Source organism: Triturus cristatus, chromosome 4_1, assembly GCF_964204655.1.
Source record: "Triturus cristatus chromosome 4_1, aTriCri1.1, whole genome shotgun sequence".
Classification (NCBI taxonomy): Eukaryota; Metazoa; Chordata; class Amphibia; order Caudata; family Salamandridae; genus Triturus; species Triturus cristatus.
In genome coordinates, this window is record NC_140585.1 from 480,954,612 (window position 1) to 481,242,969 (window position 288,358).

The following is a 288,358-nucleotide window of genomic DNA, read 5'->3' on the forward strand; positions in this document are numbered from 1 at the left end:
TACCACTACCAATACCACCACGATCACCAATACCACCAATACTACCACCACCAGCACCAATACCACCAATACCGCCACCACCGATACCAGCAAAACCAATAAAGCCACCACCAATAACACCACCAATACCACCACCCACAATACCACCACCAATACCACCAATACTACCACTACCAATACCACCACCACCAATACCACCACCACCGCCAATACCTCCACCAACAATACCACCACCACCACCAATACCACTAATACCAGCACCAGCACCAGCACCAATACCACCACCCCCACCAATACCACCACCCCCACCAATACCACCACCACCAATACCACCATCCCCACCAATATCCCCACCACCAATACCACCACAACCAATACCACCACCACCAATACCACCAACAAAACCACCACCACCAATAACACCACCACCAATACCACCATCACTAATACCACCACCACCAATACCACTAACACCACCAATAACACCACCAATACCACCACCACCAATATCATCAATACCACCACCACCATACCACCACCAATACAACCCCCACCAATGCCACCAGCAATACCACCACCAATACCGCCACCACCAATAACACCAATATCACCAATACCACCACCACCATACCATCACCACCAATACCAATACCACCACCAGCACAATGCCACCACCACCAATACCAATACTACCACAATACACCCACCACCACCACCACCAATACAACTAATACCAATACCACCACCACCAATGCCACTACAACCACTACCAATACCACCACTACCAATACCACCACCACCAATACCAGTACCACCACCACCAATACCAATACTGCCACCAATAGCACCACCACCAATACCACCAATTCCAACACCACCAATACCACCACCAATACCACCATCACCAATACCAGCACCATAAATACCAGCACCACCCCTACCACCATCACCAATACCAATACCACCACTAATACCACCGCCAATACCACCAATACCACCACCAATACCGCTAACACCAATACCAGCACCTCAGCACCTCTCACTCACTAGTAATAGCAGTGGCACTGTAGGAGGCGGGTGCTGCAGCTGAAACCATCCCTTCCGCCCTCCATGCCTGCCATAAAGCACAGCCTGCCCTGCACCAGGAGGAAAAGCCAGGGCCCTACTACAGCTGGAGTTTTTTTTTATTAGGCCAAACATGGCAATGACATTGCGCAATGCCACACTGCACACTCAAATCATGGAGAGGGCAGGAAATGCCCCCCTCCTGCTCTTCCTCCTGAGCCACAATAGTGTAATCACAGAGCGAAAGGTGTTGGAGCGCTTTCTTAGTGTTTATAGCTCGGATCATATGGAATTCTCACTTCACACTTTGTGTCTGTGTATTTTACAACAGTTACACATCTTCTTCACGGCACCATTTATCACTACTTTGAAGACGTTGCAGGTCAGTCTCCTCCTCTGATATTTACAATATATCAAGAGGTTGAGAAGGCCCTTCATTGCAATGCAATATGTCTCGCATTCGCGAGAGTTTAAGCTATTAGTATTGTAAATGACAATGCCTTTCATTTATGTTTTAAACCCCAAAACATAAATATATGGCATTGTCATTTACAATGTGTTAGAACCGGGGTCTCTAGTTGGCAAGGGTATGCACCCTAGCCCAAGTAGGGACCACCGCTTCCGACAGGGTAGCCTGGCGCAGAGCAGGATGGCGTAACGTAGGAGGCAATGTGTGAAGTATTTGTGCAACACACACAGTACACAGTAAAACATGCTCAAAAAGACACTACACCAATGAATTATGAAAATAAAAATATCTTTATCTCAGTTTCAGGCAGATCAATAATCAGATGAATCCAGTTTCCAGGCCAGATCAATAATAAAATGAATCCAGTTTCCAGGCAATACCAATACTAAAGAAATTCACATGCGCTAAGGACTTCCCTTGTACAGGATAACCATAGAGGCGCAGGCCTAGGTGAGTCTTTGGTAAAGGACACTGTCCATAAAGAAAGAAAATCACCCATTTAGGGGCCTATGCATCAACAATGCCATTTGCGATTCCTTATTAGCGAAAAATAAGGAATCGCTAATAAGGAATAGCAAAAGGCTATGCATGTAGGAATCGCTATTCAAATAGCGATTCCTTAATATTCCTTATTACCGAATCGGTAATACCGAATCGGTAATAAGGAATACCTACCCATTCATTCCTATGGGCTTGGAGGCCCATAGGAATGAATGTAAAGCCATTCTGTATTAGCGATTCGGTATTACCGAATCGCTAATAGCGGGAGCACTTTCAAGGGTGCCAGGGTGTCAAAAGGACACCCTGTTGCACCCCTGAAAATGATATGTGCACTTATGTTGCACACACACATGCTCTAAGGGCATGTGTGTGCGCAACATGAAACTTTGAAAAATGCACAAAAGTGCATTTTTCAAAGTTTTTGCAAATTACCATGCAGTTCATCTTCATGGTAATTTGCTCCCCCTATTAGCGAAATCGCAAATTTTTTAACTTTGATGCATTGCATTTAAGGAATCTCACTTTGGGATTCCTTAAATGCTATCGCTATTTAAGGAATCGGTATTTAAGGAATCCCTATTTAAAGAATCGCTATTTAAGGATTCCTTAAATAGCGATTTCTGCTTTTGGGTTGATGCATTGGGATTGGGTATTTTTTACTTAATACCGGGAGCTAATAAGGAATCGGTATTTTACCGACTGGATTTGGGCTTGATGCATGAGGCTGTTAGTCTCTTAGGCCCGCTCTGTGGGCACTGGTTCAGTCTCTGAGATTTGTAGGGATTAAAAGTGCCGTGGGAACGAGTTGTGGGCTAAGATCATGAGGTCTTTTAATATCGGCTCTGCTCCCAGGACGCGGCCTCTCCCGCTATTTGCCTTGGGGTACGATATGCTACCGAGTCCCTGGAGGCGATGTCGGCCCACGCCGCCTCCGCAGTTATCTGCTTGAGTGTAGATCACAATCGGGATGAGCCCAAGGGATCCCGGGTTTGGCTGTCGTGCGCACGATATCGGCTTCTGCCTTACCTACAACGAAGTACTCCCACAGGAAAGCTGGTGTGTCCAATATTAGTATGCCCCGGGCAGGCCTGCAATAAAGTTGCAGAGTTCCCGGCAGTTTAGCACAGTCCCCGCTGATCCCCAGCCTGCCCACCAACCAACGGTGCAGTCGTTCGTTACCTGGGGCTGGTTGGTCGCTCCCGTCTGCTCCGGCACAATCCTCTGCCTGGTGCCTCTGTTGCCCACCTCCCGGACTCCCGAGGGCTCTCTCCGATGCCACCGACCATGCGTGAGCTGGGCGCCCTTCGCCTTCTTCCTGCCCTGACTCGCATTGCTAGGCGATACCTCACGCTGAGGCCCAATCACAGCGCGGGGGTCCTGACGTAGGCGGTGATGCGCCCAAGCCTCCCGAGACTCCCGGGCCGCAGAGGTGATTAAGAGGGAGGGAGATTTAAATTTACTTGAACATAGGCCCGCAGCGGTGATTTCAGGGCAACAGCGCGAGTCTCGGGCCAACGGCGGTCAGCTTGGCCCGCTCAGCGCTTCACTACCACCACAGCGCTTCACAGCACCCTACGATCCCAGGCGGCGGCGGTGACTTCAGACTTGCAGCGCTCCTCTCCTCCCAGCGTTTTACAGCACAGCTATGTCCCGGGTGGAGGCTGTGATTCAGGGCAATTCAAAGGATGGCTCCCTCGTCCTCACAGCGGAGGTGATTTTGGCTGGCACAGCGCTTCCTACAACACATGCGGGGTGCAGACCACAAGCACTCCGTGAGGCAGCTGAGCCCCTGGGCGAGTCCTGTTCCCACAGCAAGGGCAGTAGTGGGGTTAAGTGCAGTCTTGTGCGCACAGCATGCAGACACCGTCCTGACAGTTGATAGGGTTCTTTTTGGCCCCAGCAACCAGAGAACCAATCAATCTTCTTGGTGGAGACACTCTGGAGATGTTCTATGGATCCTCTCTTAGCAGGGCAAGATCAGCAGGCAGGAGGGCAGCGCAGCAAGTGGGGGCAGCAGTTCCTTGGAGCAGTCAGTCCCAGTAAAGGTGGCAATCCTCTTGGCACAGCAGTCTTCACTCCAGCAGAGTTCCCTCGTGGTCCAGCAGTGTAACAAAGATGTGAGGCCAGGACCCTCCCTTATATATCCTGCAGTCTAGTTACTGGAAGTTGGTAGAAGTCTCTGGAAGGGTCTGGGGGCAGGGGGTTTCTGGAAGAGTCCAGGGAGTTCTGGGATGTTCCCTGCCTTCCCTGACCTGTCTGTCACAGTGATGAGATACAGGGCCGTTAAGGCTCCAGTGGGCAGCCATTCATAGCCCCTTCAAGGGGAGAAGGTGCGAATCACCACTCCCACCTCCCAACCCAGGCAGCTATCAGTGTGTAGATGGGAGGGGGAAGTCTGCAATGCCCAGACTAAGTGTAGGCAGGAAAATATCTACTTTCTAAAAGTGGGATTGCTAAAGGAGTAGTGCCCAAACCCCACATATCATTGGAAAGGGTTCTCCGCCCTGAGTCCAACAAGACCAAACATGACAGACTTATTAGGTCCCTGTCAGAAATTATCCCATAAGGGGGTTTCCCAATGTTAGACTATGGAGGGTTAAGCCTCACTGCAGTAACAAGGGCTTGTGGCAAATATGCCAGTGTCGCAATGTTTTAGGGGAGAGCACCTGTACCTCAGCACTGTTTAGCAGTGGTGGGGCGCCCAGAGACCTAAGTCCAACAAAAAGGTGTGGTGAAAATGGGAGGCACAGGGGCAAAAATGTAGGGGGAGACCACCCCAAGGCTGACAGGTCCAACACGTGTCCCCCCAGCTGAAAGTGGGGAGAACTACCCAACCTCTAGGGAGTTCTCATCACTAAGGCGGAAGAACCTAGAGAGACCGTCAGCATTGGCGTGGTCTACTCCGGGTCTGTGTTCCACCCTGAAGTCCATCCCCTGTAGGGAAATGGACCACCTCAGCAATTTGAGATTTTCGCTCCTCATTTGCATAAGCCACCTGAGGTGCCGGTGGTCAGTCTGAATCAGGAAGTGGGAGCCAAACAAGTATGGCCTCAGCTTCTTCACAGCCCAGACCACCGCAAAAGCTTCTCTCTCTATAGCACTCCACCGCTGTTCCCGGGGGAGTAGCCACCTGGAGATGAAAGCCACTGGTTGGTCCAGGCCCTCCTCATTGAGTTGCGAAAATACTGCCCCTGTGCCATGCTCTGAGGCATCCGTTTGGACAATGAACTCTTTGGAGAAGTCAGGGGCACTGAGCACAGGAGCTGTGCACATGGCCTGCTTAAGGGAGTCAAAGGCTTTTTGGCAAGCCTCTGTCCAGATTACTTTCCTAGGGTGCTTTTTGGAAGTTAGCTCAGTCAAGGGGGCTACAATGGTGCCAAAACCCTTGACAAGTCTGCGGTAGTACCCTGTGAGGCCCAGGAATGCCCTGACTTCGGTCTGTGTTTTGGGGTGCTCCCAGGCCAGGATGGTTTCTATCTTGGCCTGTAGGGGCTGCACCTTACCCTCACCCACCAAGTGTCCTAGGTAGACTACCAACCCCTGCCCTATCTGGCATTTGCTGGCTTTGATAGTCAGCCCTGCCTGCTGCAGGGCCTGAAGCACTTCCTGAAGGTGGCACAGATGGTCCTCCCAGCTGCTACTGAAGACAGCTATGTCGTCCAGGTAGGCAGCGGAGAAGGCCTCTAAACCGGAGAGGACCTGGTTCACCAGCCGCTGGAAGGTGGCAGGAGCATTTTTGAGTTCAAAGGGCATCACTCTAAACTGGTAGTGGCCCTCTGGGATGGAAAAGGCGGACCTCTCCTTGGCTCCGTCTTTTAGGGCGATCTGCCAATACCCTGACGTGAGGTCAAAGGTGCTCAGGTATCGGGCAGCCCCCAGCCGGTCAATGAGCTCATCTGCCCTAGGTATGGGATGAGCATCAGTCTTAGTCACAGAATTTAGCCCTCTGTAGTCCACACAGAACCTAAGTTCAGGTGTGGTGCCCGGTGGGGCAGCTTTTGGTACCAGCACCACCGGACTGGACCAGGGGCTGTTGGAGGGCTCTATCACCCCCAACTCCAGCATCTTAGTGACTTCACTCTGGATGCTGGCCTTCACCTTGTCTGACAGCCTGCAAGATTTGGACTTGACAGGGAAGCTGTCTCCTGTGTCCACATCATGGGTACACAGGTGGGTGATCCCAGGGATAAGGGAAAACACTGAGGAGAACTGCTCCAGAACCTGGTGGCAGTCCCTCTGTTGCTCAGGAGTCAAGAATGGGGAGAGGACCACTCCCTCCACTGATCCGTCCTTCTCTTTGGAAGCAAAGAGGTCTGGGAGAGGTTCACTTTCCTCTTACTCGGCCCCATCAGTCACCATCAGTAAGGTGAGCTCAGGCCTCTCATGGTGGGGTTTGAGGCGGTTGGTGTGTAGTACCCTGTGGGGCTGTCTGGGGGTCTTAAGGTCCACCAGTTAAGTGGCCTTACGCTTCTTCTCCAATATCTCATAAGGGCCTGTCCAGCGGTCCTGGAGGGCACTGAGCTCTCCCGGCTCCATGACCCACATCTTCTGTCCAGGCTCTAGCTCCACAGGGTGAGAATTCTGGTCGTACCATTCCTTCATCACCGCCTGGCTGTCCTCTAGGTTGTCAGAAGCTTGCTTTCACAACTTAGCCATTTGGCTGCGGAAGACCAGCATGTAGCTCACTACATCTTGGGGAAGCCTCCTTGGAATCTTCTCCCACCCATCCTTCACTAAACTGAGAGGTCTCCTGACAGGGTGACCGTACAAAAGCTCAAAGGGGCTGAAACCTACCCCCTTCTGCGGGACCTCCCTGTAGGAAAACAACAAACAGGGCAAGAGGATGTCCCACTTTTTCCTCAGGCCCTCAGGCCGACTCCTGATCATACCCTTTAGGGTCTTGTTAAATCTCTCCATGAGACCATTGGTCTGTGGGTGGTAAGGGGTGGTAAACTTATAAGTAACCCCACACTCCTTCCACATGGCTTGCATATACACAGACATGAAATTAGTGCCCCTGTCAGACACAACTTCCTTGGGGAACCCCACTCTGGTAAAAATCCCCATCAGGGCCCGGGCCACCGCAGGTGCAGTGATGATTCTCAAAGGAATAGCCTCTGGCTACCGGGTGGCGTGGTCCACCAGAACCAGGATAAACCTGTGACCAGAAGAAGTCGGTGGATCCATAGGCCCAACAATGTTGATGCCCACCCGTTCAAAGGGGGTTCTAACGACAAGTAGTGGTTCCAGGGGAGCCTTCAGCTTAGTCCCTGTTTTCCCACTAGTTTGGCAGGTCAGACAGGTCATGCAGAATGTATCTGAGGAGATCCTCATCTGTGGCCAATAAAAATGTGGGACAAGCCTAGCAAAGGTCTTGTCTTGGCCCAAGTGTCCTGCCAATGGGATCTCATGAGCCAATTCCAAAAGGAAGGCCCTGTAGCATTGGGGGACCACTAAGGCCCTTGATGACCCATGCACAGGAGCCTTGGGCTCACTGTTAAGGAGGCCGTCCTCTCAGTAAATATGGTAGTTCCCGGAAACACCGCTTGCTGCTTAGGCTTCAGCCTGTCGCCTCATGCCTTCAAGGGTGGGGCACTCCTTCTGTGCCCGACAAAACTCCTCCCTGGTGGGCCCTCCTTCCACTTGCCGCTCTGCAGGGGTAGACAGGTCCCCCAAGGGAGCAAAGTCCCCCTCCGTGGACTCCGGTGCGACCTCCTCAGGTGCCCCATCCATCTCACGGGGTGACCGCACCGGGGCGGGCTTCTCACGCCCTCGGGCTCTTCCCTTTTTAGCAGCTGGCTGGGCCATTGCTCCAGGCTCCAGCCCTGGTTGACTCCCTTTCCGGGCAGCCATGGACCTTGTGGGAGCACAGATCCACTCTGGTAACCCCAGCATCTCCACATGCGCTTTGAGCTCTATCTCCTTCCAGGCAGTGTGCTCAAGGTCATTCCCTAACAGACAGTCCACTGGCATGGCAGGACCCACAGCAACTTTTAAAAGGCCTGAAACCCCTCCCCACTCAAATTGAACCTGTGCTACGGGATAGTGACCCTCCCTGTTGTCAGCCATCACAACTGGGTGGAATGCATCAGGAATTATTTGCTCTGGGGACACCAGTTGACTCCTTACCATAGTCATGCTGGCACCTGTGTCCCTCAGGGCCTCCACACCCGACCATTGAGGGTGACCCACTGCCTATACTTGGTAGTATTTGAGGGCACTTGGACCTTAGGAACCATCTCACTGTCTCCTAGGGACACTAGGACAAGCCCTGCCCCCTCACTCCCATTATCTAGGGACAGCTCCTCCCCAAGCGCTACACTAGCCACCCCGGGGTTTTTGCCTCCAGTGGGAGGTGGTGCTCTCTTGAGACACTTGGGATCCCCCTTGTAGTGTCCAATTTCACCACACTCATAGCACCGGACAATTCTGGGCTGCTGACCTTTGTCAGGATAAGTGGGCTTTTGGTGGCCAGATTGGGGCTGGGACCCAGACCCTTTCCCTTGTGAATTATTTTGGGGGCCTTTAGAGAACTCCTTCTTTTTATCTCCCCCCTCTTTCTTCTGGTGGGAACCCTGACCACGCCTTTGGGAGTCCCCCCCAGATCCCTTGGTGGACACCCTGGTACTGACCCAGGTGTCCGCCTCCTCCGCAAGCTTTCTAGGATTAGTCAACTTGCAGTCAACCAGGTGTTGGCACAGCTCTGGAAAACATTTCTCTAGAAGGTGCTCTCTCAAGAACAAGTCATACAACCCTTCATTGTCATGCAAATCGCTGCCCCGCACCCAGCCCTCCAAAGCTTTACTAGCGTAGTCCAAGAAATCTACCCAGTTCTGTGTGGGAAGTTTGTGGCTATTCCTAAACCTCTGCCTATACCTCTCAGGGGTAAGACCAAACCTCTTGAGGAATGCCGCTTTCATGACAGAATAGTTAGTCTGGTCTTCCTTCTCTAGGTAAAGGAGTGTGTCCCTGACTTCTAGAGGTATGTATTTGTACAGGCCACCCCCCTGTGACTCTCTGGGACCCCATGGCCTCTTAGGGACACCTCATAGGCCGCTAACCACTTATCAATATTATCCCCGACCTTAAAACTGGCCATCACATCTTTAGGCATAAAGACCCTGGACTCACGTGAAGCTTCAGTAGGTACGCTACCACCATTCTTGTTGCTGTTGGCCCCTACTTCTAGAGCTCGGATTTCCAGCTCCTTCAGGCTGAGCTCATTGGCAAGTTCCTTTTCCCTCATAGCCAGTCACTTTTCTTCGCAAACCTGCTCCATGGGCCACTTTTCTTTCTCCAGCTTGGCAAGCTCCAATCTGAACTGTCTCTCCTCTCTCCTGTCCTCCAATTCCTCTGAGGACAGGGTCCTTACTGACACACAACTACCTGCCCTGGAATGTACCCTTGTACCTGGTAACAAATCGCCATTTTCCACCAAGTGCAGTAGGTCAAGATCTCCTGCGGCATCATGCTCTGACCCCTGCCCGTCCCCTTCTCCTTCTGGGTGGGCCGTTACCCATGCTCGCAAGGCTTTCTGAAGCTCTGCCTTCTTGGCGCTTTGCTTGAAGGGCACCCTTTTCTCCTCGCAGAATTCTTTGAGCCTTGCCACCGTGTAAGCTTCCAGGTTGGCCAGCTCAAATTCCATCTTGCTAGGTAGGGCCTCAGACGTTTGTAGAGGAAGTCAAATGGGACTTAGGCAAAAGGACTTTGAAAAAGAGAGCAGCCAGACACGGAGAATTAAAAAAAAAATTAAAAATGCCAATTGGAGAGGGTAGACAAAAAAAGAGTCAGGTGTAGGGTTGTGGTGTACACTTAGTCACTGTGTGGTGTTGCACAAGTCCTATCCCACCGCTCGATCACCAATATTAGAACTGGGGCCTCTAGTTGGCAGGGGTATGTACCCTAGCCCAAGTAGGGATCGCCGCTTCCGACAGGGTAGCCTGACGCAGAGCAGGAAGGCATAAATTAGGAGGCAATATGTAAAGTATTTGTACAACACACACCAAGAGTACACAGTAAAACACGCTCAAAAAGACACTACACCAATGAATTATAAAAATAAAAATATCTTTATCACAGTTTCAGACAGATCAATATTCAGATAAATCCAGTTTCCAGGCCAGATCAATAATAAAATTAATCCAGTTTCCAGGCAAGACCAATATTAAAGAAATTCACATGGGCTAAGGACTTCCCTTGTACAGGATAACTATAGAGGTGCAGGACTAGGTGAGTCTTTGGTAAAGGACACTGTCCATAAAGAAAGAAAATCACCAGTTTAGTCTCTTAGGCCCGCTCTATGGGCACTGGTTCAGTCTCTGAGATTTGTAGGGTTTAAAAGTCCCGTGGGAACGAGTTGTGGGTTAAGATCATGAGGTCTTTAAATATCCGCGCTGCTCCCAGCACGCAGCCTCTCTCGCTATTTGCCTTGGGGTAAGATATGCTACCGAGTCCCTGGAGGCGATGTCGGCCCCCGCGCCGCCTCTGCATTTATCTGCTTGAGTGTAGATCACAATCGGGATGAGCCCCAGGGATCCCGGGTTCGGCTGTCGTGCGCACTATTTCGGCTTCTGCAGTACCTACAACTAAGTTTTCCCACAGGAAAGCTGGTGTGTCCAAAATCAGTATGCCCCCGGCAGGCCCTGCAATAAAGTTGCAGAGTTCCCGGCAGTTTAGCACAGTCCACGCTGATCCCCAGCCAGCCCAGCAACCAACAGAGCAGTCGTCCGTTACCTGGGGCTGGTTGGTCGCTCCCGCCTGCTCCGGTGCGATCCTCTGCCTGGCGCCTCTGCTGCCCACCTCCTGGACTCCCAAGGGCTCTCTCCGATGCCGCCGACAGTGCGTGAGCTGGGCGCCTTCATCTTTTTCCTGCCCTGACACGCATTGCTAGGCGACACCGCACGCCGAGGCCCAATCACAGCGGAGCGGGTCCTGACGTAGGCGGTGACGCGCCAAAGGCTCCCGAGACTCCCGGGCCGCAGTGGTGATTAAGGGAGAGGGAGACTTGAATTTACTGGAACACAGGCCAGCAGCAGTGATTTCAGGGCAACAGCGCGAGTCTCGGGCCAGCGGCGGTCAGTTTGGCCTGCTCAGCGCTTCACTACCACTGCAGCGCTTCACAGCACCCTATGATCCCAGGCGGCGGCGGTGACTTCAGACTTGCAGCGCTCCTCTCCTCTCAGCGTTTAACAGCACAGCTAGGTCCCGGGTGGCAGCCAAGACTCAAAGGATGGCTCCCTCGCCCTCACAGCGGAGGTGATTTTGGCTGGCACAGCGCATCCCACAACACATGCGGGGTGCAGACCACAAGCACTCCGTGAGGCAGCTGAGCCCCTGGGCGAGTCCTGCTCCCACAGCAAGGGCAGTAGTGGGGTTAAGTGCAGTCTTGAGCGCACATCATGTAGACACCGTCCTGACAGTTGATAGGGTTCTTTTTGGCCCCAGCAACCAGGGAACCACTCAATCTTCTTGGTAGAGAAACTCTGGAGATGTTCTATGGATCCTCTCTTAGCAGGGCAAGATCAGCAGGCAGGAGGGCAGCGCAGCAAGTGGGGGCAGCAGTTCCATGGAGCAGTCAGTCCCAGCAAAGGTGGCAATCCTCTTGGCGCAGCAGTCTTCACTCCAGCAGAGTTCCCTCGTGGTCCAGCAGTGTAACAAAGATGTGAGGCCAGGACCCTCCCTTATATATCCTGCAGTCTAGTTACTGGAAGGTTGTAGAAGTCTCTGGATGGGTCTGGGGGCAGGGGGTTTCTGGAAGAGTCCAGGGAGTTCTGGGATGTTCCCTGCCTTGCCTGACCTGGCTGTCACAGTGATGAGATACAGGGCCGTTAAGGCTCCAGTGTGCAGACATTCACAGCCCCCTCAAGGGGAGAAGGTGCGAATCACCACTCCCACCTCCCAACCCAGGCAGCTATCAGTGTGTAGATGGGAGGGGGAGTCTGCAGTGCCCAGACTAAGTGTAGGAAGGAAAATATCTACTTTCTAAAAGTGGGATTGCTAAAGGAGTAGTGCCCAAACCCCACATATCATTGGAAAGGGTTCCCTGCCCCGAGTCCAACAAGACCAAACATGACTGACTTATTAGGTCCCTGTCAGAAATTATCCCATAAGGGGGGTTCCCAATGTTAGACTATGGAGGGTTAATCCTCACTGCAGTAGCAGGGGCTTGTGGCAGATATGCCAGCGTTGCAATGTTTTAGGGGAGAGCACCTGCACCTCAGCACTGTTTAGCAGTGGTGGGGTGCCCAGAGGCCTAAGTCCAACAAAAAGGTACGGTGAAAAAGGGAGGCACAGGGGCAAAAATGTAGGGGGAGACCACCCCAAGGCTGACAGGTCCAACACAATGCCAATAGCTTGTACTCGCGTGAATGCGAGACCTATTGCATTGCAAATGCTTGTTTCCATTGGGGTGGTTTGCCTCTAGACATTAAGGACTGAGTTCAGAAGGTCTCACTATATTTGTCAACAAACAGCGGATGTATGCAGTACAAAGAACTAACAAGTTCAAATGAGTTTGGAAAGCTTCAACATTAAGGGATTATTTACTGGCATAGGTGGCTGAGTAAATAGAAGCTAAAAGAGACTAGCACTAATCTAAATATGCAACTGTTTTTGAAGTGCCCTTTTTGTATATTATTATATAGCTTTTTGTACTAATTCTTGCTTTTCCATAATAGAAAAGAAAAATATCTTCTACATGTACAATTTATCATTGAGCATGAGCAACTACTTGACACCAGTGGGAGCTCCAGTGGTTCTCATGACATTATCAATTGTTATTGGGGCAATCAGCGAAAGCACAATTGAGTAATGGAGAAAAACATGTGCATTGATTGCTTTCGTTACCATGCTGATTAAGTGCTAATAGGGTCATGTTCGAAATGGAGAAAAACATCTCCAAAGAAAGAAGCATTGGCTTCATAGATTGGCAAGCTTCTATGTGAGGTGGTGTGTGTCGGTGAGTGGCTAAATGTGTGAATGAGCCAACAGTTGTTTGAAAGAGTTCAGAAGTACATGGGCAATTAAAGGGTCTATTATATCATGGACTGATGGATGAATTGGTAAGTGCATAGATGAACTGTTTACTAAACTAGTGCATTTAGTATTTTATTTATGCATAACTTAATCAATGGATGAGTGAATGCTTGCATGTATGCAAACATGTTACACTAATTCTGCGAGTAGAAGCCCTGGAATGTAGTTATGAAGATGTTATGAAAATACACATTTAATCCAACTACTTGCAAAATCCAGGTAATGAAATTAGGTGGAACTGTTTCATTGACTGTTAATAAACCGACGTTGTCTTTTGGCACAAGTCTGACACTAAAGCATGAGAAATCCTGAGATAATAAATGAGGTGGTACTGTATGATTAACTGGTTCTTTGGCTATAAAAAAATATTGTTTTCTAGAAGAGTTCTCTTCTGGGAGTGCTTGTGAACAGCTACAGGAAAAAGTAACTTGTCAAAAAAGGAGCTTTCTAGAAGTACTTTGCAGCTAAAGCCTTGTAATTGTAGGGAGATATTCACAAGGACTTATCTCCGATTTATCTCCACCTAAACGCATCAAAAGTGGAGATGGAATTAACACCTCATTCACAAGCTGGTACAAACTGCAGACAACGCCAGTATTCCCGCGATAATTGCCCCAAAATTTATCTCCACAGTGGACACCTCCAACTAACCCTAATGATATGCAGAGTAGGCGTTCTGGTGCAAAAACACACGAAAAAACCACACCTCCACACTGATGACTGTCGACACCAGCTCCTCCATGTCATCCAGAACCAGCTGTGGTGCTGGGCTCCCACCTTCAGTCTGCATTGCTGCCTTCTGGTTGGCTGTGAGTTTCTCCTTGGTCTTCCGCTTGATGTCAATCCATCGCCTCTTGGCCTCGTCCATTGACCTCTTGTGCACTCCGACGGCATTCACCTTGTCCACGATATCCCGCCATATTCCATTTTTGGTGCCCAATGACACGTTGGAGGTGACGAACAGTTGTTGATGGTGTTCCATCACCTCCAGAACTAGGATCCTGTTTTCCTGCGGACTGAACTTTGTCTTCCTCTTCTTCTTGTCCTTGCCCTTCCCTGTCCCCGAGCTCCCAAGCTGGTCGCCCGGGGTGCTTGTGGGGTTGTGCTCGTCCTCTGTGCATGCTCTGGCAGCCTCCATGGTGCTTAGGTGTTGGTCAGTTTGTGTTTGAGTGCTTTTTTCCCACCTGCCATGTGTGTATTGCAGGCCTGGCGCTGCTTATCACTGATTTCCTCATCGCGCTTTGGCCCATCGCATGTTTTTTCGGATTGAGGTTTGTGTTTTTGTCTCCGTCGAGGTGGTTGTATCCCGGACATTGGTCGCATTTTTGGCGGACTATCGCATGGTACCGCCGTGTTGTGAATTCCACGTTGACACAGGGTTATTTTCCCGCGATAGGCTGCAAAGTTTAAAGTTGTGTTCGCATTTTTGGGGGATGTTTAGCACACGTTCTTGTGAATATACCCCTTAGTCTTTCATGATCCGCTCTACAGCTGATACTGGAGTCATCATTGTTCTCATAGAGCCAGTGATTGCTTGTGCTGGTGTTTACATGTTGCAGCAGCACAAGACCTGTAGTGTGGTACACTACCCTCAAAGACAGTGCTTGGTTTGAGCCGGTAGTTGCTGGTGGGGGCCACCCGCACTCTTTTTTGGGGACCGGCACTTTTTTCCCTTATCAGACATTTCCAGTATGCAAGAGAGTGAAAAAACACAAACAAGGAAAAAGAAAGAAAGACGAGAAAGCAACCATAAAGGCAGAAAACAGAGACAGGAGTGAGATAAAGAGGCAGGCAGTATTAGCATTGCATTAAAGAGGTCTGACGTGGATTCCAGGCTATGTAGTGTTGGTATTTATTCCCTGACATAGAATAGAGCTGACCGCGGGCTTCTGAGAAGCGCTTTGGGCACTGGCACTCATTGTTTTCCAAATTAAGCCCTGTTCAATGAGTATTTGGTGAAGTTCACCCTTCATACAGTCATCTCCAATATCTGCGCCCACTGGGATCCCATGCAGCTTTGTCATCTCTGCTCTAATGACCATTGCTGTATGGTTATCAGAAATGTGCACTGACTTCCCCATGGGAGCATCAGACACCTGCCGGGCAATATAGCATGCATGTCTGGTGGCCATATTGGATTGGTTTTTAAATCGAAGGTTGCAACACTCCATGGGCGCTCAGTGGATGGCGCCTTTAGAATGCAAATCCATATCTATTTGTGATGGTCCAGACCTAGGTCAGCTGAGAGTCTCTGGCATGACTCATTGCCATTCCAATAAAGGCTCTTCTCCAGGTACGCTACTCCATGGTACTAGGTGCATCTCTCGACTCTGGCAAGCAGCTGAGAGCGGCCTGAAGTTTTAGTGCATTGTTTGAGGTGATTTGCCTTCATCCAATTTTACAATGCCAGGATTCTAGGATGAAGAATTGGCATTGCTGGGTTTCTCAAGTCTAGAATGATTTGGGTATCATCGGCATATTTCTTGAAGTTAAAAACTGAATTTGAGGTAAAACTGCAGATGATATGCACTGGTAGAGGGTTGAGGGAAGAATCAAAGAGTAGGGGTACAAATTATAGATCCCTGTGCAGCATCTGCGCTTATATATAGTGCCCCAGAAGAGTACTGAGGCAGAGGCTTAATATGTGACTTCTGAGTGAGTTCAAATAAATGTCAGAAATATTGTAGTTAGCTGATCTTTATTTGTGTTACATGCATTTTTGAGCACTCTCGGTATATTAGGATGATAGTGGGCTTCATATTATTGCTATTGTTCCGAAGGAAATTACTGAGGTTAGGCAGTTGCAGGAGGGATATTTAGTGTGGGATTAGCAGCAGATAATTAAGGAGATGTTTTGCACAGGAATAAGGCATATCTTTGGAGAGTAGGAAGCAGGGTGACATATGAATGTGGAACAAGTAGAACAGAAAGTGAGGCAGAAGTGAAGTAGAAGATGGCTACGAATAGGAAAATCGTGCAAATGGGATATATTCAGTTAAAAAGGGAATGAGTATGTGTATATTTAGATTAATACGTGTAGTAGTAGAGCATATGAAGGACCATCGATGCTGAATAGCATGGTAACTGTCTAATTTTAAAGGGTCATTAGAGGGGGGAGGTGATCATATTTGAAAAAGTTAGATCATAGACACTTAAAACATCCAAAACATTCAGCCTTGAGTTGCCAGGAGAGGCGGTCATGTTCCTTGGGGTATGACTTGATTACAAGACACTTTGAATTTGTTACACCAGATCTGCAACACGTATGATTAACCTGCGATTTTGTACAAGGGAGCCTTTCCAGAATGGATACCTGGAGCAGAAGATTGATGTCGACAGCACTGCTATTAGATTTAAAATGGGGCCGACTCTTAAATCTTGTGACATGAAGAATGTATTTTTTATTTCAACAGTACCAAAGCAAGGTAAGTGTTACAAAGAGAATTAGATTGATATTTAAGTGTATAGTTTTTTGGAATGATGTAAAACATGGATATTGTGTTCATCTCTCCAGGTCTATCTCCTTTAGAAGTGTCTGCTATTGTAAAATTCCTTTTTGGCCTTTCTCTATGTAGCATGAGTTGCAAGGTCTCCTAAGACCAATGTAGATCCTAGATAAGGTTTTTATGACAACCTGCAACGCTCCCCAAATCAATGATCACTGAATTGTGATTCTCCGTTACAGAGGAGCAACCAGATGTAAAGGTGAGTACATGTTCCTTTAATCGTGTATTGCCTGATGAAAGAAGAAGGCAGCATCACAACCTATATTTTAGAGTCTCCCAGATACCAGTAGATAGCACTTCTATTTTTTGCTTTTTAGGTCTCGCCTGAGACAGCGCTTTAGCGCTGCTCTGGCGAGACTTATAGTAAGCACTTTTGGAAGTGGAAACGAGTGCATTTCAGGCCGCCAACTACAGTGCATGTGCTCCGGGCGCGCGCACCATTTGGCAGCCTGAAAGCATTCGTTTTCTTTCACTTTCGCGGCCGCACGGCCGCCCGCGAAAAGTGCTCACCATTTGCCAGCCTGCATTGCCTCTCTCCCCTACCCCCTCCCTTATCCTCTCTGTTATCACACTCTGTAGTGTTCCAAAGAATGTAAACAGGACCCCGCTTCCCGGAGTCTGATTGAAGTCATGCCGTTTGTCAGGCACTGCTTCAAAAAGCCATTATTAAAGTTAATGAAGACACGGCTTAACAAAGCTCCGGACCTCCTCAAGGTTAAACACCCATGTGTGCAAGTTGGTAAATTTACATCAACACAAACATTCAAGAAGAGCGAAACCTCCATCCGTATGATTTTAGAGCACTACTTCAAATAGCTGTTAGCAAAATATGTTAAAGCATGGCTTGCCGCAGTTACGGACCTCTTCATTCCCAAACTTAACTCCAACCCCTCCCTCTCTTACACTCGCTAACTCCCACTCTCTGCTCCCGCATACTGTTTTTATTAAGATCAGCTGTCGCCCGACATAGTTTGTCTCTCCCTGTGCGCCCCGTAGAACACACGGGCAGCCAGTTTCATATTTTGCGGGGGCTCACTTTGTACTCCACAGGCCTTTAGGGGTTACTACGTACTACTAGCTCCTTGGGTCTGCCTTATAGTTTGCAACCCGGTAGCCGCCTGCTGAAGCCCGCTTCCTGAGATCCAGTGAACATTTGTTTTGGTTTGTGCCCTTATTCCCAGAGTGCATCTGTGCACTGTTCAGCCCGTAATTGTCATCTTTTCTTTGCAATTCCCTGATGGTGCTAAACAACAGCGACTCCCCAGCCTCCACTGCAGCGGGGCTGTTCTAGGAAGTGTCCTCTAATAAGAGCAGGCAGGAGTGCATTATTGCCTTGCGTCTATCATCTTCCCTCTCTCCCGTCGCTGCTCGTGACCCCGCGCCCCCTTCTATCTGGTAAATAATCCGAGAACTGTTTTCACTTTCGGAACCGGCAGCAGATGTCTTTCATTAGTCTGTCCAAACCTGCCATTGTGTGCCATCAATGCTGCGGCAGTCCTGGAGAAATGTGTCATGAGTGCTTTTGTGTGTGCGTCTGTGCGTGTATCAAAGACTGTGTTCACATTTGTGTGTGTTTGTGCATGTCTGTGCGTGTGATGGTGTGTGCATGTACTTTGGTGTTTTGGTACTAGAGCATGTGATTCTATGTGTGCTTCTGCGCGCAGATGTTTCTGTATGTGTGCTTATGTCTGCGTGTAATAGTGTGTGCATGTATTTGAGTGTTTATGTACTAGAGCATGGGATTGTATGTGTGCTTGTGCGTGTGGATGTTTCTGTATGCGTACTTGTGTGCGCGCTTCTGTTCGCGTATGAGAGTGTGTGCGCACGTGTGTGTGCTTGTGCATGTCTGTGCGTGTGATGGTGTGTGCATGTACTTGGGTGTTTTTGTACTAGAGCATGTGATTCTATGTGTGCTTCTGCGCGCAGATGTTTCTGTATGTGTGCTTATGTCTGTGCGTGTAATAGTGTGTGCATGTACTTGAGTGTTTATGTACTAGAGCATGGGATTGTATGCGTGCTTGTGGATGTTTCTGTATGCGTACTTGTGTGCACGCTTCTGTTCGCGTATGAGAGTGTGCGCGCACATGTGTGTGTGCTTGTGCATGTCTGTGCGTGTGATGGTGTGTGTGTCTGTGTGTGTGTGTTTGCATGTACTTGTGTTTATGTCCTTGGGTGTTTTTGTTCTGGAGCATGTGATTGTAAGAGTGCTTGTGTTTTTGGTAGTTTCTGTATGTGTGCTTGTGTGTGTGTGCTCAAAAAAACAAACACACTGGTTTCCATAGGGTGCATATAGTTAGAAGTAATTACACTTTTTGTCCACTTAACCGCACAACACTTTGTATAATTTCATATTTTTTTTTTCTTCTGTCCTATTTTAACGTTTTGAAAGTGCAACTGTTAGAGCGGGAACGGAAAGGGAACTTTAAAACAACATTCTGGTCTCAGTTTGAAACTTCCCACTTTGTTGTTTCCATCAATATGTACAAGTTGATGAAAGCTGCATATACAGCTCCTACCAGTGATACCGACCTTAACCAGGAGGCGACGTTTCTCTGTATTGTACCACTGCAGACTCCACATCAAACACATCTACAAACTATTCAAACTTTTCACTCCAGACTTCTTGGCGCATCATTCGGTCTTCTTCCGAAACCGAGGTGTGAACGCTTTTCAAACACATTCAGCTGAAAGGGTGCCACGGCAACACTGATAACTATCTTAATTAGGGGGCTAACTTTCAGTTTATTGTAGGATTGCTGTTTCCTTTCACAGCAGATTCCTTTTTTTTTGTATCCTTTCTTTTTTTCTAAAACAACGTCTACAGTTAATTCAATGCCTTTGCTAGCTTTCGTTTTACATTTTGCTTACACAAACATTTACATGTAAAAATGCAAGTGCAGAATGCTTTACTCACTATTTTGCTCGCATAGTAAACATGAACTCACCATAACAAGCATTTGCAATGCAATAGGTCTCGCAGTTGTTAAGAGTTTGAGCTATTGGCACTGTAAATGGCAATGCCTTTTATTTATGTGTGGGTTTTTAAAACATAAATAAAAGGCATTGTCATTTACAATGCCAATAGCTCAAACTCGTATAAATGCGAGACCTATTGCATTGCAAATGCTTGTTATAAACATAGTTGATACTGTCTCTATTTCAGCCCCCTTGACAGTGTAAACAGAACAACTGGTTACAGACAGTAGGCCACATGATTCCCCTTTTACCACCACACATACGTCAATCGAGATGCTTGCCAGCAATGATAACAAGGACAACACTGTGGAACATTACTTTAGTGCCAATCTCTTTACTCAATAGGTTCCAGTTCAGAGGACTAATTTGGCCTGAACACTATGATAAACAGCGGAGGTATACTCTAGAAGCCTGGGACAACTAACCCAGGTGAAGCGCATTATACGATTCGAAACTAACTTCTATGTGTTAGTCCAGTAGAACCTGTTACGTTATGAATGCAGCAGACCCCACCACGCATTATAAACAAGAGACAGTGTCAGCCACAGGCGGGCCCTCCCTGGACCTTGAACCATACTGCGCGTCGACATCTCTCCACTGCTTTGAGGTAGAGGAGAGACCTGAACTGCTGCGTCAATCCATGCTAGAGCTTCACGCCACACAGATGTTGTATGGGTGGTACTTGCTCATAACCAAGAACGCCAAAAGACAGGTGTGAACGAGAGGGCTACAGCTATGCAGTCGTGTGTCAGCAATTGACAGGAATTCTTTTTTCATGTGTTTGAAAGAATACGACCATTAAACCGTACAAATAGGCTGTTGAAATCCTCTTATTCATCACAATGTCTATAGCAACCCGCGCGCCAATAGCTGGTACTGAGTTTGTTAGTTGTCTCTCTGTGGAATGAACCAGTTCTTTACAGTAGGTGCCACATTATAGATACTGCGATCTTAGCCTAAAGATTATATGTGAAAGAGTTAACAGGGAACTATTGAAAATTGGCTAATCCCTACACAAAAAGGCATCTAACAAAATATCTGAAGTTACATAAAGGAAGTAGCGGATTCTTCACGAGGGCGGGGGAGCGTCGACCCCCTCACCTCCCACCCACCTGCTGTGAGCGGAGCAGGAAAAAATAAAATGGCAATGAAAAGATTTCATTGCCCATTTTACTTTTTACCTTCGTGCGCACTGCAACATCCATCCTGCCCATGCCCAGAAACATGCAGGACGTGCCCTCTTATCCTGTGTTCCTGATTGGTAGCACGGAGAACCGAAGTAGTGGCTGGCCAGACACTTCAAAGTGTGCATGACACTTTGGCCGGCTGTCTTGCGCTGACCAAAGTGACATGCACCCTTTGAAGCTCTCCACCCAGCTATCTTAAACAGCTGGGTGGAGACGAAGCACAGGTCTCCATGGCCTGAAGGAGCGTCCAGCCAACCTGCTCCATCCAATCCTGGCACTTAGCACCTGGATTGGTTAAGGCCCATGCTGGAGGAGAGAAGAAGAACAGAACTGGAGCGAGGACGTGAAGCCAGGTGAGTGACTTATTTTCTTTTTTTAAATGTATTTTGTTTGTGTATCTATGCCCTAAATCACTGACATGCATTACATTACCATTTTAAAGTTTTAAAACGATAATGTAATGCATGTCGTCACAAATTTAGTTTTGCCTGTGCATGCACCTATTTGCCCGGGCCACCACTGCCCACAGATGGCAGCAGCCACTGCAGAAAGACTTCATGTTATGGCAGTAGCATATATACAAACATATGTTGGACATGTTTAAAGATCTACCTGGCAAAAATTCCATTTCAGCAGGAGGAATCGCAAATGTGGAATTGATTCGGATGGTAACCCTATATTTTGAAATAAGGAGCCACAGACCTTTAATTAGCGTATGACTAAGCACGTACCCCACGTTGACGAAATCAAGAATCCCATTTTTAGGTTCTGTGGGGTAAATCTGATTTGAGTAATCCTCACATAATTCGGACTCAATTTAGATATAATTGTTCTAGTGTCTGATAGATATAATGATTACACTAACTCAGTGTAGGGTGACCAACTGACATGGGTGCAAATTCAGGACAGTGAGTGTAAAAATTCAGGACAAGGGGTCAAAATTCAGGACAAAATTCCAGACAGGAGGTCAAAATTCAGGACAAAAATTCCGGACAGGAGGTAAAAATTCAGGACAAAAGGTACGTTTTACAGACACATCAGAGAAGGTTGCGCAATAGTATATAAGTAAGTAAATAGACAACTACTAAAGTACAAGTGAAAATAAGTTTATATCAGGTTGAGACAATTGGGTACTTCATGGTTTGTCAGTGTGCGCGCAGCTTTAAGCAAATGTGCAGGTCTTTTTGTGGTAACAAAACCGCCCCCACCTTTCCAGCTCCCAGAGAAAACGCCTGATGCCCGGTCCGGCCAGTCCGGCCTTGATACCACCCTCCAATGGTGCCCCTCATCTTCACATAGAGCCTCTCTCATGTGTATTTAATTTCTTCTATAGTGCTACTCATCCCAAGTATGTGGGCCAGAGTGTTGGAGTGCGTTACAACACACACACATATTATATAGAGACAATCACTCATATAAATGTGAAAGTCAATGAATCGGAAATGTTGCTTAAGATAATGGGGCTTACAATGTGTAATCATACTTTCATCCATCATTCAGTCTTTCACCATTCATTCTGTCCTTCCATCTGTATGACCATCCATGTCCATATTCAACCATTTACAAATCTATCCATCCCTCAATCCACCCTTTTACTCATCCATCATCCACTCTTCCACCCATCCATCCATTCACTCATCCATCCAGCCATTTACCTATCCAGCCATCCTTTCACTTACTCATTCATCCATCCAGTCACTCATCCTTCTACCCATTCACCCGTTCAGCCATCCATTTACCCATCCCCCTTTCACTTTCAATTCCCCTTTCACTTAGCCATCCATCATTCCACCAACCCACCCATCCATCTACTCATCCACTCATGAATCCATCCATTGAACCAATCATTCATCCATCCTTTCACTCATCCATTCATCTTTTCTCTCATCCATCCACCCTTTCACTCCTTCACTCATCTATCCATCCTTTTGTCCATCTACCCGCCCTTTCACTCACTCATCCAGCCTTACATCCACCCTTTCACTCATTCGTCCATACATTCACCCTTTCACTTATCAATTCAGCAATCCACCCTTTCACTTATCAATTCATCAATCCATCCATCATTTCACTCATCCATCCACCCATTCTCTCACCCGTCACCCACCCTTTCACTCATCCATCAATCCATCATTTCACTCATCTATCCAGCCATCCATCCACCATCCCTTCACTTACTCACTCACCTTTTCACATTAATTATGAGACCCATCAAGAACTCCACCCTCGCTGTAGTTCCTAAAGCAAGGGGTGGGGTGGGGCAGGGTTCACTATGCCCCTGCACTTAGGCAATCTGAAAAAGTGGAAGTCATGCATGATGCACAGTGCCTGGACGTGGGGCGACTGTGACATGGTGTTTCCAGAGCTTTAAGTGGGATGTAAAAACTAGGGGGTCTCTCCAAAAGGATATTTAATGTAATAAAATGCGTGGCTTAAAACACATAAGCTAAAAATCTGTGCTTAATATAATGTGCCGCCCGACTGGTATTTTTGTTGCTTGTGCCATTGCATCCAGATATATAATACAACAAGTAACGTTACACTTAGAACAAGTAACGTTACACCTACAACAAGCCAGAACTATTGGCTTTGTCAATGGTTGTTAGTTGCATAAAATAAAAAAGCAGCAACCATGGCTGCTATACTATAACTATAATCCTTTCCTTTGAACTTTTTTCACTGCCTTCCTTCGATTAACTGGATTCTCCCATAGCAGCAGCATGGGCGTTTTGCACTTCCATGTGACAGAATGCTCTGCCTGGACAGAGGCAGGAGGAGGCCACCACATGCTGTGCCAGCCCAGACTGACCCATTGTCATTCTGTATGTGACAATCAGCCCCACACAGAATGACAATGGGAGGTGTGGGGCTGCTCTTGCACTCAGAGGAGCGAGGCGGCCCCATCAGGGAGCTGAGGCCTCTCACAGGGGAACAGATCTGTTCTCTGTAATGCCTAAAATTACGGACAAAAGGCGTCCGTAAAAAGGATCTTCACGGACAACGGACGTGAGGTCCAATTTACGGACTGTCCGTGAAATTTACGGACGGTTGGTCACCCTAACTCAGTGAGGTCTCAGAGGCATAACATGTAACACGAGACCCACCCATGACAGGCTGGGGAAGGCACCTTGGTTTTATCACAGCAATAGGAATACAGAATAGTGATTGGTCCTTTTGTGTTCTAAACATATAGATCAATAGAATGCTTTGGCTCGTGGGTGACGAAGGTGCGCAGTTGCTCCCTCTCTCTGGGCCATTCCTCTACTTTCACACTTCAGGCAACAACAGCAAAGACAGAATCCCGAGGACCGTGCGTATTGTTTTTACTAATGCTCCTGAAAAATCCTTTTTCGCCTACACATGTCCCTAAGCATCTCTATAAATAAAGTGAGTTATCATATAACTGGGCAGCTGTTTCTCGGAAAGCACTCTGCCCCAAGGGTATTCAAAATATGACTTCCCCTGAACAGCTGCTGCCAGTCATGTCGCGTCAATGTTCCTTTCTCCATGGCATCACTTCAGTGCCAGAGCAGGCACTAGAGAAAGACTATTGCTTCACCGCCTTTTATTATATTTCCATTCAATAGGACTTTACACAGTTGTAAGGCTTTGATTTATTTTTATTATTCATGAGAACAAATTACATTGTAGCCAATTTCAGCGTCCTGGTTAATTTTATTGATTGGTCTTTTCATCACAAAGCATTGTGCACCAGAACTCATTTATAATCCAATTCAAAGAAAATGTGCGGTCGAATCAGGTGTAAGGCATTAGTGTGTCAATTCAAAATTAGCATTTGTGCCTGGAGATGAATGTAAAATAGATCATTCTATATTGGAGGGGGGATTCTAGACGACATAGCTGTAAGAGTAAGAAATGTTCTTCTTTACCTCTTCTGGTAACATCTCCTGAAATGTTCACTTTAACTCTGCACTTGAGGCAAACCCCCATGAATCCCGGCATATTACAGTGGGGAAAGGCCAATATCGCTGAATGAAGTCATCAAAAGTAGGCCGTCAGAACAATATTTTATCAGGTGTCGACAAGGGGAGCTAAAAAATAGCACACACAGTGGGCATAAGAGAACTATGCTGATAATGCCAGGGGTTGCTTAACATATTTTCAACTTTATTTCTCTACCCCTTTGCAGGCACCCTCGTCCTGATACCTAGGTCAGTTCTGTTTCCAGCTCACCACTGACCCTTAAGGAAGGCCTGTTGTATTTGACGGGAATCATAAGGCGATGAAGTGATTCAGTACATGTGGAGCAATAACCATCTGTGGCCCGTAACACAGAAGTGCTCTGGGGGCACAACGGTTATTCGCACCTGCTTTGTGCGCCCTTTTAGCATTACAGAAGGGACTGCAGACGCTTGTACGGCCCCTTCTGTGATACAGACACCGCTGGCACACATGGGGCGTTCCTTCACATGCACAGGGCATGGTCCCATGCAAATGAGGGAATCTCTTTACCTCTGCACCTGCGCCATATTATGGATGTGGATGCAAAGGTAAAGAAACCTTCAGGAGGTGCATTGACAGTGCGCCACAAAAAAGGTGGTACCCTGTCAGTATTCCCCCTGGCGGCAGTTTTCTGGAGAGAGTAAAGGCAGTCCTTTGACCCCCCCAGACACCCACTTGCAGGAGGAGGCAGTGTCTGACTGCACCTGCCTGCAAGGAGATATTTCTCCCCTCTTTACAATGCAGGCGGCTGCCGCCTGCACTGTGAAAGTCAGAGAGGCTTTGAAGCAGCTGCTCCGTATTTCACTTGAATGCGGTGCCCCCAGGGCAGTGCAAGTTCACCGCTGCCTTGTTTCACTTGAATGCGGTGCCCCCAGGGCAGTGCAAGTTCACCGCTGCCTTGTTTCACTCGAATGCGGTGCCCCCAGGGCAGTGCAAGTTCACCGCTGCCTTGTTTCACTTGAATGCGGTGCCCCCAGGGCAGTGCAAGTTCACCGCTGCCTTGAGGGCAGTGCATTCAACCTTATAGGGTGTGTTTTCCCTGTTTGTGAGTGGTGCATCTGTTTGAAGGTGCACTGGGCGCAAACAGGGAAAGTGCACCCTATAGGTAATAGTGCAGCAGATCTAATGGGCAGGGGCCAGTTCCTTCCATAAATGCAGAACATGCAAATAAACCTAATGAACTACATTCTTCTATTTTGACCGATACTCGATAGTCAGTAGTTGGCATCACTAACAAAGAAATAGGTATATAAGACCTCGGTTATTTTAGCTATCTTGACATAACTATAGAGCTAAAGATACAATTAAACAATAGTCCCTTCACCCTCATATTGGGTGTTAACTACTAAAATCAATCAATCGATCTACTTAAAGAAAGATACAGATCAGCTTATTACCACTAGGTAACAACAAACATTCCCATAAGAATAGGTGTATTTACCGTCCGTAGAAGCACAGTACACAGGCCGTCCTGACGAGTCGTCAGTTCATTCCGATGGGTTTCGCTAACGCGAGTTACCAGGCCCAGCAGAGTTATACAGTTAGGTGGAGCAGCGCTGGTGAGTTTCACAAGGAGATTTTACCTGTTGCAAGCAGACAGTCTACAGGTAGAAGACTATTGACAATCATGTAGTAATCGATTCCTACATGTTATAAAAAATAAATAATTACAAATTGTATAAACTCTATAATTCCCGGTGGGGCCAGGGAAAAGAGGAGAAAGTCAGGGGCTTACAACCCATAATGAGGGCCATAGTCTGCACGAAAATGATGTATCTTACACAAGTTAAACAGAACCATTCTGTACAGACAAAAACCATTACAATTATGAGCAGTTACACAATCGCAGCACAATATACTTAAATGACTAGCATAGATGTGCTCATGAGACATAGCAAACATTGCGCCTCTAATTATATAACAGCAGTTAAAACTCATCACAAACCTTCTCACGGTTTCCATGATTGTTTTGACACTGACTTCCTGGTGACCAGCTTTAGAGTATTGCACAATTTCCAACACCATCTTCAGAAAACAGATCACATTCTGTGAAAGCATCTGGTTAACATATATAGCATTGGTTCACATATAAGCTCTAAAGTAACTACCCCTCGCATAGTTTGTCAAACTTAAAATACATTTAAAATCTACCACAAGTCATTACTGTATTAATGTGCTTAAACTACTTCCCCTACCTTTCTGTAGACTAAATATAATCAGCTTCACCCAATATTGCTAGGTCTTCACTAAGAGTAATTTGGAAAGGACATTGATTTTCCCAATCATACCATGCGCACGTAAGTATACCCGCTATCCCAAGAATCAAATCCAAAAATCTGTTGCACAGTATAGATACATGCAGTGCTTCTGATTAGGGAAATCAATTAGTTTTTCACAATGTAGCTGCAAACTCTCACAGTTTACACCGTGGCTGGTAAGAGGCATTAATGAAAGACGGATCTTGAAGTGGATCCTGACACACTTTCAAGAGGGTACAGAGATCAGCATTTAGGCAGGTACAGGGAGAGACTGAACCAGCCTGCAGGGAGATGCTGGGTAGCTTCTAAGGACCCCAAGCCTGTGCGCACCCTTGGAGGGCTCACTGACTATGCACCCCCTCACAGGTGACAGGCACAGATTCTGTGTGTTTCCCAACAGCTCCTTTGCACCTCCGTCTTTAAGACAGAACAGGCAAATAACCAAAACACCCCTCATTTAAATGGGGCCACACCCCCAAGCAAATGAGGGTTCACTCACTTGGGATTGCACTGCTGAAACATATTTTGCATTTCAAATCAGAGTTGAGGAAACTGTAGCCTAAAATAATTAGCTGTATCTGAAGCCTTGTTCACAGGGGCACTAGACCAGAGAAGATAAAGCCAGAGGTTTTGCTGAACCAATAACCTCATTAAGAACCGTATGTAATTTGCTGAAGGGGAATGTAGCCAAAGTGGCACTCCCAAGCTGAAAAAAGTAACCACACAATTCAGTGTAGTTATGTTTTTCTACTTTTCTGTAGCTCATCATGCTTTCTGATAAGCAAAACCAAGGGGAGGGTCCCGGACATCTGTGTCTGAAATGGTTGCTACCAGGAGAAAGAGACTGTTCCTGCTGCAGCTGCTCTGCCTATTTTACCCAGAGATTGCCTTAGGCTGGGAGGGGTAAATTGAGGTATGGACGGCGTTGCAGCTGACAACACACCAGAGGACAGGGAACATTCTGATTGGCTGTCCCTCTCCCAATGTCCTTTTCCTGGTTCCCCATGCTTATAATAGTGTAAAGTGGTTGACAGAAGTGCTTTCTAAATAAAAATCACCCATTCAGTTGTAATCATCGCTTTCAAAAACCTTTAAATACTTTTCACATTGGAGTGCTACATTGACCAAGGAAATCAAAGCAGGCACAGGGAGAGGGCTGAATGCCACCACCATAATAATAGCTCCCACCATCAAAGAAGCACTCTCTCCACTCTTTAGGAGGACTAGGAGTCTCGATAGGCTAAGCTAAACATCCTTTGAAAGAACCTATGAGTTACTTCTTTGTACACTATAGGCAACAAACAAAGCTTGTGCTGTGAACCTGATGCTTAATCATTTAGTCCATAACACCTCTGAATTGGTTGCAAATCTAGTTTTTATACTTCAGGTTATATTTCTGCTATACTGTACTTTGGTCCTGGTAGCTCAACTCTCAAATGTATATTTACACAACTATATTTGAAGACATTTTCATAGTTACTGGTTACCTTACTTACTTTAGAGGGCAAGGCTCTAAAATTCCAGTTGTTTGAATTACCTTTCCAGTACAACTGCTACATGTCGGCATCCTTGACATGTGTAATGCAGAAATATTTTCACTACTAGACAGCCCTGCAATATACACCATTACCATTCCTTTCTACAAACATATTCTATCTTTCAACATAGTAATAATGGGGGGCGTGGCTTCGGCATCTTCGGTGATGGCCGCCGATTTCGGGAGCTCCGCAGTACCGTGACACAGTTCACCCTCTCCAGGATATTTTCGCTCCTTTTCGGAGCGCGGAAAGGACATATATCAGCGTCGGAAGTGTATCCTGATGCAGCGCAATATTTTTTCCACTGTTTGGTGAGCTCCTAACAGTTTTTTCTCCTCAAAAAGGCTGAAATGCTCTCACGGCCACCATTTTGTTTTCATTTTTCAGGCGTTTTTCACATATCCTGATATTTTACCTCAGAAGTTGCATATTATCGCCTGAAATGTCTGCTTATCCAGAATTTTTCTACTGCCTCATTGATTTCCAGTGGTAGGATGTGCTTGGGTCATCGTATCTGATCTTTCCAGCTGTGTTACTTATTTACCAAAAAGTTATTTTGCTCCGCATCTGGTTCTGGTCTTGTGGGTTAATACTCCTTTAACCAGATTCCATACCTCTACCAGCTTGCCGTGTGTTACAATACTCTCTGGGTCTGACTCTTTTGAAGCCGTCATCACCATTTCTGCGTCTAGCACATTTCTACACTATGGCGGCAACTCGAACCAGTCGTAAAGAGGCGCCACAGTCCGCTGGTGCCTCTTTAGAGGACTTCAACCCTTTTACTATATTGCCAGAAACTACAGATGAAGCTCTCAGCGACCCTATGGCCATAAAAAACGCCTCTTCGTCTACGACTCGTTTGGGCTCCAAGCAGGGGACTAAAATTCCATCTTCGGCTCCCCTCACCCCTAGGAATAGAGGGAAAGCGAATCCTCCATCTCCCACTGGCTCTTCTACACCTCTTTCAATGGAACTTCTTCTTGAGGAGATTCGTGCCCTCAAACCCTATATGGAGGAAACCAACACCCGTTTGCTGAGATTAGAAGATAACTGGTCTCACACTGAACAGCGGGTGGAGAGTCTGGAGAAGCGTGTTGATGCAGTTCAGGAGTTTGCTGACAAGGTTCCTCTTATCCATAAAGATGTTGAACGTCTTCAGCAGCAAGTTGAACAATTGGAAAATCGTAATAGGCGTAACAACCTGCGAATTTATGGTTTGGCGGAAGGTCTGGAGGGTTCTAACGCTATATCCTATTTTCAGTCATTCCTTCCGACTCTTCTTGGCCTTCCGGAGTCTCCTCCATTAAATATCCAGCGTGCGCATCGTTTGGGCCAGAGTCCCCGTTCCTCATCTCCATCAACAAAACCCAGAGGAGTCATTTTGTACTTTCTGGAATATACGGATTTACTTAAGGTCTTACAAGCAGCCAAACAGCGGGGAAAAATTTCCTGGAACGGTTCCAACCTCTTCTTCGCTCAGGATTATGCCAAAATAACTGCTGATCGTCGAAAAAGGTTTTTAGATATGAGACCAGCTCTACGCAGTTTGAATGCACGTTACGGCTTATTCCATCCCTGCCTTTTTAAAGTGACTCTTAACAATAGAACCACCAACTATGAAGATCCAGCTGTCCTGCAACAATTTTTGGACTCTTGTAAAGGAATTTCCATGGATATCTCTAAACCATGATATGTCGTGTAGTGTTTGTTGTGTTTTTACCCATTATTGTACACTTCGTGTGTATCAGTCATTTTCTGTGAGTTTTTGATGTCATTATCACTTATCACATTAATTGTTATTTTATTTTATTTTTTCTCTACCAGGTTGTGGTTTCCGTGCCTCCCTACATAATATTCTACGTTTCGCCTGGATGGTGTTTCTCTGTGTACTTCGTGTCCTGCGTCCTCCCGTCTGACGTGTGGCCCTCCCCATATGGCTCCACCTACCCCGTTACTCTTGTTCTTTTGTGGTATGTTTTTCTGTTATTGTACTGTTTTATCAATTGTTAGCTTTAATTTGTTCCTCTGTTTTCTATTTCTTTCTCTCTTTCCCTCCTTTCTCCTCATTCCTCTGTTCTTCTCTATCTTTGGTTGTCCTTTTATATTTCTCATATGTCTACAATGTTTCTCTTATTCTCACTCTCTTTTTTCTACACTGTTTCCTGATCTTCTCTGTTTCTCACTGCTACTTTTCCACAATAAGAAGTTGCTTTCATGTTTTGTTGTGTTTTTTGAACACTTCTGTCTTTATGCACAATTCATTCTTTTACAAACCATTTTGAATATGTTTAAATAAGTTCTATTATGTCGTTAAACATTATATCTTGGAATGTTAAAGGCTTGGGTTCTCCTATCAAACGCCAACGAGTTTTGTCTCATATTGCAAACTTAAAAGGTGATATTGTTCTTCTACAAGAAATTCATATTCCCGACACCGAGGTAACTAAATTGAGACGATGTTGGGTGGGCAATGTTTTCGCATCACCAGGTTCTGGAAAACGCAATGGCGTTGCTATTCTCTGTCATAAACGCTTAGATGTTCAGCTCATAAGTCAAGATAATGATTCAGAGGGTAGATGGGTTGTGGTCTCTTTACTGATTAACAAGATTCCTTTCACCATTTTTAATGTTTATGCCCCCACTTCCCCTGATAAATTGTTTTGGCCTCAAACTCTCTCCCGTTTAATGCAATGTACTGATGATTATTTAATTTTTGGGGGAGATTGCAATATGATTGTGGATCCCTTTATTGACAGGAATTCCAGCTCCAGGTTTGTCCCATCCTCTATGCATTCTCAATTTATGTCTGCTATTTCCCAAAGAGCTCTTGTAGACTCTTGGAGGCTTTGTCACCCCACACTACAAGAGTATACTTACTTCCTGCCCACTCCTCCCAATCCCGAATAGATTATCTCTTTATTTCTAAACCTCTTCTTCAACACATTTCTCATTCGGACATAGGTTCTATCCTACTCTCTGATCATGCCCCGGTTTCCTTGAATTTAGATTTACTTCCTCCCACTAAAGGAAATAGACGCTGGAGATTCAATAACTCACTTCTTTTAGATCCTAAGTTCCCGCCAGCCTTTCTCGAATTCGCTTCTTTATTCTTTAAAGAAAATGAATCCCCTCAATTATCTCCTCAACTTGTATGGGATTCTTTTAAGGCTGCTTCTAGGGATTTTATTATATCCTTTGTTGGTCGAAAAAAACGTGCAGCTTTTCTTTCTTCCCAAGCACTTATTTCCCAAATCAAAAATCTGGAACATCTTTACTACTCATCGAAAAGTCAGTCTACCTTGAAAGAATTAATTAATGCTAAACTCTCTTTCAATAAGATTTCTACTGATTCTGCAAATTTATATTTACTCAAGTCTAGTGCTAAATTCTATAGTGCACAGAACAAATCTGGCAACCTTCTTGCTAAATATCTCAAGATCAAAAAGGAACATACTAAAATCGATTCTATTGTATCCTCTACTAATGCTCTGCTTCATAAAGACGAAGACATTCTTTTGGAGTTTTCTAATTTCTATAAATCCCTATACACCCCTGAATCTACTCCTCTTTTATCTGACATTGACCAATATTTAGCTTCCATTCCTCCACCTCCTTCTTTAGATGTTGAATTCTCTGTTTTAGAATCTGATATCCAGACCAAGGATATTCTTACTGCTATTCAGTCACTTAAAAAGGGAAAGGCCCCAGGTCCTGATGGTTTTACCATAGAATTTTATATCCACTTTTCCAAATTACTTATTCTTAAATTACTCAACTTATTCTTGTTTTTTATATCTTCCCGAAAATCTGAAGGTTCTTTTCAAGAGGCTTTGATTTGCCTTCTTCCAAAAGAGGGTAAAGACCATACATTATGTAAGAACTATAGACCCATCTCTTTAATCAATCTAGATTATAAGATTTTTGCAAAGATTCTTGCACTTCGTTTGGATAATATTTTACCTCATTTAATTGGCAAAGAACAATGTGGCTTCATTAAAGGTCGTCATCTCTCAGACAATACTCGCCTCTTTTTCAATGTCCTTAGTAAATCTCAATCCCATAAGTCTTCGTTAGCAGCTGTAGCTTTGGATGCTGAAAAAGCTTTTGATAGAGTTAATTGGCAGTTTATTTTTTCGACTCTTACTTGGTTTGGTTTTGGCCCTAAATTTTTATCCTATATTTCTTTACTTTATTCTTTTCCGAGATCGTTAATTTTAGCTAATGGCCTTGTTTCTTCCTCTTTCCCACTTCTCCGTGGTGTCAGACAAGGGTGTCCTCTTTCCCCCCTTTTATTTATTTTGACGTTAGAACCCTTTTTATCTAAAATCCGGATGAACGAAAATATTACTGGCTTCCCCTATAGGGACAAACACTTAAAGATCTCGGCGTACGCTGATGATATTCTTTTATTTCTTTCTAATCCTCAGACCTCTCTACCGGCTTTTCTTTCGGAAGTTTCTTCTTTTTCTTCTGTTTCAGGATACAAACTTAATGTAGATAAATGTGAAATTCTTCCATTAAATAAATATTGTTTTCATGCTGATTTTGTATCTTCTTCTTTCCACTGGAATCCTACCAAAATTAAATACTTAGGTTTATGGTTCACCCCTTCTATTAAGGAAACTGTATCGCTCAATCTTAAGAACCTCCAATCAACTTTAATTAGTTCCACAACACGATGGCATCCCTTGTTTCTATCTTGGTGGGGTAGATTAGATTCTATAAAAATGATGTTGGTCCCTATAATCTTATTTTTCTTATCTAATCTGCCTGTTAACATCCCTAAATCCTGTTACAAACAATTATATACTATTTTATCAAAATTTTTGTGGCAGAACAAAAAGTCTAGGATGTCCTTTTCCAAACTTAAACAGCCTAAAAATTTGGGTGGGGTTAATTTCCCTGATTTTGCATTATACCATACTTCTTTCTTTCTTAAGAATTCTTCTTCCCTACTATCTCAAAATACGACTGATTTGTTATCATTGCCTCTGTGGGTAGATATTGAATCCTCTTTCATTTACCCTCTCTCATTTGATGATTTTTTATCCATATCAAACCCTCCTCAGAAATTCTCCTTTCCTATTCTTAAACATATTCGTAAAACCCTTCATCCTCTCATGCTGGATGGTTTCGATGATCGTACCCATTTCTTACAATCACCGATTTGGTATAATACTCGTATTAAGATCAAGAATCGGACCCTTTTTTGGAAGGAATGGTTCAATCTTGGTCTTAAATGGACTCATCAACTTTTCATAGGTGATACTTGCATTCCTTTCCGTATATTGCAACAACGCTTCTCTCTTCCCTCCTCATTTCTTTCTAAATACAACTTACTGTCCTCAGCTGCCCAAAGTTCCTATGATAAGCTTCCGGCTTCCTCTACACAGATTTTTTCTTCTCCTGTTACGATTTCATTTTTGAAATCGAACCCCTCAGCCTCTCAAATTTACAATAAATTGAGACACATTAATCAAACTCGGAACAAATCTGCAGTTGAAACTAATTGGGAATCCGATTTATGCACTTCCTTTTCCACGTCAGTATGGGATAACATCTGGATTAAGATAAGGAAATCTTCTAGAGCAGCAAATACTACACAAACATTATTTTTTATATACAATAGACTATTGATTACTCCAGCCAAATTACATCAGATTAACCCTAGCTCTCCCTCTACATGTTGGTCATGCCCAGCTCCTGTTGCGGACCTTAAACATATGTTGTTTACTTGCCCAGTCATTCATCAATTTTGGGTTAAAGTTTGGCAACAAATTAACAAAATATTTCACACTCATATCCCCTTTTCCTTCTCTCACATTTTTCTAGGTAGTGTTGCAGAAGTTTGGCCCTCATCCACTTCCCTTAATACTCTTATTATTGACTTACTCATTGCTGTTGCCTTTCAACAAATCACTAAGTCGTGGAAAAATGCTTCTAATGTCTCTTTTCAAGCCTGGTGGTATGGCGTTTGTTATAACCATAGGTTAGATCGAGCTTATGTTTACCCGATTACTCTGGCTATTAAACGTGACTTGTTATGGCTTCCTGTTACCAGCTTTTTAGATCTATCTGCTCAATCATTGCCATCCCATGTTCCTGCCATAGAAGAAGTTTCCAAGCCTCCTTAAATTAAGTTTAATTTTATTAAGATAATTTAAATGTTGTTCTATTTTATATATACTCTCAATATATAAGTGAATTTGTGGTAGTGAGTTCATTACAATGTACCTGTTATATTTGGTGTATAATATTGTTCTATGGTATTGTTATAGGAATTATTTATATTTTTCCTTTTCTCTCCTTCCCCCCCTCTTCTCCCCTCTCTTCTTTTTCTCTCCCCTTAGTATATATAGTGTATTTTCTATTGATATTACTTCTATATGCTAGATTGTATTATTGATGTATCTATTACTTATTTTCAATAAACTTTCTTTAAACTTAAAAAAAACATAGTAATAATAAAATCATGACATGAGAGATTCCTACAGAAATGTATCTTTTGAAGTGTCTTCCAGCCAATCCTTAAGCACATTGACAGACTCCATTCGGGGGGCAAGAGGACAGACTGCAGCAGCTGGGTCCCAGCCATGACGGTTGAGGTCTCTTGCCACTGGTGCCTATCCTACTATGGCTCTGAAAATTGGGCTAAGAACAAACCGTTCCTCCCTTGTTTCTCAGGGTAGTGAAGATGAGAACTGAAAGGCTTCAGTGAGCAGCCTAAGGAGAGACACAAAAATGCATTATCCAGATGAGTGATAATCTTTCAATTAAAAGAAAGAATCACCGATACAACACCGACTGCTATAATACTGAGCTACAAAATTGTCGAGTCACTAATATCGTATACAAAAATATCAACATCCAATGCACAAAATTAAAATAACACAAACATCGATACAAAAAAATATTGTTAAACAACATTCGATGACAAAAATTTCGACAAGAGAAAGAACACAAAAATATTGATAAAATTAAAATAACATATATCACAACAAAAACATCGATATGCATAATATCGACAACACAAACATCGATAAAATACATACAAACTATACCAAAAAATAACATTTAAACATAAAGGTGCCGATTACGATCCTGTAAAACCAGGTACGAATGGTCGTACGGAGCGTATTCTCCATACGACTCGCACCCGGGAAATGCACCTTACAAACCAGCAAGTACGATTCGTACAGAAATACCATTTCCGTACGAATCGTAAAAAACTACGTGGGCCGAAAAAATACCCACAATTCCGATCCGGGACATCGCGTACGTGACGTCCGGACGGAGTCAGGCAGCGTTCTACCGACCAGCAAGTACGATTCCTGCCTACGTCACTTCGCACGGATCATTTTTTACGGCATCCAAAAACTCCCAGGAAATTGAGGACGATGCGAAGAAGGAGCAGCGGTACGTGACGGACAGCCATGGACCCCATCCTACGTGTCATCCTGGCCCTCCTAGCCTACGACCTGGTGCACCGAAACCGCCGCGCATGCCGCAGAAGGTCAGCACAACACCCAGGGGCAAAGGGGGGGCGAGGGGCCGGAAACATAACCTCTACCTAATTTTAAAAATACCATATACTGCCCATACATTACCTCCAGGGTCTGGTCACTTCGGGGGGCATGTCCACCAATCCCCGCGTACGCGTACCCGTCACCACTAAAATGGTGGTATGGCCCGTAACCACGCCTTCCGAGCGTGGGTACGGCCCGTACCACCATTGGAGTGGTGATGTAGGGGTACGCGCCGTACCCACCTCCTCAGAGCGTGGGTACGGCCCGTACCACACGTACCCCTACATCACCACTCCAATGGTGGTACGGGCCGTACCCACGCTCCGAAGGCGTGGGTACGGCCCGTACCACCATTGGAGTGGTGACGTAGGGGTACGTGCCGTACCCACACCCTCAGAGCGTGGGTACGGCCCATACCACGCGTACCCCTACATCACCACTCCAATGGTGGTACAGCCCGTAACCACGCCCTCCGAGCGTGGGTACAGCCCGTACCACCAATGGAGTGGTGATGTAGGGGTACGCGCCGTACCTACGCCCTCAGAGCGTGGGTACGGCCCGTACCACGCGTACCCCTACATCACCACTCCAATGGTGGTACGGCCCGTAACCACGCCCTCAGAGCATGGGTATGGGCCATACCACCATTGGAGTGGTGATGTAGGGGTACGCGCCATACCCACACCCTCAGAGCATGGGTACGGCCCGTACCACGCGTACCCCTACATCACCACTCCAATGGTGGTACGGGCCGTACCCACGCTCGGAGGGCGTGGTTATGGGCCATACCACCATTGGAGTGGTGATGTACGGGTACGCGTGGTACGGGCCGTACCCACGCTCTGAGGGCGTGGGTACGGCGTGTACCCCTACATCACCACTCCAATGGTGGTACGGGCTGTACCCACGCCCCCGAGCATGGGTATGGACCGCATCACCCGTACCTCTAGGGCACCAGTACATTGGTGATACAAGGCGTACACACGCCACAAATGTTGGCTTAGGGCCTGGTGCAGCATATAACCAGTATATTGGGGTGTGTTCATAGCCAGGACAGCAGTGTACAGCACCAAGGGTGCGGGTGGGTGGGTGGGTGTCTGCCAAGTAGTCCCAGCAGTGGACAGAGACATGTGAGGGGTGGGTGCAGAGGAATACCAGCAGTGGTATGGCCCATACCCATGCTCTGAGGGCGTGGGTACAGCCCGTACCACCAATGGAGTGGTGATGTAGGGGTACACGCCGTACCTACGCCCTCAGAGCGTGGGTACGGCCCGTACCACGCATACCCCTACATCACCACTCCAATGGTGGTACGGCCCGTAACCACGCCCTCAGAGCATGGGTATGGGCCATACCACCATTGGAGTGGTGATGTAGGGGTACGCGCCATACCCACACCCTCAGAGCATGGGTACGGCCCGTACCACGCGTACCCCTACATCACCACTCCAATGGTGGTACGGGCCGTACCCACGCTCGGAGGGCGTGTGTACGGCGCGTACCTCAACATCACCACTCCAATGGTGGTGCGGGCCATACCCACGCTCGGAGGGCGTGGTTACAGGCCGTACCACCATTGGAGTGGTGATGTAGGGGTACGTGTGGTACGGGCCGTACCGACGCTCTGAGGGCGTGGGTACGGCACGTACCCCTACATCACAACTCCAATGGTGGTACGTGCCGTACCCACGCTCGGAGGGCGTGGTTATGGGCCATACCACCATTGGAGTGGTGATGTACGGGTACGCGTGGTACGGGCCGTACCCATGCTCTGAGGGCGTGGGTACGGCGTGTACCCCTACATCACCACTCCAATGGTGGTACGGGCTGTACCCACGCCCCCGAGCATGGGTACGGACCGCATCACCCGTACCTCTAGGGCACCAGTACATTGGTGATACAAGGCGTACACACGCCACAAATGTTGGCTTAGGGCCTGGTGCAGCATATAACCAGTATATTGGGGTGTGTTCATAGCCAGGACAGCAGTGTACAGCACCAAGGGTGCGGGTGGGTGGGTGGGTGCCTATCACTCCCAGCAGTGGACAGAGACATGTGAGGGGTGGGTGCAGAGGAATACCAGCAGTGGACAGAGACATGTGAGGGGTGGGTGCAGAGGAATACCAGCAGTGGACAGAGACATGTGAGGGGTGGGTGCAGAGAAATACCAGCAGTGGACAGAGACATGTGAGGTGTGGGTGCCTATCACTCCCAGCAGTGGACAGAGACATGTGAGGGGTGGGTGCCTAACACTCCCAGCAGTGGACAGAGATATGTGAGGGGTGGGTGCAGAGGAATACCAGCAGTGGACAGAGACATGTGAGGGGTGGGTGCCTATCACTCCCAGCAGTGGACAGAGACATGTGAGGGGTGGGTGCCTATCACTTCCAGCAGTGGACAGAGACATGTGAGGGGTAGGTGCAGAGGAATACCAGCAGTGGACAGAGACATGTGAGGGGTGGGTGCCTATCACTCCCAGCAGTGGACAGAGATATGTGAGGGTGGGTGCAGAGGAATACCAGCAGTGGACAGAGACATGTGAGGGGTGGGTGCCTATCACTCCCAGCAGAGGACAGAGACATGTGAGGGGTGGGTGCCTAACACTCCCAGTAGTGGACAGAGACATGTGAGGGGTGGGTGCCCATCACTTCCAGCAGTGGACAGAGACATGTGAGGGGTAGGTGCAGAGGAATACCAGCAGTGGACAGAGTCATGTGAGGGGTGGGTGCAGAGGAATACCAGCAGTGGACAGAGACATGTGAGGGGTGGGTGCCCATCACTCCCAGCAGCGGACAGAGACATGTGAGGGGTGGGTGCCTATCACTTAGGCCTGGGCAAAAATTTCGTTCCGTTCGCAGAAATTGCGATAATTTGACATTTTTGCGTTCCGCGGAGAGCGCGAAAATGTCAAAAATTCCGGTTTCCGCAGCTTGGCGATAATTTGTTTCTTGCTCGCGCTGTAAAATGATACATTCTCGCGCGCGCGCGATCGCCTTACCTGAATCCCTGCGTTCGCTGACAAGTTTTCTTGATCCGGTCGCGTTCTCCATGAGATGTTGTATTGTTTTTAGCCATTTGCGCTGTCTCGCGACAGTTCGCGCCCGCAGTGACGTCATGCGTCGCGCGATCACGTCTTTCTTCTCGCGATCATGCACCGCGAGAACAACTCAAAACAAGATGGCCGCGCCCGCAAGCAACCACATGGGTAAGTTGGCGACCCGCAACCCTGCAGAAAATCTCGCGAACGTGCCGGAAAAAAACTTCCGCATCTTCGCGATATTTCTGCTTGTTTGCGATAATTTTAAACATTCTCGCGATAATTTGCGAAGGTTAATTCCGCAAATTCCGCCCACCCCTACTATCACTCCCAGCAGTGGACAGAGACATGTGAGGGGTGGGTGCAGAGGAATACCAGCAGTGGACAGTGACATGTGAGGGGTGGGTGCAGAGGAATACCAGCAGTGGACAGAGACATGTGAGGGTGGGTGCAGAGAAATACCAGCAGTGGACAGAGACATGTGAGGTGTGGGTGTCTATCACTCCCAGCAGTGGACAGAGACATGTGAGGGGTGGGTGCCTAACACTCCCAGCAGTGGACAGAGACATGTGAGGGGTGGGTGCAGAGGAATACCAGCAGTGGACAGAGACATGTGAGGGGTGGGTGCAGAGAAATACCAGCAGTGGACAGAGACATGTGAGGTGTGGGTGCCTATCACTCCCAGCAGTGGACAGAGACATTTGAGGGGTGGGTGCCTAACACTCCCAGCAGTGGACAGAGACATGTGAGGGGTGGGTGCCTATCACTTCCAGCAGTGGACAGAGACATGTGAGGGGTGGGTGCAGAGGAATACCATCAGTGGACAGAGACATGTGAGGGGTGGGTGCAGAGGAACACCAGCAGTGGACAGAGACATGTGAGGGGTGGGTGCAGAGGAATACCAGCAGTGGACAGAGACATGTAAGGGGTGGGTGCAGAGGAATACCAGCAGTGAACAGAGACATGTGAGGGGTGGGTGCCTAACACTCCCAGCAGTGGACAGAGACATGTGAGGGGTGGGTGCAGAGGAATACCAGCAGTGGACAGAGACATGTGAGGGGTGGGTGCAGAGGAATAGCAGCAGTGGACAGAGACATGTGAGGGGTGGGTGCAGAGAAATACCAGCAGTGGACAGAGACATGTGAGGTGTGGGTGCCTATCACTCCCAGCAGTGGACAGAGACATGTGAGGGGTGGGTGCCTAACACTCCCAGCAGTGGACAGAGATATGTGAGGGGTGGGTGCAGAGGAATACCAGCAGTGGACAGAGACATGTGAGGGGTGGGTGCCTATCACTCCCAGCAGTGGACAGAGACATGTGAGGGGTGGGTGCCTATCACTTCCAGCAGTGGACAGAGACATGTGAGGGGTAGGTGCAGAGGAATACCAGCAGTGGACAGAGACATGTGAGGGGTGGGTGCCTATCACTCCCAGCAGTGGACAGAGATATGTGAGGGTGGGTGCAGAGGAATACCAGCAGTGGACAGAGACATGTGAGGGGTGGGTGCCTATCACTCCCAGCAGTGGACAGAGACATGTGAGGGGTGGGTGCCTAACACTCCCAGTAGTGGACAGAGACATGTGAGGGGTGGGTGCCTATCACTTCCAGCAGTGGACAGAGACATGTGAGGGGTAGGTGCAGAGGAATACCAGCAGTGGACAGAGTCATGTGAGGGGTGGGTGCAGAGGAATACCAGCAGTGGACAGAGACATGTGAGGGGTGGGTGCCCATCACTCCCAGCAGCGGACAGAGACATGTGAGGGGTGGGTGCCTATCACTCCCAGCAGTGGACAGAGACATGTGAGGGGTGGGTGCAGAGGAATACCAGCAGTGGACAGTGACATGTGAGGGGTGGGTGCAGAGGAATACCAGCAGTGGACAGAGACATGTGAGGGGTGGGTGCAGAGAAATACCAGCAGTGGACAGAGACATGTGAGGTGTGGGTGTCTATCACTCCCAGCAGTGGACAGAGACATGTGAGGGGTGGGTGCCTAACACTCCCAGCAGTGGACAGAGACATGTGAGGGGTGGGTGCAGAGGAATACCAGCAGTGGACAGAGACATGTGAGGGGTGGGTGCAGAGAAATACCAGCAGTGGACAGAGACATGTGAGGTGTGGGTGCCTATCACTCCCAGCAGTGGACAGAGACATGTGAGGGGTGGGTGCCTATCACTTCCAGCAGTGGACAGAGACATGTGAGGGGTGGGTGCAGAGGAATACCATCAGTGGACAGAGACATGTGAGGGGTGGGTGCAGAGGAACACCAGCAGTGGACAGAGACATGTGAGGGGTGGGTGCAGAGGAATACCAGCAGTGGACAGAGACATGTAAGGGGTGGGTGCAGAGGAATACCAGCAGTGAACAGAGACATGTGAGGGGTGGGTGCCTAACACTCCCAGCAGTGGACAGAGACATGTGAGGGGTGGGTGCCTAACACTCCCAGCAGTGGACAGAGACATGTGAGGGGTGGGTGTCTATCACTCCCAGCAGTGGACAGAGAAATGTGAGGGGTAGGTGCAGAGGAATACCAGCAGTGGACAGAGTCATGTGAGGGGTGGGTGCAGAGGAATACCAGCAGTGGACAGAGACATGTGAGGGGTGGGTGCCCATCACTCCCAGCAGCGGACAGAGACATGTGAGGGGTGGGTGCCTATCACTCCCAGCAGTGGACAGAGACATGTGAGGGGTGGGTGCAGAGGAATACCAGCAGTGGACAGTGACATGTGAGGGGTGGGTGCAGAGGAATACCAGCAGTGGACAGAGACATGTGAGGGGTGGGTGCAGAGAAATACCAGCAGTGGACAGAGACATGTGAGGTGTGGGTGTCTATCACTCCCAGCAGTGGACAGAGACATGTGAGGGGTGGGTGCCTAACACTCCCAGCAGTGGACAGAGACATGTGAGGGGTGGGTGCAGAGGAATACCAGCAGTGGACAGAGACAAGTGAGGGGTGGGTGCAGAGAAATACCAGCAGTGGACAGAGACATGTGAGGTGTGGGTGCCTATCACTCCCAGCAGTGGACAGAGACATTTGAGGGGTGGGTGCCTAACACTCCCAGCAGTGGACAGAGACATGTGAGGGGTGGGTGCCTATCACTTCCAGCAGTGGACAGAGACATGTGAGGGGTGGGTGCAGAGGAATACCATCAGTGGACAGAGACATGTGAGGGGTGGGTGCAGAGGAACACCAGCAGTGGACAGAGACATGTGAGGGGTGGGTGCAGAGGAATACCAGCAGTGGACAGAGACATGTAAGGGGTGGGTGCAGAGGAATACCAGCAGTGAACAGAGACATGTGAGGGGTGGGTGCCTAACACTCCCAGCAGTGGACAGAGACATGTGAGGGGTGGGTGCCTAACACTCCCAGCAGTGGACAGAGACATGTGAGGGGTGGGTGTCTATCACTCCCAGCAGTGGACAGAGAAATGTGAGGGGTAGGTGCAGAGGAATACCAGCAGTGGACAGAGTCATGGGGGTGTGTACATCATGATCAGATGAGCACAACTCCATGGGTGTATGTACGCATCCCTAATGTTCGACTATGTTGATAGTGCCATAACAACACATCACTGACAGCAGTGTCCCACTCCCATGAGGATGGATGTCCTTCCCCCACTGCATGACACAACACATGTGGGTGTGAGGACAAATGACACATGCATACCCACCCCTGGTGGATGCAGCACAATACACACACAGAGATCATGCCACAAGACGGAATACTCATGTCAATGGCCACTACACTAAGAGAGCCAAAGGGAACACACACTGTCACGCACATCCCAGGACTGATAGGAATGTACAGGTGCTGGGACAGGCACCAAGATGTTGCCTCTCATGGAAGGAATAGGGTGGTCTTCCCACAGATACAATGCCCACAATTGTCAGTCAGGTGCTCAAATACCCTGCAGAACAAGTACCAAATGTGTGCTAGGCTGGGATAACACACATGCATAGTGCGGAAAATGCTGAATGTCGCCATTAAGGCATGACAACATACTCAATACACAAGTACAGTGACTAGCAAGGATGGCACAGACGATGCAGCCGGAGACATTGCTGAGCAGGCATGGCCATAGGTGAAGGAATCCGTCACCAACAAAGGAAATGTAGACACAGGTCAGCACAACAAAAGTGCAACTCCCTGCAGGGTAGATGTCAGGTGCCACAGAGGAAGGAACACTCCTTGGGACAATGTCTCCAAACACAAATAGCACACACGACCAAAGATACTTTGCAGAGACATTGTGATGGCACGCAGATACCATGGTCCACCCCATTAGCATGAGAATACAACTTTTTCCTGAAACATAACACATTACCACCACCCCAACTTCGGGACCATCAGCACCCACATCAATACCTGAAATGCAAATGTTTTCAAACTGAAAAGAAAATGCTTTATTCAGCATTTAATGGAAATGTATTTAAGGACACTATTTACAAAGGCACATGGCCAGTCCAGATCAGAAGTCCTTGGGGGGGACACATGGCCACGCATCTCCCCTAGCTTGCCTGCACATTAGAACCCTCAGGTTCGTCGACTGGAGGGTGGGCATCATGTGGGGTAGGACCAGGCACCGCAGGGACAGGAGGTGTAAGGGTAGGTATGGTGGGTGCAGGGACGGACGCCTCCACCACAGGGGGTGGGGCAGCGCCAAAGGTGAAGGTCAGCTCGGCGCTGCACACTACTGCCAGGTCGTCCAGCGTCTCCCCTTCACCTGAAGAAAACACAGCCTCAAAGGAGGGGGGGGGTCGGAGTGATGGGGTGCAGCGCTACTGGGGGAGGGGGGGACAGGGGGAGGACTCAACTCCCTTACCCGTGGTGTGCCGTTCCCGTTTGCGGGCTGGAGAGCAAGAGGGGCTGAGGCCCAGCACAGCCAAGTAGGCCTCTTTTTCAGGATGTGTGGTAGGGGAGCAGAGGGGTGTGCCTTTGGAGGGACTGGGTAGTGCACCATGCGGCCTCGGACTGTGGCTGCGTGTATGCCTGTGTGCCCCAGACCCAGTGGGTGTGCCCTCATCCCCCTGAGTGTGCGTGCCAGGAGGAGTGCGCTTGCCCGTACGTGGTGTTGTGCTGCCTGTGTCTGGTGGGGTGCGTGCTTGGGAATGTCTGTGTGTGCTTGGGACTGGAATGGGAGTGGGAAGTGTGGATGGTGCAGGGGTAGGGGGGGACGAAGCGCTGCAGGAGACTCACTGCTGCCATCCGTGAAGAGTCCATGGACCTCAGCAACATCCGTTGGTCAGACATCGCTGATGACATGCCCTCCATGTACGACACCATCTGTGTCATCATTCGGGTGTGGCCATGGAGGACATTCAGCATCGATGTCTGGCCAAACTGCAACTGCCGCAGAATTTCCACAGACTCTGCAGTGAGGGCAGCAGGGGGGACAGGGGCAGGGGGTGCGGTCACTGGCACTAAGGAGACACGGTGTTGCCTAGCACGGACAGAAGGGACCGGAGCAACTGGGAGGGCGGTGATGGGAATGGAGGGGGCGGTGACAGATGTAGTGCTGCTGCCAGGTGTCGTAGCAGCCTCCGCCCCCTCGAGGAGTTCAGTCTCGGACCCGTCAGCGTCGTAGTCAGTGTTATCACTAGACAGGTCCTCCGCCTGACTCCCCTCGCCCTCCGTGCCACTTGCTCCCGCAGACTCGGCAGCAGTGGTGGCAGCGGTGCTGGATCCCTCCTCCACGTCCGTGCAGGTGTCTCCCTCGGTGTCCTCCGATGATGCTGTGGGCAAGGTGAAGAGACAGAAAATAATCAGTCACCTGTATACAACAGACACATGAGTCCAAACAAAAATGTCACAGTGCATATCAGGAAATGCATTATGAGTAACATCTAGAATAGTCCGCACATATGTAACCCTGCACTCCCAAGTTGGTTGACCCACCATGACACTTGGAAACAATGGAGATCATGACACTACAGCAAATAACTTGATATCGAATTACACTGAGAAGCTAGTGTCTGGGGACAGTTGAGCACAGCAAGACTATGAAGCCATGCCACCTCTTGTTCACTGTGAACGAAACAGTATCGGTGCACCCAAGGCCAAATAACAGACCTCAATGCTGAAGGTGTCCCCACACTCTGAGACCTGTGAGTACTTTGGAAACCATAGCCAAAAACATTGCAATCCCTTGGGACTCACAACACTTTACACAATGTACATGTTTAGAATGTGTGAATGTGCCACTTTGTGAACAGATGACACATCTGCCTGTATGACAGAAGTCACACAATGATGTGCACACAAAAATACATTTACACAGTCATTGTATGAGCTGGCAGCCGAATTCTAATAAGCCACTGTAAAGAAGAAATGGGGTATCAGTAAATACATATACATGGCACCACGGTGGTCTGGATGACTTGACACTCGTAAGTTGGTATCAGCAACAACCAAGGACTTACACACATGCAAACACACTGTGTGAACATGGATATGTATAATCAGAAAACAAGTGGTAATCAATCTGTACCTTCCAGTAAAATGTGCCAGCGTGTCCACGGAAAGTGTAAAAGTACTTTATTTTGCACTTCCCTGGGAGACATCTGTCATGCAGGCACATTATTGTCCTTCACAACCAACTAGCAAAATGAAGTATATGAAAAATTGAGACATGTTGACAAGTGTAGTGAGTGCCAAGGTACAATACTTATTGACTAAAAACTTGATTCATGCCACCTGTCACATGGGCATCCGTACCATGATGACACAGTTGGCAACACATCTGACCCACTGCCTGTCATGTGGAGTGGCACACATGTCCAAACACAGGACAATGCATTAGCTAATGGGCCTGCAATGTGTCGGGATAAGGAGCACCTGCACTGAGGAGACACGCTCATGGCAAGCAAGAATGTCCACACAGATGTCAGCACACACAGACCAAACTACGTAGCATCTCGACCACACACTGGTGGCAAAAATGGATGAGCATGAGCCATGTATTTGCATTTTTGACACATGCTGCAAAGCACAAACATTAAACCCAGCAGAACATGACTGGGTCACTGCATGTTGAGTGTCTGTCCAGACAATTATCACACACAGGTCAGACCCGGCAAGGAGACATAAGGTTTGGACATGTAGGCCTTGCCCGCACAAACCTCCCATACCTGAGATAATGTTATTGAGACAGATCCAGAAGTTACACCTCTTAATCTGGGTTTACTCAAATGTGCATCAAGAATTCCTAAATGTACTCCACATCACCTCGTGAGGCTGCCAACACATATTTGTGACCAACAACCATCAACAGATAGTTGTACATAGACACACAGGCACTGCCCAGTGTGAGGATGCACAAGCAAAATGGGGTCAGTCTGTACAATGGGCACATGTAGCACACTTTAGATAAATAAAAATTGAGGGCAGGGAACTACGCCACAGAGGCCAAACTATGCTGAACACACAGAGAATGGGCACAGTGTTGGATGACACACATGATTCCGTTGCAAGGGTGTCTTAGGGGACTGTAGTGGGAACACTGCTCCATGGTCCTGGAATTATCTGACTGTAACATGAGCTACCGTCCCGGCACTATGCATATCTCCCACTCATGCACATCATGTTTGAGGCCACAACATCGGTCATGCATGCTGCAAGTCTGTTCATTTGAAAACTCACACTCCTATGTTGAGATTCAGCATCATTGCCAACTAATATGGACCCCCAAATGACTGAACAGGACAGGGCACAGGCAAGGTAACAACACATGTCTCAGACCCCCCCCCCACATGATGCAGAAAGCAATGTGCACTTGGATTAACTGCCAGCCTAGATGACCATGTGCAATAGTGATTACACACAGACCAGGGACCACATGTCAAGGAGGGGAAGGGAGGAAGAACAGCACCGTTTGACTTTGGGGAACAGGATATGCACTGCACAAATTAACCCTCGCTGTGTATCCAGGCGACTGAGCACTTCCAAAAGCTGGTGACACACAACAAACACACATGTACCTACCCACTTCCTGCTGCTGCAACTCCTGTAACCGCCTATCCAAGTCAGGGAAGACCACCGCCTGGACACGCTTCATCTGGTGGGTCAGTCGTCGGCCCCCGCCATGCTTGCGTGGAGGTGAGTCCTTCAGCTGCCACCGGACGATCCTCCGGGTCCAGCACCGGATGTCCTGCCAGCGTTTCCTCACCTGGGCGAGGCGCCGACTGCGACCCTCCACCGATCTCACGGCCCTGACGGCCCGCTTCTATTTCTCCCCCTTGGCGTAGGTAGTTACCTGTGAGGATGACAAAGTGAGACAACATCACTACACCTGCTCCATGTCACAGAGACACACATTTGAACATCTTTGATATATTGAACAGGGCATAGTATGCTGGCAACAAATAGCACCTTTGTCATAGGGACATTAGCCTATGTGGAAGCCCCAATGCACTACATGGCATTGAAAGTACACAGGTGGCATGAGGGGTGCAACACACTCCCTGATCATGGCACACGCTGTGCATCACATGCAACACCAGGCTGATGGACAGCACCTCCAAGCAGTCACATGCCCCAGGCCACTGACGCAACCTCAGCAGAGTACACAGACACACACAGGCACAGATCAATCACCTGCCATTGGCAACAGCGGATACAAACCTCAATCTGCACATGTGCCACTTGCCTGTGGGGTGTCACAGGTGTGGTGCTAGCTCAGCAAGTCAGACACTCTGCATGGCTTACTTCTCACATCAGATGGGTGGAGCTGTTGCCTCCTCCATGCAGCTGTGGTGCAACACTCCACATAGAGACTCACCCACATGACCAGGAACATTCACACACATCAATGTCCAGGGGGCATACACATCATTTGGACACTCTCACCACAGCTCCACTCAACTCACACACATCTGTGGGTACAGTCACCTGTCACACCGGGGGGGCTAGGGAATCACCTCTGGACAATAGGACAAAAATTGCCCTAAGGATTGGGTTGGCTGAATGTGCCATGCACTATGCAGTGAATGTCACAGTAAGCACAATGCAAGTGAGGAGTGCACACAGGAACTACATCATGCTCTGCATGGGAGACATAAGCCATCCCCCCCCCCCCCGGGACCCACTCTAAATAACATTGCATGTCTGTCACACCTGGAAACAATGCCAGAAGTGACACTCACAAAAAAGGTGCACAGTCAAAGCTAGTGGAGTCAGCACTCACCTGCTCCCCTGGTCTCCCATACAGGCTGGGGTACTGTGGGAGGATGACATCAAGCAAGGCCTCATTCTCCACATGGGTGAAAGGCTGGGCCCTCTCCACAGACCTTGACATGGTGCCAGAGGAAGCACAAGCAGCAGCAGTGGTGTTGAGTGAAAGGTAGTGCAGGCAAGTGCCCTCTCATGGGTTCTGGCTGACTTATATCTGCCTTGCTGGGCTGTTTCATTTACAGGAGTACAGAGTGATTGGTCAGTCTCATTTGCATCCTACGTTTCCTCCAATCCCTTTAAACATACCCCAGTGAGGGCCATTGCCTGGTTCAAAATTTGAGCATAATGTGAAGTCAACAACCACTTTGCAACATTGTATTTAGTTGCCAAATGCCTTTTCCAGGCCACATGATTGAAAATTTGAACTTGAAAATCGGTATCCATGACAACCAGCATGCATTTAGGCCCTAATACTTGTCCCTCATGTGTCCCTATGTAATTTAGCTATCCACACACAGGTACAGTGCGTTTCACACGAACCCCTACCACACCAGTTGCACAGTGCATTTGACACGTACGTGTACGACCAGTGTGTACACGTACGTGGACTACGGTGTACGACCGTAGTCCACGTACGTGTACACACTGGTAGTACACATACGTGTACACACTGGTCGTACACGTACGTGTATGACCAGTGTGTACACGTATGTGTACTACCAGTGTGTACACGTTGGACTACGGTCGTACCCGTATGTGTACGAGCGTAGTCCACGTACGTGTACACACTGGTAGTACACATACGTGTACACACTGGTCATACATGTACATGTACTACCAGTGTGTACACGTACGTGTACTACCAGTGTGTACACGTACGTGGACTATGGTCGTACACATACGTGTACGATCAGTGTGTACACCTACGTGTACTACCAGTGTGTACACCTACGTGGACTACGGTAGTACCCGTACGTGTACGACCGTAGTCCACGTACGTGTACACACTGGTAGTACACGTACGTGTACACACTGGTCGTACACATACGTGTACTACCAGTGTGTACACGTACGTGGACTACGGTCGTACACGTACGGGTACGACCAGTGTGTACACCTATGTGTACTATGGCAGTGTACACACTGGTCGTACACGTACGTGTACACACTGGTAGTACACGTACGTGTGTACGGTCCGTACACACACCCGTACTCCGGCGGGAACACCAATGTGATGATACGGACCGTTCACACACCCTCAGAGCGTGTGTACTGTGCATTTCACAGCTTACACAGGTGATAGGAGGCGCACACAAATGGAATGGAGGTGTCAGACTCGTGCACGGCTGTACATCAAGTCATAGTCATTGCAGTCCTTCATGTGCAGGGCCTAGGTTTGTCAGGCAGTGATATGGCACATGTCTCCGCATGTTTTAGCACAATAGATGTGTGATGACCTGTGTACACATGTCATGTGTGATGGGGCAGTATGTGGCACACTTCCTCTTCCCACTTTGCACATGTGTGCATGTAGTACAAACGTGTCAAGCACTGCATCACTGGTATGGCACAGTCACCAACACCCGCAAATGTCCCCTGATCCCAGGGACGGGGACACTAACACCTGACATCTAAGTACCAGCATGCCCCAATGTGACTATGTCCTGTGTGTGTCATGTGTTCCCATGAGCTTGCTGTTGGTGTTCCGTCAACTGCATCTGCTGTTGCAGCATCCAACATGTGTCTGTGTGTAGATGGGCATGGCACACATATACGCACACCATGCCACATGTGGATTCACACGTTACGTGTGTCTGGATGCTTCAAAGATGATTTTATGACATTAGGACATATCTGCGCCGTATCCATGTATGTGTTTTCGTTTTTCACGTGTACCCCTTCATTGCTATGTGTATGATCTGTACATTTCCAATGACATGTGACCTGTGCGTCTAGCTTGCTGCCAGCAGTCTGTATGAGATGACATCCTTCAAATGCAGATATGTGGATGTATGTCACTCCTGTGATGTCTCTGGCTGTTCACTTACACTGTCCCACAGCTAGTTTCGGGCCATGTCATGTAGAACTTGACTATCAACGGGTGTAGCTGGCTTGTCGCAGGAGTATCACCTGGCTGGCATACGTGTCCTGGATGTATTGCACAGACCTGACTCTGTATTTAGCAGATGTGTAGTAGCAGTAGAGCATGTGCCCAGTTCATTGACATTGATGTTGTTATGTACTAACTGTTCGTTATTCCTTCCAATTTTCTGCAGGGCACCGCCTCTCCCCCGACCAATGTCAGACTTGGGTGCCATGAGGGAACGTGACTGCATAAGACGTTACCGCTTCTCGCAACAGTTGATTGAGAACTTGACCGCAAAGCTTGAACAACACCTCCAACCGCGACACAGGTATCCTACTGTGCTGACCCCCAAGATGAAGGTGATGGCAGCCCTACATTTTTTTGCCACCGGTACGTTTCAATTCAACATAGCTGATGTGGGTGGCATGTCACAGACCATGTTCAGCCGTGTCCTGCATGATTTTTTAGAAGCCATGTTGGAGCACCTGGATGAATTCATCTATTTTCCAACTCGTGAGCAGTTGACAGGTGTCAAGGGTGAGTTCTATGCCCTAGGGGGGATGCCCCATGTAAATGGGTCTATTGATGGGACACATGTGGCTTTGGTACCACCACAGGCACAGGAGGTCGCCTATCACAACCGTAAACATTACTACTCTATAAATGCCCTTGTGGTGTGTCTTGCTAACATGCTGATTTCCCATGTCTGTGCACGTTTTCCAGGGTCAGCACACGATGCCTACATCATGAGGCGTAGCAGGGTGCCACAAATGATGCTGGGGCTGCACAACGAACGTGCATGTCTTGTTGGTGGGTATACTCTGTTTGTCCATTGTTTAGCGCTATTTTTGTATCTTACGGCATCTCCTGACCCACTTCTTTACATGATGTTTCCATGTAGGGGACTCTGGCTATCCCAATATGCCATGGCTGATGACGCCCCTCCGCAACCCCAGAACAGCTGCAGATCACCGTTACAACAACGCACATGGGCAGACCAGGCGAGTGATTGAGAGGACGTTTGGCCTCCTGAAGAGCAGATTCCGGTGCCTTCACAAGACAGGCGGGTCCCTCCCATATGCACCGGTGAAGGCCTGCAAGATCTTCCATGTGTGCTGCATGCTGCACAACATGGCAGTGGAGAAGGCTGTGCCACTCATCCTGGATCCGGATGAGCAGGACCATCCACCCGTGGAGGATGAAGGGCTTGGTCACGAGGCAAGTGAGGATGAGGAGGAGGAGGACGACGACATCCGGAGTCAGCTCATACGCAGCTTCTTCTCATAATGGTGAGTCCATGGGTCTGAGTGTGCACGCCTGGAGCCTTGTGTGGGATGTGTTGCAATGTGTGTGTCCAGCTGACTGTATACTAAGTGACTTAGATGTGTGTTCAGATGTGTCACTCGAGTGATGATGTCCTTCCACACATTTTAGCTTAGACACTCAATTTTAACATAGCATGGTGACACACTTATTCCTGTAGAGTAAATGACCATGCATGCGGATGACAATCTCTTCCCTGACTTCTTGTGTGTCTGTCATCCCCAGGTATTTTCGCATGCTGTCTGCTCGTGTCATCGTTGGCCTCCTGCTATTCCTCATGAGTATTGCAATGTATGCTGAATCAGCGTCCCATGCACGGACAGGGGGAAAAGTCTATTTGGTTAAGGATTGCTGCACGGCATTTTGGTGTTGGTAGGTGTTTGTAATGTGTGGGCACTGCTCCTGCGCATGTTGTGTTACTATACATACATGTTGACTCACCATGGGGCACATGACATGTTGCATGACTTCCATTTATTGATAGTCACCCTTTGTAGCAGTCATCTGTGATGGGACTGTGGATTCTGATGAAGGCATCAATGTGTGTACAACTTCCTGTTAGAGTCGGGGATCTCTGGTTGGCGCAAGGTTGCCCTTGTGTCAAGCAGGAACCCTCTCCTCCACGTCAGGGCGCAGGATAACCCCTCGCGAATGACCCTTGCTCACCCTCTAGGTGCGTGGCGTGAGCAGCCAAGGCGATTCCTCAGGCGTTGTTGGTTAAGCACTTACAACCATACACACAGTAAATACATCAATCCCCCCAGAAACGGACACCAGACTTGGATATATATAAAAATACGATTCTTTATGTAAAAATAAGGTATATATATCTCAGCAGACTTATCACAAGACCAATAACGTTTTCGCTAGGCCACCAGGTTGTAAAGCAGGCAAAGGTTCTTTGTTCGTAGTTGCAAATAGATACGTTGCAGTCTCTTTGCAAATGTTACTTGTGGTTCCAGTACTCACAGAGATCGGCTCCTGCGAACGGGGAAATAAGGCGTTGCGGGCCCCGAGCCCGATACTGGAACTTCCTTCGTGATGTGGAGAGTCGGCACAGGTCGGTGCGACTCTCGGCTTAAGAAGTGTTCTTGGGTCCTCAATCAGCAGGTGTGGGCACGTAGGCAGGCGCGGCCAGCGACCCTTTAGCACGGCGGTGCAGGAGGGTCTCCACAGCGGGGGCGGCGCGGCCTGAGATGTCCAGGGATAGCGAAGCGGGGTCGCAGGGCACGGTCAGTGCAGCTGGGTGACCCGGCGTAGATCACAGTCGTCGGACGGCTTCCGGCGGGAGGGGTGATAGCGCGGTCAGCGCGCTCCAGTAGCAGGCGGTGACAGGGATGCAGGCGGCCTGGCCCGGGAACAGAGAGCGGCTCGGGACGGAGCGGGGCTCTCACGGGTTGGAGGCAGGCGAGCTTCTGAGTGTCACGGCCCTAGGAAGGGCGATGAGGGGCGCAGTCTCTTTTCCAGCGGGATGCCCACACGGCTCGAATTGGAGGATGAGCAAGAAGTCTGGACCGTCAGCGCATGCAACGTGCACATTGCACGAACCTCATGTCCTTACATGACCCACATCACACTACAGTCTGATGTTGCAGCCACCCTCCAAGCATTGTCCATCCAAGGAGCTACCGCCTGCTCTCTCAGGCATACCCTAGGCGCACACACGACACCTTTGCATGATAATTGTGCAACTCCAACTGCCTACACAGCGCTGCCCCAACCAGGTAATGTCCCTCCTACTCCCCACCGGCTCCGTACACCAGCAAGGCCATGGGAGTGGGACTCAAGCCTTCAGCATGTAGTATAGTGGCATAATCTGGCACATGGCCCAGGTATCATCTCTCAGCGTATCAATCTTCAATGTGTCCAGGTCCCCCTCACCGGCATCACATGCACACAGCACCTCTTCATCAGCTCGTATGCCATTGACAGCCAGGTGCTCCTCACCCTCACCAAAGACGCAGCCATTGGCAGTTCCAACATTCAAGAAGGCATGAGATCCATTGATGAATGGCTGAACATCAGCCACCTGAGGCTGGACTTGTACAAGACTGAGGTAATCATCTGAGGATTGTCCCCTTACAGGTGGGTCAACTGCTTGTGTCCCACCCGCAAGAACCCTGCACATGCACCCAGTGGCCACGCACACAAGATGGTGTGCATCATGGATTTGTCACTCACATTTGCCATGCTAATCACCAGCATCTGTACCTCAGGGTGCAACACCCTCTGCATGATGCACATGATCCACAGATAGATCTACTTCAGGGAAAGACAGACCATGCCCCAGGCCCACGACACCAGCCGTGTCAACTACTGCCCCGCCCTCTACGGAGCAAGTACATCCTAACTCCCGGGAAACCAGTCCACATCCAGGCTGCATGTGCACACCTCAGCTTCAACATCCTGCGCCCCAGCCACATCACCATCCACCAGAGATAGCTGCAATGTATCACTGTGTGCTGCAGGATGACCTTCAGACTCCTCACCCACACTCAGGAGACAGGCCACAAACCCAGACCCCACACCAACCTTGGCCGTCTGTCATCCGAGACCCCGTTGTGCCAACTCCGTGCATCCAACCTTGCCCTGGCCACCATTCTTCACATCCACCGTACTCCAGCATGCAGGACATAGTTCTCCCACCTGGCAAGACATACCTGCTACTCCCTCCCCGGCAACATCCACATGAGCCATGACCTCTACGCCTTCAGGATACTCTTCCCAATTGGTCTGTCCGCACAGTAATGCATGCCCCCCTCAGCAGCTTGAAGCCATCACGGGTGAGTATTGTGCTCCATGTCTGTATAGTATGATACATTGTGACCCATGTGTGTCCTGTCCCAGACTCAGATTCCAGGGTATGGATGGCGGAAGTTAGTTCAACACTCGTGCATAGTTTGAAATTTCCCCACACGTAGGTTGTGTACTCATGCAAAATGAATGCAACATGTAATTGTAGAAAAATAGATTTATTCTCTGTGGGGGGCCTGTTTAGTGTGGACAAATAGGTTCTATACAGTGGGCATGGAATCCAAAGTTCACAGGGGGAGATGGCATCCTTGTCAGTTGGAGTCATCAGAGTCCAGACCACAGTGTTGGTCATCATTGGTCAGACTGTGACCAGCAAGTCCATGTGGCAGAGAATGTCATTGGATGAGGTGCTGCTGTTGCGCCAGAGGGCCAGGTGCCAGGCGACCTGGGAGAAGTGGATGGTCCGCTGCCTCTCACGGTCTTTTCCGTGGACGACCCACCTTCCTTGCGGGACCCTCAGATGCAGGCCTTGACGATGCTTGGGACGCTCCGTCGGACGAATCCTCCTTCTCCTCCCTCCCTGTGGCTGGTGCTGGTCTTCGCCTGGTGGCACAGGGAGGGTTGCCCATGTTGTCGGTGATCCGACGGAGTGAACGGCTTATGTCTGTTTGCACTGCCAGCAGCTCAGCCAGTCTTGCCTCCATCCGTCCTTGGTGTTGTTGTTGGCTGGCGTGTTGCTCGGCCTGCTGGTTCTTAATCTCGTTGAGGGTCCCCACTACCTGGCTGATGCCCCTGGTGTCATGCCAGTATGTCTCCAAGATGTGGCGTATGTGTGACATACACATATGTCGTAGAATAATGCAAAATGACAGCAACATCTCATGTGCAGAATTATGTGAATTTATTTTTGGTGGGGTGAGTCTTTTGGTATATGTGCTAAGGTGCTCGACCGGGGGAATAGAATCCAAAGTTCACTGGGGGAGATGGCATCCTTGTCAGTTGGAGTCATCAGAGTCCAGGCCACAGTGTTGGTCATCATTGGTCAGACTGGGACCAGCAAGTCCATGTGGCAGAGAATGTCATTGGGTGAGGTGCTGCTGTTGCGCCAGAGGGCCAGGTGCCAGGCCAGGTGACCTGGGAGATGGAGATGGTCCGCTGACTCTCACGGTCTTTTACGTGGACGACCCACTTTCCTCCGGGGACCCTCAGATGCAGGCCTTGATGATGTCAGGGATGCTCCGTCAGATGAATCCTCCTCCTCCTCATCCCTCCCTGTGTCTGGTGCTGGTCTACGCCTGGTGGCACAGGGACGGTTTGCCAGACTTTGGGCGATCTGACGGAGTGATTGGCTCATGTCCCTGTGCACCGCCAGGAGCTCAGCCAGTCTTGCCTCCATCCGTCCTTGTTGTTGTTGGTGACTGGCATGATGCTCGACCTGCAGGTTCTTGATCTCATCGAGGGTCCCCTGCATCCCGGAAAGTCTGGCCACGACCTGGTCGATGCCTCTGGTGTCACGCCGGTATGAGTCCAGGATGTTGCGTATGTGTGACATACCGGGGTCCTGAGCTGGCTGGTCAGGTTCGCGCCTCCGCCTGCCTCCACTCCCACCACCCCAGGCCACACGAGCCTGGCTAGCCATTGTGGGCACATCGGGTCTACCGGACCCCTGAGGGACGGCATTTGCAGGGTTGTCTGCCTCCTTCTGGGTGGCCGGAGAACCTTGTCCCTCCAGGTCAGACTGGCTCAGTTTTTCTGTGCGGGCAGGGCTCCTGGGTGTCTCCGGGGATGTGGCAAGAATGGGGGTGGAGGTTGACACAGATGTACCTGACGCAGGTGCTGCAGGGGCTTGGGCACCAGAGGGTCCAGGTTGGTTGGGGTCATCCACAGAGTGCTGAGAGTCGTCGCTGCCGGTGGGATCATCTTCCTGCCGAGCCTGGGCCTGTGATTGTCCCCTCCCCCAGTGTTGGGGGGAGATCCATGACATTGCCCTGTGTGTGAGAGAGAGACAATGTTAATGCTGTTTCATGCGACATCCATGTTTATACATGTTCTGGTTGCCACAGTTCCTCCAGGTAGTTGTATTTGCCTAGCATTCACATCAATGTTCACTTGTGGATGGGTATGTTGCAGGGGACTGATTGAAATGTTATCCAGGGTCTTTGACATGTCGCATTTGGCCTTGGATGCTTTTTTGGCTGTGGCTTGATCTTGTTGTGTCACATGTCCATTGTGAGAGTGTGTGACTCCCTTGGCTGCCCCGGGGGTGTGTGCTTGTGTGAGGGGTGAGTGATCATCACTCAGTCCGACGCTGTTCAACATCCACATGGCCCCCCTCACACAAGTGGCCCGCCACCACAACCTCTAAGACATCTCCTACGCCGACGACACCCAGCTCATCCTCTCCCTCAACAAGGACCCTCACACTGCCAAGACAAACATCCACGAGGGTCTGAGGGCCATCGATGACTGGATGCGGAGTGGCCATCTGAAACTGAACTCGGACAAGATGGAGGTCCTCATCCTGGGACCCTCTCCCTGGGACGACTCCTGGTGGCCAATCACTCTGGGGACATCACCGACACCCACCAAACATGCATGCAACCTAGGATTGATCCTCGCATCCTCCCTCTCCATGTCCAAGCAGGTCAACGGCGTCTCCTCCTCCTGCTACGACACCCTACACACGCTCCGCCGGATCTACTGATGGATCCCGACTTAAACAAGTAGAACAGTGACACAGGCCCTCGACTACGCCACTGCACTCTACACAGGACTCCCATCCACACACCAACGGCGGCTACTACGCTTCTGAAACGCCTCAGCACAAGTGATCGTCAACGCCCCCCGCCACAGCCACATCACCCACCTCCTGAGAGACCTGCACTGGGTCCACATTGACAAGAGGATCACCTGTAGGCTCCTCAGCCATGCACACAAGGCACTCCACACTGCCGGACAAGCCTACCTGCACATCAGACTCAGCTACTACACCCCCACCCGCCAGCTCCACTCCGGCATCTTCGCCCTCGAAGCTGTCCCCCGCATCCAACATACGCCCGCCTGCAGCAGATCCTCAAGACCTGGCTCTTCGAGCAGTATTGGAACCCCCCCTCAGCGCCTTGAGACCCTCACAGGTAAGTAGCGCGCCTTACAAGTACCCTGATCGATTGTTGATTGATTGACGGTGCCTGCTGGTGGGTGTAGTGTGATTTGGCAGTTGGTCTCCCAGGTGATTTATCTGTCCCCCCATGGAGCATGCTGCCATGTCAGTGAGTGTTAGTTCCTGTCCTAGATATCTGAGCTGGTTGTGTTTGTGTTAGATTTTGCAGTTGTCACAGGAGGGCCTTGTGCTGCCTACAGCAGGGCCAAGTGTCAGCTACCTTGTCAGTACTTTGCCAGTCCCTGTGCATTGCGCATGGTGCATGGGTATGTACCTGGGCCATATGGGCTGAGGGCAATGGTGTCTGTTTCTGAGTTGTACAATATGTTTAGTGATCCACACCCTCCCAGCATCCCAGACATCCTGTCTTGGGTTTGTGGTTTGTGTAGGCTGGGACATGGCATGGCCTTGCTTTGTAAATGGGGCATACTCATGTTAGTGGCCTCAGCGTTGTTTAGAGTGTGGTTGTGTCAGGTGAGGGCTTGGGGGTAGGTGAGTGCATTTGTTGTAGTTGGGGTGTGGATGCCATTCCCCCTGTTACGTGAGTTGTTTGTGTACTCACCAGGTTCTCTAACTCCTTCGACTCCGTGTACTCCCACCGGCGGAAGCAGGGCCATCACCTTCTCCTCCCAAGGAGGGTAATGTACCGGTCTGCGGGGCAGCCCACCTCCTGTGATGTTACTCTGGGCGTATTCCTCATTCATTTTGCGCTTGACTGCCCTGCACAGATCGTACCACCTGGCTTGACATTCTTTCCTGGTCCTTCTGATGAGCGCAACAGCATTCACCCAATCGACGATGCTCTGCCACAGGCTAGTTTTTTGGGATATGCTGGTCTGTCTGACCAATGTTCCAAAGAGCTGTGGCTCGACTCTGATGATTTCGTTGACAAGGATGTCCAGCTCCTCCCTTGTGAACTTTGGATTTTTGTCTGTGGGCATGGTGTGGGGTGTGGGTGTGGATGGTTGTGGGTGTGAATGTGTAGGTGTGTCTGTATGTGTAGAGGGGGTCTGTGTGAAGGAGGTTGTGTGACGGTGTGTAAGTTAAAGTGTATCGGTGCAGTTGTTTGTGTGTGATGTCTGTCAGCAGTGGGTCTGTTGCAAAGGCTCATGGTTTGTGATTGTGGGCCATTTTTATTGGTCCATTTGTGGGTGTGGCTGGGTTTGAACTGTTGGTGGGTGTGTTATAAGAGGTGGTTGTGAGTTTGGGCGTCTGTTTGACTGTTTGGATGTGCCAGGTCAGTCTTTTAGATGTTTTTTGTCCTGTAGACGTGTTTTGTGGTGTTGTGCGAGTCGAATTGACGGTCCTTGTGCTGTTTTACAGTGTCCTGGTTCAGTACGAGTCTTTTTCGCGTAGGTAAGGTGCATCCATGGCTATGTTGTTGTACAGTGATCACATGTGCAATGGTGTTGTACGACTCGTACATACGCGATGCTGGGGTATGGTGTTGGGGTATGGTGAGTCCAAGTACTGGGCTGGGGTGGGGGATACGGGGCGTACATACGCGGGTGATGTGGTGGGGGGTACGGCGCTTACATACGGGTGTGCTGGGGTACGGCACGTACATGCGCGGGTGCTGTGGTGGGGGGTACGGCACGGACATACGCGTGTGCTGGGGTACGGCGCGTACATACGCGGGTGCTGGGGTGGGGTGGTACGGCGTGGACATACGCGGGTGCTGGGGTACGGCACGTACATGCGTGGGTGCTGGGGTGGGGGGTACGGTGCGTATATGCGCGGGTGCTGGGGTGGGGGGGTACGGCGCGTACATACGTGGGTGCTGTGGTGGGGGTACGGCGCTTACATACATGGGTGCTGGGGTACTGCGCGTACATGCACGGGTGCTGGGGTGGGGGGTACGACCCATACATATGCGGGTGCTGGGGTACGGGGTGTACAGGCGCGGGTGCTGAGGTGGGGGAGTCCCGCGCGTACATACACGGGTGCTGGGGTACGGCACGTACATGCGCGGGTGGGGTGGGGGGTCTGTACGACTCGTACCCCGGGCCCAAGTGTGCCCGGGGTAGTGGTCGTTCAAAGTTCGCTCCGTACGGGACGTTTTCCATACACTTGTGTATTCGGGACACCGGTACGGATTGGACTTGTGCGCTCGGACTTCAGTTTTACGACTCGTACGTAAATCTGTCTGGGGACGTCTTGTAGACTTTTCCCGAGGCAATTTGTATGTAATTTTACGGTACGAATCGTACTTCGCCATTTGTACGGGACTTGTACGACTCGTACAGAAAAAAATACGGATACGAGTCGTACGGGAAAACTTTTTATCCGATCGGAATCGGCACCAAAATGTAACCATTTCCAATAATATAAACAAATAACATATATCAAACATTAACCCCTTCGACGCTCATGACGGAACGGTTCCGTCATGAGCGTCGGTTGAGCTGTGCTCATGACGGAACCGTTCCGTCATGACCACGCCCGCGCAGGTAACGGTCAGCACCGTGGGGGAATCCGCCCCGCATGGAAGGGGTTAAAAACAAACACTAAAAAAAATAAAAAAATGAATACAACTAAAACACAAACAAATACACTTAAAATAAAAATAAGCAAACACTACACAATAAAAAAATATCACAACTATCAAAAATAAACAAAAATATATATTACATGTATAAAAAATATATAACATTTATTTAGACATACATTCTAACCTCTTCAATGCCCATGACGAGATAGTCTCGTCATGGAGCACATTTGCGCTGTGCCCATGACGAGACTATCTCGTCATGGACCCCGCCCGCTAATGAAAGGCCCGGCACAGGAGGGGGAAAGGGCGGGGCACTGAAGGGGTTAATTATATTAATAAACAAATATTAAATAAACATAATTAACATTAAAGAAATAAAATTATATCTGTCATTTTTTTTTTTAAAAAGCTATCTCGACCAATAAATGTAAACTACACTAACACAAACCAATAGACAACTCTAACTAATTAAATAAACCCTATGAAAGCAATCAATTAATGAACACAAAATTTACAGTGAAGCGGCCAATCACTTGAGAAGCATGAACATTTGCGAGAAAGAAAACAGAACAAAAAAGATCTACACAAACAACTAATCAGAAAAAATCTCATTAAAGGTAAGAACACAACTTATAAAATATATAAATAAATTTAGCTTAAAAGAAAAACATTATAAACAAGTTAACTAAAAATATAATATGTTTCCCTATATATTTCACAGACTAAACTTCACTAAAACTCCACCTAGAAAACTCAAAATAACAATTAACTTCCAAAACAACTACAAGATCAACATTCACAAAAAAATATAAAACAAAATAAGTATATATCTTAACCAGCAAATAGAGTTAACTCATGAAAACTAAAAAATGTATTAAAAAAGCAAAACGTAACCAACATATACTTTTATTTTAATAGCTTCCACAGACTTCAACAAAACAACAACATCAACAACATAAACTACATCAACTAAAAATAGTAAGTATTTTTTCAACAACTAAATAAAAATAGAGACTAAATAAACAAAATAAGCAAACTAAATATAACACTTCAATAAAAATAGCTTTTCCTTTTTAACCAACAGAAAAAAAGAAACCAGTGAATAAACCATGAACATCAAAATAATATCCAACAAGAAAAGCAAAACAAGATATATGTAATTATATTTTGAAATGTAGTAATTATATAAACATGTTTATTTTTGATACTTAATAATTAACAAATATATTTATATACATATATTCACAGAAATACAAAGAAAATGACTGAAGGGACAAAGTTAATCTCCTCACAAAAGGGAAAACTACTTTTGCGCTACATGGGCTATACTCACATGCAAGAGAAAGTAACAGGAAATAAAACGCATTGGAAATGTAGTAAATGCTACTCAGACTCTTGCTGTGGGAGAGCAACAACAGTAGAAACAAATGTTATTATTGTCAGGGAACACAACCATCCCACCAGTGTCAAAGAAATTAAGGTGAGAGATGCTTTAGAGACCATCAAAGAAACAAGCACCTGCTCCCAACAAACCAGTAGTCAAATATTAAAAAACTTACTAACTAGGGTTCATGAACATGTAACAGGACAATTATCATCCATCCCCACTCTAAAACACCTAACAGCAATAACTAAAAGATCTACTGCTCTAACACTCACTTTGCAAACCTTTGCAGAAATGCAAATGTTACAAGAATACACAGTCACACACAAAGATGAAAAATCCATTCTCTATGACAATAACAGTCATGGAAAAAGAATTATCATCTTTGCCTCCAACACCCACATTCAAAAGTGAAAGCAGTGTGAGACATAAATGATAGATGGGTCATTTAAAGATTGCCCTAAGCCCTTTTACCAACTCTATACCATCCATGGAGAATATGAAGAAACATCCCCTTTATATATGCATTACTCCCCAACAAACAAAATACTACCTAAATAGAACTCCTTACAGTAATACAACAACAGACAGAAAACTACTACTCACAAAAAATAATCATCAATTTCAAACAAGCAATGATTCAGTCAATTCTAAAACTATTTCCACATACTTCAATACTACGGAGGCAATGTTTTTAAGTAACCATGCTACAAAAGCTATTATAATGTTTTATTACAAACAGTGTGCTACTGTTGATTGGTTACCATGTCACAAAATTGATGTAGCTGATTGCAACTAGCCAACACATTCTTCCGGAGGACCACGTTTTGACTGCCACGCTAGCCTGGCCATGTTTCTCAAAGCCAACTTTATAGAAACTTTCACTGCCCTAGGAACTTGCAGGTGAAGGGACTCCAAATTCGACATCTTGCACCTTATTACTACTCCTGTTGCACTATACTGCATGCACTAAATGCCAATTTCTATACTTCTCTTGTAGTTTTATGGAATCATTGTAATTTCTCAAACTTAATTTAACTAACTCTACTTATAAAAAGGGTTGTTTTAAGCACTTTTTACATGTGACCTACCATGCAGCTGACTGTAATGGTGTTTATCAATTAGGCACTCTTATATGTGTCGTTCTATGTAGCAGATTGCAATGGTTTTTATTAACTAAGCAATAAAGATTATTATTATTATTATTATTAATACTAGGTTGCGATTATCATTTCAACCAAAGTATCTAGAGACATCTGCAAAAATCTACCCTAAGTATAGATTATGCTACAAACAGCAACTTTGCCTATCAAATCAAAAAACTAATAGCCCTGGCCTATGTATCAACAACAGAAGTAGCCAACCACTATAATATACTTATAGAAAGTCCTTTCTACCAAGCCAACAAAGCAAAACTAACACACTTGCTTGACTACTTTGAAGACACCTGGGTATGAAGACTACATAGGTCAGGGTACCGAAGTCAACCATAGTTCCAAATCCCCTGGTGGAACATCTGTGTTAGCAACCTAGTACAAAAAGCTAAGGCAAATAATGCAGTGGAAGGATGGCATAATGCCTTTCAAGCCTCAATAGGAAGAGGACAAGCAACTTTACACAAACACGAACAGAGCTATCAAGACCTAAGGCTAGAACAGTCTCTCACTAAAATAGGTCCTAAACTTAGTAAGCAAACAAAAGCAAAGTATGAATACCTACAACACGAAACTCGACTGTACCCAAACACCAAAGGACTAGAATAAACTCAGCAAAAGTGCTTGATAATAAACCATAAAAAATGTATAAATCCAAAACCAACTAAACTCAGCGAAAGTGCTAGATAATAAACCATAAAAAATGTACTATTCCAACTCCAGAACCAACTAAATGCAGGGGAAGTGCTGGATCATTATTCATAAAAAATTACTATTCCAACTCTAAAACCAATAAATGCAGGGAAAGTTGTGGATAATAACGCATAAAAAGTTACTTTTCCTACTCCAAAGCCAACTAAACTCCGGGAAAGTGTTGGATTATGAACCTTAAAAAATTTACTATTGCTAACTCCAAAACTGACTAAACTCAGGCAAAGTGCTGGATAATGAACCATAAAAAATTACTATTACAACTCCAAACCAACTAAACTCATGGAAAGTGCTGGATAATAAACTAAAAACTTACTATTCAAACTCCAAAAACAAATAAACTAAGGGAAAATGCTAAATAATTTAAAAATGTTAAACATATAAAAAACATAAATGTATAAAATTATACTTTAAAAATGTAACTCTATAATTTAACACAAACATTTCCTAAAAATTGTTTAAAAAACAATTTACAAAAGCGACATAATATAAATTACAATATTTCAATTTTTTTAAATTGTCAATAAAATGTTACAAAAATCAAATATATATATTTTTCAATTTTAAAATTATTTAAAACCAACATTCTACATAAAAAACTTTTTTTTAAATACTTCAAACAAACATTTTCAAATTACTCCCCACCCTTATCCCCTATAATCGCAACATCCTGCTCCTAAAAATAAGTGAAAATACAAAAACAATCATACATTTAACATAACAAAATAAATTTAAAAATATTAAATAACTTCCACTAAAATATTAAAACACTGAATTTAAACATGAAACCAAAACAAAAAAAATACAATACTCGATAATATTCACAAGAATGTTTTTGACATTGATATTTTCAAAATCGATATTTCTGAAATACACAACAAACAATATTTGTAACAACAAAAAAACTTACCTCAATATTTTAACCATCAATATTCTTGACTCAATATTCATGCAACTTGATATTTCTCCATTGATATTTTGTCTCTTCACCAAAAGAAAGTATGTTAAACTCAGAGTGAAACAAAATACTACACAGTTCAATATGAATTTTAATTGCAGGATTGTTCACCTGGTTATGATCTTCAGTATGGTGCTGCACCCCCTTCAAGTATCCTCTCTCCACTCTCTTGGTGATCTCCAATGACTATTTTTCTCAGTATATTGTGGGGTACGGATTAATTAAGCAGAGGTGCAGATTACCTAAAGTTATCCTACTGATTAGCTATGCAACATAGCTCAACAACTTTCAACCACTTGCATTCAATCGAGTAAATAATCTCACGTCCACGCCGCAGATTCTATTGTGGGTTCTAGTCTCCCATTCCGGTAGCAGGCTAAGCCCCACTTTTATTTGCTGGATGGTACTGCTGTTCGCATACCTGACCTTACTGCAGCAGCTGCAGTATGATGGGGCTGAGGTGGTAGCCTTATGCTGGAACAGGTAACACTGGTTGGAATCAGTGTGATAGGCCTGGGCCTCTTGATGTCCATATTAATGATCAATTGTGTAAGTCTTACATTAAATTACCGACCTATTAAAACCTATCCTACAAGCTCTTTCCAGATTTTTAATATTACCATGTTTAGCATTATAGTATATCATCAGTATTAGCATTAAAGGAAGCAAAAATATTTTCTTATTCTGGTGCCGATTCCGATCCGGGTCGGAAAGCACTCCGACCGAGCCGGATCCGGAGTGTTTGCCGACCGAGCCGGAGTCCTGCAGTCTGGCCGAGCGAGTACGATGCGGCCATATGCTGCCAGACTCAGTTCGGTCAGACTCCCATAGAAGGAAATGGAAGCATGTCGTACGACGCGTGCATGGGCTCCCATTGACTGAATGGGTACATCTCGTGCAAGGGCGCACCCTACAGTGGGTACGCGTCAGTGCCATCCGCACCATACATGCTTGTGTTGGGGGGACCCTTGGGTCTCCCCCTGTGTCCGATTCGTAGGGCTGCGGGTGACAGGGGGTCCAACGCAGACCCCCATAGGCAACCACCCAGACGTTTTGCGAGCTGGACACTCAGGCAGTCCGACGCGTGCATCGTACTGGCTTGGTCATAAATAGCATTCATTGCACGCCCCGAGTAGCTTCCGACCGAGACGTACGGAGCGGTTTGGACCCCGGAACGACTCGGTCAGTGAATTTCACGTAGCTCACATCGTAATTGCTCGCTCGTACAGCTGAACGAGTCGGGCGGAAAACACGCGTACGGCTCGTAGTTTTTCTGGCCGGATTGCGTTCGGTGCCCTTCCGACCCGGATCGGAATCGGCCCCTCTGTGTAAAATTTGCAACAAAAAATCATATGACACATATACAGGTTATACATCCTATAAGAATACATATGATCCCAGAATGTACATGTACATCATTTTTTACAGCACAAAATATTTTTTCAAACAGATTTGATTCCTTCAATGCAAGAAAAGTTCAATATTTTCACCATTGTTATACAAATATGTTAAAGCTATAGTTTACAGTGTTTTCTAAGGAAAGAATATGTGTTTTTAGTGGAATAGGATAAATATGAACAGGCAATGTAATAATCTCATCAGCCTGTAGATAGAGGTTTGACAAGGCGAGAAAAGTTACCTTCGGCCAGTAGATGATGAGTAGGAGAACAGCTCACTCCAGTGGGGGCCAGTTGCATATGATGTCCAAAGAGGTTGCACATGCTCAGATGAGCTTCTTAAGGTCAATTGTGAGTATAGGGAGAGTTGAAGGAAAGATTTTTTAATTGGGAGGTTCCTTCTAATTGACAAGCCCAATGTATATGATGAATTTTTCTCAGAAATTTCTCTTCCAGTACATTGAAGAGAGGTACACAGTGATTGTTCTCCAGTTTAGATAATTTTTGTTGGATCTTGCAGTACGGGTGGAAGGACCAGGGATTAGTATAGCAGACTTTCTCAACCATGCTTTTTTAGAAATAAAATTACATTTTTGCTGAGTTTTTAGCCATTGCAAAGTAGTCATTTGGGGATTTCTTTACTGCATTTCTGGTACTGTCAGGGCTCTTGACAATTAGTTTGCACCTAGCTATTCCCTCTAAATGACAGAGTCTTAGCAAATTGTTCTTCATTTTACCAGGGCATTTGTTGCTAATCCAAGATCCTACCTTGATCAGAGTCCAGTGCTTCAAGATCAAAAGTTCCAGGCTTTATCAACCTCATTAACTTGTCCCTCCAAAGTCATTATGTGCTGGTCTGGTTGATCGATAAGTATCCTCTCTACTAGGAAAACTAAACACCACAAATACCAAGCTCTGTTCAAAGAGGTTCAGGACACTTAACCACAAACAGCAAGGCAGCAACACAACTCCAACAGAGCAGAAAAGCCTGCCATTCCTGCGGATGAAATAACAGTAAAGACAGACCATTGTTTGCATTAGGCTGTATGCCATGATCATCTCTTTTGCATTAGAATTTCTAATCTGCCTGTCAATTGTACAAATCTATTTTCTGTGTGATAATCCTTGGGAAACCCTTGACTCGCCAACAGGATCCTATCTCAAGATGTATTTATGAAAGGAAAAGTCTAAAAATAGGGAAAGGGGAGATTGTATTCACCACTGGCCTGTGGCCACACCCATAGTGTCCTTCAAACCTCTGCACTTCAGGATGTGATACAAACTAAATCTTCATCTTTAATTGCGTCAAACAGACAAATGTGGCAGCTAGTTGTGTCTGGCAAGAGGATGTTCGCACAAAGACTGGTGTGCAAACAGAACATTGATGACAGTATTAAAGAAACTCCTCTCAGGTGCCCACATAAATCTGTTTCTTGGAATTACAATAAACAAAGTTGCTGGAGAGTTCAGGATATGTTTCCTAGATTTTTCAGTTTATAGTTTTTCTTTACTCTTTTAAAAACTGTGGGTACGTATTAGCAGCCTTAAGCATTTAACTGTCATGGGTCAACTCCTTTCGATGTCCAAAGTATACCTAAAAGTACTGGTATGGGGACTACATACATCCCTCACACAGTACCTTTTTTATAGAAAACCAATATCTTATTCATGGACTACCCTGATCTTTACTGGAAGCTTACAACCTGTTCTGATTATCCTTTTCCTTTCTTTCAAATAGTTCGGCAGTGAGCGCCACTGGTACTTACTTCTAGGGATCAAGTCCCCTTAATTACTCTAACCTGAAGCAGTCCTGGAAAAAGCTCTACCTCTGAGTGCGCTTGATATCCTTTTTGCAACACAAGCAGATAGACCGTGTTCTCCTGGCACAATGAATGGGGGATAGCATACAGTTTCTTGATTTGATGCTGAATACACTTTGGTGCCGATCACGATCCGGTAAAAAAATTCCCCGTACGACTCGTAACCGGTCTTTTTACTGTACGAATCGTACAAGTGCCGTACAAACTGCCAATCACGATTTGCATGGGAAAAAGTCCATACGAATCGCATTGGGAATCATTCCCCACACGTCCTCGGGTCGGAAAATGTGTCCGACACGTCCCCGGACGATTTACCATACAAATGTGAAAAGTGAAGTCCGACCGCGGAATTACGATCCATCCCGTGCGTCCGATGTTACAACCGTATGGAAAAAACACCGTACGCACCGAACTCCCATAGCAACCATGGAGACATGTGCCCGCATACGCGCCCAACACCCCCCCAGCCCCCGTATGTACGAGTCGAATCCCCACCCGTGTATGTACATCCGTGTATGTACGAGACATACCCCCACCCGTAAATGTATGGAGCGTACCCCCACCCCAACCGTGAATGTACGACCCGTACCCTCACCCGCGTATGCATGGAGCGTACCCCCACCCCAACCGTGTATGTACGACCCGTACCCTCACCCCCGTACGTATGGAGTGTACCCCTACCCCAACCGTGTATGTATGGACCGTACCCCCACCCCAACCGTGTATGTACAACACGTACCCCCACCCGCGTATGCATGGAGCGTACCCCCACCCCAACCGTGTATGTACGGACCGTACCCCCACCCCAACCGTGTATGTACGACACGTACCCCCACCCGCGTATGCATGGAGCGTACCCCCACCCCAACCGTGTATGTACAGACCGTACCCTCACCCGCGTACGTATGGAGCGTACCCCCACCCCAACCGTGTATGTATGACCCATACCCTCACCCGCATATGTATGGAGTGTACCCCCACCCCAACCGTGTATGTACGACCCGTACCCTCACCCGCGTACGTATGGAGCGTACCCCCACCCCAACCGTGTATGTACGACCCGTACCCTCACCCCCGTACGTATGGAGTGTACCCCCACCCCAACAGTGTATGTACGACCCGTACCCTCACCCGCGTATGCATGGAGCGACCCCCACCCCAACCGTGTATGTACGGACCGTACCCCCACCCCAACTGGTTATGTACGATACGTACCCCCACCCGCGTATGCATGGAGCGTACCCCCACCCCAACCGTGTATGTATGGACCGTACCCCCACCCCAACCGTGTATGTACGACACGTACCCCCACCCGCGTATGCATGGAGCGTACCCCCACCCCAACCGTGTGTGTACGGACCGTACCCTCACCCGTGTACGTATGGAGCGTACCCCCACCCCAACCGTGTATGTACGACCCGTACCCTCACCCGCGTACGTATGGAGCGTACCCCCACCCCAACCGTGTATGTACGACCCGTACCCTCACCCGCGTACGTATGGAGCGTACCCCCACCCCAACCATGTATGTACGACCCGTACCCTCACCCCCGTACGTATGGAGTGTACCCCCACCCCAACAGTGTATATACGACCCGTACCCTCACCCGCGTATTCATGGAGCGTACCCCCACCCCAACCGTGTATGTACGACCCGTACCCTCACCCGCGTACGTATGGAGCGTACCCCCACCCCAACAGTGTATGTACGGACCATACCCCCACCCCAACTGTGTATGTACGACCCGTACCCTCACCTGCGTACGTATGGAGCGTACCCCCACCCCAACAGTGTATGTACGACACGTACCCTCACCCGCGTATTCATGGAGCGTACCCCCACCCCAACATTGTAAGTACGGAGCGCACCCCAGGCCCAAACACCAGCACCTTCACACAACATCGCGCATGTACGAGTCGTACCAAGCCAGACACAAGGACAGAACTGTACAACAAAATTGCCGAAGTACACACCGTACACACGCTAAAAACGCACGTACACAACCAGGACAAAGCAAAACAACACAAGAATACACCATTCGAATGGCACAAAGCCACAAAACATGTCCAACAAGCACAAAAACAACACATTCACTGACCTGCAACTGCCAAAATCCCAAACAGAGGCCCAAAACACAACCACTCCTTATAACACACCCACCCAAACTTCAAACACAGCCACACCCACCAATGGACCAATAAAAAGGGCCCCCACACACAAACCATGAGCCTTTGCAACAGACTCACTGCTGCCAGACCCCACAGACAACCTACAGCACCATACTAGAACCTTTACTACACCTTACACTTGCACACCTTCACACACACACCTTCACAAACACCCCCTCATCACATTCACACACACACCTGCACAACCACACCCACACACTCACAACCATCCACACCCCCCCACCATCCACACCCACACCCCTCACCATGCCCACTAACAAGAATCCAAAGTTCACTAGCCGAGAGTTGGAGGTCCTTGTCGACGAAATCCTCAGAGTCGAGCCACACCTCTTTGGAACATTGGTCAGACAGACCTGCATGTCCGAAAAAACAGCCATGTGGCAGAGGATTGTTGATGCTGTGAATGCTGTTGCGGCCACCAGAAGGACCAGGCATGAATGCCAAGCCAGGTGGTACGATGTGCGGAGGAGGGTCCGAGCCAAAATGACCGACGAACACAACCAGGCCAACGTCACTGGAGGAGGGCCGCCCCGCAGAACCGTACACTACCATCCCTGGGAGGAGAGGGTGATGGCCATACTGCCGGTGGTGTCAGTGGACGGATTAGACGGACTCCGAGACCCGGGTGAGTACACAAACAACTCACCTCACATGGGGGGAACGTCATCCACAACCAAACTCACAAACAGGCACACAACCACCCCAAGCTATCGCATGACTCAACCACACTCCATGAACACGCACATGCCACTGGCGCCACCATACCCCATGCACCCAGCTGGACAATGCAAAGTCACAGGCCACAGAAAACACCAACACAAGACACGGTAAGCCGGATGGCGGGAGTGTGGGCCACAAAAATCACATAGTGCAACTCAGAAGCAGACAACAATGCCCCCTGCCCATATGGCCTAGGTTACAGCCAGACAAACAGTGTGTCCCCACACAGGAAAGACTTGCCAGCAAATGGCGGACGCCTTGCATTAACACATGGTGGTGACGGCACGTGTTTGCACATGACAGCAGCTAATGAACAGCCAACACTGTGAAAGAGTGGCAGCACACACCACCACAGCAGCAGCGCAGACACAGACACTACACCCAATGGGTGCCTGCAGATCAGAAACAAACTCACATGAACAAGCCAAGGGCCAGTCAAAGATCTGCAAAAAGTGTGTGCCTAGGAAGCTGGGCTGAGGTGACAGAGGGTGACACAGAGGGAGGGAGAGGGGGAGAGAGAGGGAGGGAGACACAGGGAGACGGACAGAGGGAGGAGGCTGACACACAGAGGTAGCGAGAGGGGGACAGAGAGGGAGTGAGAAAGGGACACACAGGGAGACCAATTCAGCCGTGGGGGTGTGGGAATGTCTGCTCGTCAGCAGGTGGACTGCGTGCATGTAGACAAGGGTGGCCAGTGCCTGAATCCCCCCTCTTCTCCATGGCAAAACACTGGGCCATGTCTCAACCTGTGCAGGAGCACAACGCCAGCTACCTGCATTATCTAAGTGTGTGGAACAACTCCATGTGCCGACGTACAGTGCAACAAGGGAGGCGCCAATGCATGGCTCGCCACACCTGCTCACTCCACTGCTGACTGCAGTCACAATTGACGCAGCAAGTAAGACTGTGCCACACATAGGTAAAGTCGCAAAAGCTGTGGCCAAGGGACATACCCATGCACAAGTGCACTGTGAGTGGAATGCAAGACATATCCAAATACCCAGAGGAAATGTGCCAACTTAGAAACCAATGAAACATGGATGTTGCATGGAACAAAATTAACATTGTCTCTCTCACACACAGGTCAACGTCGTGGATCACCCCCCAACACTGGGGGGGAAGACTCACAGGACCCGGCTCGGCGGGATGACAGACCCACCGGCAGCGACGACTCTCACCACTCTGTGGACGAACCCGACCCCGACCAACCTGGCCCCTCTGGTGTCCAACCCCCTGCAGCACCTGCGTCAGGTACAACTGGGCCAACCACCACCCCCACTCCTGCCACATCCCAGGAGACACCCAGGATCCCTGCCCCACCACCACAATGCAGCCAGGCTGGCCAGGAGGGATACGGTGTACCGGGCACCCAGGAAGAGGCAGGCGACAACGGCAATGCCACCCCTCAGGGGTCCCGGAGACCCGATGTGCCCACAAGGGCAGGCCAGGTGCAAGTGGGCAGGTGTGGTGGGAGTGGAGGACGGCGGAGGCGTGAGCCTGACCAGTTGGCTGCGGAACCAGTATATTCCCATGTCAGAAACATACTGGACACATACCGGCAGGACACCACGGGCATGGCCCAGGTTGTGTCCATCCTCGAGGAGATCAAGACCCAGCAGGCCCAGCAACATGCGGAGCAACATGCCTGTCTACTGCGACACCAAGGGCGGATGGAGGGCAGACAGGCTGAGATTGCCGACAACATGGGCAACCCTCCCTGTGCCATCAGGCGTAGAACATCACCACCCACAGGGAGGGATCAGGGGGAGGAGGAGGAGACATCCGACGGAGCATCCCAAACATCGTCACGGCCTGCTTCTGAGGGTCCCCGCAGGAGGGCGGGTCGTCCACGGAAAAGACCGTGAGGGTCAGCGCAACAGCACCATCTCCCAGGACACCTGGCCTGGCACCTGGGCCACTGGACCAACAGCAGCACAGCAGCAAAAGACATTCTCTGCCACATGGACTTGCTGGTCACTGTCTGACCAATGTTGACAAAGACTGTGGCATGGACTCTGAGGATTTCAAATGGCAAGGATACCAACTCCCCTAGTGAACTTTGGATTCCACACACCCGGAAAGCCCCTCATGTCATACCCCCCCCCCGTACCCCAACCAAAATAAAAAGTTACACCATAAAGAGAAAATGCCTACATTTTGCATTATTACCTTACATGTGTCTTGTAAAGTCTAACCATGCCTGAGTTCTCATTTGACTTCAACCATCCACATCCTGGGGCCTGAGTCTGGCACAGGACACACATGGGTCACATTGTATTAGGCAAGACAGACATGGAGCACCATACACACCCGTGATGGGCCCAACCAGCTGAGGGGGTGGCCACACAACCGTGCCGACAGACATATTGAGTACAGCGACAGCCATGCGCAGAGGTCAGGGATCATGTGGAGTGTCCTGTGGGGCACCCAGGTATGTGTGGACAGGTGGCAGAACCATGTCCTGCAAGCTTGAGTCAGGTGGATGCAGAGAATGGTGGCCTGGCCAACGTTGGATGCATGGGGATGGCACATGTCACAATACCCACACAGTCATGGACATCATGCACAATACACAGTCTAATCCCACACAAACAGCTTGCATCTTGCTACTCTACACATAGACACATAGCCACTATCACGGAAAACCATGCCAGACATGCCGGATGCACCGTGGCAACACACCAGCATTGACTGAGAAGAGGCACCTTGGAGGCATAGGGACACCTTTATTAGTCATGTATTCGGGATTGCAGAGGCAACTCGGAGTACACATGAACGGGTCATGTGGAGTAACATGTGGGTCCAACACTGGAACCCCCCTTCTGCAGCACAAATGCGTGATAGCCATGGAACTGGCACACAAGTATCGGCTAACAGCTAAACACCCCCTGCTGCTCACGGAGAGGCTGCCATACACCATTGATCCACTTATGTGGAAGTCCCACACCATGTCAAGCCAATGCAAACCGTATGTGTCCGAGGGCAGTGTAACACACATTGATGCCATCATCACAATCCACAATCCCATCACTGATGACTGTCAACAAGTCTGACCATCTATTCAGGTGTACCCAGCTGCATGTCATGTGTCCCATGGTGATGCGACATGTCTGCAGAGGAACCAAACATCGACAGGGGCAGTGTGCACACATCGTAAACAACTGCCACACCCAATACACCCCTGATGCATCCCTTACCCTAAGGAGACTTCCAAGCTTGTCCGTGCCTGTAACGCTGAGTCAGCACACGATGACGTGTCCATGAGGAATAGCAGTGCCACAACAATGCAACCAGCAGACGGCATGCGCAAGTACCTGGGGATGAGAGACACACAAGAAGTCAGCCACAAAAAGCACAGCCACTTGCATGTGCATGTACTCGACACATGTAAGGATGACAACATGCTAGGTCACAATTATGACTGGGGAAATACACTCATCACTGGCACCATCACTCCAGTGACACATCCACACACACCTCTGACTCACGTGGCATACATGCAGATGGACACACACATGGCAACACATGCCACACGGGGACCAATGCGTGCACACACAGACACTGGTACTCACCACTAAGCAAAGAAGTCGCGTATGAGCCGACTCCGGATGTCCTCTTGCGGAACCACATCCTCCACATCACTAGCCCCATTGCCAAGACCTTGGTCCTCCACGGGTGGATGGTCCTGATCATCTTGATCCAGGATGAGTGGCACAGCTTTCTCAACTTCCATGTTGTGCAGCATGCAGCAGACCATGAAGATTTTGCAGACCTTCGCCGGGGCATATGGGAGGGCGCCGCCGGTCTTGTGGAGGCATCTGAATCGGCTCTTCAGGAGGCCAAATGTCCTCTCTATCACTCGCCTTGTCCGGCCATGGGCGGTGTTGTAGCGGAGCTGGGCCGGCGTGATGGGGTTGCGGAGAGGTGTGATCAGCCATGGCATGTTGGGATAGCCAGCGTCCCCTACATGGAAAGCACATGGACATAAGTAGGACAGGAGAAGCGGTCGTGCTGGAAGTCTACGCAAAATACAGGACAGACAGAGTGTACCCACCAACAACACATGCTCGTTCGTTGCGCAGCTGCGTCATCATCTCAGGCACCCTGCTACGCCTCATGATGTAGGCATCGTGTGCTGATCCTGGAAAACGAGCACAGACATGTGAAATCACCATGTTGGATAGACACACCACAAGGGCATTGATAGAGTGGTAGTGCTTGCGATTCCTGTACGCTACCTCCTGTGCCTGTGGTGGTACCAAAGCCACATGTGTCCCATCTATGGACCCAATGACATGGGGCATCCCTCCCAGGGCATAGAATCCACGCTTGACCCCAGTCAACATTTCAGGGGTTGGGAAGTGGATGAACTCATCCAGGTGAAGCAACATGGCCTCTAAGAAATCATGCAGCACACGGCAGAACATGCTCTGGGACATGCCACCAACATGAGCTATGGTATATTGAAAGGTACCCGTGGCAAGAAAATGTAGGGCTGCCATTACCTTCAGCTTGGGTGTCAGTGCCGTAGGATACCTGTGCAGTGGTTGCAGGTGTGGTGCCAGCCTCGCCGTCAACTCCTCAATCAACGGTTGGGGGAAGCGGTAGCACCGGATACAGTCATTCTCCCGCATGTCAGCCAAGTCCGGAATTGCTCGGGGAAGAGGCGGCGCTCTGCAGTAATTTGGAAGTGACAAGGAAGAGTGAGTGCACTACAACAACAATTTTTTGGTGCTGAGCACATGTTAATCTGTCAATACACATATGCGACATACAGAGTCAGGTATGTGCCACATGCCCTGGACACGTATGGCTGCCAGGTGACACTCCTACCAAGACCCAGCTACACACGGAGATTGTGCACCTCCACATGCCATGGCATGGGATTAGCTGTGTCCCAGTGTAAGTGAACAGCCAGACGCAACACAGGAGTGACATACATCAACACATCAGCAGAAGTAGGCTGTCGATTTCAGAGACTGGTAGCGGAACACTAGAGCCACAGGTCACATGACATTACACTAGGACAGCCCACACACCTTGCCAATAAGGTGTACATGTAATGACTCACCACACATTCATAGAGAGGATGCAGACATGTACTTGTGACGCTACTCCGTGTCCCATGCATACATACGCACCTCACATCCGATACCACATGTGGCCTGGTGTGCGTAACAGTGTGCCATGTCCATCTACACACAGACACATGTTGGTTGCTGCAACAGCTGATGCTTTTGAGGGAGCACCAACATCAATCTAATGGGGACACCCCAAACATATATGACATAGTCACATCGTGCACCGTGGGTAGTCACATGTCTGGTGTGGTAACCCCTGTAGCGGGCATTAGGGGACACTTGCGTGTGTTGTTGACTGTGCCATGCCAATGACGCTCATCCCAAGTGTGCAGTACGACATGCACACATGTCAAAGGAGTTAAGGGCATGCCTGGCACACATTGCACCATCACACATAACATCTGTACACATCTCATCATACATCTGGTGCCTTCTCGACTCAGGAGTAATGTGCCACATCACAGCCTTTCACACCTGTGCCCCACACATGTAGTACTGCCCAGACAATGCCTTGATGTCCATCCATGGACAAGTATGTCAGCCCTATTCCTTCTGGTGTGCTGCCTGTCACCACTGTGATGTGTGAAAGGCACCGTACATTCGCTCAGAGGGCCTGTGTATGCTCCCTATCACTATGGGAGTGCTGCCGTATGTGTACCCATAGTGATAGTGAGCGTACGCACGCGTGTACGGTCAGTATCACTATGGGTACACATACGCGAGAACACCCATAGTGAAAGTGAGCGTACGCACGCGTGTACGGTCCGTACCACTATGGGTACACATACGCGTGAACACCCATAGTGATAGTGAGCGTACAGGCGTGTGTACGCTCCGTACCACTATGAGTACGCATACGCGAGAACACCCATAGTGATAGTGAGCGTACAGGCGTGTGTACGGTCAGTATCACTATGGGTGTGCTCGCGTATGCGTACTCATAGTGCTACTACCGTACACACGCCTGTACGCTCACTATCACTATGGGTATGCATACGCGAGCACACCCATTGTGATGCGGACCGTACACACGCCTGTACGCTCACTTTCACTATGGGTGTTCTCGCATATGCGTACTCATAGTGGTACGGACCGTACACACGCCTGTACGCTCACTATCACTATGGGTACGCATACGCGAGCACACCCATAGTGATACGGACCGTACACACGCCTGTACGCTCACTTTCACTATGGGTGTTCTCGCGTATGCGTACTCATAGTGGTACGGACCGTACACGCGTGCGTACGCTCACTATCACTATGGGTACGCATACGCGAGCACACCCATAGTGATACGGACCGTACACACGCCTGTACGGGCCGTTGCTATGCAGTTGTGGTGCCCTAGGGCCCCGGTACGCACTGTACTTGTGTGTGAAACTCCAAATTACATAGGGGACACATGAGGGACAAGTATAAAGGCCCACATGCATGCTGGTTGTCATGGAGACCAAGTTTAAAGTTTGAATTTTTTTCAGCAGGTGCACAGCAGTAGTCAGTTTGAATTAATCTACTTTGTTGCAATGTGGTTCTGGGGTTGACATCATGCTCAAGAAAAAACACAATAAGAACCCACTGACTGTGCTAGGTTTGAAGGGATTGGAGGAAACATAGGATGCAAATGTGAGTGACCAATCACTCCTGTGCATGAAACAGGCCAGCAAGGCAGATATAAGGCAGCCAGGTCCCATGAGGGAGCACTTGCCTGCACATCTTTGGATTCGACGACCCAGCTGCTGCTACTGATTCCCTGGAACCATGTCAAGGTCTGTGGAGAGGTCACAGCCTTTCACCCTGGAGGAGATCCTGGCTTTGCTGGATGTGATCCTCCCACAGTACCCCCTGCTGTATGGGCAACCAGGGTATCAGGTGAGTGCAGAGCCTACTAGCACAGACTGAGTCCCTTGTTTGTGGCTGTGACTTCTGGCATTGTGTCCAGGTGTGACACTCATGCTATGTACTGTAGGGGGGTCCCAGGGGGGATAATGCTTGATGTCTCCCAGCCAGTGCATGCTGTGGTGCATGTCTGCCGTCCTCACTTGCATTGTGTTTACTGTGACAATCACTGCATGGTGCATGCCACATTCTGCCTGTCTTGTCCTCCTGGGAATGTAGCCTCTACAGTCCTCATTTTATTATGTGGTCAGCCCAGTGTGACAGGTGACTGTACCCACAGATGTGTGTTAGTTCTGTGTACCTGTGCTGAGAGTGTCCACATGATGTGTTCATACCCTGGACATTGGTGTGTGTGTCAGTCCCCTGTCATGTGGGTGGGTGCATATGTGGAGTGTGGCACCCGGGCTGCATGAAGGATGGGTATACCCTGCCCATGTGATGTGAGCAGGGAGCAGTGCTGTGTGTCTGACGTGCAGAGCCAGCCCCACACCTGTGAGCCCCCCGTCTAGTGGCACATGTGCAGAGTGAGGTTTGTCGCTGCATTTGGCAATGGCAGGTGAATGTCCTGTGCCTGTGTGTGTCTGTGTACTCTGCTGCGGTAGCGTCAGTGGCCTGTGGCATGTGACTGCTTAGAGGTGTTGCACATTATCCTGGTGTAACTTGCGATGCACAGTGTGAGCCTGGATCATTGATTGTGTTGTTGCCCTCATTCCACCTGTGTACTTTCAATGGCACGTACTGCTTTTGCCCTTCCCCAGAGGATCATGTCCCTATGACAAAGGTGCAATGCGTTGGATGCATACTATGCCTTGTTGTAAACAGCAAATTTGTTCTAATATGTCTCTCTGTGACATGTGCCTTGTGTATTGATGTAGTGTCACTTGTTCGTCCTCACAGGTAGGCGCCTCTGCCAAGAAGCAGATATGGATGAACGCCGTCAGTGCCGTGAGGAGGACGGAGGGTCGCAAGCGGCGCCTGGCCCAGGTGAGGAAACGCTGGCAGGATATCCGGTGCTGGACGCGGAGAATCGCACGGGTCCTGCTGGGGGACTCACCTGAGACCCATAAGAACCGCGGGCGCCGCCGTCTGACCCACATCCACAAGCGTGTGCTGGCGGTGGTATTTCCAGACTTGGACAGGCGCTTACAGGAGAAGCAGCAGCAGGAAGGGGGTAGGTACATGTGTGTTTGTTGTGTGTCACCAGCATTTGTAAGTGCACAGTTGCATGGATACACTGCCAGGCTTTAAAGGTGCTGTGCAGATCCAGTTACCCACAGTATAGCGGTGCTCTCCTGCCTCCCTTCCCCTCCTTGCAATGTGTTCCCTGGTCTGTGTGTAGTCACTCCTTCACGAGGTAATGTAGGCTGGCGCTTTCTCCACGTGAAATATGCCTGTAGCATCATGTGTGGTGGTGGTGTGTAACATGTTTTGGGACCTTGCCTGTGCCCTGTCCAGTTCAGTACATGTGGGTTCCATGTCAGTTGGCACTGATGCTGAGTCCAGACGTGGGAGTTAGCCTCTCAAGTGTCATGCCTTACAGCACGCATGTCCTATGGTGTGGCCTGTGACATGATGTGCATGAGTGTGCGATACGCATAGTGCAGGGATGGTGGCGTGTGTTGCAGTCATTCCCATTCAGGACCATGGAGTTGTGTGGCCACTACTGTCCCCTGGGGCATATTTTCATAGGTGTCATGTGTGTCATCACAAAACGTGGACACTCTCAGTGTCTACAGCATAGGTTGTGCTCTGTGCCATTGTCCCCTGGCACCATGTATATTGACGTAAAATGTAGTACAAGTGTCCACTGTACAGCCTGACCTGATTTTCCTTGTTCATACTCATGGTGGCCAGTGCCTGTGTGTCTTGTTACAATCATCTGATGATGACCATTTGTACATGATTATTTGGACAGGCGCACCTTGGGTATTTGGCGTCCTATCTTGCATTTATGCAGCCCCTGTGTATTTCACCCAGACTAAGAGATGTAAGTGCTTCCTGTGTCTCAACAAATTGTCTCATGTAGGGGGTGGTTGGTGCGGGCAAAGCCTACATGTCAAAACCTGAAATCTCCTTGCTAGGTCTGGCCAGTGTGTGATGTTTGTCTGGACATACACTCAAGGTGCAGTGAGCCAGTCATGTTGGGTATGTTTTCAGTATTACCTATGCAGCATGTGCCTCAAGTTCATGGATATGGTCCCTGCTCATCCCTATTTTCGGCAACGCTGTGTGGTGCAGATGCAGTGCTGGATTGTCCCCAGGGCCTGGCTCCTCTGTCAAACTCCATTTCATGTCATTTGCTATTGTGTCATGCTCTCCATGGATTTTCAGTGGCATGGTGGGTCAACCAACTGTGTGTTGCATGCCCTACATCTGTACCTTGTTTTGTAGATGTTACTGATCTTTCTTTTCAGGCTATGCACTGTTACCTATGTAGATTGGACTCATGTGACATATGTATACAGGTGTGTGATTAATTGCTGTCTCTTCACCTTGCCCACAGCATCGTCGGGGGACACGGAGGGAGACATGAGCACAGACGGAGCGGAGGGACCGAGCACCAGTGCCAGCATTGACATCGTGGCTGGCACATTGAGTGGAACTGAGGCGGAGGAGAGTGAGGCCGAGGACCTGTCCACTGACACGACAGAATATGAAGCTGACGGGTCCGAGGATGATCTCTTCGAGTGGGCAGAGGCTGCACCAGCAGCTGACAGCGGCACAACATCTCACCCCGCCCCCTCCATTGCCATCAGCCGCCTCCCACTTGCTCGTGTCCCTTCCCAGCGTGCCCGGTCACCACATGTCTCCTTCCTGCCAGGCACCGCACCCCCTGCCCCTGTCTCCACTGCTGCCGCCAATGCCGAGTCTGTGGACATCCAGCGGCAGTTGCAGGTTGGTCAGGCTGCAATGCTTAATGTCCTCCATGGCCACAGCCAAGTGCTGAACAACATGGAGGCATACTTGGAGGGCATTTTTTCATCGCAGGCTGACCAACGCAACTTGCTGAGGTCCATTGACTCGACACTGACTGCAGCAGTGGGTCTCCTGCAGCGCTACGTCCAACCCCCTACCCCTGACCCATCCACAATTCCCACTCCCATGCCTGTCCCACGTACACCCAGACGTCAGCATGCACCCACCACAACAGACACAGGCACCACACCAGCAGGGAAGGTCATTCGCACACCATCTGGCACGCACACACAGGGTGAAGTAGGCACACCCACTGGGTCGGGGGGCAAACGTAAGTCACGCAGCCAGAGTGGGAGTCCGCATTCCACCCAATCCACTCCCTCCAAATCCCCTCCCCTCAGCTCTCCTGGCCACATATCCGGCAAAGACTCCTTCATGGCTGCTCTGTCCCTGAGCCCCACTGTGACACCACCCCGCAAGCGGTCAAGGGAGTCCCCGGTCAGGGTGGTTGAGTCCCCCCCTGTCCACACCCTCCCCCAGTAGCGCTGCGACCCATCCCTCCGCCCCCCCCCTCCTTGGGGCCTGTGGTTCCTTCGGGTGCAGGGGAGTCGCTGGAGGACCTTGCTAAGGTGTGCAGCGCCATCCTGGCCTCCGCCTTTGGCCCTGCCCCACCCCCTGTGGTGGAGTCCTCCATCCCTGCACCCACGACGCCTACTCTTCGCCCTCATGTCCCTGCGGTGCCTGGTCCTTCCCCCCCCACATGATGCCCTCCCCGCATTGGAAGACGAAGGAGTCTGACTGTGCAGGCAAGCTAGGGGACACGCGTCCCACTGTGTCCCCCACCTGGATTGGAACTTTGGATTGCCCTATGGGCATTGTACTTTTTGAACTTTCAAGGGACAAACATATTTTTGGATGCTGATTAAAGCAATTTATTTTTCCTTAGTACACTACTGTCTGTCTGGTATTGCTGTTGGTCGACCTGCCCCATTATTTTGGGTGGTGATTATGTGTTGGGTGTGTGGGAATTGTCGTCTTGTGCTGGTCATAGGGTGGATCCTGGTATCTGTGTGCCATCACAAGCTGTTGGCTACATAACTTTGTTCATGTAAGCAGTTACTGCATGGTGACATCGTCCCAAGGTGTGTTCCTTCCTCTGTGTAACCTGACTTCTTCCCTGCAGGGTCTGAACAATATGTGGTGCTGAGCTGTGTCTACATTGGCTGGGTGTGTGACGGACTCGTTAGACTTGGCCCATGCATGCTCAGCGATGTCTCCACCTGCATCATTGGTGGCGTCCTTGGTGGTCACTGTACTTTTGTATGTAGACTGTTGCCATGACTTCATGTGTACATGTATTCTTTTAGGCGCTATGCATATGTATACTTCCAGCCTCGCACACATGTGGTACATGTACTGCAGGATCTTTGTGCACCTGACTGACATTTGTGGGCATTGGATCTGTGGGTACTCCACCCTTTTCTTTGCAGGGGCACTGCTGTGAGTGTTAGGCACCCACCCCTCCTGTGTCTGGGCACTGCTGGGAGGACTCTGCACACACCACTCTTGTGACTGGGCACTGCTGGGAGGACTCTGCACCCACCCCTCCTGTTCTGCTTGGGTTTTTGGATCAGATAGAACCCGCTCATCAGAGCCTCACTAACCCAGACAGAACATTACCCCCTCCCTAGGGCCTATTTACAATAGTGCAACCACATATATCTACCACCTAAGGACAGGGACTTCCTACTATACATACCAAGACCTCTTATAATCGGCGGCCTCGCGATCCCATACGGATCCAGACCTCTCTGCCCATACGACAGTATCACAAGTGGCGGCCTCGCGATCCCATACGAATCCAGACCTCTCTGCCCATACGACAGTATCACAAGTGGCGGCCTCGCGATCCCATACGAATCCAGACCTCTCTGCCCATACGACAGTATCACAAGTGGCGGCCTCGCGATCCCATACGAATCCAGACCTCTCTACCTAGACGGCAGTCTCAGCACAATCGGCGGCCTCGCGATCCCATACGAATCCAGACCTCTCTGCCCATACGACAGTATCACAAGTGGCGGCCTCGCGATCCCATACGAATCCAGACCTCTCTACCCAGACGGCAGTCTCAGCACAATCGGCGGCCTCGCGATCCCATACGAATCCAGACCTCTCTACCCAGACGGCAGTCTCAGCACAATCGGCGGCCTCGCGATCCCCTACGAATCCAGACCTCTCTGCCCATACGACAGTATCACAAGTGGCGGCCTCGCGATCCCATACGAATCCAGACCTCTCTACCCAGACGGCAGTCTCAGCACAATCGGCGGCCTCGCGATCCCATACGAATCCAGACCTCTCTACCCAGACGGCAGTCTCAGCACAATCGGCGGCCTCGCGATCCCATACGAATCCAGACCTCTCTACCCAGACGGCAGTCTCAGCACAATCGGCGGCCTCGCGATCCCCTACGAATCCAGACCTCTCTGCCCATACGACAGTATCACAAGTGGCGGCCTCGCGATCCTATACGAATCCAGACCTCTCTACCTAGACGGCAGTCTCATACGACAGTTCATCCTATGATCACCATAACATACAAAAAGGGAATCAGTCTCACTATTCATCAGATCACACAAGGATTGCCAGTTCGAGCATAGCCTGTTCTCAGGTTCGAGGGGCTCCTCTTTCCCTCATTCAGTTACCACTTACCTGATCAGGGTTAACATCTGTTCATGTAGCCGCAGCTGACTAGAAGAATAGGCTACCCTCTCATACAAGAACACGCAGCACATGTTGGTTCACTACAAACTGGGTACTTTATTACTCATTACATACACAATCACATAACATTACGATATAACACATAACCTGCAAAGAAAAGTGAAAGATTAAGTTGTACACTCTAATAAGAAAGGGTCGACATCACCTTAGTAGTATGTAGCCTGCACTCAGTGGTCATCTAGGTTCCCTTCTCGTCTGTGCCTCGGCTCGCCTGGAAGTCACACCTCCGCAGTCACGGATACATGTCTGCACCACTATGCGCTGTTCTCTTCACCCTTCTCCGAGTCACTGGGACCTCTTCCTTCTCGGCTACTCTCTCCTCTCTGGCTATTCTGCTAGAAGAGTATCTGTCTCTCGGTTCTTTTCCGCCTTCAAGATGCCGTCTGTTTTCCCTGGAATAAGTAGTAGCTTTACTGCTAACGGCTAGATGCCGCCTACGGACTGAACATGTAACTGCCTCAGACTTTCACTAATATAGAGGTGCGTTTCCTCATGGAAAATTCCGGCCTGTAACCTGCCGCCCACCAAATTCTTGTACCTCCCCGTACCAAGGACACGTTCCCAGCCGGCCGGCCTGATGTAGTGTCTTCGGCATGAAGAAAAATACAATCCTTCGATAAGGGCCGGCCTGAACCGGTTCTCTCCAAGCGAATAACACCTCATAACTAAAACATTACATTTGACCTAGAAGCATCCCAAGCTGCCGGAGCAGAAAGAAAGATGGAGTCTCTCCCGTTTGAGGCCTACCAGGCCTGAATTCAGCACAGCTCCATGAAATACCCTCACTACAGGACAGGTTATCCCTAATACTAACGAATCTATCCCCTAGGCTATGTGTGCAAGCCCTGATCTATGGGGAAGAGCACAGAATCATGTCGAAGTGCCTAGTAAATAGGCTCCATTCACTACTCTAACCCTTAGACTTGAATGATAAGAGACTGAAGTCACATTCCATCATTGTTCCTCACAAGAAGGCCGGGAAAATCGAGCAGAACATTTCACCCTTGACTTCAGTCTATTATACATTCATTAAACAGAACTAATATCTGTGGAAGAATAATATGAAACAAGACTAACTGATCTATGTCTAGTACCAGGTGTGCAGAATTGAAGTAGTGAAGGAATACACTGAATAAAGCAACAGATAGAAATCAAAATGCCGATAGTAATCAGAATACCTCCTAATATCTGACGTAACATATGCAAATCAGGTAACCAATTAAAGAGCCAGTCAAACCAGCCCTGGTCAATGTGTTTTCTAACTTCTTCTGTCAAGTCATGTAGTTTATCAATGTGAGCTTGAATGGATTTTGTATGATCCGACAAGTTAAAACAACAAAGACCCTCAAAATCAGAACAATCGTGTCCATGTTTAAGCAAAAGATAATCAATGGCCGCTCGATTTTGCAAGATAGCCCTACGTTCACCCTGGGCGTCTAATAGCATGTCAGACAGGACTGTAGAAGTATGATTGATGGATTTTACCATCCAGCAGGCCATTTTCCCAATAGATTTGGCATTATAAACTGCCAAAGCAGGAACACCAACAATTGAAATAGCCAGGCTAAGGTATTCAGACTTGGAATATAAATGCAAAGATGAGTCACAATCCTCCTGTAACCTCACTGTATCTCGAATCACACGAGAGTTGGCATTCGGATGTGATGAAAACATTAACAAGCTCAGTCTAGTAATGGCACAAGGGCCTCCAGAAATATTTGCGGGAATATATGGCCAGGAAGTATTACCACATGAGAAAAGCCATCCGGCAGGTAGTAACATCGTGCGATAATGACTGGGGGTAACTACCAAACTCTTGCAAGTCATGTTATTCTGAACAGAAGTACATGTTTTCGGTGTCCTTTGAAGGCACAAAGTTCGTTCATGAGCGGTGAATGAAGTGGCACCTTTCAATTTTAAACGCATACATTCAGAAATCGCACTAGGATCACAAGTAAGGAAAAAACACAAATCACCCTGTGTGATATTATAGGTAACTATTTGGGACTGGATGGGGGGTATCGGGTCTGACAGTACAGTACACAAGGGGCAATACTCATGGGCAGCAAAATCGCCCAGAAGAACATTGGGGCGAGCACTCGATATATTAAAAATATGAGTCAAAGTCTCCAATGAAGCAGGGACAGCAACTAAACAAGTCGCTAGAATGTCCGTCACCGATCTCATCGGTGTCAAGCAGAAATGAGGGGCTTTAGTCACTTGTTTGGCTAATGTAATCCAAAAGTTCGACGACGAATCCCACGCAGCGAAGGAACGCGACACTCGGGTTCTCAACTCAGCCCGGGTTGATGGGATTCCTCCTCTCTCGTCGTACCAGCCCAAAAGGAGTCCAACGCCGACACATCCTGCAGCAACAGTCCAAAGAATGATCTGAAAGAGAATCAAATACAGGCATTATTCATTCTCGTAAGTAACATTTGTCAGCCGGGACTGCTTCCCAGCTATCTTTCCCTGGTCTCATAACTAAAATGGTGTTGTCTTGACCGGTTGCAATGACTTCTGCTTGTTCAGGGGGATTCTTAGGCGACTGCACCCAAACTCTGGCCCCAGGATTATCTGTGGAGCCAAAACCTTTCTGGCCTCGTACAGTTAGCAACGTTGGGGCAGTGCCTTTTGTGATCTCACCACTGAAAACAGACATTATTAGCAATTGAGCCACTCGGTCAGTTTGATGTATCAGTAAGTCAACCTCACTGCTATTCAGCAGGAGCACCTTAATCTCTCCCTGATAATCACTATCAATGATTCCTCCAAGCACCTGAATGCCTTTTACAGCCAGCCCCGATCTAGGGGTGATTAATCCGAAATTTCCAGTTGGTATATGAACACCAACACCAGTTTCAATGAGGACTCGATCCTTACTTTTTATAACGGTGTCATCCATGGCATGCAAGTCTAAACCTGCCGACCCTGGGGTCGCTCTACATGGAGCCAAAGCTCCGGGAGTAATTTCCCAGTACATCACAGTCTCTCTGATTTCATTGGGCTTAGCATCAACATTCGGAGGAAACAAACGCATAAGTGGGGATTCAGCATTTAGAAAAGGATGATTATTCAAAATCAATAGCGCTTGAGGCAAAAAGTCTCGCCAATTCTTATACTTGTCATCTGTTAATTTACGTAACTGATTTTTCAGCAGGCCATTCAACCTCTCCACAAGACCCGAGGCCTGTGGATAATATGGTATATGAAACACCCATTCAATATTGTTTTCCACACAGAATTCCTGTACCAATCTTCCACGAAAATGGGATGCATTATCAGATTGAATTTGGAATGGCACACCATAATACATCATAATCAATTCCACTGTTTTAATAGTATGCAATTGGGTAGCTTGCTTACAGGGAAGGGCCACCAACAGGCCACTGTATGTATCAACAATAGTGCAAACATATTGAAAATTCCTACTCATAGGAAGTGGACCAATGTAATCAATCTGCCAAATTTGAGCGGGTAATTTCCCGCGATGTAAATGACCTTTAACAATTTGGGGCACTTTGCGCTGCCTGATATGCTGACAAATGGGACAATGTAGAATAACATTTTTAATTAAATCTAGGGGAATATAAATTCCTCGATCAGCAGCCCACCTGCTAGTGGCTTTCTCTCCAAAGTGTCCTGCTTTCTGGTGGGCCCATTTCGCCAATCCCGCAATATCAGAATCTTGCCTGTCCACCACTGCCTCAGCAATTTTAGATTTCTCATCTGCAATGTTATGAAAGAATTTGTCAAGAGAGTCTATCGGGGTATGAGCATCCACATGGAAGATTGTAACAGTACTCTGTGGGAGCATTTCCCAAATCTCCTGCCATAATTCTTTTCCCCACAGTTCTTTTGAATGGATTTTCCAACTATGGGAATGCCAAGTCGGTAACCAAACTGCCAGTCCATTTGTTAGTAGACCAAGAATCGGTGAAAATATGACATGTGCCAGGTAACTCTTGTTTCAGAACTTGATAAACAGCATAGAGTTCAGCAAATTGACTGCTCTTACCCTCACCAGTTGTACTCAGCAATTTTTGTGTGATCGGATTATAGGACACCGCCTTCCAATGCCGTTTCGTCCCTATGAACCTTGCTGAACCATCCGTAAACCAGACATGGTTTCTGTCCTCTGCGGACAAATCATCAAAAGGTCTACCCCACTGAACAGGAGACTCCTGTACTAAAGGTACGGAAAATTCACTCTCAGTCTCAGTCGATGGCGCCCGTGCCACCTGCTCATGCAAAGATGCAACTCCTTTTTGTCCCACACGTGCCCTGTCTTGTATATACCATTTCCATTTAATCACACTCGCCTCTTGAGCGTGTCCAATTCGGTGAGTTTTCGGCGAACTCATAACCCACTGCATGATAGGAATTTCAGGTCGCAAAACTATATCATGTCCCAAAGTCAATTGCTCAGTATCCACCAGAGCCCAATAACATGCAAGTAACTGTTTCTCAAAAGGTGTATAACGCTCACCAGCATCAGGTAACTTTTTGGTCCAGAAACCTAACGGTACTCTACTCTTGCCTTGTTTCTGCCACAAACTCCAATTCGCATAAAGGCCTTGTACAGACACATTCAAATCCACATCACCATCACATACAGGCCATAAATCCAGAGCATGCTGAATTGCTTCTTTTGCCAGACTGAACGCATCTTGCTGTGGTTTATCCCATTCAAATGCATTCTTTTTACGAGTGACATGGTACAAAGGGGCCAATATTTGACTCAAATGAGGAATATGCTGGCGCCAAAAACCAAACAAGCCAATGAAGCTTTGGGCTTCTTTCCTATTCCTCGGAACTGCAAAATCAAGAATTTTCTGTTTAACCTGAGGGATCACTTCTCGGTGCCCCTCATGCCAATTAATGCCCAAAAATTTCACAGCCTGGGACGGACCTTGTAATTTATCCGGGTTGATTTCCCAACCTTTCTCACGCAAGCAAGCACTCAATGACTCTATCCAATTGGGTCTGAACTTCCTCTTGTGTTTCGCCTTGGATCAAAATATCATCAATATAGTGACATATCTGAATTTGCGGATGAACCGGTACCTCAGCCAAATGCTCTGCCACCAGCCGGTGACATATCGTAGGACTATGCACATAGCCCTGGGGAAGACTTCTAAACGTCATCTGACGCCCGTTCCACGTAAAACTGAATTGTTCCTGACACTCAGGGGCAATCGGAATCGAAAAGAAAGCATTAGCAATATCAATGGACGCATACCATGTACCTGGATGTTTTTGTATTCTTTCAATTAGGGTAATAACATCTGGTATTGCAACAGTCAAAGAGGGTGTGTGTCTATTCAATTCTCGATAATCAACAGTCATGCGCCAAGAATTATCACTCTTACGTACAGGCCAAACAGGATTATTCCAAGCAGAAGTAACTGGTGTTATAACTCCTGCATCCACCAACTCCTGAATAGTAGTACTAATCTCTTCATGACCACCTGGAATACGATACTGCTTCTGACGAACCACTTTTGTCGCCTGGGGAACTTTTATGGGGGGCATTCTTAAACGACCAACCCGTACAGGCCTGGACGATATATAATGTTTAGTTCCAAATTGGTAACATCCATCATCTAAGTGCAAAGTCATTCCTTTCAAAATATCAATTCCAATTATGAATTCTAAGAGTGGTACCACTAATACAGAGTATTCTTTTCTAGGAATTCTACCTATTCTCATTTCAAGTAAAGTTTGAACTGCGGGAGTTTCCTTTCCACCTAATCCGGTAATTGTAAAAGGCTGACCTTTAAACTTCTTTGATTTTCCATGAATAAGAGTGGCCTCCGCTCCTGTATCTACCAATGCTCGGGCCCTTTGGACATTACGATGTCTCCAATAAATATCAATATCTACATAGGGTCTATTATCTCTGTGAGCCCATCTGTGTACTGGAGCTTGACCTATTTCCTAGTCAGTTTTACTGCATTCTGTGTACCAGGATAAATCAGGATAAAGACTCTCACGTTTCCTAGGTATCGATACCTCCTGTTCATATCCATCTCCATTACGAAATGGGTTCCTGTCCTCTGCATTGTTCTGCGGGTTTCGATCGGCCAATCTGTGTCGATCCTCTCTCCTTCTCAACTCAGGGGATTGATCCCTATCATCTCTACGTCTGCTGTTAACATAATCATCTCTCCCCCTCTCTCTTTCCCCCTCTCTCTCTGTGTCTCTCTCACGACGGGGGGACAAATCACGTACATGTCGTCGATCATCACGACGATCAGAGCGCCCACGGCGGTCATCATCACCGCTACCGTCAGAAAAACCACGATCACACTCAGTCGTCCGAACATGCCGGGCACCCTCCTTTCGATCCAAGCCACGTTTGCGAAACATTTCCCACAAACGAGAAGTAGTCTCACCGTCAATGTCCTCCTTCCGCACACCATCGGCCATAAGACCAAAAAACATATCACGTCTAGTAAGTTTATTGTCACCAGGAGTACGAGTGTCAGGCCGGGATTGCCGTTCAGGTTTAAACCACTCACCCAACTCACCGAGTTGGCGTACCGATTTCAGCACCATAGACAATATGTTACCAGTCTGATTAATCAATAAAGTCATCATGACCTGCTTATAAGCAACAGGGGAAGAACGAATAATACGATTCCGCACAGAAGATGTCAACAAACCATCAAGCAACCTGTCAGCAGTATTCAGAAAAATTGCCGTTTTCATCACCTCCTCTTTGAGACGTTGTGCAGCATCGCGCAAAGTATACCATGGTTTGTCATTCACAGGCCAGTCAGACTCAGTAGGATATTTTTGATTACAACCCTCAGTCGCCAATTGAAGCAAAGAAATTTGACCACCAACATTAAAGTTATGAAAATGATCCTGTGCAGTAGAATCCGAACTCAAGGAACAAAACTTCAAACAATCGCCAGCATCCAACATAATGCCAGCAGCGCCCAGTTCATAAAGGCGCACCATCCATGTGAGTAAGCTCTCACCAGCTCGCTGCCGAAATCGCTGCAAAATATCACTAATTTCTTGATGAGTAAAATCCTCCAAAGAGTCTAAAGCAATACCATTCGGAGCACCGGGAGCCTGCTGCAACTTCCGCCGAAAAACTGGATGCACCGAGACCGCGGGACGAGCATCACAAGGAGCTCGACCAGTACACGAATCAGTGTAAGAAGCATCGACCCCCCTCGAAGGACGAGCGTAATCACGGGGTGCACCATCAGAGGCGCAAGAAGCAGACTTACAATCACGGCCGGAGCGAGAGGACTCGCGCTTGGCAGACTCCTCACCCGAGGAAGGAGAATCACTCGAGTTCCAGATATTACCATCCCATTCATCAGGATTCCAATCCAGTCCGGCTTTCGCCACGACCAGACGCACCTTTCGCGTCGAAACCCGACCACGCCGATTCTTGTATTTATAACGAGCAATTCGCACAGCCGCCCTCTCGGCAATAGTTTGGTACGTATCAAGTTTGTCAGCAAGCAACTTATTTTGACACCGCAACAAAGTATGAGCATTCTGAATCTCAACAAAGTTCGCTTCCACATCCTTATGCACATTCTGTAACTTCAACAACCTCTCATGCAGGATCCTGTACGCAGACAGAACAATCCAACCTCTGCGCCCCAAAACGGGAAGCTCATCACCCTTAGATACCGGCGCCTTCTGTAAACAAGTAATCACATTAGCCGGCTCCGCCAGCTCCAAAAAAGAATTCCAATTCTCACTCAAACCAGTAGAATCAGCCCACTCACGGGCTAAGGCTTCATAAGGCGTTGAATCCCAGCCGGGAATATCAACGGGCAATTTAAAAGTAGATTTCGACTTTCTAGAAAACATCTCGGAAAAGAAAGAAAAAGAGAAAAAAAAAAAAAAGAAGAAAGAAGAAAGAGAAAAAAAAACTACACTCACAATTATATAGAAATAATATAGAAACGAAACCACGCACGCGCCGAAAGCAAACACGATACAACCACAACGCACACAGGTTTCGTAAACGGTTCGTGACGCCAAATGTTCTGCTTGGGTTTTCGGATCAGATAGAACCCGCTCATCAGAGCCTCACTAACCCAGACAGAACGTTACCCCCTCCCTAGGGCCTATTTACAATAGTGCAACCACATATATCTACCACCTAAGGACAGGGACTTCCTACTATACATACCAAGACCTCTTATAATCGGCGGCCTCGCGATCCCATACGGATCCAGACCTCTCTGCCCATACGACAGTATCACAAGTGGCGGCCTCGCGATCCCATACGAATCCAGACCTCTCTGCCCATACGACAGTATCACAAGTGGCGGCCTCGCGATCCCATACGAATCCAGACCTCTCTGCCCATATGACAGTATCACAAGTGGCGGCCTCGCGATCCCATACGAATCCAGACCTCTCTACCTAGACAGCAGTCTCAGCACATTCGGCGGCCTCGCGATCCCATACGAATCCAGACCTCTCTGCCCATACGACAGTATCACAAGTGGCGGCCTCGCGATCCCATACGAATCCAGACCTCTCTACCCAGACGGCAGTCTCAGCACAATCGGCGGCCTCGCGATCCCATACGAATCCAGACCTCTCTACCCAGACGGCAGTCTCAGCACAATCGGCGGCCTCGCGATCCCCTACGAATCCAGACCTCTCTGCCCATACGACAGTATCACAAGTGGCGGCCTCGTGATCCCATACGAATCCAGACCTCTCTACCCAGACGGCAGTCTCAGCACAATCGGCGGCCTCGCGATCCCATACGAATCCAGACCTCTCTGCCCATACGACAGTATCACAAGTGGCGGCCTCGCGATCCCATACGAATCCAGACCTCTCTACCCAGACGGCAGTCTCAGCACAATCGGCGGCCTCGCGATCCCATACGAATCCAGACCTCTCTACCCAGACGGCAGTCTCAGCACAATCGGCGGCCTCGCGATCCCCTACGAATCCAGACCTCTCTGCCCATACGACAGTATCACAAGTGGCGGCCTCGCGATCCTATATGAATCCAGACCTCTCTACCTAGACGGCAGTCTCATACGACAGTTCATCCTATGATCACCATAACATACAAAAAGGGAATCAGTCTCACTATTCATCAGATCACACAAGGATTGCCAGTTCGAGCATAGCCTGTTCTCAGGTTCGAGGGGCTCCTCTTTCCCTCATTCAGTTACCACTTACCTGATCAGGGTTAACATCTGTTCATGTAGCCGCAGCTGACTAGAAGAATAGGCTACCCTCTCATACAAGAACACGCAGCACATGTTGGTTCACTACAAACTGGGTACTTTATTACTCATTACATACACAATCACATAACATTACGATGTAACACATAACCTGCAAAGAAAAGTGAAAGATTAAGTTGTACACTCTAATAAGAAAGGGTCGACATCACCTTAGTAGTATGTAGCCTGCACTCAGTGGTCATCTAGGTTCCCTTCTCGTCTGTGCCTCGGCTCGCCTGGAAGTCACACCTCCGCAGTCACGGATACATGTCTGCACCACTATGCGCTGTTCTCTTCACCCTTCTCCGAGTCACTGGGACCTCTTCCTTCTCGGCTACTCTCTCCTTTCTGGCTATTCTGCTAGGAGAGTATCTGTCTCTCGGTTCTTTTCCGCCTTCAAGATGGCGTCTGTCTTCCCTGGAATAAGTAGTAGCTTTACTGCTAACGGCTAGATGCCGCCTACGGACTGAACATGTAACTGCCTCAGACTTTCACTAATATAGAGGTGCGTTTCCTCATGGAAAATTCCGGCCTGTAACCTGCCGCCCACCAAATTCTTGTACCTCCCCGTACCAAGGACACGTTCCCAGCCGGCCGGCCTGATGTAGTGTCTTCGGCATGAAGAAAAATACAATCCTTCGATAAGGGCCGGCCTGAACCGGTTCTCTCCAAGCGAATAACACCTCATAACTAAAACATTACATTTGACCTAGAAGCATCCCAAGCTGCCGGAGCAGAAAGAAAGATGGAGTCTCTCCCGTTTGAGGCCTACCAGGCCTGAATTCAGCACAGCTCCATGAAATACCCTCACTACAGGACAGGTTATCCCTAATACTAACGAATCTATCCCCTAGGCTATGTGTGCAAGCCCTGATCTATGGGGAAGAGCACAGAATCATGTCGAAGTGCCTAGTAAATAGGCTCCATTCACTACTCTAACCGTTAGACTTGAATGATAAGAGACTGAAGTCACATTCCATCATTGTTCCTCACAAGAAGGCCGGGAAAATCGAGCAGAACACCTCCTGTCTCTGGGCACTGCTGGGAGTGATAGGCACCCACCCCTCCTGTCTCTGGGCACTGCTGGGAGGACTCTGCACACACCCCTCCTGCATCTGGGCACTGCTGGGAGGACTCTGCACACACCCCTCCTGCGTCTGGGCACTGCTGGGAGGACTCTGCACCCACCCCTCCTGTCTCTGGGCACTGCTGGGAGGACTCTGCACACACCCCTCCTGCGTCTGGGCACTGCTGGGAGGACTCTACACACACCCCTCCTGCATCTGGGCACTGCTGGGAGGACTCTGCACACACCCCTCCTGCGTCTGGGCACTGCTGGGAGGACTCTGCACCCACCCCTCCTGTCTCTGGGCACTGCTGGGAGGACTCTGCACACACCCCTCCTGCGTCTGGGCACTGCTGGGAGGACTCTGCACACACCCCTCCTGCGTCTGGTCACTGCTGGGAGGACTCTGCACACACCCCTCCTGCTCCTGGGCACTGCTGGGAGGACTCTGCACCCACCCCTCCTGTCTCTGGGCACTGCTGGGAGTGATAGGCACCCACCCCCCTCCTGTGTCTGGGCACTGCTGGGAGGACTCTGCACCCACCCCTCCTGTGTCTGGGCACTGCTGGGAGTGATAGGCCCACACCCCTCCGGTGTCTGGGCACTGCTGGGAGGACTCTGCACCCACCCCTCCTGTCTCTGGGCACTGCTGGGAGGACTCTGCACACACCCCTCCTGCGTCTGGGCACTGCTGGGAGGACTCTGCACACACCCCTCCTGCGTCTGGGCACTGCTGGGAGGACTCTGCACACACCCCTCCTGCGTCTGGGCACTGCTGGGAGGACTCTGCACCCACCCCTCCTGTCTCTGGGCACTGCTGGGAGGACTCTGCACACACCCCTCCTGCGTCTGGGCACTGCTGGGAGGACTCTGCACACACCCCTCCTGCGTCTGGTCACTGCTGGGAGGACTCTGCACACACCCCTCCTGCTCCTGGGCACTGCTGGGAGGACTCTGCACCCACCCCTCCTGTCTCTGGGCACTGCTGGGAGTGATAGGCACCCACCCCCCTCCTGTGTCTGGGCACTGCTGGGAGGACTCTGCACCCACCCCTCCTGTGTCTGGGCACTGCTGGGAGTGATAGGCCCACACCCCTCCGGTGTCTGGGCACTGCTGGGAGGACTCTGCACCCACCCCTCCTGTGTCTGGGCACTGCTGGGAGGACTCTGCACACACCCCTCCTGTGTCTGGGCACTGCTGGGAGGACTCTGCACCCACCCCTCCTGTCTCTGGGCACTGCTGGGAGGACTCTGCACACACCCCTCCTATTTTAGGATATGTACGCTTAGAACATACACGGGTGTGGGTTCGCTCCATGCATATGAGGTGGGGGTACGGTCCATACATACACGGTTGGGGTGGAGGGTACGCTCCATACATACGCGGGTGAGGGTACGGGTCGTACTTACACTGTTGGGGTGGGGGTACGCTCCATACGTACGCGGGTGAGGGTACGGGTCGTACTTACACTGTTGGGGGTACGCTCCATACGTACGCAGGTGTGGGTACGGGTCGTACTTACACTGTTGGGGTGGGGGGTACGCTCCATACGTACGCGGGTGAGGGTACGGGTCATACTTACACTGTTGGGGTGGGGGTACGCTCCATACGTACGTGGGTGAGGGTACGGGTCGTACTTACACTGTTGGGGTTGGGGGTACGCTCCATACGTACGCGGGTGTGGGTACAGGTCATACTTTCACTGTTGGGGTGGGGGGTACGCTCCATACGTACGTGGGTGTGGGTACGGGTCGTACTTACACTGTTGGGGTGGGGGGTACGCTCCATACGTACGCGGGTGTGGGTACGGGTCGTACTTACACTGTTGGGGTGGGGGTACGCTCCATACGTACGCGGGTGAGGGTACGGGTCGTACTTACACTGTTGGGGTTGGGGGTACGCTCCATACGTACGCGGGTGTGGGTACGGGTCGTACTTACACTGTTGGGGTGGGGGGTATGCTCCATACGTACGCGGGTGAGGGTACGGGTCGTACTTACACTGTTGGGGTGGGGGTACGCTCCATACGTACGCGGGTGAGGGTATGGGTTGTACTTACACTGTTGGGGTTGGGGGTACGCTCCATACGTATGCGGGTGTGGGTACGGGTCATACTTACACTGTTGGGGTGGGGGTACGCTCCATACGTACGCGGGTGAGGGTACGGGTCGTACTTACACTGTTGGGGTTGGGGGTACACTCCATACGTACGTGGGTGTGGGTATGGGTCGTACTTACATTGTTGGGGTGGGGGGTACGCTCCATATGTACGTGGGTGAGGGTACGGGTCATACTTACACTGTTGCGGTGGGGGTACGCTCCATACGTACGCGGGTGAGGGTACGGGTCGTACTTACACTGTTGGGGTTGGGGGTACGCTCCATACGTACGCGGGTGTGGGCACGGGTCGTACTTACACTGTTGGGGTGGGGGGTACGCTCCATACGTACGCGGGTGTGGGTACGGGTCGTACTTACACTGTTGGGGTTGGGGGTACGCTCCATACGTACGCGGGTGTGGGTACGGGTCGTACTTACACTGTTGGGGTTGGGGGTACGCTCCATACATACGCGGGTGTGGGTACGGGTCGTACTTACACTGTTGGGGTGGGGGGTACGCTCCATACGTACGCGGGTGAGGGTACGGGTCGTACTTACACTTTTGGGGTTGGGGGTACGCTCCATACGTACGCGGGTGTGGGTACGGGTCGTACTTACACTGTTGGGGTGGGGGGTACGCTCCATACGTACGCAGGTGAGGGTACGGGTCGTACTTACACTGTTGGGGTTGGGGGTACGCCGCATGCATACGGGGGTGGGGGTACGGTCCGTAGATATCCGTCCCCACGCTATGTGATGCTTGTACGGGCCGTACCCAGGCCTTTGCCACGTGGGTACAGCCGTCCCGCCATTGTTGGGATGACGTAGGTGTGGGCGTGGTACGACTCATACCCATGCTCTTAAGGCGTGGGTACGGGACGTACCTGTATTGTTGTGTTGCCGGTTCGCGTCGTCAAGCACTTCCGTTGTGGCGGATGCTGGCTTTGCTGGACACGCCCCCACCCCCTCGTAGTGACAAGGGCCTGGGGTTCAGGTATGTCCAGGGCATGTGTGCTGTGTGACTTTGGTGGGGGTTTTGTGGCCTGCCCCTGGTCCTGCACCCCCCTTCCCCCCTCCCTTTGTTGTTCTGACCTTCTGCGGCGTCTGCGTCGTAACCTGTAGAGGAGGTCGACTGCTATGAGGGCCGGGATGACACGTAGGTTCGGGTCCATGTCTGTCCGTCGCGTGCAGGTACTCCTTGTTCGCGTCGTCCTGATTTCCCGGCAGTTTTTGGCTGCTGGAAAATATTCACCGTGCGGGATGACGTCGGTGCGAATCGTAATTCCTGGTTCGTGAATGGCAGGCTGCGTGCGTCCCGACGTCACGTCGGCGCTTTCCCGCATCACATTTGTATGTTTATTTTAGTCGGTCGGGGTTTTGTACGATTCGTACGGAAATGGTATTTCCGTGCGAATCGTAATTCCATGTTTGTATATTTTTTCGACCGGGTACGCGTCGGACGGAGAATATGCTCCGTCCGACGGTTCGTACCCGGATTTTACCGGATCGTGATCGGCACCCAAAAGTCAAGAGCAGCTCAGCCTGATCATTAAAACATAGGGGAAGAATGTTATAGAGATGAGCACAGACTTGCATCCTAGTGGCAGGTTCAGTACACCCCTCTGACCCAACCAGGCTGTGTCTGTATCATAAGAATTCATTGATGAAAGCATGAGGCCATGACAGTTAAGCAGTGATGGGCCATTCATAGTGTTAAACCTACCAAGAAATGGGGGTATGGCCCGTAAGTTGGCCGCCGGAGTCTAAAGCTCCCTCCAGATGGGCTACGGGATGAGCAAATCCGATACGGATTCTATGATTCCGATCAAATCATCCCTCGTTCTGGACGACCAAGTATGATGTGAAGATCTCATCCGCGCCGACCAAATAGTTTCCGAACCCGATCCTGTTAGTTCGACTCGTTCGCAGCTGATTCGTGCCGCGCATTGTAGCCGGCTTCCGAATGAGCGAGTATGATGCACGATACAGACAGCCATATCTACTTGGTTTTGCTGGGATGAAATGGCTATGGGAATCGGACTTTGGGGGGCCATGGCAGTCCCCTCTTTATGCGGGGCCCTCCGAATCGGTGGCAGGGAGGTACCCATGAGTCCCCCTTTCCATGCATGTACAGTGTGGTGGGCACCATGGGGTGCCTGCCACAGGGTGCATGCTTTTCCCCACCAACCCCTTTTTGCAATGGGAGCCTGTGTCCTTGTGCGGCACACGGGCTCCCATTGAGTTCAATGGGAGTCCGAGCGAACTAAGTCTGTCACCATATGGGTGCATCGGAATCGGTCGCTCGGACTCGCAGAGCGAAATTCTCTAGAAAAGCCCTCTGGATCCAAGTCGTATAGAGGGCTTTCCTAGCGAGATAATTATCAGGCCCTAAGCGTAATACTGCCTCTCAGATAGCAGACTCAACTACATTGTTCTGACACCCTCCTCAAGGTGTGACATTCATTATAACACACTTAATTGATTTGTAACGCTTTCTTTTAATGTTGCTCCATACAACCCAGTTATTCTAGCATTAGAGCATTCCACACCCTGGACGATTTAATGAATTAACTCAAGAACTGCAAACCATTTGTTTTAGAAACAAATACCACTTTGAAGAAGATTGAGGATAAATGGTATGATCTTGACTCTAGAGTATTGGAGATGGTACAACGAATCAGCGATGTTCAAGATGTTGCAAATAAACTGGATTCCATGTCTAAAGAATTCCAGGTGGTGCAGAAGGGCAGGATATGGTCCCTTTATAAAAATTAACATTCCCAAGATAGTGGGTCCAAAAAGGGGTGTCCTGACCTCAATATACAATGGGCTCATCGTGTGCATCCCAAGCTTTAACCAACATCACCTTTGGCCAGGCCTTGTGATCTTATCATCCTCTTTCTACAATAGTCCAACCTTATGAAAGTTTTATTATCATCCTCTTTCTACAATAGTCCAACCTTATGAAAGTTTTATCAGCAGATAAACAAATAAATCAAATGTTATGGTCAGGCTAAAGAGTCTTCTTTACACAGGATGCGGATACAGCAAAAGCGAATCAACTGAAGGAATTTCTTGCATTATGTTCAGCATTGAAATCCATGAATTTTCCGTATGCCATTGTTCATCCTTGTTATGTTAAGATTACATACAAAGAAAATCTATAGCTTTTGAATCCCCTGACGAGTTTAAAAGGTTTATTCAGCTACGCAAAGGAGAACAGACTTGAAATTCAGGGTTTTTATGTGCTTGTACTCTTTGTTTTATGTTGACCTATTGATTTTATACTTTAATTATAGCTTTTAAATAGTTTTCAATGGTAATGTGCTTTGCCTTTCTAAGAATTGTATTTGTTAATCGGTATTTCCATCTCTCAAATATCTCTCAGATTGGCTTTCTGTTTTTGTTGGCTAGTGTTCTTGTTTCCCTCCGTGTAATATTGGTATTGTCTTGTCTTGTCTTTACATTGTTATAGGTTTCTTCTTACTTTTCTCTTCTCATACCAGGACTCTGGGGGCTCTCTCTTTGGATGTTCTGCTGCTGCTGTTTCACCTCAATTTCAGTGTAGTTTTTATTTTTCATTCTTTCATATCATGGTCAAAGCTCTTTTGATTTCTACCATCTCTTTTACTTTTATTACAGTATGTTGTATTTTCTTCCTTCATTTATCTTTTTTTGTTATCTCTTTAGGCACCCCCACACTAGTATTTATACCTATGCCTTACTGTTTGATTTTGTCAAAGGCTGTGTTCTTAGTGTTGTTTTTTTTTTGCACATTGTCATGTCTATTTTTTTTCCTAAGTTGCATATTCTTTTAAATATATGCAGATATGACAAAGAATATTAGTATCATTTCTTGGAACATTAAAGGGTTACATGACTCTATCAAGAAACAAAACCTTCTTAAGCATTGTTCTAGTTTGAAATGACAAATTGCGTCACTACAGGAAACTCATCTTATGGACAGAGATCTCAACTCACTAAAAAAATAATGGGGGGGCATGTTTTTCTTCTCCAGCAAAGAGCCATAAGAATTGGGTTATTATCCTAATGCACAAATCTCTCAATCTCTTAATTGCAGGGAAAGTTAAGGATGAGGAAGGAAGTTGACTTCTCCTCCACCTCAGTATGAATAATATATGCTTATCTATATTAAATGTTTATGGTCCTTTGGGTGTGGATGTTCATTTTCGGAAACAATTCTCTATTGAGCTTACACGCTGTTCTGTTGATAACATAATTGTTGCAGGATATTGGAACCAATTTATGGACCCCTTTTTCGATAGAATTTCTACTGTTAAATATGTCCTAGACAAAATGCAAAAAGCTTTCCAAAAATCTATGCTCTCTAAATGGTTAATTTATGCTTGGAGACATTTTAATTAAGATGATTTGGAATATAGTTTCTTTTCTCCTGTTTATCATTCTAAATCTAAGATTGATTATGTTTTCTTAACTCACAACCTACTCAGCTCCTTAGTCAAAGCTGATATAGATCCCATTTTAATTTCAGACCATGCATCAGTTATGGTTGATCTGGATTTAATGCCGACTGCCTCTCGATTCAATAGATGGCATTTCAGTAACAGTTTGTTATATGACAAGATGTTTGTGGAAAAGTTGAAAGTTTCTAAAACACTTTTTTGATACCAATATCAGTTCAGAAATTGGTTTTAGTTCTGTGTGTGATGCTTTTAATGCAACTGCCAGGGGTTACATTTTTGACTATGTTGCTGTTAAAAAAAAGAGGACACAAACAGATTACTCCTTTTTATGAAATTCTATTTAAAAAACCTGAGGTTGAATACTACACCTCCAGTCATGACACCATTCTTAAACATCTCATTCAGGAGAAGTTAAACTATAATAAAAAATATATTGACATGCTTCCAATACATTACAATAAATGTATGCAAAATATTATAGTGGTCGCAATAGTACAGTTAAACTCTTATCTAATTACTTGGAAGTAAAGAAGCAGAGTTCAAAACTTGATATGAGCAAGGATCAGTTATGTAATATCCACTACAATGATTCTGAAGTTTTAAAATGTTATAATGAGTACTTTCAACACTTGTATACACCGGAGCAGTCTCCTTCTGAGAAGGCCTTGGATGATGTTTTCGATTCCATTCCTAGACATCCAGATCAATTAGTTGACATTTCTTCTTTAGATTAGGAAATTACCATATCTGAAATTAAAACAGCCATGACCAAATTACTTAAGGATTAAGGTCCTGATGTCGATGGTTTTTCAGTGGTGTAATATTTACATTTGTCACATATTTTAATACTGCATCTACTATCATTATTCCAGTTTTTTCTCTCCAAAAATGAAGCCTGTGGTTCCTTTGTGGAAGCAATCCTCTGCCTTTTTCCTAAAAAGACAAAGAGTTAACCAATTGAAGGCATTATAGGCCTCTTTCATCTTATTAATTTACACTGCAAGATTTTTGTTAAGATTTTAGCCCTATGCCATTAATGACTAGGGGCGGCAAGGTGATAAAGTGGAATTAACATTTAGCAGTCCATTCACTTACAGCACCACGCACTTTACCATGGAGAAATAATAGGGAATTACCAACAGTACTAGTCATCATCTTAGATAAAGTGCAAATAAACATTTTTGCAGTCCATTTGTTTACAGCACCATGCACTTTATCCTGGAGAAATTACAGGAATTTATCAACGGTACTAGTCTTCACTTTAGATCACCAAGCCAACTCTACCACTAGTAACAGTACTTTATAAATGGAACATAATTTGACCTTTTATTTAAAAAAAAGTAGGGGAACTGTCAATCATAGTGGTCCTCCACTTCAGGGACACTTTTTAGATTGTGATTTGGTGTGCAGCTCAAGCTGAATCCCACAGTAAGCCCACTCTCTACAGCATGGCTTGCTATCAATAAGTCCGTAGGACCTAGTGTATTCCTTTTTAAATTATTTTAATGGAAATATTAATGAGATTCATGTTAAATTAATGTATTATATAATCGCTTGTGTATTTTATGCATATTGGTAGATGTGCCGCCCTTTTATGATTTAAATCAAATCAAATAAAAGAAATGTTTTCATTCATTACATAATGACTATGTTCCAGACTTGATCAGTATAAGGCAGTCCAGCTTTGTAAAAGGTAGGTAGATTACCGACAATTCTTGGACACTTCTGAAAATTATTCATCTTGCTTCAAAAAGTACTTTTTCTATTGGTACCATTACTTTAGATGCAGAAAAGGTGTTTGATTGTGTAAATTGGAACTTTTTGTTATGCCCCTAATGTGGCATTGTTTTGGTCCTGGTATCATGAAATGAATTCGTTTTCTTTATGCCTCCCCTAGCACATCCATTTTTAGGACTCGCAGGTCTTGCCTAGTGGTGCAGCGCATGCACTGCTCGCTTTGCGAGGCATGCAGTATACACTATAGGTAAGGGAAGCCCTGCCCACTCCCCCGCCCACTTTTTCATTGGCTTGTGGCTTTTTCCTTTTTAAATATTGCCTTCTGATTGGTGTAGTGGCTGCTAGTCCCGCCTTATGACGGCCATGTCTCCTTCCATGGCTATTGACCCCTTTGCTGCGTGTTTCTGTAGCACTACTTTGTTGCTGTGCCACCCCTCCCACTGTCCGAGCCTTCTCTCCAGCCCCCCTTCCGTTGTTCGTGCCTTATTAACGCCCGCCGGAAATAGGCATGCAGCAGCGTCAAAATCATAGCCCGGAGACACAGAAAGTACAAAACGCCCGGAGCGCCATATATGGTTCAGACGTGGCTCTGCCTACATGCGCAGTCTATTCAAGGAGTGTGGGACTACAATACCCATCACCAAGCAGGGTTTGTTTTCGTTAAAAAAAAAATTCCTGCTGGAAAGTAGGAGCAGCGGCGGTCGGAAAGAGGTGGCACGTCTAGGAGGGAGTGCGGTACTATCCCTTACAGCAAGAGGTGGGGGCCACTGCTGACCCCAACGTGGAGCCGTGGTGCTCTAGTGCTCGTCGGTGGTTCGCAGTCTGGTGCATTCTGCTTCCCTCCTTTTGCATTGCCTCCTCCTACTTCCCGCGACCTTTGGGGCCTTCGCTGTCTCACCAGCTTTTCCTGTGGCGGATGATGAGACCCCCACCTCTCCCCACCCCTCACCCGCTCAAGCACACCTAACATGAAGGATAAGAGGAGACAACGGGACACACGTGCGCTGAAGGAGCCAAAATGGTAACCCCTAGGTGGTCGGGGTTGGGTGTTGGGTGTTGGTGAGGGGTAGCACATGGGACTAGCCCCAGTGAGGTACACATGGATTATGAACACAGTTTTATAGTTACAGTGGGGTTTATGAGTGCAGCGGTTGGTTCAGGTATTCTTGTGGCTACACATGGTATGGTTGTTTTGGATTTGTGGTATTCCCTCAAAGGCATGGGTTTGACGGCGTACCATGTATGTGGGATGGGACGGGTTTAAGGTAAACAGGAAGTAAGATGGTCTGGCGGGCACAACGAAGTTCAGGGGAAGTGGGTGGGTTTCTGTGGGATGAAGTGCAGCAGGGAGGACGGGGTGACGAACGAAAAGTGATGGCATGGTTGGTGTGCTGTGTATTCAAAGGGGAGGTGTGGCTCCTGAGTTTTGTAATAGGGAATGTGTGAACAAAAGGCATATTGCCTCTTGGGATGGGGCGTCTGTTTGTTGAGTGTTGGTATCCAATGTAGAGCATGTATGTTTTTGGGCATTACATTTTGCGCTTTGTCTCCTTGTTTTTTTAAAAAATATGCTATTTAACAAACGGTACGGCGGTGTTGCTCAAATTGAGTTCAGAAAAACAAGTCACCAAATGCATATACAAAATAACCTTGATTTAAGCTGCACTCATGTCTTTGAAGGGTGTATCTATTTGACAATCAGTAGTGCCTGCAGTGGGAGCGAGGCAGCGTCCTTGAGGTCACATTGATATCTCAACAGCGTGCACCTTAATCCACTGAGCTATGTATCTAACAAGCAGTAGTGTCTGCATTGGGAGCACAGCCGCACCCTTTAGGTCACACTCATGTCTCGGCAGTATGTGTGTTAACCCACTGAGCTATCTAATAAGCAGACACACTGGCTCCCACATGAACACGCCACCACATAGCGGTACACGCAGAGGCATGAACTACCAACGTCCCACTTGACTATCCGATCACCGGATCGAGTGATTGTACTCATAATTCCTCGCGGTTGCCGGCTTGAATATAGGTTAACGAGCTGGACAGCTCGTTCGGTTTCCCATTCACCGTCCCACTGCAGGTCTTATCCTTCTTGCAGTTGGCAATTATTCAGGCATGTATCTATCCTGATGATGTACCCACGATTCTATGTATAGGATCAACTCCTCGACACCCTACCACAATCATAATCATTATTTCAAATGTGTAATGGTGTCCCTCTTTATTTATGCTTGCCAAATTGATGAAGTATTTTCAAGCATCAAGTTTTGCCTGAGCCTTTCTGTTTTTTTGTATCTTGCTTGACGCAAGATTGTGTTCCCACTTCATTGTTTGTCACAAATTCTGTAACATTAAATATATTCCTGTCCGGCTGGACTGTGCAATATAGATCTAATTGAATTTCTATATTTATTTCATCTCTCCCATTGTCCTTGTGAGGGACTATTGTGTTTATAGCATGCTGCACTGTAAGTGTGGCACGTTTTCCAGGTTTCATTCATATCTCAGCAGTGTGCACCTTAACCCACTCAGCTATCCATCTAACAAGCAGTAATGCCTGCAGAGGGAGCGCAGCAGGGTTTCATGTCACATTCATGTTTCAGCAGTGTACAACTTAATCCACTTAGATACCCATGTAACAAGCAGAAATGCCTGCACTGGGAGCCCAGAAGTGTCCTTCAGGTCACATTCATGTCTCGCCAGTGTGTACATTAGCCCACTCAGCTATCCATATAACAAGAAGCAATGGCTGTAGCGAGAGCGCAGCAGCATCCTTTCTAGAGGTTGCGCCCCTGCTGGTCTTACTTGGGTATGGAGGTGACGGTATGTGGCCAGGACTCGACTCTGCACCCCCAGGATTCAGCACAATGCTGCAGACACTGCTTCAGCTGTTACGCCAGAGCGATATCTGGCAAGGTTAGAATCCATCCAGTGGCCACAAGTGCGAGGCCGCCTAGTGCCATAGCTGTAGGACAAGAGGTGTGCTCACTGGGAGTAGGATATAACAAACATTGATAACGATATCAACTTAGGGTGGTAGCTCAGTTGGTTAAACTCTGTCTGTAGGACCACCTCTGGACCTCGACTGATTCAGCCTTACATCTTTCCAAGAGAAATACCAGGAGCGTCCTTGTGTTGGATAAATAAAGCACCTTCTATGCAAGTGACAAGAGGTGATTCATAATACACTGTGAGCTGTATATACAGATCGCAGCTCATTCAAACTTGCTCACTCCTCTTTTCATGTTGTCAGTCCTCCACGTGTGACTGGTGCCGTAAAGTCCATGTGGCGAGATTTGCCATTTGTTTGTGAACTACTTAATATTGAATACATTTAATACACCAAACATACCATGCCATACAATACCATACTATACAGTGACAGGCCATACCCTACCCCACACAATTTCACAACATTTCAATTCAAACCACATATTTCCACATTACGAACAACATACACCCACTCCCTGCAAACAAAAAAAAGAAACAAACATCATGTACAACGCCAATAGCTTTAACTTTCCCAAATATTTAATATTAGAACCTTTTTTAGAAACTCTTTGTAGATCATCTTCCTCACAGGGCTATACATATAAGAAAACAGAAGTTAAATTTCCTGCCTACGCCAGTGATGTTTTATTATATGTTTTGAAGACTAAGACCACCATTTCTGCTTTCTTTTAGTTACTAAAAGATTATTCCATGGTTTCTGTATATAAATTAAATATTCATAAGTCAGGAATCATGCCCCTATCCTTATTTCTATCTTGGTGTGGCAGATTAGATACTATTAAGATGCTGATGCTTCCAATCATCAATTTCTATCTTTCAATGTTCCCAGCTAAACTCGCTCAGCATTTTTTCAAAGGCATAAACAATTTGTTTATCAAATTTTTATGAAATAGAAAAAAGGCATGTATATCACTATCCAAATTAAGGAAACCAAAGGAATCAGGCAATGTTAACATTACCGCCTTTTTGAAATATCGTTCTGCTTTTGCTTTGTGAAAAATTTGACCTCTGCTATCTAAAGAAGATACTACTCCCTCCATGGTTTGCCATCTCATAGAGGAATTGTCAATCTCTCCATTTACTATTAGACAGACGGTCTTCATATCACAACAACCCAAGTTCTTTTCTTATCATACTCTTCATACCTCAATTAATTTAACTAAGCCTATTATTTCCAAACCTTTATCATCTTTGCAAGCATTTTTATAATCCCCTATTTGGCAAAATAAAAATATTAAACTATCAAATCAATCAATTTTCACAAGGAACTGGATCGCTGGGGAAATATTTTATGTCCATCAATTACTATCTATATCAAACAAATGAAGGAGTATACCCTGAAGACAAAACGATGTCCCCGAAGAAGAGTTGCACAAATAGGGGTAAATTCCTCCTTTTTAAGAAGACCCCTCACTCACTAAAACTATTTTGATTTCGAGGGAGCCCTGTACCTCCAGACCGGGGGTACTTCGATGGGAAGCACTTTCGCCCCCAGTGTGGCAGGGCTCTACGTCTTTGAGAAGAAATTCATACTCAATGAACAGAACAGTTCTGGAAGAGGTACATCGACGACGTCCTTGTCATCTGGCAAGGATCGAACTTGATTCTGACTGACTTCATCACGTGGATCAACACCTGCGATCGTAACTTGAGGTTCACCCACACAAAGGATCCCTGCACAATGGTATTCCTTGATGTCGTAATCACAAAAGAGAACGGGTCACTAGAAACAAAGACCCATCACAAACCCACTGCCAAAAACAATTTGCTTAGATATGAGAGCTTCCATCCGAAACCACTAAGGGAGAACCTGCCCTATGGCCAGTATCTAAGGCTACGCTGCAACTGCAGCAAGACCATAGATTACCGCACCCAAGCAGTGGACCTCACCAACAAATTGACAGACAGAGTGTATCCAGAAACAATATTGAATAAATGGCAAAAAAGAGCACGTAACCAACCTTGAGAGGCCCGTCGGGAAGACAAGAGAGTTGCAGAGGATGAAATACCACTAACTTGTGCCACCACGTATAGCACAGCTTCTAACCAAGTGACACGGTCCATTAACAAGCATTGGGCCATCCTAAACACAGGGAATTTACACTGGGAGAAACCTCTGTTCTCCTTCAAAAAAGCGAGGAGTTTAAAGGACTCTTTAGTGAGCTACTGTTGTGAGCGCATGGGGTCTACCCAACATCGTGGGCCACTACCCATGCGGGAATTGTAGCATGTGCCACCTCACCAGCAACACCAAAACACTCGCACTGGAACCTGGAAAGGTTTGGACACAACAGGCACACACAAATTGCAACGGTACCAACGTAGTATATTTGATTACTTGCCCCAGTGACCTCCAATATGTTGGCATGACCAGCAGGAAAATTAAACAGAGAATCTGTGAACACCGCAGCATGATCAGGTGTAAGAAAATAACAACAAGACTTACAGAACATTTTCTCCAGGCTAACCACACAACCAATGATATGAAGTGGACTATAATTGAACAAGTCAAATCAGGAGAAAAAATCCAACAACGCCTGATGGAAAAGGAGCAGCGTTGGATATATAGACTGTCCAAAAACGGGCTTAATCAGGATATCCTGTCGAACTCAGTTCTCCAAAGATAACCCTCGGTCTTCAATCGTGACGACCATACTCTGTGATGATCCAAACACATTATGATGAATACTAACTTTACGCAACAGCAATGCTAATTATGAATCTCAGCTGGGCATTGTAGTACGTACAATACAGACATAGGGCTTATGAGCTCACCTACACACCCATATACTTTACCATCCCAGCCTGGGACACTTTCCTTTTCTATGGGGTTTCCACCATGACTCAACTTGATGGTTACAATCTTTTCTTTTGATGTCTTAGTAATCTTATACATCAACCCTTGTGGGGCTCTTTATTGCAGGAAGTCCTATCCCCAGACTACGTAAAGTGCTTAGAGCATTGTACATGAGGCAATATTTTTATTTTTATTGTATTCCCCCGCCTATCCAGGGCTTGAGGCATAGGGAGTTCCACCCCCTAAATTGCACTTACAGTATTTTAAGCCACAACTCCTTAAAGCATTCGCATTGCGAAGCTTTGATCAGTTGTATTACCTCACTACGCAGTGCGCTTTTAGCAAATGTTTAGATGCCTTACTATTTATATGCACCCGATTTCAGCAGGGCTTTAACGTAGGGATTCCCTTAATCCAGAATAGCGACATCACCTTGTTTTTGGCCACACCCCCACAGGCTATCCAAACGCGCCATGGAAAGGCGTCCTTAACAACGATTCAGCCACGCCCCCTCTGACGTGGTCACTCACCCACGTGACCATGTGACCACGCCCTCCGTGACGTACCCGGAAGGATTCCCTGATCGGTCCCGGTCAAATAGCGAGGAAACACACACACGATGATCCTCGAGTTGCCGTGACTGGTCCCAAAATATGTGCAGAAGCGGGTGGCATGGTTTGATGGAGTAAGTATTCCTGGCACAATGCGGGTGGGCTCCGCTTCTCCAGAACCACTTCTCAGGTATGTGCAATGCGAACGCTTTAACTTATTATCTTGCTTACCTCCCTAGAGTGTGACTAGATCCAGCACCCTGACCCCGGCTTCTATGAGGCACGATTCCATTGCGTCTCTAGTAAGCCTTCATTTTCCCCATTTGTTCTTTACGGCAGTTCCATCTCAAAGCGCATAATAAGCATGCATGCTTTTTTAACTGGAGTGCTTCACCGTGAATGTAAACTCTAACTAGTGGATCTAGCGTTTAGACACCCACCATAATGAATGCTGTATGTGGGTTGCAATATAAAAATACTGGCTGACTATGAGCCCAGAGTGAATGTACGACTGGCTGTTGTCATTCACAGTTGCCTTGCAATACGTGGGGCACACCGCACATGATAAGCACTAATTACCTGACCCAGTACATGTATTTTAAATGATAAATACACTGGATCTTGTATGAGAGGAGCACCAATCATTATCTCTGAGGCACAGCACACATATTTTACTCATTTTGCGTGTGATTGTTTGTTTGTGTTTCAGAATTTCCCTCTCTACAATTGATGAGAGGGAGCCAGACTGTGAGTACATGGTTTGGTTTCGGAGTGACTAAGGATTGGGTACACCTTAGCGAGTGTCTACCACTCGGGTCACGTAACTAGGTCCTGAAGAAAACCTGGTAATATCTCCATCAGGTTGAAACATGTAGACCACTTTTCACTTTTTATCACCATCAAGATACCGGAGGTCAATCTAACCGAGCACGGCATCTTACACAGTTTTTAGCGTTGTCCAGTTGCTCCAGATTAAAGTCTTTTAGGGAGTTAAATCTGGACAATTTTTAATTCACTTGTTTTCACTCACTTGCACCACTGCTGCGGAAAAACCTGCTCCACTGTAATCAGGTGTTGAAGCACACCTGGATTGCACTGGGACCTCTATGATGAAGCATGTCACCAACTAGGTTGGTGAGTGAGGGGTCTTCTTAAAAAGGAGGAATTTCCCCTTTTTTGTGCACCTCTTCTTATACCGCGGGACATCGTTTTGTCTTCAGGGTATACTCCTTCATTTGTTTGATATGTATACCATAAAGGGACCAGGAGTGTTCCCTTCCACACCCTTTCTCTCTCCTTTGTTGATTGATCATCAATTACTATCCTCAAAAGACTTCCTCTCTTTTCCCGAACTTCAAACTAATTCTAATATATCTCCAGTTTTTCAGTCTAAATTTGAGTTTCTCAAGCAAAGTATAACTCAAAACATATCTACCCTCCATTCTTCTAGTACTCCTATTCCTAGTACTTCTCCCAGTGTTCTTAACTTCTCCAGCATCTATACTACTTCTTACATTCATAAACATCTGAATATTCTTCCGATCACACACTCTAAAACCGAAGCAGGGACAGAATGAAAACTAGAATTAATCTGTGCTTTTTCATTTCAGACCTAGGGCCATAATACATAAGTTTCCCCAAGGCACAACAGGTGTTTGCGCCCACTTTACGTGTCCTCAGGGCACTTTGGTATAACAAAAGGGGCTGAGAGGCTTGTGCGGCCCCTTCTGTAATGCACACAAAGTGCCAGCACTATCTTCAGGAAGGATTCCCTCATTTGCATGGGGACGTGCCCCATGCAAATGAGGAAATCCCTTTGCCTCTGCGTCCGTGCTATATTACAGACATGGGCGCAGAGGCAAAGAAGCTCTCAGGAGATGCACTGACCATGACCCATCTCAAAGGTGGCACAATGCAGTGCGCCCCCTGATGACAGCCCTCTGGAGGGGAAAAGGGGTCCCATGGAGCCCCCAGATATCCCCTTGCAGGCGGGTGCAGTCACTGACTGCACCCGCCTGCAAGAGAATCTCTAATCCCCTTTAAAAGTGCAGGCAGGTTGTCGCCTGCACTGTGAAAACACGAAGTGGCTTCAAAGCAGCTGCTCTTATTTTCACAGGAATGCGCTGCTCCCAGGGCAGCGCAAGTTCACGGCTGCACTGGGGGCAGTGCATTCCATGGAATAGGGCGCACTTTCCCTGTTTGCACCTGGCGCAAACAGGGAAAATGGATCCTTTACGTAGTAAGGCCCCTGGAATGCTATTTGGTCTAAAATCCATAATACTTCATGTTCAGCTAGTAGTATACAAACACTGTGCTACTTTTGCAAAAGGCTGTTTTTGATTCCTGCTTCTCTCCGTAAATATAATAATGATGTTGCTGATAAATATTGGATGTGTGGCACTGAAAATGCTGATTTTCTGCATATTTTCTATGGTCCATCAGTCCACACATTTTGGCTGCAAGATTGGATAAAATGTCACACATATGTTCTACTTTATTTTAATTTCATTATTGTGCATTTTTTCTGGGGAAAGATAGTTTTATGATTATAAAATTTGTTGATTTGTGTATTGCTATTACCTTACAAAAATAACATTTAGCTGGAAGGATGCCATTACAGTTTATTTTCCTGGATGGTGCAATATGCTCTGCCACAATCATAGACTCAACAAATGAAGCACAAAATAAACACAGAATTTATTTAAGAAAGATTTGCTTTGGTTACCCTTCACTACATATTTATCTAGACATTACATATAATTCTTTGAGTAAATGCTATTTTTCAGCCTACATGATTTAAAGTTTATTAATCATCAATTTTTTATTATTATCAATGTGTTTATCCTGTTGTAATGATTAGCTTCCTATCAGGATAATTTTCTCTTCATCCTCTAGTAAGGCTCCTTTTATATAACTCTTATCTTTTCTATTGCTGGTATTTTCTTTTGTCATCTTTATGCTTTATACCATTTCTTTTCATCCTTTCTCTGTTTTCCACATCCTTTTAATTTTCTCTCTCCTAATATTTTCCTTTCTCAATTTTGTTTCCCCCATCCTTTATTGAAAAAAAAAAAAACACATACAAGTGCTTTGTTTTGATGATGACTTTAATTGCATGCCATGGTACATTTCTCAATAGCACAGCTAATAGTTTAACTGAAAAGTTCGGAAATTGGTATATTAATGTTTGTTTACGTGTCATCATTATTGTTATGTTTCTTAGTCATTATTGTCATTAGAATCTCTTAATAACAAGCTTTTTCGAAACTAAAAAAGTCTATGGAGGAACAGCCGCATCTGTGCACCAGTGGTGCTGGAAGTAGGGAAACATAAACCATGAACGAGTTTGGATGCAGAGTTATTTTCACCTGGGAGCATTTTTTTGTGTTTTAAAAGACAGGCTGTTAAATATCAAGCAACTTCTTCAGATAACCTGCTGCTAATTATTTTAATATGCTTTAGGGCCCAGATAACACAGCCATTTTCACATATAAGACAAACTTACAGTGCAAATCCACTTTTTGAAATTCCCAGAAAGTGAATTTGAATTTGTAAAATGTGTTACTCATGCATATTAACACCCAAGCTTGGTGTAATAATGCACATGGGTAATATTTCTACCAGGAATGAGGGAGCAGGAGGGTGATCCAGAAGCAGGGATCCACCCACTAGACACCAGGGAGGGGGGGCACCCCCTTGGGCAAGGGCCTTTCCTCCCCCCATATTTATTTGGGCATACCAGTCTTTCTGCCCCCCCTTAAAGCCCACTAGAAACCAGGGATTTTTTTTATTGAAGTTGGGGTGGGCGCAATGCCCCCCCCAAGAAATGTCAGTCTGTCTGCCGCCCCAGGGTGCAGATGGGGGAGTAGCTGTTGGGGTGGGGGCTGCCCAAAATGGGCATGACAATGCCCCTACCCCAGTGAAATTACAGTCTTTTGGTCCCCCCGCGGGGCAGTTGGTGCAGTAGCCCCCAATCTGCTCCCCGGGGAGCAGAAAGCCCACTAGACACCAGGGATTTTTTTTATTGATGTAGGGGTGGGGGCAGCCCAAGATGGGCAGGCTAATGCCCCCACCCACCCAAAACAAAATGCAGCAGTATTTCTGCTCCCCCAGGAAAAGATAGGGGCAGTAGGCCCTGATCTGCCCCTGGGGTGAAGAAAATCACCTAGGCACCAAGGATTTTCTTTTTATTTATGATATAGGGGTGGGGGTCTGCACATTCTGGGCACGATAATACCCCCGCCCCAAAAACAATTGCCACAGTCTTTCTGCCCCCCCGGGAGGCATATTGGGGCAATAGCCCTTTATTTCCCCCCCCGGGGGGCAGAAAACCCACTAGGCCTCAGGAAATATATATTGTTTTTAATTCAGGGTGTGAGGTCAGCCCATAATGGGCATACTAATGCCCCCAAACCCCCAAAATTAGCCAATCTTTCTGCCCTTGGGGGCATATCGGGGCAACCTCCCCCCCCCCCGGTTTCTCTCCCCAGGGCAGCAGAAAGCCCACTAGGCACAGACTTGTTTTTAGCAATGTGCCTACCTGTGGATTTTGGGCCCTAGTGCAGCCGGCACATAGGGAAACCTAGTAAACCTGTACTTTTTAAAAACCTAGCACCAAGGGGAATGCAGGATGGAGTGACTTGTGTGCCGCTCACCAGGTTCTGTTACCCAGAATCCCTTGCAAACCTCAAACTTAGTTAAAAAAATACACATTTTCCTCACATTTCTGTGATGGAAAGTTCTGGAATCTGCGTGGATCTACAAAATTCTACCCACAACGCATTCCCCAAAGTCTTCCAAGAATAATGCCACCTCACTTGTGTGGGTAGGCCTTGTGCCCACTGCAGGAAACGGCCCAAAACGCAATGTGGACACACCATATTTTCTCAGTGGAAACTGACCATTTTTTACAGCATACCTAGCTGTAGATTTTGAACCCTAGCTCTGCCGACACCTAGGGAAACCAAGCAAACCTATACATTTTTGAAACCTAGACACCCAGGGAAATCCAGTATGGGGTGACTTGTCTGGGTCGCACCAGGTTCTGTTACCCAGAATCCCTTGCAAACCTCAAACTTTGTCAAAATAAATACATTTTCCTCACATTTCTGTGGTGGAAAGTTCTGGAATCTGCGTAGATCCACAAAATTCCACACACCCTGCATTCCCCAAAGTCTTCTGAGAAACATGGTAGCTCACTTGTGTGGGTAGGCCTAGTGCTCACGACAGGAAATGGCCCAAAATGCTACGTGGACGCACCACATTTTCACAGTGAAAGCAGACCCTTTTTTTGCAAAGTGCCGAGCTGTAGATTTTGAACCCTAGCTCTGCCGGCACCTAGGGAAACCTAGCTGACCTATACATTTTTGAAAACTAGACACGCAGAGGAATCCAGGATCGGGTGACTTGTCTGGCTTTCACCAGGTTCTAGTACCCAGAATCCCTTGTAAATCTCAAACTTTGTAAAAAAAACACATTTTCTTCACATTTCTGTGGTGGAAAGTTCTGGAATCTGTGTGGATCCACAAATTTCCTACCACACAGCATTCCCCCGGGTCTCCTCAAAAGAATAGCACCTCACTCACATTGGTGGGTCAAGGACCCGCGACAGGCAAGGGCCCAAAACATATTGAGAAGACATCAAAATTACCTATCACAAAACAACCTGGTTTTGCAAGGGGGTCACCTGGGTTATTGGCCCCGGGCTCGGCGGCCATCTTGGAAAAAATGCCAAACCTACACATTTCTGAAAACCGGGGGAGTCCAGCGAGGTATGGCTTGCGTGGATCCCCCAATGCTTTCCTACCCCGAATCCCCTGAAAACCTCAAATGTAGCTGAAAAAAACAAATTTTCCACATATTTTTGCGTGGAATCACTGTGCCGCCACAAATGTCCTACCCCACAACATTCTCCTCAGTCTCCCAAGTAAAATAATACCTCACTTGTGTGGGTGTCTAATGCAGTATTGGCTAATCACGCATTTTAAAAATAATTTAGCCCTTAGAATTCTCGGTGCTAATCCCAATGTTTTTGGGTCTTCCCAGTCACAGGCCCTTGCCCCACCCACACAAGTGAGGTATCATTTTACTCGAGAAAATGAGGGGAACACTGTGAGGTAGGACATTTGTGCAAGCACAGTGATTCTGCGCTTAAAATTGTGGAAAATGTGTTTTCTTCAGCTAAATTTGAGATTTGCAGGGTGTTCTTGGTAGGAAAACTTTGGGGGATCCACGCAAGCCATACCTCGATGGACTCCCCCAGATGTCTAGTTTTCAGAAATGTGTGATTTTGGTAGTTTCCCAATGTGGCCGCCGTGCCCGGGGCCAAAAACCCAGATGACCCCCCCTTGCAAAACCAGGTTGTTTTGTGATAGATCATTTTGATGTTTCCTCAATATGTTTTGGGCCCTTGCCTGTTCTGGGTACTTGACCTATCCACGCGAGTAAAATCCCATTTTTAGTGGGAGACCTGGGACAATGCTGGGTGGTAGGAAATTTGTGTCAGCCCAGTGATCCCACAACTTTCCCCACACAGAAATGTGAGAAAAATTAGATTTTTACTAAATTTGAGGTTTGCAGGGGATTCTGGGTAGGAAAACTTTAGGGATCCACGAAAACCATACCTCCCTGGACTCCCCCGGGTCTCTAGTTCTCAGAAATGTGTGGGTTTGGTAGGTTTCCCCAGATGGCCGCCAAGCCCAGGACCAAAACTCATGAGATGCCCCCTTGCAAAAGCAGATCGTTTTGTGCTAGGTCATTTTTATGTCTCCACAATACGTTTTGGGCCCCTGCCTGATGCGGGTACTTGACCCACCCACAAGAGTGAGGTACCATTTTTATCGGGAGACCCAGGGGAATGCTGGAGGGTAGGAAATGTGTGTCAGCCCAGTGATCCCACAACTTTCCCGCACAGAAATATGAGAAAAATTTGATTTTTTCAACTAAATTTGAGGTTTGCAGAGGATTCCGGGTAGGACTCTCCAGGTTGTGTAGTTTTCAGAAATGTGTGGGTTTTGTAGGTTTCCCAAGATGGTCGCCAAGCCCGGGGCCAAAAACTCAGGCGACCACCCTTGCAAAACCAGATTGTTTTGTTATAGGTAACTTTGATGTCTCTGCAATATGTTTTGGGCCCTTGCCTGTCGTGGGTACTTGACCCACCCACAAGAGTGAGGTACCATTTTTATCAGGAGACATGGGGGGAACGCTGGGTGGTAGGATATTTGTGTCAGTCCGGTGATCCTACAACTTTCCCACTCAGAACTTTGAGAAGAATTTGATTATTCAACTAAATTTGAGGTTTGCAGGGGATTCTGGGTACGGAAACGTTGGGGGATCCAAGCAAGCAATACCTCCCAGGACTCCCCGGGTCTCTAATTTTCAGAAATGTCTGGGTTTGGTAGGTTTCCCCAGATGGCCGCCAAGCCCGGGACCAAAAACTCATGTGACCCCCATTTTCAAAACCAGGTCATTTTCCGGTACATAGGGGGCATCTGCATTTTTCCTACAGCTAGGCACTTTGCAAACAAAGGGTCAGTTTTCACTGTGAAAATGTGTTGTGTCCACATTTCGTTTTGGGCAGTTTCCTGTTGCGAGCACTCGGCCTACCCACACAAGTGAGGTACCATTTTTCTTGGAAGACTTTGGGGAGTGCGGGGTGGGTGGAATTCTGTGGATCCACACAGATTACAGAACTTTCCACCACAGAAATGTGAGGAAAATGTGTTTTTTTTGTTACAAAATTTGAGGTTTGCAAGGGATTCTGGGTAACGGAACCTGGTGAGAGCCAGACAAGTCACCCCATCCTGGATTTCCCTGGTTATCTAGTTTTCACAAATGTGTAGGTTTGCTAGGTTTCCCTAGGTGCCACCAGGGCTAGGGTTCAAAATATACAACTAGGCACTTTGCAAAAAATGGGTCAGTTTTCACAGTGAAAATGTGGTGTGTCCACGTTGCATTTTGGGCCGTTTCCTGTCGCGGTCACTACCCCTACCTGGACAAGTGAGGTATTATTTTTCTCTGAAGACTTTGGGGAATGCGTGGTGGGAAGAATTCTGTAGAGGCACACAGATTCCAGAACTTTCCAACACAGAAATGTGAGGAAAATGTGGTTTGTTTGACAAAGTTTGAGGTTTGCAAGGGATTCTGGGTAACAGAACCTGGAGAGAGCCAGACAATTCACTTCATTCTATATTCCCTTGGGCATCTAGTTTTCAAAAATATATAGGTTTGCTAGGTTTCCCAAGGTGCCGCCAGAGATAGTGCTCAAAATCTACAGCTAGGCACTTTGCAAAAAAAGGATCAGTTTTCCCTGTGAAAATGTGGTGTGTCCACGTTATGTTTTGGGCCATTTCCTGTTGCGGGCACTAGGCCTACCCACACAAGTGAGGCATCATTTTTCTCTGAAGACTTTGGGGAAAGCAGGCTGGGTGGAATTGTGTGGATCCACAGAGATTCCAGAACGTTCCACCACAAAAATGTGGGTGTATTTGTTTTACAAAGGTTGAGATTTGCAAAAAAAGGGTCGCAATGAAAATGTGGTGTGTCCACGTTGCGTTTTGGCCGTTTCCTGTCGCTGCCAATTGGCCTACCCACACAAGTGAGGTAACGTTTTTCTCAAAAGACTTTGAGGAATTAGGGGTGGGTGGAATTTTGTGGATCCACACAGATTCCAGAACTTTCCACCACAGAAATTTGGTGGAGAAAATGTGGAGTTTTTGACAAAGTTTGAGGTTTGCAAGGGATTCTGGGTAACAGAACCTGTTGAGAGCCAGTCAAGTCACCCCATCTTGGATTCCCCTAGGTATCTAGTTTTTTTAAATGTATAGGTTTGCTAGGTTTCCCTAGGCGGTGCCGGCAGAGGTAGGGTTCAAAATCTACAGCTAGGCACTTTGCAAAAAAAGGGTCCGTTTTCACTGTGAAAATGTGGTGTGTCCTTGTTGCTTTTTGGGCTGTTTCCTATCGCGACCACTAGGCCTACCCACAAAAGTGAGGTGCCATTTTTCTTGGAAGACTTTGGGAAATGCAGGGTGGGTGGAATTTTGTGGATCCACACAGATTCCATAACTTTCCACCACAGAAATGTGAGGAAATGTGTTTTTTTTACAAAGTTTGAGGTTTGCATGGGATTCTGGGTAACAGAACCTAGTGAGACCCAGTCAAGTCACCCATCCTGGATTCCCCTAGGCATCTAGTTTTCAAAAATGTATAGGTTTGCTAGGTTTCCCTAGGTGCCAGCAGAGCTAGGGTTCAAAATCTACAGCTAGGCACTTTGCAAAAAAAAAAGGTCAGTTTTAACTGTGGAATAGTGGTGTGTCCACGTTGAGCTTTGTGCCGTTTCCTGTCACGTGCACTAGGCCTACCCACACAAGTGAGGTACCATTTTTCTCAAAAGGCTTTTGGGAATGCGGGGTGGGTGGAATTTTATGGATCCACACAGATTCTAGAACTTTCCACCTTAGAAATGTGAGCAAAATGTTGATTTTTTGACAAAGTTTGAGGTTTGCAAGGGATTCTGGGTAACAGAACCTGGTGAAAGCCAGACAAGTCACCCCATCCTGGATTCCCCTGGTGTTTAGTTTTCAAAAATGTATATGTTTGCTAGGTTTCCCTAGGTGCCGGCAGATCGAGCGTTCACAATCTACAGCTAGGCACTTTGCAAAATAAAGGGTCCGTTTTCACTGTAAAAATAAAGTGTGTCCACGTTGCGTTTTGGGCGGTTTCCTGTGGCGGGCACTAGGCCGACCCACACAAGTGAGGTACCATTTTTATCGGGAGTCTTAGGGTAACACAGAATTGTAGAGCAACTGTTATTACTTACTGACTTTCGATGCATTTCTGCCTTCCAAATGAAAGACAATGTGTAAAAAAGGAGTCACCTTGAAAAATGTCCTTTAATTCTCATGCTAGTATGGGTACAATTTTGGAAATGTGCAAATAGCTACTGTTTCTAAACTCTATATTTTGTTCCAATTTCTGAAATACATAGGTGTCTTTCATTCCGATTTTTCACTGTATATATTTTCCCAAATTAATTGGTATATACACGGTACATAATGAAAAACCATTGCAAGACGCTGCTCAGTTATTGGCTCTAGGTTCGTCGGGTTCTTGGTAAACCTACGTTATGTTATGTTATGGCCATTTATAGAGCGCAACTGTTACCAAAAGGTGTCCTGGTGCTTAGAGAAGGCCTATAGAGGGACCGAGTCAAAGGGGGGAACACGGAGGATCAATTAGTGAAGAGCAATGTTTTTAATGTCTTTCTAAATACAAGAAGATTGGTCGTACTTCTTAGAGATAAAGGAAGAGCATTCCATGCTCTTGCTGCATTGACTATGAAGCTTCTGCCACCCCAATTGGCCTTCTTCACCCTAAGTACTGTTGCCAATTTGGCGTCAGAAGATCGTAGGGTTCTATTAGGGGTGTACCAGTAGAGTTGCTGTTTTAGAAATTCAGGCCCAAATCCATGAAGGGATTTAAAAACCAGAGTCAAGGCCTGGAATTGAATGCGTTTCCTCACTGGCAACCAGTGCAAAGCTATACCTGTAAGTAATCTGGCGGCCGCGTTCTGCAGAATCTGTAATTTATTTAGAGATCCTTCATGTATTTTCAAATACAGACTGTTGCAATAATCCAATCTCGGCATGATAAGAGTGTTGACAACTGTTGGTTGTACTGCTTTTGGGAGTAATGGCATGAGTTTTTTTACAAGATTTGAGAATGTAGGTGGTAGTAGAGACAACTTTATTTACCTGGTCCCTGCAACTCAATTTAGCATCTAACCATACTCCCAAATTGTTTACTTTCCCTACTGGCGTGGGGAGTCCTATATATCCCCACAACCAGAAAGGTTTAGCGGATGTAACAGTATATTGCTTTTAAACATCTGTCATAATTAGAAGTATTTACAGGTGAAAAGGTTGGCACAAATGGCTGTTTTTTTCAACTCATTATCATATTTTCCCTATTTTTAACTGTTTCTATACTGAAACCTTGAAGGATCTACACAAATGACCCCTTGCTGAATTCAGAATGTTGTCTACATTTCTAAAATGTGCAGTTTTCCAGGATCCATTATTGCTTTTATACCCATTTCTACCATTAACTGGAAGAAGGTTGAAAGCACAAAAAATAGCAAAAATAAACTATGTCCAAGTTAAATGCCAAAACTGTGTAAAAAATGTTGGTTTTCTGACAAAAGTCTGTCAGTCCCTGAATGCTGGGAAAATGGTGATTTCAGCCCCACAAACCCTTTGTTGATACCATTTGCGGGGAAAAAAACTGACGCTTTCAGTTGCAGCACTTTTTCCCCCCAAAAAAGCAAATTTAGCTGTATTTTTGCTAATTTCTGGGTCCCCTCCAGGTGAATCCACAAACCCTTGGTATATTTAGGTCCCCCATGATGTTGGAAGAAAAGGACCAAAATTTGGCGTGGATACCTTATGTGGTCAAAAAGTTACAGGGGCCTTAGCGCAAACTACCCCAATTAGCCAAAAAAGGCTTAGCCACATTATAAATGTGAAATGGAGTTATAAAGACACCCCAAGACATCCCAATGCATATAGGTGCAATCACTCATTGCACCCACCTGCCAGGACACCTCAGTCCCCCCCTTGAAATGCAGGGCAGGTTGGTTGCCTGAACTGTAAAAGGCGGGCTTGCAGCTTGAAACAGCTGATCCTCATTTCACCAATGTGCTGCCCCTTCGGCAGGCCCATATTTGCAGCTGTGCTGGGGCCAATGCATTATTGGTGATAGATTGTACTGACCAGGTCTGTGTCCGGCCCACCCAGTTAAAAGTGTATTGCAATGCATCCCAGGGCAGTGCACCCGATCCATAATAGAGACTCAGGTCTACCAAAGGGGATTGATATTGTACTACTTTTAGTCATACAGATCAAATTTTAAAGGTAGCTCAATGGATAGCAAAATTTTTAAGCAACTTATATTGCTTGTAAATTCTGCATGTGTCCTCCCTTCTCATTGTGTGCGTCTCTGCTTCATGTAGATGTTCTGTAATTCCTGTCATTTGTGTGAGATTTGAGGTTATGGCATTCTGAATGAGATTTCATGTCATGTTATGCATCAAGGATATGGTATAACTCAGTAGTTTGAATCCCTGCTGTGAAGAGCTTTTCATAATAAAAATATCACAGTTAAAGTTGTGTAGGGGATGGGGCTTCATTACAGTTCATCCATTTTGCCCGAAGAACATTAGCAGTATTGATAAAGAATTGTTAGATGATGTTAATTGAGAAATCATTGGTCCTGTTCTGGAGCATTCATATAAACTCACATACATTCTAGAGATCCAGCGCGAGACCGGAGAAAAAGGGGAAAATATCTATAAACACAACTATCCTCCCTGCTTCATACTAGCTCATTCACACACGTAGTCATTGGTGTGGCCATAACACCAACACTCACACGTCTCCATTCACAAGTCTACACACAGGAAGGATGATGATTTCGCGCTGGACATGTGGGGGGTACCTTATTACCTATAGGGAGGAAAAGTTATTTTACAAAATATACATTAACATTCACCACCTATAGATTCCTAATCCCAAACATCAAGGCACTCCACCACTTGGTCGACGGACCAATTAGTTGGATTGGTTGATGGTGATTTAGAACCAGCTAAAACACATTTAAGACTCAGAATCCTTTACTCTCTTCATCGAAAAACCACAAACTCGTAATTTCTGTTAATCAAATATTTGTTTATCTAAATATTGTTTGCAATTAATATTAGCATTTGCCTCATCAAAAGTTTTAGAATTTTTGGTTCAATTAATACAAATCGCATGACATTATATTTACCTATTCTTCCTATCTGGATTTTTCTCTAATTCATTTGGCTCTGCATAACCAAATTTAGCCGTTAATTGTCCAAATAAAGCAGGCCAAAGCTCAAAGTCCGAAAGTTCTTTGCTCAGCACGTTACAGTCCCAAAGATCTCCAAAGGATCAGAAATCGTGCAAGCATCTGTCATCGCCTGTGGGGTCAAAAGAGGGTGTGCAGTCATCCAAACCGCCGAATGCTAGCACCCCTCCCTATTCTAGTACTCTTTTATAATAAATTTCGGGATAACTTGAAACATTTTTAGGCCAAGAAAGACGGGGATTGGCTGGTTGGGGAACGCCCGATTTTTATTCTATGAGGTTCTCATGGATTTTGCTGGTTCATTTCCTCTGTCAGTGTTGCCCTTATGCAACAATGTTGAAGGTTTGCTTGTATGTCCCAATTGTTCATATAGACCAGTTTTTACTGACTGAAGTTTGGCAGTCCACCAAGTTCCTATCCTTGACTAGGAACACGGTGCATCGGGGTCGTCAGAAAGTTCACGGAGCCATCCGAGTCTGCGCAGTAGGCATCGCGTTCACGAGACGGTGGCCACTTCTGAACTCCATTACGGACGCCATTTTTAGATAGGCCCAAATGCCAACTTAAGCGAAACAAACACAAAAGAATAATTAATACAGAGAAATGAAGATTCTAATGTTAAACCCTCACTAATCCCTTTATATATTAGGTTTTTTCTAGCATATAGCAACATTTAAAGCGATAATACTCACCTTTAGGATCCAAACAGGAACGCAAACATCACATAAGTAACATAAATCATGCAATATCATATTACCACATGTACTACTATTAATATGCGTACATATTTTAGTTATTAGAGTTATTTTGCCATGCAAATAGCAATATCCCACGTGTAATTGGTGTATGCAAATGGTTGGTTTAGTTTTACACTGCAATCCGTTAGTAAAATTATAATCAGTAGGTTATATAGTTAGTATTTTCATGCAAAATGGAGGAGGTATACAACATTTTGTTCTATCTGCTCCATCAATAGGAATTCTGTTATGGTGCCAAAATGCAATGGTTTTGCAAACAATAAATTGCTGTTAGACTGTCCTACATTTTTCATAGGAAAACTAAATAGCACCATTTGCAGTATTTTAATACTTTAATGTTCATGTATGTGCAGGAAGTTCATGGGGAAGTGGCAAGTCTATGCCACACCTGCTGAGTAGTCTGTGGACTTGTGTTACTCATACCTTCACCCACTCCTCGCGTTTTATTTGAGATTACTTATCAGAATATCCGAAAAGTAGATTTTTTGATATTCGGTTTATTGCATGATATGTTAAAGTGTCACTCAACATGTCATACACATATAAGCAGGTTCTAGGCATGGAAGTGTTACACATAGCAAATACTTTGCCAGCAATTAAACATCTTCCCCATTGGCTGCTTCTTGAACTAGGAGGTGGCAACAAGGGAGATTACAAGATGCTGTAGACCAAATGGTGAGAAACATGCTGTCAGCTCACTTAGTTGATGTGAACAAGCCGATTGGGGCATTAAGCGAATGTAGGAGATTGTCAGATGTTTCCGTTTAACCCATGATGAGTGACATTTGACAGGGATAAATAAGAGACAACAAGCGAGAAGAACAATAAAAGAGAAGAGAGTAGGGAAGGCCAGAAGGCAAATAAGATATATAAAAAGAGAGGAGGCAGGCCAGGTGTGAAGGACATCTAAGGGAGAGAAAGCAGAGATGTAGAGGAGATGACAGACAGGATAAACGCAAGGGAAGGGTAGCGAGAATAGTGCTGTGCAGTGTAAAATGGAGAGAGGGTTAATGAGGGTTAGAGGAGAGACTGAAAAGATACAGAGTAATGGACCTTAAAAGCAGAGCATGGCTGGAAGGGACAGGAAAGAGATCAGAGTTAGATGGGAGGAAGGAGCAATGCATTTTCGAAATAGAGAAATAGGGTTGACAATTTTTCGGCAATAAAGAAACCAGAAGAAAGGAAAAGAGTGGACAGGCCGGCCAGATTTCCAAGGTCCATGCGTGATGTGCTGCTTCAGTTCAGGTTTTTGCTTTGAATTCTGAGGCATGCAGTCTTGCTTAATTCAAGTCCCAGAATTCAATGTGAAAAAAACTGGACTGGAGTAGGATATCACACATGGACCTGGGAACCTTTGCAGCTATGTGTGGAGCGGGGATAAACAGTAGACTCGAGCAAGCGTGGTGGATAGAGGAAGCATATCGGTAAAGGAGGGTGAGAAAGTAGGGCAAGTAGGGGGTGGTGAGAGTGGCCCTCTCCCATTAAGAGAATGGAAAATGGCTTCTTTAGAAACATTGGGGGATATCAACAACAATTAGCGATAATTATCGCTAAGCGCTGTTAGCACTAAAACTTTTATCGCCGGCGAAGTCCTTTTTTTATCGCCGCAGTAGCGACGTATTAACAAGGCGCCGCTAGCCAGCAATAACAATCAGTTCCGGCGCCAATGGATGGCGATAAAATCTTAGCGCCTGCGATAAAAAACACACACGCTAAACCGCGAAAAGTCACGCTAAGCCAATTATCTCCAAAATCAGCCCGACAATTGCCAACAGGCCTGCATTTTGCACGCAGCAAGCGGGAAATGCACTATAAAAGGCCCCCAAGCAGGCCAAAAAAGAAAAACAAAATGGATTCTAGAGACCAGACCAGAGACATGGAGGAAGCGGGGCCAAGCACGGAGACCACAGCAAACCCCACAGCCAGCCAGGAGGAGCAGGGAGAAAGCCAGGGGAAGCAAAAGAGGAGGAGGAACCCCAGGTTCAGCCACCAGGAGAATCAGGTCCTGTATAGCCTGGTGGCTGAACACCAGCAGGAGCTCTTTATCCGGAGGACAGTGCCATTGTCCAGGAAGAAACAGATCTGGGAGGAGATCACAGCAAATGTCAATGCTGTGGGAGAGAGGAAGAGGAGGACCGTGAAGTAGGTAAAGAAGCGCTGGAACGACAGCACAAAGAACACTAAGGAGAAGATGGCCGCCAACCGGAGGGCAGCCATGGCCACTGGAGGTGGTAGCCCTGTGCCCCAGCTGGAGCTGGATGAGCAGGAGGAAATGGTGGCGCAAGTCATCACCGAGGAGACGGTGGTTGGAATGCCGGGTCGGGACACCGCTGCAGGTGAACAGACACAACCACAGGGTGAGTACAAACTATGGAGTGGGTGGACGGGGGTGGATGGCCACAATAACACACATGTACAATAAATAGCATTGCATACCCACAATTACTGTGGTTCAGGTCCCAGATAGCCCTGTGCATGGTGGCATGGACACACATCAACTGATCCAACATAAATATTGCTAGACACACTTTGACGGACACACTGACATTGAAATGTGCACTGAAACGTCAGAAAAACACAGTCCAGCTACATCATCAGACCACAAAATAAGTGCCACATCACAGCGCAAACTGCCACATCACATAGAGACGCAGCATGCTGCCAAAATGCATCCCTTGCACCATCACATCCCATATCCAAATCAGCTCCACAAGGCCGCAACTCACATGTGCCAAAATGAGTATGCAGTGTGAATGGGACTGATCACGTGCACGTGTAAGCATGCCAACAGCAAGACCATCACACCTGCAAAATAGCACATGTGGCTGACTTGTGTGCAAGGATGTTGCTGGCCAACAAGGGTGACTTGGAGGGTCACACACAACCTTGCACACAAGCCAGACACATGTGCAATGTTGCAGGTGTGCTGAGCCTGTTGCTGGCATGCTTACTCGTGCACGTGACCAGTCACATTCACACTGCATACACATTTTGGCACATGGGAGTTGCGGACTTCTGAAGAAGATTTGGATAAGTATGGTGATGAGGCAAGGTTGACATTGTGACAACCTCACACCTGTACTACAAAAATGCCCCCTTGCCTGTACATGCTATGCAGCACTGTGTACAGCAAGATGAGAAAGTAATGAGTGACTCTGCATACCGACAACACATGCAATGTCACACCAAAATTAAGGATTATGGGGCATATTACCAAGGACGGCGTTAAAATAATAGCCGCTTGAGCGGCAGAAAACTGCCACTAAAGCGGCGATAATGGCCCTGAAAATATGCCCTGGAGAATTCCAATAGAAGCCCATGTTCACACCAGAACATGGACTTCTATTGCAATTCCCCAGGGCATATTATCAAGCCCATTATCGCCGCTTAAGTGGCAGTTCTCGGCCGCTCAAGTGCCGATAATTTGTAATGCCGTCCCTGATAATATGCCCCTTAGTCGTGTGTCCTCCATTGCAAAATGCAAACTTACCTGCATTCACACATATCCCTGTCCATAATACCCACCACGCTCTCCCGCCCCACGTCAACGCATGGCATGTACTATTTTCTCTAGCAAATTAAAAAACTCTTCATGTCTGCGAAAGCTAGATCTTAAAATCTAACAATTGCGCCAACCTAGGGACATATTACCAAGATCAGCGTTAAAATTATCACTGCCTTAGCGGCAGGAAACTGCCACTAAAGTGGCGGCAATGGGCATGATAATATGCCCCTGTGAATTCCCATAGAAGCTAATACAACAAGGAATCTGTCAGTCTAAGAAACAAGGGCACAGTCGCTAGGAAGGTTTAGAATAAGCGAAGAGTTTGAAAAGGGAGCCTCAGAGTGCTGTAGGATTCATTAGGATTTCCATCAAAAACCAGTGATTGGTGTATATCATCATCTGGATATCCACTCCTTCCCACCACTGTGATTCACTCCATCTTGGAGTTTCATTCGTGGTTAGTTAGTAACCGGAGCACATTTTTATGAGGCCCATGGAAAGGGAAGGAGAGAAGGACAGCCAAGCCACTAGTAAGGGCAAGATATGAAATATATACCAAAAAATGATATATACGAGGTGCAGTGCAGTAAGGTGAAATGTTAAAAAAGGATAAGGAGGAAAAAAGAAAGTTTATTGAGAAATATTCCTGCCAATCCTTATCTAAAAATGGTGCAGAAACAGCTTCTAACAAATAGGCTGTTTGACAATAGGGTCGACATGTTTCAGCCTGCTTGCCTGGAGGGTCAAATGGCTTTCGTCAGGACCTTCATTTTATTATCGCTACTGCAGCAAAAGTGAGAAAATTATAAATTGTGAGACAGTGTTAAAAAATACAACCTTATTATGGTGTATAACTTCTTCGTATTGTCAGTGTGTTTATGAACATCTGTGGAAATACGAAAAGAGAATCACAAAAACAACACAGTGAGTGAAACCATCGGACAAATTCTCGCTTGAAACGCTGTGCCTTAATCTCAAGTGCTTACCTGATCAGCACGAGAAGTGAGCCTCACCTCACCCGGTAAAGACTCAGGTTAGAAGGAGGCCCCGCCCTACAAAATTGAATAAGATGTGGGGAAAATTCAGTACAATGAACCATGAGATACGATGGTTCAAAATCTATAATTTGAGACATTCTTCTGAATGTCCGTTATATGCTCAGCTTTGAACGCTGAAGTGACTTCACTCAAGAAAACAAAACCACACCTAAAATGATAGACTATGCAGACGCGCAAATACTAGGACACCGGTGGAACACGCAGTGCTCAATTGCGCCGCATCTGTTACAAAGATTAAGAGTTTCAAAGTTTTGAACTCTAGATCGCTCACCTCTCCGTCGGTACCTCGATGTGAAGTCTGAGCCGTTTGGGAGGTAACCGGCAGCGCAGGTGAGAGGTGTTAAAAAGTATGCCCTTTGGTTAAGCGACGACCTGATTCGTCAACGCTGGGCCAATGGGTTACTGTGTTTGATTTGTTATGGTCTCTGGTTGGGCCCTGGAAAGCCCGAGGTCACGCGGGATTTTCGCGGGATTTCGAGAAAAACTACAAGATGATGTCAGCGTGTCAGGAAGGTGTAGTTCCAATGGGGTCGAGGAAAACCCGAGGTCACGCGAGACTAGAGAATGACTACTGAATGACATCAGCGTGTAAGGAAGGTGTAGTTCCGTATATTTGACAGAGCTTTATCAATCAGTGTGACGCAAACATACTTTCATATGATGGATAGAATAGGTCTAGCAATTGGTGCATATCTAGATGAGGTAGTCCCAATCTTTGATCACTATCTCTGGATGAACCTAGAACGGTGGAGAGTTATAATGAGCTCCACGGAATATCATCGTTCAATCCTGTTTGAAAAGTACCAATTTTGAACACCCAGCGTTGTTCCTTTAAAAACAAGAAGCGAGATGTGTCACTTACATGTGATGGAATAAAGGGTTTCTCTAAGACTGTCCACCAAAAATCGTTGGCTTGGTGCTTCACTTCATGGAAGTGGCGTGTCAGTCTCGTATTAGTCTTGTTGCAGCGAAAGGTGCTCTTGTGTTCTAGCATTCGCTGTCTGACTTTCCGAGTGGTCATCCCTATATACCGGAGTTTACAGGGGCATTCAATCATATAGATTAGATTTTCACTGTTGCAGTTGGTAAAAGATCTTTGCTCCCATGGTTTGTTCGTGCCTATGTCTAATGTTGTAGAATGGCTAGTCTGCGGGCATATTGAACACGTCCCACATGGGTGGTGTCCTTGTGCTGCAGGTAGATCCCATAGAGTCCCAATGGGACGTGGTCTTGCTTCACGAGGTCGTGTATGAACCACTTTGTCTCTAAGGTTGCTTCCTCGTTTGAGAGAGAACAAAGGCAGAGGTATTTTCTCTTTGCATGAGTTCAGAATGCGCCAATGCTTCTTCACACTCTTTTGAATTCCATTGGTGAGCGTGCTGAATGTGTGGACGAAGGTGAGCCGCTCCAGTGGTGGTTTTGCAATAGGTGGCTCTATTAGTGCTTCTCTGTTGTTATTGGAAGCGCGTTTGAACGCTTTCTTGATCAGAGATCTCGGATATTGTTTAACAGTAAGTTGTTCAGTGAGATTCTTTGCATGCACCTGGTATTTTTCAGATGTGGAACAGTTGCGTCTTACACGCAAGAACTGTCCGTAAGGAAGATTATCTCTCAATGATTTTGGATGTTGACTATCATATCTCAAGAGAGAGTTACGGGACATTGGTTTCTTGTACAGTTCACTTTCAAGGCCGGTTATAGTGCTGAAGATAGAGAGATCAAGAAAGGCTAATCTCTCTTTGTGAGCTTCCAATGTGAACCTCAAAAAGTTGTTTCTGGTGTTCAACCAATCTAGGAAGGGTGATACTGATGACAAATCACCGCGCCAGATTACCAGGATGTCGTCAATATAGCGCTTCCATAGTCGGATCGAGTCACTGAAAGGGTTGTCATCGTTGAGCACATGTGTTTGTTCGAATGAATGCACATAGAGATTGGCTAAGCTAGGAGCAAAAATGCTCCCCATGCTGGTCCCGGAGACCTGCAGGTAAATGGTGTCTTCAAATTTGAAAAAATTTTCTTTCATAGCCAAATGTGCAAGGGTCATGATGAAATGAACGGGAGTGATGGTATCCAGATCTGTATTGTTCAGGATGGAAAAGATGGTTTCAAGGGTCTCATCCTGAGGAATAGAGGTATATAATGATTCCACATCAAATGATACTAGAATGTCTCTATCGGGATCAAAGTCAACTGTGGGCAAAAGACGTAGAATATCTTTCGTGTCCTGCAGGTAAGTTGGCATCTCTTTTACTAGAGGTCTTAAGAAGTGATCAACAAAGGTAGATAGAGGTTCTAGTAGTGATCCTTGTCCTGATATAATAGGTCTCCCTGGTGGGGGCCGTTGGACCTTATGGACTTTGGGAAGGGTGTAAAAGTAAGGCATCACAGGATGGGGGGTATTGAGAAACGATGCTTCCTGTGAAGTGATCCATCCATTAGATGATGCTTCCTCTACTGCTTCAGTGATAATTTTCTGAATCCTCTTGGTGGGATCTTGTTGAAGAGGTTTGTAAAATCTTCGATCCGCCAGTTGTCTGAGGCACTCTTGGCGATATTTTTCAATATCTTGGATGACCACTGCTCCGCCTTTGTCGGCTGGCTTTATTATGATGGTTCGGTCTTCCATAAGGGCTTTCAAGGCCAAGCGTTCTTTCTTAGGTAGATTGCAGTAGTGATCTGATCTTGTTTTGTTCTTACATAAGGTGGTGATTTCCTCGGTTACCGCTTGTTCAAAGGATAACACCTGCGGTGGTACCTCATGTAGAGGGGGATTAAAGGTAGATTTGTTTTTCAGGCCGGTGTTAAGTTCACTCGATGTACCTTGGGTCGTCTCTTTATTCTTGAAGAAATAGTGTAGCCTTATTTTGCGAAAAAATTTTGCCAGGTCACATCGTACTTCAAAATCATCTCCATGAGTGGTGGTCACAAAGCCAAGGCCTTTGTTGAGTATCGATGTCTCATCAGCTGTCAAGATCTTGTTACTCAGGTTCAGTACTAGGTCGTCTCGGTACTCGTTCCTGGTTGTGGTTGTCCTCTCTTGGTTTGGCTGCGGGTGTTCATTTGTTGGGGCACTTGTGGGGGCAGGTTCCAATGCACCTGTGGTTGCTGACCTCTTCTTTTTGCCCTGGGCCTCCCTCGGCCCGACCCTAAAAAAGGCTGGAAATTAGGGTCCTGCTGGTGTATTGAGAATTGGTTTGGTTGGAAAGGCTGGAAAGCCTGGGGTGGTGGGGGATATCCCCACGGTGTCGGAGGCCACCATTGTTGGAAATTCGGAGTGTATTGTCCTCTCCAGTTTCTTCTATTCCCTCGACCTCTGTATTGTGGTCTGTTGGGTTGTGGACCTCCATTCTCATTCTCGTAGTTGTCATCATCCGAACTGCTCCCTGAGTAATTGGACCCATATCTGCGCCCTTTGTTGTTGAACTCGGGTGCTACGTAGGAATCGCTGGTGTAAGGATATATCACCTCGTGTTTGAATTTAGCAAGGTCTTTTTTGAATTTTTCTATTTTGGAGACCAGTATAGCGTCTTTCAAATCTTTATTACTTTTATTGGCTTCATCCTGGTTCTTTTTGAAAATTGTAGCAGTGACGGTGACTTTGATTTGGGCTTCTAAAGTCTGTATCTCTAGGAGGATGGTGTCTGCAATGCGTTTAGATGTACTGATGATCAAAATGAGCCAATCACGCGTGCAGCGCCACGCTATGAGGGACCAATCTTTTAGAAATTTTTTATCTTGCAAAAATAAACGAGGTGCGTTGGTAACTATTAGGCCTGTGGGGGCACAGTTGCCTCGTAAGTATTCAGCCATGATCGCACCGTGTATTGTTGTGCGTGTGTGTGATTTCTTTAATGTAATTATCTTACTCCAATCATCAATATTGGTGCCTGGTAAGGTAAATGTAGTGTCTAATATACTAGGTGTACTGTCCAATATAGATTGGAGAGTGGAGTCATCATAGGATAAACCACTAAATTCTGCCATCATGCAGAGAATGAGTTATATGTCTTGTTAAAAAGAGGAAGTCACCAGCAGAACAAACAGTGCAAGTACTTGTATGGTGGTGAACTGTCAGTTCAACAAACCATCAAGTATGGGTTAAAACAGGACCCGCAGCCATCAGCTGCACAGTAATAATAACAAAAAGGGGAGGGTCCGAGGGAAAATTTAAAGACCAAGACAGACTCAATCCCCCATCCAATATACTAATACAACAAGGAATCTGTCAGTCTAAGAAACAAGGGCACAGTCGCTAGGAAGGTTTAGAATAAGCGAAGAGTTTGAAAAGGGAGCCTCAGAGTGCTGTAGGATTCATTAGGATTTCCATCAAAAACCAGTGATTGGTGTATATCATCATCTGGATATCCACTCCTTCCCACCACTGTGATTCACTCCATCTTGGAGTTTCATTCGTGGTTAGTTAGTAACCGGAGCACATTTTTATGAGGCCCATGGAAAGGGAAGGAGAGAAGGACAGCCAAGCCACTAGTAAGGGCAAGATATGAAATATATACCAAAAAATGATATATACGAGGTGCAGTGCAGTAAGGTGAAATGTTAAAAAAGGATAAGGAGGAAAAAAGAAAGTTTATTGAGAAATATTCCTGCCAATCCTTATCTAAAAATGGTGCAGAAACAGCTTCTAACAAATAGGCTGTTTGACAATAGGGTCGACATGTTTCAGCCTGCTTGCCTGGAGGGTCAAATGGCTTTCGTCAGGACCTTCATTTTATTATCGCTACTGCAGCAAAAGTGAGAAAATTATAAATTGTGAGACAGTGTTAAAAAATACAACCTTATTATGGTGTATAACTTCTTCGTATTGTCAGTGTGTTTATGAACATCTGTGGAAATACGAAAAGAGAATCACAAAAACAACACAGTGAGTGAAACCATCGGACAAATTCTCGCTTGAAACGCTGTGCCTTAATCTCAAGTGCTTACCTGATCAGCACGAGAAGTGAGCCTCACCTCACCCGGTAAAGACTCAGGTTAGAAGGAGGCCCCGCCCTACAAAATTGAATAAGATGTGGGGAAAATTCAGTACAATGAACCATGAGATACGATGGTTCAAAATCTATAATTTGAGACATTCTTCTGAATGTCCGTTATATGCTCAGCTTTGAACGCTGAAGTGACTTCACTCAAGAAAACAAAACCACACCTAAAATGATAGACTATGCAGACGCGCAAATACTAGGACACCGGTGGAACACGCAGTGCTCAATTGCGCCGCATCTGTTACAAAGATTAAGAGTTTCAAAGTTTTGAACTCTAGATCGCTCACCTCTCCGTCGGTACCTCGATGTGAAGTCTGAGCCGTTTGGGAGGTAACCGGCAGCGCAGGTGAGAGGTGTTAAAAAGTATGCCCTTTGGTTAAGCGACGACCTGATTCGTCAACGCTGGGCCAATGGGTTACTGTGTTTGATTTGTTATGGTCTCTGGTTGGGCCCTGGAAAGCCCGAGGTCACGCGGGATTTTCGCGGGATTTCGAGAAAAACTACAAGATGATGTCAGCGTGTCAGGAAGGTGTAGTTCCAATGGGGTCGAGGAAAACCCGAGGTCACGCGAGACTAGAGAATGACTACTGAATGACATCAGCGTGTAAGGAAGGTGTAGTTCCGTATATTTGACAGAGCTTTATCAATCAGTGTGACGCAAACATACTTTCATATGATGGATAGAATAGGTCTAGCAATTGGTGCATATCTAGATGAGGTAGTCCCAATCTTTGATCACTATCTCTGGATGAACCTAGAACGGTGGAGAGTTATAATGAGCTCCACGGAATATCATCGTTCAATCCTGTTTGAAAAGTACCAATTTTGAACACCCAGCGTTGTTCCTTTAAAAACAAGAAGCGAGATGTGTCACTTACATGTGATGGAATAAAGGGTTTCTCTAAGACTGTCCACCAAAAATCGTTGGCTTGGTGCTTCACTTCATGGAAGTGGCGTGTCAGTCTCGTATTAGTCTTGTTGCAGCGAAAGGTGCTCTTGTGTTCTAGCATTCGCTGTCTGACTTTCCGAGTGGTCATCCCTATATACCGGAGTTTACAGGGGCATTCAATCATATAGATTAGATTTTCACTGTTGCAGTTGGTAAAAGATCTTTGCTCCCATGGTTTGTTCGTGCCTATGTCTAATGTTGTAGAATGGCTAGTCTGCGGGCATATTGAACACGTCCCACATGGGTGGTGTCCTTGTGCTGCAGGTAGATCCCATAGAGTCCCAATGGGACGTGGTCTTGCTTCACGAGGTCGTGTATGAACCACTTTGTCTCTAAGGTTGCTTCCTCGTTTGAGAGAGAACAAAGGCAGAGGTATTTTCTCTTTGCATGAGTTCAGAATGCGCCAATGCTTCTTCACACTCTTTTGAATTCCATTGGTGAGCGTGCTGAATGTGTGGACGAAGGTGAGCCGCTCCAGTGGTGGTTTTGCAATAGGTGGCTCTATTAGTGCTTCTCTGTTGTTATTGGAAGCGCGTTTGAACGCTTTCTTGATCAGAGATCTCGGATATTGTTTAACAGTAAGTTGTTCAGTGAGATTCTTTGCATGCACCTGGTATTTTTCAGATGTGGAACAGTTGCGTCTTACACGCAAGAACTGTCCGTAAGGAAGATTATCTCTCAATGATTTTGGATGTTGACTATCATATCTCAAGAGAGAGTTACGGGACATTGGTTTCTTGTACAGTTCACTTTCAAGGCCGGTTATAGTGCTGAAGATAGAGAGATCAAGAAAGGCTAATCTCTCTTTGTGAGCTTTGCGCGTCTGCATAGTCTATCATTTTAGGTGTGGTTTTGTTTTCTTGAGTGAAGTCACTTCAGCGTTCAAAGCTGAGCATATAACGGACATTCAGAAGAATGTCTCAAATTATAGATTTTGAACCATCGTATCTCATGGTTCATTGTACTGAATTTTCCCCACATCTTATTCAATTTTGTAGGGCGGGGCCTCCTTCTAACCTGAGTCTTTACCGGGTGAGGTGAGGCTCACTTCTCGTGCTGATCAGGTAAGCACTTGAGATTAAGGCACAGCGTTTCAAGCGAGAATTTGTCCGATGGTTTCACTCACTGTGTTGTTTTTGTGATTCTCTTTTCGTATTTCCACAGATGTTCATAAACACACTGACAATACGAAGAAGTTATACACCATAATAAGGTTGTATTTTTTAACACTGTCTCACAATTTATAATTTTCTCACTTTTGCTGCAGTAGCGATAATAAAATGAAGGTCCTGACGAAAGCCATTTGACCCTCCAGGCAAGCAGGCTGAAACATGTCGACCCTATTGTCAAACAGCCTATTTGTTAGAAGCTGTTTCTGCACCATTTTTAGATAAGGATTGGCAGGAATATTTCTCAATAAACTTTCTTTTTTCCTCCTTATCCTTTTTTAACATTTCACCTTACTGCACTGCACCTCGTATATATCATTTTTTGGTATATATTTCATATCTTGCCCTTACTAGTGGCTTGGCTGTCCTTCTCTCCTTCCCTTTCCATGGGCCTCATAAAAATGTGCTCCGGTTACTAACTAACCACGAATGAAACTCCAAGATGGAGTGAATCACAGTGGTGGGAAGGAGTGGATATCCAGATGATGATATACACCAATCACAGGTTTTTGATGGAAATCCTAATGAATCCTACAGCACTCTGAGGCTCCCTTTTCAAACTCTTCGCTTATTCTAAACCTTCCTAGCGACTGTGCCCTTGTTTCTTAGACTGACAGATTCCTTGTTGTATTAGTATATTGGATGGGGGATTGAGTCTGTCTTGGTCTTTAAATTTTCCCTCGGACCCTCCCCTTTTTGTTATTATTACTGTGCAGCTGATGGCTGCGGGTCCTGTTTTAACCCATACTTGATGGTTTGTTGAACTGACAGTTCACCACCATACAAGTACTTGCACTGTTTGTTCTGCTGGTGACTTCCTCTTTTTAACAAGACATATAACTCATTCTCTGCATGATGGCAGAATTTAGTGGTTTATCCTATGATGACTCCACTCTCCAATCTATATTGGACAGTACACCTAGTATATTAGACACTACATTTACCTTACCAGGCACCAATATTGATGATTGGAGTAAGATAATTACATTAAAGAAATCACACACACGCACAACAATACACGGTGCGATCATGGCTGAATACTTACGAGGCAACTGTGCCCCCACAGGCCTAATAGTTACCAACGCACCTCGTTTATTTTTGCAAGATAAAAAATTTCTAAAAGATTGGTCCCTCATAGCGTGGCGCTGCACGCGTGATTGGCTCATTTTGATCATCAGTACATCTAAACGCATTGCAGACACCATCCTCCTAGAGATACAGACTTTAGAAGCCCAAATCAAAGTCACCGTCACTGCTACAATTTTCAAAAAGAACCAGGATGAAGCCAATAAAAGTAATAAAGATTTGAAAGACGCTATACTGGTCTCCAAAATAGAAAAATTCAAAAAAGACCTTGCTAAATTCAAACACGAGGTGATATATCCTTACACCAGCGATTCCTACGTAGCACCCGAGTTCAACAACAAAGGGCGCAGATATGGGTCCAATTACTCAGGGAGCAGTTCGGATGATGACAACTACGAGAATGAGAATGGAGGTCCACAACCCAACAGACCACAATACAGAGGTCGAGGGAATAGAAGAAACTGGAGAGGACAATACACTCCGAATTTCCAACAATGGTGGCCTCCGACACCGTGGGGATATCCCCCACCACCCCAGGCTTTCCAGCCTTTCCAACCAAACCAATTCTCAATACACCAGCAGGACCCTAATTTCCAGCCTTTTTTAGGGTCGGGCCGAGGGAGGCCCAGGGCAAAAAGAAGAGGTCAGCAACCACAGGTGCATTGGAACCTGCCCCCACAAGTGCCCCAACAAATGAACACCCGCAGCCAAACCAAGAGAGGACAACCACAACCAGGAACGAGTACCGAGACGACCTAGTACTGAACCTGAGTAACAAGATCTTGACAGCTGATGAGACATCGATACTCAACAAAGGCCTTGGCTTTGTGACCACCACTCATGGAGATGATTTTGAAGTACGATGTGACCTGGCAAAATTTTTTCGCAAAATAAGGCTACACTATTTCTTCAAGAATAAAGAGACGACCCAAGGTACATCGAGTGAACTTAACACCGGCCTGAAAAACAAATCTACCTTTAATCCCCCTCTACATGAGGTACCACCGCAGGTGTTATCCTTTGAACAAGCGGTAACCGAGGAAATCACCACCTTATGTAAGAACAAAACAAGATCAGATCACTACTGCAATCTACCTAAGAAAGAACGCTTGGCCTTGAAAGCCCTTATGGAAGACCGAACCATCATAATAAAGCCAGCCGACAAAGGCGGAGCAGTGGTCATCCAAGATATTGAAAAATATCGCCAAGAGTGCCTCAGACAACTGGCGGATCGAAGATTTTACAAACCTCTTCAACAAGATCCCACCAAGAGGATTCAGAAAATTATCATTGAAGCAGTAGAGGAAGCATCATCTAATGGATGGATCACTTCACAGGAAGCATCGTTTCTCAATACCCCCCATCCTGTGATGCCTTACTTTTACACCCTTCCCAAAGTCCATAAGGTCCAACGGCCCCCACCAGGGAGACCTATTATATCAGGACAAGGATCACTACTAGAACCTCTATCTACCTTTGTTGATCACTTCTTAAGACCTCTAGTAAAAGAGATGCCAACTTACCTGCAGGACACGAAAGATATTCTACGTCTTTTGCCCACAGTTGACTTTGATCCCGATAGAGACATTCTAGTATCATTTGATGTGGAATCATTATATACCTCTATTCCTCAGGATGAGACCCTTGAAACCATCTTTTCCATCCTGAACAATACAGATCTGGATACCATCACTCCCGTTCATTTCATCATGACCCTTGCACATTTGGCTATGAAAGAAAATTTTTTCAAATTTGAAGACACCATTTACCTGCAGGTCTCCGGGACCAGCATGGGGAGCATTTTTGCTCCTAGCTTAGCCAATCTCTATGTGCATTCATTCGAACAAACACATGTGCTCAACGATGACAACCCTTTCAGTGACTCGATCCGACTATGGAAGCGCTATATTGACGACATCCTGGTAATCTGGCGCGGTGATTTGTCATCAGTATCACCCTTCCTAGATTGGTTGAACACCAGAAACAACTTTTTGAGGTTCACACTGGAAGCTCACAAAGAGAGATTAGCCTTTCTTGATCTCTCTATCTTCAGCACTATAACCGGCCTTGAAAGTGAACTGTACAAGAAACCAATGTCCCGTAACTCTCTCTTGAGATATGATAGTCAACATCCAAAATCATTGAGAGATAATCTTCCTTACGGACAGTTCTTGCGTGTAAGACGCAACTGTTCCACATCTGAAAAATACCAGGTGCATGCAAAGAATCTCACTGAACAACTTACTGTTAAACAATATCCGAGATCTCTGATCAAGAAAGCGTTCAAACGCGCTTCCAATAACAACAGAGAAGCACTAATAGAGCCACCTATTGCAAAACCACCACTGGAGCGGCTCACCTTCGTCCACACATTCAGCACGCTCACCAATGGAATTCAAAAGAGTGTGAAGAAGCATTGGCGCATTCTGAACTCATGCAAAGAGAAAATACCTCTGCCTTTGTTCTCTCTCAAACGAGGAAGCAACCTTAGAGACAAAGTGGTTCATACACGACCTCGTGAAGCAAGACCACGTCCCATTGGGACTCTATGGGATCTACCTGCAGCACAAGGACACCACCCATGTGGGACGTGTTCAATATGCCCGCAGACTAGCCATTCTACAACATTAGACATAGGCACGAACAAACCATGGGAGCAAAGATCTTTTACCAACTGCAACAGTGAAAATCTAATCTATATGATTGAATGCCCCTGTAAACTCCGGTATATAGGGATGACCACTCGGAAAGTCAGACAGCGAATGCTAGAACACAAGAGCACCTTTCGCTGCAACAAGACTAATACGAGACTGACACGCCACTTCCATGAAGTGAAGCACCAAGCCAACGATTTTTGGTGGACAGTCTTAGAGAAACCCTTTATTCCATCACATGTAAGTGACACATCTCGCTTCTTGTTTTTAAAGGAACAACGCTGGGTGTTCAAAATTGGTACTTTTCAAACAGGATTGAACGATGATATTCCGTGGAGCTCATTATAACTCTCCACCGTTCTAGGTTCATCCAGAGATAGTGATCAAAGATTGGGACTACCTCATCTAGATATGCACCAATTGCTAGACCTATTCTATCCATCATATGAAAGTATGTTTGCGTCACACTGATTGATAAAGCTCTGTCAAATATACGGAACTACACCTTCCTTACACGCTGATGTCATTCAGTAGTCATTCTCTAGTCTCGCGTGACCTCGGGTTTTCCTCGACCCCATTGGAACTACACCTTCCTGACACGCTGACATCATCTTGTAGTTTTTCTCGAAATCCCGCGAAAATCCCGCGTGACCTCGGGCTTTCCAGGGCCCAACCAGAGACCATAACAAATCAAACACAGTAACCCATTGGCCCAGCGTTGACGAATCAGGTCGTCGCTTAACCAAAGGGCATACTTTTTAACACCTCTCACCTGCGCTGCCGGTTACCTCCCAAACGGCTCAGACTTCACATCGAGGTACCGACGGAGAGGTGAGCGATCTAGAGTTCAAAACTTTGAAACTCTTAATCTTTGTAACAGATGCGGCGCAATTGAGCACTGCGTGTTCCACCGGTGTCCTAGTATTTGCGCGTCTGCATAGTCTATCATTTTAGGTGTGGTTTTGTTTTCTTGAGTGAAGTCACTTCAGCGTTCAAAGCTGAGCATATAACGGACATTCAGAAGAATGTCTCAAATTATAGATTTTGAACCATCGTATCTCATGGTTCATTGTACTGAATTTTCCCCACATCTTATTCAATTTTGTAGGGCGGGGCCTCCTTCTAACCTGAGTCTTTACCGGGTGAGGTGAGGCTCACTTCTCGTGCTGATCAGGTAAGCACTTGAGATTAAGGCACAGCGTTTCAAGCGAGAATTTGTCCGATGGTTTCACTCACTGTGTTGTTTTTGTGATTCTCTTTTCGTATTTCCACAGATGTTCATAAACACACTGACAATACGAAGAAGTTATACACCATAATAAGGTTGTATTTTTTAACACTGTCTCACAATTTATAATTTTCTCACTTTTGCTGCAGTAGCGATAATAAAATGAAGGTCCTGACGAAAGCCATTTGACCCTCCAGGCAAGCAGGCTGAAACATGTCGACCCTATTGTCAAACAGCCTATTTGTTAGAAGCTGTTTCTGCACCATTTTTAGATAAGGATTGGCAGGAATATTTCTCAATAAACTTTCTTTTTTCCTCCTTATCCTTTTTTAACATTTCACCTTACTGCACTGCACCTCGTATATATCATTTTTTGGTATATATTTCATATCTTGCCCTTACTAGTGGCTTGGCTGTCCTTCTCTCCTTCCCTTTCCATGGGCCTCATAAAAATGTGCTCCGGTTACTAACTAACCACGAATGAAACTCCAAGATGGAGTGAATCACAGTGGTGGGAAGGAGTGGATATCCAGATGATGATATACACCAATCACTGGTTTTTGATGGAAATCCTAATGAATCCTACAGCACTCTGAGGCTCCCTTTTCAAACTCTTCGCTTATTCTAAACCTTCCTAGCGACTGTGCCCTTGTTTCTTAGACTGACAGATTCCTTGTTGTATTAGTATATTGGATGGGGGATTGAGTCTGTCTTGGTCTTTAAATTTTCCCTCGGACCCTCCCCTTTTTGTTATTATAATTCCCATAGAAGCCCATGTTCACACCAGAACTTGGACTTCTATGGGAATTCCCGAGGGCATATTATCAAGCCCATTATTGCCGCTTAAGCGGCAGTTCTCTGCCGCTCAAGTGCCGATTATTTGTAATGCCACGCCTGATAATATGCCCCTTAGTGGTGTGCCCTCCATTGCAAAATGCAATGCAGGGCGCACCATGAAATCCATTCAGTCATCCAAAGGCAACTTACCTGCATTCACACATATCCCTGTCCATAATACCCACCACCATCTCCTGCCCCACGTCAACGCATGGCATGTACTATTTTCTCTAGCAAATTAAAAAGCTCTTCATGTCTGCAAAAGCTAGATCTTCAAATCTAACAATTGCGCCAACCTAAGGACATATTACCAAGATCAGCGTTAAAATTATCGCTGCCTTAGCGGCAGGAAACTGCCACTAAAGTGGCGGCAATGGGCTTGATAATATGCCCCTGTGAATTACCATAGAAGCCCATGTTCACACCAGAACATGGACTTCTATGGGAATTCACAAGGGCATATCACCAAGCCCATTACCGCCGCTGTAGTGGCAGTTACCTGCCGCTAAAGCAGAGATAATTTTAACGCTGATCTTGATAATATGGCCCCTAGTCCCTCTCCCCTCACTATGATGTTCAACTTTCTGAACATAGGATCCTTGGCTTGTTACTATGACATGTCTCTACTACCTTTAATATTAAGAACCATGTAAAAAGGAGATTAACAACCAATTCACAACACAGGCCATATAAACAAACATCATCATCACAAATCTATCCGAAAGTCTATTTCGCACTCCCTCAAGGCATGTCACTACCCATGTTGCTCTGTACTCCTTGATAGCCTTAGCAGTGCGTAATCTGTGGTATCCAGAAGGTAAACACTAACAACACAATATACAGGCTGCCGCTTTAGATTCACCCATCATACATGTCTACAATGGTGTCAAATGGTCACATCTACGGGCTATAAAGGCCCTACCCTGGTACCAGCTCGCCTGGCTCAGTGTTGACATCGCTCTCGCTGTCTTCGTCCACCAATGGTCCAAAGAAATGGTCCCATGCCCTAGCCGTCTCAAGTGATCCCTTGCTCACTGGACCCTTGACCAGTAGTAGTCTAACTATCCCATCACACTCTGCCCATTAGGTGAACTCGCACTACCATTGATCTAAACTCCAGGCCCCACTTGCCTTCCAGTGCATTGTAATATCACCTCATGGCCACTAATAATCCCCTATCCATAAACTTGCGGCAAGCCCACTTTGAGCAGTGTGTGGGAAGCAATGTAGGATACAAGCCCCCTACGACAGATCCACCTCCCGGCCCGTCAACACCTTCAATAGTGTCATCACTACGGTCCAATAAGTAGCCCAAAGTGGTCACCCCCAAATCAGGTGAGGGAAGTTTGCCCCCTCCCCCTGAACCCTTGTGCATTCCTATGAGTCAGTGTAGAAACATGCATTGACTTTTTGCCAGTGTGAGGTAAGGTGATGTAAAACATTAAAAAGAAGCCTTTGGAAGCGGGCGTGCCTGGTGCACCTCCATGCTTACTCTACAATCTCAGCAAAAGCCCTTTCTGGTATCTCTCTCCCTACATCTACCTCCCATGTCAATTAAGTATGTCCAAAGTGGGCAGCTCCACGAGACCCATGCGCATGTACAGGCATGTGACTGCCTTAAACTTTACAGCTGCTGTCAACATGTATTGGCACCCTAAAGAAAGCTCAGGTCCTGCTTGGTCCCCTTTACAATGCGCATGAATATCCGCTGTGATCGCCGCATGGAGTATGTAGTCCCCCCTTCTAAAATCAAAGCGCTCATGCAGAGTCTAGAAGGTCAGCGCCTGGTATGATGCACAAAACGGCCCACCACTGCCACACATACTCCACATGTGGGACCAAATCTGTGGGTAATGGGTGTGGACACAGTCTGCTCAGACAGCAACAACAATTGCTATACATGCTGCTCCATACACTGAAATGGTAAACCAAAAGAAGTGCAGGAAGCAAACCATGCAAGATTAAACATGATAGACGCAATGCACACAACACAAATTGCAAGGAGCCAAAGCGACTTAGAGGCACATGTGTCCTACACAGTGCAGCTTTGTAGAAAAAACACGGTATATATAATCAAGGACGTTCTTAAAATTATCGCCACTTCAGCGGCATGAAACTGCCACCAAAGCGGTGATAATGTGCCTGATAACATGCTGCAGAGAATTCCAATCAAAGCCCATGTTCACACCAGAACATGTGCTTCTCCTGGAATTCTATGCTGCATATTACCAAGAACATCTTTGCCGCTTGTAGCGGAAGTTTCCTGCCGCTAAAGCGCCGATAACACCATGGCCGTCCATGATAACATGCCCCCAAGTAGGCTCCCATTGCCAATGTGCCAAAAGTGGGCACTCATCATATATTACTAATAGCACACTTAACACATGCACATATGCAAGCCCCTGCAAAGCTGCAACTCCTTGAGCCACACTGATAATGCATGTGATAGGCCATGATGGATAGCATGTCTGCAGGACAAAGAGATTCACATGGTGCAGAACACCTCACTGATGTTGCGGAGTGTGGAACTCATCCTCAAGGGAGCATTTCACACCCTGTCACAAACTCATGTACACACAACCCCTGATGTGAACAAGACACTTGATGAGCTACTATGCACAAGTGTCACAACTCTGACAAGGACACACAATCCACACAGATTTCCACATGTCTGCATTGTTCATACACGGAAGTCAAAGGCCCATTTCATGAAAGGGACAAGGGGCAGCTAAACAAAGGCAGCAGGTGCCACCATCACACAATGCAGTGTACACACATACTAATCTGAGTACATCAACATTGCCTAATAGGTGTTGCGGACTGCATTAGTCACACAACACAAACCAGGACACAACAGGTAGCATTTGTGTGTAGACACTATCAAGACACATTTCTCACCTAGGCAACTTGTGATATTACAACGTACAAGTACACCCTCACATCCGTGATGTCTCTGAAATAATCACCATCCAGAAACTAGCATGCATATTGTACAAAATATCTATAATGTACAGTCTCCCTCAGTCTGATTGTTAAGTCAAATAATGTATGCCCATACATGGATACCACTGTTAAACTGTATCTCCCATGAACATTTTAGAGGGAGCGACAACACCTCCTGGACAGCCGGACGACCCACTACGCCACGATGACTCGTCCGAAACACCCACCATCAATGTGGACGAGTTTCAGCGTCTTCTCGATTCCTTCGACACACCAACTCCAGTAGCAGGGCTACCCAGCAGCATTGCGCCCAGCCCACCCCCTGCACAAACCACCCAGCAGCAAGCACCTCCCACCACAGTTGCCTCCCAGGACCCAGCCAACCCATATGCGGCCTTTCACACCATGGCGCTTGAGGTCCAACGGGAGACACAGGACTTTGTGCGGGTGGGCTTGGAGAGCCTGGCAGCCAAATTTGTGGAGCTCAGTGGGTGTCTGAATAGCCTCAAAAACAACATCGCGAGGATGTCAGACATCCACACACCCCTCAATAACATCCAACGCACCCTGGATGACATTGCTGGGGTCCTGACCTGGAGAGCGGACACACTGTCCCTGCAGGATAGCTCCAGCAGTGTCTGTGCTGAATTATCCCGACTGGCTGGGATAATGGAGGCCAGGGAGTGGAGGGAGCTCCAACAGATGGCTGCCACGGCTCAACACCAGCGTAATCTGGAACAGACATTGCTGGCCATGCTTCTCCATATGACATCTTTACCTCCCCACGGTCTTGCAATAACATCTGCTGTTTGCACATCCAGATCCTCAGCTCCGCACCTTGATGTGTCTGTGCCTCACAGTGCTGCTCTCACCATACCACCACCCACATGTAAGACACATGACACATCATTGGACGAATCTGAGGATGAAACTGCCACCATGGTAATGCGCAAGTCCAGCTAGCAGTGATGTACAAAGGCATGTCGGTTTGTACATACCATCATTTCACTGCCCTTCCTCTCCCACTGTCTGCCGACGTCCACCAACACACAGCTTGGACCCACACATTGACCTACAGCAAATCTCCTCTAGTTCATTGACAATGGCACAGCAACATCCACCTCTTCCCCTGGCTCTGTAACTCACAATGGACTGCTACTCCAACAGGCATCCTGCCAATCCCATGTCCTATGGGCCACTTCTGGTACATGCAAAACTTTGTCTTGTAAATAAATTCCCTTAAATCACACAGATGCATGTTTCCGTGAACAATCAAGTATTTAACTAAGGCAATAAGTAAGGGGCTGTGAATTCACAAGAAGGTCCAGCATGGCTAATTCAATCAATGCACATGTGTCACCCGACACGGATAGACAGTGACATGGCTGTGTAAGTGCAAAAGCAATCTAGATAATTTTCCTATGACAACATCTTTAAAGTGCACCACTAACCCGTGAGTGTCTCAAGGAGCGGGGGGTGGGAGTCTGCCACTGTTTGGAAATCCCGTTCTTGAGGAGTCACATTAATGTTAGCATGTGCTGTGCCTGCCGCCGGAGGGTGGGGAGAGTGTTCCAGTTCTTTGCGTTGAGGTGGCATGATCTTCTGCAGGAGTTAGCTTTCCAGATGCGGGGGACTGTGGCGATTGCAATGTCTGCGTAGCGGACCTGCTGGATTGGGGTGCAGAAGCTGAGTCGTCTGTTGAGGTATGCATGTCCGGTGTTGTGGAGTGGCTTGTGTGCGTGGTTCTTGCGCGTTGAGGTGATACACTTGTAGGTGGTGAGCCAGTGCAGGTCTCCCAGGTGGGGTGTGATGTGCTGTTGGCGAGGGATGTTGAGGAGCAGGCGTGCAGAGGCGTTTTTAATGCGTTTAAGTGGTTTTTAGAGTTTGGTCGAGGCTCCTGCATAGAGGGTGTTACCATATTCCAACTTGCTGCTGCTGAGTGCCTGTGTGACTGTTCTTCATGTTTCGGTGGTAATCCACCTGTCGAACTTGACAAGTATCTGGAGGGTAATGAAGCAGGAGGACGAGACGGCGTTTACCTGCTTGGGCATGGAGAGAGTAGAGTTGATGTTTAACCCCATGTTGCATGAGTGGTTGGTTGGTGTTGGATCTGTTCCCAGGGCAGCCGCACACCAGGAGGTGTCTCATGCGGAGGGGGTGGATTTGAGGAGGAGCATTTCTGTCCTGTCTGATGTTTATCTCCTGTTGGCAGTTCTTCCTCCACTCAGCAACATCTTACAGTCCTACATGGTGTGTGGTTGTGTAAGTGAGGGTGGCCATGGTGAGGGAGAAGATCAGCTGGCTGTCGTTCTCGTAGGAGATGATGTTGAGGTTGTGCAGTTGGGTAACGTGTGCGAGTGGTGACATGTACTTGTAGAACAATGTTGTGTGAGGGATGAGCCCTGGGGTAATCTGCTGAAGATAACTGTGGACTCTGAGCAGGAAGGGTGGAGGTGTGCGGACTGGGTTTTGCCGTAGAGGAAGGAGTTTGTCCAGTCACAAGCCTTGTCTGGGATCTCGGTGTCGTGTATGCGTGTGCATAGTGTGCAGTGCAAGACAGTGTTGAAGACAAATCACAGGTCCTGGACAATGAGTGCTGCTGTTTCACTGTTCCATCCGTGGCATTATGTCATTGGTGTCGGAGATGTCTCCAGTTTGCTGCAGGAGTTGCCGCTGAAGCACGAATGGGACGGATCCAAGATGCTGTTCACATAGAGTTAGTGGGTCAGTTGTCTGTTGATGGTCTTTGCAAGGACACCTCACAGGAATGGTAGCAGGGAGATGGGACGTAAGTTCAGGCGGTCCTTGGGTCAGTCTTTTGTTTGTGGAATAAGAGGTTGATATCGGCATGCTTCCAGCTCTACGTGAATGTTGAATTTACGAGGGAGATGTTGATGTTCATCTGGAAATGGGGTGCAATGGTGGGGCTGGCTTTGGAGCAGATGTGGTGTGGGCATGTGTCTGACGTTGATCCGGAGTGGATGTTGTACCAGATGTGCATTGTGGTTGTGTCATTTATGTTGGTCCAGGAGAGCAAGGGGTTGGTGGGTATGGAATCCGTGGGGATGGAGGTCTCAGTGCTATTCGTGGCAGTCGTGGCATTGTAGCAGTCGTCGATGTCTGCACCCTTGCGATGGACGAAAGTATCAGAGGAGTTGCACAGGTCTTGCAAAGGTGGGATGGTGTTGGTGTTGGAGCTGGTGTTGGAGAGTTCTTTCACTAGGTTGAAGAGCACTTAGCTGGTGTGCATAGTTGGCAATGCAGTCTTTTAAGGAGGCCTGATTGAGTATCTGATGAGGTGATGGTGTCTGCGTGTGGCATCTTTGTGGGTTGCGTAGCTGTCCAGTGTCTGTGCACGGTGCAATTTCTTCACTAGCTCATGGCAGGTCGGCATTGAGGTCAGGTGTTCTGCATTGAACCAGCTGGCTTACTTGCTGGTGTGTCTGTTGGAGTGTGTCTTATTCTGTGCGAGTGTGTTGGCGCAGTTGCCGATCCCTTGTCTGAGGTTCTGGGCGGTGGAGTCAGTGTCGGTGGTTGTGCTCCAGGCAAGGCTGCTGGTTAGCTGTGCTTCAGTGACTTTGCTCCAGCAGTGCCAGTGGATCTGTTGGGTGTGGTGGCGCGTGGTGTCTTCATGGAATGCGAAGTTGATGCATCGATGGTTGTTCCAGTAGAGGTTGGTTGTGTGGTTGGATTAGACGTGGGAGCTTGTGGATAAAATGTGGTCAAGCGTGTGGCTGTTGTGGAGGGTGGGTGTTGTGACAAGTTGTATGAGGCCGAGGTTGGCCAGGGTGTCAATCAGGGTGGTGGATACGGTGCCATTAATGTACACGAGGTGGAAGTTCAGCTCAACGTGAAGGATGTAGTCTGTGGATGTGAGGGCGTGTGTACTGACAAAGTTGGTGATGGAGTTGCAGAACTGTGTTAGGGGTCTGGAGGCTATGTCGAGGCGGGTTACTCTGAGGGTGGTGTTGGGATTGGTGTGGACCTGGAAGTGCAGGTGTTCGGCATTGATGAGGATGTTGTCGTTGTTGGTTGAGACTCTGAGAGTGTTCCTGTTGACGATGGCAATTCCTAGTCCTACTCCGTTGGTGTGGTCCCTGTGGTTGAGCTTGTAGCTGCACAGGATGGCTATGGCGAGGTGGTGTTCCGAGGAGGGGTATAATTAGGTCACTGTCATGGAGACCATGTCTGGGGAGGTTGAGTTGAGTAGGTCCCACAGTTCACTTGTGTGTTGGCGTCTGTGGCAGGTGTTGGGGACAATGCATCTGAGGTAGTTGGCTTCCAACACAGTGGGTGGATTTGCAGATTGGATGCTGGTGACAATGCAGTTCTGGCTGGAGCGGTGTCCTTGTGTGCATTCTGTTCCGGGGCAGGAAGCAGGTGTGGGATCGTCCTATGTTGAGGGCGTTGAGTGTGCTAGCATCGTAGTGGCAACGTGTGTAGTTGCGTTTGCTGACCCAGGATGTCCCTGCACTTTGCGCGGACCCGGCGTGGATGTACGCCAGTGGAAGGGGAGGTGGGAGGATCAGCCTGGCATGTGGGCGGTACGAATGTGCATGTTGCTGTGCGGCTCAGCAGGGGATACTGTGACGGGAAGGGAGAGCAGAGGCGGTTTGAAAAACATGCGTCCGAATACAAGGTAAGAAATGTAAATGAGCAACACATCTAAGCCCGGCAGAAGGGGGCACAGTTGGCCAAACTAAATTACACTTGCGAAGACGGCACAGATGAGACAACCTGAGTGAGACAGTGAAGAAGGGGCACAGGGCGTCACACGAGATTACATGGGCAAAATTGCACTGACAACATTGATCAGATTGCACAATCTAGCAATATCCCAACTCTGAGCCCCCGACATGTATGACATATGTGTGAGAAAGTAGCATCTTTCCTGCATGGTATTCCCCCACTTTTTGCTGAACTGCTGAATGGACTTTGACTGAGTGTGCCCTGGACTCCTGCCAATCAGGTGCCCAGGACCTATGTTCCTTCCATAAACACTAACATTCAAAATTGGCAAACCCTGGCCACATGTCAGCCCCTGGTAAATGGTACCCTAGGTACACAGGGCCTTGTGACAAGGGAAGGCCTCTAAGGGCTGCAGCACTTATTGTGACAGCCTTAGACGCCCTGTACCCTAACACAAACACACTGCCCTTGGAGGCAGAGTGTCTGGGTACAAGGCAAAACAAAGATTCGACATGGCACACATCCCTGTGTTGCATGCACACAACCTACACTGCCCTGGCATACATCATTCACCCCTATAGCTGGGTGCCCTATGCCAGTGGTATGGGCACAGCAGCATGGTCCCTGCCTTCTTCTCGGCCCGGTACCTCCTTGCCATCAATCTAAATCCCTTGTGTACCTTACGCACGTGGAGGTACCGCTCCTTGGTGACCTGGAAGCGGTGCTGTTCCTCAGGTGTCATGTTGTCTGAGAGAAATAAAATCAATGTCAGTTTTCTGTCCCCTACACTATGAAACCGTCCAACATGAGATCTGTATCACAAGTTAAAAACAACATGTTAAGTCAAGGACTGACCTGTTAAACCCAATGTCTACGCATGAGTCAATAACTACATGCTGTTGAGACTGACTTGACAGTGCATGGCATGGTACATGCGCTGACACAACTGAAAGCTAAGGATATGCTACAAACATGGAGCCATTGGACAACTGGGCAGTGGGTGACATGTACAATTGACTTCATTCAGGAGGAATAACCCCTAGGTGCACAGCCCAACCCTCTCCCATCCTGTGACAGACAGCTGCATCAGAGGTACAATGCACATGTGCAGCCATGTGTGTCCCCTAGGAACTGTGTGCAATACATCAAGTCAGTGCCAAGACAGGCAAGGGTGTAAGTGTGTAGGTGGGAATGACTACCTATTGTAGTCCCACACTGCATGCACATTAACAGGCCTGGGAGTGCCCTACTCACACTTGTAATCACGCTGCATCATGCCGCACACGTGGAAACATGTTTGGGGTATGAATGCTGACTTAGGCACTTACTCACTCCACCATTACTATGCAATTGGTGATAGTCATCCACTGCGAGGGGGATACATCATTGACCCACAACTGCCAGTCATGCATGTGTTGTAACCCCCAATCTCACTCCATAGTAGAGATGAACACGAATGCAGCAACTACGCAAACTGTTACAATGGATTACACATTGTAATGGCACCCTGGAATCATGAGGGTTGTGTAATTGTTATGGCTAATGCGTACACACAGATATTCTTTCCGCAGGCTTGATTTGCAAATCTATGTGACATCAAATGATGCATAGCTAATGCATGGCTATGAAATGTGTTTTAAGTGATGTCACCAATTGTGTCAGATGAGTTGGTACACATGATCCTGATTCCAGCATGGAATGTCCACACCGTCATAGCCTGACAACACCATTGCAGTGCACAAATATCAAATCTCAATTGACGTACACATCTATGGAATGTGTTTGTGTAACACGCCATTGACAAAATTTGGATCTGACCTACACCCTGCCACTTCTGCTTCTGTGCTATGCAGCATACCTTAGGTATCACTGTGCCAAGATGTTTGACCTTGTACGGACATAATAGCACTGCCTCATTGTGCACAATGCTACACCCACTGCACGCCCCTTGGACGATGTCTACCGCATGTAAGTGTGCCATCTTGACTAGGCTGCGCAAATGAACATGGGAGTAAATGCTAGTGGCCTATTGCCAACACAACTGCAGTGTAAATGTCTAGTTGGCAGCATTAGTTGCTCGGAAATAGGCACATACATTGACATGTATATCAATGACTGTTGATGGACAAAGTCACAACTCTGAATGAGATGCATTGTACCCATTTAAACTACCATATTAGACACAGTTTGGAAAGGCTGAATACCTCTGCAGGTCATAGGCAATTGACATGCGATACACACCCATACTGCTAATCAACAACGTGTTGCATTTGGCACAGACACTCATGACCACGCAACATGGCAGTATTTCTTGTCATGACTTACCAATGGCGTGTGGGTCCCGGAAACGGTCAATGTACCCCTGGGTGATTGCTTGGCATCCATCTGTGAGGGGACAAACGCAAATAGGTGTTGTTAGCAAACCCCAGCAAACGCGGCATATTCACAATGTGAATTGTTACAGTGACAGACAATGCTACATCCCTGTGGTGTTGACTTCATGTTGGCCACATGACTGGGCCTACTTTGAATGGCATCCACACACGAACATGTGGAAGCAGAGGCTGCACAGCCAAAACATCACTGCTGGCCGAGCTGCACATATGAGTTGTTTCACGCAATATCAAGACACCTCATCCACACGGAGCGCAAAACAAAACCTTTTTACTCATCATCCTTGACCGATCACTGCAGCATTCAGCACTGTCTCACAAAGCCCACCAATATGCAGACTCCACAACGAAGGGATCCAAGACAAGGACCTCAACTGGATCTGCTCCTTCCTCAACGTACATACAGTGTGGGTCAGATACCCCTCTGTTGTCTTGGAGCCTACAACAACCAGCCGTGGAGTCCCACAGAGATCCTCATTCAGCCCTACAATCTTTCACATCTACATGTCTCCGCACGTCACAATCGGGATTAGCTATGGACTCAACATTGTATTATAGGCATACGACTGGCAACGCCTCCTCGACACATCCAACCAACACAACTCCAGCAAACACAACTATTGCGAATCCATGGCAGAGCTTGCTAGATGAATGTCAAAGAGCTGCAGACAAGTGAGCAACAACAAAAGATAAGTACCCATCATGCGCCAAAACCTCCACGCATGTAATTACACAGGCTCCTCACACCCCAACACGGCCAAGGCACGCAACATGTAATCCATCATGGACTCCGATGTCCAAGATAATTGCAAGATCTATCCGGTCCCAGCATCATGCTTCCACACACTCTGCCTCCTATGTCAGACACTCAAATGACTACTACTCAAACACACATAGACACTCACTCATGCCCTGTGCAATAGCTCACCCTACTACGGCACCACAGTCCATGACAGATTTTACATGAACCACATCCGCAAGCTGCAGGACATCTCAAATGCAACCACAGGACTGATCCTCACACTGACAGGACCCTGTCACACCTCCCACCACCTGCGCACACTTCAGTGTCCCCACATCAAAGCTAGAGTCACATTCAAGATGTGCACCCAGGCTCAAACAGCCACCCACAACACTGGGCAAACATACCTTAACGTACAACTCTCTTTCCATGGCACATCAACGGACCCGACGATCCGACCAGCTGGCCTATGCCGTCTTCCCCCGCCCCAGAGAGACAAGATTGTGAGTCAGCTCCTTTTCCTACCTTGCAGATATGGCCTGTGGCAAACTTCCGCTACACCTCTGACAGGCAACGTTGCTCCCCATCTCCAAGCACTAACTCTGAACATTGCTCTTCAACAGACACACCCCTTGCTATACTTCAACATGCAAACACCGCCACGCCCCTGCAACCCTTCCTGCTGAGTATACGCTCACATTAAGCATGTGTATTTTGGGATGTTTAACACTGGGGATCTCCATTCCTATGTGGTATTTCCAGTGGCAAACGTAATTTACGCGGTCATTGCAACGCCAATCGTCACTCCACCTTGCCCTGCATGGTGCACATCGATAATGGGTATTTTGATTGACTATCCCAACACCTTCCGCACTGTTGCACACACTGTAGTGGGAAGAGTGAGTCATGCAAATCCAAGGTCAAGGCCATCATGCGCAAGTATTTTTCGCAAGTCGCATTGCATTAACCACGTTGTTACAGTGTCACGGTCTTGGGACAGCATTAAGACATCTTATCTTCTTCTCACACATGTCACTCATATATGTACGTAACATTAGTTGTGGACAACAAGGGAATTGGTACTTACTACCCTGGATGTCAGGCATGACTCCGGCGTAGTCTAGCAGGTCCGCCTCCCGCGCCAGCATGTCCTGCCAGCGGTGCTTCCAGTTTCATGAAATGCGATCAGAATCTGCATGCTAAGGGGCAGCTAATGTCATGAGGCTGAATACACGCAATCAGAATCTGCACGCTAAGGGCCCGCTAATGTCCATAGGCCTACCGTAATGTGTATGCATCCAGTTTCATGAAATGCGATCAGAATATGCACGCTAAGGGGCAGCTAATGTCATGAGGCTGAATACATGCAATCAGAATCTGCACGCTAAGGGCCCGCTAATGTCCATATGTTTACTGTCATGTGTATGCGGCATGTTTCATAGTTTGCAATGGGTTTCTTCACGCTAAGAGGCTGCTACTGTCCTGATGCTGATACAGTATTGGGGAGTGTGTCCAGCCATGTCCTTTTAAATGCGCGGAGGACATATCATCGTGTTTGCGATAAGAATCTCACGGCCCGGCATTTTTATAGCAATGATGGACATTCAGGCAAAAACTCTGGTCACAGCACAATAATACAATGTAAAGATAGGTTTGCACAATGAAGGCCGACTCCATTTTAGGGTTACCTATTTTTAAAGGAAGGCAGGCTAATGTGGCAAACCCAGCTTGCTGGCTACATCTGGATGCCGGCCGTGCAAGCATTGTGGGCAATTACACTGCGTTTAAGCCGCAACCCGGAGGCCGGACGAATACCGGAAGAGCAAACAAGCCACTAAGAGCGTCTTCGATTTTCCAAAGAATAAGCATGTAAAACAGAGAAGTGAAACAATCAAGAACAAGGTAGAAAATACACCCCTCCCCCAATAACCCTCCCACAGTCCCACCTTCCGCACTGGTTGCAGCCTACCTAGATGATTGTAAGCATACACAATATGTGTGGAAGGGAGCCCCCTCGTCTCTCCACTGGGTGAGCGGCGGAGGATGATTGCCCCATCGGTGGAATGCGTCAGACCTGCAAGTACTTTGGGCATGTGACGTCCCTCATATCTCTGGACAATGAAATCACAAAGTGGCAACACGGAGTTTCAAAATCTCTCACCCTTCCCTCTGCACCCCGAGACAGACGCTCCAGAGCTAATAGGTTCCTTAGACGTTGTAACCAGGACAGGAGCCCTGGAACTGCCACTGTACCCCACTGTGCTAGGATAACTGGCCTGTCTGCCAGCAACGCTGGCACTATTTGCCTACCCCTGAGGGATGTTAGTGGGAAGGCCTTCGGATGTGAGAGGCCAAGGAGAGTGTACTCCGGTGCACCGGGCATTGCAATGTCGCTCACTGTATCTATGTTATCTAAGGACTCACCCCAATATCTCTACAATTTTGGAAAATGCCAGAGTAAGTGCACAAGGGTACCAGTCATCCAGCATCCCCGACAGCAGCAATCTGGCTTGCTTTTATCCCAGACATGTAGTTGCACAGGTGTGAAACACCAATGAGAGTAAACCTTGAGGGGGTTCCAGCCCCCGCTACAAGGTGCGCAGTGTGGTGTGCGCAATACAGGATACGTTCCTATTCCTTGGCTGAAAACCTGCACTTTTGTGCACTGACCACTCAGACTGGTGAAAAGCATTTTGTACAGCTCAGATATGAGGGAATGTCTGCAAGGGCAAGGTTGTCAGAGCAGCAGTTCCTCTTGGGGATGTTGAGGTTGACTCTCTCATGGATGTCTTTGTGGCTGATGATGTGTAGTGAATTGTATGTGTGTGTGAGTAGTTAGCGGCTTACTTTTCCTTGTTGGTGCTACATTGGATGTTCTGTATGTGTTGCCTCTTGTGTTTGGGATGTGGGTTTCTGAAGACAGGTGTGTCTGCAGCTTTCAGGCTGTGTTGGAACTTGTGTAGTGGTGTTTTGTATCTCCCTGCGTAGATTTTGTTGCAATAGTCCAGTCTGCTGGGTATGAGTGTGTTTGTGCCAATTTTAATGCATCCTGGGGTTATCCATTGTGATGGATTTGGTTAGATCTGTAGACAGCTGTAGCATGCAATGGAGTAGATCTGGCTGGGCAGGATGATGGTGGATTTGGGATGATGCCAAACTTGCGTGCATGGTCTGTCAGTGAGGGCAGGCTCACAAGGGCAGACAACCCCCAGAGGTTGTCCCATGCGGATATGGATGGAGCGGAGATAAGGAGGTCAGTCTTCTCACAGTTGATCTTTATGCAGAGGTGTGTCATCCAATCTGCTAGTTCCGACGTTCATTCCTGGGAGCTGGCTTTTGTGTCTTCTGTGTTATTCGTGAGGGGGAGGATGAGCTGTGTGTTGTCTGTGTGTGATGATATGCTTACCCCATGCTGTCTAGCAATGGCAGTGAGTGTGGGCATGTGCATATAGCAAAACGTGTGTCTTAGTGACACTCCATGTGGTACACAAGCAATCAATCAATCAATCAAATATTTTTTCAAGTGCACTACATACCCTAAGGTTTTCAAGGCTCTGAGGGTGGGGAAGGGGGATGCTGTTGCTACTGGTCGCACAGCCAGGTCTTGAGTCATCTCCTGAAGGTTAGAAGGTCTTCGGTTTGTCGTAGGTTGGGAGGAGGGTCTTCCAGGTATTGGCGGCGCGGTGTGAGAAGGATCTGCCTCCAGCTGTGGTTCTACAAATGCGTGGGACGGTAGCCAGGGAGAGGTCTGCGGAGCAGAGTTTCCTGTTGGGTACATAGAAGGAGAGTCGACTGTTGAGATAGTCCGGTCCGGACTTGTGGAGTGCCTTGTGTGCGTGGATCCTGTGTTTGAAGGAGATTCTTTTATTGGAGGGGAGCCAGTGCAGGTTCCTCAGGTGGGGGGTGATGTGTTTGCGGTGCAGGACATCGAGGATCAGGCGTGCAGAGGCATTCTGGATTCTTTGCAGTCTGTTGATGAGCTTGGTGGTGGCTCCGGCGTGGAGTGCGTTTCCGTAGTCGAGTCTGCTGCTGACGAGGGCCTGGGTGACTTTTTTCCTTGTGTCTGTCGGGATCCATCTGTAGATCTTGTTGAGCATACAGAGGGTGTTGAAGCAGGTGGAGGAGACTCCTCAGTTGTTGCCTGTGGTTTAGGAGATAGGGGTGGTTGAGGGGCCATTGGCTTATTGCAGGGAAGACAGAGTGGATCCAGATGAGGGCTGTTCCTCGCATCCCCTAGTGGTGGTGTCTGGCATCTGGGGTGTGGTGTGTGAGAGGGTGTTTGTGGCTGCATAGAGGTGTGGTAGGATGTGTTGTCCACAATGTGACACAGGTCAAGTGGCATGCATATTTAAGCATTGTCAGCATGGTGTACGTTCTTGGTGCTGTGCTTGATACCCAAACAAGACAGGGAGTGTTCCATGATGGAGTTCTCTTCAATGTAGCCAGTCATCTGGGTGTTTATGTGTCTCTCAATGACTTTGTCCACCACGGGTTGCAGGGAGATGGTCAGATAGTTCATCTGTTGGGTCATACTGACAATGAGCCGATTTGTTCAACGTAGAGACCGGTCTTGACGGTCTTCCTGAAGGTGTCCAGAGTTTGTGCACATGTGAGCTCTGCTGGTGGCTCATTCAATGTCTTGGATGCATGCAGAGATATATTTTCAGATTTGGTACCATTTCACACCCACTTTTCATATTTGCCCCCAATTTAGGACCCATATTTCCAATTTGAGCACCATTCAACACTCACTTCTCAGATTTGAGCAACATTCCACACCCACTTTTCAGATTTGTCCATTAAATTTAACACCGAATTACCCATGAAATTCATTATTTGGCGCCTACAACGCCATACATTTCAATTTTTATTAATAAGTACACCCTGTGAATCATGATTTACATGCTATTTGACACAACCATTGATGAATTGTGTGCCAGATTTTACTCCTTGTAAAGTCAAGTTTTGCACGATTGACACACTATTAAAACTATAAAACATACACACCAGGATTTTATTTTTGGACTCATACTTGCAATTATTGTACAATGGTAACATTTCATAGTGATATACTGATGCAGGAAAGTAACTTGCAGACAGGGTGTGTGTGTTGAGTTTGTTTATTGTCAAAAACAGTTCTTGAGGTAATTTTACATATAAATGTCTTTGTTTTTGTCAGTCACAATGTGATGTGCTCAAGTGAAGTAATTATTTATTATCCTGTCCCTTCGGGCAATTTCAGCAGCAGTGGCAGTGGTGTGTGGGCCACCTCATTGATCTTCGTCATCATCCTGGTCATCACCCGGTGCTGCAGGCACTTGTATCCAGGGGGCATTTGTGCGGACACAAATGTTGTGCAATACACAACATGCTAGTATTATTTTGTTGACCATTTCTGGGCTGTACAGCAGTTTTGTATAACACACAAAATGGATAAGGGGGGTCCAAGGGAACAGATTTAAAGACCTGCGAGAAGTTTCATTCCCCTAATACGTAATATGCAACACACAAACATGAACTCTCGGGTCTGAGCAACTTTAGAACTAGAGCATGAAAGGAGAGATACTATAGTCAAGCTGTGTCTAAAATGACAGTAAACAAATCAGAAAGGAAAGGAATCCCTTTAAGGATGAATGCCCTCACTCACCCGAAGGTGACATGCTTCATCATTTAGGCTTTCTCCTCTCAGTGGGAAAACCTAGTCCCACTGAGGGCTACAACCACCGCACTGAGAAGTGGGAGCTCAGGGATGTTTTTGTTTAAGATTTTAGGATACTCAAATCCCAAAGATGAGCACTAATGTGAGAAGAGGGCGCAGCGCAAAGAAATTCAAAAGTGTGTGAAGTGTGAGCTAAAACTGGCTAGCGCTATTGAAAAAATGATTTTTATTGACTCATTAGCCCTGCCAGAGATAAAAAACAGTGCAAAGCAGTTACTATTGAAAACTGCTAGATGACAAGGGTCAACATGTTTCAGCCAATGACCATTTTGGGTGCTATCGTGATTTTGGATAGTATCCCATACAAAGCAGAATGTATGCGACAACTCAACAACAGAGATGCCTATAGACCGCTTAAATTGGATCCAACCAAACGCCTTTCCTGCGAGATTAAAGGGATGGTTGATGAAGCCAAAGACAATGGATGGATCACTGATCATGAGGCTGCTTTTTTAGTGGTATCACATCCTGTTATACCCTATTTTTATGTACTTCCAAAAGTACATAAAGGACAATCACCACCTCCAGGGAGACCAATCATCTCTGGGATAGGTTCCTTGTTGGAACCTCTATCAACTTTCGTTGATTTCTTTTTGCGACCATTGGTCCTAGAGATGCCTACATATCTTCAAGACACAAAACATCTATTGCGCCTCCTGGATGACATTCCCTTTGATCCTGAACAAGATTTCCTGGTTTCATTTGATGTGGAGGCGTTATACACCTCCATACCACAAGATGAAACGCTTGCAACAGTTGAGATGCTGCTACAATCAAAATCTAGTGATAGCATCACCCCTGTACACTTCATTATGATGTGTGCACGAATGGCCATGAAGGAAAAATTCTTCAGATTTGAGAAAGACTTGTTCTTACAAATATCGGGAACATCTATGGGCAGCATTTTCGCGCCCAGTCTAGCGAATTTGTATGTGCATATGTTCGAGCAGTCTATAATATTCAGAGAAGACAATCCCTTCAGGAGCCATATAAGCATCTGGAAACGATACATCGATGATGTATTTGTAGTATGGAAGGGATCATCTGACAGCATCATGGCTTTCCATACATGGATGAACACACAGAACAACTTCCTGAGATTCACAGTTGAACTTTCGAATACAAGTTTACCATTTTTAGATATTCGAATTTTCCCAGAGAACGGAGGGTTGGGTACTGAGTTATATCGCAAACCTACAGCCCGTAATTCGTTATTATCTTTTGAGAGTTTCCATCCCAAATCCCTCAGGGAGAATCTTCCTTTTGGACAGTTTTTAAGAATAAGGAGGAACTGTTCATCCATTGCCAAATACAATGAGCATGCGAAACATCTCAGCACTCAACTGAAGGAGCGTAATTACCCCAAGAAAGTGATACATATGTCTCGAAAAAGAGCAGCAAACAACAATCGGGCAGCTCTGATTGATTTGCCCAGCCCCAAAGAACCTTCTGATAGACTCACCTGTGTGAACACTTACAATACTTACTCTAACAAAATCAAGAGCAGTATCCTCAAACACTGGAAAATCCTGAACATTGGTACTGAGGCCTCAGAACCTCCACTTTTTGCTTTTAAAAGGAGTGCCAACATTAAAGACCACATTGTACACACCAGACCGAGAATCTTGCACAATACAAGTGAACAACAGCTATTATGGGGTTTACCACCGGTGAAAGGACATTACCCATGCGGTTCATGTGCGGCTTGTCCACAGACTTCACACATGACACAAGTGGATATTGGCACTGGTAGACCTTGGCTGTTACAAAAACACACTAATTGTAATAGCGACAATGTAATTTATCTCATCACGTGCCCCTGTTCCATGCAGTATGTGGGCATGACTACACGCAAGGTCAAAACCAGAATCCTTGAACACAAGAGCACCATTCGGTGCAAGAGGAGGGCTACTAAAATGACAAACCACTTCCTGGATTTTAATCATCAGGCAGATGATTTGTCGTGGACCATTTTGGAGCAGCCTCTCATTCCCCAGCATATCACAGATATTTCAAAATTTCTCTTCAGAAGAGAACAGCGGTGGGTGTTCCGCTTAAAAAGTGACAACATAGGTTTGAACGAGGATATTCCTTGGTTGTCTCTATGACCTTATACCATCTATGAGAATTACCTTTAGCAATTCCAACAAATAATTTGATATTATAACATTCCCACAGTAAATACGTAAAACAACTGGGTATATCTAGATCCTTCCTGAGATTATACTGTGGAGCGATTGTTTGTTTACTTGTAGAGTCAACTTTGGCACTATTATTTACTGAATCCTGTACTTGTGGTGAAATACGACACATGCCTTCTCAGCGTTTTTTACACATTTTTGTGTCAAATGGGTTTTGTATTTTGTTAATACTGGGCCTTCATTAATTATGCACAAATCGATTTGCTTAAACATTCAGCAATTTGGTTGTGCCCATTGACTAATAAAGCTTGTGTTCCGGTTTGTATCGTCTTCTGAAAAAACTATATGTTCTCGTTGCTAGGCTACAGATAAACAATCATTGCTGTCTCTGGTCGGGCTTCGCTAACAAAACTCCATGATATAAATGCATCCTAGTGCGTATGCGCGCTTTGCCGTACACTGCTTTATTAAGTCACTAGCGTCCTGCCAGAGACAGGCATTACAGCAAGACGACTATGGGGTCCTTATGTCCCTTCACAAATGCAGGCAGTCAGGATACACACCTATGGGGTCCTTATGTCCCTTCACGAATGCAGGCAGTCAGGATAGACACCTATGAGGTCCTTATTTCTCCATTCGGAGCCATCAGTGTTTGGGTATTTATTCTCACTTTTCCCACCCCGTCGGTTCCTCCGGTTGCAATCTCTGTACATCGACGGAGTACCGACGGAGAGGTGAGTGTGTTGATATGCATTTTAGTGAGTTTCTGCTTGATGATTCGGTTTAAGTTATTGATAATTGTTGCTGTGTTTGGTCATGGTGTAGTCTTTCGGTGTATAGATTCTTGGCTTGAACATGAGTTCGTAATTTTCAGACACTTGACTTCCCTCGTCCTTGACCACTTTTGTAAAATCTTAACAAGTGGTTTATGTACATACACTTCCAGGATATAAGGGGAGTGACATCGTTATAACACTCTATGTCGTTTTGAGTCCGTTTTAGTCTGTTGGACATTACTGATATTCTTCACTTTTTATGGCACTATTGAGCAAGTAAACTATACTGATTAGGTTACACTTGCTTATTTTCACAGAGCGGGGCTCCCTTCCCTGAGTTGTAACCAGGTTGAGGTGGGCTCACTTGTCCCACAGATTGGGTGAGTCTTTTTACTAGAGCTTTCTAACAGTTTGGACATAAGTACTATGTTTGAGCCACATATACCAGTGTTTCAGACTTGACTGTTAACTAATGAGTTTTGGAGATTTACTTTTTCTATATGTGTCTTCTTATTTTCAGACAAGTTCCAGCGAGATTGTATCCGCTAAAGCATTAACTGGTTTGGTCTTTTTTTCAAACTTTATTTGCACGTGTGTAACACTTTCTAGCAGCAGCTTTGTTTTTTGGTCCTGATGAAAGCCACACATACTTTTGAGATGGTCATTGGCTGAAACATGTTGACCCTTGTCATCTAGCAGTTTTCAATAGTAACTGCTTTGCACTGTTTTTTATCTATGGCAGGGCTAATGAGTCAATAAAAATCATTTTTTCAATAGCGCTAGCCAGTTTTAGCTCACACTTCACACACTTTTGAATTTCTTTGCGCTGCGCCCTCTTCTCACATTAGTGCTCATCTTTGGGATTTGAGTATCCTAAAATCTTAAACAAAAACATCCCTGAGCTCCCACTTCTCAGTGCGGTGGTTGTAGCCCTCAGTGGGACTAGGTTTTCCCACTGAGAGGAGAAAGCCTAAATGATGAAGCATGTCACCTTCGGGTGAGTGAGGGCATTCATCCTTAAAGAGATTCCTTTCCTTTCTGATTGGTTTACTGTCATTATAGACACAGCTTGACTATAGTATCTCTCCTTTCATGCTCTAGTTCTAAAGTTGCTCAGACCCGAGAGTTTATGTTTGTGTGTTGCACTGTACAGCAGTTTGCCACCTGTAATGTCCAGGCAACGGAAACGTTACTTGAACACACCAAATGTACGCTCCACGATACCACGTGTGCGTCGATGTGCAACATTGTACTGCCTCTGTGCATGGGTGGTGGGGTTTCGTATTAGTGTCATCATCCACGGGCAGAGAGCATATCCTTGATCACCTATGAGATGTAATTGGGAGATGTGTACATGATTCATTAGGCATACTATGTTGGCAGTGTTGACATATTTTTATATTGTGAATTTTGCTATTTTTTGACTTAGGTTAGACATGTGTTGCTTCTGGCAATTTAGCGGCATCAATGCTGAGTACATTGCCTCAGTGTTGATCCTCCAACCATCCTTTTTGCTGGTGTTTGCTGCACGGTTGCAGAACTGTCACTACAAGTGTACAAAATGGGAATGATACCTTCACAAAAACAGGCAGCCTGGCTCTCCTAACATCTAGCCATGGCACTGATCCACACTCGTTGCAGTAACCACCATGTGAATGTTCAAATGACATAGGCCACACATGGCACAGCTAACATTCAGACATGTATCTCATGCTGAAAGCAGACCTGTGACACCACACAAGCCATGCAATTGTATATCCAGAGCTAAAACGGAGGAACAAACCACAGCCATCTCACCTGCAGGGCCCACTGGGGACAGTAATGGTTGGCACACAGCATCAACAATAACTTGTGACACAACTTAAACTTACTGGCCTGCGTCATCTGTCACTAGCAGAGCATAAGACTCACATGACACAACTTCTCAAAATCATTTTCACTATGTGGTTTATTCGACAAAATCAGACTGTCCACACACTTCACCACGCTGATACACATGGCATGGCTCACCTTTGCACACTTCTTTGCATTTGTAATGGATTAGCAGTTGACAGATCAATTTCAACACACAAGTAGTGACCGAATACACATCCACTTACTCATTGGGCAACCACATGACACACCATATCACAGGGTTGAGAATGAGAAATATGTGTGGCAGAGTGAGAGAGGAGATGCTACTAGACACCATCAACAGCAGCACCAACAACACTGCAGTCAACACCAATAGCGCTGTATGGTGGTTTCATAACACATTTTCCGGCATATGCATGCACATTTGCCACACTCTGCACTTCCTACAATCAAAGTGCATTGTTACAACCTTGGTCACGACAAACCTCAGAATTGACACACTGATTGTACCTGTGTGAGTACTTGTGAAACGTTGGCTCACCCTAATAGGTCACCGGCAACAAGAACGGCAACATGATCATCTTCATCAACAATGCGACCACACACCGGACTTGGATACCAGTCCGGATGACTTTAATTAGGTAAATAGATGGCCAGGTACTGGGGGTTACACTACACCATGGGTACTCACATACCTTCTCTCTGGTCCCAAATTTGCTGTGTGGTTTGTGTCAGTGTGCCACATGGGTGGGGGCGGGGTCAGTGGGGAAGGGGGCAGGGCTAGTGAGTAAGGAAACTGATCATGTGGTTGGACACAGGCCCCTGGTGCGGACACCCTCGTTCACTGAGCCACCAGACCTGGCATACACACATCTCTCTCTCTCTCTTTCTCTCTCTCTCTCTCTCTCTCTCTATCTCTCTCTCTCTCTCTCTCTCTGCCTCCCTCTCTCTGTCTCCCTCCAAAGCTCTGTCTCTCCCTCCCTCGCTCTATCTCTCCCTACCTCTGTCTCCCTCCCTCGGTCGCCCTCAGTCTCCCTCCCTCTGTCGCACTCATCCCTCTGTCTCCATCCCTCTGTCTATCTCACTCTGTCTCTTTGCCTCTCTCTGGGCTGGGACAGCTTCCTGGGCACACATACAGCCACACCCCAGTACTTCACAGGTCTTTCATGGACCATGATAACACGTTTTTGTTATATTTCACCTCTTGGTGCACATGCATCTCCACTCTGACTATCGCTGGACTTGCACAGCCCCCATAGTGCAGAGTCTCTCGGAGTCTGCTCTAGTGCGGCAGTGTTTGGTGGCACTCTTATGAAATATGCAGACATGGCACAAAGGTACAATGTCTGCAAAGTCCACGGCCCAACAATAAAGGCTTGCCAGACCTCTGGCAGCACGTGGGCCATACCATGAGTAGCCGTGCTCTACACAGTGGAGCCTGTATACCTCATCCTCGTACACAATACATCAACATGTGCCCATGCATTTTGTGCATCCCCCCAATCAGTACCTAGGCAATGTATTTACATCCTCCCTCTAGATGGGTCAACATGATTGTGTTTTTTGTGCATGTGGTGTGTTCAGTTGGTACTTACCGACAAGCAATGCATTTCCATATGTGCCATCCTGGAAGCGCTGGTTTATGATGCATTGTCAGAAGATGAATGCATCATGCACACTCCCTGGAAATTTGGCAACATTTGTGAACAGTCCGCGGTGGTCCACTATTGCCTGCACATTCATTGAATGGGTGTGCTTCCTGTTGCAGTAGATGTGTTCGCTGTCTGCAGGGGGCACAAATGGTACATGTGTGTAGTCAATTGCACCGATCACCTGTGGTATGCCAGCAATGGCATGGAATCCTTGCTTGATGGCAATCTGCTCCTGCACAGTGTTGGGGAAGTGTAGGTGCTGAGGAATTAGGCTGAGTATGCCATCCAAGACAGTGGGGAGGAATGTTGAGAAGGATGCCTGTGATACTCCACCGACTCTGGCTGTTGTGGGTTGGAATGTCCCAGAAGCCAAGAAGTGCAGCACAGCGAGCAGTTTTGTCTGCGGAGGGATATTGGTTGTCCGCTGTGTTGGTGGCGTCAGCCTGTGGGCAATGAGGGTCAGGATGTGCTGGAGGGATGTCCTTTTGAGCCTGTAGTGGGCTACGACTTCCTCTGGCCTTAAGTCTGTGAGGTAGACACGTCTGCGCAGTTACCGCTGTCTTCTTTGTCGCTGCATGGGTGGTGGTGGTCCTGGTGGTGGTGGTATTGGCGGTGGTTGTTGTTGTTGCTGCATTGGTGGGACTCCAAGCTGCATGATGACTATCTCCATGGCTTCTGTGGCTGTTCTGGGAAGGCTCAGGCCAACTCTCCTTTATATACACCCACTTATCTCCAGTTTAAGTCAGGTTTTCATCAGATGTTAAAAACTGGAGTTAGCAGGAGTTAGCGTGCATTTTTTTGTAGCTAAGCGGTTTGGCGATAACCTTGTTAATAGTGAGCAGCTGTGTTAGCGACTTTTTTCGTGGGATTTCAGTCAGGAACGCCTACTTTGCATGTCATTAGCGATAATTATCGCTGGCTTGAAAAGCGATAAAATTCCGGTCGCTATCGCCAGAAAAGTAACGCAAACAGGTGTTAGTGTCGCCTTGTTGATAGGGCGATAAAATCAATGCCACTTTATCGCCGGAAACTGGAGCTAAGGCGGCGATAATTTTTTATCGCCGCCTTGTTGATGTGCCCCATTATGCTTTAAAAATTAAGTACCGGAGTTTTGAAGCAAAATGTCGCAATCATAATATAATTTAACCTAAATATTGTGTCTTAAATATTGTTTTAAAAAATATTGGACACTTGAATTAATAATAGAAAATATATACCAAAATTGGCCATACATTCGAAAATTATGTGTAAGGCACAATGTTTATCTCACATGATGTTTCATAGTCGATATTCTGACATCCAACCTTTAATAGGGTGGCTAAGAAAGTAATTCTGCTGAGTGTTTTTTAGTAGACCTTCTGAGGAGCTTTACCTGGAACTGGTGAGCAAACCAGTGGTCTGAAAAAGTGAGTTTATTCTATGGAAGATCAAAATAGCAGCTTGCAACTCCCTCAAGTGTTTGGAGACTTTTGAGGTTTCAGAAAAGAGAATGAAGAGCAGTACATCTTTGCAGCCAACAGTGAAATCACAACTGGTATCAGGGTGAAGTCTGGCCAGGAACAGACTATTAGACACTATCAAAAATCTTCACAGCGATCATAGACAGCATTATGCCTATGATTACTGCATCGCGTGGTGCAGTTGATGTAGAAATAGGTTTGTGCACTGTGTCGCGGGAAGATTTGCACCTAGATTTGCTTGCACTGCATTGACATTAAAGTGGTTTTTATATTACTACCAACAGGGACCTAATACCACAAGTACATGTCTGCCTGATACTAAGTCTAGTAAATTAACATTATCTCAGAATGTCGCGTGGTTCCTAAAAATACATAGGATCTGTGTCATTTGTTGGACAACATAAACTAAGTGATTGGTATCAAGACTGATCCGGACAGCCCCAAAGTGTCAGCCTATAGACCAGCTAGCTCACAGTGCCACAATAAGCTCCCCAACCTTACCATGGAGTGAATAGTTTCTGGCAACCATTGAACATTTAAACCCTTGACCCTCCAGGAAATGTGGAAACAGTACAGTACTTTTCTCTCAGTCAATCGTGCTCACTTAGTCTCAGAGAGATACACTAAATAAGCATTTATTGAACCAGCGTCATTCTAGTATAAAACATTTTGCTGCAACAATCATTAGACAGAAGCACTGGCAAAAGATTACAAGCACCAGCAGAGTAAATGGAAGGTAGAATTCTACCTTGGTGCTCAAACAGTGAATCTATGCAGGCATATAAACATGACAGTAATCAAGCATACTCCTATGATGTGGATCCCTACCTAAGTTTACCTAAGTGTACCTAGCATGTATGTGGGTGTTGAGCCAAGAATCTCCTAGAAAAGAGCCACCCCATTACCTGATGGGAAAGAATGAAGGACCCGGTCTTGGTCATGAGGAGTTGGACACCCCGCAAGGGACGTCGGACTGCTGCATGTTGACGCTTCAGCGTGCAGGGACCTCAGTGTGGAAGCGTCTCATCTGGTTACCTAGTGAAGGTACGGTTCTTTTATACCACAAAGATTGCCTTATGGTTCCTACCACAATCGATATGTTGTGAGTATGATTATGTAAATGAGCCTAAATCAATAATTACAACTGTGCAAAGTAGTTCTGTTTCCCTAAGATGAAGGTGACCATGGCTTTTATAAAGAGTATGTTAATCCTGTTATGTAAACCGGTCCCAGAATGCTTGTTTCTTCTCCAGGGAAGACATGGCGTGGCAGTTCGGGCTGGACTGTTGCCATGAGGCACAGGGTCAAGACTGATTTGCATATAGCTGTGTCTGAACTGGGGTGGCAAAGTGAGCTAAAGAACAATGATGGGTTCAACCCAGATCTGTGACGGGGGGTGAGTGGCTGAAATGTTTCAGCACCCCGTTCATCATCTCCTTGTGTTTATCCTGTTATGTACGGTAGGTGCAGGGGATTTTGCTAAGAAACCTTATACAAAATAAATGAGGCTCATTTCAAGGAAACCAATCAACATTTATTCAGCACCTAACTGGGTGCTAGAAGCTTTATGTAGAGCAAGGTAGGACAAATGTAGGTGAAAGGTCGCTTTTTTACGGAGGCCTGGGTTGGGGAACATAACAAGAATAATTGCAATATGACAGTAACAATGAGGCCCAAGGTCGCATGTAACACAGTAATAGCAAGGGTGAATAAAAGTCTTCCATTTAATAACAAAGTGTACAAAGACAACAACATAAAATATCACACATGGACAAGAAAATACAGAAATTTGTAAGGGCAAGAAATAGACATACCCCACCACTGAGAGCAAAGAAGACTCTGATGATGAGGCAACAGATGTTTTGATCAGGAAAAGAAAATGTCTTTGAACGAGGGAAAGTCTAGTGGTTTGGGTGGAGCTGCAGAATACAGAGCAGGTAAAGGGATAAGACTAGGTGCAGTGACTGAATGTACGAGATCTGGCATGCAATGAGTCAGCAAACATCAAAGATCAATCAGGAAACAGGTCAGAAGACAGGCAAGGATCAGTAACTTAAAAAAGACAGTACGCAAGTAGGAATCAGAGAGTAGCGAGAACATTTACTATTGGCAAGAATGAACATTAAGACTGTTGCAACGGACTCCGATACACTTATGAACATAACCTTAAAACTCCTACTGGATGCATCTCAGAGCCGATGGTCCGCCAATGAACTATGTCATTGTGAGGGTGAGGAAACAGGATGTCCAACTGTCAGCTACCCAATAAGGACCATTAATCAATAGCCAACTCACAAATTGGTAATTAGGTTGAGGTATGTTACTCTCAAAACCATGCTATAGAAATAAAACACAGCAATTGGTAGACCAAGCTTCCTAAAGAAGTTTAGTCTAACAAGAATCATGCACACCAAAAGCTGTGCTGTGGCAACACAGCACAAGAGCAAAAGAACCTGATGTTCTGAAAAGAATCTGTAATTATCTCTATTATACATTAAGAAATTAGCAGAATTTCTGTTCAAGAACATTGGGCAAAATAAGACTCCAAAAAACTTTCTAGAAGTTTGGGTATTGTATTAAAGATCCAAAATCAATGCATGTAAGTAACATTAAAAAAACTCTGTCATAAATCTAACAGTTCAAAATATAAAATTACACATCTAGTCAAAATAATCAATCCCTATATAAAGAAATACATAACAAGAAGGTTTTTAGTAAACAACAACATTACTATCACCCACATGGCAAGAAGTTGGTTTTCAAAGGTTCTATTAGCATGGGCATAAAACAGGAAGTCCAAGTCTGGTTTCTCACAAAACTGCTCCAAATCATCCGACAGGCGAGCTCATCAGCAAGGGCAAAAAGCAAAATAACAGAGAGAGTTCGGCAGACAGGTTGGAGGCAAGGAAAGTGATACAGGGTTTTCTGAGCTTAGGCAAAGCTCTCCTCAAAGGAAGCCCAAAAGCATTGCGCACTCCTCCTCCTGAATGATGAAGTTTTATAGATGGTCTGCAATTGTCTGATAGACATGTAATTATCCTTCCGTCTTTCCAGGTACAAATTGTTACTCCTAGACATTTTATCACACCTATCATGAGAAATAACTATCCTTCCATCCTCACAGGCTAGTTGACACCATTCACACACAAAGGGGTAAAATGAAAAGGTCTATGTTGTCAAAAGAAATGTAGCATGAACAAAGAACAAATACAGCAACATTTGAGAAACACATCAAGTCCATTGCACAAGGCTATGAAATAATGCTGCCAATGGAGAAAAAGCATCTCAACGTGTTTAAATTCAACATTTCATATTTAAGTATAACAAACTCCTAATTAAGTTTCAGCATATCAGAATAAATCAAACATATCATATATATATATATAAGCATTTTGAAATGTTGTCAGCAATGATTACACAGAAATGTTCAACTTTCATTGTGGCTTACTGCCACTTTTTCGAAAAGTAGCAACATGTAAATTAATTCTAAAAATCATTAGAATAAAATCGTTCTTGAACGCAAATGTTCTTTATCACATTAAGCACTTATACTGAAAATATCAGACATCTAACACATTACATTTACGATTTGCTCCAATATCGAGATAGCTAGGACACTCTGCAATGAAGTCAATAGCAATGCTCAGTTATCATCAAATTTTATGACATCTCTGTTAATGAATATATAGTAATCAGTTACTTAAACATCTTGAATTCACTATTTGATTAGTTATACTGTTTCTACCTAGCCAAGCACACTTTTATGGTGCTAATACATCAACTTTTCTCAGCTTCTATCTTGTTTTTCTAGACATTTGTGAAGTGCACATTTATGTTTTTATTGTCGAGATAAATTTTAGTGTCATGTAAGGCAAGATCAGCTGCATTGGATGCACCTCTTTAAAAGATGCCATTGTTTTATACGCCTGTCAGGAAGCATAGTCCAGCCCTTGCACTTAATGTACTTATCTTCACAATCCAATATGGCTGCTTTGTTCTCAGGGTCGATGCCCCAAATACAACCTGGACATCCCGCCTCCTGATGATTGATAATGGCCAGATCTTTGCTGTGTTGGCCACGATTTTTTTGTTTGGACCAAATAACAGGAGAGTCCACAGTGAAGCACTGTGCAGTGGATCCTATAGTAAAATGTGATTCCTCAAAAGATCACAGCACATGCCACTGTGATACAACTTAAATGGGCGACGCCACAACCAATTTTCAAGCTGACTACTTTTGGCAGAAGCTCTTGGTAACACTCTAAATGACTGCCATGATTAGATCACCCTGACACATGGAAGGATCATAAAAGGTCTCCTAAAGGATTGTTTCATCTTCCGGCCTTTAACCCAGGGGCTGCCTCTTCCATTCCCATTCCATTCCATGTGCAATGGTGCCCAAAACCTACCATGTAATGTTTGGTTTTCATAGTTGTGGCTTGCTGTTGCTTCCTGATGCCACTACTTCTCCATTGTTGCTTGTTGACACTGTCCTGATCCCTGTGACGAAGCCTGTTGTAAGGCTTTCCAGGTTATAAACATTTCCTAAGACCTGCTGTTGACTGACATAATTGAATGTTTTTAAGTGACCATTGACAACAAGTGGCTCTTTACACAAAGAATACATAAATATTTGTTTGGCTTGAGTGCAGCCAGTGGTACAGAAAAAAGGTATTTATTCATACTCTACCACATGCATGCCTCTTGCACTGGAAAGGGCATCAAGTAATCTCACATTCATTGCCTGGTTCTAGAATCAGCTTTCAGAGAAGAGTTGGAAAAGTGCACAACCCTAAGTTGCTCTCCTGCAATATCACCTCACTGTTGAGCAGGTCTTTAGGAAATTCTATTTGCATACTCTGTTCAACTCAGCTTTTTACATTTTTAGGTCGAGCATTCGAGACCTCTTGTATATACTTTAGTATATACTTATATGCATATGTACTTTGAGGGCTCTGGAGATCAGCCCTAGGACTTGTCTGCTTCTGCTTAGGGACTTTTTCTTCTGTTTAACTGCCTCTATTTAACTGTCTTGATAGAAAATGACCAGTAGCGGTCAGTAAAATACCAGAATTGCTTTCTGCTTATTCAGCTGCCTCTATTTAACTGACATGATAAAAAATGACCGGTAGAGGTCACTAAAATACCAGAATTGCTTTCTGCTGAGGGACTTTCTATCTTTATTTTTCTGGCAACTGCCTCTATTTAACTTTCTTAATAGAAAACGACCAGCAGAGGTCAGTAAAATACCAAAATCACTTTAGCATTCTCTAGATTCCAGTCCATAGAAATTGTCTTCCACGAGCAACCATAGACAATAATATTTTTTTCAAATCTTGTATTTTCAGTGATATGACCAACGAGGGCCCTGATTTAATATTACAAAACAGAGCTTTGGACTATATCATTTCCCGCTAAAAGGCAATATTTCTCTCCATGTCTTCCCATACCTGGTGTGTCGCGCAGTTCGGTGCTTATTTTCCCTCCATATTAGAGAACAGTAGATGTTTCAGCACCCAGGCTAATGTGCTGCATAGCTAAATATGTATAAGGTCCCAAAGGCGAGACTGATTGCATTTCAAATGCTTATTTGTATTTGGGCCTATGGGATTATGACAGCTGCTATAGACTAAGGACTGCTAAAAAGGCAATGTCACATACTCTGCTAAAATGGTGTGCTTTTGTCCTCAGCATGCAACCAATGACTGGCCAGGCTGCCTCATAGGGCCTCAGGCTGTTTTCAGCAAAATGAATACTGAATTTTCATCTTAAAAAAGTGGAAACAATTTACATAAAAATGAGATCCTAATTGTTATCCCAACTTTAGAGACCAAACCTGCAATGCAAGGTTCTTATTTTATCACTTGTGATTTATGATCCTGTTCCTAAGTCAATTTACCTTAATATGTCACAGATGTGTGCCTTATTGAACTAGATTGCTAGTGTTGCTGGCCTCTGGGCAGCGAGTAGCTGCCAAACAGCCCTCCTGGTTTGTGCCTTTTTGTTAAGTATGGTAAATGGTTAGCTGTATCAATTAGTATCTTTGACTTTTCTATAAGTCCTCTCTGAGTGGGCCTAAATTACAAGGCAGGGTAAAAGTCAAATACCGTATGAGAGCTGCAGTGAAGTTTTCTGCATCCAAATATGAACACGCAATCAGCACTGATGCTGAGAAGTAACCCATGAGAAGCGGCATACAATTGTTAAAGCAATGCTAGGATCACAGGGAATGGTTTACATCTCTGCAAAAGAGCACTTTCAGATTGGATGACATGGCTTCCCACTTGCCATTCTGCTACTTACACCAAAACAATGATATACATTTTTAAGAAATGGAGCCGCAAGATTCTTTTCTGCTGACAGAAGATACAAAAGGTTTACAACACTGGAGTCTCAAAGACTACTGAGAAGTCAAGCCTAATGAGAATGAACCACGTCAATGGGCATGCACATAAAATGTTGATGTATTTGCCAGCACTCATTGTTTCTTGAAACATGAAAAATTCAATATTTTCCCTTTAATTCAAATGTCAACCACCAGTCTGAGACCTGATGGGTAAACCTGCCGATAATGCCCCCAACAAAGTAGTACAGTTTTTTAGTAGAATGCAAAGTTAATGCTCCTGTAGGTAGGTACAGATGCAGCCATGGAACCTTGACTTTGAAGCATCTTGTACATTGTTCTTGGATGAATATGTGATTGCAGAGCTTACTGTAGACAATATATATATATAGGTTTATGAATTATGTTGACTCACCTCGCTCCAAGGCAATGAAGTATTGTACACAAGGACATTTACAGTAGAGACAGGAAAAAGGTACAAAACACACAGGGAGAAAATGGTGACAAAGACGGTTAGAAGAGGGTAGCATAGATAATGGTGTTCTTAGCAAGCCCAGAAAGGTGTTCTGAGCAGGCCCAGGACAAGGCAGATACAATTCAATACAATGAAATTTGTAGAGTGCACGTCTATTGCCCAGGGAGCATACTGTGTTAGCAATAGTACTGCCCTAAAGAACCAAATGGTAACTATGTATTAAACAAGTGGGTCTTTAAGCCTTTTTCTGAAGATCCTTTCCGAGGGAGCAAGTCGTAAGCTGGACGGAAGTGTAGTCCAAAGTTTTGAAGTCAAGAAGGTGAAGGATCTGGGAGTTATACCTGAGAGATCTACTCTGGTGGTAGGTCTTGGGTCTGCATCTCAAGTACCGATGTCCCTTGTTCTCCAAGGCTCTATAGGCAAAGATTAGAGCCTTCAATTGTATACAGCTGATTACAGGGAACCAGTGAAGATGGCGAAGATGAGCAGAAACTGATTAACACATATTGAGTTTAAGAATGAGCCACGTGGCGGCGCTTTGGATAATCTGCAGCCGTTGTAGAAGGTAAGCTGGCAGTCTCAAGAAGAGACTGGTGGCGTAGTCCAATTTAGCAGTGACAAGGACATGGACAATAGTCTTATGGAAAGCCACAGGCAGCAAGTGTAGCATCCTTCTCGGAGACTTTAGCATAGCAAAGCAGCTAGCTGAGACCACTTTGACCTGTGACTCAAACGACAAGGCTGAGTTGAATTTGTTGCCCAAATTCTTGACACAGGAAAATGGGGAGGCCCCCAACTCGGACTTCCACCAGCTAAGAGGGTCAGGTGCTTACTGCTTTGAGGCAGTCTTTGAAGGACTTAAGGGCATCCGGGGCCTCATCCTGAAAGGAGAGCAGCAGCTGTGTGTCATCAGAATATGAAATTATCTTCAAACCCCAAGGTTCAATCAGTTTAGCCAGGGACTCAAGGTAGACATTGAGAAGCATAGGGCTCAGGACAGAGCCCTGAGGTACCCCGTACTTGAGAGGTTTGGGGTCTGAGAAAAAGGGAGAATGAAATGCCTGTGACAGCTTTCCTCCAGATTCGATGCTGATGACAGGTCTAAAAGCACAACCGTTAGCTGATGTGCTCAGATCAAGGTTGAGCTTGATAAATTCCGATACTTCCAGTAAGGAGGACTCAGTGCTGTAGCCTGGCTGAAAGCAAGACTGTGTATCAAGAAAGAGGGTGTTATATTCCAGAAATAGGCAGATCTGCTTGTTATCTGCCATGTTTAGCATCTTAACTTAAAATGGTCTAAAGTTATTGAGTAACTGATGATCTTCTTTAAGATTTTTAGCAGTTGAAGTAGGAGGGCCTGTTTCCACCTCTTCGGAACAGTTGTTGACTCCAGGAAGGCATTCAATAGTTTATTGAGAATCAGGTTGACAATAGGAAGGACTGACTTCAGAATGTCAGGGCGGCAGCAGTCCAGAGGCGGGCATGATTTACAGTTAGCCAAAAGCATGGCTGATTCCTCTCGGTAGATAGACTTGAAATCCCTCAGCACTGAGCCAGTAGGAGGCACCTTCTCTTGGGTGACTTCCTCTGTACCCTGGTTAGGAAAATGATCGTTGAATATTTTCATTTGTTTGTAACGAAATCTGCAAGCTCCTCACATAGGTGTTTTGCATAGCATTTGTGGAGAGAAAAGAGCTAATTATGCTGAATAGGGCTTAGGATTTCTTAGCAGTTGCCTTGATAGAAGACGCAATGAACTCTTTCTGAGCTCCACAGGAAGATTTGCAAAAGCAGGTAAACACCCTTGTATATGCTGATTTTGAGTCCCTGTCAAAAGCAGAACTCCACAAACACTCCAGCCGCTTGCAGTGAGCCTTCTCCACACGTAGGGCTTCCATGAACCATGGGGCGAATAGCCTTGAATGGCCATGTGGTCAACAAAATCTAGGCCTCAGAGAGATATTTGTCCATAAACTCATGGTCTCTGTTGACAGGACCTTGTGGAGTAACCAGCAAAGCATACCCAAACCGAGCTTGAGACATTTTCCGTCAAGGTCTGCCATGTTTCTGACAAGGGGGCACCTGCTCTATGGCCTGATTAGTGACAATCATAATGATGAGTAGAAAGTGGTCAGACCATGGAAATTAAATGGCTGGTCTCATTCTGTAGAACCGGCTTTTAGAGACCCCTTCCGACTGGAGGGTGAAAGCCAGCGGTGCAGGGGACACCTAGAATCTACGGGTTCACCTTGATTACTCATGCTCTACCAAAGAGACCAGGACAACTGAGCTGTGGAGGAAAGTAAATTTAATTTATTAGCTCGAGCTAAGGACAAGGTGTCATGAATCCCACCACACACTTGATTTACCAATCAGAGTGACGTGATTCTTTATAGGAAAAAACCCACCCCTTTCCCGTGCACCTGCACTCCAGTAATCAGTATGTTTTGTGAAACGTTTTGGAAGTATTCAGGAAATTGTGCAAGAACTTTGTGTATTTCTTTTGTCATTTACGGTATTTTGTTTTGGGCAGATTTCAACTGCTGGAGATGATTATCAGGAAACAAGAAATGTGCATTGTTTGGTTCGCCGCATTTGTATATTTGATTTAGTTCGCCGTATTGCATATTTGATTTACTGTGCCCCGCTTCAGCTGGGAATAACTTTGAGACTCAAGCGCTAATGCGTAGATGAGCGCTGATGCAAAGCTCAGGTAGGAGTCTCAGCACGCACCGCCATACAGCGTGACGGTGCGTGTGAGCGTTTGGGTGCGGTTGTCTATTTAAACCGCACCCAAAGTTATGGAAGACGCTTTGCCTTCCGCTTGCTCCATGGGAAGGATCGCGTCTGGAAACCTCCCGTCTGGGGTCTTCTGACTTGCTGGATTTTCGCTTACAGCTACATCCTGCAACAGCGGTACTCCGTTTTTTGATGCCTCTTCTCCCACAACGAAGGGACCTACAATACAGAACAAGAGAAAGGAGATAAGTACTTTTCATTTTTAAGGCGCCCTACGCAAGAAAGGCAACTTATAAAGAACTAATTTTGGGAACTTCTGCCAATAAGAAGAACTTTAGAAAAAGCAAATAAGAAGACAGGATTTAATGAATATTTATGGCAACATGTGTTAGATGAAGCTTGTACTTACCAGTTGTATTCGGAGAGTGTAATTCAGGATTTAAACAGAGATGCTAGAAGTATATAACTGAATCTTTAGTGTGAACAATTCTGTTAGAATTCTCTTTTAGACAGTCGGACAAACAGACCTAATGAAGTACAAGACTGAAGTTTAACAGAATACAAGTAAGTGATAGGAATGTTGGGTTAAGAGGAGCCATAGAGTATTAAGGACATGGTGTAAACTCTCATTTGTCTTTTTCAGCCTCTACATGTAAGGTGTCATAAAAGGGCAACTATCTATCTACAAGAGTTCGCCTGACTGTTAACTTCCAATCCACACCAGACAAAGAAATACTGGACGCAGGACAGATAACTACTGATCGCAGGTAGGCAAGAATTAGATCTAAATCACCAGTTTGTGTTTTAAAAGTCTATTCAAAAGGACGTAGACCCTACAAAGAAAACTAGAAGTCTGATCCTCTTTATGCTTGTTGTTTCTCAGGTCGACAGCAAGATTTCAACCACGTCCAGTACCCGACCCTCCTCCCTAATTCCTAATTTGCATCTTGTAGTATTTTAAAGTCAAAAGGTCAAAGTTAGTTGTTTGGGAAGTTGGTCCCTTGAGTCTCTGCGAAATTCTACTACGTCATCACAAAGAGGTTAAGGTAAGGGACGACGTAGTATTCTGACACAGGGTCCCAAAATGGTACAAAGACAATTCTACGGAGACTGCTGCTTCACTCCGCAGCGCACACATAATTATAGCACTAGCCACACCCTTTACACATCCAACAAGTTCCTCATCAGTCTCAGGTGGCGTAATCGTGCCAGAGAGCGTCGGTCTCTGATTGCACAATGTACACAGCCTCTTGCTTCAGCGCCCAGATGGCATGGTCACTGAGCACAGCTGATGGTGTAAGAGGCTGAGTTACCAACAGGGGACAGGATGTCGCTAAGTCTCTGGCACAACCGGGGGGGAGGGGGGCGAGGTAAACAAGCAGCTTCTGGAATCAGCTCAACCACAAGGAGCGAGGAGGGTTAAGCAAGTTCTAACAGGGACATAGAAAGCAATCCTTCACCAGGTTGCCGAGAGCATGGCAACACGAAATGGAGTCTCAGTGGCCATTTTAAGCATAGTTCAACAGTCCCTCCTTTTGCCATGAAGAGGCAACTTTCAGTCATCACCTAGGTCAATGTCCATAATATTCTGGACCTCCTTCTCAAGCATCATCATGGCATTCTGGAGGTGTGAATTTACCGGCTTGGGTGTTAAAGAGGTGGCACAGAGGCCACATATAGCAGGCATACATTGAACACAGAGGCAGAAAGAAAAGAATGCGGCTGCAATGATGGCAACGAAAATCAATATCTTCCATCCCCACTGAGAGACCAGGCCCCAAAACCAACCGGTTAAGGACCATGAACCCTCATCCTGATGGATGTCGGAAACAATCTTCTGGAGCTTCTGGATTGCTTAATAAACTGTCGGTGCATTATCAGGTATATATACACAGCAGCTGGTTCTGATCAATTTACAGACTCCTCCACGGTCCGCTAGGATTATGTCAAGAACCATCCGGTTCTGCAAAGTCATGAGGCGGTCCGCTTGAAGTTCAGCAGTGATGTTACTGAGAGCACCGGCAGTCACGTTGATGGTGGCCTTTACCACTCTTGTAAGTTGTCGAATATTGCCACTATTGACCACAGGGCCCCAAAAGGGGAGGAACCCTTTAGCAAAGTCTCCAAATTCTTGGCCAGCCATGTCTTCAGCGTCAATTACACCTCTCTTCTGGATGTGGTGTGTTCCATCGGCTGTGTATGTTGGGGGAAGCAACCAAGCGATATATAACAGGTGCCAGCCCATGACTAGGGCAGCCAGGTGTAGGCCTTGCTCCTGCACACAAAATAGGTATTGAGCGAAGCCACTAGAGCTGTGCGTGTCGAGCCATTAAGCTGGAGTGTGTAGGCACAGTCACTCTCCCCCACCCATAGTGTTCCACTGCTCTCGATGCAGTAATGTCCAGAATGTGGGTAGACAGGGAGGTCCCTGAGGGGCGGCAGCTGTCGTCTCCCTCCACTGCCGGTGAGTCTCAGCGGATAGAAAGACCCGTGGTTGTTCTCATATTCATCCTTTTCGGGTGAAGTTCTATTCATATTTGGCCACTCCGTAGCCAAAATGTGGGTGAATGCTTGCTTGCTACTATTTTTACCTGGGGATCGCGTAGATGGTTTACCTGAATAGAAGGCGTCAAAGAATACCGTAAACCATCCGTAGGCTGAACCGGCTCGAGAAAAGGGAGCGGGAATCAGGGGCATCCCTGTGCCCGCAGTATGGGGCAGCAACCCACATACCCAAAAGTTTGTTGTATTCACCACAAGCTGGTGCTGGTGTAACATCTGAATGAAAGTATTGTTATAAAATTCTGCCCTTCTTGTTTGCACGTGGGGGGGGCAATGACACATGCAGATGAGGCGATTCTGTAGAGGTAGGAGACTCAGGTGCTGCAAGGGCAGCATGTGTTATCCACCCGAGGCAGGCCAGTACAAGTAAAATAATTATGAGTACAGGTGGACAGATCATGTACCGGCCATGTATTATCCTTATGTACTTTCTCTTCTTCATTTTCCTGTCACCGTCATGCCTCACCCGGTCTTCCCTAGTTGATGCCTGTGATTGTTGGTTGCTTCACCGGACAGTGATTCCAGCAGTCCTATTGACACACTCTGGTCCGCTGCACCGGTACCGGTCGGATATATCCGCCGGCAAATATCACAGCCCTTCAGTGAACGTCAGGCCAGGTGAGGAAGAGGGCAGAGACCTTTGTCTCTTCAGTTCTTTTTTCTGGGTCGAAGGTTGTACCTGGTGGACCCGGGCGTTGTTTGATCAGGAAACAAAGGCTGTTGAGTGTCCTTCAGCATCAAACGCGGAGGAACAGCAGCTTGCAGGATGTCGTCGTCCTCTCGCTCAGATGAAGCCCAGGCAATGTGAGCATCAGTGAAGGGTACAAAGCATGGGACTTGTTCACATTCATCGTCTCCCAGGCCCTCCTTTACCCACTGGTCATATGGCAGTGGCTGAGGCACTTGTTTGCATTGCGTAGCGTGTACCCAATTCTTTCTTCCTACCTCTTTCACTGCAGGCCTGGTAGCCAACAACACTTGCTGGGGCGCTTTCACCTCGGCTACAGGTTTTTGGTCCTCTGGAAGTTGTGGATGCAGACCCAATCACCTGGCTGGATGGTGTGGCCAGGGCCCTCGGGTTTGGGTGGCAGGATGTCCTGTACCTGACGATGAATAAGACACAGGTTAGTGGTCAATTCATGTACGTAATCAATCAACAATGGGTATTCGATATCAGAATATTTCTTTGAACGGGCACTCCCAAACATTAGCTGGTCGACCAAACACTATTTCATAAGGAGATAGTCTGGTTCGGGAATGTGCCGTGGCTCTAGTAGATAAAAGGACAAGGGGCAGAGCGTCCGGACAAAACAGTCCTGTGTCAGCCTATATTTGAGCCAATTTCAATTTCAATGTCCCATTGTGGCGTTCAACCAGACCCGCTGACTGGGGGTGATTGGCGGCATGGAACTTCTGTTTGATCCCCATCCCTACACACACTCTCTTCATTATTTATTCTGTAAAGTGACTTCCGTTGTTGCTCCAGATAATTCTGGGCGTTCTGAATCTGGGAAAGAATTCCTTCAACAGGATCTTAGCAGTGCTGATAGCAGTGTTGTCCTTAAGGGGGTATGCCTCAATCCACTTACTAAAGGCACACACAACCACCAGGACATATCGGAGGTTGTTGCATCTTTCCATCTGAATATAATCTATTTGGAGCACCTCGAAGGGGCAAGATAGGGGTGCAAAATTCCCAGCAGGTGTTGGTGTGCCTTTACCTGGGTTATGCATCAAACAAATCATGCAATTCCTGACTAGCCTCTCAGCATATTTTGGGATGTGCTTATTTTGCCATACCGGAGCTAGCAATTTGCAAATACCTTTTACACTAATATGAGCTGGGCCATGAGCCATAGTGACCACTGGCAAAACATAGGCATCTGGTAACAACCACCGCTGTTGTTCAGACAGATCCGTCCAACAGCCATTCTCATCTAATAGGCCTGTTTGCTCTTCCCAGAGAGCCTTTTCCTCTCTAGTTGCCTCCGCCTGTATTTCCTTCACATTTTCAAGTGTCCTCATGCATCCCTCCCTTTGATACCCAATTTGAGGGGCCAGCTACATACATACGGGTGGAGACATTTTTTGCTGTTTCCTTTGCAGTCTGGTCAGCAAATACATTACCTCTTCCTATGTCATCTGTTATTTTCTTGTGGGCGCTACATTTAATCACAGCTATCTTGGAAGGAAGGGTCAATACTTCTAACAGTCTGCTGACCAGTTGACCATGTTGTATCTTAGTACCGTGAGAAGTTAAAAATCCCCTCTCAGCCCACAGTCTCCCAAAACTATGGGCCACTCCGAAAGCATCCTGGCTGTCGGTGTAGATGTTGACGGCCATCCCCGCACTCAATTCACACACTCTTATCAGCGCCACTAACTCAGCGGCCTGTGCTGATTGGTAAGGTAACCTCTCACTCACCACCACTGTCTGTAACATGGTGATAGCATAGGCAGCAGTTGTGCTACCATTAGGAAGTTTGAAACAAGAACCATCCACATACAGGGTACCATCAGGATCAATGAGGGGTGTGTCAGTCAAGTCTACACAGCTTTTAGTCTCTTCCTCCGTCTGGAAGACACAATCATGTGGATCAGAACTAGTGTTACCATCAACAAAGGGTAACAATGTGGCTGGATTCAGTGTAGTGCAGTGGCGGTTGGTGATATGACTGGCTAAGAGAGTCAACTCATATCCGGACAAAGTGCACTAGTAAGGTGTTGAGTTTTTGTCTTATTCAATAAAGTATCAACTGCGTGAGGAACCATAACTGTAAGCGCAGTATCAAGAACCAGACAAGCAGATTGGCGAATGGATATGGCAGCTGCGGCTGTTGCTCTTAAGCAACTGGGCAACGCGCGTGCCACGGGATCTAGAACTGCAGAAAAATATGCACAGGGGCGTTGTCTGTCACCGAAACGCTGTGTTAATACTGACAATGCGCAACCATCACGCTCATGTATGAAAAGAGTGAAGGGCTTCTGATAACTTGGGGTGCCCAGCACCAGGGCCGAACACAAGACGGTTTTCAGTTCTTCAAATGCACGCTGACACTCATTTGTCCAAGGAAGCGGGTGGGGAACATCTTTAAGTGTTAGGGCCAACAAAGGTTTAATGAGTAGAGAAAAATTGGCTATCCATTGGCGGCAGTAGGAGGTGATACCAATGAAAGCACGGACCTCTTTCTGTGTTTTTGGTGGTGGTGTTTTACTGATAGTCAGTATTCGTTCAGGGGTGAGGCGGTGTCCCTCTTTCGACAGGAGATGACCTAAATAGGTAACCTCTTGTCGACAATATTGGAGCTTGGAGAAGGAAACTTTGTGACTGAACTGTGCCAAATGCAGGAGCAATTTCCTCGTAGCTTCTTTACATAATGCCTCGGTCTCTGCTGCTATGAGCAAATCATCAACGTACTGGAGTAATGTGGTACCTTGAGTTAGGGACAGGGAATCAAGTTGGCCCTTGAGGGCCTGACTATAAATGTAGGGCTCTCTGTATATCCTTGTGGAGCTCTACAGAACCGGAAACTACGACCTGCCAGTGAGAATCCGAAAAGATCCCTACTCTGTTCATCAACGGTTATACTAGAGAAGGCATTCTTCAAATCAATGACAGAAAAGAAACATGACAACGGGGGGACCATAGTGAGTAAGGCAGTGATATCTGGGACCACAGGAAACTGGGGAACTACTATTTTATTTATTTTTCGTAAATCAATGAAAAAACGATAAACAGGGGGCTTGGAAGGGTTGGTGAGCGCGGTGAGTAATGCCCTCTCCCCTTCTTTGGGTATTTTGTATTGGGGAAGTCGGGGAAGGCAAGCATTTTCCTTTAGGGTAACAGAAAAGGGGGGTATGGACAAAAGGACTACATCAGTATCACCTTGGGCCCAAAGGGTGGGAGGGACATTTTGAAGTTCCTGGGGAAGGGGATCTGAGGTGGCTAAATATACTGGGTGTGTGGTAGGGGGGCCCATAGTGATGTAAACACCATCAGGAGAACAGTATATGGTGGCATGTAATCTTTTCAATAGATCTAAACCCAACAAATTTTCGCCACATGTGGAAGTCAAAACCAAAGGGGAATCAACCGTGTAGGGTCCTATTGTTAGTTCCAGTGGTTGTGAGACGGGGCTAAACACTGGGGTACCAGAAAACCCCACAGAAACATTATTTGCGCCAGACAAGGAGGCCCCAGGGACTTTAGATCTAGCAATAGAACTTTTGTTGCACCAGTGTCGACCAAGAATGGTTCTGTAGATCCCAGTGGTGTAACGTGAACATACGGTCCCTTCTGGTCAACAGGAATAGGCACGGGTCCCTTTCCTTGTCCTTGGCAATCCTAGTGGTACAGAAACCTCGTCCCTTCTTCAGGTTCATAATCCTCAGTAAAATAATTGTGATCTTCATAATTGACTGCATCAAATCTATTCTCGTGCATGAGCGGGCGCCTGTCCTGTGACTGTGTTCTAAGTCTGCCTCGTCCTCATCCTCTCTGGGGCCGTTGCCCTGTGAAGCGGTCAGCAGGAGCAGAGTGGTTCCGGACCAACAAGGGACGCTCATCGCGCCAATGACCCTCCTGGCGACAATAAGAGCACTGATTGGACCCTAGCGGTGGGCGAGAAGTCACAGGGGCAGGTTTCTGAGCAACTCGTTGAAACTTCGGGGCACCCCTGTTTTGGGTCTGGGTCGGGTATGCCTGTTGGAGTAATACCTTTGTTTTTAGATCTTTAGTCTTCTTATCTGTTATCGCTCTTCATTCTCCCTATTCTCATAATACTGGGTAATTTTCAAAATGCCAGATGGGGTGGAAATGGGCCAGCCACTTTCCAACATTTTGAGCTTAGTCCCAAGTTCTGGTAACAAATTGGACACAAATGTATCCACAAACAGTCGCTGTCCCCCCTCTGAAGTCATATCCTGTCCACTATAGTCGGTGAACGTGCTTTCAAAGCGTGTGAAAAAGTCTGAGACACTTTCATCTTTCTTTTGCCTGCAAGCAGCTAATTAATCCCAAGTAATACGGTGAGGTGTCAACATCTTTTTCATGGTGGTAAGTATCTGGGCCGGAAGGGCCAAGATCATGGGATCAGGTTTCTCACCGCCAGTTCAAGCTCTGTCGGCCTCCCTAAGTTGTTGCCAAATTCTGCCTCATCATTATGATGTATTTTAGACCATACTTCAGTCGGTACTACCTGTCGCATTAACATATCGATATCTGCTAAAGTCACCACGCAAGACTGGAGGGTCTGAGTCAATTCCTTGTAATCACCCGCTGGATTTTTACGCGGGTCAGGCCATTGGCTTTTAAGCTGGAGGACATAAGACCTTTTCCAAATCTCCCAAATCACCATGCCTTCACTCAGTTTCCATTGAGAAACTGCAAAACACATGTACCCACTGGCATTACGATTGTTTACCATTAGGATTCCATGACCCAGATCGGAACCCATTTAGCATGGCCCTACTGAACTGCAGATCTCTGCCTAAACACTCCCTGGAAATCTCCATCCTCCTACAGGACACAAAAACTGAGGTGCTATTCCTCACAGAGACCTGGCTTTCCACAAGTTCTGACCCTGATGTGGTACAGGCTCTCCCTCCGGGATACCTGATCCAATGCCGTGAGAGAATAAGTGGCAAGGGTGGCGGAATAGCAATCATCTACAAAGAACATATAACATGCAGCATTCTGGACAGCCCCCTTCTAGATTGTGAAAGCGCCCATTTCATTATTGAACTCTCCCATCTAGATCCTTCTCCGGCATCCTCCTTTACCGCCCCCCAGGAGCACTGGCACAATTCTGCAGCTCGCTACTGGAAACAGCACTCTCCCTGGCTAGCTCTTCATCCAACTTCAATCTTCTTGGAGACTTCAATCTGCTCTTCTTGGTAACGTAACATCCGTCTGTCTGCATTCGATGTAATCTATCATGTATCACTTCACCCTCTTCTATTTTCTGATCATCATGATTCTGGGCCTTCTGAATCACACTCATACGCATTGTTTTAGCTTCGCTCTTTTTGAGTTTGATTTCCTTCTGCTTGGACTTCTTGCGCCAAACCCAAAAGGAATCAAACATCGCAGGTCTAACTTTTCTTTGAAACAATTTCTCCTCCAGATCGTCTAATACAGGACGTTCAAAACTACCATGCATTGGCCATTGTAACTCAGCATTACCCTTTGTATACTTGTGCCAGAGTGAGGAAAACACATTCGGGCCAATACCATGTTTAACATAGACTTCGTGATTAGGGGTCCCCAAGGGAGGAATCGGACAAGATTCCTCCAATGCAGAGTCCTGTGCACAACAACAAAACCATTTCGGAAATTTACTAAATCCAGGCATCTCTAGACGCGTATCCTGTTTCCAAACATCAAAGGGTACAATCGAACAGTTACAGCATATGACTGTACTTACCCCTTGGCTTCGGCTTTTGCAAAAGTCGAGCAATACCCAAAGCCAAATACAATTCACCAAAGAAGTGGGTCACTCCCACTCTTACCTGACCGTCAATCTTCCCTCGCACGGCTAGTGTCACAAAGGTCTCGATCTCTAAAAATTAGGAACCGGAACTGGGGTGTCAGTCGGGGCCACAGTCGGATAGCCCCTAGGAGGGAGGAATCGCGCAATCGGAAACCTCGGGCCCACAAGGACAATTTTCAGCCAATGTAGTGGCGCGCCTCCCTTGAAATTCGATCACGGACCCCTCACAACCACCAGGCTCGATGACGACCACTGAAGATGCCCCACGTTTGGACGCCAATTGTAGAACCGGCTTTTAGAGACCTCTCCCGACTGGAGGGTCAAAGCCAGCGGTGCACGGTACACCTAGAATCTATGGGTTCACCTTGATTGCTCATGCTCTACCAAAGAGACAAGGACAACTTAGCTGTGGATGAAAGTAAATTTAATTTATTAGCTCGAGCTAAGGACAGGGTCCCAGAATGGTACAAAGACAATTCTACAGAGACTGCTGCTTCACTCCGCAGCGCACACATAATTATAGCACTAGCCACACCCTTTACACATCCAACAAGTTCCTCATCAGTCTCAGTTGGCATAATCGTGGCCAGAGATCGTCGGTCTCTGATTGCACAATGTACACAGCCTCTTGTTTCAGCGCCCAGATGGCGTGGTCACGGAGCACAGGTGATGGTGTAAGAGGCTGAGTTACCAACAGTGGACAGGATGTGGCTAAGTCTCTGGCACAACCAGGGGGGGGCGAGGTACACAAGCAGCTTCTGGAATCGGCTCAACCGCAAGGAGCGAGGAGGGTTAAGCAAGTTCTAACAGGGACATAGAAAGCAATCCTTCACCAGGTTGCCGAGAGCATGGCAACACGAAATGGAGTCTCAGTGGCCATTTTAAGCATAGTTCAACAGTTCGGATAATCAAAGAGTGTGAGAAATCGGGGCCAATGTATGACCAGCTATTTGTGTGGTGTCATGCATGTGCTGTTCTGAGTTGAAACCCTCAAGAGCATTTACAAACTGCAGCGCCCTGGACAATTTGGGTCGTCGACGTTATTAAATTCTCCCAAGTGGAGTGCATGAAGTAAAAGGCTGGGGATAAAAGGTACGTTTCAGAAAGTGCAGCAGGTGAATGACACAAATATTGATTTAAAAATACTGAAATATCGTGTTTCACATCACAGCTGAGTACTCCAAGGGCACCCAAGTTGTCTTTTAACGGCAAGTGGTAGGAGTCCAGCAGCAAATGGCTGGTGAGTTGAGTCGGGGATGAAGACCATAGTGGGCAATATTTAAGGAGTCCATAGGTGTCTCAGCCCTAATCAGGTTTAACAAAGGCGATCACAGACACCTACACTTGGCTACATGAGATTGATGATTCCCTAGCTGACGTTGCTGGTTTCATGATGCAGAGGAATCAATGACAAAATATCGACTACAAGAATATCGACGTCAAAAATATCGGAGGCAAAATATCGAGATCCAGAATATCGACATCCTATTTACATTATCATATGTACAAAAATAACTAGAAAAAAAATATCGATGTCAAAAATGTCGTTGTTAAAAATATCGTTTGTTATTTAACTTTTAAAAATAATGTAAAATAAAGTAAGTAATACATATAATTAAAATAAACATAGTTTAAAATGTTTAAAAATTATAAATAATATATATATAATGTAAAAATAAATTAAACATATACATATAACATATAGGTGCCGATTCCGATCCGGTAAAACCCGGGTACAAATGGTCGTACGGAGCGTTTTTTCCGTCCAACTCGTACCCGGGAAAAACACCTTTCAAACTCGCAAGTACGATTCGCACAGAAATACCATTTCCGTACGAGTCGTAAAAAACACCGACCGGCCAAAAAATACATACAAATCTGATTCTGGACGGCGCATACGCGACTTCCGGACGGAGTCAGGCAGCGTTTTACGGACCAGCAAGTACGATTCGTGCCGACGTCACTCCGCACGTAGCATTTTTTACGGGAGCCAAAAACTGCCGGGAAATTGAGGACGACGCGAACAAGGAGCACCGGTACGCGACGGACAGCGATGGACCCCAACCTACGCGTCATCGCAGCCCTCATAGCCTACGACCTCGTGTTCCTGAAACCGACGCATGACGCCGCAGAAGGTCAGAACAACACCCAGGGGCCAAGGGGGGGGGTGCAAGGGGCAGGAAACATAACCCACACCACACAAAATACTAATACATCCTGCACATTAATTACCTCCATGGTCTGGTCACTTCGGGGGGCGTGTCCACCAATCCCACGTCCCGCCACAACGGAAGTGGACGTGGACGCGTACCCGTCACCACCACAATGGTGGTACGGGACGTACCCACGCCCCTCAGAGCGTAGGTACGGACCGTCCCCACGCCCCCCAGAGCGTGGGTACGGCCCGTACCACCATTGTAGTGGTGATGTACGGGTACGCGTGTACAGACCGTACCCACGCCCCAGAGCGTGGGTACAGGCCGTACCACGCGTACCACTACGTCACCGCCACTATGGTGGTACAGCCCGTACCCACGCCCCCAGAGCGTGGGTATGGGCCGTACCACGCGTACCCCTACGTCACCGCCACAATGGTGGTACGGCCCATACCGATGCCCCCAGAGCATGGGTATGGGCCGTACCACGCGTACCCCTACGTCACCGCCACAATGGTGGTACAGCCTGTTCCCACGCTCTCCAGAGCGTGAATACGGGCCGTACCACCATTGCAGTGGTGATGTAGGGGTACACGTGTACGGACCGTACCCACGCCCCCAGAGCGTGGGTACGGTCCGTACACGCGTACCCCTACATCACCACTACAATGGTGGTACGTCCCGTACCCACGCTCCCCAGAGCGTGGGTACGGGCCGTACCACGCGTACCCCTACGTCACCGCCACAATGGTGGTACGGCCCGTACCCACGCTCTCCAGAGCATGGGTACGGGCCGTACCACCATTGCAGTGGTGATGTAGGGGTACGCGTGTACGGACCGTACCCATGCCTCCAGAGCATGGGTACGGTCCGTACACGCGTACCCCTACTGCCCCAATACATGATGGATACAAGGCATACACATGCCACGGATGTAGGTGTACGGCTTGGTGCAGCACATCAGCTGTAAATTGGGGGTGGTGTATGCCCAGGACAGCAGTGTACCACAGCAAGGGCGCAAGTGGGTTGCAGAGGACCCCCAGCAGTGCCCAGACATATGAGGGGAGGGTGCCTATCACTCCCAGCAGTGCCCAGACATATGAGGGGTGGGTGCAGAGGACCCCCAGCAGTGCCCAGACATATGAGGGGTGGGTGCCTATCACTCCCAGCAGTGCCCAGATATATGAGGGGTGGGTGCAGATGACTCCCAGCAGTGCCCAGACATATGAGGGGTGGGTGCCTATCACTCCCAGCAGTGCCCAGACATATGAGGGGTGGGTGCAGAGGACTCCCAGCAGTGGACAGACATATGAGGGGTGGGTGCCTATCACTCCCAGCAGTGCCCAGACATATGCGGGGTGGGTGCAGAGGACCCCCAGCAGTGCCCAGACATATGAGGGGTGGGTGCCTATCACTTCCAGCAGTGCCCAGACATATGAGGTGTGGGTGCAGAGGACTCCCAGCAGTGCCCAGACATATGAGGGGTGGGTGCCTATCACTCCCAGCAGTGCCCAGACATATGAGGGGTGGGTGCAGAGGACCCCCAGCAGTGCCCAGACATATGAGGGGTGGGTGCCTATCACTCCCAGCAGTGCCCAGACATATGAGGGGTGGGTGCCTATCACTCCCAGCAGTGCCCAGACATATGAGGGGTGGGTGCAGAGGACCCCCAGCAGTGCCCAGACATATGAGGGGTGGGTGCCTATCACTCCCAGTAGTGCCCAGACATATGAGGGGTGGGTGCCTATCACTCCCAGCAGTGGACAGACATATGAGGGGTGGGTGCCTATCACTCCCAGCAGTGCCCAGACATATGAGGGGTGGGTGCCTATCACTCCCAGCAGTGCCCAGACATATGAGGGGTGGGTGAAGAGGACCCCCAGCAGTGCCCAGACATATGAAGGGTGGGTGCCTATCACTCCCAGCAGTGCCCAGACATATGAGGGGTGGGTGCCTATCACTCCGAGCAGTGCCCAGACATATGATGGGTGGGTGCAGAGGACTCCCAGCAGTGGACAGACATATGAGGGGTGGGTGCAGAGGACTCCCAGCAGTGGACAGAGACATAGGGGGGGTGTACATCATTATCAGATGACCACAGCTCCATGGGTGAATGTACGTATCCCTAACTTAGGACAATGATGATAGTGCCATAACAACACATCACTTACAGCAGTGTCCCACTCCCAGGAGGAAGGAGGTCTTACCCCCACTGCATGACACACCACATGTGGGTGTGAGGACAAATAACACATGCATACCCACCCCTGGCAGATGCAGCACAATACACACACTGAGATCATGCCACAAGACTGTATAGTCATGTCACTGCCTAACAAACTAAGAGAGCCAAAAAGAACACACACTGTCACGCACATCCCAGGACTGATAGGAATGTTTAGGTGCTGGGCTAGCCACCAAGATGTTGTCTGTCATGGAAGGAATAGGGTGGAGTTCACACAGACACAATGGCCACAATTGTGAGTCAGGTGTTCAAATACCCAGCAGAACAAGTACCATATGTGTACTAGGCTGGGATTACACACATGCATTGTGCGGAAAAGGGACCATTTATCCATGAAGGCATGGCAAAATACTCTATACACAAGTACAGTGAGTACCAAGGATGGCACAGACGATGCAGCCGGACACATTGCTGAGCAGGCATGGCCAGAGTTGAAGGGATCCATCACCAACAAAGGACATGTAGACACAGGGCAACACAACAATTGTGCAACTCTCTGCAGGGGAGATGTCAGGTGCCACAGAGGAAGGAACACCCCTTGGGACAATGTCTCCAAACACAAAGGGCCCGATTCACAGAATTAACTTAAGACAAAATCCTTAACTTACTAATTTTGGTATTCACAGAATGCACTTACTACTTTTGGTATTCACAGAATGCACTTACTACTTTTGGTATTCACAGAATGGATTTACGACTACTAATTTTACGTCCGCACTCGGGCCGGAAATTTTGGCCCGGAGGCGGAGCTTCCGGCCCGGAGGTGGAGTTTCTGGGCCAGAGGCGGGGCTTCCAGGCCGGAGGCGGAGCTTCCGGCCCAGAGGTGGGGATTCCGACCAGTGGCAGAGATTTAGCCATGGCCAAAATCTCCAGCTCCGGGCCAGAAGCTCCGCCTCTGGCACGGAAGCCCCACCTCCGGCACCGGAAACTCCGCCTCTGGGCCGGAAGCTCTGCCTCCGGGCCGGAAGCTCCGCCTCCGGGCCGGAATTTCCGGCCCGAGTGCGGACGTAAAGTTAGTAGTCGTAAATCCATTCTGTGAATACCAAAAGTAGTAAGTGCATTCTGTGAATACCAAAAGTAGTAAGTTTAGGATTTTGTCTTAAGTTAATTCTGTGAATCGGGCCCAAAGAGCATACACGACAAAGAATCTTTGCAGAGATCGTGTGATGGCACGCAGATACCAGGTTCCACCCCATAAGCAGCAGACTACAACATTTCCCTGAAACATAACACATGCGCACAACCCCAACTCCTGTAGCATCAGCATCAACATCAATACCTGAAATGCAAGACTTTTCCAACGAAAAAGAAAATGCTTTATTCAGCATGAAAATAATAATGTGTAAACGAGACTATTCACAAAGGCCAATGGCCAGTCCATATCATCAGTCCTTGGGGGGGGAAACATGGCCATGCGTCTCCCCTAGCTTGCCTGCACATCACAAGACTGTGTCGTCGACTGGGGGGGGGCATCATGTGGGGAAGGACAGGCACCTCGGCGCTGCACACTTCTGCCAGTTCTTCAAGCGTCTCCCCTGCACCCGGAGAAACAACAGGCCCCAAGGAGGGGTGGGGGGGTCGGAGGGATGGGTTGCAGCGCTACTGGGGGAGGTGGTGGACGGGCTGGGGGACTTAACTCCCCTACCGGTGGAGTGCCGTGACCGTTTGCATCCAGGTGAACTAGTGGGGCTGAGGCCCAGCCCAGCAAAGTAGGCCTCCTTCTCCGAATCTGGGGCAGGGGAGCCAAGGGGAGTGACATCGGAGGGACTGGGGAGTGAGTCATGTGGATGAGGACTGTGGCTGCGTGCCTGCCTGTGTGCCCCAGACCCAGTGGGTGTGCCTGCTACCCCCTGAGTGTGCGTGTCAGGGGGTGTGTGCTTGCCCTTACGTGGTGGTGTGCTGCTTGTGTCTGGTGGGGTGCGTGTGTGAGGATGTCTGGGTGTGCTTGGGACAGGCATGGGTGTTGGACTTGTGGATGGGCCAGGGGTAGGGGGGAGGCAGCGCTGCAGGTGTCTCGCTACTGCCGTCAGTGACGAGTCCAGGGACCTCAGCAACATCTGTTGGTCAGACATCGCTGATGACATGCCCTCCATGTACGACACCACCTTGGTCAGCAGTCTGGTGTGGCCATGGAGGACAGTCAGGATCGATGTCTGCCCAACTTGCAACTGCCGCTGAATGTCCACAGACTCAGCAGCTAGGGCAGCAGGGGGGACAGGGGCAGGGGGTGCGGTGCCTGGCACGAAGGAGACACGGTGTGGCCTAGCACGGACAGAAGGGACCCGAGCAAGTGGGAGGGCGGTGATGGGAATGGTGGGGGCGGCGAGAGATGTACTGCTGCTTGTAGCTGTAGGAGCAGCCTCCGCCCCCTCTGGGAGCTCAGCCTCGGACCCGTCTGCCTCGTAGTCTGTGTTGGTACTGGGCAGGTCCTCATCCTCACTCCCCTCGCCCTCCGTGCCACTAGATTCCACTGACTCCACAGCAGTGGTGGCACCACTGCTCGATCCCTCCTCCACGTCCGTGCCGGTGTCTCCCTCGGTGTCCTCCGATGATGCTGTGGGCAATGTGAAGAGACAGGACAAAATCAGTCACCTGTATTCATCTGACACATGAGTCCAAACAAAATAGGCAACAGTGCATATCAGGAAAGGCATCAGGAGTAAAATCTAGGATACTCCCCACATATGTAAGCCCTGCACTCCCCAGTTGGTTGACGCACCATGCCACTTGCAAACAATGAAAATTAGGACACAACCGCAAATAACTTGAAATCACAAGATCATGAGAAGCTAGTGTCTGGGATCAGTTGAGCACAGCAAGACTATGAAGGCATGCCACCTCTTGTTCACTGGGAAACAAACAGTATTGTCGCACCCAAGGCCAAATACCACATGCCAATGCAGAAGGTGTCCCCACACTCAGAGACCTGTGAGTACTTTTGACACCCCAAATAAATACATTGTGACTCCTGGAGAATCACAACCCTTTACAAAATGTACATGTCTAGCATGTGTGAATGTGGCACTCTGTGAACAAAACACACATGTGTCTGTATAGCAGAAGTCACACAAGGAGGTGCACACCAAACTACATGTACACAGTCATTGTCTGAGCTGCCAGACTCATTCAAATCAGCCACTGGTATCAGCAACAACCAAGGACTAACCCAAATGCTAGCACACTGTGGGAACATGTATATGTATGAACTCCAAACAAGTGTTGTTCAAACTGTGCCTTACTTTAAAATGTGCCAGCGTGTCCCTGGAAAGTGAAAGGTGGTATCTTGTGCACTTCCTTGGTAGACATCTGTCATGCAGGCACATCATTGTCCTTCACACCCAAACAACAAGGTCAAGCATATGAAACATTGAGACATGTTGACAGGTGTAGTGAGTGCCAATGGACATTTTCTCAGAGTAACAACTTGAATAATGTCATTTGTCACATGGCTATCCGTCTCCTCATCACACAGTTGGCTACACATATGACCTACTGACTGTCATCTGGAGTGGCACACATGTCCACACCCAGGACAATGCATAAGCTAATGGGCCTGCAATTGTTGAGCAAAAAAGCCTAGCTGTACTGTGGGTTCCCCCTCATGGCAAGGCAGAATGTACCCACAGATGTCAGCACACAAAGTCACAACTGTGTAGCATCTGAACCACACACAGGTGCCAAAAATGTCCAAGCAGGATACATGATTGCCAAGAACTGACACAGGCAATGAAGCACCAACAGCAAGCACTGGCCAACATCATGGGGGCACTGCACGATGACTTTCTGTATTGCGAATCATCACACACAAGTCAGAACTGGCAATGAAACATCAGGGTTGAACATGTACGCCCCTCCTGCGCACACCCACCCATACCTGAGTCAATGTGACTGATACCAATCAAGAAGTGAAAGCTCTTATTCAGAGTTACAATAACTGTGCTTGAAAACTAGCTTCATTAACACGACATCACCTTGTAGGGCTGGCAAAACATATTGGTCACAAACAAACATCAACAGATTGTTGTGAATAGCCACACAGGCACTGCCCAGTGTGAGTATGCACAAGCAAACTGCTGTATCCCTGTCCAGTGGGCAAATGTATCACACATGTGAAAACTACTACCTAGGCCAGGGAACAATGCCACAGAGGCAGAGCCATTATGAACCCACAGTGAATGTGCACAGTGTTGGATGACACACATGAGTAGGAGGGCAGGCTGTGACAGGGGACTGTAGTGTGCACACTGCTCCATGGTCCTGGAATGAGCTGACTGTTACAGGAGCAACCGTCCCGGCACCATGCATATATCCCACTCATGCACATCATGTCTGAGGCCACAACATTGGTAATGCATGCAGCAAGTCTGTTCATTCGAAACTAGGCCTGGGCGGTAAATTCCGTTCCGCTCGCAAATTTGCGGAATTTCGGTAATTTCGCGTTCCGCGGAGAACGCGAAATTGCCCCAAATTCTGCTTTCCGCGACTTCGCGAAATTTTTTCTTGTTCGCGTTCTCAAAATTCGTGTTCGTGAGATATTTCTCCCCGAGCACGCAAACAGCAACTGTGAACAGGAAAAAAGCATCGCGAACAAGCAATTCCGCGTGTTCGCGGAATTTCTGCGTATTCGCGGAGATTTTTTACCGTTTCGCGGAGATTTGCGTAACGCGATTACGCAAATTCCGCCCACCCCTATTCGAAACCTCACACTTCTATGTTAGGACTCAGCATCAGTGGCAACAAATATGCACCCCCTAATGACTGTACAGGACAGGGCACAGGTAGACCACCCCCACACATGATGCTGCAAGCAGTGTGCACCTTGATAAACTGGCAGCCTAGATGACCATGTGCAATAGTGATAACACACAGACCAGGTAACACATGTCAAGGAGGGGAAGGGAGGAAGAACAGCACAGGTTGACTGTGGGGGAACAGGATATGCACTGCACATATATACCCTGGCAGTGTCTCCAGGCGACTGAGCAGCAACAAAAGCTGGCGACACACAACAAACACACATGTACCTACCTCCTTCCTGCTGCTGTAACTCCTGTATCCGCCTATCCAGGTCAGGGAAGACCACCGCCAGGACACGCCGCATCTGGTGGGTCAGGCGCCGGCACCCGCCATGCTTGCGGGGAGCCTCCTCCTTCAGCATGACCCGGGCGATCCTCCGGGTCCAGCACCCTCCGCCGATTGCACGGCCTTGACGGCATCCTTCCAGATCTTCCCCTTGTGGTAGGGGGATACCTGTGTGAATGACAAAGTGGGACAACATCACTACACCTGCACCATGTCACAGAGACACACAGTTGAACATCTTAGATTTGTAGAACAGGGCATAGTATGCTGGCAAGTAATAGCACCTTAGTCATAGGGACTTTTTCCACTGGGGACGCACCAATGCACTACATGGCATAGTAAGTACACAGGTGGCATGAGGGGTGCGAAACAATCCCTGATCATGGCACACACTCTGCATCCAAAGCAACACAAGGCTGATGGACAGCACCGCAAAGCAGTCACATGCCCCAGGCCACTGACGAAACCTCAGCAGAGTACACAGACACACACAGGCACACATCAATCACCTGCCATTGGCAACAGCGGATGCAAACCTCACTCTGCACATGTGCCACTTGCTAGGGGGGGTCACAGGTGTGGGGCTAGCTCAGCAAGTCAGACACACAGCATGGCTTACTTCACACATCAGATATGTTAGACGGACCGGGAGGGTCGGCCGAGGACAATGGGAGAGGTCTCCGGGGAGAGCCGTCTCCAGCGATCGTACAGATAAATAACTTCCCCCCCACAGACAGACACCACACAAGGAGAAGATTCAGCGTTCTTTATAGGCAATTTCTTACGGTACGATGAAATGGTACAAGGAGGTCTGGACTCAGGGGTCCCCTCGATTCAAGTCTCTCAAGGTGGGGAAAGGGGGTAGCGGGACAGTCTGGGTACCAGTCTGGTAGTTGAGGTGGTATGATGGTTAGCTCACAATCCTCGAGCTCGGTGTTCTAGCTGGGACGGACCGCGGCAGCGCCAGCAGGTCCCGGTGAAGATGGTCGATACACGGTCCGCGGCAGCGCCAGCAGGTCCCGGTGAAGATGGTCGGTACACGGTCCGCGGCAGCGCCCGCAGGTCCCGGTGAAGATGGTCGTTACAACGGGCCGCGGCAGCGCCAGCAGGTCCCGACGAGGATGGATGTTGCAGAAGGCCGCGGCAGCGCCAGCAGGCAGGGCGATAGTTCACAAGGTAGGGCTACGGCAGCGCCAGTAGTCCGTCAAGGCTGAGTTCTCTCGGTGTCTCTCGACTCCAGGATACAACTGTCGTCCTGCTCCGGAGCTGCCCTAGTTATAGGTCTGGCACCCTTTGATGTCTGGACCCTCGCACTTGGAGGTCGGAGGGCCCGGGATGAAGGTGTCCAGACACCCAGCAGGGGGTGGAGCCAGTGCCTGGGGGAGCTGGAGGCGATCGGCACCTGGCGGGGGAGAGCCCTTGATGCTTCGTTCTCCCATTGACCTGCCAAGTGGTCCGCTCACCTCCTGGGTAGATGGTGGTGCCGGGATGTCGGGGCCGGCCAGGCCCAGGGTTAGGGTCGGGTGGAGGCCATGCGGCCTCGTGGTGCAGGGCCCAAGATGGCGGCTTGAGCCGGCCGGGGGAGCCGGTGGTGGCTCGGTCCCGTGATACATGGAGGTCCGGGGGCAGGAGTTCCGTCGGGGGACGGGGTGCGGGTGATTCTTGTGGGTCACGCCTGGCGGGCCGGGGCTTGGGCCCTGTCGTGCGGGGAGGGAGCAAGCCCTTCGTGTGGCCTGTCCAACATGCGTCCCCCCCAGCTGAAGGCGGGGAGAGTCACCCATCTTCCTGGGGACTCTCCTCGTCGAGGCGGAAAAAGCGTGACAGGCCATCTGCGTTGGCGTGGTCTTGGCCCGGTCGATGTTCCACGGTGAAGTCCATTCCCTGCAGGGAGATGGACCAGCGCAATAGTTTTGGGTTCTCCCCCCGCATCTGCATCAGCCACTGCAGGGGTCGATGGTCAGTTTGTACCCGGAAGTGGGTACCGAAGAGATAGGGCCGGAGCTTTTTGAGGGCCCACACCACTGCGAAGGCCTCCCTCTCGATTGTGCTCCAGCGCTGTTCTCGGGCCAGGAGACGTCTGCTGATGAAGGCCACCGGCTGGTCATGACCCTCGGGGTTCAGCTGGGAAAGAACCGCTCCGATGCCGTGGTCGGAGGCGTCTGTCTGTACAATGAATTCCTGACTGTAATCGGGGGCCTGGAGCACAGGGGCAGTGCACAGGGCGGCCTTCAGCTTTTCGAAGGCCGCTTGACAGTCGGGGGTCCAGTTAATCCGCTTCGGCTGGTTTTTGGACGTGAGACCCGTGAGGGGCCCCACAATGCTGCTGTAGTCCCTCACGAACCGCCGGTAGTAGCCGGTGAGCCCCAAGAAGGCTCGGACCTCGGTCTGGGTGACGGGGGGCTGCCAGGACTGGATGGCAGTAATTTTAAGTTGTAGCGGGGCCACCAGCCCGCTTCCCACCTGGTGCCCGAGGTAGGTCACGGACCCTTGACCAATTTGGCATTTGCCGGCCTTAATCGTGAGGCCGGCCCGCTGGAGGGCCTGCAGGACCTCTTGGAGGTGGAGGAGGTGGTCGGACCAGTGGCGGCTGTACACAGCGATATCGTCCAGGTAGGCGGCGCTGAACTCTTCGAGCCCCGCCAAGACCTGGTTCACTAGACGTTGAAAAGTAGCAGGGGCATTCTTCATGCCGAAGGGCATGACCTTGAAGTGGTAGTGGCCATCGGGGGTAGAGAAGGCGGACCGTTCCTGAGCCCGGGGTGTGAGACCGATCTGCCAGTAGCCCGCTGTTAGGTCGAAGATGCTGAGGTAGCGGGCGGCCCCCAGCCGGTCGATCAATTCATCCGCTCGGGGGATAGGATGAGCGTCGGTCCGGGTGACAGCGTTCAAGCCCCGGTAGTCGACGCAGAATCTCAGTTCAGGTGTGGTGCCGGGGGCAGCGGCTTTGGGGACCAGTACAACCGGGCTGGCCCAGGGGCTGTCCGAGGGCTCGATGACCCCGATCGTGAGCATTTTGGCCACTTCCGCTTGGATGCAGGCCCGTACCCGATCTGGCACGCGGTAGGCCCGGTGTCGGATAGGGGGACTGTCCCCGGTGTCCACGTCGTGCAAGCACCAAGGGGTGATCCCGGGGGTGAGGGAGAACAGTGTAGTGAACCGCAGCAGGAGATACCGGCAGCCCTGGCGTTGCTCTGGGGTGAGGGCATCGGAGAGCCGGACCCCGTTCACGGAGCCGTCGTTCTCCTGAGTCTTCAGGAGATCCGGGAGGGGTTCGGAGTCCTCTTCCGCCCCACTGTCCGTAGCCATCAGGAGGCTGAGTTCTGAGCGCACAAAGTGTGGTTTGAGTCTGTTGGTGTGGAGGACCCGGAGGGGGTTCCGGGGGGTCCCCATGTCGATGAGGTAAGTGACGGGGCTTTTGCGCTCGACCACTTTGAAGGGCCCCGTCCACTTATCTTGTAAGGCACATGGTTCGGTGGGGGACATCACCCACACTTGTTGACCAGGTTCGAACTCGACGGAGGAGGCATTGTGATCGTACCATTTTTTCATGTCCTCCTGACTGGCCTCGAGGTTCGCCTTGGCCATCTCCCTGAAGCGCCGGGTCTGATTGCGTAGGGCCAGGAGGTACTTGAAGACGTCTGGAGGGGTCTTTAGGGGGGCCATCTCCCACCCTTCTTTGACCAGGCTGAGGGGCCCTCGCACAGGGTGCCCGTACAGGAGTTCGAAAGGGCTAAAGCCGAGGGACTTCTGGGGAACTTCTCGATAGGCGAAGAGGAGGCACGGGAGTAGTACATCCCACTGGCGACGGAGGGGCTCTTCCAATCCCCCAATCATCCCCTTGAGGGTGCGGTTGAATCGCTCCACTAGTCCGTTCCCTTGGGGGTGATAGGGGGTCGTGAATCGGTAGGTGACCCCGCACTGTTGCCAGAGGGACTTCATATATTTTGAGATAAAGTTCGTGCCTCGGTCGCTGACGACTTCTCGGGGGAAGCCCACCCGGGAGAAGATCCCCATTAGGGCCCGGCCAACCACCGGAGCTGTTACAGTTCGTAGGGGCACCGCCTCGGGGTAGCGGGTGGCGTGGTCCACCAGTACCAGGATGAACCTATGTCCTTGTGCCGTGCGGGGGTCCAGGGGCCCCACAATGTCTATTCCTACCCTCTCGAACGGGGCGGTGACCACTGGGAAGGGTTGCAGAGGGGCTTTCAGCTTACGGCCGCTCTTCCCACTGGCCTGGCACGTGGGGCAGGACCGGCAGTGGTTAAGGACGTCGTTCCGCATCTTCGGCCAGAAAAAGTGAGTCACTAGGCGACTGTAGGTTTTGTCCTGGCCCAGGTGTCCAGCCAGGGGGACATCGTGGGCCAGAGTTAGTAGGAAGTCTCTGAAGCGGAGAGGTACCACCAGCACTCGACTGGCCCCTAGCTCTGCGATTCTTTGTTCGCTGTATAGCAGGTCGTTATCCCAATAGACCCAATGAGTTCCGGTGGAGTCCCCTGCGCTCTGGGCGCTGGCTTGCCGGCGGAGTCCCTCGAGGGAGGGGCAGGTCTTTTGCTCCTGGCGGAACTGTTCTTGGGTGGGCCCCCCTTCTTGACGCCACTGAGCCAGGCCGGGAAGGTCCGGGGGTTGCGCGACCCCTTCGGCCGTTGGTTCTGGGGGGGTTGGCCTCGTCGTTGTCCTCTACTGGGGCGACCGGGGGCGGAGGTGCTGGCCATTCTGGTTCTTCTGATCGGGGGACGGCACGGGCGGCCATGGACCGGGTGGTTACGCAGGCCCAGTCCGGGAGGCCCAGCATCCCCAGGTGCTCTCTTCTTTCGACGGTCGCCCACGGGGAACTCTCAAGGTCATTCCCCAGGAGGCAGTCCACGGGGGCATCATCCCGGACCGTCACCTTCAACAGGCCGGAGACCCCTCCCCATTCGAAGGGGACGCAGGCCATCTGACACAGACTTTCGGAATTGTCGGCGGAGCGGACGGGGCAGAGAATGTTCGGAATGATCTGCTCGGGCTTCACCAGGTGACAGCGGACGGCCGTCACACTGGCGCCTGTGTCACGTAAGGCCTCGGCCCGACGTCCATTAATGGTCACCCACTGGCCATATTTCCGGGTGTTGGCGGGTAGGGGAGCCCGCGGGACCATGTCTTTTCCCCCTAGGCACACTAGGACCATGGCGGCCGGTTCCCACTCCTGCTGGGCCGGCTCATATTCTTCCTGTTCCTCTGATAGTCGTTCTCCCCCCAGGGCGGCGGCAGCTACCTGGCGGGGCTTTGGTGTTTGGTTCTGCGGGCAGCTCGGGTCATTGGCGTCGTGGCCGACTCGCTGGCATCGGTGGCACGTGACGTTGGCTCGGAACCCCGGGCGCATCGGGGGGTTTCCCCGGCCGGCCGGGGGCGTGGTGCTGGCCACGGGTGTTGCCGGGATGGTGTCTCTCCCTCGCCCCTGGCCTCCTCCTCCTCCCCGGGGACGGTGCTGGCCTGGGTTGTTTCGGTTGTGCTCGTGTGGTCCTCTCCGGCCCACTCGGGTGCTTTCCCATCGGTCAGCTTCGGCGGCGAGTTGCCGGGGGTCAGTCAACTTACTGTCGAGGAGGTGCTGCCTGAGCTCGACGAAACAGTTGTTCGACAGGTGCTCCCATACCATAAGGTTAAAGAGTTGCTCGTAGGTCGTTACATGGCTCCCCTTGATCCAACCCTCGAAGGCTCGGCTGAAATAGTTGACGTACTCCACCCAAGTTGTACCCGGGATCCGGGTGCAGTCTCTGAACCTCTGGCGGTACATCTCGGGCGTGAGGCCGTAGCGGGTGAGGAGGGCAGCCTTCATGTGGTCGTAGGACGACATCTGGTGATCTGGGAGCTGCAATAGGGCATCGCGGCCTTCGTTGACGAACCTCCCCCATAGTCCGGCTCCCCAATCACTCCGGTCGATCCGGTGGGAGGTCATGGCGATCTCGTAGGCTTTGAACCACTGTTGTATGTCGTCTTCTCGGACATATTCTCGGACAACATCCTTGGGGATGTGGACTTTTTTCTCGGTTGCTCCCGGGGTGTGCGGTCGCTCAGGCACCCCCGGTTCTTTATTCTGTTTCCGAAGTTCTATTTCCGCCAGTTTGCGCTCGTGTTCGAGTGTTATTCTTTTTTCCTCGAGCTCTCTCTGTCTCTGTTTTTCTTCTCGTTCTTCTCGGAGCCGCAGATGTTCTAGATTTAGTTTCTGCTCGGCTAACTTTAGTTCACCGTCCATCTTGAGTCGTGCCATTTCCAACTCATGTAATCTGGTTCTTTCTCTTTCTTGGATCTCCTCCTGCGAGAGGCCCGTTCCCCGCTCCTCGGGAGCCGTGGCGTTCCCCTCTGGTGCGACACTGTTTTGGTCGGGTGATCCGGTGACCCCAGTTTCTGCCCACGACTCAAGGGCGCGCTTCAAATCGTCTTTGGTACTCAGGCCGGTGGTAGCAATGCCTAGTTCCATGCAGAATTGTTTAAGTTCGCGGTGGCTATATTCTTCCAACTTATCCATTTGGAACTTGTCAGTGGAACCGCTATCTTTGGCTGACATCGTGGTTTTGTCGTGGGGTGAGCTACTCTCTGTACGATTACGCGTTGATTCGGATCGCGCCGCTGGCCACCAATGTTAGACGGACCGGGAGGGTCGGCCGAGGACAATGGGAGAGGTCTCCGGGGAGAGCCGTCTCCAGCGATCGTACAGATAAATAACTTCCCCCCCACAGACAGACACCACACAAGGAGAAGATTCAGCGTTCTTTATAGGCAATTTCTTACGGTACGATGAAATGGTACAAGGAGGTCTGGACTCAGGGGTCCCCTCAATTCAAGTCTCTCAAGGTGGGGAAAGGGGGTAGCGGGACAGTCTGGGTACCAGTCTGGTAGTTGAGGTGGTATGGTGGTTAGCTCACAATCCTCGAGCTCGGTGTTCTAGCTGGGACGGACCGCGGCAGCGCCAGCAGGTCCCGGTGAAGATGGTCGATACACGGTCCGCGGCAGCGCCAGCAGGTCCCGGTGAAGATGGTCGGTACACGGTCCGCAGCAGCGCCAGCAGGTCCCGGTGAAGATGGTCGTTACAACGGGCCGCGGCAGCGCCAGCAGGTCCCGACGAGGATGGATGTTGCAGAAGGCCGCGGCAGCGCCAGCAGTCAGGGCGATAGTTCACAAGGTAGGGCTACGGCAGCGCCAGTAGTCCGTCAAGGCTGAGTTCTCTCGGTGTCTCTCGACTCCAGGATACAACTGTCGTCCTGCTCCGGAGCTGCCCTAGTTATAGGTCTGGCGCCCTTTGATGTCCGGACCCTCGCACTTGGAGGTCGGAGGGCCCGGGATGAAGGTGTCCAGACACCCAGCAGGGGGTGGAGCCAGTGCCTGGGGGAGCTGGAGGCGATCGGCACCTGGCGGGGGAGAGCCCTTGACGCTTCGTTCTCCCATTGACCTGCCAAGTGGTCCGCTCACCTCCTGGGTAGATGGTGGTGCCGGGATGTCGGGGCCGGCCAGGCCCAGGGTTAGGGTCGGGTGGAGGCCACGCGGCCTCGTAGTGCAGGGCCCAAGATGGCGGCTTGAGCCGGCCGGGGGAGCCGGTGGTGGCTCGGTCCCGTGATACATGGAGGTCCGGGGGCAGGAGTTCCGTCGGGGGACGGGGTGCGGGTGATTCTTGTGGGTCACGCCTGGCGGGCCGGGGCTTGGGCCCTGTCGTGCGGGGAGGGAGCAAGCCCTTCGTGTGGCCTGTCCAACAAGATGGATTGAGCAGTTGCCTCCTCCATGCAGCTGTGGTGCAACACTCCACATAGACACTCATCCACATGACAAGAAACATTCACACACATCAATGTCCAGGGGGCGTACACATCATTTGGACACTCTCACCACTCTCACCACAGCTCCACTCAACTCTCACACACATCTGTGGGTGCAGTCACCTGTCACACCGGGGTGACCACTGAATCACCGCAGGACAATAGAACAAGAATGCCCAAGAGGATTTGACTGGTTGGAATGTGCCATGCACTATGCAGTGAATGTCACAGTAAGCACAATGCAAGTGAGGAGTGCACACATGAACTACATCAAGCCCTGCATGAGAGACATAAGCCCTTCCCCCACCCCCGGGACCCACTCCACCCAACATTGCATGTCTGTCACACCTGTCCACAATGCCAGAAGTGACAGACACAATAAAGGTGCACAGGCAAAGGTACTGGAGTCAGCATTCACCTGCTCCCCTGGTCGACCATACAGCATGGGGTACTGTGGGAGGATCACATCCAGCAGGGCCTCGTTCTCCTCCTGGGTGAAAGGCTGGGCCCTCTCCACAGTCCTTGACATGGTGCCAGAGGGAGACAATACAGCAGCAGTGGTATCGACTGACATGTTGTGCAGGCAAATGCCCTCTCATGGGTTCTGCCTGCTGTTAGAAATGGGATTTCTGGTTGGCTAAAGCTTGCGCCAAAGTCAGGCAGAAACCACCAATCTAGTCAGGGCAAGGAAGTTACACGCCAAAGATAACCCCTGCTCACCCCCTTGGTAGCTTGGCACGAGCAGTCAGGCTTATCTCTGAGGCAAGGTGTAAAGCGTTTATGCGTGCACCCAGCAACAACACCCAAGGCCCACCACAAAGGAAACTCCACACAAGGTATTCTATAAAAATAACCTTTGTATTATACCAAACACATTAGATAAAAACACACACTTTACAATGTGCCAACAGGCATGGGCAGAATTTACAAGGGATTATATATACAGGGGACAGGGCCACATGGACCACTGTCAGGAATTAGCACTTTTAGAACTTAGCACAAATCACCAATAGTAAATGTAGAAAATAACACAAAGTAACTGTAGAGCACAACCAGTAACTACTGGCGCAATAATGACCTCAGCGTCATCACACTAGCATCAGGTATAAAACCTATCCTGCATCTATCACAGGGGCATAAATCACATTATGCAATTCTCATTGGTCTAACGCATTAGACCTAACCACCTAAGTATAACTATACTAGGGGCGCACATCGCACAGGGAAGTACATTCTCCCTACCATCAACCTAAACAGGTAAAATAGCCTCCTAGGCAGAAATAACCACATTTAGAGGTATCAGACACAGGGTGCGCCAAACATACTATACACAGTACATTTCCTAGCACCATAAGCATGAACACAGGGTGCGCCAAACATACTACACCGTACATTTCCTAGCACCCAAAAGCATATTAGAGTCCAGGTTGCGCCAGGACCTAAACGTAGCAGCTGCCCACTTCTTGCTGGGCAGCTGGGGACAAGAACAGGGCCTAAACGCTGCAGCTGGCACTACGTGCTGCGCAGCTGTGGAAGGATGGGGCCAAGGAGTGCATCTCACTGCCAACTACTAACATGCCCCTGAAGAAAGGAAAGACCTAAACGTTGCAGCTGCCCACTACTTGCTGGGCAGCTGGGAAAGTTAATTATGAGGCATGGGCTCTCGAATCAACCATGTCCCTCTGGAGCGCACTGGCTCCAGGAATCCTTGTCAAACGTTGGAGCCATCTGACTCTGGAGATAAGGTGCACGTTGGAGCCATCTAGGCTCTGAAAACAAACATACCCCTGAAACGTGGCAGCTGCCCTCTAGCCAGCGGGGCAGCTGTACATGGTACTAGGGTGCCAGCACACGGGGCCCTCTGGCCCCCCCTCACAAGGCTTTTAAAGAAACTGGCCCCCAACTTTGGAGCCACTCAGGGCCCTTAGACTAATACAGTCCACGAAGGGGCGACCCGCTATCAGACGGGGCCGCCCAAGAACCCTAACAGCAGTGCCTTCACTGGCACTTAAAAGTGATTATCTGCTCCCTGCGTTGGAGCCTGCAGGCTCTGAAAACAACTCTGCCCCCGTTGTTGGAGCGGCCCGCTGCCATCTGGGGCCGCTCCAAAAGCATAACTGGCACCATGCCCTGAAGGGCGCAAACATGGAACCCCCACTCACCGGGACTCTGCGGCCGGACTCCGGTCTCTGCTTCTTTTCCTCTGCGGCTGGGCAGGCACCGGAAACGTGCCTCGCGCCCCCCTCCGCCTTCAAATCCTACTTGGCTGGCGCCCGCGGGGCTTCTCCCTCAGCAACAGGAGCTCCGCACGGGCAGGGGCCAACACCATCCTCCTGGGCAGCTTCTCCGGCGGCGGCGGCGTGCCCGGGACTTCCTTCACAAAACCGGAAGTCCCGCCCGCCGTCAGGCCCGACGTTGCCTGACTTCCGCCCTTTCCGCAACTCGGGCCGCCGCGGTGATTTCGTGAACCGGCACATTGCGGGGTGGGCACCCGCGACATAAATAAAGGAATAAGCGGGGTGGGCACCCGCAACAGGACACAAGGCGGGGGAATCCCTACGCTGGGGATTCCCTCTAAAAAGATCGCAGCCCAGCGCTGCAGGCAGCAAAGAGGCGCTCGGGGAAACCAGGGAAGCGCTCTGCCATAGAAATGAAGCGCCTCTCAGCAGAGTGCAGGTACAGCGCCCACCAAGCGCTAGGGCAGCCTAGAGTCCATAAGGCTTAGTAAGGAAGCACAGCAAATAAAGTCCAAAAAGGTCCCAGAAGTCCTCCAGGTATCCAGGGGCTGGGCAGGGCCCAGGGAGGCAAGCCTTCCCCTGGGCCCCAGCAGCAGCACGCCCCTGGTAGATTCGAGTCAGAGCAAGAACATTTTGTAAGGGGACACAGCCCCTTTTTATACACCAAATCCCTTTGTTCTGGGTTCAGGGTGAGGGGGAAAACCAGTCGCAGCTGGTTGGGGAGCACCCTTGATGTGCTCAGCCCCTCACTCTATTCACTGGCAGGGCTAGGGTCGTCAGTCGCACCACAGGGGGCGGAGCCAGCATTGTGTGGGGAAAACCCTGCCCTATTCAGGACCCAGGTGTACTCCTCCCACCCATCTAGCTGCTGATCTCCCCATTCACCACTGGGTGACTCATCCTGACTCTGGGGAATCCCTAGCCCGTCAAATGACCTCAACCAGCCAATCATGCGACAAGGCACACATTTTACACTGCACACCGAAGTGCCCACTTCTAGAAGTGGCACTTCCATACTAGGTACATGCACGCCGCACACATCATCGCGCAGCATTCAATCACACGAGTCCGCACATACCAAACTCGGGCCTGCACACCCCACGCATCAGGAACTACTAGGGACACATACATTCCCCATGCATTCCTATGGGAGGGCAGGCCTATCTCACCACATGCACTCAGAGCGCGCACGCACTTTACCCTGGGACACAGGGAAAGTGCGCAGAAACCAAAAATCACCACACCAAGTCACCAATAAAAAGCAAAAAGTTCAGGGGTGAACCTGCCAGAAGGGCCAAGTCCAACACAACCCCCTTCCAGCCAAAACGCAGGGCAGACCAATCACCACCGTGATGGTCTTCCCTGCTTGGGGCGATAGAACACGGACGCAGGCCCGCACTGCAGAGACACTCTCCTGTTCTACGCCATTCTCAATCAACACGGTTCCATCTGAAAAAAACAACCGAAAAGAACTCAGGCCCAACTAGGCTACCCCACTGGTACTACCTAGTTGTCCACGGCCAGGACCAGGCCCTAGGCCACCCAGATACCACTGGTCCTTGCCAAAACCAGAGTGGGGGGTAGTAACCCCTGGCGTACAAGCCATTCTCCACTCTCCTTCTCAGTGTAGTTCCCAACTACCACTGATCCTTCAACCTAGGGTCCGCACCCTCAGGCTGACCAGAGGTCACGGGCAAGAATGCCCCACCCTACCTCTACTTCTGGGGTTCCGCACCCTCCCAGGGAAGCACCCACCAGAACACAACTCTCCCACCAGTTCAGGACCTCTCTCCACCAACAGGTCTACCACCTGGGATCCAAGGGGTCAGAGGCGAGGACTCCCTCCCTCTGCACCCCCTTCCACTGTAGAGCAGGGTCTCTTCACCTAAGATGAGTCCCACCTGCCCTCAGGACTACAGCTGCCCTTACGTCCAGATCCGGAAACACCGACTACTGGCTCCCCAACCGAGGGACGTACCCTTTGGTCAGATGCCTGGCGAACCAGGACTTAACGAGGGTGACACATACCTAATGGGTCATGTGACAGTCTGCCTGGCGCTGATCTCACGACCTCCTGTCCATCTGACAGTGCGTGCAGACCCCCCAGGACAGAAGTGGCGACACCACGGTCACTCAGTGGCGACTCAGCCATCCCGGCTGGTCCCTGACCTACTGGTTCCCACTGGGGAATCCATCCCCCTCTCACCCCTCCCTCTGGACTTCCGCACCCTCCCAACTGGAGCGGTACCGCCAGACACCAGGACTACTGGAGCTCTGATTACAGACGCTCCACGTCCTCTAGACACTGGGAGATCCTCCTCAAATGACCTATTGGTACAGCCTAGGCCCCCGACCTGATGTTCCCTAAAGAAACCATCCAGGCCCTGACACTGGGTTTCGGGCACCTGGAGACACGCAGTCCCACCCACTCCTTCTCCGCAGAGACAGGACGTGAGCCCCTACACCGAGACCTAGCTGGGCTACTCTGAACCTCTTCCACCACGCTGGGCTGGAAGACACCTCAGCCACTACTTTTGGAATCACTCCCCAATGCAAGTTCCCTATCCCAGAGAACTCACACCCCATCAACCAGCAAGCTCCTTATTTCAGAGAACTCACATCATTCATCCACATACACACACCCCCCAGACTAGTAAGACAGTTTCTACCGCCCCTGATTTCTCAACCTGACCACCACTTGACACAGGTACTATTACTCTGGGAACTGGGAATGGGACATTCACATTCATCCAGTGCATTACACATTCATCCCCAGACCCCTCCCAAGACTGGTAAGACAGTTTCTACCGCCCCTGATTTCTCAACCTGACCACCACGTGACACAGGTACCACTACCCCTGGAACTGGGAATGGAAATACATGCACTGGACACACATCTGCTGCCACCACTGGATCCCACCCTCTGGTGAATCCAGAAAACACAATGCACTTAGGGGGATGATCTACCCTCCCGAGCTAGGGACACCTAACTCACAGTGCACAAGAACCACATTTCCAAAGAAATGACATTTAAAAACAAACTTTAAAACAATAATCCCTATACCATGTGATTTATCTAAATGCAGAGTTTTGTAGTGCGGCCATTTGCTGCTGCGGTACAGCGCAAACGCAAGTCCAAATCCCACCGCTGATCACCAATGTTAGAAATGGGATTTTTGGTTGGCTAAGGCTTGCGCCAAAGTCAGGCAGAAACCACCACTCTAGTCAGGGCAAGGAAGTTACACGCCAAAGATAACCCCTGCTCACCCCCTTGGTAGCTTGGCACGAGCAGTCAGGCTTATCTCTGAGGCAAGGTGTAAAGCGTTTGCGCGCGCACCCAGCAACAACACCCAAGGCCCACCACAAAGGAAACTCCACACAAGGTATTCTATAAAAATAACCTTTGTATTATACCAAACACATTAGATAAAAACACACACTTTACAATGTGCCAACAGGCACGGGCAGAATTTACAAGGGATTATATATACAGGGGACAGGGCCACATGGACCACTGTCAGGAATTAGCACTTTTAGAACTTAGCACAAATCACCAATAGTAAATGTAGAAAATAACACAAAGTAACTGTAGAGCACAACCAGTAACTACTGGCGCAATAATGACCTCAGCGTCATCACACTAGCATCAGGTATAAAACCTATCCTGCATCTATCACAGGGGCATAAATCACATTATGCAATTCTCATTGGTCTAACGCATTAGACCTAACCACCTAAGTATAACTATACTAGGGGCTCACATCGCACAGGGAAGTACATTCTCCCTACCATCAACCTAAACAGGTAAAACAGCCTCCTAGGCAGAAATAACCACATTTAGAGGTATCAGACACAGGGTGCGCCAAACATACTATACACAGTACATTTCCTAGCACCATAAGCATGAACACAGGGTGCGCCAAACATACTACACCGTACATTTCCTAGCACCCAAAAGCATATTAGAGTCCAGGTTGCGCCAGGACCTAAACGTAGCAGCTGCCCACTACTTGCTGGGCAGCTGGGGACAAGAACAGGGCCTAAACGCTGCAGCTGGCACTACGTGCTGCGCAGCTGTGGAAGGATGGGGCCAAGGAGTGCATCTCACTGCCAACTACTAACATGCCCCTGAAGAAAGGAAAGACCTAAACGTTGCAGCTGCCCACTACTTGCTGGGCAGCTGGGAAAGTTAATTATGAGGCATGGGCTCTCGAATCAACCATGTCCCTCTGGAGCGCACTGGCTCCAGGAATCCTTGTCAAACGTTGGAGCCATCTGACTCTGGAGATAAGGTGCACGTTGGAGCCATCTAGGCTCTGAAAACAAACATACCCCTGAAACGTGGCAGCTGCCCTCTAGCCAGCGGGGCAGCTGTACATGGTACTAGGGTGCCAGCACACGGGGCCCTCTGGCCCCCCCTCACAAGGCTTTTAAAGAAACTGGCCCCCAACGTTGGAGCCACTCAGGGCCCTTAGACTAATACAGTCCACGAAGGGGCGACCCGCTATCAGACGGGGCCGCCCAAGAACCCTAACAGCAGTGCCTTCACTGGCACTTAAAAGTGATTATCTGCTCCCTGCGTTGGAGCCTGCAGGCTCTGAAAACAACTCTGCCCCCGTTGTTGGAGCGGCCCGCTGCCATCTGGGGCCGCTCCAAAAGCATAACTGGCACCATGCCCTGAAGGGCGCAAACATGGAACCCCCACTCACCGGGACTCTGCGGCCGGACTCCGGTCTCTGCTTCTTTTCCTCTGCGGCTGGGCAGGCACCGGAAACGTGCCTCGCGCCCCCCTCCGCCTTCAAATCCTACTTGGCTGGCGCCCGCGGGGCTTCTCCCTCAGCAACGGGAGCTCCGCACGGGCAGGGGCCAACACCATCCTCCTGGGCAGCTTCTCCGGCGGCGGCGGCGTGCCCGGGACTTCCTTCACAAAACCGGAAGTCCCGCCCGCCGTCAGGCCCGACGTTGCCTGACTTCCGCCCTTTCCGCAACTCGGGCCGCCGCGGTGATTTCGTGAACCGGCACATTGCGGGGTGGGCACCCGCGACATAAATAAAGGAATAAGCGGGGTGGGCACCCGCAACAGGACACAAGGCGGGGGAATCCCTACGCTGGGGATTCCCTCTAAAAAGATCGCAGCCCAGCGCTGCAGGCAGCAAAGAGGCGCTCGGGGAAACCAGGGAAGCGCTCTGCCATAGAAATGAAGCGCCTCTCAGCAGAGTGCAGGTACAGCGCCCACCAAGCGCTAGGGCAGCCTAGAGAACATAAGGCTTAGTAAGGAAGCACAGCAAATAAAGTCCAAAAAGGTCCCAGAAGTCCTCCAGGTATCCAGGGGCTGGGCAGGGCCCAGGGAGGCAAGCCTTCCCCTGGGCCCCAGCAGCAGCACGCCCCTGGTAGATTCGAGTCAGAGCAAGAACATTTTGTAAGGGGACACAGCCCCTTTTTATACACCAAATCCCTTTGTTCTGGGTTCAGGGTGAGGGGGAAAACCAGTCGCAGCTGGTTGGGGACCACCCTTGATGTGCTCAGCCCCTCACTCTATTCACTGGCAGGGCTAGGGTCGTCAGTCGCACCACAGGGGGCGGAGCCAGCATTGTGTGGGGAAAACCCTGCCCTATTCAGGACCCAGGTGTACTCCTCCCACCCATCTAGCTGCTGATCTCCCCATTCACCACTGGGTGACTCATCCTGACTCTGGGGAATCCCTAGCCCGTCAAATGACCTCAACCAGCCAATCATGCGACAAGGCACACATTTTACACTGCACACCGAAGTGCCCACTTCTAGAAGTGGCACTTCCATACTAGGTACATGCACGCCGCACACATCATCGCGCAGCATTCAATCACACGAGTCCGCACATACCAAACTCGGGCCTGCACACCCCACGCATCAGGAACTACTAGGGACACATACATTCCCCATGCATTCCTATGGGAGGGCAGGCCTATCTCACCACATGCACTCAGAGCGCGCACGCACTTTACCCTGGGACACAGGGAAAGTGCGCAGAAACCAAAAATCACCACACCAAGTCACCAATAAAAAGCAAAAAGTTCAGAGGTGAACCTGCCAGAAGGGCCAAGTCCAACACCTGCCTTATATCTGCCTTGGTGGCCTATTTCATTTACAGGAGTACAGAGTGATTGGTCAGACTCATTTGCATCCTACGTTTCCTCCAATCCCTTTAAACATACACCAGTGACAGCCTTTGCATCTTTTGATTTTGCAGCATCATGTCAAGTCAACAACCACTTTGCAACAATGTTAAATGTGGCCAACTGATTTTTCCAGATCACATGATGTAAAATTTTGAACTTGAAACTCGGTATCCATGACAACCAGCATGCATTTAGGCCCTAATACTTGTCCCTCATTTGTCCCCATTGTAATTCTTAAATCCCCACACAGGTACGGCGCTTTTCACACGTACCCCTAGAGCACAATCACTACAGTGATACGGGCCGTACTCATGCGTGTACGGGCCGTACACGCGTGAGTACGTGCCATATCACTAGGCCCTACGGTACCCCCAACTACAGTGATACGGGCCGTACTCACGCCTGTACACCCTGTACACGCGTGAGCAAGTGCCTATCACTATCGTTGGGGGTACCGTAGGGCCTAGTGATAGGCACGTACTCACGCGTTTACGGGCCGTACACGCGTGAGTATGTGCCTATCACTATCGTTGGGGGTACCGTAGGGCCTAGTGATAGGCACGTACTCACGCGCGTATGGCCCGTATTGCTGTAGTTGGCGTACCGTAGGGCCTAGTGATAGGCACGTACTCACCCGTGTACGGGCCGTACACGCGTGAGTACGGCCCGTTTCACTATAGTTGGGGGTACCGTAGGGCCTAGTGATACGGCACGTACTCACGCGTGTACGGCCTGTACACGCGTGAGTACGGCCCGTATCACTGTAGTTGGGGGTGCCGTAGGGCCTAGTGATACGGCACGTACTCACGCGTGTACGGCCCGTACACGCGTGAGTACATACCTATCACTATCGTTGGGGGTACCGTAGGGCCTAGTGATAGGCACGTACTCACGCGTGTACGGCCCGTACACGCGTGAGTACATGCCTATCACTATCGTTGGGGGTACCGTAGGGCCTAGTGATAGGCATGTACTCACGCGTTTACGGCCCGTACACGCGTGAGTACGTGCCTATCACTATCATTGGGGGTACCGTGGGGCCTAGTGATACGGCACGTACTCACGCGTGTACGGGCCGTACACGCGTGAGTACGTGCCGTATCACTAGGCCCTACGGTACCCCCAACAATAGTGAGAGGCACGTACTCACGTGTGTACGGCCCGTACACGCGTGAGTACGGGCCCTACACACGCCCTCAGAGCGTGTGTACTGCATTTCACTGCTTACACTGGTGATAGGAGGCGCACACGAAAGGAATGGAGGTGTCAGACTCGCACAAGGCTGTACATCAAGTCATTGTCAGTGCAGTCCTTCATGTGCAGGGCCTAGGTGTGTCAGGCAGTGATGTGGCACATGTCTCCTCATGTTGTGGCACAATAGATGTGTGATGAGCTGTTTACACATGTCATGTGTGATGGGGCACTACGTGGCACACTTCCCCTTCACACTTTGCACATGTGTGCATGTGCGACACACGTGTCAAGCACCACATCACTGGTATGGCACAGTCAGCAACACCCGCAACTGTCCCCTGATGGCAGGTACACGGATAATTACACCTCACATGTGACTCCCAGTGTGCCACGATGTGACTATGTCATGTGTGTGTCATGTGTTCCCATGAGCTTTCCGTTGGTGTTCCGTCAACTCAATCTGCTGTTGCAGCATCCAACATGTGTCTGTGTGCATATGTGCATGACACACATATACGCACACCATGCCACATGTGGACTCCCACGTTACATGTGTCATGATGCTTCGAAGATGACTTCCTGAGATGAGGCAATATCTGCGTTGTCTCAATGTCTGTGACATCAGTTTTTGACATGGACCCCTTAATGGAAATGTGTGTCATCTGTCCATTTCCAGATAACATGTGACCTGTGCGCCAGCTGTCTGTATGAGATGACATCCTTCAAATGCTGATATGTGGATGTCTGTCACTCATGTAATGTGTCTGGCTTGTCACTTACACTGGCCAACAGCTATTTCATGGCATGTCACGTCAACATTGCCATGCAACTATTGTGGCTGGCTCTTCGTAGGAGTATCACCTGGCTGGCCCACGTGTCCTGGATGTATTGCACAGCACAGACTCTGTATTAAGCAGATGTGTATTAGCTGTTGAACATGTGCTCACCTCAGTGACATTGGTGTGGTAATGTACTCACTCTTCGTTATTCCTTCCAAATCTCTGCTGGGCACCGCCTCTCCCCAGACGAATGCCAGACCTGGATGCCATGCGTGAACATGACTGCATACGCAGATACCGCTTCTCGCAAGAGTTGATCGAGGACTTGACCCGCCGGCTTGCACCACACCTCCAACCACAACACAGTTATCCTACAGCTCTGACCCCCAAGGTGAAGGTGATGGCAGCCCTACATTTTTTTACCACCGGCACGTTTCAATTGACCATAGCTGATGTCGTTGGCATGTCCCAGACAATGTTCAGCCGTGTCCTGCATGATGTTATAGAAGCCATGTTGGTGCACCTGGATGAATTCATCCATTTTCCCACTCGTGAGCAGTTGACAGGTGTCAAGGGTGAGTTTTATGCCCTGGGAGGGATGCCTCATGTAATTGGGGCCATTGATGGGACACATGTGGCTTTGGTACCAGCACAGGCACAGGAGGTAGCCTATAGAAACAGAAAACATTACCACTCCATTCATGCCCTTGTGGTGTGTCTTGCTAACATGCTGATTTCCAATGTCTGTGCACATTTTCCAGGGTCCGCACACGATGCATACATCATGAGGTGGAGCAGGGTGCCAGAAATGATGCTGCAGCTGCACGCGGAACGAGCATGTCTTGTTGGTGGGTATACTCTGTTAGTCCTGTGTTCAGCGCTATCTTTGTATCTTACGGCATCTCCTGACCCACTTCTTCACATGATGTTTCCATGTAGGGGACTCTGGCTATCCCAACATGCCATGGCTGATGACGCCTCTCCGCAACCCCAGAACAGCTGCAGAACACCGGTACAACGACACCCATGGGCAGACGAGGCGCGTGATTGAGAGGATGTTTGGACTCCTGAAGAGCAGATTCCGGTGCCTCCATAAGACCGGCGGCGCCCTCCCATATGCCCCGGTGAAGGTCTGCAAAATTTTCATTGTGTGCTGCATGCTGCACAACATGGCAGTGGAGAAGGCCATGCCACTCATCCTTGATCCGGATGAGCAGGATCGTCCACCCGTGGAGGATGAAGGGCTCAGGCACGGGGCAAGTGAGGATGAGGAGGACATCCGGAGTCAGCTTATCTGCAACTTCTTCTCATGATGGTGAGTCCCTGTGTCTGAGTGTGCACGCTTTGAGCCTTGTGTGGCATGTGTTGCAATGTGTGTGTCAAGCTGACTGTGTGCTAAGTGACTTGGAGGTGTGTTCTGATGTGTCATTCAAGTGATGATGTCATTCCACACATATTAGCTGGGACACTAAATTTGTTAAGGGCATGGTGACAACATAATTCCTGTAGAGTACATGTACATGTCTGCGGATTACTAGCTCTTGGCTGAATTGTTGTGTGTCTGTCCTCCCCAGGGTCTTGCGGCTGTCGTCTGCTCATGTCATTATTGCCCTCTTGCTATTCCTCATGAGTATTGCAACGTGTGCTGGATAAGAGTTACATGCACAGACATGGTGAAAAGTCATTTTGGGTAAGGAGTGCAGCAAGGCATTTTGTGGCTGGTATGTGTTTGTGATATGTGTGGACTGCTCCTGTGCATGTTGTGTTACCATGCATACATGTTGACTCACCATGGGCCACATGACGTGTTGCATGGCTCCCATGAATTGATGGTCACCCTTCCTGACAGTCATCTGTAATGGTGTGTGGATTCTGATGAAGGCATCAATGTGTGTATAACGTCTCCAAGGAACATACGGGATGCTAATGGTGAACATAGTGTGGGACATCCCCATATGAGGCTCAATGGGGAATTGTAGACTCTCCGTGTGCAGCAAGGGGTGTTAGGCTCAACCCCTTCACTTGTGTGCCAGCTCAGTAGGATTTACACATCTGTGTGTTGAAGGGGGTGTCCAGTGTAGGTCACACATGGTCAGCCAAATTACCTGTGAGTCTGTTCCAATTGATGCATTTCCCTTAGTGTGAGGCTGAGTAATAAAGGTGTTTGTCACACTCCAAGGGGCCTCATCTCTGTCAATGCAGGTCTCTTGCCACTTTGCATGCGGCATAGTTGTGGAAGATTATGCATAGGAGTCCATGTGTAGTTTAGCAACATGCATGCAGTTGCTCATGGGTTAGGCTCCCTATTGGGCATGAAGTACATGGTTGTGTATGTTTTTTGGCATGTTGGTCCACACAATGGGCCATCAACAGCTGCTGAGGGTGTGTCTCCTGTGCGCAGGTCGGCCTTCAGTTTCCTGATCTGGTGTCATGCTTCTTTGGTGATTGTGCATGCATTGTCTCTGGGTGTGCCATGTGACACTGGACACTCCTTACTTTACACACGCGCCTGTTGCAGTTGTCCTTCTGACATCCTAGTCTATGTGTGCAAATTCTGTCATTTTGCAAGGAGATGCCGCCTGCTGCTGCGGCCCCTGCAGCAAGGGCCAACAGAGTATCCAGATTTGGCAACACACACGCATCCAGGATGCTCCTCATTTCCTCCCTCCACCCATTCATTTTGCTGTCGTCAGCTTGTCTATGCCACTGTTGCCGCCACGCGGTGCCAAGGGCTGGACCATCAGCACATGCAAGGTGCACATTGCACCACCATCCTGTCCTTGCATTACCCACATCACACTACAGTCTGATGTATCAGCCACACTCCGAGCTATGTCCATCCGCACATCCAACGCCTGCTGTCAGACATACCCTGGGAACACGCACACGACACCTTTGCATGCTGAGTGTGCAACTCCAACTGCCTACACTGCGCTGCCCCGCCTTCCAGGCCCTGTCACACCAACCAGGTCACGTCCCTAATACTCCCCACCGGCTCTGTAGCCCAGCAAGGGCATGGGAGTGGGACTCAAGGCTTCAGCATGTAGTATGGTGTCATCGTCTGGGACATGGCACAGGTAGCATCTCTCAGCATGTCAATCTACAGAGTGTCCAGGACCCCCCTCTCCACCATCACATGCGCACAGCACCTCATAATCAGCTCGTATGCCATTGACAGCCAGGTGCTCCTCACCCTCAACAAAGATACAGACATTGGCAGTTCCATCATTCAAGTATGCATGAGATCTATTGATGAATGGCTGCACACGAGCCGCCTGAGGCTGGACTTGTACAGGACTGAGCTGAACATCTGAGGATTGTCACCTTCCAGCTGGGTCAAGTGCCTGTGTCCCACCCGCAAGAGCCCTGCACAAGCACCCAGTGGCCACACACACAAGATGGTGTGCATCATATTTGGCTCGCTCACATATGCCATGCTAGTCCACAGCATCTGTACCTCATACTGCAACGCCCTCTGCATTATGCACATGATCCACAGATAGATCCACTCTAAGAAAAGACAGACTATCCCCCAGGTCCATGACAACATCCATGTCAAATACTGCCCTGCTCTCTACTGAGCAAGTACATCCAAGCTCCCAGGAAACTGGTCCACTTCCAGGGGGCTTCTGCACACCTCAGCTTCAACACCCTGCGCCCCAGCCACATCACCGTCCACCATGGATAGCTGCAATGGATTACTGTCTGCTGCAGGGTGACCTCCACACTCCCCACCCACACTCAGGAGGCAGTCCACAACTCCTCCTCCTCCCTCCCTGTGTCTGGTGCTGGTCTACGCCTGGTCGCACAGGGAGGGTTTGCCAGGCTTTGGGCGATCTGACGGAGTGATTGGCTCACGTCCCTGTGCACCGCCAGGAGCTCAGCCAGTCTTGCCTCCATCCGTCCTTGGTGTTGTTGATGACTGGCATGATGCTCGACCTGCAGGTTCTTAATGTCATCGAGGGTCCCCTGCATCTCGGAGAGTCTTGACACGACCTGGTTGATGCCTCTGGTGTCACGCCGCTATGATTCCAGGATGTTGCGTCTGTGTGACATACCGGTGTCCTGAGCTGGCTGGTCAGGTTCGCACCTCCGCCTGCCTCCACTCCCACCACCCCTGCCCACTTGAGCCTGGCCTGCCCTTGTGGGCACATCTGGTCAACGGGACCCCTGAGGGATGGCATTTGCAGGGTTGCCTGCCTCCTCCTGGGTGCCCGGAGAACCTTGTCCCTCCTGGTCAGACTGGCTCTGTTGTTCAGTGTGAACAGGGCTCCTGGGTGTGTCCTGGGATGTGGCAGGAATGGGGGTGGTGGTTGGCACAGATGTACCTGACGCAGGTGCTGCAGGGGCTTGGGCACCAGAGGGTCCAGGTTGGTCGGGGTCATCCACGGAGTGGTGAGAGTTGTTGCTGCCGGTGAGATCGTCTTCACGCGGTGCCTGGGACTGTGATTCTTCCCCCCCAGTGTTGGGGGGAGATTGACGACGTTGCCCTGTGTGTGAGAGAGAGACCATGTTAATGGTGTTTCATGCAACATCTATGTTTCATACATATTCAAGTTGACACATTTCCTCCAGGTAGTTGGATGTGCCTAGCATTCCTCTCAATGTCCACTTGGGGATGGGTATGTTGCGGGGGACAGATTGGGATGTTCTCCTGAGTGTTTGACCTGTAGATTGTTTGCTCTGATGCTTATTTGGCTCGGGATCGGTCTTGTTGTGTCACATGTCCATTGTGGGAGTGTGTAAATCCGTTGCCTGCCCCGGGTGTGTGTGCTTGTGTTAGGAAAGGGGGGGGGGTTGTGACCGGGCCTGCTGTTGTGTGTAGTGTGAGTTGTCATTGGGTCTCCCAGGTGATGTGTCTGTCCCCTCATGGTGCATGCTGGCATGACAGTGAGTGTGAGTTCCTGTGCTAGATACCTGTGCTTGTGGAGTTGGTGTTTGAGTGTACAGTGGTCCCAGGAGGGCCTTGTGCTGCATACAGCAGGGCCAAGTGTCATGTTCCTTGTCAGTACTTTGCCAGTCCCTGTGCATTGTGCATGGTTATGTACCTATGCCATATGGGATGAGGGCATTAGTGTCTGCGTCTCATTTTCACAATGTGTTGTGTGGGGCCCACACTCCCAGCCTCCCGGACATCCAGTCTTGTGTTTGTGGTTGTTGTAGGCTTGGACATGGGCTTGCCTTGATTTGTGAAGGGTGCATGGAGACGTTAGTGGCATGAGCGTGGTTTTTGAGTGTGGTTGTTTGCGGTGAGTGCTTGTGGGAAGTTGCGTGCATTTGGTGTATATGTGGTGTGGACCCCATTGCCCCCATGTTACGTTGTTTGTGTACTCACCAGGCTCTGCGACTCCTTCGACTCCCTGTACTCCCACCGGCGGTAGCAGGGCCATCACCTTCTCCTCCCAGGGATGGTAGTGTACGGGTCTGCGGGGCGGCCCACCTCCAGTGATGTTAGTCTGGGCATATTCTTCATTCATTTTCCTCTTGACCGCCCTGCGCAGATTGTACCACCTGGCTTGGCATTCATGCCTGGTCCTTCGGATGGGCGCAACAGCATTCCCCTTATCGACAAAGCTCTGCCACATGGCAGATTTTTCAGCTATGCTGGTCTGTCTGACCAATGTTCCAAACAGCTGTGGCTCGACTCTGATGACTTCGTTGACAAGGAGGTCCAGCTCGGCCGTTGTGAACTTTGGATTCTTGTCTGTGGGCATGGTGTGGGGTGTGGGTGTGGATGGTTGTGGGTGTGTGGGTGTGAATGTGACGGTGTGTGTGTGAATGTGAAGAGGGGGATGTTTGTGGAGGAGGTTGTGTGAAGGTGTGTGAGTGAAGGTGTAGTGGAGGTATGAGTGATGTGGAGTAGTTTCTATGTGGAGTTGTTTCTCAGTGGGGTCTGGCAGCAGTGGGTCTGTTGCAAAGGCTCATGGGTTGTGTGTGTGGGCCCTTTTTATTGGTCCATTTTTGGGTGTGGCTGTGTTTGAATTTTGGTGGGTGTGTTATAACTGGTGGTTGTGATTTGGGGCCTCTGTTTGCCTGTTTGGATGTGCCAGGTCAGTCATTGAGATGTATTTTTTCATGTAGACATGTTTTGTGGTGTTGTGCGAGTCGAATTGACCCTCCTTGTGCTGTTTTACAGTGTCCTGGTTCTGTAAGAGTATTTTTCGCGTAGGTACGATCCGTACATACGCGATGCTGGGTGAGGGTGCTGGGGTACGGTGTTGGAGTGCGGCGCGTACATGCGGTGGGGGTTCAGTGCGTACACGTGCAGCCCTGGGGTACGGCGCGTACATGCAGAGGTACGGCGCATACATGGGGGGGTGCATACATGGGGGGGCGCGTACATGGGGGGAGGGCGCGTACATGCGGTGGGGGTATGGTGCGTACAGGTGCGGCCCTGGGGTACGGCGCGTACATGCGGAGGTACGGCACGTACATGGGGGGTAAGGCGCGTACATGCGGTGGGGGTACGGTGCGTACACGTGCGGCCCTGGGGTACAGCGCGTACATGCGGAGGTATGGCGCGTACATGCGGGGGGGTAAGGCGCATACATGCGGTGGGGGTACGGTGCGTACACGTGTGGACCTGGGGTACAGCGCGTACATGCGGAGGTACGGCGTGTACATGCGGGGGTGATGCGCCTACAGGGGGAGGTACGGCGCATACATGGGGGGTACGGCACGTACAGGTGCGGGGCTGGGGTACAGTGCGGACAGGGGGGGTAAGGCACGTACATGGGGGTACGGCACATACATGGGGGTACGGCACGTACAGTTGCGGGGCTGGGGCAAAATGCGTGGTGTATGGTACTGACATATTTGGGGGTGGGGGGGCTGTACAGCTCGTACACGGGCATGAGTTTACCCGTGTACATGTGTGCTACTTCGTTGGCTCCGTACGGGCCTTTTTACATGCGATTGTGTATTTGGACGGACGGTCTGGATCGTACTTGCGCGCTCGGACTTGTGTTTTACAATTTGCACGTAAAAATGTCCGGCTCACTCTCGTACACTTTTCCCGACGATAATCGGACGTGAAAACTTTCCGACGCACTCTCGTACACTTTTCCCGACGCTATTCGTAGTTATTTTTCACGGACGAATCGTACTTGCCCGTTTGTACGGTGCTTCTACGACTCGTACGTAAAAAAATACGGATACGGGTCGTATGCAAATTATTTTTACCGGATCGGAATCGGCACCATAATATATATACTTATTTACTAATAATTTATAATATTTGTAATAATTATTTTCATAACTTATATTTTTTAAATATCATATATATTATAAATACATATATACACATTAAACAATAATATAAATAAAAATTAAATAAATATATAACAAATTAAAAAACATTTTTTTTACTCTTTTTAATATTAATTATATACTACATTAACACAACTTTAAGGAAAATGTTAGATAGTGTAAGGCTAAAAATTACTATTCCCACCCCAGTGAGTGCAACAATAGGGAAAGTGTTGCATAGCGTAGAGGTAAAAAATACTATTCCCACTCCAGTGAGTGCAAACAGTAGGGAAAGTGTTGGATAGAGTAGGGGTAAAATTTACTATTCACACTCCAGAAAGTGTAACAGTAGGGAAAGTGTTGGATAGCGTAGGGGTAAAAATAACTATCCCCACCCAGGTGAATGCAACAGTAGGGAAAGTGTTGGATAGCGTAGGGGTTAAAATTACTATTCCCACTCCAAAGAGTGCAACAGTAGGGAAATAGTTGGATAGCGTAGTGGCACAATTTACTATTCCCACTCCAGAGAGTGCAGCAGTAGGGAAAGTGTTGGATAGCGTAGGGATAAAAATTACTATTCCCACCCCAGTGAGTGCAACAGTAGGGAAAGTGTTGGATAGCGTAGGGGTTCAAATTACTATTCCCTCTCCAGAGAGTGCAACAGTTGGGAAAGTGTTGGATAGCAGAGGGGTAAAAATTACTATTCCCACTCCAGTGAGTGCAACGGTAGGGAAAGTGTTGGATAGCGGGTGGGTAAAAATTACTATTCCCACTCCAGGGAGTGCAACAGTAGGGAAAGTGCTGGATAGCGTAGGGGTTAAAATTACTATTCCCACCCCAGTGAGTGCAACAGTAGGGAAAGTGTTGCATAGCATAAGGGTACAATATTACTATTCCCACTCCAGGGAGTGCAACAGTAGGGAATGTGTTGGATAGCACAGGGGTTAAATTAACATACTTATTAATTAAATACTTTTTGTAAAATAAATAACATATTAAAATCAATTTACTAAGAAATTAATAATAATATCAATACAATTAAATTAATAATTACTTAAATAAAATGTAATTACTTCCCACCCTATTCCCCATAAACACACAATCCGCTACACATAAAAAAGAACACAATTTAATTTGCTACTAATTTATTAATAAAAATTAATTAACAATTTAAACAAATTTATAAAGTAATTATAATTAATGTTATTATCAATTAATCAATTTCTAAAAATTAATTACCAATAATTACATAATTAACAAATTAATTAACAATAACAATAAATAAATAAAATAATACATTATTTCTGATTAATATAATGATACATTGGGGGGCGTGGCTTGGCGCCTGCGGGAGATGGCGGCGCATCGGTGAGGCTCCGCGGCGGTGTTGGAAGACTTGCCGGTTCCTGCCCTGGTCTCCGGATGACGATCGACGGGTGAAGTGTGGGAACATGCCCTGACCCTCCTCGTTGTTTTCGACTGCCTTTTGGAGGCTCTGTGACGCTGCAAACTTCATCTGTAAGTCCTGTCAGGTTGCGGCCGCCATTTTGAGTTCGTAGAAGCGACGCGCATTATGAGGCTGCTGTTGTGATGCCAGCTCAGCGCTCTCAATGCTTGTAATTTCAAGCCCTTAACGACTCTCAATATGCCCGTTTTCCTGTTTCCTCATCCTATTATGAAGCGTCAGCATTACTGGACTGCCTATTTCTTTTAAGGACGACGTTCCTTCATGGAGTGGTTTGTTTTCATATGCCCTTTTCTCAGTCATGAACTCATCATTATCCCTCTCATCTGCTTTCATTTGTAAGCAGCAAATTGTTTCACTACACCGCGCCTGGAGGCCCTCTGCTGTTGACGCTCTTATGCGTTGCGGACTTTTGTGAGGTATGTGATGGGACTTTTCTTTTCATCTTTCTGTTCCTCTGACTGAGTCCATTTTGAATTACGTAGTGAGTTGGTGCCACCTCTCTACTCTACATTTACGCATGGATGATATTTTGATCCTTTTCCGGACGGCTTCACTCACTTTTTTGTGTGCGCTCAGATGAATGTTTTCATTGCGGTGCTCTGAAGCTAGCTGTACTAATTTCTTGCGGTATCCAGACGTCGTCGCACTCCTGCTGTGCTCTTTCTTGCGCTGTCTTCATTTTTGCTTCCTGTGACCTCCAATGAGTTAGCCATTCCACGGATTCGCCACATGGGCAGACTTAAATCAATGTCGCGCCTGCCTCGTTCTACCACGCCCCAATTTGTGAAGAATTCTAAGGTTTTCTCCGCTCTGTCGCAATTAGAAGACTCTCTTAACTCATCTGGCTCAGATACGCCAATGGAGCCATCTAAGAACCCGCAGGATACCTCTAAATCTAACACAAAAAGACTCAAGTCAAATTCTCTTTCGCCTCCAAAACATTCGGGGCCTGTATCCATGGAATTGTTGTTAGAAGAGATAAGGTCCCTGCGTCCTTTTATGGAAGAGACTAATGTTAAGCTCCAGGTCCTTACTGATAACTGGTCGCAAATGGAAACGAGAGTAACTTTAGTTGAAAAATCTGTTCAGTCGTTCCAAGAAACATCTTCTGTGGTCTCCAACTTGAAATCTCAAGTCTCTGATCTTCAACAACAAGTGGAGCAGTTGGAAAACAGAAACAGGCGCAACAACCTTCGTATTTATGGCCTGGTTGAAGGACTTGAGGGATCTGACCCAATTACTTTCTTCAAGTCGTTCCTTCCTAAGCTCTTGCATCTGGCACAGGACAGGTCCCTCAACATTCAACGAGCTCACAGGTTGGGTCGACCACCTTCCTCAACTTCTCCATCTCAGAGACCCAGAGGGGTCATCATCTACTTTTTGGAGTACACTGACCTTTTGATGGTTTTGGCGGCGGCCAAAGCCTCTCCGAATCTTACCTGGTCTGGATCTCCCCTGTTTTTTGCGCAAGACTATGCCAAGGCTACGGCTACCCGGCGGAAGGCTTTTCTGAATCTAAGAGCGGATTTGCGGGCGATGGGGGCGCGATACGGCCTCTATCACCCGTGTTTATTTAAAGTCACCCACAATAACAAGACTACAACTTACGAGGACCCAGTGCGCCTACAAAGTTTCATCAATGCGCACAAATCCTCTGCTATGGATGCCTCCAGACCGTCATCCTCTGCTTTTGGATGAATACTGTTTTTACAATTCTTCTATGGCTATGCATGTTATGCTGTGTTTCTTTAGAATTTTTTCATTGTTATAGCTCGCCTGAATTTCTCTGCTCCTTCGGATGCCATCGTTAATGTTTCTTTTATTGTTTAAACATTATGGCTGTTCCTTGTTTTCCGTGTTCAGTCATGGTTCCATCTTGACTTCCCGGTACATTTTAATCCTTTGTTCTCCTTTTTTCGTCCTACAGGAGTTTGTCCTCGTGTTTTGATGATGTCTCCCGACCCCAGCATCGCTGCTCCTCGATGTGCTGCCTCACCCTTGTGGTTCCTTCCTCCCTCCACCCTTTCTCGTATCTTCCCTTTGTAGGTATGTTATTCCCCTATTTCCTTATTTACCTTCCTGGCATATCTGTTGGTTTTTTTCCTTTCCCTTCCCTTTAACCTCTTCTCATGTTTGTGTTCTTGTCCGCATATTTTCATGTTGATTTATTATTACTGATCGAAACTTTTTGCTCTTATGAGGATTGCATTCTTCTTTTTTCCTGCTACACTCGCTTCTCAACCTCTTTCCCCCTTCTGGCTCCTTACTCCAATGTCTTTATTATTCTCTTATACTCTCTGCCTTCTGCTATCGCTTTTGCACTTGTCTTTTGCAAGAATTGCATTTCCTGTCCTCCTGACTCCATGTTTCTCTCTACTTCTTCCTTATTTCTAGCTTTCTGGGTCACTTCCGATGTTGTTGCATTTTATTCTCCCTTTCTTGATATGGCTCATACTTATATGACCACTTGTTTTCTTTCTTTTTCTTCAACATGTTTCCACTAATCCTTCTTTTTCCTTCTGTCCTCTCTACTTTTCATGGGCTTTTCTCTCATTGGATCTGTCACTCACATTTTTTATAAATAAGTTGCTATCATGTCGTTGAATATATTGTCATGGAATGTGAAGGGTATTAATTCCCCGATTAAGCGTCAACGGATTCTGTCACATCTTGCCAAATTGAATGTTGATATTGCATTCCTCCAAGAAACGCATTTAACTGAGGTTGAATCTGTTAAGCTTAAGCGTGGTTGGGTGGGTGAATTGTTTTTCTCACAAGGTGACGGCAAACGCAATGGTGTGGCAGTTCTTTGTCGCAAGTCTCTTCCCCTCCAGGTTATCACCCATGAGTCGGATACTTCTGGTCGTTGGGTCTATGCTAAGTTGTCACTTAGAGGTGTTCCAGTCTCTCTTCTCAATGTATACGGTCCTACCACAGGCGAACCTTCTTTTTGGGCTGATTTTTCTCCACTTTTAACTAAATTTATGGACCACAACTTTATCCTGGCGGGGGATTGTAATCAACCTCTTGATCCCTTTATCGATAGGGTGTCCAAAGCCCCTTATGTTCCCAACAAGCCCCACAAGCTGCTTAGTCATGCTATTTCACAGCATAAACTAGTAGATTCCTGGCGCCTTTCCAATCCAAAGTTGCGGGAGTACACTTTTTATTCTCCCTGTCACCGTTCCCAGTCACGACTTGACTACATCTTTCTTTCCCACAACCTCGCTCAGTCACTCCTGCACTCTGAGATAGGCCCGATACTGCTCTCTGACCATGCTCCCGTCCTTACAAGTGTTGATGTACTCCCTAAAAATGTTGGCCCTAGGAGATGGCGTTTCAATAATTCCCTCCTCACAGACCCCAAATTTACAGCCACCTTTACTTCCTTTTTTGATGAATTTTTCCTCCTTAACGTTGACGATACCCTCCCTGACCACACTATTTGGGATGCTTTTAAGGCAGCAGCACGTGACTTTATTATTAGTTACGTCGCGAACAAACGTAAGAACGCCCGAAGGTTTACTAAAAATCTCCTTTCTGACATTAAAACACTGGAACATGAGTATTTTACCTCACACTCTGCTGATAGCCTGACAGCCCTCATTGCAGCAAAAATGAAGTTTAATGAGAAGTCTACAGAAGATGCCTCCTTGTACCTGCTGAAATCTACTGCTAAATTCTATGGGGGTAGGAACAAGGCAGGAAAGCTCCTAGCTAATTATTTGAAGATTAAGCACAATAAGTTAAATATTGAATCTATTTATGACTCTGATGATAATTTAAAGCATATGGATGTTGATATTCTTGCTGAATTTTCACGTTTCTATGAAAGCCTGTAAACCTCTGAAACCCAGCCTACCCCCAGCTCCCTTGCTCGTTTCTTCTCCACCATTCATACACCAGCTGACTTCCCTCCAGATCTTTCCTCCTTAGAATCGGAAGTCACACAACAGGAACTACTTACTGCATTGCAACATCTCAAACCCAACAAAGCCCCCGGTCCTGATGGCTTTACTGTCGAATTCTACCTTCACTTTTCTAAACTGCTGATCCCACGACTTCACTCTCTACTTCATACTTTTATTTCTTGCGGTGCCTCCTCAGGGACTTTCTCCGATGCCCATATCAGCCTCATACCTAAACCCGGAAAGGATACACAATACTGCAAAAATTACAGGCCCATATCTCTAGTCAATATTGAGTACAAACTCTTCGCTAAAACATTAGCGATTCGACTGGACCACCTTCTCCCCGACCTACTAGGCGAGGAGCAATCTGGGTTTGTTAAGGGCCGATATATTACGGACAACACTAGACTTTTATTTAATATCCTGTCAAAGTCCTCCCGCTACCAGCACTCACTTGCAGCGATTGCCCTTGACGCCGAAAAGGCTTTTGATCGTGTTGAATGGCGCTATCTCTTCCACACTCTCACTTGGTTTGGTTTTGGTCCTAGATTTATCTCTTTAGTTTCCCTGTTATATTCCCATCCTAGAGCGGCAGTTTTTGCTAATGGTCAAATTTCCTCCTATTTTGACCTAGGTAGAGGCGTTCGCCAGGGCTGCCCCTTATCCCCTTTTCTTTTCAACCTTGCTTTAGAGCCCTTCCTTTCCAGGTTGCGTCAAAACCCTGCCATCCATGGTTTCCAGATTGCAGACTCGCATGTTAAACTCGCTGCTCATGCAGATGATAAATTACTCTTTCGTTCTAAACCTGCAGAATCCATCCCTGCTTTCATGACTGAAGTAAAAAAAAATTCCTCTATCTCTGGATATAAACTTAATCATGATAAATGTGAGATCCTTCCCCTAACCAAATTTACTTTCAAGCAAGAATTTATTGAATCTCGGTTTACTTGGAGTCCGTCCCACATTAAATATCTAGGTCTATATATTACCCCCTCAATCTCAGACACTATTTCTTTGTGTATGTCCAAATGCTCACAGAAGATTGCAGATCTCACGACAAGGTGGCATCCTTTATACCTCTCCTGGTGGGGACGTCTTGACACTATTAAAATGATGATATCTCCTATTGTTCTATACACACTCTCCAATATTCCAGTTCCCATTCCAGTGAAATTCTTTACCAAGATTAACTCAACGTTATCCTCGTTTCTATGGAACTCCAAAAAATCCAGAATGTCTCGGGCTAGGCTCATACGTCCGGCTTCTGAAGGTGGTGTCAACTTTCCTGACTTCCCTGCATACCAGAAGGCCTTTTTATTACGTCAAGCTTCCCTCTGGTTACAAGATTCCACTTCCCCCTGCCCTTTATGGCTTAAGGTTGAGCGTACTTTACTCTCCCCTTTCTCTTTTGCAGAATATCTTGCTTTTTCCCGTAAGCCCTCGTTGATTCCCACTCCTATTCACAAGTATACTCTTAAGCTCTTACTGTCAGCTGCTCCTGGCCCTCCTATGACCGTGGCTGATTTCATTTCTTCCACTATCTGGCATAATAAATATCTCCTAATTGGTAATAAGCCCTTTTACTGGAAATCATGGAGAACCCGTGGTTTGATTTGGATTTCGCAGCTCTTTTCTGGTTCCACCTTTGTTTCTTTTCCTGACCTTTGTTCCTCCTTTGGCTTACCCCAATCCTTTTTCTCCAAGTATCTTCTCCTCAAGGCTGCTGTTCTGGAGATTTATCTACGACTTTCGGCTTCTCCTCCTCCCCCTCTTTCTATCACCCCTATTGTTCGACTTCATTCTCTCCTTCGCACTGCCCCCAAAGCATCTCTTCTTTATAAATACCTTCACGCACCCGAGTCACTTAGACCTAAATCCAAGGTTGAACTTCATTGGGAAAGTGACCTCGGGATAGACTGGCCGATATCCTTATGGGACAAAATTTGGACAAAATTGCGCAAAACTTCCAGAGCGGCTTCGTTGACACAATCCCTATTTTTTATTTACAACAGGCTACTTCACACTCCTTCTACACTACATAAGCGATTTCCTACTACCCCAGACAAGTGTTGGTCATGTGATGCTCCCAATGCTACCCTACCACACATGCTATTTCTTTGCAAACATGTACATGATTTTTGGTTACAGGTGTGGGCCCAAATCAATGTTATTTTTCATACTTGCATTCCCTTTTCTCTTACTCACCTTTTCCCGGGCAGTTTGTCCACTAGCTGGAATAACGTAGATATGTCTGCTCGCATTGTTGATTTGCTATTAGCTGTTGCTTTTCAGCAGATTACTGTCAATTGGAAAAATGCATTCAACATTTCTTTCAAAGCGTGGTGGTATAATGTCTGTTATAACCATAGACTTGATAATGCATTTGTCTTTCCTGTTCAATTGGCAGCTAAACGTGTAGACTTGTGGCTCCCCATTACGTTATACTTAGATAATTGTGCTGCTCGCTCTTCCCTTCCATCGCCTGCTCAACAAGAAGTTCCCAAGCCCCCATGATACCCTTTTCACGTTCTGCATATTTCACCCAGCTGTTTTATTTTTATGCTCTTTGTAATTTATTGTTTAGTCAGGATTGATACAATTTCTTTATTTCTTTTCAATGCCCATGTTCATTGCTTTTGTGTGCAATTTCTCTTATACGTTTCATTTGCAATCCCCTTCCCCTCCCCTTTTCCTATCCCTTTTATCTTTCCCTCTCTTCCCCAATTGATATTTTGTATTGCATTTTCCTGTTCATTGTTTAATAAAACTCTTTTGAACTGAACATAATGATACATTATTCAATTCATAAAAATTAACTACCAATTAATTATTAATTAACAATAAATTATGTATCAATAACCAATAAATTAAAACATATGTATTAATTTATAATTAATAAATTACTTCCCACCCTATTCCCCTATAAACCCACAACCCACCACACATAAAAATGAACATAATTAATTTAATTATCAATTATGCAATTAATAAAAATGAATCACCAATTAATAATTAATTAACAATAAATTAATTAACAATAACAATAAATAAATAAAATAATACTTTTTTATAATAATATAATGATACATTATTCAATTGTTAAAAATTAACTATCAATTACTAATTAAATAAAAATAAATTATTTATCAATAACAATAAATTAAAAAATATTTATTAATTTATCATTATTAAATTACTTCCCACCCTATTCCCCTATAAGCCCACAACCCGCTCTGCTACTAAAACGCAAAATTTACTTTAAAAAAATTACTAATTTCTAAACATTTAATACATATATTTAGAAATAATTAAAATACATTACAAAAAATGTTAAACATACATATAAAATACATACTAAAATACAAATATCGATTTTATTAACAACGACAGTTTTTGCTTACGATATTACTTACTTCGATATTACTAACTTCGATATTAAAAAAACGATATTACTTACCTTAAAGTCAATATTCTGGTCAACGATATTCTTGACATCGATATTCTGTCCCTACGATATTGTAAACTCGATATAATTGTAGGTCTATACAAAAAAACTTGATATTTTGCCTGCTCCCTGATGCAGAGGGAACAACAACAGCCTTCTCCATCTGACAACAGTGAGGTTTTCAGGCAGCTGGGGCAATACATTACATCATGGAGTCCGTATGTGTGTCCTCAATCACAACATTGTTGCTTTGTTGGAAAACCATCAGACCCTTGCCAGAGATTACCATGCACTCACAATTGCTGTTGGGGGGCACATTTCCTGAATCTAATGTGTGTGTGGCTTAGCTGCCTCCCATTCGTTCGAAAAGCACAAATTGCATGTGAGCAGAACATGCATTAGAGGTGGAATATGTGGAGCTTTCAAGTTTCTGCAAGATAATCATTTGTGAGTGCCTTTCTGGCCAGTTTTCTAATAGCCCTATGTAGAACATCATGTCACCTTCTTTGTCACCCAGCACAGTACTTTTTGTTTGTGCAGTTTTTAATCTTTTCCAGTTGTGTTCTTTGAAATAAGCCTACCTTTGCTAATGGTCATTTGTTCTTCCTCAATGAAATACTTCTCACCTCTAAATGTCATCTGACATGTGTCCCTCGTGGACTTTGTTTGATCATCAAAATCTAACCATTTTGTATCATTGTTGCTCATAATAGGAAAAACCTACTTGCATGTAAAAATGAGAGGATCCCTAATTCTGGATTAAAAACAAATCGTTTTTTTGTGTGAAAACCATGATGAGTTTTGTATGGTAGTTTCTGAAAGGTCTACATATAAAATGTAATCAGTGCAATATTCTAAAGCACTTGTTTGCAGCTGAAGTAGAGTGAGCTAAAGTCAATTGCAAATGCTGTCTTTTTCTGCGCACCTACACAATTTACACCCGTTGCAATGGTATGATGATCAAAGTGCTGTCTCCCAATGTAATATCACAGTGTAAAAACAAGCTGCATTTACTTGGTAGACACACAGTGAGAATATGTTTCAAAGTATACACATTCTTAAACCATATAAAAGGGAAGTGGGAGATATACGAGTTCAAAACACTGTTCCACTCATCCACATATTTGTTGCAAAGTCAATATGACATCATCACCTATTGTGAATACATTCTGCTCACACTAAAGGGAATCAACAGTACATAAATCTGCATGGCTTTAATAATACTTGCCAAATACTAATGCCCAAATTCCTAATGAATTTGCATTGTACTTTGTTTGACTGACAGTAACCAAGAAATGCAAGGGCACCTTCTCTGAGCCCCGTGTTAAATGAGAAATGTTGAATAATGCAACACTGGGATGAATAGGCAAAATGTGTCTCTCTAACCCTGAGAGGCCTTATATGTGTTGAGTGTGAGTGCAACCACACATTACATCCATTGCACATTGTACATACAATTTTACATAAGTGGTAGACCAGGGAACTAGAAAGAATGCAACACCTCCCCATTATACATTGTAATTAGTTGACCTAAGTGGGCTGTATGATGTGTCACAGTTAGTAAGTAGTCAATGTTAATGAGATGGACCTTCTCCAGGCAGGTGTGACTTTCCGCACAATTAGTAACCAGTCAAAAACACTGACCCCCTTGCACAATGGTGCAAAGGTGTGTGCAGTAGTCCAAGGCAGCAGTGTGTGTCCTAACACAGACAGGGAGCAGAAATATGTAGTGAAATTATACAGAGTAAGCATTAACTGTCCTATCACCTTTCCACAGGGTACTATAGTGGGAGACTACCTGTGTTGTGCTGAGTGTAATATCAAATGCTGAGCCTCCCTTACAGAGTCTAAAGTATGGAAATGAGTCCATACATGACTCAAATGTGAGGAAGACTAACAGTATGTATGTATGTATGTATGTATGCAGCATTTGTAAAGCGCAACAATCACCCAACGGGTACCTCGGCGCTACAATACAAGATTCAACATCAAGTGGTAAAGAAGGAAGCAAAGCTTAATTCAGATGGAGCACTTCCAGAGCTATCAAGCTCTGGGAAACAGCCATGTTTTAATCTGTTTTCTAAACTGTAAAAGGTCATTGGATTGTCTGAGTTCCAAAGGGAGGCTATTCCATAGTTTAGCTGCAGCAAAGCTAAAGGCCATACCCCCTGCCTTAGCTCTACGAATCTTGGGAACTTTCACCAAGTGAGCAGTGGCGGAACGAAGACATCTCGTGGGTGTATACCAAGTGAAGATCTCTTGAAGGGGTAAATGAGCAAGGCCATGTAATGCCTTAAAAACCAGGCATAAAGACTTAAATTGCACCCTTTGCATTAACGGCAGCCAATGGAGCTCTATAAGGGCCAACGAGCCTGATGAACTTCGTGGTTTCATCAGAGCCAGTTTAGCCGCCATAGTTTGTACTCTTTGAAGACGCTCAATCAAGAACTTAGGGTCCCCCAGTAGTAGAGCATTACAATAATCTAATCTACTAAGGATAATACCACCAACGACCAGTGCTCTGGCCTTCTCTGGCAGTAGCTTAAAAATCTTCTTCAGGGCCCTGATCAAAGCAAAACAAGTCCCCACCACCTTGTTTACATGTGTCTCCAAGCTTAGAGTAGCATCAAACGTAACTCCCAAGTTGCGGACAGCTTTAGCCGGTACCAGAGTAGCCATAGGGGAAGAGGACCAGAAATTTCCGGGAAAGGGGGGGGGACCATTCCCGTGGTACAATATAAGACTTCAGTCTTCTCCGAATTAAACTGGACATAATTAGCTCTTAGCCAGTGCGCAGTATCCCGCATACAGTCATGAAAGGCAGTCAGCGGGATCGACTGACGTCCCTCCAAAGAGAAGAAGATTTGTGTGTCATCGGCATAGTTCACCAGTCTCACGTAATGCGCCTTCATGATTTCAATCAGGGGTCGCATATACACATTATAAAGAATGGGGCTTATCGCCGATCCCTGTGGGACGCCATGGCAGACACTGGAGAACTTAGATTGAAACGGCGGAAGAGAAACCACCTGGCACCTATCAGAAAGATAGGAACGGAACCATTCAAGGGCCATTCCTGACACTCCAACTTCTTCTAACCTGGTCAGCAGAATGTCATGGTTGACCGTATCAAAAGCGGCGGACAGATCGAGTAAAATAAGAATTCCAGATTGCCCCCTGTCCGCCCGCAATCGGAGATCGTCTAATACGGTCACCAGAGCAGTCTCAGTTCCATGGCCAGGTCGAAAGCCAAACTGGACATCATCCAGCTTGAGATTTGATTCCAGGAACTGAGACAGAGTTCTGCTGACTAGTCGTTCGATGATTTTTATCGGATAAGGGAGAAGAGAAATAGGTCTATAATTAGCGGCGCAGGTCGGGTCCAGAGTTGTTTTTTTCAAAAGTGGCGTAACAACTGCTTGTTTCCAACATACCGGTACCGACCCAGAGGCCAAAGAGCCATTACAGATCTGACGCAAGAGGGGGAAGAGCTCAGAGCCTAGCTCCTTCCAGATTTTGTGCGGGAGGGGATCCAAGGGGGACCCTGAAGACACACTTGCAGCTGTAAAAGGTCTCCTCTGAGACTGGCTCAAAATAGTTCATAACAGGCATCAAGCCCATCTCTATACTTCTTGCCTTTTCCAGTTTTATTGCTTCATTGATTGCATCCGTAGAGCCCTCTTTTCTAGGAGAAGCAGGCATCTTTAGCCCATCAATGATGTTATTAATTTTGTCCATAAAGAAAGTTGCTAAACTATCGCACAGGACTTGGGTAGGCATAATTTTGGATTGTATGCACTCCGGGGCCGTCATATCTTTCACTATTTTAAAGATTGTTCAGGAATAATTTTTGGAGTCTAAAATAATATTAGAGAAATATTCGGATTTAGCCAAATCAATTTCTTTCCTATATTCCCTTAACGCAGCTTTCCAGGATGACTTGCCCTCATCTGAGTAAGTCCTTCTCCAATTCCTCTCGGCTTGCCGGCAACCCAATTTCAGAGATTTGAGATGATCATTATACCAGTGTTAGAAATGGCGATTTCTGGTTGGCTAGGGCTTGCGCCAAAGCCAGACAGAAACCACCACTCTAGTCAGGGCTGGGGAGTTACACGCCAAAGATAACCCCTGCTCACCCCCTTGGTAGCTTGGCACGAGCAGTCAGGCTTATCTCGGAGACAATGTGTAAAGCATTTGCGCGCGCACCCAGCAACAACACCCAAGGCCCACCACAAAGGAAACTCCACACAAGGTTTTATATGAAAATAGCCTTTATATTACCAAAACACATTAGATAAAAACACACACTTTACAATGTGCCAACAGGCACGGGCAGAATTTACAAGGGATTATATGTACAGGGGACAGGGCCACATGGACCACTGTCAGGAATTAGCACTTTGTAGAAATAGCACTTATAACGTAGGAATAATACTGTAGTACAAAATAGCAAATGTAGCACACAACCAGTGACTACTGGTAACAGGTAAGTACCACCTACGCAACCCTAACCACCTTAGGAAAATATCGCGCAGGGAACCAGGACCTCACTAGCACCACCTGTACTAGGAGAAAACAACCACCCAAGTATCACAATACCTGTAGGGGTAAACGCACATTACACATGATGCATCACATTCAGAGGTGTAGGGAAGGAAAACACATGATGCATAAAATACATTCAGCGGTGTAAAACAAGGCACATGACGCATAAAAACACATTCAGAGGTGCAGGTTAGTAACAATAGCGCAAAACTCACATTAGCCACCACCTGTGGCAGTCCTTAGGCCAACTGGCCTTGTCGGGGCTAGGGCGCCCAGTCCAGCAGAGTCAGGGCCAGACTGCGCAGGCTGCGCAAACCGGGGCGCACAGGACACAACCTAAACGTTGCAGCTGCCCACTAGGTGCATAGCAGCTGTTAAACTGAGCAAGGGCACCACGGTGCCTTTTAAACCAAATATAGCAGTCACATGGAGCCTCTCTGGGCCCTAAAGTAATGATGCCCCCAAGAACGTGGGAGCCTCACTGGGCTCGTGCAATAAATAATGCCCCCGAGAACGTTGTAGAGCCGAGCGCGGCTCTGAACCAACCAAGGCACCCCGTCGTTGGAGCCTCGTGGGCTCTGTTAACAATATGCCCCCGTGGAGCCTTCGAGGCTCTCAATGATAATGCTCCTGCAGTTAGAGTGGCCCCGGCGGGCCGAGCAGCAGGACAAGCACGGGGCGCTGCAGAGGAGGTGGGGTCCCCCTCTCTGGGGCCCTTGCAACTAAAATGACCCCCACACTCACCGGGACACTGTACGCGCTGTTCCGGTGCCTCCGGTGATGTCGCGCTGACTCGCTGTCTCCTCTCCTCACCCAGGAGCGCGGGGTAGGCTCCCGTCCGCTCCTTCTCGGTTCCCCCCTGGGCTGAAATCGCGCGGGGCTCCCTCAGCTCACGGGAGCCCCCGTCACGTCCTCTTTGTCCGCTTCTCCCCTCGGGATGCCCGGGGCGGGGGCTTCCCTTCAGCCCCGCCCACCGCCAAGGTTAGCAGGGTTCCATTTCCGGGTCGCCGCGGACAGCGCGGCGGCCCTCAGGATCTCAGCGGCCGCAACGCGGGATGGGCACCCGCTATCCAACAGACAAAAAGTGCGGTAAAGCGGGGCAGGCGACCGCCACAAAGGACGCACCAAGACGGGGTGGGCACCCGCTCACCAATGGAGACAAAAGGCAGGGTAGGCACCCGCTCCGCAACGATTAGGGTTACGAGGGAATCTCCGTGCTGGGGATTCCCTTTTCGAACGTTTCGTAGTTCCGGGCTGCCACCGAAGTCCAGAAGCGCTGCTCCTTGGGACAGCAAAGCGCTCCTCAGAAATAGAAAACAAAAGCGCTTCTCAGGGAAACAATGCGCCTCCTCAGCAGTGGGAAGCCAAGCGCTCCCCCGGAAAGACAGAGCACCTCTTCCTAGGAACGAAACAAAGCGCTTCTCAGGCGTCCCAGCGCCAAATCCAGAGAAAGTCTTTTTAGGAGGCCGGGGGGAAAGGGCTGGGCCCAGGGGCCAGCTCACAGGGCCCTCCAGGCAGGGAGGCAGTCCCCAGTGGCGGTCTCTCCTGGCGCCCAGCAGCAGGCCCCCCCTGTAGGATCAGCAAAAAGAGCCTTTTACTTGGGGTCACAGCCCCTTCTTATACACAGGATTCCTTTGTCAAGGTGCAGGGGAGGGGCGAACCAGATGCAACTGGTTCTTGAGCACTTTGTTTTGCTCAGCCCCTCTCCCTATTCAGGGAGCAGGCCAGGGTCATCAGTCGCACCACAGCGGGCATACCAGCATTGTGTGGGGAAAACCCAGCCCTATTCAGGACCCAGGTGTACTCCTCCCACCCATCTAGCTGCTGATCTCCCTATTCACCACTGGGTGACTCATCCTGACTCTGGGGATTCCCTAACCCGTCACATGACCTCAACCAGCCAATCGCCAGACAAGGTACACATTTCATACTGCACACAGAAGTGCCCACTTCTAGAAGTGGCACTTCCACACTAGATACATCCACGCCGCACACATCATCGCGCAGCATTTCATCATACGAGTCCGTACATACCAAACTCGCACCTGCACTCCCCACGCATCAGGAACTACCAGGGACCCATACATTCCCCATGCATTCCTATGGGAGGGCAGGCCTATCTCACCACATGCACTAAGAGTGCGCACGCACTTTACTCTGGGACACAGGGAAAGTGCGCAGAAACCAAAAATCACTAACACAAGTCACAGTTAAAAAGCAAAAAGTTTCAGGGGTGAACCTGCCAGAAGGGCCAAGTCCAACACAACCCCCTTCCAGCCAAAACGCAGGGTAGACCAATCACCACCGTGATGGTCTTCCCTGCTTGGGGCGATAAAACACGGACGCAGGCCCGCAAAGGCAGGGACACTCTCCGGTTTTACGTCACTCTGAACTCACGTGGTTCCCTCTGAAAAAACTCGGCGGACCAACTGGGCTACCCCACTGGTGCTCCTCAGCTGTCCGCGGCCAGGACCAGGGCCTAGGCCACCCAGGTCCCACTGGTCCTTGCCTAACCACAGAGTGGGGGGTAGTAACCCCTGGCACATAGCAACCATTTTCCACTCTACCCCTCATCAGGGCAGTTCTAAACTGCCACTGATCCTCCAGCCTAGGGTCTGTTCCCTCAAGCTGACCAAAAGTCAAGGGCGAGGCTCTCCTCCCCCACCTCTTCTTCTGGGGTTCCGTCCTCTCTTCCTCTGAGAGGCGACCCCATAACACAATTCACTTACCAGCTCAGGACCTCTCCCTGAGAACTGGTCTCCCAACCTATGGTTTAACCCCTCAGGTTGCACCGGGATCAGAGGTGGGCTCTCCCACCCTCTGCACCCCCTTCCAGAGTCCTGCTCCCTACCAACTGGGGCGGTACCTCTGGAAGAAGAACCGGTCAGGACACTGGTTACAGTTGTCCTACCCTTCAGGACAGGCTGATCCTGAACCTGGCCTCCCAACCTCTGGTCTAGAACCTTCGGTGGAATAATTGCCTGGCACTCCAGGACTTCTGGGGATTCACACCCCATCCCCCCGAGAGTAACATATTCCTCATATGTTACGTGACAGTCTGCCTGGCGCAGATCTCCCGTCCCCTGTCCACCTGACAGTGCGTGAAGATCCCCCAGGACAGACGTGTGGTCACCATGGTCACCTCTAGGAGACTCAGCCCTCCCGGCTGGTCCCTGACCTACTGGCTCCTCCACCGGGGAACACAGCCCCATGCCACTCCTCTCGCTGGACTTCTGTACCCTCCCTACTGGAGCGGTACTGCCAGACATCAGAACCACTGGAGCTCTATTTACAGACGCTCCAGGTCCTCCATACACTAGGTGATCCTCCTCAAATGGACTCACAGGACAGCCTAGGCCCCCAACCTGGTGTTCCCTAAAGAAACCATCCAGGTTCTGAGACTGGGTTTCGGGCCTCTGGGGACTCGAAGTCACCCACTCACTCCTACTCCACTGAGATAGGACGTGAGCCCCTACACCCCGCTCACTACTCTGGGACCTAGCTGGGCTACTCTGAGCCTCTTCCCCCATACCGGACTGGAAGCTACTTGAGTCACTACTGTTGGAAGTACTCTCCCATTCCTCATCAGAACTCGGGACCCCTTCCCAATGGTCTGCTTTCTTTGCCAGGGTCCAAGGATCCAAGGCGTCACATCCCAACAGGTGTTGGCGCAATCCGGGATAAAAACTACTGCATAGCTGCTCTTTGATAACCAGAGCATACAGTCCGTCAAAATCCCGTTTCGTGTTTACCCTTAATCAATCATCCAGTGCATCCTCACATTCACCCACAAACGTGTCCCAAGACTGGTGAGACAGCTTCCTACTGCCCCTGAATTTCAACCTATTCTCCTCTTCTTGGGAAACAGGTACCAGACTGGGTGAACTGGGAATGGGACGCCCTGCACTGGACTCTATTTCGCTGCCACCACTGGACTCTACCCTCCCTGGGGAGCCCAGAAAATTAAAACTGCGCGCAGGGGATAGTCTACCCTCCAGAGCTACTTTGCCCCTGGTGGAGGCCCTCTCAGTCTCCTCTATCCTCTCCTGCGCCAAGACCCTCTCAGTCTCCAGCTTTTTCTCCTCCACACCCAGCTGCGCCATCTCCTTGGCATGCTCTAACCTGAGCTTCTCCATGGCCAGCTGATGCTCCCTTTCTTCCCTCCTATCTACCCACTCTTCTCCAGTTTCCCCAGCGATTGCGAGCAGCCCGGTGGCAGTGGGCTTGCTCGTAGGAGCTGAGGGCTGCGTTTGAGCATCTAAGTGTCTTTTAGCGCGTTGTCACGCCGATCAAAGCGGCGACACGCACCCGCTTTTAATTTGCTTGTTTGTGTTGTTTAACCTGCACTGAAAATTCACAGGTACCTTTTTGCTTCTCCTGGGGCCCAGCGAGGCTGGCTGGCAGCTGATTCCACCTCAGGCGCCTAGCGGTAGTGGCCGCCATCTTGGATCGGGCTGGCTCGCCCGACCCCACCCACGCCACTCCCCCCACGCTGCTCCTCTATTTAGGAGTACTTCACAGTTTCCCCAGCGATTGCGAGCAGCCCGGTGGCAGTGGGCTTGCTCGTAGGAGCTGAGGGCTGCGTTTGAGCATCTAAGTGTCTTTTAGCGCGTTGTCACGCCGATCAAAGCGGCGACACGCACCCGCTTTTAATTTGCTTGTTTGTGTTGTTTAACCTGCACTGAAAATTCACAGGTACCTTTTTGCTTCTCCTGGGGCCCAGCGAGGCTGGCTGGCAGCTGATTCCACCTCAGGCGCCTAGCGGTAGTGGCCGCCATCTCGGATCGGGCTGGCTCGCCCGACCCCACCCACGCCACTCCCCCCACGCTGCTCCTCTATTTAGGAGTACTTCACAGTTTCCCCAGCGATTGCGAGCAGCCCGGTGGCAGTGGGCTTGCTCGTAGGAGCTGAGGGCTGCGTTTGAGCATCTAAGTGTCTTTTAGCGCGTTGTCACGCCGATCAAAGCGGCGACACGCACCCGCTTTTAATTTGCTTGTTTGTGTTGTTTAACCTGCACTGAAAATTCACAGGTACCTTTTTGCTTCTCCTGGGGCCCAGCGAGGCTGGCTGGCAGCTGATTCCACCTCAGGCGCCTAGCGGTAGTGGCCGCCATCTTGGATCGGGCTGGCTCGCCCGACCCCACCCACGCCACTCCCCCCACGCTGCTCCTCTATTTAGGAGTACTTCACAGTTTCCCCAGCGATTGCGAGCAGCCCGGTGGCAGTGGGCTTGCTCGTAGGAGCTGAGGGCTGCGTTTGAGCATCTAAGTGTCTTTTAGCGCGTTGTCACGCCGATCAAAGCGGTGACACGCACCCGCTTTTAATTTGCTTGTTTGTGTTGTTTAACCTGCACTGAAAATTCACAGGTACCTTTTTGCTTCTCCTGGGGCCCAGCGAGGCTGGCTGGCAGCTGATTCCACCTCAGGCGCCTAGCGGTAGTGGCCGCCATCTTGGATCGGGCTGGCTCGCCCGACCCCACCCACGCCACTCCCCCCACGCTGCTCCTCTATTTGAACGTCCCCTATGTGTCAGCGCAGCGGACGAGCGCAGCGGGCGCGCCGTAGGCTCGCCGGAGTCAAGCCAGAGTCCTGCCCGTCTGCGCCCGTCCGCGGCAGGCCGGGGCAGGGGGCTCTCCCTTATGCCCTCCCGCTGTCATACACATCCTCCGATCTCCTTTCTCACTGGATCCCTGGCACCATTAGTCCCATTGTGTCTAACTCATTACAACATTTAAATCTCCTTACGAGCCCCCCCGCTGCACCCCCCGCCGTTATTCAAAGTTGTCTTCCTCGGCCTCGGGCCGCCGCGCCAATTCATTCCATCTTGCCTGTTTCCCACACGCCGTCCTATAATACCACTGCCATGCTCCTCAATACCAGATCTGTCGCTAGCCATCAGCACGAGCTACACGACCTTCTTGACAGCCACAACCCGGACCTCTTGTTCTTAACAGAGACCTGGCTCAAGGCAGACTCCCTCCCCAACGTCCTAGCCGCACTCCCCCCCGCTTATTCCATCATTCGTGCGGATCGCCCGGAGGGCAGGAGAGGCGGTGGAGTAGCTTTGATAACACATACTGACTCCCCCTTTCAAATACTCCCCTCTCCTCTTATCCCTGAGGTAGACTGTCTAATAATTCGTGCTAGCTCTCACTCTACCCCCCTCACTGCTGTTCTTATCTATCGACCCCCTCACACAACTTCCAATTTTGTTTCCTCCCTTCAGGACTTCCTCGCCACACTGGTTATTAACAACTCCTCAGTGTTGGTGTTGGGTGATTTCAATTTTTGGCCCAACGATCCCGGCGAAACCCCCCTTTCCAAAGAATTCACCAGCCTCATGACCAGTCTTAACTTTTGTCCCCTCGTTCACAGCCCCACCCATGTTCATGGCCACTCGCTCGACCAGGTTTGGACCCTAAATATCCCCACCACTTCTCCTGTCATCTCCCCCTGTTCTTGGTCGGACCATTTTTCAATCTCCTTCTCCCTCGCGTTAGCCCCTGTGCCTATACCTCTTCTCCCAAAGAACATCTGGGCTAGAAAATGGGGTAAGGCAGACATGCCATCGTTTTGCTCATCCTTGGCCAACTCTTGCCCTGACCTCTCGGGCCTCGCCGCCCCGGACCAGCTGACTATCATTGATGGCTGGCTGACCCAGGCAGGCGATGAGTTTGCTCCCCTGAGACGGGTCACGGTGAAGCGTGCCCATGCTGCCAATCGCTGGTTTACCCCCGATCTTAAGGAGAAGAAATTAGCCGCACGCAGAGCAGAGCGCGCATGGAGAAGAGAATATAGTCCCGCCAAAAAAATCATCTACCTCTCTGTGCTCAAAGTATACAAACAAAGCATACTTGACGCAAAGACCCTGTTCTACTCTAACAGGATACTAGCAGCTGAATCTCAATCTAAAGAGATTTTTGCCACAGTACATGAGCTTGCCTCGTCTAATAGAGCCACGGCCTCGATCCCCCCTTCTCAACCGCTTTGCGACTCCCTCAACGACTTCTTCGTTGATAAGGTCGCAACAATCAAGGCTAATATCTCCCCCCCTTCCCTCACCTTCACTAATCCCTCCCCCCCTGCTATCACTTCCAAATTCACTACCTTCCCCCCTCTGACCACAGTTACACTCCCTCCCCTGCTCCAAAAGGTAAAGTCAGGTTCCCCCCTAGACTTTGCCCCTGCTCGTATCCTGCGAGAAGTCTTCCTACACTGCCCTACCCCTTCCCTTACACTTTTAAATGACTCACTCAAATCCGGAGTGGTCCCCACTGCCCATAAATTTGCGGCAGTCATTCCCATTCTAAAAAAACCTGGTGCCGACCCTTCATCCCCTTCCAATTACCGTCCCATTTCCCTGCTACCCTACCTGGCCAAGGTTTTGGAGACCCATGTAACCAGCACCCTGAGCACCTATGTGGAAGCCAACCACTGCCTCTCCCCCCGGCAGGCGGGCTTTCGCCCCCTCCACTCGACGGAGAAGGTAGTGATCTCAGTGATGGACAGCCTACGTGAGGGCATTGATACCAACGTCCCTCAGGCCCTCATTCTTTTAGACCTATCCGCCGCATTTGACACGGTGGACCACTCCATCCTCCTCACCCGTGTCAAGGCGGCGGGTATAGAGGGCCCGGCCCTCACCTGGCTTAAGTCCTTCCTAAGTGACAGGGCTCAGGCAGTCCACCTTGTTGGCTTCACCGCTGCCCCTTGTAAGGTTGCATGTGGAGTTCCCCAAGGCTCCTCCCTCTCCCCTCTTTTGTTTAATTTATACATTTACCCCCTCATTTTTATGTTACAGCAGCTCGAGGTCACGGTGTTCAATTACGCCGATGACCTCCAGCTAATTTTTGACCTTTCCCACTCCACTTCCTCTGCCTCAAATGTCCAATCCGTCATGCTGTTCATCCAGGATTGGATGAACTGCAACCACCTCAAACTCAACCCGGACAAGACGGAATTAGTCCTGACCAGAGGTGGTTGCAGTCCCTGGTCCCCCTCCCACTGGCCCCCCTCACTTGGTGTTCCCCCGCTCCCAGTTCCTAAGGTCAAGACCCTTGGCATCCTCCTGGATCCCTCACTTTCTGTTCACTCTCAGGTCAATTCAGTTGTTTCTTCCTGTTTTTTTTCCCTTCGAATCATTAGGAAGATTTCTCGTTTTTTTTCTTTACCTGCCCTAAAAATTATAGTGATGGCCATGGTGCTCTCGCGCCTCGACTACGGGAACATCATCTATAATGGCGCTCCAGCCTACGCCACTCACCGTTTGCAGCTAGTGCAGAATCAGGCTGCCCGCCTGATCCACGGCCTGCCCAAACACCATCGAGCTACTCCCCTACTGCAGGCCTTGCACTGGCTGCCGGTGAAAGAGCGTGCTCTGTTCAAGCTTGGCTGTACTACTTTCCAGGCTAAAACAGGCACTGCCCCGGAATATATCTGTTCTGCCATCACCCCCTACATACCCGGACGAGAGCTTAGGTCTACTCATCAGGCTTTGTTAAGCATCCCCCGCTTCAGCAAGAAAAAGACTGGCGGTACGAAATTCGCAGTGCTCGCTCCTGCATTTTGGAACTCCCTCCCTCCGGAACTCCGCATGTCATCTTCCTACATTGAGTTCCGGAAGGGTCTTAAAACTTTTCTCTTTTCCCGCGCTTACAATGTTTAAATTCCCCTCTGCTCCTGCTTGCTTCTCACAATCCAACAGCGCCAAGAAACCGCTTGGTAAAAGTGCGCTATAGAAATGTTTTTAAATTCAAATTAAATTCAAATTCTGGGGACAGGGAAAGGGATGGAGTGCTGCTCCTGACACTGGACCCAGCAAGGGACTCCCTATCTATGGGGTCTTCGCTATCTACTGCCGTCCCTGTCAGGTCCCTTTCTTCCTCCTCTTCAGATTCCTCAGGGCTCCCCTCAGACCCAACACCCTCTTGGCGTGCGGCCCGGGCCCTATCTTCCTCACTGCGCTCACGTTCCCATTCATCCTTTTGCCATAGGATCAGGTTATCCCTCAGTTTGGACTGGGTGTCTGACCCACCCACCTCTATGTATCTCTCTTCACAGAACCTGACCAACTCTAACATACTGTATCTAAACAGACCACAGAAATTAAAAGCTGGCTCCATTTTGGCGGACGTTCTTGAGAAAAGTTCAACACAGGGAACCTAGGGGTCTGAGCTTAACACAGGGGTACACAATGCACAAAGGATTCAGCAAGCTCTCTATCCCAGAGAACTCACACTCACTTGTCTAGTGCCACACACCCTTCATCCACACCCAACCCTCCCCTCGGACTGGTAAGGCAGTTTCTACCACCCCTGATTCCTCAACCTGACCACAAGTGACACAGGTACCAAACTCTGGGAGCAGGGCGGGGGACAAATGTACTGGACACTATTATGCTGCCACCACTGGATCCCACCCTCTGGTGAATCCAGAAAAAACACACTGCACTTAGGGGGATGATCTACCCTCCCGAGCTAGGGACACCTAACTCACAGTGCACAAGAAACACATTTCCAAAGAAATGACATTTAACCTCTTCAATGCCCGTGACGAGCTGGTCTCGTCATGGGCCGCGGTCGCGCTGTGCCCATGACGAGACCAGCTCGTCATAAACCCCGCCCGCTAATACAACGGCCGGCACAGGGCGGAGAAAGGGGCGGGCACTGAAGGGGTTAAAAGCAACCTTAGGACAATAATCCCTATACCATGTGATTATCTAAATGCAGAGTTTTTTGGTGCAGCCAGTTGCAGCTGCGGTACAGCGCAAACGCAAGTCCAAATCCCACCGCTGCCACCAATGTTAGAAATGGCGATTTCTGGTTGGCTAGGGCTTGCGCCAAAGCCAGACAGAAACCACCACTCTAGTCAGGGCTGGGGAGTTACACGCCAAAGATAACCCCTGCTCACCCCCTTGGTAGCTTGGCACGAGCAGTCAGGCTTATCTCGGAGGCAATGTGTAAAGCATTTGCGCGCGCACCCAGCAACAACACCCAAGGCCCACCACAAAGTAAACTCCACTCAAGGTTTTATATGACAATAGCCTTTATATTACCAAAACACATTAGATAAAAACACACACTTTACAATGTGCCAACAGGCACGGGCAGAATTTACAAGGGATTATATGTACAGGGGACAGGGCCACATGGACCACTGTCAGGAATTAGCACTTTGTAGAAATAGCACTTAGAACGTAGGAATAATACTGTAGTACAAAATAGCAAATGTAGCACACAACCAGTGACTACTGGTAACAGGTAAGTACCACCTACGCAATCCTAACCACCTTAGGAAAATATCGCGCAGGTAACCAGGACCTCAGTAGCAGCACCTGTACTAGGAGAAAACAACCACCCATGTATCACAATACCTGTAGGGGTAAACGCACATTACACATGATGCATCACATTCAGAGGTGTAGGGAAGGAAAACACATGATGCATAAAATACATTCAGCGGTGTAAAACAAGGCACATGACGCATAAAAACACATTCAGAGGTGCAGGTTAGTAACAATAGCGCAAAACTCACATTAGCCACCACCGGTGGCATTCCCTAGGCCAACTGGCCTTGTCGGGGCTAGGACGCCCAGTCCAGCAGAGTCAGGGCCAGACTGCGCAGGCTGCGCAAACCAGGGCGCACAGGACACAACCTAAACGTTGCAGCTGCCCACTAAGTGCTGGGCAGCTTTTAAACTGAGCTAGGGCACCACGGTGCCTTTTAAACCAAATATAGCAGTCACGTGGAGCCTCTCTGGGCCCTAAAGTAATGATGCCCCCAAGAACGTGGGAGCCTCACTGGGCTCGTGCAATAAATAATGCCCCCGAGAACGTTGTAGAGCCGAGCGCGGCTCTGAGCCAACCAAGGCACCCCGTCGTTGGAGCCTGGTGGGCTCTGTTAACAATATGCCCCCGTGGAGCCTTCGAGGCTCTCAATGATAATGCTCCTGCAGTTAGAGTGGCCCCGGCGGGCGAGCAGCAGGACAAGCACGGGGCGCTGCAGAGGAGGTGGGGTCCCCCTCTCTGGGGCCCTTGCAACTAAAATCACCCCCACACTCACCGGGACACTGTACGCGCTGCTCCGGTGTCTCCGGTGACGTCGCGCTGACTCGCTGTCTCCTCTCCTCACCCAGGAGCGCTGGGTAGGCTCCCGTCCGCTCCTTCTCGGTTCCCCCCTGGGCTGAAATCACGCGGGGCTCCCTCAGCTCACGGGAGCCCCCGTCATGTCCTCTTTGTCCGCTTCTCCCCTTGGGATGCCTGGGGCGCGGGGCTTCCCTTCAGCCCCGCCCACCGCCAAGGTTAGCAGGGTTCCGTTTCCGGGTCGCCGCGGACAGCGTGGCGGCCCTCAGGATCTCAGCGGCCGCAACGCGGGATGGGCACCCGCTATCCAACAGACAAAAAGTGCGGCAAAGCGGGGCAGGCGACCGCCACAAAGGACGCACCAAGACGGGGTGGGCACACGCTCACCAATGGAGACACAAGGTGGGGTAGGCACCCGCTCCACAACGATTAGGGTTACGAGGGAATGTCCGTGCTGGGGATTCCCTTTTCGAACGTTTCGTAGTTCCGGGCTGCCGCCGAAGTCCAGAAGCGCTGCTCCTTGGGACAGCAAAGCGCTCCTCAGAAATAGAAAACAAAAGCGCTTCTCAGGGAAACAATGCGCCTCCTCAGCAGTGGGAAGCCAAGCACTCCCACGGAAAGACAGAGCGCCTCTTCCTAGGAAGGAAACAAAGCGCTTCTCAGGCGTCCCAATGCCAAATCCAGAGAAAGTCTTTTTAGGAGGCAGGGGGGCAAGGGCTGGGCCCAGGGGCCAGCTCACAGGGCCCTCCAGGCAGGGAGGCAGTCCCCAGTGGCGGTCTCTCCTGGCGCCCAGCAGCAGCAGCAGGCCCTCCCTGTAGGATCAGCAAAAAGAGCCTTTTACTTGGGGTCACAGCCCCTTCTTATACACAGGATTCCTTTGTCAAGGTGCAGGGGAGAGGCGAACCAGATGCAACTGGTTCTTGAGCACTTTGTTTTGCTCAGCCCCTCTCCCTATTCAGGGAGCAGGTCAGGGTCATCAGTTGCACCACAGGGGGCGGAGCCAGCATTGTGTGGGGAAAACCCAGCCCTATTCAGGACCCAGGTGTACTCCTCCCACCCATCTAGCTGCTGATCTCCCTATTCACCACTGGGTGACTCATCCTGACTCTGGGGATTCCCTAACCCGTCACATGACCTCAACCAGCCAATCGCCAGACAAGGTACACATTTCATACTGCACACAGAAGTGCCCACTTTTAGAAGTGGCACTTCCACACTAGGTACATGCACGCCGCACACATCATCGCACAGCATTTCATCATACGAGTCTGTACATACCAAACTCGCACCTGCTCTCCCCACGCATCAGGAACTACCAGGGACCCATACATTCCCCATGCATTCCTATGGGAGGGCAGGCCTATCTCACCACATGCACTCAGAGTGCGCACGCACTTTACTCTGGGACACAGGGAAAGTGCGCAGAAACCAAAAATCACTAACACAAGTCACAGTTAAAAAGCAAAAAGTTTCAGGGGTGAACCTGCCAGAAGGGCCAAGTCCAACAACCAGCATACAGATGAGCTACCTATCTTCTTGCAATTTTTTACAGGGGCAATTTGGTCAAGCTGGCTTTTAATCTGATCACAGAGGTCAGTATAGTTCTCTTCCACTGTTCTCTCATTATTAAAACTATTCTCAAAAGAGAATACCGAAGAGGAACTAGTCTTCCTCTTAAGGAGTCTTTTCTAATCTTTACTCTCAAACATCCTTGCCTCTCTGGTGTCGGGCTGTACTCTTCTGATGTCAAGTATCTGAAACTTGACCAGATGTTGATCGGACCAGCCGATCGGGAGGATCTATACTGCTCCCAAAGGTTTTTCCTTGGAGAAGATTAGATCTAGCACATTTCCCCCCCATGAGTTGCCTCACTGATCCACTGGCGCAATTCCAAGCTTTCACAGGCCTGAGTAAGATTGCTAAGGCTAAAATCCAGAGTTCCATTGCACCATAGATTAAAATCGCACATAATAAGCAAATTAGCGTGGGTGATAGCCAAATTGCAAATAACATCTATTAGACCCTGCAGGTGAGATGAGTTTACTATTCCTGGTGGTCTATAGCAGACAATGCCCGCCAACAAGCAGCCCTTAGGATCTTTGAGTGAGAAACCAAAAATGTCAAAGCCCTCCACTTCATCAATCTCCAGCTGGGTGAAATTCAGGGCTTCCCGAACAATGATCCCTAATCCACCTCCTCGTCCTCTCTCACGAGGCTTATGTAGGATTTTATAGCCCAAAGGACATGCCAACCCCAATTCTACCTCCAGGCCTGAGTGTGTACAGGTTTCTGTCATAAAAAGAACATCTAGACAATGGAATTCAAGCAGCAGTTGGATCTCCACCTGATGTTTTGGCAGAGATCTAACATTGAGCAACCCTCCCAGTATAGCATCTTTCCTGGTACGGTCGATCTTAGTGTCCGCTGTGCCTCCCAAATGGGGTGTACTAATCCTGTTGCTTTCTGACTTACCGATCTGCTTTAACGCCTCGCTAGAATAGCTAATTCTTTCCTTATTACCATCACTCCCTTTGCCATCTCGAGCAGCATGGCTGGCGCTGTGCGGGCCGGTGCGCGGACGGGCTTGCCTTAGGCGCCCCTTCGGCGCACCCACGGCTTGCCCGCTGCGCGCGTCCGCTGCGCGGCCACGCCAAAGTAGGGCAGGGCGAGAAAAGCAGCTAGACTGCTGACCTCGAAGTTAGCGGGTCTGCTTTTACCGGCGGACACCGCGAGTTCGTTTTAAGGCTAAAAGTAGCGTGGCTATGGCTCCAATTATTTAAGTTATCACACAGGTAAACACAATCACAGTTTTAAAAACAGTACAACATGTGCAAAGTTTGTAATTAAAGTTCCCCCCACCACGTAATAATCAGATCAAGTAACGTTTAGCGTGCGGCCACGCCAGCGTGCTTCTTAAGTAGGGCAGGGCGAGAAAAGCAGCTAGACTGCTGATCTCGATGTTAGTGGGTCCGCTTCTACCGGCGGACACCACGAGTTCGTTTTAAGGTTAAAAGTAACGTGGCTATGGCTCCAATGATTTAAGTTGTCACACAGGTAAACACACACAGTTTTAAAAACAGTATAACATGTGAAAAGTTCGCAATTAAAGTTCCCCCCACCACGTAATAATCAGATCAAGTAACAGTTGTCCAAAGCCCTTAACAAACCTACGTTTGCCATCGAAGACATCCAGATTCGTATTTGAAAGTCACTAGTCATCAGGTGCTAATCTAGAGGAAAGAGAATTTGGACATTCATGTTTGAACACTGGCAAGTCGGTCCTTCAAGCTATCATTGTTATGGTCTGATAATATTTACAAAGACAGATGACTGTTGTAAGACCACAGTGCGACACCATTCATTCAGGCTTCATTTATTAGGTTGAGCTCACTAGACAGCATGCTGTCTATTGACTGCTTACCAACAACTTAGGTTGGGCCTTAGACTGCCCATTGCTTACTGTTAGTTGGTTTTATCATCACTCTCATTTGCATGTTTCTTATTAGATGGATTGCTTTGTTCATCTTGGGTTTTTCCATCATCTAGAGCATAGTATCTTTACTTGTATCCTTCTCCTGCTCAGTTCTAGGGAACTACTTTTTCTTAATCAGTCCTTGAAAGTGCATGTGTTTTCCAGCTTTCTCCCTCGTGTTCTTCTCTCCCCCAGTGCTATGTGTTCCTCTGTCTCCTATGTGTGATTCCCTTCCCGATGCTCGGTGTTGCTATCTTCCACCCATGTGCTTCAATCCCCCTGTGCTTCTTTGGCCATGTGCTTCTCCCGTCACAACCAAGTTGTACTCAACTTCATTTTGTGATCCCAGCCCTCCTTGTTGCTCCCTCTCTCATGTAAATATTTTCCGTCTCCCCCACTCATCTGCTGTACACTCTTTTCCCTCGTTCGTCCTATTTAAAAGAATAATTTTAGCCCTTTTTGGATGTCCAGGCAGCAAATTGCTGTCAGAGCTTCCGCTTTATAAGTAAAAGCCATTTTGCATTACCTCATTTACATATTTTTTTGCAGATTCATCTAGGGTGAGTGAATAAAAAAAAATGTTGCACACATCATTGCACTTTTTTTTTTTCTTTTGCTGATGCTCTCCAGCAATCGCATTTCTGCCAATGCCATTGGAAGAGCCAAGAGGCCTAAAAAGCTAGACGTATTGGCTTTACCAATGCTTGTTCAGTTACCAGTGTTTCCAATGTTTATGAACTGGATTCTCTATTTATCAAAGGTACACAAATCCCCTCAAAATATTTGTCGACTATTAACATAAACGTTTAAAGTATACTTTAGCATGACAGCCAACGAAGAAGAACCAAAGCTTTTTACAGCTGTGCGGCGGAGGAGCATCAGACACACAAACAGGTGCGTAACACGTGTGTTGTCCTCTCGGTAGAATAACTGATAACGTCAATGCAGCACAGGAGAAATCCGGACCTCGATTAAAGCGGGTTGGAGGATGGGAATGGAATATAAATATAGAGCCAGGAAATGTGCTGGTGTTTATATTACACAACACCGGTAAAGGGTAACAAAAGAGGCGTCAGGCTGGCTGCGCTTTTCCGGGATGTCCTAGCGCTGTATGCATAGTGGCAAATGTAACCTCTTCAGACAAAACGCTGTTTGCATTCTCACCCTGAATGCAATTTGAAAGCTCGCTTCAGAGGCACTGTGTCCACATGGTACCTTTTGTTCTTAAAAAAAACAGCCAATGGCGGCTTGCCTTTCGTCCGTATTGTCACGAGCTTGCTGGGACCTCAATTTCACCTCAAGCGTACAGCTGTTCCTGCGGGGAATCAACCGCGAGTTAAGATTAGCTCTTAATTAATCCAACCCTTCAGAAAGAAAAGAATAATCACTTCATGGCGGAGAATAGTTATTATTCTGAACACCAAGCAAACCATGTTCAGAGGGGAAAATGAATGCGACCCCTTAGGAATCGTCAGGAAACCATAAGAGAGACAGAGAGTTGAAAGGAGTCTTGCTGGGAGCGAGACGTCAAGCAACCACCTTCAAAATCGGAGTGAAATCAGGAGAATTTCATTAAAATGGCAGGAGAGCAAACCACAGGTTTCCCAAACGATGCCATTTCCCTGATGAATTCACAGCCCACAGCAAAGTTATTGAAATCTTTGCAGGAATCAATGGCGTGAACACTCCGAGGCTGCTTTACTCAAAGGACTAGGTAAAGTAGCGCAGTGATTTTCAATTAAAAGTGAACTAATAACCACTTTAATATCACATGTGAGGAACGGAGAGGACAAGACCTTCCCAGGAGAAAATAAGACAGTCTACCACAGAGTGTGTGCGGCGTGTAGTCAGAGCTTAATTTGTAAAACAATAAGTGCCAGGGCCCTCCTGAGGAAGCCACTGCCACTTTCACCACACATTGTCTCTGCCAGTGCTGCCAATGACAGCACCAACACAACCACTAATCAATCAATCAATCAAGCAGGTGTTTATTAAGTGCGAATACTCACCCGTAAGGGTCTCAAGGCGCTAGGGGTGGAGGGGGGGGGGGGGGGTGCAGGTTCCAGTCCATCAAGGAGGAGGCCTGTCGAAAAGCCAGGTCTTGAGGTTTCCTGTAAAGATGAGGAGCGATGTTGTCTGTCTGAGTTGGAGAGGAAGGGAGCTCCAGGCTCTGGCCGCGAGGATGGAAAAGGAGCTGCCTCCCGATCTGTTCTTTCTGGTGTGGAGACCACGGCGTAGGAGAGCTGGGCTGATCGTGGGGTCCTATGGGGTGCGTGGAATTTGAGTCGGCTGTTCAGGTATGCTGGTCCGGTGTCGTGGAGGGCCTTGTGTGCGTGGGTGAGTATTTTGAAGGTGATTTTAGCCTTGATGGGCAGCCAGTGGAGTGTGCGCAGGTGCTAGGGGATGTGGCAATGTTTTGGCAAGTTGAGGATCAGTCTTGCGGCGGCGTTCTGGATGTTCTGTAGCTTACGGGTGAGGATTTTGTTTATTCTGGCATAGAGTGCGTTGCCGTAGTCAAGTCTGCTGTTGACCAGGGCATGAGTGATGGTCTTTCTGTGTTTGAGGGGGATCCATTTGAAGGTCTTATGAAGGAGGCAGAGGGTGTGGAAGCAGGAAGACGAGACGGAGTTGATCTGACAGTCCATTTTGAGCTCGGAGTCCAGGATGATTCCCAGTTTGCGTGCATGGTCCGTGGGGGTTGGTGGGTTTCCGAGGGTGGGGGGCCACCAGGTGCCGCTCCAGGCATCGGGGTTTGGGCCCATAATGAGTACTTCTGTTTTGTTGGTGTTTAGTTGTAGGCAGCTGTTTTTCATACATTTGGCAACGGCTTCCATGCCTTCTCAAAAGTTGTGTCTGGCGGTGTTGGGTTCGTGGATGGTGAGAGGGTGAGTTTGGTGTCGTCTGCCTACGATACAATGTTGAGTCCGTAGGTTCTGACGATGGGGGCGAATGGATCCATGTAGACGTTGAAGAGCATTGGGCTGGGTGAGGAGCCCTGGGGGAGTTCGCAGGTGGTAGGTGTAGGGTCCGAGAGAAAAGCGGGGAGTCTGTCCCGCTGCGTTCTGCCGGAAAGGAAGGAGCTGATCCAGCCGAGGGCCTTGTCCTGGATTCCTGCGTCGTGGAGTCTGCGTATTAGGGTGCGGTGGGAGACTGTGTCGAACACCACTGAGAGGTCGAGGAAGATGAGGGCTACTTTTTCTCCTTTGTCCAGTAGGATGCGGATGTCGGTTTCCGCACTGTGTTTTTTTCTGAATTGGGAGGAGTCAAGGATGTTATGCTCTTCGATGAATGTGGCGAGTTGGCTGTTGATGGCTTTCTCGATGACTTTCGCTGACAACGGGAGCAGGGAGATGGGTCTGTAGTTTTTCAGGTCAGTGGGGTCCGCCGAGGGTTTCTTCAGGAGGGGGTTGACCTTGGCGTGTGTCCAGATGTCAAGGAACGAGGCGGTCACCAAGGAGCGGTTCATGGTGTGGTGGAGCATGGGTGCGAAGGTGTCAGCGGCTCTGTTGAAGATGTGGTGGGGGCCCCTGAGTGGATTGACTTCATTGTCTTCAGTGTGTCTTTGGTGGAGAGTGCTGTCCAGTTGTCAATCGCTGGTTTCCGGGTGTCGGGGGTGGTTGGTAAGGGCTCAGTGTGTTGGTTGTCTTTGTCGAAGTTGTCGTAGATGCTCTTGATTTTGTGGTGGAAAAAGGTGCTGAGTTTGTCGCAGAGGTCTTGTGAGAGGGGATGTCAGTAGACTCGCTGGTGGGTTGGGCGAACTCCTTTATGATGTTGAAGAATTCTTTGCTGTTGTGCGCGTGGGTGGAGATTCTGTCTTCAATCGCTTTTTTCCTCGTTTCTCTGATGAGTTGGTGGTGGGTGTTGGTGGCGGCTCTGAAGTTGTTGTGGACTTCTGTGGATTTGGTGTTCCGCCAGGACTTTTCGAGGTGGCAGCAAGTGCGTCTAGACTCTCGAAGTTCGGTGGTAAACCATCTGGCTTTCTTGGCGCGGGTATTGTTGTTTTTCTTGAGGGGGCAGCGTTGTTGGCGCTGTCTGAGATCCATCTATGCAGGGTTCGGGCTGCGGTGTTGGGATCATCGTTTTCCACGATGGTTGGGGTGGGAATGTTGAGTGAAGAGGTGAGCTGGTCGGCATTGATTTTGGTCCGGTTTCTTCATGGGAGAAGGTGCTGGTGTCTGTGGATGGTGAGTGTTCTAAAGGTGAAGGGGACGCAACAATGGTCAGTCCATGGGAGTTCAGTGGTGTGGCTGAAGGTGATGGAGTTTCCTGTAGTGAAGATCGGGACGAGGTTGTGTCCTGCTGAGTGAGTGGGCTCGGTCACGATATGGCGGAGTCCAATGTTCTGGAGGTTGTCCAGGAGGAATGTGGTTTTGGGGTCCAGTTGGTTGTCGAGGTGGAAGTTGAGGTCTCCCAGCAGGGTGTAGTTGGTGGATGCGATGGCCTGCGGGGAGATGTTGTCCGTAATAGAGTTGGCGAAGGGTCCAGGGGGTCAGTAGATGAGGGTTCCTTGGAGGGTGGCAGTGGGACTGGCCAGTATCTTCACGTGCAGGGGTTCCATCAGGTCTATGGGCTCGTCGGAGAGTGTGCTCAGGCAGAGGGTGGATTTGTGGACAACGGCGATTCCTCCTCCTGGGCGGGTGGGGTGGTCCTTCCTGGAGATTTTGAAATCCTTGGGGGATGGCGATGTCCAGCCCAGAGGTGGTGTTTGTCCAGGTTTCGGTGAAGAATGCTACGTCTGGGATGGTGCTGTCGAGGAGGTCCCAGATTTCAGTGGCCTGTTTGTGGAGGGATCGGACGTTGAGGAGGATGCATTGCAGGGTCTTCGGTTCGGTTGTGTTCTTGTGGGCGGGTTGTGCTGGGTCAGTGTTCTTGGCGATGCTGCAGGTCTGCCGGCAGTGGTGACAGCTGAAGGGTCCGTGGGTGTCGGCTGGTGACGCTAGCTTGCAGTTGTTGTTGCGGCCTGGTTTGAGAGCGTGGAGTGTCGCTGGGTAGTATCGTTGGCGGCATGGAGGTCCAGGGTTCCTGGCGCTGGACTGGTCACGGACGGGCGCAGACGGGCTTGCCTTTGGCGTGCCAGCGGCCGCCATTAAGTAGGGGTCGGGGAGGGCTGGACAGCTGGGAGGCGGGAGCGAGGAGAGGAGCTGGATTGGTCACGCTGGTCATGCTGGGGGGAGGGGCCACGGGGGCTGCAGTGGCAGGGGAAAACAGGTGGGAAAGGAGGAAAAGGAGGAATAAAAGGGAAAACAGAAAAAAGCAGAAACGCAGGAAAGTGCAGAAAGCAGAACAAGTGCAGAAAAATAGATTGAGTAAAGAGGGTGAAAACGAGTGAACAACAGAGCAAAGAGTGGAGCGAGAAAAGGGTGACAGAGGTCCACTGGACCACCAGGGATGAGGCGCATGTGAACCTGCGGGTGGAGGAGGGCCTCGAACACCCACACTAGAGAGTGAAGGGGCTGGGGAGGCCTCACTCAATGGTGGAGCTGCAAGGGTGGGAGAGCTATTTCACTGACAAAGAGTCAATGGTCTTGCTCACCTGGCCCCGTGGAGCGGCCGCCATTAAGTAGGGGTCAGGGAGGGTTGAACAGCTGGGAGGCGGGAGCAAGGAGGGGAGCTGGATTGGTCGCGCTGGTAATGCTGGGGGAGGGGCCACGGAGCAGCAGTGGTGGGGGAAAACGGGTGGGAAAGGAGGGAAAGGAGGAATAAAGGGGAAAACAGAGAAACAAGCAGAAACGCAGGAAAGTGCTATAAGCAGAAAAATAGATTGAGTAAAGAGGGTGAAAACGAGTGAAAAACAACTGAAAAATGGAGCGGAGAGCAAAGCGAGAAAGAGTGACAGAGGTCCACTGGGCCACCAGGAATGAGGTGCAGGTGAACCTGCAGGTGCAGGAGGGCTTCGAACACCCACACTAGAGAGTGCAGGGGCTGGGGGAGGCCTCACTCAATGGGGGAGCTGTGAGGGTGGGAGAGCAATTTCACTGACAAAGAGTCAGTGGTCTTGCTCCTAACCATCACACTCTGTTGCAGTCATCCTGTGTGCCCTGGGCTGCCCCCATTATTTCTGACTGGTATTGGTGGTAATTGACTCTGACTAACCCTGGGTTCTGCCTAACCAGACCGAGGGCCAGTGCTATGTTGAACACAGTGAAAACACATACATGCATTAGGGTACACTAGGTGTTAGGGTACACCTTTAATTGGCATGACCTACCTATAAGTCCATAGTAGATAATAAGGCAAGGGGGATAAAAACTACCCATAGGCCCCTAGTATAGAATAGATCATGGCAGTTTAGATGCCAGCAGCCCTTTCTGCACTTGCATGTGTTCACTGCTGAGAGCCTGAGGTCATTGTAAAAGCAGGCCTGTGTTGCGGCACTGCTTTTAAATGTAAAATGTGTCCAAACTCAACTTTTGAGGTAGAGGCACTTAATATGTGATAACCTACAATATGTTTGCCTATAGGCACCCCCAGGGTCTCCCCTAGGTGTCCCAGGGTATGGGGTCATGTAATTGGAAGGAGGGCCATTGTAAAATATGTTTTATATGCCCTGGGGATAGAGAAAGCACATATTTCACTTTCCCTATTGTAGTAAAGTGCCTCCAAAATACGATTTTGATGCTAGTACCTCTATGGAGTGAGGATCAACACTATGTTTGCATATTCAAGACCCCTAAAGTCTTCCCTAGGATTCCCAGGGGTGTGGGGTCATGTAACTATTGGCAGGGCCCTTATAAAAGAAGTTTTATATACCCTGATGATGGAGAATTTGCACATTGCAGTTTACCCATTGTAGATGCCTAGCCCCATAGGATAACATGGCAATAGTTTATGAATGCATAACTATAGCTAGGAATTAAATGGAAAATACAATTCAAGGATTTAGGAGAATGGTATTGATAAATCAAACAATATGACATTGTTGAATTTATCCTAAACTATACAGAAAAGAACTAATAAGACTTTCTTGTCTGCAAGCCAAAATTCAGCCTTCCTGTGGTCTTCCTGGATTGGTCAGAGTTAGCAGGATTAGCCAGGCTGCTTTGATAAAGCTATAAATTGCTCAACCAGAGAGAGGCTATATGTTGGAGAGAGCTCTGCTACACAGGAATGCCAGAGCAGGGGGAAGGAATCATAAACCATGAGCTTCAAAGGAGGAATAGGAAAGGCAGAGAATGCCAGGTCCATCTACCCCGCAGCCCCTCTGACCTAGCCAGATGGCAGGCTTAAGGCAGGAATTTGCAGATGGTGGGGGGGGGGAGAGCAATGGAAATAAGTCGTACTGGATATTGGTTTATCTAGTTCTTGCTCCTCTGCTGAGATTTCAGCCATTCTGAATTTTAGAGAAATAGTGCTTTCTGGGAGAAGATTATGCCACGCTTTGGAGGAAGTGGTCATGCCCTGGGGTGTTGCCCTGCACCTCCTTGAACAGGAGTGGTTTCCTGCTTGACCCCAGAGAAAATATGTGAGAGGAGCAGAGCATCTCAGATCTGCTGCTTGACGCTAAAAGAAGAAGAAGGCTTGCCAAGCTGGAAACCTGATTTACACCATTAGGCCCTGCAATCTGTCTGGCTGTGCCTGCTGCATTATCTGGAACTACAGCCCTTTGGATGTACCTTGCTTCAAGAGGAATAAAAAGTAGACTCCCTGCAAGCTACAGATTAACAAAGCTCACCTGGACCATCACTACCAAGAATCCCAATGCCTGGAGTATGTCCAGTGGATTTGTAAGGGTTTTGTCCTAGTGCATTGTGGGATTTGTGATCCCAACCTTTCAAGGACCATCTTTGAGATTCCAGACCCTTGGATTGTGTTTTGGACACGTTGGACCCTCAAGAGGAACTTTAGAAAAAAGTTCCAGAAGTTTGGAGATTTTTAGATCAACCTTGGCAAAAGCTCCATAAGGACCCGACACAAGCGCTAGAGCCAAGCCGGCCACCTTCAACTGCAAGCCAGCCTGACATGCTGGTTCATCCCACTGAAAAGCCCTTGATGTCCGAATTCCAGAGTATGACCGGTAGCTTCCTGAAAAGCATGCCAGCGAACCCTCACCGAATCTGGACTGGTGAAGAGCATTGAGGGACCCCAACAGAAAAAGCTCCAGAAATATTTTTAAGTCCGAAGGTAAAATTTCGAACGATACCTACAGCGAGGGGTATCCGAGCAGAGCTCAATCGTGGTCGGCCTGAAACTTTTACTTTGTCCCAGTCAAGCACGAACAGATGTCCCAGAGTATTGCTACAGGTTTCTAAGTGCTCTATAGTGCTAAATATTTAAAAAATAATATCTCCGGTTCCCTACTTTGAATTTTTGTAATTTTGGTGTCATTTTAAGGATAAAAATATTTCCTATTTGTATTATTTGGTGTCAGATTTGTATTGTGTGTTGTGTGCTGATTATTTACTGAGGTGCTATTTTTAAATGCTTTACATACCTATCTGTAGGAAATGGGACCCCCGGCCGGCCAGGGCTTGCGCCACAGCCAGTCAGAGACCACCACTCCTATGAAAGGTCGACCCCTGCTCGCCCTCTAGGTAACGCGGCGCGGGCAGCCAGGCCTATCTCGGAGGACATGTGAAGCATTTGCGCACGCACCCACCAACAACAACCTCCCGGGCCCCCCACAAAAGAAACTCCACACCAAGTATATATATGAAAAATAGACTCTGTATTAAGCAGGACACATAGGAACACACATCGTACAAGGTGCCAGGGGCACGGGTAGGGGCTTCGGGGAAGAAGGTACAGCACAGGGCCAAGGGACCACTGCCAGGAATCGTACAGGGGACATCTGGTATTCAGGGGGGGGGGAAATAGGACAAGGTACACAACAACAGGAGCACCCGTAGAGGTGCAACACAGAATACGTGTAGGGTTCACATTAGACTTGGTCCATAGCAATCCACAGGCCAGCGGGCCTTTCTGGGGCAAGGTGCCCAAGAGTCTCGATGTTCATGGCAGGGAGCCCGGGGCAAAGCTAAACGTAGCAGTGGCCCACTAAGTGCTGGGCCACTGAGGGACCTCGTGGGAGCCTTACCGGCCCTGGGGAAAAAGGGTGCCAACGGGTGGAGCCACTCGGGCTCTGGGGGCAATGATACGGTGGAGCCTCTTGGGGCTCTGGGGGCAATGCCACAGGTGGAGCCTCGCAGGGCTCAGACCATGGGGGGGGGCACGCGGAGTCCCTCTCGGGGGACTTGGCTTCGTGGGAGGCCTCCCGGGCCTCGGGGCACAACCGGAGATTCACTCGAGGGGGGGCGGACACCGACAACGTGTCCCGACGCCCCTCCTCCCTGTGGCTCGCCGCAGCACTCACCGGTTTTGGTGCGCCGGTCTCCTTCGCTGCGCCAGCCTTCTCCTTGTGCTCCAGGGCTCTCTCTCTCTCGGGAGCCCCGGGGAAGGTCAGCAACTTCACGGGGGTATCGTAGGAGCGCGGGGTGAGCTCCCGCCGCTCCTGCTTCGTCGTTCTTCTTCGGCCGGCCTCTCCTCTATCTCCCGGGCCGGCAGCCAATCACGGCGCGGCCTGGGGAATGACGCTAGTGGGGAATCCCGGGCTGGCAGCCAATACCAGCGTGGCCCGGGGATGACGTCACTAGGGTCCCGGGCGGCGGCGGTGAACTCAGGGGGGAATCGACGAGGAGTGGGCTCCCTCGTAAGGCCCACGGGCAGGGAATAGAGCGAGGTAGGCACTCGCTGGGGGCATCGAACCCCGGTAGCACGGGGCAGACGCCGGGTGAGCACCGGCTTGTTGAATGTAGCGCTACCAGCGCTGGTGCAGGAGGGAAGGACCCCAAAGCGGTAGGGGGGCAGGGAGCAGCGCTTCCAGGCACTGGGCAGAAGGGACAGCGCTCCCCCAGCGCTAGATGCAGGCTACCAAAGTCCGTCGGTAGTCCAGGACCTCAGGGGGGCCCAACAGCGCCAAAGAGGGGAAGGGGCCATCCTCAGTCCAGGAGTAGGGCAGGGCCCAGGGAGGCACGCCACCCCTGAGCCCCAGCAGCAGCAGCTCCGGGTAGATTCAAGTTGGAGAACAAGAACAAGTCCAGAGTGTCACAGCACCCTTTTTATACACACATTCTTGGTCTGAAGGGGCAGGCAGGGGGAGAACCAGCTGGAACTGGTTATGGGGGATTCTTTACACTGGCCAGGCTAGGAACATCAGCCGCACCCCAGGGGGTGGAGCCAGCAGTGTCTGGGGAAAACCCAGCCTCATTCATGACACTCAAACCAGACGGTCAATCCACACGCAGACCCAGGCTCACTCCTCCCCTCACATCAGTATGCTAAACACTCCATTCACCACCGGGCAGACCCTCCCAGATCCTGGGAGCCAGGCTCACCAGCCAGCCCCGGCCAATCATACGCCAGGCACATATTCCACAAATATGCCAACTTCCAAAAGGGGGACTTCTACACTAGACACACTCATACCTCATATACCGTTGCGCAGCATTCAACCTCACGAGTTCATACATACCAGACTTGACCCTGCACACCCTACGCACCGGGAACTACCGAGGACTCATCCATCCCCCATGTATTCCTATGGAAGGGTAGGTCGCTCTCTCCTCACACTCACTCAGAGGGGGAATCACCATCCCCAGGTTACATATACCATAAAAACTTCAGGGGCGGACCTGCCAGATGGGCCACGTCCAACACATGCCCCTCCCAGCCCAAAGGCAGGGTAGACCAATCACTACCGTGATGGACTTCCCTGCTTGCCGGGCGATAAAACATGGACGTGGCCCGCGCTACCGAGCCACCCTCCAGTTCAACGCCCACCTGGACCGATAGACACACACAGGCTAAAGATTAAGAAAAATAACAAAATGAAAAATTAATAAAGGCATAGGCCCAACCAGGCTACCCCACTGGCACGCCTTAGTTGTCCGTGACTAGGACCAGGCCCTGGGCTACCCAGATACCACTGGTCCCTGCTAATCCGGAGTGGGGGGTGGTAACCCCGGGCCCACAATAGCCCTTCTCCACTCCCTTTCTCATGGTAGCCACGCCTACCACTGTTCCTTCCACCTAGGGTCCTCACCCTCAGGCTTGCCAGAGGTCACGGGCAAGAATGCCCCACCCTACCTCTACTTCTGAGGTTCCGCGTTCTCCCAGGAGGAACACCCTCAGAACACACCTTCCTATCAGTTTCGGGACTTCCTCCCTCCATTGGTCTTCCACCTGGGAACTAAGCGTTCAGCTCTCCCCAAGGCAAGCCGCGGCAGCGCCAGCTGGTCTTCCTTGTCCGGGATACAACTTAACATAAATTCCATAAAACGTGCCACGGCAGCGCCAGCAGGTCTCAAGGTTCAGCTCTCCCCAAGGCAAGCCGCGGCAGCGCCAGCAGGTCTTCCTTGTCCGGGATACAACTACCATAACTTTAACAAAACGAGCCGCGGCAGCGCCAGCAGGTCTCAAGGTTCAGCTCTCCCCAAGGCAAGCCGCGGCAGCGCCAGCAGGTCTTCCTTGTCCGGGATACAACTACCATAACTTTAACAAAACGAGCCGCGGCAGCGCCAGCAGGTCTCAAGGTTCAGCTCTCCCCAAGGCAAGCCGCGGCAGCGCCAGCAGGTCTTCCTTGTCCGGGATACAACTACCATAACTTTAACAAAACGAGCCGCGGCAGCGCCAGCAGGTCTCAAGGTTCAGCTCTCCCCAAGGCAAGCCGCGGCAGCGCCAGCAGGTCTTCCTTGTCCGGGATACAACTTAACAGAAATTCAGCCAGGGCGACACCTGACGCCTAAACCACATTCAGGGACACCTGACGCATCAGACACATTCAGCGGTGCATGGAACACATGATGCCTCCAACACATTCAGCGGGGTAAGGAAGGACAGGATTAACGTTGACTCAGCAAGCTCCCCATCCCGGAGAACTTATACTCCATTACTCAGCATACCTCAACATTCATGCACATACCGTCCCCTAGACTGGTAGGACAGTTTTTCCACCGCCCCCGATTCCTCAACCTGACCCTCGGGGCACGGGTACCATTACTCTAGGGCAGGGACACGGACCATACATATTTGACCACAATTTTGCAACCACCACTGGATCCCACCCTTCTGGTGAATCCAGAGAACCATATTACACTAGGGAGATGATTTACCCTCCCAAGCTAGGGACACCTAACTCGAACACATCTTTCACAGAACGGACATTTACATAACTCTTAAACAATAATCTCCTTTCTTTGCGACCAGGTTCAATACAGCGTTTTGCAGGGAGGCCAGTTATCGTTGGGGTACTGCGCAAACACAAGTCCGGATCCCACCGCTTGCCACCAGTGTAGGAAATGGGACCCCCGGCCGGCCAGGGCTTGCGCCACAGCCAGTCAGAGACCACCACTCCTATGAAAGGTCGACCCCTGCTCGCCCTCTAGGTAACGCGGCGCGGGCAGCCAGGCCTATCTCGGAGGACATGTGAAGCATTTGCGCACGCACCCACCAACAACAACCTCCCGGGCCCCCCACAAAAGGAACTCCACACCAAGTATATATATGAAAAATAGACTCTGTATTAAGCAGGACACATAGGAACACACATCGTACAAGGTGCCAGGGGCACGGGTAGGGGCTTCGGTGAAGAAGGTACAGCACAGGGCCAAGGGACCACTGCCAGGAATCGTACAGGGGACATCTGGTATTCAGGGGGGGGGGGAAATAGGACAAGGTACACAACAACAGGAGCACCCGTAGAGGTGCAACACAGAATACGTGTAGGGTTCACATTAGACTTGGTCCATAGCAATCCACAGGCCAGCGGGCCTTTCTGGGGCAAGGTGCCCAAGAGTCTCGATGTTCATGGCAGGGAGCCCGGGGCAAAGCTAAACGTAGCAGTGGCCCACTAAGTGCTGGGCCACTGAGGGACCTCGTGGGAGCCTTACCGGCCCTGGGGAAAAAGGGTGCCAACGGGTGGAGCCACTCGGGCTCTGGGGGCAATGATACGGTGGAGCCTCTTGGGGCTCTGGGGGCAATGCCACAGGTGGAGCCTCGCAGGGCTCAGACCATTGGGGGGGGGCACGCGGAGTCCCTCTCGGGGGACTTGGCTTCGTGGGAGGCCTCCCGGGCCTCGGGGCACAACCGGAGATTCACTCGAGGGGGGGCGGACACCGACAACGTGTCCCGACGCCCCTCCTCCCTGTGGCTCACCGCAGCACTCACCGGTTTTGGTGTGCCGGTCTCCTTCGCTGCGCCAGCCTTCTCCTTGTGCTCCAGGGCTCTCTCTCTCTCGGGAGCCCCGGGGAAGGTCAGCAACTTCACGGGGGTATCGTAGGAGCGCGGGGTGAGCACCCGCCGCTCCTGCTTCGTCGTTCTTCTTCGGCCGGCCTCTCCTCTATCTCCCGGGCCGGCAGCCAATCACGGCGCGGCCTGGGGAATGACGCTAGTGGGGAATCCCGGGCTGGCAGCCAATACCAGCGCGGCCCGGGGATGACGTCACTAGGGTCCCGGGCGGCGGCAGTGAACTCAGGGGGGAATCGACGAGGAGTGGGCTCCCTCGTAAGGCCCACGGGCAGGGAATAGAGCGAGGTAGGCACTCGCTGGGGGCATCGAACCCCGGTAGCACGGGGCAGACGCCGGGTGAGCACCGGCTTGTTGAATGTAGCGCTACCAGCGCTGGTGCAGGAGGGAAGGACCCCAAAGCGGTAGGGGGGCAGGGAGCAGCGCTTCCAGGCGCTGGGCAGAAGGGACAGCGCTCCCCCAGCGCTAGATGCAGGCTACCAAAGTCCGTCGGTAGTCCAGGACCTCAGGGGGGCCCAACAGCGCCAAAGAGGGGAAGGGGCCATCCTCAGTCCAGGAGTAGGGCAGGGCCCAGGGAGGCACGCCACCCCTGAGCCCCAGCAGCAGCAGCTCCGGGTAGATTCAAGTTGGAGAACAAGAACATGTCCAGAGTGTCACAGCACCCTTTTTATACACACATTCTTGGTCTGAAGGGGCAGGCAGGGGGAGAACCAGCTGGAACTGGTTATGGGGGATTCTTTACACTGGCCAGGCTAGGAACATCAGCCGCACCCCAGGGGGTGGAGCCAGCAGTGTCTGGGGAAAACCCAGCCTCATTCATGACACTCAAACCAGACGGTCAATCCACACGCAGACCCAGGCTCACTCCTCCCCTCACATCAGTATGCTAAACACTCCATTCACCACCGGGCAGACCCTCCCAGATCCTGGGAGCCAGGCTCACCAGCCAGCCCCGGCCAATCATACGCCAGGCACATATTCCACAAATATGCCAACTTCCAAAAAGGGGGACTTCTACACTAGACACACTCATACCTCATATACCGTTGCGCAGCATTCAACCTCACGAGTTCACACATACCAGACTTGACCCTGCACACCCTACGCACCGGGAACTACCGAGGACTCATCCATCCCCCATGTATTCCTATGGAAGGGTAGGTCGCTCTCTCCTCACACTTACTCAGAGGGGGAATCACCATCCCCAGGTTACATATACCATAAAAACTTCAGGGGCGGACCTGCCAGATGGGCCACGTCCAACACTATCTATTAAGTTAAGCCTTCCTGCTCGCAGCCAAGTTACCTAGGGTTGAGCATGGGAATAATTAATTGGCACCTATACTGAGTCCTAGACCATGTTAGTGGCCTTATTGCCTGTGGTAGATGCATATTTACTACTATTAATCACCCACTTTCCAACACACTCTTACAAGTGTACAATTCAGACTATTCCATGCACCCAACACCATAAGAATGGCTTGGGTGGCAGGTATTAGTCACTTTGATGTATATTGAATTAATAAACAACTGTTGTGCTCATTTCTAAATTATACAGACAGCGCCACCATATGGTGGACTGTCATAAGTGCCCGTGTTAACAATTAAGTGCAGGTGATTAGCACCAGAAACCATCGGCTCAAATTAAGCACTGTTTCAGTAAAACTGGGGGAGGGTGAGCTTCAGATTATCTGACAATGACACTGATGTATCATGTTAAACGTTGTATGAGAAGCAGTGCTTGAGGAATGTAAGGGTCAGTCAAAAGGGAAAGGAGTGCAGATTGTGAGGGGTACTTAAAACACAGTAGGGCATATTTACAAGACCCTATCGCCACAGGAATGTCACTTTTAGTGACGCTCCTGTGGCAATATGGGCTTTGCCTTATTTACAGGGCAGCGTTAAGCCACTCAACATGGCTTAACGCTGCCTTGTAAATAAGGCACCCTTTCATGCTATATTTAGCATGAAAGGGGCAGGCAATGGGTGTTGTGGTGGGCGTTCCTCCTCAACACCGATTGATTTTGACACTGGGTGGCATATATATGGGACAGCGTTAAAATTAAGACCAGGGAAAACCTGGTCTTACCCATGCGAAATGAGGAGATATGCTTTATTTCTCCTCGTTTTTGCTTTTTCTATGTGTGCTGCGTTGTGCAGCACACATAGAAACAGCAAAACGCCATTGATTGTTTATGTGCAGGAAGGTGTCCCTTCCTGCAGATAAACAATCATAAAAAAAATGACGAGTTGCAACTTATATGTGTAATGCATAATGCAGCACACATAGAAGTTACAAAACGCCATTTCCAATATTGTTTACGTAAATGTTATCTGCATTGAGTAACTCTCGAGTAAAAGCTAGGCTAAGAACGAAGTCACATTGCTAGAAATGTGGTTACTGGTTGACGGGGTTGTGAGCCCTTGGCAAGGAGCAACCACAATCTTATTCAGGGTAAGGCACAAGCAAACCCCAAATTAAGCTATGCTCAACCCCCGGTAGCCTGGAAGAGTGCAGGAAGGCCTAACTTAGAGGCAACACTACAGAAGAAACCCCACACCAGATTAGAAAAATAGAGCAACATTTTATAAATAAATCAAGACCAAAACGGCAAAAATCCCAAAAGTAGAACAGGAGTAATGAATTTTTAAAGAATAGACTGCAAATAAGCACCTAAAAGCATAAAGCACCAACCGGGGATATCTGGTCACGCTGGACCGGGTCATAATCAAAAGTTCCAGCTGACTGTAATGGAGTGCAAGTCGGGCAAAGTCTCAGCTTAGTCCAGCTGAAGATGTATCTTCTCAAGTTTTGGGGCTAGAGTCCTGTTTGTGTTGAAGAGCCAGGAGCATGCAGAGCATTGCGGGCGGCTGTCAGTGTGGTGTGAAGCGCAGGCCGTTCATCACAGACAGGCAGACTGGAGTGGTCCCCCGCTGGCTGATGATGCTTTTGTGTGAAGAGACGGTCTTGCAGCGACGCACGTTGAGTTTCCAGTTATACCAGCAGCCCTGTTCTGGGTTTGTTTGTGGTCACAAAGATCCCAAAAGCTGGAATTCAAATGATCAAGAACCACACCGAGGGTCCAGGGCCTGAGTAGCACCTCTTGGGGGTCGGAAACTCCCTGAAGACAGGCCCAGGAGCTGTTGGGGAGTATTATATGTCCCTGAGGCTCAGATCAGGAGGCCAGCAGAAATCGGGCCTTGAGTCCCTGTGGGGTCTTGGGTTCAAGATGGAGTGTAGGTCTAGTTCTTCTGTACCAGGCAAGAGGTCAGCAGGTCAGCACAGCGGGGCAGCAAGTCCTGTAGAGTAGCAGTCTAGCACAGCGGCAGTTGTTGTAGCAGCACAACAGTCCTTTTCCCTGGCAGAGTATCCACAGGTCCAGAAGTGTCCTCAAGTGGTGGTGTCTGAGGTCTTTCTTTTATACACATTTGGGCATTTCAATTGAGGAAGCTTCTGGCGGTATGCCTTTGAAGTACACAGATGCCCTGCCTTCCCTGCCCTGGCTTCAGATTAACTACAGGAGAAATGCAGCCTTTGTGTGGAGACAGGCCACAACCTCTTCAGGTATAAGTGAAGCTGAGGCCAGCTCCTCCCTCCCACCCTACTTTAGGGGTCACTTAAATTGTTTTAGGAAGGTTTGGTTCTGGCAAAAGTTTTACTTTGCTAGGTCGAAATTGAAGTTAAAAACTGCACCCTCAGGCTCTGCAATAGCAGGCCTGGGACATTTTTAGAGGGCTGCTTAACTGGGTGGCACACTCATTGCCGCAGGCCCGCTGTTAGCATTTAATTTACAGACCCTGGACGCATGTAGTGCACTTTACTAGGGACTTATATGTAAATTAAATATTCCAATTGGGTATAAGTCAATGTCACAATGTTTTAGGGAAAGAGCACAAGCACGTTAGCACTGGTTAGCAGTGGTAAAGTGTGCAGAGTCCTGAGGCCAGCAAAAACAAAGTCAGCAAAAATAGGAGGGCTGAAGGCAAAAAGTGAGAGGGAAACCACACCAAGGATGTCAGGTCTAACACACATGCAAAATGATTGTGAGTTTCAAGCTCAATACATATTCAGAGAACTTGAGAGAAAAAGCTAAGAACACACAAAATTCTGCAAAGTTATAGGCACTGACTAAGGCTTGTAATCGAAAGCTATACATGTGTGTAGATGTATGAAAGCAGGACACACTACGAGCTATGTGTATCCCAGTAATTGGGACCACTGCAAGACTATGCCCATATAATAACAGCTTTTGGACTTCTCTCCTCTGAATCCAAATGACAGCCAGCGATCAGACCTTGAATCCAGTACTTACTTTGTAGAAGAATAAGTGCCAGGTCCAAAGTGTTTTTTAGAATCCCTGCTGCTGGAGGTGCTAAATGTCGTAAATGACAAATACCAAGGCTGTCTATGCTTTTGTTCACCTTATGCCTCTTTCGTGCACCCATACGCTCCCTTATCCTTTCTCTCACTCTTTCTGGTTCTTTTTCATTCCTGTTTTTTCCTTTTTTCCACTTTTTCACATCTTTCTCTGCCTCATTAGTTCCCCTTTTCTGCCTTACTCTCTCTCTTGTTCTGGGTTCAAATCCGATGATGAGAAATAAGTCCCTGCCCCCACCTGCAACTAGCAGCTCAAATTAAGCACTGCTTGAATCTGCCCTATTGTACCCATGTTTGGTATTCAGTGGTCAGGGTTAATACCTTTGTTGGAAAGTTGCCCTTTTTTCAAGAATAACCCCAGATTTTCCACCTTCTGTAACTCAACACATTTTTATTGACATTATAACTCTGTGCACTCTACCCCCCTTCTAAACAGTGATAAAGTGTGTGTGCTCTTCACTACCAAACACGGTAACCTGATTAGTACATTTAAATTATTTTTAAGTCACTCGTATAAGGTACTACCAGTAACCAGGGCTGGTAAAATAAATGCTACTAGAGGACTGCATGGCTCATTGTGCAACCCACTAAAGGAGCACTGTAAAACTGTAAAACTTGTCTCAACCTGCTATGAAGCCTGTAGGGCAGTTTTAAACTCCCACTTTGAACTGGCAAAATTAAGGTTTTGCCAGGCCTAAGCCTTCCTTTTTAATACTTAGAAATCACCCTTAAAGTAGGCCGTAAGGACTCATATGAGATGATTCATGGTATTTAAAAAGTAGGACATGTATATGGAAGTTTTATATGCCTTCGTAGTGAAAACACTCAAAGTCATTTTTTCACTGTGGCAAGGCTAGCCTCTGATCGAGGGCTTCACCGGATCCGACACCGAGCTACAAATAGCCCCGTAGTGTATCGTTTTGCAGATCCTGTCTCAAAGCTTTACCAGATCCAACGCAGACCAATTCCAAGACCAGAAGAGCCACGCAGCTCATACCCATAGGCTTCATTAGATCCAATGCCGAGCGACTTAATGGCCCGAAAAGCTTCTTTGCACCCTTAAAAGGAAGAGAACTGGATGTCAAGACAATTCTTGTGCATTCACTGTCTGGTTGGTGATGCTCCAACAAATTAAATTTTGGGACTGTTTCCAGTATGATAAACAGAAACTACTGCAAAGGTTGGTAGGTCAGGGCCTGGGATCTTTTAACCCATTGATTAGGAAGGGGTCAGGAGTCACCTCCACCCACTAGATAGTGCCAGGCATAAATATAACATTCCCAGGCATCCTCTTTAAAACACACAGATCAGAGAAGTGATGGACCTGGTCTTTCTGACCTGAGAGGAGCCCTCAAGGACTGAGCCTGCTCCCTCATGTACCCATGACAAAGAATTGGATTCCAGGAGTCACATCTCCTGGTTGGCCCCAGGTAGACAACAAGCTTTCAGAGGCCTTTTCCGGCAGTTTCCAGCTGACCAGTGGCAACTGGTTCTGTTGGCCTCTGAATGACACAGTGCGATTCTCTAACTGCCTCCCCTGGGGTCCTGCGGGGGGCTTTAGAAGTGCACACCTGTGGTTGATTGGGACTTAAAAGAGTACGCCAGAAGGTGGAATCTTTGACCAGCATGAACCTAACAGATGCATTTGAACCATGCTCAGTCAGCATTAAATCGTGTCGAGGTCCTCGTCTAACTCAACCATAGCCTATCACTCACACTTATGGCTTGTTGATGCTTTTTCTACTTACAAATTTTAAAATTCTTATCTCTGGTTACCCTTATTCGATTTGTGTCATCTTGTATATTAAATCATACTCAATTTTCCTAATTCGGTTTGGGATGTTTTTGTTGTGCATTTTTACTTCATTACCCTTTTAGTGCTGCATAAATACTTGATGCATTGTCCTAAGTTACGCCTGTCTGCTCTGTGCCGTAGCTATCAGAGGGTTGAGCTCAGGTTGATTTAGAGACTTTGAGGGCTCATCCTGACAAGAGATGGGATTATTCCTTGAAGTAGGCTGTCAGCCACCCCATACCATTCCAATTCCTTTCCTTGGCACTTGTGATTTTTTGCCCTATTTTTGATGGGTGTGAGAATACAATCTGTGCTAGACGTGAGAACTAATTTCGTCCTAAAATATAGCACTAAATACGGAATTAGCATTTCGCGTATTTAGGCACATTTTTTTCCAAATGTTTACATAAATACGCTAAAGGGAATTATACAAATCATGCACAATCCTAGCTTGGAGCTTCAGTTCTATTTGCTGCTGTCAATGCAGGTTTTTGACAGCGAAATAGTGCAACGTAGCTGCACCCAACTAGGTCATGTACATGGACTTTGTTAGAAATTGGGTTACTGATTGAAGGGGGTGAAACCCTTCTGAAGCATCAACCACAATAATTCTCAGGGTGAGATCACAAGCATACCCTAAATGAACCTATGCTCAACCCTTGGTTAGCTCGGCACAGAAAAGTAAGGCTTAACTCAGAGGCAATGAGTAAAGTATTTGTGCAACACTTCAAACAGTAACACAGTGAAAACACACTTCAAAAAGAGCCCACAATAGAGTTAGAAAATAGAGTTCTTTTGTTAGAAATAAAACAAGCCCAACATGATAGAAATCCAAATTGTAGAACTGGAGATAAGTAAGTTGAAGGGTTTTAGTTAAAATATAGCCAAAAGGTGTAAAGTTCTAACTGTGGATATCTGGTCGCACCAGACCGGAACAAAGTCACAAGTTCAGGCCGACTGCACTGGAGCCCGGAACAGTTGCAGGGACCCAGTTAGGCCCATTGAACAGAGTACCTTAACTCCTGGTTTGCGGAGTGTTGTGGGATCCATGTTAAGGATGCATCAGGCAGCCACAGCCATGCGTTAGTTCTGAGATGGGGTGAGGCTGCGGTGTGAGGTCGTGTGTCATCGTTGAGGACCCTTTCAACCACGGCTTAGGATGCAAAGTCTGGAGTCGAGGATGCACCGTGCAGTTGGGGCAATGCCTTGGTTCTGAGGTGCTGCAATGTGGAGTCTGGCATTGTCATTGAGACTGCTGTTGAAGAGAGCTGCGAGGGTCTGTGCTGAGGATCCATCACATAATGGCCATTCCGGCATAGCAACAGGTCTTTTCAGTGGGTCCAATCCATGCAGTAGCTGCGATGGGTTGGTTCTCCTCGGGGTTGCACTGCATTGCAGAGGAGATGCATCGGTTCTGCTGGATCCACTGAGGCTGGCAGAGCACCTTAGGGTGCAGGACTCGAGTGGCACTACTTGGCAGTGCTCAAGTCAGGAGGCCAACCAACTAGGCCTTGGAGTCACTCTGGGGTTCTGGGTTCAAGAGATCCAGGTCCAGTCCTTCTCACCCAGGTAAAATGGCAGCAGAAGCAGGTGGCCACAGAAAGGCAACCGCAAGGCATTTGTCCAGCAGGGCACCAGTCTGGAAGAGAGACAATCCTTTAGCAGCTCAGCAGTCCTTCTTCCTGGCAGAATATCCTCAGGTCCAGAAGTCTACTGAAGTGGTGGTGTCTGAGGTCCAATATTTATAACCAGTTGTGCCTTCGAAGTGGGAGAGAAACTTCTAGAGGTTTCCCTTTGAAGACCTCACACATCCAGTCAGCCCTGTCCTGGCTCCAGATCACCTACTGGGGGTATGAAGTCCTTTGTGCAGAGGCAGGACTTAGACTATTCAATTGTATCCGAGGTTGTGCCCAGTTCCTTCCTCTCATTCTGCCCATGATGCCCTTTCCAGGCACACTTAAGCCCCCTGTTGTGTGGCTGTCTTAAGAGAAATTCACAAAGCACAACTATTACCTATACAAAGTTATGTGTCCCAGGTACAGGCTAACAGCAGTAAATGGCTATGGTGGGAAAATGCCAACTTTCTAAAAGTGGCATTTTCAAATTGTAATTTAAAATCTGACTTCACCATAAGTTAGTATTCTTCATTACAATTCCAAATACACAATTCATGCAGGGGTAACCTGTTCCTTAAAAGAAAACGCAACGCATTTAGAAAACAGAAAATTAAGCTTTGAATTTTCATTTTTGAAGAGCAGGTGTGGTTCATGGGACCACTGCCAGCTCCCAAAAAATAACAGTTTCAACATTCACAAAGGGGTCCCGGAGGTCGAGCATGAGCAACCTATGAGCAGCATTTAATTAAACTGAATAGAAAGCGCACCTTTAAAGGAGGCCTCTGACTTCACTTCAGGTGATGAATACATACATGGTTTATACCAGTTTGTAAACTGAATAGAAAGCGCACCTTGGCAGGAGGTCTCTGACTTCACTTCAGGTGATTAAAACATCCATGGTTTATGCCATTTAGAAAATTTGACACCATCCGTTAGGTTTTGAGCTATCAGATCGCTTTACAGGCTACCAAAACGCTACCTTAACTTGTACTTTAGAAAATTGCACTGATAGATTCATTTTACTGTGTATTCTCATATTTTTAAAACTATTGAATTGAATTGAATTGTACTTGCGTGTAAGTCAGCTGTTCCGGCTTCCCTGTTGCCCCGAGTGACTTCCCCTGTAGCAGCCAATCAGGCGGTGAGAGGGCGGAGCTGTGGGCGGGGACCCGAGCTAAAAGCAGCCAGCAGCGCGGGAGATCGCCATTAGGTTTCGAGCTATCAGATCGCTTTACAGGCTGCCAAAATGCTACCTTAACTTGTACTTTAGAAAATTGCACTGATAGATTCATTTTACTGTGTATTCTCTTGTTTTTAAAACTATTGAATTGAATTGTACTTGCGTGTAAGTCGGCTGTTCCGGCTTCCCTGTTGCCCCGAGTGACTTGCCCCTGTATCAGCCAATTAGGCGGTGAGAGGGGGGAGCTGTGGGCGGGGACCGGAGCTAAAAGCAGCCAGCAGTGCGGGAGATCGCCATTAGGTTTCGAGCTATCAGATCGCTTAACAGGCTGCCAAAATGCTACCCCCACTTGTAGTTTAGAACATTGCACTGATAGATTTATTTTACTGTGTATTCTCATGTTTTTAAAACTATTGAATTGAATTGTACTTGCGTGTAAGTTAGCTATTCCGGCTTCCCTGTTGCCCCGAGTGACTTCCCCTGTAGCAGCCAGGCGGTGAGAGGGCGGAGCTGTGGGCATTATTCACACCAACTTCAGGTTCAGCACTCTGCCCTGTCTCTCCCTCTATGAGGTGGAAAATATAGTAATCCAACTTGAATCCACCACTGATACCTTCGTCTGTGTATTAGTCTAAAATCTACATGTTGCCCAAAGTCCACAAAAGCCTTCATGATCCGCCTTTCCGACCCATTGTGTCAGGTTGTGATTCCTTATTTACCCCTTTAGGACAGTTTGTGGATTACTTTTTAAAAAAATTTGTACAGTAATGGCGTAGCTATGTTAAAGATACTACTCATTTTTTAAGTCTTTTGAGTGAGGTTACTGAACAATTTTCACCATCATGGCTTCTGTGCACTATAGATGTGACATCCCTTTACACATCTATACCATTGAAAGAAGGTATTGAATCGTGCGAATGGGCATTGCTGCAGTTACCAGAAATAGGCGCTAACAAAGTCTTCATTTTTGGAACTTTTGACATTTTGTCTCCAACATAGTTACTTCCAATGGCAAGATGAGTTTTATTTGCAGATCAGTGGTACCAGCATGGGAATTTCTGGGGCACCTGTGTACGCAAATACATTTATGTCTAAATTTGAATATGATTATATATTCATTAACAACCAATGGACCACTAATTTGGCATTTTATGTCCGGTTCATTGACGATATCTTTTTGATTTGGAAAAACTCACAATCATCACTTGAATCCTGCATCAAAGACTTGAACAACAAAAACCCACGGATTCAATTGACACATAACATCAGTTCTGAGTCTTTACCTTTTTTAGATGTATTGATTACCAAAAGCAATGGGGTTCTGAAGACTACTGTGTATTCTAAACCAACAGATTGGAATAATCTCTTGTTGTTTTCTAGCTTTCATCCACCCTCATTATTACAGAATTTGCTTTTTTCACAAGTTCTAAGAACTAAAAGAATCACCTCAGATTGTAGTCAGTTGGAGAAGGCAATAGAAGAACAGTGTGCTAAATTCAAATCACATGGTTATCCCGATCACGTATAAGAAAAAGCAGTGGTTAAGACAAGTCAAATTCAGCGCAGAGCATTACTTTCCCCTCAATCAGAATCACAGGAGATACAGAACCGATTGGTTTTTGTTTCCAAACATTCCACAAATTCGGTTAACATAAAAAGAATCATAAAAACTAGATAGGAATTACTCCAACGAGAACCTGAATTTAATGGTTTATTTGAGGAACCACCTTTGTTTACATATACACGAAGTCATAACTTCAAAGAATTGTTGAAAAAAACTTATCAAGGAGATTCAGAAATGTTTTCCGGTATGCGCAGATGTCTGAATTGTGTTAATTTCCATAATGTGATGACAGGCAACATTATCAATCACCCACATTCAGGCAAACCGATTTCACTCAAATACAACGGAGACTGTAATAGTGTCAACGTTGTCTATACCATTAAATGTCCTTGTGGACTTTTGTACGTTGGCAAAACTTCACGGAAAATCAAGATTCGGATTTCCGAACACAAAAGTTCGATCCGAACAAAGAGTCTTAAGTTTTACGTAGTATCACACTGGTTACAACAGCAACATACCATTGCTGAATTGAAATTCATGATTCTAGAAATCATTTCAGCACAATCAGGTACAGATAACTCTAAGGTTTTAGCTCAAAGGGAAGTATGGTGGACTAAATATCTGCATACTTTGGTACCTGCGGGGCTCAATGACAAATTGGAAATGTTGTGCTTTTTATAAAACATCCAGTCTGTAAGTACGGTCCTTTTCATACAATTATCACCTATCTATCATTTCGGTTTCTTTCTATATTTTCTTTCCACATTTTGTTCAGTTATTTCTTACCGTTCATTTTTATTATTTGAACTTATTGTTATTCAATTTTCCTTTTTTTAGTGGTTGTTTTTATCACCATTCTGTCTTGGATTTCATTAAGATCATTGGTTGAAGTCAATGACATTCACTGTGTTTAGGTGGTCTAGGTGCCATGTATTCCGCATTATCTTCGCAGATGTTAGATTGTGTGCATTTAACAAAGTGGTAATCTCCGCAGGTTCATAGTACTTTGTCAAGATTGGGCATTGTTGAGGTGGTTCATAGTGACTTGGTTGAAGTATTTTTCAGCAATTGTCAAGCAACACATAGTTTGACGAGGTTCTAGAACAGAATTCTGCAGTTTAATAATTGCTTGTAAGCATTTAATAAAGCAATAATTTTTTTATTTTTATTTTTATTTTTTTAGGATTACAATTTAATTTTTGTTGTTTTTATTGTGCTATTATGGCATAGTGTGGAGGTAGTTTACCGGGTATTGAAAACTCTCTATCTGGATTCAGTTTACATATGGCGGCCACTGGTCTCAGTCCGCTTTCGATGTCACTTATATTTCAATTAGGCAGACGTTAGACGCTTTCGAGCGTCGTCTTTAAATGCAGTACCGGCTAGTGAAGCTGTTTATTCTTGCACTTTCACGAACTCGGTTGACACCGGTGCGTTACAGATCAAGCGTAGAGGTAAGGTGGGAATCATTTAGGAGACTACCAAGTCCGTTTGATGTTTGTCTGAAAGACGGATCGTTTTTCTGTGTTTTTCTGTAGGTTCCCGTGTGCCAATCACACCTGGCATGCTGCGTCCTTGATGGGTCTCGGTATGCCGCCGTTTTTTGAAACACATATGAGCGTTTGGGGACTTTGAGAGATTATTGGACACCAGCAATGTTTTAGATGCGGTAATTAAGCTCCACTTTGTTCACAGGATTTACGTTATTCAACATCTTTTGTTTCACGAATAGGAATGGGTTTAGTTTATATTTCTTTGCATTTCAGCATATCAATTGCGATTTTGGCAAGTCACGCATCTTTTTAAGGATCTTCTGTGTATGTTCTTTAAAGTGAGTACCAAACATGAGCACTGGTTAATCTTTTCTGGTGTTTTACCAACGGGATAGTATTAGAATGCTAATTATAGTTTCTCTTGGTTTCTTCTTATTGTGAATTAGAGTTAACATTCACTGCAGCGATCAGCATCAAGATATGAGTTCTCAGTGTTGTGAAGTAAGGACTATTCATTTAGGATGTCTAGTAGTATTTTCTTTGTTCACTTGTTCACAGCGTTTGTTAGTGCACTAAGGGTGTGTAAGTCTTTGGTCTTTTCTTTTGGCACTTTGAGTCACAAGTTATTTTCACTTCTGGTGTTTATATATCTCTTTCTGCGGTTGATAATTGTTTGGATTTGTACGCGTACAGGTGTTTTTATCACTCTGGAGTCGTTGAATGTATCTTATGGTCAGTGTGTTTCGTTTAGATACATTCATCTTTTTATAATGTAGTATACTTCTGTTTTTTCTTTTCTTTTTTAATTCTCTTAATAAAGGCCCCTGAAGAAGGGATTCTGAGTGATCCCGAAATGCATTGGGCATGAACCAGAACAACCACAATTTTTCTGTGAAATAATCATTTCTGTTGATGCTTTTTTTGTGTTATTTTATCAAGAATTATTATGTACACGTTTTTTGGCAGATTTGAACACTAGTTTTTTTCATCAAAGAATTGTACAGGATTTTCATTTGCAATCCTTATAGCTCAATAATTAAAAGAGCATCACACATGTGAAATTAGAACATTGTGATGTTGTATGTTTACATTCACAAGTAGACAGCTTGTTGTGTTTAATTAATGCAATCTGTTAATTGTTTTCTCCATCTACCTCAAAGCTGTGCATCCGGTATCCAGGTGCTGAAGCACCTGCTTTTCTGTGTTTAGTCTACAGGCCACCACATCAGAAGGCTCACTTCCTCCTTTCACTTAGAGAACAGATGGCGAAACTCACCACTGATCACGCTAAGGTCCTCCTCGTAGGCGACTTTAACTATTGGTACAATGACACTCACGAAGGACCACAATCTGCTGAGCTGTCTGACCTTCTTACTAACTTAAATTTTACCCAGCAGGTCTCCTCTCCCACCCATTTGAAGGGGCACATCCTAGACCAAGTTTGGACAAGTGGTATGACCACTTCAACCCCTACAATTGACCCTTGTGTCTGGTCCGACCATCACCTCTTAAAATTCACGCTGATACTTCCGATTTTTCATAAAATTAGCACAGTCGAAGGCAGCCTTGCCAGGAAATGGAATGCTATCAATAAAAAAGACTTTCTTGACACCCTGACCAGCACCAACCCGTCTCCAGGCATTGATATCGATGACACTAAAGCAAACCTCTCCCAATGGCTTCTTGAGGCCAGTAACAAGCACGCACCCCTTAGGAAAGTTAAATTAGCCCGACGTGCCGCCGCCCAGAGATAGTTCTCCTCTGAACTTAAAACTCAGAACCTGGCCTTGCACCAACTAGAGAGGCAGTGGCGATGGGAATACTCCCCTGACAAGAAAATTCTATACACCTCAGCCCGGAAAGAATATATGAAGATCATCACAGCGAAAGCTGCTCACTTCTCCTCACGTATTCTCAACTCTAACAAAAGCTCTAAAGAAATATTTGTTATTATGAATGAATTGTCCAACCCAGACATGGTCCTCACAAAGGTCATGCCCTCTCAGGCATTATGCAACTCTCTAAACGATTATTTCATTGAAAAAAATCATCACTATCAAAGCCAGCATTCCTCTGCACCCCCTCATGTCGCACGCCGCTACCATGCACAAAAACAATTGTGCTCTCAGTTGCTTCCCCCCATTAGTACAGAGACCTTTCAGGAGCTCCTTGTCAAAGTTAAATCAGGAGCTCCTTCTGACTGTTGCCCACCTCACATACTCAAAGACTGCCTATCAGTCTACCCGGGCCTGGCAGTCACGCTACTGAACGATTCGCTCACCTCCGGTCAAGTTTCTAAAGCCTTTAAAAAAGCCATAGTGGTCCCCTTACTGAAGAAACCTGGTGCTGATCCCACACTTCTACCTAATTACCGTCCCATCTCCCTTCTTGCATTTCTGGCAAAAGTGCTAGAGGCCCACGTAGCCAAATACCTGTCCGCTTTCCTGGAAGAATCTAAATACCTCAACTCCTATCAGGCAGGTTTCCGGCCAGCCCACTCTACTGAAACTGTAATTCTGGCTGTCCTGGACACTCTCAGTGACAACGCACATACAACGCTCCCCCCAAGCACTGATGCTACTGGATCTTTCCACCGCCTTCGACACGATCGACCACACTATCTTGGTCGACTGTGTCAAACAAGCTGGCATCTTAGGTACGGAGGCTCGTTGGCTCTCCTCTTTCCTGGAGGACCGTTTCCAGGCTGTCCGCCAAGACCATTTTCTGGCCCCACCACGCAAAACCAACTGTGGTGTCCCACAAGGATCCGCTCTCTCTTCCCATCTGTTTAATCTTTACATTCTCCCCTTGATCCAGTCCCTTAAAGACAAGAATGTGACGGTCTTTAATTATGCAGATGACCAGCAATTAGTGTTCTCAGTCGATAACTCAAACAGTTCCATCACCGAATTTCAGGCCACCATGCTACATATCCAACAATGGATGGACCACAACCATCTTAAGTGAAACCCTGGAAAGACGGAACTTGTTCTTATAGGGGACAGCCATAAATTCCGGGGCCCTCATTACTGGCCATCAGAGCTAGGCCCTTCTCCCTCCCCCTCTCCATCGGCCAAAACATTAGGAGTCACCCTCAACAATGACCTGTCACTGAAAACTCAGGTTGGCACGGTCATCTCTAAATGTTTCTTTCAACTTAGGAAGATCAAAAAGATACATCTGTTTCTTACACAGGAAGCTCTGATCCAAGTGGTAGTAGCCACTGTCCTGTCCCTTCTGGACTATGCTAATTCTGTGTATTTGGACATGCCAATTCTCTTGCTCAAACGGCTACAGAAGGCCCAAAATCAGGCAGCCAGAATGATCCTTCATCAACTGAGATGGCAACCAGCTACCCCTTTGTTGAGGAAACTGCATTGGCTCCCGATCCCTCAATGCTGTGCTTTTAATGTGGGTTGCCTTATATCCAAATCCCTGCATGGCAACAGCCCCAAATGTATTAACACCTTGATATTCAGGCACACTCCCTCTCGGAACCTTCGCTCTTCTCATCTCTCACTTCTTACCATCCCCGTATTCAAACTAGTACGACTGGGCGGCCGCAGATTTGCCACACTCGCTCCTAGACTGTAGAACTCCTTCCCGCTGGAGATCCGCTCTTACACTGACCTATTGCAATTTAGGAAGTCCCTTAAAACGTGGCTATTTGCACAAGCCTATAACTAAAGTTGTCTGCTGATAATCTCTGAGCCTTCATAGCGCCATGAAACCACCTAGTGTACGTGCGCTCTATAAATCATTATTAACATTAACATTAACATCCGTGTAGATTTACTTGAAGCGATTTGTCGCTTTTCTAAATGAATCCCAATTTTAGGTGCAATCATGGTAAACTGACTTGCCCAGTTTTACCAGTTTGATTACCCTTTGTGCACAAACCTAATTTTGAAGTTGTCCTTAGAAATAGTATAACACTTCTACAGTTATGGGACTTTCAATGCCATAAATTCTGGGTATGTCAATACTTACTTTGAAGTTTGTCCAGGACAAACTGTCTGAAATGTATTTGACAGAAGAAATTCTGACCCTATCCTATGGTGTCTCCGTTATAGATAATTTTCATCCCGATGGTGATCCTGCTCTAAATGCCTATGTTGAGGGATCGAAATGTCGACAAATAGCATATGTGGTCTGTGTTTTTAAGAATTTTGATGGAGGACGTCAACACTCATTTCACAGGTGTGTACTTCAAAACATTCTTTTGTCCCTATCAGCCACATGTATATATGTTGTACATAGCATAAATACACTTTCATTCACCTTATATCACTTTCAGTGCTCCGTCACTCTTTAGGAGCACCTTGTATAAGTATTATATCCATTGTGTGAATTAATATGTATTCATGAATGAGATAAATAAATGCACTGTACGCATAAATGAAACTTACTCATTTGAAAGGTTTTTCTTCTTTTCCTAAGATAGCACTATTGTTAAGGGCTACACTACCCCCATAGGGCCCACTTTATTACCTAATAATTGTTCAGAATGGGTCCCTGGGTCACTGGGACGCCCCTTTTTTCTATATAAACATCTGTTTGGAAGCAGGTAGGAATGTCATGTCTAGTGTCTGAGGAGTTGAAATTTAAAGCCCTCTTTAATGGTAAAGTCCGATTTTAAGTACCACCTCTGAAAAGGCCACTTTTAGAAAGTTACCATTTTCTTCTCCCAAGAATTTGATGCCTGCAGCCTGTTTCCAGGGTCACATGCTTAGGTGTAGTTGGCATTTGGGCTTTGTGTATTTCTCCCAGACAGTTTCAGAATAAATAGTCTGGGTGTTGACAAGATGGACCATCCTGGCATGATGGGGGTGGGTGAAACTGTCAACAACCACACTTGCATTTCACAGGTACTGGCCCCGCTCACATACAAAGGACTTCACACTAGCCTATTATGCCCCCAGAGAGCCTGTAACCGGGGCAGGGAGGCAGGAAATTCCAGACACCTCTGTGAGACGAAAGCTCCAGAAGCTTCACCCACTTCAAAGAGGACAGCAGGTATAAAAATTGGACCATCAGGCCCACTCTTCAGTTCACTTGTGGCCCTGTGGATACTACAGAAGAAGGACTGACCTGCTGCCAGAAGTCTACCCTGCTGCCTAAGACATGCCCTGCTGCATGAGAAGGAAGACTGGATTTGCACCCTTCACCCCAGGCTGTAGTGGCTACAATGGTCAGCTGACTGACCTCCTGTTTTGAGCTACAGGGACACAACAAGCTCCAAAAGCCTCTCTTCAACTGCCCAGCTGACCTGCTGCAACTGGACCTGCCTGGACCTGCAACTAGACCTGCCTGAGCCCTACTGGCCTCTGCCAGAGGGAGTTCTTGATCCCCAAAGAGGTGCCTCTCAGGTCCTGGACCCTTGGTGTGGCAGCAGGTGAGCTCCTCCCTGAAGAAAAGGAGGAAGTTTTGCGCTCTTTGCAACCAGAAACAGGCCCCTTCATGCCAAGATCTTGCTGTCTTTGATGACCACCAATGCGAAACACCAGTGAAACTGACTCTTTGTGCTACAACGACTGCCAGCCACAACCTGCAACGCGAGATCTGCACTTCATGCTACAATATCGACAGACCACATTGACCGTCAACACAAAGCACCAGCAACGACCATCTGTGAGGCCCAACAGGATCTCCACCCTACAGTGTTGACCCTCCGCGATGCCCAGCCCGCTCTTTGCCCTACACTGACATCCATCTGCAACACTCTCCCTGCTCCTTGTAACCTCCTCCACCTCGAACAGAACACCTTACACTGGACTTTGGAAAGTAACTTTTTTCAGCTGGACTAACTTGGTCCCTGTTTCCGTCCCATGCTCCATTGCTGTCTGCCTGAACTTGAGATTTTTGCCTGGTCTCGTTGGAGCAGACAGCCTTGAGTTGCTCTTTGTGCTTTTAAGCACTATACATACCTCTAACCTTTAAAATTCCATATCATCGGTACTACTGAATTGATTTTTCCTATTTTTGTGCCAAATAATTTATTAAATGTACTCTAGTTTTTTAAATTGGTGTGGGGTATTTCTTGTATTGTGTTTTCTCTTTATTACTGTTGTGTACTGCATAAATACTTTACAAATTGCCTCTAAGTTAAGCCAGACTGCTTTTATGCCAAGCTACCAAGGGTTACACATAGGTTAATGCAGTGACCTTTTGTGGTTCACCCTGATAAGGATTGTAGCTATTGGTTGAGTAGGGTTTCACCCCCTCAACCTACAACCCAATTACTCACATTTGTGCTGTAAAACGCAGATGCCATTGGCTTTACCGAGACTAAGGGCTTGATTATAAGTCAAGAGGAGCTGTTTCTCAAGTTGGCATACCACTCTGCCAGAGCATAACTGGCTCAGTGTTCTAGACCTTATTTTTCTTGCAGGTAATTCCAGCTGGTAAAATGTCATGAAGCTTTAGATGCAATAGTAACCAAACCTCATCGATTGCTCACCACAGCGTTTTTATCTGGTAAGGGGAGTATGTAATGGTCCCTAAAGGTGGGCGTAGTTAGCAGAGTACTACTACACAGAACTCCACAAAGTTGAACAAAAACTCCCCAACTTCGCTCCGCCAACAGAAACCTCATATATTTTTGGTGAAATAACAAGTATCTCTGTCATTAAATGCTAAAATGTATATATTCATTTCACAAAAGTGAAAGTAATCATTTAGCAAGCAGTGAGAGAGGTGATGATTTTGGGATCCTCCCTAACCTACAGAGAGAACCGAGCAGATGCCTTGAAAACAAAGAGCACATCTTGCTGAACGATTCAGTGATGGGCCCACCCCAAGCACAGTTATTATGGGCAAAAATAAAATCCCAACCAAAGGCCCTGCAAAGCATTATGGGACAAGATTAGCAGTGGGCATTGAATATTATAGTATCCAATATCAAAATAATTCTACAAAGAGCTGCAGTTCAACTCTTCGTTACTAGGTGTCCCTCACGAGTCAAATGCAAAAGCATTGAATCAAGCTGCAGTTCCACTAGTCATTACTAGATGTCCCTCACGAGTCAAATGCAAAAGCATTGAAGCCCTGAGCTGAGAGCTAATACTATAAATTCTACAAAGAGCTGAACTGCAGCTTCATGAAAGGGTTTCAAATTCAATGTTTTTGTATTTGACTTGTGAGGGACATCTAGTAACGACTAGTGTAACTGCAGCTTGATTCAATGCTTTTGCATTTGACTGGTGAGGGACACCTAGTAACGACGAGTTGAACTGCAGCTCTTTGTAGAATTATTTTGATATTGGATACTATAATATTCACTGCCCACTGCTAATCTCATCCCATAATGCTTGGCAGGGCCTTTGGTTGGGATTGTATGTTTGCCCATAATAACTGTGCTTGGGGTGGTCCTAAGAGGATGGGACCACCACTGAATTGTTCAGTATGATATACTCTTTGTGTTCAAGGCATCTGCTTGGTCCTACCCCTAGGTAAGGAGGGACCCCAAAATGATCACCTCTCTCATTGCCTGATATTTTTCAAGGTCAAAGTTCACTTTTGTCAAGTGGTTATATGTTTTTTAACATGTAAAGTTGCTTTAACAAAGCATTTGTGTGTGCAGTTTAGAAATGAATTCTGCTACGTGGTGGAGTGAATTTTTTGCCTGACTACGTGGTTTTCATGGAGTGCGTAGTTAACAAATCTACGCAAACTCCAAGAGCGGAGTGGAGTTCATTGCCCAGGGTTAATGGTCCCCTTTGCCATAACTAATGTTACTATTCCCTCCTCTACCCCAATCCCCCTCACTCCATCCCCAGCCCTCACAGAAGTCCCTGAAATACCACGCAGTGATTCAAGGTCTGAATAGTTATTCTCCATGTCGAGGGGTTTAACTCATAATTGCACTTTACCGGTGAGGATTTACTACATGTTGGCAGTAATTACATATTCAGAGCTTGCACAACACCAGTACTAGAAAGGGTATTTTTTCATGGCAACGCAGAATGAGTGGGGGATAAATGAGGTAAATGTCTGTTGAAAGTGATAGGTCAGAGAAGGCTTGATATGTATATATAGAGATTCAAGATTCTAGAACAAAAGTTAATGTGATAGATCCTACTATGAACTTAGAGTGTGTTCTGTTATTTTTACTCTGATTTATATAATACTGCGTTTCTGCATTAGGATATCATGAGTGGGTTGTAGGTATGTGTAATTTATGATGACCAGCAACCTTATTTTTCTCTTCTATCACTTTGATCGATGTTAGTATGGCCATGCGACTGATAAGGTCTGACGAATTGGCCGGGCCATTAGGGTTCTGTGAGAGCCATATCAATACCGTGGTGAGGAAGAAGCTCCTCTGCTAATAGAACTGTTTAATTATGTACGCCCATTGTTGAACTGGCTTTTATGAGGATGTGTTTTGGGAATATCAAAGGATCATAATATCGTGACCAGAATGTCAAGGGAGAAAATATTGACAGGTAGGTTTGTATATATTTTCTATACCTAATTCCACTACATATACCTTGTTGATATATATATCTTCAAAGTATGTAGATGTGGCTACCAGAAGGTATGTAGATGTGGAGTTAAAAATAATAAATTCATACCGCCCTCTGTGCACTTACCTCTTTAATGGCTTGTCTTTCCATAATCTGGTATTATGTCCCCTCAATATTTTGCCTTCACTATTCCCCACTGCAATCACTTTTGGAAATCTGGCAGTCTACCATTGCCAGGTGGCTAGCTGGAAAGGGTATATGTGTGGGCTATTTTCTTTGATTTGTCATGGCCCATGGGACTAAAACAACATCCCACACACTGGCTCTTTTAAGCTTGCCCATCTGGCAGTGCCAGACTGCCTGAAAGGCTAGTCCAGCACTGCTTACCTCCCACCGCATGAGGCTGACCCACAGTAGTCTTGATGCTGAAGCTAAGTAACGAATAGCTATTTTGTTGTAGTTTTGGTCTGTTTTCCTCTTAAACATTGAAACCAAAATAGTTGTTAAGGTTCCGACAATTAGGATAAATTTCTTTTTATCTGAAATAATTTGTGCTGAGAAATGTTTGGTGAGAGGGAGAATTCTGTCAGAGCATATCCGTTTTTTGGCGGAAGCAATTGTTATGAAGGACAATACTAGCCCCAAACACTGGAAAAGGAGCATGTAAAGTTCCAGCTTAAATAATCTGACATCCCTCTGCAACAATACCGTGCCACCTCACTTTGATATGGCAGAATTCCAGAACATTATAGCCCACTACAACAACTGAATGCTGAACATTCTAGACTCAATAGCACCCTTAAAACTGAAAAGAACGTCCACCAGAGAATCCAATTTATGTCTCAATGCAATCTAAATGCAGATAGATGTAATCACAAGCTAGCCAAAAGATCGTGGAGATTCTCACTCTCCCTTAAACGTCTTAAACATGTGAAATCATTGAGGAGCATTTGCAACAAACATATTAGAAGATCAAAAGCGAATTTCTTCGGAAACCAATTAGATAATGCTAGAAATCGTCCAAGAAAACTGTTCGAACTGTCAACCTACAATCCACTGGGCAATTCAACCCTGCCGCTGCAGACTTTAATCCACAGCTAACCTGTAAGACCCTTTTTTCGTGAAAAGACAAGAAAGATCGAAAGTGACCTGCGGACCGTTGGGAGCACCTCCCTCTCACACCTCATATTAGCACTCCCCGCTCTAGGTCTCTGAACTACCATGTGTCTCAGCTGACACCCCCACAAACAATGCCCCATGGAGCACATTCAAAACCGTGGATGGAAGCCCCATTTTCAAAATACTAACAGCACTAAAACTCTCCAACCACTTTAGCGACCCCCTACCAGCCAATGTCTTCAAGGGGGTTAAAAAGCCCTTATTCCCTCTCTGGACTAAGATAGTTAATGCCTCACTACTCCAAGGGTGGATCCCTGACTGTCCTAAAGCTGGGCAGGTTACCCCTATTTTGAAAAGAAACCACAGGGGATTATGCAGATCCAAACAATTTCCGGCCAATCTCTAATATGACGACACTGGCGAAGCTCCTTGAGTAAAATATCTATGTACAATTGTGCAACCACATTGAACAATTAAGCCTCCTACATCAATTCCAATTCAGCTTTTGCCAGGACCACAGTCCTGAATCGGTGCTCACTCGCATAGTTGATGAAGCCAAAATAATGTTGGTTCAGAACGAATCCTGCCTACTCAACCTCCTTGACCTCTCTTTAGCCTTCGATACACTAAAACATGACAGGCTCTTAGACCTACTTGAACATAGGATGAGGGTTATCAAGATCAGTTCTTAACTGGTTCACCTATCTTCTCCACAACAGAACCCAAAGAAGAAAGGTCAATACGTCCCTATCCAACCCTATACAGGTCACACTAGGGGTCCCACAGTGGTCCTAGCTCTCACCTACTCTCTTTAATCTGTTCATGGAACTGCTTACTGAATTGGTGAATTCTGACATCCACTCTCACATGTACGCTGACGACACCCAACTATACCTAAAAATCCCATCCCCCAAAGATATTAGGGCTCTCAACACAACCTTACAAAAAACCCAAAACTGGCTGACCTGTAACCACCTCAAACTAAATACCCTCAAAACAGAATTCCTGCTTATTGCCTCACCCAAACATCCACTGGACATTGCAGAATGGATGAAACATCTAACAGCTTATAACTGCTTACCACACATCATAGAATCAACAAGATCTCTGCGAATAATGCTCAACAAGAACCTGAACATGAAGGAGCACATGAGCTCCATGACCAAAGGAGAGAACTTCCACATGAACATCTTAAGACAAATTAAACCCTTCCTTTCCTTTGATGGCTTCAAGTCAGCTATTCAAGCCCTAGTGATTCCCAGGCTGGTCTATGGAAGTACAACCCTCAGCCACATTCCCAGATGTAAGCTGGTGCCACTAAAGGCCTTACTTAACTCTGCTGCTAGACTCCTTACTTAATTTAAAACAAACAATCCAATCTCTCCTGATCTGAAATCTTTAAACTGGCTCCCATATGAGGCAAGAATTCACTTAAAATCGCTTGCATGACCCACAAAGTCATACACTTCAACACCCCGAGATACTTTGCACATAAACTGGAGCTATCGGGTGGCTATAGAGCATCTAAAGGCACTAGCACCCTACTGCTGAAACCACCGAAATTCTATAAAAATAAAACATATAACCTACCTTTCTCTGGGATTGCCCAAAGACTCTGGAACACCCTACCCCCTGAAATCCGACTGAACACCTCAATTCAAGAAAGAATTTAAAGTGAGACTGATGAACAAATGTCTGCCTTAGAATCCACAATCTCCACTCCTGAACAAGATATGTCCCCTTAGTATTGCATGTATGCTTATCTTTCACTTGTTTCTCTCTTGAGGCTTCTGTAATAATGTGTTCCATCCTTGATGCTTAAGTTGTTCATTATACTCCCTATCTTATTAAACACTGTAAAGCTCTCTGATACCCACAAGGGTCATGTTAGCGCTATAATCCACTTTATAAATAAAATAATACAGGGGCTCCAACTGGCAATTACATTTGTGGTTATAAACTGCACAAGGAGCTATTTTTCTGGGTAGGATTAGATAACTTTGGATTTTCTCAGAAGATAATTGATATTATGAAGACCTCACTGTTGACCTGGGTCCTGGATCAACATTGTTGGAAAACTCTCACCTTTTGCCTGTTTTCCCATCTCATGAATCATGTGACAATCATGTCACAGGTTTCCTTCCCTGTTATATGTGTCCATCAAACCCCTTGCCTACCTAAGTTCATTCCTTCTTTTAACCCAGTGGAGTGGATACATAAATTGCTTAGTGTGTGCATTCTTTATTGACCTACACATCATTATTACAACTGTACTTGCCTTCCTTTCGAAATCTCTCTACTTAGTATGTTCTTGTCCCATGAAACGAAGGTAACACAACAAGAAGGTGATAATGTATTACCACGGGTGTTCTAAAACTGAATTTACATGTTTGTGCATTGTATTAACATGATTAGACTCAATACTTAGATTACACCCACAATATAGGGATTGTCTTAGTTAACAGGGCCCTATAAGTATATTTGCCCATATGGTAACTATGCCAAAGGTTCTGTTTCTGGTTTAGAACATTTCGCCTATATATTTCCAACTTTGGAAATAATTCAGTGCTTGTTAATCAGGCCATTTTAGGGTGAGACAGTAGCTCTCATCAAGCTCAGTAAACTGCATAACTCGATCAATAAAGAAGGCTGGGCTTCGCCCAAAATGAAATGTTAATTTTGGGCAAGCAGGCTTAAAGGATTTAGAGAATATTTGGTACCAGAAACCTGTGTTAAGATGTTATATGCTCTTGCATCCCTGTATTTAAAAAACAGAAATAGCTAAAGAAAATTCGACAACCAAAATATTTTGAACAAGTTAGGTTCTGGTATCCCATGCACTATCTAGATTGTATTGTGACATTTTCCAGTATTCAAAGACCCCATACTAGTTGGCCAGTATTTTCTCAGGTAAATGAGCTTATTGTTGTCAAGAGGCTGGGACGATAAGAGTGCAATACTTTTTCTTTTTCTCAATGTTTCAACTTCTTAACTTTATTGTAAATTTCCATCCCCTGGACCTATTCTTTCGTAGTGCACTAATAAACTCAAATTAAAACAATCACTGGCTCCGCCTCCATTATACTTCATTATACTCATGGTTCCTATCTCGAGGCTATCTCAGCCTTCCTAGAAACTGCTGGCTCTCAATAAGATGCTTCACAGGAAACCTCTGCACAGCTGTGGAACATCCGAGGGGGTGTCGCCGAGCTTGGTCCTGTTGTTTCTCAAGACAAATGTCTCTGATGACAAAGAGGCTGTTTACTCAAGAAGCAGGTTAAGAACCAATGTGTGACCATCACTCCTCTGTGTTCATCCAAATGCAGCGTGAAGCACCTGCTTTTCGTCTCGTGCAGCTCCCTTAAAGTGGTCTTTGGTCAGCTTCTGTTTCAGGTTCTTCCTGTTCGACGCTGAGGGACTCCGTGTTCTGGAGGCATGCTGGGATCCTTTCTGTCAAGTCCCAGCTAATGATGAAAACCAGATACACAAGAACATCATTTCCCACGATAGGAATTATTTCAGAGCATGGTTAGAATGAACTTTGCCTCTGGATGTGCAGCCACGTCCCATGGATGCCTCCTTGTACAGCAGAATGTTACCAGATGCTCCAGTCGAACTACTACAGTAGCTGGAAAGGAAACGGGGACTCAAAACGCAGCTCAGATGGCCAGGCAGTGACGTTCACAGAATGCCTTTCTTTTAGGAACCTTGAAAACATTGTCCATCCCACACAACGCATCCATGGGAAAACCTCCAAACACTGAAACAGCAAAGTACAACTCGATTCCCTTGGTTATCACATTGCTCTGTAAGCAAATGGCTTATCAAGAAGTGAAACGTAGGGCCTGGAAACAGGACTTACTGGACAATTTGGGATTACAGGTAACATGATAAATCTACACCCCTGATGTTTTCCCATGGAAAATTGACCTTCTGAAAAGAGGTGAAATTTGCAGGCGGAACACTGTTAAAAAAAAGCATTTACTGTAGAAATGGGGTGCACAGTCATTACGATGACAATTGAACATTTCTTACAATCTTTTTCTGGTACAACTCCAAATGCAGAGGTATTCCAGCAACTCAAAATTACACATCCCGTCGGAACCGGTAATTCCAGGTATGGGAATACCACCTCGTGATTCCAGACTAGACTACTCACAATGAGGGTTTAAAGTTCTCTCCCTGAGCATTCAACATTTAACTTCTCATTGGTGCTCACATTACTGACTGATGGTGAATGTATGAAGCAGGACAGCCACTGTGATTAGCTATATCCCAATATAGTGTTGTCTAACATTGTCGTAGTTTATCAAATAAAATATTACTTTTATAATCTTTATCAAAATAAAACAGAATAATATTATTATCACCCATGTTCACTCTAACATACTCCTGGAACGTCATTTTGAGCAAAACATTTTAGCCTCTGTGAGTACAATGGAATCTTTACTTAATAGCAATGCTGTTTTATGCTAATTATGGCTGTTTTAGATTTGCTGGTATACTTTATTACATTGAGAATATCTTCCCTGATAATAAACAGAAGGGTATTCTTGCAAAATTGATTGGCATTAGGACGGATAGGTACAATGCATCAATGTTCTGTAGAATGGCACTGAGATGCATTCATTTTGCGTTTATAAGAGGTTTATTACAATTGGACCAGTGCAGATAATTATCTAGTGACTGCCCATTATATGCAAGGCATCGGTAGGATGGGAGGTTTCATGTGTGTATCTCAGAATTAACAATACAAGTGTTTGCTTCATTTCTTTCTCTAGATACATACAAGACGTGACATCCTGTTTAATTGGTGGCACAATGAGCCTGGTGGCATTCTCTGGTGAAGTGTTGTACTTGAGTAACAGTATCTTTTTAATTATGTGGTGAATAATTTCCTACTTTGTTCTTTTTCCACCATTACCTGTAAACATTTGTGTGGCTTCCACAAATATGCCATAATCAGTAGGCACACACTGGACTTCAGTTATGCTACAAGACCAGGTTGAAGCCACAGTTGACTCTATTCATGCTACAAGAACATGTTTCCCCATCAAGCCCAGTAATCTGTATATTGAGGGATGGGAGCCCATGTAAAGGAACGGGAGCCCTGTCATCGCCCGACTGTGCAGCACCACCAAGTCACCCCTCAGGGTAGTGCACCATGTGGAACGTATCATATTCTACCAAAGGGGTTGTAAAATAGCAATGAGCCGGTTGTTGCAGTCCTCTCAACTGCCTGCAGCATTTTGAAACGTGGATTTAAAGAGGTGGGGGCCACCCTTGTCATTTAATGTATGTGAATAGTACCCTCAGCTCATCACCACGAAGACCCTGTATACACTGGGTGTCAATAGTATGGCCATATTGCTGCCAGTGGCCACGTACAGCTAAATCTGGCTTTTTTAGCTAACATCACTTCGCACGCTAGGATTTTTGAGTCCATTTCCATCAATGGAAACTTGCACCGCAACTCCTAAAAAACTCCTGGCTTAAATTGCAGAAATAGTTGGGGGTGCCACCCATATTTTGGGTGCAATAAGCAACTATGCTTCTTCTTAGTGGCTTGGAAGGGGATGAGGGAATTCACCCAGAATGAAAGATTACAAAATATAAAACCAGATAATGTTTGCCCAATGTCGTCATCACAAGTGGATCTCTCACACTTAACTATCAGCCACGATCTGCCAAACTCTCACATTCTTTACAAAGTCAGTTGTCCTCCTAATTATTGTTGTTTTCCCGCGCTTGTTCTGATTGGCCTGTCACTTCCTCTCAAATTTCATTTGTTTGTCCTGTTTTAAGCATATTACCCACTGCCCGGCCTATTCTGGTTATCACCGGTTCCCCATTATTATTCCAGGTGCTCCGTAATCTGACAGAGTTTGTGAGATTTAGGGCCAGATGTATCAACATTGTATTTTGTGAGTCATTAATAGCGAATTTTACCGATCCGCAATTATCGACTCGCAAAATGCAATGTATGGTGGTTTCGCAAATAAAATTGCGATTCCTATGCATTACTTATTTGGGACTCACAAATGTCAAGTCGCAAATAAGTAATGGCTTCCGATTCATTTCTATGGGCCTAGAGGCTCATGGGTAATGAATGGGAATTGCATGCGCAGTTTGCGAGTACCCAATAGGTACTCGCAAATTGCGCATGCAATTTCAAGGGTGCAAGGGGGCCAAAAAGACACCCTGTTGCATCCCTGAAATATGCATGTTTGCACATGTGGCGCACTTACATACCCTAAGGGCATGTATGTGCACCCCATGGCACTTAAAAAATGCCAAAAGGTGCACTTTTCCAAGAATTTGCAAATTACCACCAACTAGAAGTTGGTGGTAATTTGCGATTCCTAACTGCAAAATCGCAATTTGCCATAGGTACATGAATTACATTTAGGGAATCGCAAATTGCGATTCCCTAAATGCCTTCCCAATGTAGGTAATCGCAAATGATTGCGATTACCCATATTGCTAATTCCAAAATGTTGATACATCGCAAAACGCATTTTTGCTTTCACAAACGGGCCGATTCGCGTATGCACAAAGCATTGATACATCTTGCCCTTAGTTCTCTGTGATTTCCCCACTTCTACCCCCTGTGCTGAGTGCTAAGAAGATGATGAACTTCTGCATCTCCTCAAAAGGGAAAGGCTTGAATTGCACCTTGCAATCAGAGTAATGATTGAAGCTGTGTGTGTGCACAATTTTATGAGACAATCATATCTCTAGGCTTTCTTAGCAAAAACATTACTATCATAAAAGGTGCCAGCAATGACCAGTCTCTCCCAAATACAGCTAATAATCATAAACACCACTGACATGAATCTAATGAGGCGCAAGGATGACCAACCCAACCTGAAACACTGTTCTTCCCTACAAGACCAGAAAGGAAGCGGGGGCAGCATACACGCCAACACCCTCAAACTACCTTATCTTATTCCCGCTTAAACCTACCTCCACCCCAATGCAATTGAATGTGGTAATTAAATTCTCTCATTTGGTCTCTAAATCTCCCTCTTATTGGTTCCCAAATGTTGCCTTGTATGGAGCAGCCATCGAGAAAAAGTTGCCACTGTTGTTTTGCGTGGCCCTAAAATGCAATTAAATGATCTTGAAAGAGACGCCATGCTTACTAACACCAAATTCCACTGAAATGACATACAGCCGTTTGAGTGGTGGTTTAAATTAGCCAAGGTGTGTCTTAATTTGGATTTCAGGTTCATCTTCTTGCAGTATGACCAGGAGACAGTAATCATTAATATTTCCCTCTGAGAACTAAGGCAAAAGCAAGATTCATTCAATGAAGTCATAATAAGCACACACAGTGTTCAATTAAAATATGTGATAGTAAGTTTTCTTTCATTGCTAAGCCAACAGAGTGTTGTTTTTCCCATTTTTATTTTTGTAGCATATGTTTCCAATATATATTTGAATTAATCATCGTATTCATTTGCCATGGCAGCTATAGTGTTTAATTTGAGCTGGTGGTTGCCAGTAGGGATTACCGGCACTCTGTTATTCATGTGTTATCCCACATACGGAATACAGCTCTTACCTTGGGCATTTTCCCTGACATTTGGAAGCACGCCATCCTCCTGCCACTTAAGAAGAAACCTAGTGCAGATCCAGGGGAACTGAGTAACTATAGACCAATCTCACTGCTACCAGCGCCAGCAAAAATGCTGGAAAAACTGGTGCAGCGACAACTGGCCAATTTCATTGAGAGTCAAGGCATCCTGCATGATACCCAATCTGGGTTTCGAGCCGGTTTCAGCACCTAAACGTCGCTTCTAGAGGTGGCAGAGTCAGTGAGGATGGCTACAGATTCAGGGGCATCAGATTTGCTGGTGCTCCTGGATCTGTTGGCAGCATTGATACTGTTTATCATTTAATGCTGGTGCAGCGCCTCCAGGACATTGGCATTGGAGGTGTAGCCCTTGCCTGGCTAAAGTCCTTTCTCAAAAATCACACTCAAAGGGTCTCTCTACAACCTCATCAGTCTGAACCCGAAACTGTTGGTGTGGGGTGCCCCAGGGGTCAGCGCTGACTCTGCTCCTTTTTAATATTTACCTGGCCCCACTGTTCTCACTAATAGCCAACTGGGGCATGAAGGCGGTATCATAGGCCGACGATACACAGTTGTTTTTTTCTTTTAAAGATCAGTCAGCGGATTCCTTCAAGAATTTTAAAGGCTGTCTGAAGGACATCGCTCTTTGGTTGATAACAACAAACTTGAACTCAATGTAGAGAAAACGGAGCTGTTGTTGTTCGGCAAGATCCAGCCGCCTGCAGCGGATCGGTGGTGGCCAATGGAAATGGGCACCCCGCCCGTCCCAGCAGGCACAGTAAAAAATCTGAGAGTAAAGTGGGAGGCAGATCTCTCTTTTTCTGTGCAGATACAGCAAGTGACAGCCTCCTGTTTCAGCAAGCTGAGACACCTTTGGAAATTCCTACATTTGCTGCCAGAGGATTACCAACGGGTCATAGTCCATGCCACTGTGACATCTAGGCTGGACTATGCTAACGGCCTTTACTTGGGTTTGCCAGCGTACCTTATCAAAAAACTACAGATGGTA